Source organism: Procambarus clarkii, chromosome 19 (genome assembly GCF_040958095.1).
Source record: "Procambarus clarkii isolate CNS0578487 chromosome 19, FALCON_Pclarkii_2.0, whole genome shotgun sequence".
Taxonomy (NCBI): domain Eukaryota; kingdom Metazoa; phylum Arthropoda; class Malacostraca; order Decapoda; family Cambaridae; genus Procambarus; species Procambarus clarkii.
Window position 1 is genome coordinate 12,193,654 of NC_091168.1, and position 215,000 is coordinate 12,408,653.

General features: G+C 46.8%; 2 protein-coding genes across 7 annotated transcripts; one reads left to right on the forward strand and one right to left on the reverse strand.

Moving 5' to 3' along the window:
• Positions 1-49,646: 49,646 nt before the first annotated feature.
• Positions 49,647-73,435, reverse strand: Sf3a2 (splicing factor 3a subunit 2). Of its 4 annotated transcripts, none has more exons than XM_045741472.2 (3): positions 72,861-73,413; positions 65,904-65,948; positions 49,647-50,979 (listed from the first exon to the last, which is right to left on the reverse strand). In XM_045741472.2, exon 3 carries the CDS (start codon positions 50,959-50,961, stop codon positions 49,876-49,878), a length of 1,086 nt encoding a protein of 361 aa, XP_045597428.1. In that variant the 5' UTR covers positions 50,962-50,979; positions 65,904-65,948; positions 72,861-73,413; the 3' UTR covers positions 49,647-49,875. The 4 variants fall into 4 exon arrangements, with proteins under 4 accessions (XP_045597428.1, XP_045597426.1, XP_045597429.1 ...); XM_045741470.2 differs by having other exon boundaries at positions 65,916-65,948; positions 72,861-73,393; XM_045741473.2 differs by lacking the exon at positions 65,904-65,948 and adding an exon at positions 70,118-70,254 and having other exon boundaries at positions 72,861-73,393.
• A 42-nt stretch (positions 73,436-73,477) lies between these two features.
• On the forward strand, positions 73,478-198,062 carry LOC123757631 (zinc finger CCHC domain-containing protein 8). 3 transcript variants are annotated; one of them, XM_069326940.1, is made up of 8 exons: positions 73,509-73,662; positions 89,407-89,533; positions 102,196-102,327; positions 135,553-135,668; positions 150,405-150,595; positions 161,941-162,146; positions 171,016-171,134; positions 197,371-198,062. In XM_069326940.1, the coding sequence occupies exons 1-8, from the start codon at positions 73,546-73,548 to the stop codon at positions 197,875-197,877; spliced, it is 1,515 nt and encodes a 504-aa protein (XP_069183041.1). In that variant the 5' UTR covers positions 73,509-73,545; the 3' UTR covers positions 197,878-198,062. The 3 variants fall into 3 exon arrangements, with proteins under 3 accessions (XP_069183043.1, XP_069183041.1, XP_069183042.1); XM_069326941.1 differs by lacking the exon at positions 73,509-73,662 and adding an exon at positions 73,740-73,862; XM_069326942.1 differs by lacking the exon at positions 89,407-89,533 and having other exon boundaries at positions 73,478-73,662.
• Positions 198,063-215,000: the final 16,938 nt, after the last annotated feature.

The following is a 215,000-nucleotide window of genomic DNA, read 5'->3' on the forward strand; positions in this document are numbered from 1 at the left end:
CAGTTATATATATATATATATATATATATATATATGTCGTACCTAGTAGCCAGAACTCACTTCTCAGCCTACTATGCAAGGCCCGATTTGCCTAATAAGCCTAGTTTTCATGAATTAATATATTTTCTCTAATTTTTTTCTTATGAAATGATAAAGCTACCCATTTCATTATGTATGAGGTCAATTTTTTTTTATTGGTGTTAAAATTAACGTAGATATATGACCGAACCTAACCAACCCTACCTAACCTAACCTAACCTATCTTTATAGGTTAGGTTAGGTTAGGTAGCCGAAAACGTTAGGTTAGGTTAGGTTAGGTAGGTTAGGTAGACGAAAAAACATTAATTCATGAAAAGTAGGCTTATTAGGCAAATCGGGCCTTGCATAGTAGGCTGAGAAGTGAGTTCTGGCTACTAGGTACGACATATATATATATATATATATATATATATATATATATATATATATATATATATATATATATATATATATATATATATATATATATATATATATAATTTGTTTTTCAAACCTAAAAGGGGTACTACCTCTGTGGCAAGTGTAGGGACCCATAGCCTCGGAGAAGAAAATAAAGAGTACTCAGAGAAGACCTTATGGATCCTCACTGAACACTTTGGTATTTTCTTCTCCTACCACCCCTATTCTTTTAGTGTGTGTGTGTATATATATCTAACTTTATTTTAAAATTTCATTACACAAAAAGGGTTACAACATTGGTTACATGTAAGGTACAAGACTACTTGTCACAAGTTGTATAGTTCCTCCAGCTCCTCAGATGGTGGGCAGGAACCATGGAATCAGTGAGCATTTCCTCTCTGGATCGCCATACTAGGCACTGAAAGAGAAAACTGGCAGCTCTAGGGTCTCTAGTTGTTTCAATTAGCTTGGACCCCAGCTCCTTCAAAAAACTTGCAGCACTTTTACTCCTGGCACCAAGTGTCTCTAAAGCAATGGGGACAAAATTGTAGTAGTGATCAAGGTCTCCGTATTTACATGACTTGGCTGCTTCCCGGTGATTGGCAGCACCTCCTGCCTGTGCAGCACTGAAGTTAACATAGGTGTTGGCTAAAGTTGAAATGCAAGTGTAGTCCCACACCAACTGTCTACCATTCTTCCAGGGGTTCACCGTGATTCCATCTGGGCGACCGACAGGCTCATCAGAGTTGCGGGGCATTAGGTAACAGGGCTCTCTCTCTGCTGGACAACCGGCCGTGGTAAGGCTTCTCTTGATATTGTCATTAACATCGCCGTGTCTTGCATGCCATCCTCCTGTCCTTTGGCAGAGAAGGCCATGCCGTTTGTACCTGTCGGCCACTGCCTTGCCGCAAATACATCTGTATTCGGTGTGGATTGGGGCAGTGAGGCGGAGAGCCACAGCAATTCGGGGGGCCTGTGGCCGAGACGAGTGCCAGTTGCTGACATTGGGGTTGCTAATAGGAAGTCCCCTGCATGGGGAGCTGCTACAGCTCTAAGTTGGGCAGTATCATGTGGTGTTGTCGCAGCTTCTTGGTCAGCAATGGGGCAATCCCAGTTGGATTGCTTATGGGCTTCAGAAAGCAGTGGTTGGGGTGCTGGTCCTGCGAGAGAGACCCATTTGGTTGTGCAGTCTGTAAAGTTGGGATCATGTGTCCCTGCCCTTTGAACTAGGTGCTCAAGTAGGATTTCCTTCAAGTTGTCAGATGCCACTGAAGAGGTCAGGAATGCTGGTACCGCAATTTGTGTTGCTGTGCGCACGCTGAGGCCCCTGAGTCTGACAGGAAGGGAGGCCTGTTTCCACTGTGAGTTGCTGAGATAAAGGTTCAGGGCTTTTTCTAGCATTGATTTCAGCAAGCTGTTGTACTCTTCTAATTTAATATTATTGAAAGATGCCGAACATCTCAGAAAGTAGGTCAGCCTGGGGAGGGACAAGCATCTGGTGATAAGGTATAGTGCATCATGAGCATCGATGTCTTCAATCCTCTCATTCATCCTCTTCAGGTCAGTGATCTTACCAAGGACCTCATTGATGGCATTCCCTCCAAGAGGGGCACCTAGAAGTGTGCTGTCCTCAGGGTTGGTTATGTGAATATCAGGCAAAACAACCTTTATTTGCTCTATTATGTGCTGGTTGGTGGAGGTTATTTCGCACTTGGAAGAGTTCAGGGTGAGGCCTAGACTTGCTCCTTGCTCCTGAATTATTCTTGTCATCCAAGAGTGAGTCTGGTGAGCCAGCTAGAGTACCATCGTCCAAAAACCAAATGTTGAGCTCACTGGACAGGTTATTGGTGACATCCTTGATAACTAGGCCGAAAAGAAAAGGAGCAAGGGGGTCACCCTGTTGGACACTTTCTTGTGATTCAGTTTCATGTTCCTCAAATAGCAAAGTGAGATTCTTGCTGTAACATGAGTTTACAAACAGGTAGAGGGAAGGAAAAAAGGCGATGAACTGCACCGAGTACTGCATCCCTTCTAACCAGATTGAAAGCATTTTTGAAGTCCAGTTTTATCAGGGCTTTTTCATCCGTAATGTTGGCAATGTAGGCTCTAGCTGCATGAGCCGCTGCCTCACACCCTTGCGGAATGCCAAACCCAAGCTGTTTTGGCTTCAGCATGTCTGCTGCTGCCTGACTAACTGTTCTGGCAGCAGCCTTAGCGATGAGGCACCGGAGTGAATCGCCCACGACTATCGGTCTGATTCCTCCATCTTTTTTCCTGAGAGCACAGAGTGAAGCACCAAAAAAGATAAGCCATATGGTCTCTGGTATATTGCTAGCTAGACGTGTGTTGGAGAATCTAGTTAGTTCCACCAGGAGGGCCTGTGCAATGTCTCCCAGTGCAGGGTTGAGCATTTGTTTGATGTGGTTGGGTCTTAGTCCTGTGAACCCGCCTGCTGATCTTGGTGGGAAGGATGAAGCTGCTTTATGCACCATGGATTCGAGTACACACAGGGGTTCTGCTCTGGTGACACCGACTAGAGGAGCACTGTCATCACGTGGAGCTCTGAGTGGGTGTTTTTCTCTCAGGGCTTGTGCTGTATCGGTGTCTGGTGGCAACTGTGTCCTCGCTGGTGATGACTCTGATCGCCTCTATTGTGTTGCCTTCTATTTTCTAGCTGACTGTTGCTTCGATTTTAGATGCCTCGGTTCTGCTGTTGATACCTTTCCTGAGGTGGGTGTTTTTGGCATGGGTGGGGAGGGGTGCCTGGTTGTCCTCTCTAGGAAATCTATTTATAGCCATAATGACTGAGGAAGCTAGTGATTTGTCTCCTTGCAGGGACAGCTATAGGCGTATGTTAACAAACAGGAGAAGATTGTGCCATGCTTGGATGGTTCCGGGAGAGTCATTAACTTTTTTCAAGAGGCTGGATAGTTTGGCTGCCGCTTGGGAGCGAGCAGCTTTGGGGATGTGCTGCAAGGTTCCAACCGATGTCGCTTTGATGGCTTCTAGTAGATTCTCAGTCGAAATGAAGCTGTTGGAGGTGTTTTCCCCTGACTGCTGGTGTGGGACCTTGATTAATACTCTTTGGGAGGGCGCCACCTACCCGGACAATTGTGTAGCGAGTAGATTATCCCAATAATATACTCGCTCCAAATATAGTGTTAATATTCCTGTCAACCTTTGGAGATGAATGAGGTGAGGCGTTGCTCGGGCAACACCTCACCGTGTTGCTGTAGCGAGTAGATTATCCCAATAATATACTCGCTCCAAATATAGTGTTAATATTCCTGTCAACCTTTGGAGATGAATGAGGTGAGGCGTTGCCCGGGCAACACGGTGAGGTGTTGCCCGAGCAACGCCTCACCTCATTCATCTCCAAAGGTTGACAGGAATATTAACACTATATTTGGAGCGAGTATATTATTGGGATAATCTACTCGCTACAATTGGTTCCGTTGTGGGCTTGTTTGCGCACACCCCCGTTGGTCTTGAAACGCCCCCACCTTGTCACACACTTCTCATGTGCCGTACCTGATGCTGGTTGATGGCTCCTCTTGGCTGAGAGAAGCCTGGCTGTCAGTCGTGACCTGCGATATCCTCGGGCGCTGGGTGGACGCTGGGCGGGGGTGGATGCCGGGTGGGCGCTGGGCGGACGTAGCGTGGGGATGGACACAGGGGGGGTTGATGGTCGAAGTTAGGTAGTTGGGGCAGGGAAGGGGGGGGGGGAGGGTAGACCGGTACCTCTCGACTCGTGGGTTGGGTGACGGTACACACTTGAACAATTTTTTTTAAATATGGAAGGAAGTACCACCTCTGGCTGGATGAAGGAGACCCTTAGCCTCGGAGGAAATCACACACAACGCATTGGAGGGAATGTTTAGGTCCCCTTCAATACAGTTTCTGTGTGCTTTTCTCCTAGCACCTCCTTCCTTTTGTCTTTTGTTGTGTTTTATTAGATATTTAAAGGTTACAAGATTCACATTAGTTATTACAATGGGTTTAGAGGTTATGGATCTCTTGGAGCTCCTCCGCTTCCAGACAGGAAACAAGGATGCAGCAGGCGTTTCCCCTCGGGATTGCCACACTGAGGTGCTGAGACAAGAAACTGGCAGCCCTTGGGTCTCTGGTGATGTCAATGAGCCTGGAACCCAATTCTTTGAAGAATACCAAGGCACTCCTAACCTAGGGGCCATCTGTCTCAGATGCTATGGGAACAAAGGTGTATTGACCTCCCAGTTGCCTATACTTGATTGATTTTGCTGTTTCCCTGTGGTTGACCTGCTTGATCAGCACCGAAGCGTATATAGGTGTCAGCTAGGGTGGATACACATGTGTAGTCACACACCAACTGTTTGCCCCTCATCCAGGGGTATATTGTGATGCCATCTGGGCAAAGTGTGGGGTCATCCGGGTTTTGGCCTCCTAGGATGCGAGGTTCTCTCTCCGTTGGACACTGAGCTGAGACAAAGCTCCTCTTGATGATGTCAATGACCTCGTTGTGTCTTGTTTGCCAGCCCCTTATACTTTGGCAATGCAACCCATGCAGTCCATATTGGTCTGCTTCCACCCTGTTGCAAATACACTTGCATTCAGTGTGAATTGGGGCACCAAGGCGGAGAGCCACTGATACATGAAGGGATTCTGGATCTAGATGTGTGCTCATTGCTGACATGAGTACTGCCAGAAGGAAATCTTCTGCATGGGAGGCATGCATGCACTGCTCTGAGGCGGGCTTTCTCCTTGCCCACCTCAGGGAAGGAGGCAAGGATGCTCCTTGTGTGTGTGTGTGTGTAATTACCTAAGTGTAGTTACAGGATGAGAGCTACGCTCGTGGTGTCCCGTTTACCCAGCACTCTTTGTCATATAACATTGTCCTGGGAGCTAGGTATTTTTACAATATTTCTCCTCTTCGGTGGTCTTGGGTCATGTATAGTGATCGCTACTGTCTTCGCTATCTTGCGCAGTCCTTGCAACATCCTTCCTCTCGCCTCTGTCGTGATTTAACTTTTACCCCTCCTGCGGTTCCTGTTCTTCTTCACCACCTCCCTCTTTCTGTCTGGTTATCTCGCTTACAGGATTCTCTTTCCGTTCGTGTTTCTAATGTTTCTCCTCGTGTTGTTCCTTCTTTGCCCCCATGGAGAGTCCCCCTTCCGCAGTTTTGTACATTCTTGACTCGCATCCCTAAAGCTTTTACCCCTCCTACGGTTCTAAAACGCCTTTTCCTTGAGCACTTTTCTTCTCACTCCCACTCCGTTTCCGTCTTCACCGATGGGTTTAAGTCTGCGGACGGTGTTGGCTACTCTGTTGTTTTTCCTGATCACGCTTGTATGTGTCTCTTACCTCCAGAGACTAGCATCTTCACAGCAGAGCTTTATGCTATTCTCTACGCTCTTCGTCTCCTGCTCTCTCATTGTCAATCTTCCTTTGTAGTTGTTGTTGACTCTCAAAGTGCCCTCATGACTTTTGGGTCCTTTAATCTGGTTCATCCAGTAGTTGTCGAGATCCAGCATTGGCTGTTTCTTGTTCACAGTAAATTTAAGTCGGTTGAGTTTTGTTGGGTTCCCAGCCATATTGGTGTCTCTTTAAATGAGCGTGCGGATGCTGCCGCCAGGGAAGCTGTCCACTCTTGTCCCATCTCGTAAAGGTATTCCTTATTCCGAGTTTTACCCGGATATCCATTCCTCCATTCTTACCCGTTGGCAGGCTTGTTGGTCATCTGTTACTGGTAACAAACAACGTTCTCTTAAAAGTTGTGTGTCCTCGTGGCCGTCCGTCTACCACTGTAACCGGCGATGGGAAACGGCTCTAGCGAGGTTGCGTATTGGCCATACTCGCTTAACTCATGGTCACTTGATGGAGCGCCGCCCTTCTCCTTATTTCCCTAATTGCATATTGTCCCTCTTATGGTCGTGCATATCCTTGTTGAATGTCCTGACTTCCGGGACGAGCGTGTGTCTTGTTTTCTGATCGTCACTTGTCTCTCGATAGTATTCTTGGTGACTCGGATACTTTTGATATCGTTCGCCTTATGCGTTTCTGTTCTCGTATTGGCATCCTTGGTGATATATTTAGCGCCCTCTGATTATCCCGCACACTCGATGGTGCTACATAGCCTTTCTGGTTTGGTGCCTTCTTTTTTATTATTACTTACTTACTTGAAATAAAAGTGATGTACTGTCCCATTTTCTGTTTGAGTCCTCCGGCTTACTTGGTTAGATTAGGAGAGGAAATTTTCAATTAACGTTTTTCATGACGTTTTTGAAACTTTAGGAGAATTTCCTGCCCTCCTAGGCCTAACCTACCAGAAGACCCTTAACTTATTGTTTTGAAAAAAATCCCAAATTTATTTTCAATTTTTTTCAATTTTCAAATTACATCCATTTTCAGCCATACGGGCAAACAGCCAAATTCAGAAGTAATTTGTTAAAGGACATATTGCTAAACGAGAGGAAAGGAGGTGAGACAAACGAGCTAGCACTAGTTTAATTATTTTTCGATCATTTTACTTTTTTTTTTTTTGGGGGGGGGGTGCGTTGTTTTAGCGATTTTAAGGTCTTAATATTTTATTTTAAACCAGCAGTGTCTGTTTTGTTTCGTTGACTGTATAGGTGCTTCCTGGTGGTGGAGAACATGATTCAAATTTATTCACAATTTTATCATGGAGCTACTGTCTCTGGACCTCATTAGAGAGGGCTACAGGTTCTGGCTAATGGTTTCCCATAAGCCTGAACGAACTCCACGACTGATGGCACCTAAAGTAGTTTGAAATTGTATTAGCATTGTAGCTTCAGGGAGCACTGGGGCTCACCCAGAATTTGGCATTTCATTATGTGCAACGCTTATTTTTAATGAAAACCATGAAAGTGGGATAATGTGTAGTGCTGCTGATCACAAATAATGAAAACTGAATATAAAAACTCACGAACAGCAAGGGGTCTGCTGACAGCATATTGGGTCAAGCATTTATCTCTTAATCATGAAGATAGAGGAATGAATTGCATACTGGTAGCTATGGATATTGTGAATGTATTGGAATTGTTTGTCATGTTCAGTGTATCATTAGTTTGCTCATTGAAGTTAAGCTCATATTTTTGTGTATTTTTATAAACTGTAATGAATTACTATAAAATTTTGTATATTAAAAAAAATGTCTCATAGCCAATTAAAAATAAAGTAGATAATAATCTTTGTGTCCTTAAATAGCCCCCTCCCTTTCCGGCCCGTTGTCGTCATGAGGGTGTGATGCTCCATGGGACAGTCCTCTGACCTTTTGAAGCCTTATGCTCCTGCTGCCGTCTTCAATAATTGTGCTGGTTGCTATTTCCTCTTAGATATGTTTCGTTTTCCTCCCACCTCTGTCTCATTGTCTTTCCCACCGACCTTTTGGCATTCTTGATTATTCTTTCAGACGTCTGCCCCTCTGTGGTGTCGCCTTGTCGTGGTGAGGGGCTCTCCTACACCTCCCTGGGGCCAGTGAGAGTTGCCTTCACCCTGTCTCCTGCGAATCTTTGGGTGTTGTACATGCAGAAGGGCACCACGTAGGGGCCTTGTGAATCATCGGATCACCCGTGAGGGGCTGCCCTAAGTGGATGGCTGGGTATCCAGACTGGGGCAGTACGGGGAATGAGGTCTTTGCACCAGTGCAGGAGAGTGGACGATGCAATAGGACTCCCCTGTTAAAAGGGGGGAGGGGCACTGCTGGGGATGACGCATCCCTTCTTGCACTGGCCCACGCTCAGCCTCCCTGGCTGCCCTGGTAGGTAGTATCCCTTGGTTCCAGGCCCCAGACTATTTAAAATGATTGATTTATTGACAACGACACGACCTCTCTTACCCAGGCTCATGGGGTGGGCGACCAGGCCCCCTGAGTTGGACTGATGGAAGATCGGGCTCTGTAACCCCCTCTACATTGGGCCCAGACCAGACTACTCCAGCTCCCCTCCCTCCTCTGTGGTAGGATCGAGCCCCATGCCCCCAGTAGTGACCACCTCATTCCCTGGCATGGCTCCGTCTCTCATTGTGACTACTGTGCCTTTTAAACTCTCTCTAGGAGCTCTCACCATCGTCCCCGCCATAACCGCTCTCGCACGATCCCTTCCCATGCTGATTCGTACCATGCCTTGTATGGTCCTGCTACGTGGGTTAAATTCCTTGATCTTCACCATCTGGATTCTTCTACTGACGATTTCTCCCTCCATAGGCACTTATTGATTCGGTAGATGGCTCTGTTACTTTTAACCCTACCCGTTTCGATACACTTGTCATTGCTGCTCCTTTTCAGGATGCAGCTACCTGTTTAGCCGCATTGTCCTGCATGGGGAAGATCCCTGTTCGGGTCTCCAAGAACGCTCTGTTAAATGCCATTTTTGGCACTGTTCTCCTCCCGCGTCATGTTGCTACCAGTGTTAGGAACCTCAAGGACTGCCATGAGGCTATTAAGCATGTCCTCGAAGCCCAAGGCCATTCTGTCCTCCAGGTGGACATCGCCGTCAGCCTCTTCGGGTTGTGAAAATTACATTTGATGGTAGGACCCTTCCGCTCTTTATTATTCTTGCTGGTACAGATGCTCCGTTCAGGAGTATATTTTCTCTCCTCAACTTTTGTAATAAGTGCTGGAAGTTCGAGCATGGTGCCCTCAGATGCTCCAGTATTGTGTCTATGCCCCTATGTGTGGGGATGATCATCATTCTAATGAGTCTGAGTGCTCTTCTCCCCAGGTTGCTGCTTCAATTGCGATGAGGCCCACCCTACCTTTTCCCGTGCGTGTATACATCACAAGCTTGAGGAAGCCGTCTTCAACGTGAAACACCGGGATCGTTTGTCTTTTCCTGAGGCAAGACGCCAAGTCAGCCATCTCAACCCTTTCGCTGGTGTATCTTATAATACATAAGATTCTAATAAGATTCCAAAATAAGGTGTATCTTATATAATAATTATAAAAAACAAGAGTAAGCTTTCAACAAAATGACTGCATTTATCAGTACATTATCCGCCCAACATTCCATCTTCCAGGATGAACAAGACCAGCAAAAGTTGCTTGACTGTTGTTATGTCGTCCCAAGATATTCCTGTGCAACGTGAAGGTGCAAAGTGTATTGAAATAGTTCATGCTCTCATAAAAGACGAATTGCGTGTCACTAAATAAAATGGACATTATTGCTGCCTATAGAGTAGGCAAAGTAAGTAAGTAATTATCAATAGAAGGCACCAAACCGGGAAGGCTATGTAGCACCATAAAATGTGTGTGATAATCAGAGGGCGCTAAATATCACCAAGGATGCCAATACGGGAACAGAAAGGCATAACGCAAACGATATCAAAAGTATCTGAGTCGCCAAGAATTCTATCAAGGGACAAGTGATCGCGGGGGACGGTCGGAAAACAAGACACACGCTCGTCCTGGAAGTCAGGACATTCAACAAGGATATGCACGACCATAAGAGGGACAATGCAATGTGGACAATAAGGAGCAGGGCGGCACTCCAGTAAGTGACCGTGAGTTAAACGGGTATGGCCAATACGTAACCTAGCCAGAGCCGTTTCCCACCGCCGGTTACGGTGGCAGGAGGAAGGCCACTGGGACACACAACTCTTAGGAGTATGCAGTTTGTTACCAATAACAGAAGACCAACAACTCTGCCAGTGGGCAAGGATGGAGGCATGAATAACTGGGTAAAAGTCGGAATAAGGAATACTTTTATAGGAGATGCGACAAGCGCGGATAGCTTCCTTAGCGGCAGCATCCGCACGCTTATTTAAAGAGACACCAACATGGCTGGGAACCCAGCAAAATGCAACTGACTTAAATTTTCTGGAGATAAGAAACAGCCAATGTTGAATCTCGACAACCACCGGGTGGACCAGATTAAAGGACCCTAATGCCATGAGGGCACTACGAGAGTCAACTACTACCACGAAGGAGGATTGCCTCCGGGAAAGCAGGAGACGAAGAGCATAGAGAATAGCATAGAGTTCTGCTGTGAAGATGCTAGCCACCGGAGGAAGGCGACACACATAAGTGTGGTCAGGAAAAACAACAGAGTAGCCCACACCGTCAGCAGACTTCGACCCATCGGTGAAGATGGGAATGGAGTGGGAGTGAGAAGAAAAGTGCTTAAGGAAGAGGCGTTTCAGAACTGTAGGAGGGGTAAAAAGCTTTAGTGATGCGGGTCAGAGAAGTACAAAATTTGGGAAGGGGGGACCCTCCACGGGGGTAAGGAGGGAACAATAAGAGGAGGAACATTAGTAAGACGAACCGAAAGAGAATCTTGTAAGCGAGACAAACGGACAGAAAGAGGATGGAGGTGAAGAGGAACAGGAACTACAGGAGGGGTAAAAGTCAAAGCAGAGGCGAGAGTGAGGATGCTGTAAGGATCACACAAGATAGCGAAGACTGTAGCGATCACGGCGATCCTGGAGAGAGAGAGAGCCAGTGTCAGCATACAAGCTGAGGGTAGGAGTTAAACGAAAAGTAAGTAAGTAAGTAAGTAATTATCAAAAGAAGGCACCAAACCGGGAAGGCTATGTAGCACCATCAAGTACGCAAAATAATCAGAGGGCGCTAAATATCACCAAGGATGCCAATACGAGAACAAAAACGCATAAGGCGAACGATATCAAAAGTATCCGAGTCACCAAGAATTCTATCGAGGGACAGGTGACCGCGAGGGGCGGTCGGAAAGCAAGACACACGCTCGTCCTGGAAGTCAGGACATTCAAGAAGGACATGCACGACCGTAAGAGGGACGATGCAACTAGGACAATAAGGAGCAGGGCGGCGCTCCATCAAGTGACCATGGGTTAAGCGAGTATGGCCAATACGCAACCTCGCCAGAGCTGTTTCCCACCGCCGGTTACGGTGGAAGGACGGCCACGAGGAAACACAACATTTAAGAGTACGTAGCTTGTTACCAGTAACAGACAACCAAGAAGCCTGCCAACGGGTAAGGACTGAGGAATGGATAACCGGGTAAAAGTCGGAATACGGAATGCCTTTGCGAGAGATGGGACAAGAGCGGACAGCTTCCTTGGCAGCAGCATCCGCACGCTCATTTAAAGACACACCAATATGGCTGGGAACCCAACAAAACTCAACCGACTTAAATTTACTGTGAACGAGAAACAGCCAATGCTGGATCTCGACAACTACTGGATGAACCGGATTAAAGGACCCGAGAGCCATGAGGGCACTACGAGAGTCAACAACAACCACAAAGGAAGACTGACAACGAGAAAGCAGGAGACGAAGAGCATAGAGAATAGCATAAAGTTCCGCTGTAAAGGTGCTAGTCTCCGGAGGCAAGCGACACATATAAGTGCGATCAGGAAAAACAACAGAGTAGCCAACACCGTCCGCTGACTTAGACCCATCGGTGAAGACAGAAACGGAGCGGGAGTGAGAAGAAAAGTGCTTGAGGAAAAGGCGTTTGAGAACCGTAGGAGGGGTAAAAGCTTTAGTGATACGGGTGAAGGATGTACAAAACCGCGGAAGAGGGACCCTCCACGGGGGCAAAGAAGGAACAACACGAGGAGAAACATCAGAAATACGAACGGAAAGAGAATCCTGTAGGCGAGACAACCGGACAGAAAGAGGGAGGTGGCGAAGAGGAACAGGAACCGCAGGAGGGGTAAAAGTTAAAGCACGACAGAGGCGAGAGGAAGGATGTTGTAAGGACCGCGCAAGATAGCGAAGACAGTAGCGATCACGGCGGTCCTGGAGAGACAGGAAGCCAGTGTCAACATACAAGCTAAGGATGGGAGTCGAACGAAAGGCACCAGAACTGAGACGCAACCCAGTATGGTGCAAAGCATCAAGACGGCGAAGAGTAGAAGGAGAAGCAGACGAGTAAGCAGGGCAACCATAATCGAGCTTAGACAGGACGAGAGAGGAATGTAAAGCAAGGAGAGTGCGCCTATCTGCCCCCCAAGAAGTATGGGACAAGACCCGAAGGAGGGTAAGGGCCTTAGAGCACTCAACACGGAGGTAAGAGATATGGGGAGACCAAGACAAACGAGTGTCAAGAAATAATCCCAAAAGCTTCGCGGAATCTTTGTATTCAAGGGGATGACCATAAAGTGACAAAGAGGGACGAAGAACAACCCGTTTCCGCGTAAAAGTCATGGCACAAGTCTTAGAAGTAGAGAACTTGAAGCCATGACCTGTGGCCCAAGACGACACGGCATCAATGGCAAGTTGAAGCCGGCGTTGAAGGAGAGGCGAATCATCACCCTGACAACAAAGGGTAAGATCATCGACATAGAGAGCAGAGAAGACACCAGAAGGGAGAGAGGAAAGAAGACCATTGAGGGCAACCAGAAAAAGAGTAGTGCTCAGAACAGTACCCTGGGGCACACCTTCGTATTGCTGAAAAGAGGGAGAGAGAGCGGTACCAAGGCGCACCCGAAAGGAACGACGAGAGAGGAAGCTGCAGAGAAAGAGAGGGAGATGACCACGAAGGCCAAAAGAATGAAGTTGAGATAGGATATGATAACGCCAAGTGGTGTCATAAGCCTTTTCTAGGTCAAAAAGGACGGCAACAACGGAGGTCTTCGCAGCAAAAGCAGTACGAATATAGACCTCCAAGTTCACCAGGACATCTGTCGTGCTGCGGCACTTGCGGAAACCAAATTGAGAAGGGGAGAGGAGGTGATGGTGTTCCAGGAACCACATCAGACGAACGTTAACCATACGTTCAAAGAGTTTGCAGACACAACTTGTGAGAGCAATAGGGCGAAAGTCCTTAGGGGAAGCACCCAGAGACCCCGGTTTGCGAACAGGGAGGACAACGGCATCGAGCCAGTCCTCAGGGACTGACGACGACTCCCAGATCCGATTATACAGACTCAGTAAATACTGAGACGTGGTCGAAGGGAGATGGCGAAGCATCTCACAATGAATACCATCGGAGCCCGCCGCTGTAGAACCACAGAGGGCCAGGGCAGAACGAAGTTCAGAGAGAGAGAAGGGATCATTATAGGGAAGCTGAAGATGAGTGCAGAAATCTAAAGGACGAGACTCAAGGACAGGTTTACGAAGAAGGAAAGATTGGGGAAGATGAAGACCAGAGCTAACAGAAGAAAAGTGGGAACCCAGATCGGAAGCGACCTGCAACGGGTCCGCCACAAGAGTATCATGGAGGTGAAGGACCGGAGAAACATCGGGAATGAACTTACCCGCTATCTTGCGGATACGCTTCCAGATCTGGGCCAGAGGGGTTTCGGACGTAATTGTTGAGACATAAGATGCCCAACATTCACGTTTAGCCGTACGGATGGCCCTACGGGCCACCGCACTTGCTTTCCGAAAGAAAAGAAAAGAATCGGTCGTCTGCCTACGGCGGTGCCTCTTCCAGGCTGCACGCTTACAGCGGACAGCCCGAGCACAGTCCGCATTCCACCAGGGAACGCACTTCCGTGGACCCCGAGAGGAAGAGCGAGGAATAGAGCGGAGGGCAGCGTTGAAGACAGTGTCATGAAAAAGGAGGAGAGCGCGAGAGAGGGGCAGAAGGGAGAGGTCAGAGAGAGTAGCACTGAGGGAAAATAGGGTCCAGTCCGCCTTAGCAAACTGCCACCTAGGGAAAGAGAGGGAAGGGCGAAAAGAGAAAAAGGAAACAAGGATGGGGAAATGATCACTTCCATGGAGGTCATCAAGAACCTGCCACGTGAAATCTAAGTAAAGAGAAGAAGAGCAGAGAGAAAGATCAAGACAAGAAAGGGTGCGAGTTCGAGAGTCCAAAGGAGTGGGCTCACCAGAATTCAGAAGAGACAGGGAAGAAGAGAGGAGAAACGGCTCAAGGAGGCGACCCCGGGTATTCGTCAGAACGTCACCCCAAAGAGAATGACGACAATTGAAGTCACCCAGCAGGAGCACAGGCTCCGGCAAGGAGTCTAGGAGGTGTTTCAAATCAGGAAGAGAGAGCGGGACACTCGGGGGGAGATAAATGGAACAAACTGTGTACCATTTCCCCACAAAGATACGAGCAGCAGAACAATGGAGAGGCGAAGGAAAAAGTAAAGGAACAAAGGGAACATCAGCCCGAATCAAGAGAGCAGAAGAATTAGAAGCCCCAGCAATGGCTGGGGGGGGGGAGAGAAAGGAATAGCCACGAAAACGACCAGGACGAGCACCAAGCATTGGCTCCTGGAGACAGACACAAAGGGGCGAAAACCGCGAAATCAGAAGTTGGAGTTCGAGGAAATTGGCGTAATAACCTCGAACGTTCCATTGAAGAATGGACAACGACGAGAAGAGAAAGGACAAAAACAGAGAACAAGGAAGAAACAAAGGTGAAAGAGCAACAGAGCACATTAAAGAATATCAGGGTCGGGATCAGGGTCAGCAAAGTCAGGGTTAGGGGGCATGGGTAAACTGAGCAAAGACGGAGGGAAGGAAACGGGAGAACAGATCGGAGGTGGGCGGGCAGGGTCCGGAGGAGGAGGAGGAGGAGGAAGAGGAGGAGACAACGGAGAGGAGCCGTCAAGGACAGCAGCAGGAGGAGGGGGAGTAGAAAGAGGGGAGCGCACCCCAGCAAGAGCAGCAACCGAAAGGGAAGCAGGGGCCAAAGAAACCTCCATAGCAGGAACAGGGGGCGCAAGCACTGAAACGGGAGGGGAAGGAGCAACAGAGCCAGAAGGAGGAGCTGAGGAAGAAAGCGAAGCCTTCTTACCCGCCGGGGAAGAGGAAGGAGAGGAGCCAGGCTTACGCTTCTGACTTAAAGAGACCGGTGTCCCAGCAACTACGTACCGGGCAACGGATTCCAGTGTCTCAACAGGAGAAGCCGAACGAGAGCACACACGACGGCCGTTAGGAGAGCGATGGACATCCGCCCGCACCGACAGGCGGTGGGGAGAGCCGATAGATGGAGGAAGAGGATGGGAAGGAGGATCGGAGGGGGACGAGGAAGAAGACACAGAAGACACGACAGACCGGGTAGAAGGAAGGGGAACCCCAGACAGAGGACCAGGAGGAGGATCCTTCGGGAGAGAACCCAAAGGGGCAGAGGAGGGGGCAGTGGGCGCATCAGGGTCCAAGGCCCGGAAACGGTTGTGAGTCTGAGGAAGGCGGGAAGGACGAGGAGAGGAAGAGCGCAACACGCGAGCATAAGAGATATTAGCATAAGGCGGGAGCCGGCGAACCTGGCGCCTCGCCTCAGGAAAAGATAAACGCTCCCGGTGCTTCAAGTTGAGGATAGCTGCCTCAAGCTTGTAATGGACACACGCACGGGAGAAGGTAGGATGGGCCTCACCGCAGTTGAGGCAACGAGCCTGGGGAGAAGCGCACTCCGACTTAGAGTGACCTTCGCCACCACACAAAGGACAGAGAGAGACAGTCCCGGAGCAGCGGAGGGCACCATGCCCAAACCTCCAGCACTCGTTGCAGAGCCGAGGAGAAGGAATGTACTCCTGGACAGAGCACCTGGCACCAGCAAGAATGACAGAGGGTGGAAGGGTCCTACCATCAGAGGTAATCTTCACAACCCGGAGGGGTTGACGGCGACTACCACGAGGGGGACGAGTAAACGTGTCCACCTGGAGAATAGAATGGCCCTGGGCAGCAAGGATATGTTGAATATCGTCGTGGCAGTCGTGCAGGTCCCGAACACCGGTCGCAACATGGGGCGGGAGCAAAAGTGCCAACACTGGCATTCAACTGAGCGTTCTTCGAGACCCGAACAGGGGTCTCGCCAAGGCAGGATAAGGCAGCCAAGCGGGAAGCAGCATCCTGAGAAGGAGCAGCAGCGACACGTGTACCGAGACGAGTGGGGTTGAAAGTAATGGAGGCATCCACGGAATCAACGAGATGTCGATGGAGGGAGAAATCGTCAGGAGGCGCAGAATCAAGAGGGAGGAGATCAAAATATTTGGCCCACGACGCGGGACCAAACAAGGCTTGATAGGTAGCAGAACTGGAAGGAATCGAGCGAGGGCGGCCGTGACGAGGACGGCGGTGAGAACCAGCAGAGATAGGGGTTAAAAGGCGCAGTAGTTACAACTAGAGAAGGAGCCGCGCCAGGGGACGAGGTAGTCACCACTGGGGGCTTGGGGCTCGACCCAACCACAGAGGAGGGAGGGGAGCCAGGGGAAGGAGTCAGAGAGGCCAAAGGAGGAGCAAGGTCGGGGCCCAATGCAGCGGAGGCTACAGAGCCCGGTCTTCCAATACGGACCGACTCGGGGGCTTGGTCGCCCACCCCACGAGCCTGAGAAGGTACACCAGAAGCAGCCGAAACAGGGGTTATCATCATGATGAAAAAAGAATTCATTCACGAATGTGCCCCCACACCCACCATGGAGCCACAATTAGAGGCAGGACACCCAACAAGAAGCTATCGCCGATCTTGCCGGGGCCTCCTAGGGGTGTGTCGTGAGTATACTCCCCACAAACGTCACCTTAAGAAACCGACAGTCCGTCGAGATCGGGTTCAGTGACGAAAGGGGGATTGACAATAAAAGGTTCCCCTCGCTCTCGACGTCGGGTACGACAGTTCTACGGGTGCAAGAGTATGCCTCCTCAAGCACCCGGGCGTCAAAATAGAAGAAGTCCAAGGGAAGAACCAGAACGAGCAAAAGGTCGGCAGGAAACGGCAAGCAGGAGAAGAGGGGGGAGAAAAACGAAACAGAAAGAAAAGGAAAAGATGCCCAGCAGAATTGGAGAGGACAGCAGCAGGAGCACAAGGCTAGAAAAGGACAGAGGACTGTCCCAAGGAGCATCACACTCCGGCAGCCGTCCACTAAGCCCCCACACGGCGACAACGAGCTGAGCGGGGAGGGGGAGTTAAACGAAAAGCACCAGAGCTAAGGCACATCCCAGTATGGTGCAAAGGATCAAGACAGCGAAGAGTAGAAGGAGAAGCAGAAGAGTATGCAGGGCAACCATAATCGAGCTTAGACAGGAAGAGAGAGGAATGCAAATAGAGTAGCATGCGCCTATCTGCTCCCCAAGAAGTATGGGACAAAACCTTAAGCAGGTTCAGGGCCTTAGAGCATTCAACACGGAGGTAAGAGACATGGGGCGACCAAGACAAACGAGTGTCAAAGAATAACCCCAAAAGCTTCGCTGAATCTTTGTACTCAAGGGGATGACCATAAAGTGACAAAGCGGGACAAAGAATGACCCGCTTCCTAGTAAAAGTCATGGCACAAGTCTTAGTACTAGAGAACTTGAAGCCATGATTGGTGGCCCAAGATGACACAGCATCAATCGCTAGTTGAAGCCGCCGTTGAAGGAGAGGCGAATCATCACCCCGACAGCAAAGAGTAAGATCGTCAACAAAAAGAGCAGAGAAGATGCCAGAAGGGAGGAAAGACGACCATTGAGGGCAACCAGAAAAAAGAGTAGTACTCAGAACACTACCTTGGGGCACACCTTCATACTGCCGAAAAGAGGCAGAGAAAGTGGCACCAAGCCTGATTCGAAAGGTACGACAAGAGAGAAAGCTTTGAAGGAAGAGAGGGAGATTACCACGAAGGCCAAAAGAACGAAGTTGGGACAGAATATGGTAACTCCAAGTCGAGTCATAAGCCTTTTCCAGGTCAAAAAGGACAGCAACAACGGAGGTCTTCGCAGCAAAAGCAGTACGAATATAGACCTCCAAGTTCACCAGGACATCAGTCGTGCTGCGGCACTTGAGAAAACCAAATTGAGAAGGAGAGAGGTGGCAATGGTGTTCCAAGAACCGCATCAGACGGACATTTACCATACGCTCAAAGAGCTTGCAAACACAACTTGTGAGAGCAATAGGGCGGAAGTCCTTAGGGGACGTACCGAGAGACCCTGGTTTCCAAATAGGGAGTACAATGGCATCGAGTCAGTCCTCAGGGACGGACGACGACTCCCAGACCTGGTTATACAGACTCGGTAAATACTGAGACGTGCACGGAGGGAGATGGCAAAGCATCTCATAATGAACGTCATCCGAGCCCGCCGGCGTAGATCCGCAGAGGGCCAGGGCAGACTGAAGTTCAAAAAGAGAGAAAGGATCGTTATAGGGAAGGTGGAGATGAGTGCGGAAATCTAAAGGATAAGATTCAAGAACAGGCTTACGAAGAAGGAAGGATTAAGGAAAATGAGAGCCAGAGCTAACCGAAGAAAAGTGGGAACCCAGTTCGGTCGCGCCTGCACTGGATCCGCCACAAAAGTACCACAGAGGTGGAGAACCGGCGAGACATCCGGAACGAACTTGCCTGCAATCTTGCGGATCTTCTTTCAGATCTGCGGCAGAGGAGTATCGGACGTAATGGTAGAAACATAAGATTTCCAACTCTCACGTTTAGCTGTATGTTTGGTCCTACTGGCCACCGCACTTGCCTTCCGAAACAGAATAAAAGAATCAGCCGTCTGCGGTGTTTCTTCCAGGCTGCACGCTTACAGCGGACAGCCCTAGCACAGTCCGCTTTCCACCAGGGAACGCACTTCCATGTGCCCCAGGAGGAAGAGTGAGGAATAGAATGGAGGGCAGCGTTGAAGACAGTGTCATAAAAAGGAGGGTGCGAGGAAGAGGCAAAGAGGAGAGGTCAGAGAGAGAGTAGCACGGAGGGTGAATAGGCACCAGTCAGCCTTGGCAAACTGCCACCTAAGGAAGGAGAGGGGAGGGTGGAAAGAGAAATAGGAAACGAGGATGGGGAAATGATCACTGTTATGGAGGTCATCAAGAACCTGCCACGTGAAATCTAAGTAAAGGGACGACGAGCAGAGAGAAAGATCAAGACTGGAAAGGGTGCGAGTTAGAGAGTCCACATGAGTGGGCTCACCAGAATTCAGAAGAGATAGAGAAGAAGCGAGGACAAACGGTTCGAGAAGACGGCCTCGGGTATTTATCAGAACATCACCCCAGAGGGAATGTCGACAGTTGAAATCACCCAAAAGGAGCACCGGCTCTGGCAAGGAGTCCAGGAGGTGCTTAACATCAGGAAGGGAAAGCGGGACATTTGGGGGGAGATAAATGGAACAGACTGTATACCATTTACCCTCAAAAACATGGGCAGCAGAACAATGGATAGGGGACGGAAGAAGTAGGGGGACGAAGGGAATATCAGATTGAATTAAGAGAGTAGTAGAGTTACGGGCGCCAGCAAGAGCTGTGGTGGGGGGGGGGGGGGAGAGAAAGAAAGGAATAACCAGGAAAGTGACCAGGACGAGCACCAAGCATGGGTTCCTGGAGACATGAAAACTGTGCAATTAGAAGTTGGAGTTCATGGAAGTTGGCATAAAATCCACGAATATTCCACTGAAGAATAGACATTACCAAAAAGAAAGGACACTAACAGAGAACAAGAAAGAAATAAAGGTATAGACGAACACAGTTTATTAAAGAATCTTAGGATCAGTAGCAGGGTCGGCAAAATCAGGGTTAGGGGGCATGGGTAAACTTAGTAAGGATAGAGGGAAGATCGAGAGCAAGAGGACAGACCAGCAGCAGACTGACGGGGTCCGGAGGGGGAGGAGGCAACTGAGAGGGGCAGGCAAGGACAGCAGGAGGAGGAGGGGGGGGGGGTGGGCAGAAGGCAGGGAGTGCGCCTCAGCAAGGGCAGCAACCGAGAGGGAATCGGGGGCGAAAGAAACCTCCATATCTGAGACAGGGGTTTCGACTACTGAAATGGGAGGGGATGTAGTGACAGAGTCAGAGGGAGGGGGTGAGGAAGACAGCGAAGCCTTCTTACCCGCTGGAGAGGAAGAAGGAGAGGAGCCAGGCTTACGTTTCTGACTCGAAGAGACAGGCATTCCAGAAACAACGTACCGGGCGACAGACTCAATGGTCTCGGCAGAAGAGGAGCGGGAGCGAATAACACAAAGATTGCTGGAAGTAAGTAAGTAATTATCAAAAGAAGGCACCAAACCAGGAAGGCTATGTAGCACCATCAAATACGCAAAATAATCAGAGGGCGCTAAATATCACCAAGGATGCCAATACGAGAACAAAAACGCATAAGGCGAACGATATCAAAAGTATCCGAGTCACCAAGAATTCTACCATGGGACAGGTGACCGCGAGGGGCGGTCGGAAAGCAAGACACACGCTCGTCCTGGAAGTCAGGACATTCAAGAAGGACATGCACGACTGTAAGAGGGACAATGCAACTAGGACAATAAGGAGCAGGGCGGCGCTCCATCAAGTGACCATGGGTTAAGCGAGCATGGCCAATACGCAACCTCACTAGAGCTGTTTCCCACCGCCGGTTACGGTGGAAGGAGGACGGCCACGAGGAAACACAACATTTAAGAGTACGCAGCTTGTTACCAGTAACAGACAACCAAGAAGCCTGCCAACGGGGTAAGGACTGAGGAATGGATAACCGGGTAAAAGTCGGAATGCCTTTACGAGAGATGGGACAAGAGCGGACAGCTTCCTTAGCGGCAGCATCCGCACGCTCATTTAAAGACACGCCAATATGGCTGGGAACCCAACAAAACTCAACCGACTTAAATTTACTGTGAACGAGAAACAGCCAATGCTGGATCTCGACAACTACTGGATGAACTGGATTAAAGCACCCGAGAGCCATGAGGGCACTACGAGAGTCAACAACAACCACAAAGGAAGACTGACAACGAGAAAGCAGGAGACGAAGAGCATAGAGAATAGCATAAAGTTCCGCTGTAAAGATGCTAGTCTCCGGAGGCAAGCGACACATATAAGTGCGATCAGGAAAAACAACAGAGTAGCCAACACCGTCCGCTGACTTAGACCCATCGGTGAAGACAGAAACGGAGCGGGAGTGAGAAGAAAAGTAAGTAAGTAAGTAAGTAATTATCAAAAGAAGGCACCAAACCGGGAAGGCTATGTAGCACCATCAAATACGCAAAATAATCAGAGGGCGCTAAATATCACCAAGGATGCCAATACGAGAATAAAAACGCATAAGGCGAACGATATCAAAAGTATCCGAGTCACCAAGAATTCTATCGAGGGACAGGTGACCGCGAGGGGCGGTCGGAAAGCAAGACACACGCTCGTCCTGGAAGTCGGGACATTCAAGAAGGACATGCACGACCGTAAGAGGGACAATGCAACTAGGACAATAAGGAGCAGGGCGGCGCTCCATCAAGTGACCATGGGTTAAGCGAGTATGGCCAATACGCAACCTCGCTAGAGCTGTTTCCCACCGCCGGTTACGGTGGAAGGAGGACGGCCACGAGGAAACACAACATTTAAGAGTACGTAGCTTGTTACCAGTAACAGACAACCAAGAAGCCTGCCAACGGGTAAGGACTGAGGAATGGATAACCGGGTAAAAGTCGGAATACGGAATGCCTTTACGAGAGATGGGACAAGAGCGGACAGCTTCCTTAGCGGCAGCATCCGCACGCTCATTTAAAGACACGCCAATATGGCTGGGAACCCAACAAAACTCAACCGACTTAAATTTACTGTGAACGAGAAACAGCCAATGCTGGATCTCGACAACTACCGGATGAACTGGATTAAAGCACCCGAGAGCCATGAGGGCACTACGAGAGTCAACAACAACCACAAAGGAAGACTGACAACGAGAAAGCAGGAGACGAAGAGCATAGAGAATAGCATAAAGTTCCGCTGTAAAGGTGCTAGTCTCCGGAGGCAAGCGACACATATAAGTGCGATCAGGAAAAACAACAGAGTAGCCAACACCGTCCGCTGACTTAGACCCATCGGTGAAGACAGAAACGGAGCGGGAGTGAGAAGAAAAGTGCTCGAGGAAAAGACGTTTTAGAACCGTAGGAGGGGTAAAAGCTTTAGTGATACGGGTCAAGGAAGTACAAAACCGCGGAAGAGGGACTCTCCACGGGGGCAAAGAAGGAACAACACGAGGAGAAACATTAGAAATACGAACGGAAAGAGAATCCTGGAGGCGAGATAACCGGACAGAAAGAGGGAGGTGGTGAAGAGGAACAGGAACCGCAGGAGGGGTAAAAGTTAAAGCACGACAGAGGCGAGAATAAGGATGTTGTAAGGACCGCGCAAGATAGCGAAGACAGTAGCGATCACGGCGGTCCTGGAGAGACAGGAAGCCAGTGTCAACATACAAGCTAAGGACGGGAGTCGAACGAAAGGCACCAGAACTGAGGCGCAACCCAGTATGGTGCAAAGCATCAAGACGGCGAAGAGTAGAAGGAGAAGCAGACGAGTAAGCAGGGCAACCATAATCGAGCTTAGACAGGACGAGAGAGGAATGTAAAGCAAGGAGAGTGCGCCTATCTGCCCCCCAAGAAGTATGGGACAAGACCCGAAGGAGGGTAAGGGCCTTAGAGCACTCAACACGGAGGTAAGAGATATGGGGAGACCAAGACAAACGAGTGTCAAGGAATAACCCCAAAAGCTTCGCGGAATCTTTGTATTCAAGGGGATGACCATAAAGTGACAAAGAGGGACGAAGAACAACCCGTTTCCGCGTAAAAGTCATGGCACAAGTCTTAGAAGTAGAGAACTTGAAGCCATGACCTGTGGCCCAAGACGACACGGCATCAATTGCAAGTTGAAGCCGGCGTTGAAGGAGAGGCGAATCATCACCCTGACAACAAAGGGTAAGATCATCGACATAGAGAGCGGAGAAGACACCAGAAGGAAGAGAGGATAGAAGACCATTGAGGGCAACCAGAAAAAGAGTAGTGCTCAGAACACTACCCTGGGGCACACCTTCGTATTGCTGAAAAGAGGGAGAGAGAGCGGTACCAAGGCGCACCCGAAAGGAACGACGAGAGAGGAAGCTGCGGAGAAAGAGAGGGAGATGACCACGAAGGCCAAAAGAATGAAGTTGAGATAGGATATGATAACGCCAAGTGGTGTCGTAAGCCTTTTCTAGGTCAAAAAGGACGGCAACAACGGAGGTCTTCGCAGCAAAAGCAGTACGAATATAGACCTCCAAGTTCACCAGGACATCTGTCGTGCTGCGGAAATGCGGAAACCAAATTGAGAAGGGGAGAGGAGGTGATGGTGTTCCAGGAACCACATCAGACGAACGTTAACCATACGTTCAAAGAGTTTGCAGACACAACTTGTGAGAGCAATAGGGCGAAAGTCCTTAGGGGAAGTACCCAGAGACCCCGGTTTGCGAACAGGGAGGACAACGGCATCGAGCCAGTCCTCAGGGACTGACGACGACTCCCAGATCCGATTATACAGACTCAGTAAATACTGAGACGTGCTCGGAGGGAGATGGCGAAGCATCTCATAATGAATACCATCGGAGCCCGCCGCCGTAGAACCGCAGAGGGCCAGGGCAGAACGAAGTTCAGAGAGAGAGAAGGGATCATTATAGGGAAGCTGAAGATGAGTGCAGAAATCTAAAGGACGAGACTCAAGGACAGGTTTACGAAGAAGGAAAGATTGGGGAAGATGAAGACCAGAGCTAACAGAAGAAAAGTGGGAACCCAGTTCGGAAGCGACCTGCAACGGGTCCGCCACAAGAGTATCATGGAGGTGAAGGACCGGTGAAACATCGGGAACGAACTTACCCGCTATCTTGCGGATACGCTTCCAGATCTGGGCCAGAGGGGTTTCGGACGTAATTGTCGAGACATAAGATGCCCAACATTCACGTTTAGCCGTACGGATGGCCCTACGGGCCACCGCACTCGCTTTCCGAAAGAAAAGAAAAGAATCGGTCGTCTGCCTACGGCGGTGCTTCTTCCAGGCTGCATGCTTACAGCGGACAGCCCGAGCACAGTCCGCATTCCACCAGGGAACGCACTTCCGCGGACCCCGAGAGGAAGAGCGAGGAATAGAGCGGAGGGCAGCGTCGAAGACAGTGTCACGAAAAAGGAGGAGAGTGCGAGAGAGGGGCAGAAGGGAGAGGTCAGAGAGAGTAGCACTGAGGGAAAATAGGGTCCAGTCCGCCTTAGCAAACTGCCACCTAGGGAAAGAGAGGGAAGGGCGAAAAGAGAAAAAGGAAACAAGGATGGGGAAATGATCACTTCCATGGAGGTCATCAAGAACCTGCCACGTGAAATCTAAGTAAAGAGAAGAAGAGCAGAGAGAAAGATCAAGACAAGAAAGGGTGCGAGTTCGAGAGTCCAAAGGAGTGGGCTCACCAGAATTCAGAAGAGACAGGGAAGAAGAGAGGAGAAACGGCTCAAGGAGGCGACCCCGGGTATTCGTCAGAACGTCACCCCAAAGAGAATGACGACAATTGAAGTCACCCAGCAGGAGCACAGGCTCCGGCAAGGAGTCTAGGAGGTGTTTCAAATCAGGAAGAGAGAGCGGGACACTCGGGGGGAGATAAATGGAACAAACTGTGTACCATTTCCCCACAAAGATACGAGCAGCAGAACAATGGAGAGGCGAAGGAAAGAGTAAAGGAACAAAGGGAACATCAGCCTGAATCAAGAGAGCAGAAGAATTAGAAGCCCCAGCAATGGCTGGGGGGGGGGGGGGGAGAGAAAGGAATAGCCACGAAAACGACCAGGACGAGCACCAAGCATTGGCTCCTGGAGACAGACACAAAGGGGCGAAAACCGCGAAACCAGAAGTTGGAGTTCGAGGAAATTGGTGTAATAACCTCGAACGTTCCATTGAAGAATGGACAACGACGAGAAGAGAAAGGACAAAAACAGATAACAAGGAAGAAACAAAGGCGAAAGACCAACAGGGCACGTTAAAGAATATCAGGGTCGGGATCAGGGTCAGCAAAGTCAGGGTTAGGGGGCATGGGTAAACTGAGCAAAGACGGAGGGAAGGAAACGGGAGAACAGATCAGAGGTGGGCGGGCAGGGTCCGGAGGAGGAGGAGACAACGGAGAGGAGCAGTCAAGGACAGCAGCAGGAAGAGGGGGAGTAGAAAGAGAGGAGTGCACCCCAGCAAGAGCAGCAACCGAAAGGGAAGCAGGGGCCAAAGAAACCTCCATAGCAGGAACAGGGGGCGCAAGCACTGAAACGGGAGGGGAAGGAGCAACAGAGCCAGAAGGAGGAGCTGAGGAAGAAAGCGAAGCCTTCTTACCCGCCGGGGAAGAGGAAGGAGAGGAGCCAGGCTTACGCTTCTGACTTAAAGAGACCGGTGTCCCAGCAACTACGTACCGGGCAACGGATTCCAGTGTCTCAACAGAAGCCGAACGAGAGCACACACGACGGCCGTTAGGAGAGCGATGGACATCCGCCTGCACCGACAGGCGGTGGGGAGAGCCGATAGATGGAGGAAGAGGATGGGAAGGAGGATCGGAGGGGGACGAGGAAGAAGACACAGAAGACACGACAGACCGGGTAGAAGGAAGGGGAACCCCAGACAGAGGACCAGGAGGAGGATCCTTCGGGAGAGAACCCAAAGGGACAGAGGAGGGGGCAGTGGGCGCATCAGGGTCCAAGGCCCGGAAACGGTTGTGAGTCTGAGGAAGGCGGGAAGGACGAGGAGAGGAAGAGCGCAACACGCGAGCATAAGAGATATTAGCATAAGGCGGGAGCCGGCGAACCTGGCGCCTCGCCTCAGGAAAAGATAAACGCTCCCGGTGCTTCAAGTTGAGGACGGCTGCCTCAAGCTTGTAATGGACACACGCACGGGAGAAGGTAGGATGGGCCTCACCGCAGTTGAGGCAACGAGCCTGGGGAGAAGCGCACTCCGACTTAGAGTGACCTTCGCCACCACACAAAGGACAGAGAGAGACAGTCCCGGAGCAGCGGAGGGCACCATGCCCAAACCTCCAGCACTTGTTGCAGAGCCGAGGAGAAGGAATGTACTCCTGGACAGAGCACCTGGCACCAGCAAGAATGACAGAGGGTGGAAGGGTCCTACCATCAAAGGTAATCTTCACAACCCGGAGGGGTTGACGGCGACTACCACGAGGGGGACGAGTAAACGTGTCCACCTGGAGAATAGAATGGCCCTGGGCAGCGAGGATATGTCGAATATCGTCGTGGCAGTCGCGCAGGTCCCGAACACCGGTCGCAACATGGGGCGGGAGCAAAATAGTGCCAACACTGGCATTCAACTGAACGTTCTTCGAGACCCGAACGGGGGTCTCGCCAAGGCAGGATAAGGCAGCCAAGCGGGAAGCAGCATCCTGAGAAGGAGCAGCAACGACACGTGTACCGAGACGAGTGGGGTTGAAAGTAATGGAGGCATCCACGGAATCAATGAGATGTCGATGGAGGGAGAAATCGTCAGGAGGCGCAGAATCAAGAGGGAGGAGATCAAAATATTTGGCCCACGAAGCGGGACCAAACAAGGCTTGATAGGTAGCAGAACTGAAAGGAATCGAGCGAGGGCGGCCGTGACGAGGACGGCGGTGAGAACCCCCAGAGAGAGAGAGGGGTTAAAAGGCGCAGTAGTTACAACTAGAGAAGGAGCCGCGCCAGGGGACGAGGTAGTCACCACTGGGGGCTTGGGGCTCGACCCAACCACAGAGGAGGGAGGGGAGCCAGAGGAAGGAGTCAGAGAGGCCAAAGGAGGAGCAAGGTCGGGGCCCAATGCAGCGGAGGCTACAGAGCCCGGTCTTCCAATACGGACCGACTCGGGGGCTTGGTCGCCCACCCCACGAGCCTGAGAAGGTAAACCAGAAGAAGCCGAAGCAGGGGTAATCATCTTGACGAAAGAAAGAATTCACTCACGAATGTGCCCCCACACCCACCATGGAGCCACAATTAGAGGCAGGACACCCAACAAGAAGCTATCGCCGATCTTGTCGGGGCCTCCTAGGGGTGCGTCGCGAGTATACGCCCCACAAACGCCACCTTAAGAAACCGACAGTCCGTCGAGATCGGGTTCAGTGACGAAAGGGGGATTGACAATAAAAGGTTCCCCTCGCTCTCGACGTCGGGTACGACAGTTCTACGGGTGCAAGAGTATGCCTCCTCAAGCACCCGGGCGTCAAAATAGAAGAAGTCCAAGGGAAGAACCAGAACGAGCAAAAGGTCGGCAGGAAACGGCAAGCAGGAGAAGAGGGGGGAGAAAAACGAAACAGAAAGAAAAGGAAAAGATGCCCAGCAGAATTGGAGAGGACAGCAGCAGGAGCACAAGGCTAGAAAAGGACAGAGGACTGTCCCAAGGAGCATCACACTCCGGCAGCCGTCCACTAAGCCCCCACACGGCGACAACGAGCTGAGCGGGGAGGGGGAGTTAAACGAAAAGCACCAGAGCTAAGGCACATCCCAGTATGGTGCAAAGGATCAAGACAGCGAAGAGTAGAAGGAGAAGCAGAAGAGTATGCAGGGCAACCATAATCGAGCTTAGACAGGAAGAGAGAGGAATGCAAATAGAGTAGCATGCGCCTATCTGCTCCCCAAGAAGTATGGGACAAAACCTTAAGCAGGTTCAGGGCCTTAGAGCATTCAACACGGAGGTAAGAGACATGGGGCGACCAAGACAAACGAGTGTCAAAGAATAACCCCAAAAGCTTCGCTGAATCTTTGTACTCAAGGGGATGACCATAAAGTGACAAAGCGGGACAAAGAATGACCCGCTTCCTAGTAAAAGTCATGGCACAAGTCTTAGTACTAGAGAACTTGAAGCCATGATTGGTGGCCCAAGATGACACAGCATCAATCGCTAGTTGAAGCCGCCGTTGAAGGAGAGGCGAATCATCACCCCGACAGCAAAGAGTAAGATCGTCAACAAAAAGAGCAGAGAAGATGCCAGAAGGGAGGAAAGACGACCATTGAGGGCAACCAGAAAAAAGAGTAGTACTCAGAACACTACCTTGGGGCACACCTTCATACTGCCGAAAAGAGGCAGAGAAAGTGGCACCAAGCCTGATTCGAAAGGTACGACAAGAGAGAAAGCTTTGAAGGAAGAGAGGGAGATTACCACGAAGGCCAAAAGAACGAAGTTGGGACAGAATATGGTAACTCCAAGTCGAGTCATAAGCCTTTTCCAGGTCAAAAAGGACAGCAACAACGGAGGTCTTCGCAGCAAAAGCAGTACGAATATAGACCTCCAAGTTCACCAGGACATCAGTCGTGCTGCGGCACTTGAGAAAACCAAATTGAGAAGGAGAGAGGTGGCAATGGTGTTCCAAGAACCGCATCAGACGGACATTTACCATACGCTCAAAGAGCTTGCAAACACAACTTGTGAGAGCAATAGGGCGGAAGTCCTTAGGGGACGTACCGAGAGACCCTGGTTTCCAAATAGGGAGTACAATGGCATCGAGTCAGTCCTCAGGGACGGACGACGACTCCCAGACCTGGTTATACAGACTCGGTAAATACTGAGACGTGCACGGAGGGAGATGGCAAAGCATCTCATAATGAACGTCATCCGAGCCCGCCGGCGTAGATCCGCAGAGGGCCAGGGCAGACTGAAGTTCAAAAAGAGAGAAAGGATCGTTATAGGGAAGGTGGAGATGAGTGCGGAAATCTAAAGGATAAGATTCAAGAACAGGCTTACGAAGAAGGAAGGATTAAGGAAAATGAGAGCCAGAGCTAACCGAAGAAAAGTGGGAACCCAGTTCGGTCGCGCCTGCACTGGATCCGCCACAAAAGTACCACAGAGGTGGAGAACCGGCGAGACATCCGGAACGAACTTGCCTGCAATCTTGCGGATCTTCTTTCAGATCTGCGGCAGAGGAGTATCGGACGTAATGGTAGAAACATAAGATTTCCAACTCTCACGTTTAGCTGTATGTTTGGTCCTACTGGCCACCGCACTTGCCTTCCGAAACAGAATAAAAGAATCAGCCGTCTGCGGTGTTTCTTCCAGGCTGCACGCTTACAGCGGACAGCCCTAGCACAGTCCGCTTTCCACCAGGGAACGCACTTCCATGTGCCCCAGGAGGAAGAGTGAGGAATAGAATGGAGGGCAGCGTTGAAGACAGTGTCATAAAAAGGAGGGTGCGAGGAAGAGGCAAAGAGGAGAGGTCAGAGAGAGAGTAGCACGGAGGGTGAATAGGCACCAGTCAGCCTTGGCAAACTGCCACCTAAGGAAGGAGAGGGGAGGGTGGAAAGAGAAATAGGAAACGAGGATGGGGAAATGATCACTGTTATGGAGGTCATCAAGAACCTGCCACGTGAAATCTAAGTAAAGGGACGACGAGCAGAGAGAAAGATCAAGACTGGAAAGGGTGCGAGTTAGAGAGTCCACATGAGTGGGCTCACCAGAATTCAGAAGAGATAGAGAAGAAGCGAGGACAAACGGTTCGAGAAGACGGCCTCGGGTATTTATCAGAACATCACCCCAGAGGGAATGTCGACAGTTGAAATCACCCAAAAGGAGCACCGGCTCTGGCAAGGAGTCCAGGAGGTGCTTAACATCAGGAAGGGAAAGCGGGACATTTGGGGGGGAGATAAATGGAACAGACTGTATACCATTTACCCTCAAAAACATGGGCAGCAGAACAATGGATAGGGGACGGAAGAAGTAGGGGGACGAAGGGAATATCAGATTGAATTAAGAGAGTAGTAGAGTTACGGGCGCCAGCAAGAGCTGTGGTGGGGGGGGGGGGGGGAGAGAAAGAAAGGAATAACCAGGAAAGTGACCAGGACGAGCACCAAGCATGGGTTCCTGGAGACATGAAAACTGTGCAATTAGAAGTTGGAGTTCATGGAAGTTGGCATAAAATCCACGAATATTCCACTGAAGAATAGACATTACCAAAAAGAAAGGACACTAACAGAGAACAAGAAAGAAATAAAGGTATAGACGAACACAGTTTATTAAAGAATCTTAGGATCAGTAGCAGGGTCGGCAAAATCAGGGTTAGGGGGCATGGGTAAACTTAGTAAGGATAGAGGGAAGATCGAGAGCAAGAGGACAGACCAGCAGCAGACTGACGGGGTCCGGAGGGGGAGGAGGCAACTGAGAGGGGCAGGCAAGGACAGCAGGAGGAGGAGGGGGGGGGGGTGGGCAGAAGGCAGGGAGTGCGCCTCAGCAAGGGCAGCAACCGAGAGGGAATCGGGGGCGAAAGAAACCTCCATATCTGAGACAGGGGTTTCGACTACTGAAATGGGAGGGGATGTAGTGACAGAGTCAGAGGGAGGGGGTGAGGAAGACAGCGAAGCCTTCTTACCCGCTGGAGAGGAAGAAGGAGAGGAGCCAGGCTTACGTTTCTGACTCGAAGAGACAGGCATTCCAGAAACAACGTACCGGGCGACAGACTCAATGGTCTCGGCAGAAGAGGAGCGGGAGCGAATAACACAAAGATTGCTGGAAGTAAGTAAGTAATTATCAAAAGAAGGCACCAAACCAGGAAGGCTATGTAGCACCATCAAATACGCAAAATAATCAGAGGGCGCTAAATATCACCAAGGATGCCAATACGAGAACAAAAACGCATAAGGCGAACGATATCAAAAGTATCCGAGTCACCAAGAATTCTACCATGGGACAGGTGACCGCGAGGGGCGGTCGGAAAGCAAGACACACGCTCGTCCTGGAAGTCAGGACATTCAAGAAGGACATGCACGACTGTAAGAGGGACAATGCAACTAGGACAATAAGGAGCAGGGCGGCGCTCCATCAAGTGACCATGGGTTAAGCGAGCATGGCCAATACGCAACCTCGCTAGAGCTGTTTCCCACCGCCGGTTACGGTGGAAGGAGGACGGCCACGAGGAAACACAACATTTAAGAGTACGCAGCTTGTTACCAGTAACAGACAACCAAGAAGCCTGCCAACGGGTAAGGACTGAGGAATGGATAACCGGGTAAAAGTCGGAATGCCTTTACGAGAGATGGGACAAGAGCGGACAGCTTCCTTAGCGGCAGCATCCGCACGCTCATTTAAAGACACGCCAATATGGCTGGGAACCCAACAAAACTCAACCGACTTAAATTTACTGTGAACGAGAAACAGCCAATGCTGGATCTCGACAACTACTGGATGAACTGGATTAAAGCACCCGAGAGCCATGAGGGCACTACGAGAGTCAACAACAACCACAAAGGAAGACTGACAACGAGAAAGCAGGAGACGAAGAGCATAGAGAATAGCATAAAGTTCCGCTGTAAAGATGCTAGTCTCCGGAGGCAAGCGACACATATAAGTGCGATCAGGAAAAACAACAGAGTAGCCAACACCGTCCGCTGACTTAGACCCATCGGTGAAGACAGAAACGGAGCGGGAGTGAGAAGAAAAGTAAGTAAGTAAGTAAGTAATTATCAAAAGAAGGCACCAAACCGGGAAGGCTATGTAGCACCATCAAATACGCAAAATAATCAGAGGGCGCTAAATATCACCAAGGATGCCAATACGAGAATAAAAACGCATAAGGCGAACGATATCAAAAGTATCCGAGTCACCAAGAATTCTATCGAGGGACAGGTGACCGCGAGGGGCGGTCGGAAAGCAAGACACACGCTCGTCCTGGAAGTCGGGACATTCAAGAAGGACATGCACGACCGTAAGAGGGACAATGCAACTAGGACAATAAGGAGCAGGGCGGCGCTCCATCAAGTGACCATGGGTTAAGCGAGTATGGCCAATACGCAACCTCGCTAGAGCTGTTTCCCACCGCCGGTTACGGTGGAAGGAGGACGGCCACGAGGAAACACAACATTTAAGAGTACGTAGCTTGTTACCAGTAACAGACAACCAAGAAGCCTGCCAACGGGTAAGGACTGAGGAATGGATAACCGGGTAAAAGTCGGAATACGGAATGCCTTTACGAGAGATGGGACAAGAGCGGACAGCTTCCTTAGCGGCAGCATCCGCACGCTCATTTAAAGACACGCCAATATGGCTGGGAACCCAACAAAACTCAACCGACTTAAATTTACTGTGAACGAGAAACAGCCAATGCTGGATCTCGACAACTACCGGATGAACTGGATTAAAGCACCCGAGAGCCATGAGGGCACTACGAGAGTCAACAACAACCACAAAGGAAGACTGACAACGAGAAAGCAGGAGACGAAGAGCATAGAGAATAGCATAAAGTTCCGCTGTAAAGGTGCTAGTCTCCGGAGGCAAGCGACACATATAAGTGCGATCAGGAAAAACAACAGAGTAGCCAACACCGTCCGCTGACTTAGACCCATCGGTGAAGACAGAAACGGAGCGGGAGTGAGAAGAAAAGTGCTCGAGGAAAAGACGTTTTAGAACCGTAGGAGGGGTAAAAGCTTTAGTGATACGGGTCAAGGAAGTACAAAACCGCGGAAGAGGGACTCTCCACGGGGGCAAAGAAGGAACAACACGAGGAGAAACATTAGAAATACGAACGGAAAGAGAATCCTGGAGGCGAGATAACCGGACAGAAAGAGGGAGGTGGTGAAGAGGAACAGGAACCGCAGGAGGGGTAAAAGTTAAAGCACGACAGAGGCGAGAATAAGGATGTTGTAAGGACCGCGCAAGATAGCGAAGACAGTAGCGATCACGGCGGTCCTGGAGAGACAGGAAGCCAGTGTCAACATACAAGCTAAGGACGGGAGTCGAACGAAAGGCACCAGAACTGAGGCGCAACCCAGTATGGTGCAAAGCATCAAGACGGCGAAGAGTAGAAGGAGAAGCAGACGAGTAAGCAGGGCAACCATAATCGAGCTTAGACAGGACGAGAGAGGAATGTAAAGCAAGGAGAGTGCGCCTATCTGCCCCCCAAGAAGTATGGGACAAGACCCGAAGGAGGGTAAGGGCCTTAGAGCACTCAACACGGAGGTAAGAGATATGGGGAGACCAAGACAAACGAGTGTCAAGGAATAACCCCAAAAGCTTCGCGGAATCTTTGTATTCAAGGGGATGACCATAAAGTGACAAAGAGGGACGAAGAACAACCCGTTTCCGCGTAAAAGTCATGGCACAAGTCTTAGAAGTAGAGAACTTGAAGCCATGACCTGTGGCCCAAGACGACACGGCATCAATTGCAAGTTGAAGCCGGCGTTGAAGGAGAGGCGAATCATCACCCTGACAACAAAGGGTAAGATCATCGACATAGAGAGCGGAGAAGACACCAGAAGGAAGAGAGGATAGAAGACCATTGAGGGCAACCAGAAAAAGAGTAGTGCTCAGAACACTACCCTGGGGCACACCTTCGTATTGCTGAAAAGAGGGAGAGAGAGCGGTACCAAGGCGCACCCGAAAGGAACGACGAGAGAGGAAGCTGCGGAGAAAGAGAGGGAGATGACCACGAAGGCCAAAAGAATGAAGTTGAGATAGGATATGATAACGCCAAGTGGTGTCGTAAGCCTTTTCTAGGTCAAAAAGGACGGCAACAACGGAGGTCTTCGCAGCAAAAGCAGTACGAATATAGACCTCCAAGTTCACCAGGACATCTGTCGTGCTGCGGAAATGCGGAAACCAAATTGAGAAGGGGAGAGGAGGTGATGGTGTTCCAGGAACCACATCAGACGAACGTTAACCATACGTTCAAAGAGTTTGCAGACACAACTTGTGAGAGCAATAGGGCGAAAGTCCTTAGGGGAAGTACCCAGAGACCCCGGTTTGCGAACAGGGAGGACAACGGCATCGAGCCAGTCCTCAGGGACTGACGACGACTCCCAGATCCGATTATACAGACTCAGTAAATACTGAGACGTGCTCGGAGGGAGATGGCGAAGCATCTCATAATGAATACCATCGGAGCCCGCCGCCGTAGAACCGCAGAGGGCCAGGGCAGAACGAAGTTCAGAGAGAGAGAAGGGATCATTATAGGGAAGCTGAAGATGAGTGCAGAAATCTAAAGGACGAGACTCAAGGACAGGTTTACGAAGAAGGAAAGATTGGGGAAGATGAAGACCAGAGCTAACAGAAGAAAAGTGGGAACCCAGTTCGGAAGCGACCTGCAACGGGTCCGCCACAAGAGTATCATGGAGGTGAAGGACCGGTGAAACATCGGGAACGAACTTACCCGCTATCTTGCGGATACGCTTCCAGATCTGGGCCAGAGGGGTTTCGGACGTAATTGTCGAGACATAAGATGCCCAACATTCACGTTTAGCCGTACGGATGGCCCTACGGGCCACCGCACTCGCTTTCCGAAAGAAAAGAAAAGAATCGGTCGTCTGCCTACGGCGGTGCTTCTTCCAGGCTGCATGCTTACAGCGGACAGCCCGAGCACAGTCCGCATTCCACCAGGGAACGCACTTCCGCGGACCCCGAGAGGAAGAGCGAGGAATAGAGCGGAGGGCAGCGTCGAAGACAGTGTCACGAAAAAGGAGGAGAGTGCGAGAGAGGGGCAGAAGGGAGAGGTCAGAGAGAGTAGCACTGAGGGAAAATAGGGTCCAGTCCGCCTTAGCAAACTGCCACCTAGGGAAAGAGAGGGAAGGGCGAAAAGAGAAAAAGGAAACAAGGATGGGGAAATGATCACTTCCATGGAGGTCATCAAGAACCTGCCACGTGAAATCTAAGTAAAGAGAAGAAGAGCAGAGAGAAAGATCAAGACAAGAAAGGGTGCGAGTTCGAGAGTCCAAAGGAGTGGGCTCACCAGAATTCAGAAGAGACAGGGAAGAAGAGAGGAGAAACGGCTCAAGGAGGCGACCCCGGGTATTCGTCAGAACGTCACCCCAAAGAGAATGACGACAATTGAAGTCACCCAGCAGGAGCACAGGCTCCGGCAAGGAGTCTAGGAGGTGTTTCAAATCAGGAAGAGAGAGCGGGACACTCGGGGGGAGATAAATGGAACAAACTGTGTACCATTTCCCCACAAAGATACGAGCAGCAGAACAATGGAGAGGCGAAGGAAAGAGTAAAGGAACAAAGGGAACATCAGCCTGAATCAAGAGAGCAGAAGAATTAGAAGCCCCAGCAATGGCTGGGGGGGGGGGGGAGAGAAAGGAATAGCCACGAAAACGACCAGGACGAGCACCAAGCATTGGCTCCTGGAGACAGACACAAAGGGGCGAAAACCGCGAAACCAGAAGTTGGAGTTCGAGGAAATTGGTGTAATAACCTCGAACGTTCCATTGAAGAATGGACAACGACGAGAAGAGAAAGGACAAAAACAGATAACAAGGAAGAAACAAAGGCGAAAGACCAACAGGGCACGTTAAAGAATATCAGGGTCGGGATCAGGGTCAGCAAAGTCAGGGTTAGGGGGCATGGGTAAACTGAGCAAAGACGGAGGGAAGGAAACGGGAGAACAGATCAGAGGTGGGCGGGCAGGGTCCGGAGGAGGAGGAGACAACGGAGAGGAGCAGTCAAGGACAGCAGCAGGAAGAGGGGGAGTAGAAAGAGAGGAGTGCACCCCAGCAAGAGCAGCAACCGAAAGGGAAGCAGGGGCCAAAGAAACCTCCATAGCAGGAACAGGGGGCGCAAGCACTGAAACGGGAGGGGAAGGAGCAACAGAGCCAGAAGGAGGAGCTGAGGAAGAAAGCGAAGCCTTCTTACCCGCCGGGGAAGAGGAAGGAGAGGAGCCAGGCTTACGCTTCTGACTTAAAGAGACCGGTGTCCCAGCAACTACGTACCGGGCAACGGATTCCAGTGTCTCAACAGAAGCCGAACGAGAGCACACACGACGGCCGTTAGGAGAGCGATGGACATCCGCCTGCACCGACAGGCGGTGGGGAGAGCCGATAGATGGAGGAAGAGGATGGGAAGGAGGATCGGAGGGGGACGAGGAAGAAGACACAGAAGACACGACAGACCGGGTAGAAGGAAGGGGAACCCCAGACAGAGGACCAGGAGGAGGATCCTTCGGGAGAGAACCCAAAGGGACAGAGGAGGGGGCAGTGGGCGCATCAGGGTCCAAGGCCCGGAAACGGTTGTGAGTCTGAGGAAGGCGGGAAGGACGAGGAGAGGAAGAGCGCAACACGCGAGCATAAGAGATATTAGCATAAGGCGGGAGCCGGCGAACCTGGCGCCTCGCCTCAGGAAAAGATAAACGCTCCCGGTGCTTCAAGTTGAGGACGGCTGCCTCAAGCTTGTAATGGACACACGCACGGGAGAAGGTAGGATGGGCCTCACCGCAGTTGAGGCAACGAGCCTGGGGAGAAGCGCACTCCGACTTAGAGTGACCTTCGCCACCACACAAAGGACAGAGAGAGACAGTCCCGGAGCAGCGGAGGGCACCATGCCCAAACCTCCAGCACTTGTTGCAGAGCCGAGGAGAAGGAATGTACTCCTGGACAGAGCACCTGGCACCAGCAAGAATGACAGAGGGTGGAAGGGTCCTACCATCAAAGGTAATCTTCACAACCCGGAGGGGTTGACGGCGACTACCACGAGGGGGACGAGTAAACGTGTCCACCTGGAGAATAGAATGGCCCTGGGCAGCGAGGATATGTCGAATATCGTCGTGGCAGTCGCGCAGGTCCCGAACACCGGTCGCAACATGGGGCGGGAGCAAAATAGTGCCAACACTGGCATTCAACTGAACGTTCTTCGAGACCCGAACGGGGGTCTCGCCAAGGCAGGATAAGGCAGCCAAGCGGGAAGCAGCATCCTGAGAAGGAGCAGCAACGACACGTGTACCGAGACGAGTGGGGTTGAAAGTAATGGAGGCATCCACGGAATCAATGAGATGTCGATGGAGGGAGAAATCGTCAGGAGGCGCAGAATCAAGAGGGAGGAGATCAAAATATTTGGCCCACGAAGCGGGACCAAACAAGGCTTGATAGGTAGCAGAACTGAAAGGAATCGAGCGAGGGCGGCCGTGACGAGGACGGCGGTGAGAACCCCCAGAGAGAGAGAGGGGTTAAAAGGCGCAGTAGTTACAACTAGAGAAGGAGCCGCGCCAGGGGACGAGGTAGTCACCACTGGGGGCTTGGGGCTCGACCCAACCACAGAGGAGGGAGGGGAGCCAGAGGAAGGAGTCAGAGAGGCCAAAGGAGGAGCAAGGTCGGGGCCCAATGCAGCGGAGGCTACAGAGCCCGGTCTTCCAATACGGACCGACTCGGGGGCTTGGTCGCCCACCCCACGAGCCTGAGAAGGTAAACCAGAAGAAGCCGAAGCAGGGGTAATCATCTTGACGAAAGAAAGAATTCACTCACGAATGTGCCCCCACACCCACCATGGAGCCACAATTAGAGGCAGGACACCCAACAAGAAGCTATCGCCGATCTTGTCGGGGCCTCCTAGGGGTGCGTCGCGAGTATACGCCCCACAAACGCCACCTTAAGAAACCGACAGTCCGTCGAGATCGGGTTCAGTGACGAAAGGGGGATTGACAATAAAAGGTTCCCCTCGCTCTCGACGTCGGGTACGACAGTTCTACGGGTGCAAGAGTATGCCTCCTCAAGCACCCGGGCGTCAAAATAGAAGAAGTCCAAGGGAAGAACCAGAACGAGCAAAAGGTCGGCAGGAAACGGCAAGCAGGAGAAGAGGGGGGAGAAAAACGAAACAGAAAGAAAAGGAAAAGATGCCCAGCAGAATTGGAGAGGACAGCAGCAGGAGCACAAGGCTAGAAAAGGACAGAGGACTGTCCCAAGGAGCATCACACTCCGGCAGCCGTCCACTAAGCCCCCACACGGCGACAACGAGCTGAGCGGGGAGGGGGAGTTAAACGAAAAGCACCAGAGCTAAGGCACATCCCAGTATGGTGCAAAGGATCAAGACAGCGAAGAGTAGAAGGAGAAGCAGAAGAGTATGCAGGGCAACCATAATCGAGCTTAGACAGGAAGAGAGAGGAATGCAAATAGAGTAGCATGCGCCTATCTGCTCCCCAAGAAGTATGGGACAAAACCTTAAGCAGGTTCAGGGCCTTAGAGCATTCAACACGGAGGTAAGAGACATGGGGCGACCAAGACAAACGAGTGTCAAAGAATAACCCCAAAAGCTTCGCTGAATCTTTGTACTCAAGGGGATGACCATAAAGTGACAAAGCGGGACAAAGAATGACCCGCTTCCTAGTAAAAGTCATGGCACAAGTCTTAGTACTAGAGAACTTGAAGCCATGATTGGTGGCCCAAGATGACACAGCATCAATCGCTAGTTGAAGCCGCCGTTGAAGGAGAGGCGAATCATCACCCCGACAGCAAAGAGTAAGATCGTCAACAAAAAGAGCAGAGAAGATGCCAGAAGGGAGGAAAGACGACCATTGAGGGCAACCAGAAAAAAGAGTAGTACTCAGAACACTACCTTGGGGCACACCTTCATACTGCCGAAAAGAGGCAGAGAAAGTGGCACCAAGCCTGATTCGAAAGGTACGACAAGAGAGAAAGCTTTGAAGGAAGAGAGGGAGATTACCACGAAGGCCAAAAGAACGAAGTTGGGACAGAATATGGTAACTCCAAGTCGAGTCATAAGCCTTTTCCAGGTCAAAAAGGACAGCAACAACGGAGGTCTTCGCAGCAAAAGCAGTACGAATATAGACCTCCAAGTTCACCAGGACATCAGTCGTGCTGCGGCACTTGAGAAAACCAAATTGAGAAGGAGAGAGGTGGCAATGGTGTTCCAAGAACCGCATCAGACGGACATTTACCATACGCTCAAAGAGCTTGCAAACACAACTTGTGAGAGCAATAGGGCGGAAGTCCTTAGGGGACGTACCGAGAGACCCTGGTTTCCAAATAGGGAGTACAATGGCATCGAGTCAGTCCTCAGGGACGGACGACGACTCCCAGACCTGGTTATACAGACTCGGTAAATACTGAGACGTGCACGGAGGGAGATGGCAAAGCATCTCATAATGAACGTCATCCGAGCCCGCCGGCGTAGATCCGCAGAGGGCCAGGGCAGACTGAAGTTCAAAAAGAGAGAAAGGATCGTTATAGGGAAGGTGGAGATGAGTGCGGAAATCTAAAGGATAAGATTCAAGAACAGGCTTACGAAGAAGGAAGGATTAAGGAAAATGAGAGCCAGAGCTAACCGAAGAAAAGTGGGAACCCAGTTCGGTCGCGCCTGCACTGGATCCGCCACAAAAGTACCACAGAGGTGGAGAACCGGCGAGACATCCGGAACGAACTTGCCTGCAATCTTGCGGATCTTCTTTCAGATCTGCGGCAGAGGAGTATCGGACGTAATGGTAGAAACATAAGATTTCCAACTCTCACGTTTAGCTGTATGTTTGGTCCTACTGGCCACCGCACTTGCCTTCCGAAACAGAATAAAAGAATCAGCCGTCTGCGGTGTTTCTTCCAGGCTGCACGCTTACAGCGGACAGCCCTAGCACAGTCCGCTTTCCACCAGGGAACGCACTTCCATGTGCCCCAGGAGGAAGAGTGAGGAATAGAATGGAGGGCAGCGTTGAAGACAGTGTCATAAAAAGGAGGGTGCGAGGAAGAGGCAAAGAGGAGAGGTCAGAGAGAGAGTAGCACGGAGGGTGAATAGGCACCAGTCAGCCTTGGCAAACTGCCACCTAAGGAAGGAGAGGGGAGGGTGGAAAGAGAAATAGGAAACGAGGATGGGGAAATGATCACTGTTATGGAGGTCATCAAGAACCTGCCACGTGAAATCTAAGTAAAGGGACGACGAGCAGAGAGAAAGATCAAGACTGGAAAGGGTGCGAGTTAGAGAGTCCACATGAGTGGGCTCACCAGAATTCAGAAGAGATAGAGAAGAAGCGAGGACAAACGGTTCGAGAAGACGGCCTCGGGTATTTATCAGAACATCACCCCAGAGGGAATGTCGACAGTTGAAATCACCCAAAAGGAGCACCGGCTCTGGCAAGGAGTCCAGGAGGTGCTTAACATCAGGAAGGGAAAGCGGGACATTTGGGGGGAGATAAATGGAACAGACTGTATACCATTTACCCTCAAAAACATGGGCAGCAGAACAATGGATAGGGGACGGAAGAAGTAGGGGGACGAAGGGAATATCAGATTGAATTAAGAGAGTAGTAGAGTTACGGGCGCCAGCAAGAGCTGTGGTGGGGGGGGGGGGGGGAGAGAAAGAAAGGAATAACCAGGAAAGTGACCAGGACGAGCACCAAGCATGGGTTCCTGGAGACATGAAAACTGTGCAATTAGAAGTTGGAGTTCATGGAAGTTGGCATAAAATCCACGAATATTCCACTGAAGAATAGACATTACCAAAAAGAAAGGACACTAACAGAGAACAAGAAAGAAATAAAGGTATAGACGAACACAGTTTATTAAAGAATCTTAGGATCAGTAGCAGGGTCGGCAAAATCAGGGTTAGGGGGCATGGGTAAACTTAGTAAGGATAGAGGGAAGATCGAGAGCAAGAGGACAGACCAGCAGCAGACTGACGGGGTCCGGAGGGGGAGGAGGCAACTGAGAGGGGCAGGCAAGGACAGCAGGAGGAGGAGGGGGGGGGGGTGGGCAGAAGGCAGGGAGTGCGCCTCAGCAAGGGCAGCAACCGAGAGGGAATCGGGGGCGAAAGAAACCTCCATATCTGAGACAGGGGTTTCGACTACTGAAATGGGAGGGGATGTAGTGACAGAGTCAGAGGGAGGGGGTGAGGAAGACAGCGAAGCCTTCTTACCCGCTGGAGAGGAAGAAGGAGAGGAGCCAGGCTTACGTTTCTGACTCGAAGAGACAGGCATTCCAGAAACAACGTACCGGGCGACAGACTCAATGGTCTCGGCAGAAGAGGAGCGGGAGCGAATAACACAAAGATTGCTGGAAGTAAGTAAGTAATTATCAAAAGAAGGCACCAAACCAGGAAGGCTATGTAGCACCATCAAATACGCAAAATAATCAGAGGGCGCTAAATATCACCAAGGATGCCAATACGAGAACAAAAACGCATAAGGCGAACGATATCAAAAGTATCCGAGTCACCAAGAATTCTACCATGGGACAGGTGACCGCGAGGGGCGGTCGGAAAGCAAGACACACGCTCGTCCTGGAAGTCAGGACATTCAAGAAGGACATGCACGACTGTAAGAGGGACAATGCAACTAGGACAATAAGGAGCAGGGCGGCGCTCCATCAAGTGACCATGGGTTAAGCGAGCATGGCCAATACGCAACCTCGCTAGAGCTGTTTCCCACCGCCGGTTACGGTGGAAGGAGGACGGCCACGAGGAAACACAACATTTAAGAGTACGCAGCTTGTTACCAGTAACAGACAACCAAGAAGCCTGCCAACGGGTAAGGACTGAGGAATGGATAACCGGGTAAAAGTCGGAATGCCTTTACGAGAGATGGGACAAGAGCGGACAGCTTCCTTAGCGGCAGCATCCGCACGCTCATTTAAAGACACGCCAATATGGCTGGGAACCCAACAAAACTCAACCGACTTAAATTTACTGTGAACGAGAAACAGCCAATGCTGGATCTCGACAACTACTGGATGAACTGGATTAAAGCACCCGAGAGCCATGAGGGCACTACGAGAGTCAACAACAACCACAAAGGAAGACTGACAACGAGAAAGCAGGAGACGAAGAGCATAGAGAATAGCATAAAGTTCCGCTGTAAAGATGCTAGTCTCCGGAGGCAAGCGACACATATAAGTGCGATCAGGAAAAACAACAGAGTAGCCAACACCGTCCGCTGACTTAGACCCATCGGTGAAGACAGAAACGGAGCGGGAAGTAAGTAAGTAATTATCAAAAGAAGGCACCAAACCGGGAAGGCTATGTAGCACCATCAAATACGCAAAATAATCAGAGGGCGCTAAATATCACCAAGGATGCCAATACGAGAATAAAAACGCATAAGGCGAACGATATCAAAAGTATCCGAGTCACCAAGAATTCTATCGAGGGACAGGTGACCGCGAGGGGCGGTCGGAAAGCAAGACACACGCTCGTCCTGGAAGTCGGGACATTCAAGAAGGACATGCACGACCGTAAGAGGGACAATGCAACTAGGACAATAAGGAGCAGGGCGGCGCTCCATCAAGTGACCATGGGTTAAGCGAGTATGGCCAATACGCAACCTCGCTAGAGCTGTTTCCCACCGCCGGTTACGGTGGAAGGAGGACGGCCACGAGGAAACACAACATTTAAGAGTACGTAGCTTGTTACCAGTAACAGACAACCAAGAAGCCTGCCAACGGGTAAGGACTGAGGAATGGATAACCGGGTAAAAGTCGGAATACGGAATGCCTTTACGAGAGATGGGACAAGAGCGGACAGCTTCCTTAGCGGCAGCATCCGCACGCTCATTTAAAGACACGCCAATATGGCTGGGAACCCAACAAAACTCAACCGACTTAAATTTACTGTGAACGAGAAACAGCCAATGCTGGATCTCGACAACTACCGGATGAACTGGATTAAAGCACCCGAGAGCCATGAGGGCACTACGAGAGTCAACAACAACCACAAAGGAAGACTGACAACGAGAAAGCAGGAGACGAAGAGCATAGAGAATAGCATAAAGTTCCGCTGTAAAGGTGCTAGTCTCCGGAGGCAAGCGACACATATAAGTGCGATCAGGAAAAACAACAGAGTAGCCAACACCGTCCGCTGACTTAGACCCATCGGTGAAGACAGAAACGGAGCGGGAGTGAGAAGAAAAGTGCTCGAGGAAAAGACGTTTTAGAACCGTAGGAGGGGTAAAAGCTTTAGTGATACGGGTCAAGGAAGTACAAAACCGCGGAAGAGGGACTCTCCACGGGGGCAAAGAAGGAACAACACGAGGAGAAACATTAGAAATACGAACGGAAAGAGAATCCTGGAGGCGAGATAACCGGACAGAAAGAGGGAGGTGGTGAAGAGGAACAGGAACCGCAGGAGGGGTAAAAGTTAAAGCACGACAGAGGCGAGAATAAGGATGTTGTAAGGACCGCGCAAGATAGCGAAGACAGTAGCGATCACGGCGGTCCTGGAGAGACAGGAAGCCAGTGTCAACATACAAGCTAAGGACGGGAGTCGAACGAAAGGCACCAGAACTGAGGCGCAACCCAGTATGGTGCAAAGCATCAAGACGGCGAAGAGTAGAAGGAGAAGCAGACGAGTAAGCAGGGCAACCATAATCGAGCTTAGACAGGACGAGAGAGGAATGTAAAGCAAGGAGAGTGCGCCTATCTGCCCCCCAAGAAGTATGGGACAAGACCCGAAGGAGGGTAAGGGCCTTAGAGCACTCAACACGGAGGTAAGAGATATGGGGAGACCAAGACAAACGAGTGTCAAGGAATAACCCCAAAAGCTTCGCGGAATCTTTGTATTCAAGGGGATGACCATAAAGTGACAAAGAGGGACGAAGAACAACCCGTTTCCGCGTAAAAGTCATGGCACAAGTCTTAGAAGTAGAGAACTTGAAGCCATGACCTGTGGCCCAAGACGACACGGCATCAATTGCAAGTTGAAGCCGGCGTTGAAGGAGAGGCGAATCATCACCCTGACAACAAAGGGTAAGATCATCGACATAGAGAGCGGAGAAGACACCAGAAGGAAGAGAGGATAGAAGACCATTGAGGGCAACCAGAAAAAGAGTAGTGCTCAGAACACTACCCTGGGGCACACCTTCGTATTGCTGAAAAGAGGGAGAGAGAGCGGTACCAAGGCGCACCCGAAAGGAACGACGAGAGAGGAAGCTGCGGAGAAAGAGAGGGAGATGACCACGAAGGCCAAAAGAATGAAGTTGAGATAGGATATGATAACGCCAAGTGGTGTCGTAAGCCTTTTCTAGGTCAAAAAGGACGGCAACAACGGAGGTCTTCGCAGCAAAAGCAGTACGAATATAGACCTCCAAGTTCACCAGGACATCTGTCGTGCTGCGGAAATGCGGAAACCAAATTGAGAAGGGGAGAGGAGGTGATGGTGTTCCAGGAACCACATCAGACGAACGTTAACCATACGTTCAAAGAGTTTGCAGACACAACTTGTGAGAGCAATAGGGCGAAAGTCCTTAGGGGAAGTACCCAGAGACCCCGGTTTGCGAACAGGGAGGACAACGGCATCGAGCCAGTCCTCAGGGACTGACGACGACTCCCAGATCCGATTATACAGACTCAGTAAATACTGAGACGTGCTCGGAGGGAGATGGCGAAGCATCTCATAATGAATACCATCGGAGCCCGCCGCCGTAGAACCGCAGAGGGCCAGGGCAGAACGAAGTTCAGAGAGAGAGAAGGGATCATTATAGGGAAGCTGAAGATGAGTGCAGAAATCTAAAGGACGAGACTCAAGGACAGGTTTACGAAGAAGGAAAGATTGGGGAAGATGAAGACCAGAGCTAACAGAAGAAAAGTGGGAACCCAGTTCGGAAGCGACCTGCAACGGGTCCGCCACAAGAGTATCATGGAGGTGAAGGACCGGTGAAACATCGGGAACGAACTTACCCGCTATCTTGCGGATACGCTTCCAGATCTGGGCCAGAGGGGTTTCGGACGTAATTGTCGAGACATAAGATGCCCAACATTCACGTTTAGCCGTACGGATGGCCCTACGGGCCACCGCACTCGCTTTCCGAAAGAAAAGAAAAGAATCGGTCGTCTGCCTACGGCGGTGCTTCTTCCAGGCTGCATGCTTACAGCGGACAGCCCGAGCACAGTCCGCATTCCACCAGGGAACGCACTTCCGCGGACCCCGAGAGGAAGAGCGAGGAATAGAGCGGAGGGCAGCGTCGAAGACAGTGTCACGAAAAAGGAGGAGAGTGCGAGAGAGGGGCAGAAGGGAGAGGTCAGAGAGAGTAGCACTGAGGGAAAATAGGGTCCAGTCCGCCTTAGCAAACTGCCACCTAGGGAAAGAGAGGGAAGGGCGAAAAGAGAAAAAGGAAACAAGGATGGGGAAATGATCACTTCCATGGAGGTCATCAAGAACCTGCCACGTGAAATCTAAGTAAAGAGAAGAAGAGCAGAGAGAAAGATCAAGACAAGAAAGGGTGCGAGTTCGAGAGTCCAAAGGAGTGGGCTCACCAGAATTCAGAAGAGACAGGGAAGAAGAGAGGAGAAACGGCTCAAGGAGGCGACCCCGGGTATTCGTCAGAACGTCACCCCAAAGAGAATGACGACAATTGAAGTCACCCAGCAGGAGCACAGGCTCCGGCAAGGAGTCTAGGAGGTGTTTCAAATCAGGAAGAGAGAGCGGGACACTCGGGGGGAGATAAATGGAACAAACTGTGTACCATTTCCCCACAAAGATACGAGCAGCAGAACAATGGAGAGGCGAAGGAAAGAGTAAAGGAACAAAGGGAACATCAGCCTGAATCAAGAGAGCAGAAGAATTAGAAGCCCCAGCAATGGCTGGGGGGGGGGGGGGGGAGAGAAAGGAATAGCCACGAAAACGACCAGGACGAGCACCAAGCATTGGCTCCTGGAGACAGACACAAAGGGGCGAAAACCGCGAAACCAGAAGTTGGAGTTCGAGGAAATTGGTGTAATAACCTCGAACGTTCCATTGAAGAATGGACAACGACGAGAAGAGAAAGGACAAAAACAGATAACAAGGAAGAAACAAAGGCGAAAGACCAACAGGGCACGTTAAAGAATATCAGGGTCGGGATCAGGGTCAGCAAAGTCAGGGTTAGGGGGCATGGGTAAACTGAGCAAAGACGGAGGGAAGGAAACGGGAGAACAGATCAGAGGTGGGCGGGCAGGGTCCGGAGGAGGAGGAGACAACGGAGAGGAGCAGTCAAGGACAGCAGCAGGAAGAGGGGGAGTAGAAAGAGAGGAGTGCACCCCAGCAAGAGCAGCAACCGAAAGGGAAGCAGGGGCCAAAGAAACCTCCATAGCAGGAACAGGGGGCGCAAGCACTGAAACGGGAGGGGAAGGAGCAACAGAGCCAGAAGGAGGAGCTGAGGAAGAAAGCGAAGCCTTCTTACCCGCCGGGGAAGAGGAAGGAGAGGAGCCAGGCTTACGCTTCTGACTTAAAGAGACCGGTGTCCCAGCAACTACGTACCGGGCAACGGATTCCAGTGTCTCAACAGAAGCCGAACGAGAGCACACACGACGGCCGTTAGGAGAGCGATGGACATCCGCCCTGCACCGACAGGCGGTGGGGAGAGCCGATAGATGGAGGAAGAGGATGGGAAGGAGGATCGGAGGGGGACGAGGAAGAAGACACAGAAGACACGACAGACCGGGTAGAAGGAAGGGGAACCCCAGACAGAGGACCAGGAGGAGGATCCTTCGGGAGAGAACCCAAAGGGACAGAGGAGGGGGCAGTGGGCGCATCAGGGTCCAAGGCCCGGAAACGGTTGTGAGTCTGAGGAAGGCGGGAAGGACGAGGAGAGGAAGAGCGCAACACGCGAGCATAAGAGATATTAGCATAAGGCGGGAGCCGGCGAACCTGGCGCCTCGCCTCAGGAAAAGATAAACGCTCCCGGTGCTTCAAGTTGAGGACGGCTGCCTCAAGCTTGTAATGGACACACGCACGGGAGAAGGTAGGATGGGCCTCACCGCAGTTGAGGCAACGAGCCTGGGGAGAAGCGCACTCCGACTTAGAGTGACCTTCGCCACCACACAAAGGACAGAGAGAGACAGTCCCGGAGCAGCGGAGGGCACCATGCCCAAACCTCCAGCACTTGTTGCAGAGCCGAGGAGAAGGAATGTACTCCTGGACAGAGCACCTGGCACCAGCAAGAATGACAGAGGGTGGAAGGGTCCTACCATCAAAGGTAATCTTCACAACCCGGAGGGGTTGACGGCGACTACCACGAGGGGGACGAGTAAACGTGTCCACCTGGAGAATAGAATGGCCCTGGGCAGCGAGGATATGTCGAATATCGTCGTGGCAGTCGCGCAGGTCCCGAACACCGGTCGCAACATGGGGCGGGAGCAAAATAGTGCCAACACTGGCATTCAACTGAACGTTCTTCGAGACCCGAACGGGGGTCTCGCCAAGGCAGGATAAGGCAGCCAAGCGGGAAGCAGCATCCTGAGAAGGAGCAGCAACGACACGTGTACCGAGACGAGTGGGGTTGAAAGTAATGGAGGCATCCACGGAATCAATGAGATGTCGATGGAGGGAGAAATCGTCAGGAGGCGCAGAATCAAGAGGGAGGAGATCAAAATATTTGGCCCACGAAGCGGGACCAAACAAGGCTTGATAGGTAGCAGAACTGAAAGGAATCGAGCGAGGGCGGCCGTGACGAGGACGGCGGTGAGAACCCCCAGAGAGAGAGAGGGGTTAAAAGGCGCAGTAGTTACAACTAGAGAAGGAGCCGCGCCAGGGGACGAGGTAGTCACCACTGGGGGCTTGGGGCTCGACCCAACCACAGAGGAGGGAGGGGAGCCAGAGGAAGGAGTCAGAGAGGCCAAAGGAGGAGCAAGGTCGGGGCCCAATGCAGCGGAGGCTACAGAGCCCGGTCTTCCAATACGGACCGACTCGGGGGCTTGGTCGCCCACCCCACGAGCCTGAGAAGGTAAACCAGAAGAAGCCGAAGCAGGGGTAATCATCTTGACGAAAGAAAGAATTCACTCACGAATGTGCCCCCACACCCACCATGGAGCCACAATTAGAGGCAGGACACCCAACAAGAAGCTATCGCCGATCTTGTCGGGGCCTCCTAGGGGTGCGTCGCGAGTATACGCCCCACAAACGCCACCTTAAGAAACCGACAGTCCGTCGAGATCGGGTTCAGTGACGAAGTGGGGATTGACAATAAAAGGTTCCCCTCGCTCACGACGTCGGGTACTGCAGTTCTACGGGTGCATGAGTATGCCTCCTCAAGCACCCGGGCGTCAAAATAGAAGAAGTCCAAGGGAAGAGCCAGAACGAGCAAAAGGTCGGTAGGAAACGGCAAGCAGATAGGAGAAGAGGGGGGAGAAAAACGAAACAGAAGGAAAAGGAAAAGATGCCCAGCAGAATTGGAGAGGACGGCAGCAGGAGCACAAGGCTAGAAAAGGACAGAGGACTGTCCCAAGGAGCATCACACTCCGGCAGCCGCCCACTAAGCCCCCACACGGCGACAACGAGCTGAGCGGGGAGGGGGCTGAGAAGGGAAAAAAAGAACAGAATGCAACATAGGTACGAAAGGGAAAAACATTTATTCACAAATGTGCCCCCATACCCACCATGGAGTCACAATTAGAGGCAGGATACCCAACAAGAAGCTATCCCCGATCATGTTGGCCCCCCCCCCCCCCCAAGAGGTGCGTCGTGAGTAAACGCCACACAAACGCCACCTTAAGAACAGTCAGTCTGTCGAGATCGGGTTCAGTGACGAAAGGAGGATTGACAATAAAAGGTTCCTCCTCGCTCGTGACGTTGGGTACTACAGTTCTATGGGTGGCCCTGGGCATCGAGAGTTCCCTCCCCCTCAAGGACCCGGACGTCAAAATAGAAGTCCAAAAGAATAACCAAAACAAGCAAAAGGTCGGCAGGAAACGACAAGCAGATAGAAGAGGAGAGAAAAATGAAACATAAGGAATAGGCATCCAGCAAAATTTATGAGGACAGCAGCAGAAGCATAAGGCTAGAAAAGGAAAGGGGACCGCCCGAAGGAGTCACACTCCGAGAGCCGCCCACCAAGCGCCTCCATAGCAACGAGCTGGACAGGGAGGGGCGGAACCAAACAAGGCTTGGTACACAACAGTACAGGAAGGGATCATGCAAGTGCGGCGTTGAGAACTCCCAGAGAGGTTAAAAGGCGCAGTAGTCACAATGAGAGACAAGAGCCGAGCCAGGGGACGAGGTGGTCACCACTAGGGGCTTGTGGGTCGACCCAACCAAAGGAGGGAGGGAGGGGAGCTGAGGGGGAGTAGTCAGAAGGGTCAAAGGAGGAGCAAGGTCGGGGTTCAATGCAGCGGGGACTACAGAGCCCGGTCTTCCAACACAGTTCGACTCGGGGGCTTGGTCTTCCACCCCATGAGCCTGAGAAGGTATAAGAGGAACAGAATGTAACAGACGAGAGACAAGACGTTCATCCATGAATGTGCCCCCACACCCACCACGGAGCCACAAATAAAGGCAGGACACCCAACAAGAGACATGTTGCTAATCTTGCCGGGGCCCCCAAGAGGTGCGTCGTGAGTATGCGCCCAACAAATGCCACCTTAAGAACCGTCAGTCCATCGAGATTGGGTTCAGTGACTAAAGGAGGATTGACAATAAAAGGGTCCCCTTACTCGAGACGTTGGGTACTACAGTTCTACGGGTGCAAGAGTATGCCTCCTCAAGCACCCGGGCATCAAAACAAAAGGCTAAAAGAATAAAAACAGGCACAAGGTCAGCGGGAAACGACAATTAGAAAGGAGGAGGAGGGGGGAGAAAAACGAAACAAAAGGAAAAGGAAAGTTGTCCAGCACAATTAGTGACGACAGTAGCAGGAGTATAAGGCCACAAAAGGACAGAGGACTGGCCCCTTCGAGCATCACACTCCAGCAGCCACCCACCAAGCCCCCCCTCACGGAAATAATGGGCCGGACATTGAGGGGGCCAGACTTCAGAAGAGACAAGGAAGAGGAGAATGAACTGTTCAAAAAGGCGACCCCGGGTGTTTGTCAGAATATCACCCCAAAGGGTATTTCGACAACTGAACAGCAACAGGTCATAGCATTACTTTAATGCAGGCAGAGTTTGTCTATCTTTTATAGCTATTTTTCCTTACAGTGATACTGTGAATATTAAAATTAAAATCTGTACCACATTCTATAGACCCAAATAATTATGACATCCAGAAGGAAATACTGAAATAAAACACCGATATACTAGCTGGCCGTCTTTAATAGTCTAACATATAAAAACTATTTACTAAGCTTGGGTGGTGAGGGGGGGGGGGGGTAGGGGCATATCAATTAGGCCCAAATATAGTACTAAACAGTATTACAAGTAAAATATTCTATTACAGTATTTAGTTTACCAACTGATAGCAGAAAATTTTGAAATACAGAATTTTGAAGAAAACGATCTTATTTTTACTTTATATTTTGTTTGTTTAACTTTTTGGTGGTGGAGGTGGCGGTACTCCACCAGATGGTGGAGGTGGAGGAACTGGGTTAAATGGAGGTGGTGGAGGTGGGGGGCCTCCTGGTGGTGGTGGTGGTCCACGCATGCCTGGAGGTGGACCCATGCCAGGGGGGCCTGGGGGAGGTCTTAAGGGACCATGAGGACCATGAGGACCATGTGGCCCATGATGTCCTGGTGGGCCAGGAGGAGGTGGCATCATTGGCCGCATGGGAGGCCTAATTGGAGGCGGTGGTGGCATACCAGGGGGTCCAGGCGGAGGTGGCATGCCTGGAGGAGGGGGTCCAGGAGGCATCATAGGTGGGCGTGGAGGCAATCCAGGTGGTGGAGGCATACCTGGAGGTCCTGGGGGACCTGGAGGTCCCGGTGGTCCACCAGGTCCTGATAGTGGCGGAGGAGCTGGAGGAACCATTTTGGCTTTTGGGTCAATTTTGAAAGCAAACTGCAAAAAGAATTGCTTTGTTTCTTTGTTCCATGTTGTCCAGGATTTATCTACTTCTCGACTAGGCACCTTGAAGGCTATTGTTTCATATGGTTCTGCAGCAAACAGAAGGTATTGCCATTTACGATCTGGGGGCTCTACCTTCTGTTCATAAGCCGACATGAAACGATGACGTGGTGCTACATTGTCTGCAATTTCTGGGTAATCAATCTGGAACAATAAGCTCTGCTGACCAGTCTCTGGGTCTCTCTGTTTGGTAACACGGTAGCCAGGTCGACCAATTTTAACAAACTTCTTCATCTCAACACGGGGTTTCTCTGGTGCAGGTTGTGCTGGAGATTCCTTGGCTTCTTTTGCAGCACGTCTAGCCAAATTTGTCTGATGCTTCTTGCCCTGAGTGTGGGCCAAGTAACTTCCCTCATTATTGTGAAGGGTGAGGCATAATTTACATTCATAAGACCCTAAATGATTTTTCATAAAATAAGGATCTTTGTTTAAGTCAATGGTTTCAAGGGCAAGCTGACGCAGCCGCTCTCGCCGGTCTCTGTTGCTCTCCGACCATGATGCCTGCCCACCACCTCCTGTTTTTCCTCCTGCTCGATGTTGGAAGTCCATCTTTTATGTTTCTTGTAACTGGAAATATAAATATGCAAATGAATACAAATATAATAGAACATGCATGAATGCACATGCAATATACAGATGGTACAATAAATGTATTTTATTCAACATACAAAAGGTCAATAATTTACTGTCCTCATTATGTGTACAGATGAAATTGACAAGCAAGATTTAGAAGCAAAATAGATCTTATGCAATTGTAAATTCACTCAACTAAGAGATTATCATTAATAAGGGGTAACCACAATACACAGGTTATCCTGCAGAATTTAAACAACAAGAGTGGCTTTCGCACAATGACACCCTGATACTGCCCGGTTGTTCTGTTTGAACCACCAGACAACACTCTGGCACCATTCGATTCCTCAGTCATCTCTCAGACCTGGAGAGGATTACACACACACATACACAACCTATACTGTTTCTGATATATGTAAATGATCTCCCAGAGGGTATAGAATCGTTTCTCTCAATGTTTGCTGATGATGCAAAAATTATGAGGAGGATTGAAACAGAGGATGATAGTAGGAGGCTACAAGATGACCTAGACAGACAGTGAATGGTCCAACAAATGACTGTTGAAGTTCAACCCGAGTAAATGCAAAGTAATGAAACTAGGCAGTGGAAACAGGAGGCCAGACACAGGATACAGAATAGGAGATGAAGTACTTAATGAAACGGACAGAGAGAAAGATCTAGGAGTTGATATCACACCAAACCTGTCTCCTGAAGCCCACATAAAAAGAATAACATCTGTGGCATATGCAAGGCTGGCTAACATCAGAACAGCGTTCAGGAACCTGTGTAAGGAATCATTCAGAATCTTGTACACCACATATGTAAGACCAATCCTGGAGTATGCAGCCCCAGCATGGAGCCCGCACCTTGTCAAGCACAAGACGAAGCTGGAAAAAGTCCAAAGGTATGCCACTAGACTAGTCCCAGAACTAAGAGGCATGAGTTACGAGGAAAGGCTGCAGGAAATGCACCTTATGACCATGGAGGACAGAAGGTAAGGCAAGATAATTATCAAAAGAAGGCACCAAACCGGGAAGGCTATGTAGCACCATCAAAGTGCGAAATAATCAGAGGGCGCTAAATATCACCAAGAATGCCAATACGAGAACAAAAACGCATAAGGCAAACGATATCAAAAGTATCCGATTCACCTAGAATTCTATCGAGGGACAAGTGACCGCGAGGGACGGTCGGAAAGCAAGACACACGCTCGTCCTGGAAGTCAGGACATTCAACAAGTATATGCACAACTGTAAGAGGGACAACGCAATTAAGTGACCGTGGGTTAAGCGGGTATGACCAACCCGCAGCCGTGCCAAAGCAGTTTCCCACCGCCGGTTACGGTGGTAGGAGGAAGGCCACGGGGACACACTACGTTTGAGAGTACGCAGCTTGTTACCAACCACAGAGGACCAACAACCCTGCCAACGGGCAAGAATGAAAGAATGAATAACAGAATAAAAGTCGGAATAAAGAATACTTTTACGGGAGATGGGACAAGAACGGATAGCTTCCTTAGCGGCAGCATCCGCACGCTCATTGAAAGAAACACCGATATGGCTGGGAACCCAGCAAAACTCTACTGATTTAAATTTACTAGAAATAAGAAACAGCCAAAGTTGAATCTCGACCACCGGATGGACAGGATCAAAGGACCCTAGAGCCATGAGGGCACTACGAGAATCAACTACAACCACAAAGGAGGAATGAGAATGAGAAAGCAAGAGACGAAGAGCATAGAGAATAGCATAAAGTTCTGCCGTAAAGACGCTAGCCTCTGAAGGGAGGCGACATATATAAGTACGGTCAGGAAAAACAACAGAGTAGCCCACACCGTCCGCAGACTTAGACCCATCAGTGAAGATGGAAATAGAGTGGGAGTGCGAAGAAAAGTGCTCAAGGAAGAGGCTTTTCAGAATAGTAGGAGGGGTAAAGGCTTTAGTAATACAAGTCAAGGACATACAAAACTTGGGAAGGGGGACTCTCCACGGAGGAAAGGAAGGAACAATACGAGGAGAAACATTAGAAATATGAACAGAAGGAGAATCCTGTAAGCGAGATAACTGGACAGAAAGTGGGCGACAATGAAGAGGAACAGGAACCACAGGAGGAGGAAAAGTCAATGCACGACAGAGGCGAGAGGATGTTGGAAGGACCGCGCAAGATAGCGAAGACAGTAGCGATCACGGCGGTCCTGAAGAGAGAGAAAGCCAGTGTCAACATACAAACTAAGGGCGGGAGTCGAACGAAAGGCACCAGAGCCGAGACGCAACCCAGTATGGTGCAAAGCATCAAGACGGCGAAGAGTAGAAGGAGAAGCAGAAGAGTATGCAGGGCAACCATAATTGAGTTTAGACAGGACGAGAGAGGAGTGCAAATAGAGGAGCTTGCGCCTATCCACTCCCCAAGAAGTATGGGACAAAACCTTAAGGAGGTTAAGGGCCTTAGAGCATTCAACTCAGAGGTAAGAGATATGGGCTGACCAAGACAAACGAGTGTCAAAGACTAACCCCAAAAGCTTCGCGGAATCCCTGTACACAATGGGATGACCATAAAGCGACAGAGGGACGAAGAACGACATGCTTCCGAGTAAAAGTCATAGCACAAGTCTTAGACGCAGAGAACTTGAAGCCATGATCGGTGGCCCAAGACGACACGGCATCAATCGCAAGTTGAAGCCGCTGTTGAAGGAGAGGGGAATATCACCCCAACAGCAAAGGGTAAGATCATCAACATAGAGAGCAGAGAAGACGCCAGAAGGAAGAGAGGAAAGAAGACCGTTGAGGGCAACTAGAAAAAGAGTAGTGCTCAGAACACTAACCTGGGGTACACCCTCATACGGCTGAAAAAGGGCAGAGAGAGCAGTACCAAGCCGCACACGAAAGGAACGACGAGAGTGGAAGCTCCGGAGGAAGAGAGGGAGGTTCCCACGAAGGCCAAAAGAATGAAATTGAGACAGAATATGATACCGCCAGGTAGTGTCGTAAGCCTTTTCCAGGTCAAAAAGGACGGCAACAACGGAGGTCTTCGCAGCAAAAGCAGTATGAATATAGACCTCCAAGTTCACCAGGACATCTGTTGTGCTGCGACACTTGCGAAAACCAAATTGAGAAGGGAAGAGGTGGCGATAGTGCTCGAAGAACCACATAAAACGAACGTTGACCATATGTTCAAAGAGCTTGCAGACACAACTCGTGAGAGCAATAGGGCGGAAGTCCTTGGGGGATGACCCGAGAGACCCTGGTTTCCGAACAGGGAGGACAACAGCATCGAGCCAGTCTTCAGGGACTGACGACGACTCCCAGACCTGATTGTACAGACCCAGTAAATACTGAGACGTGCACAGAAGGAGATGGCGAAGCATTTCATAATGAATGCCATCGGAGCCCGCTGCCGTAGAACCACAAAGGGCTAGGGCAGATTGAAGTTCAGAGAGAGAGAGAAGGGATCATTATAGGGAAGGTGAAGATAAGTACAGAAATGTAAAGGATGAGATTCAAGGAGAGGCCTACGAAGAAGGAAGGATTGGGGGAGACGAGAACCAGAACTAACAGAGGAGAAATGGGAACCCAGTTCGGTCGCAACCTGCAACGGGTCCGCCACAAGAGTATCATGAAGGCGAAGGACCGGTGAGACATCGGGAACGAACTTTCCCGCAATCTTGCGGATACGTTTCCAGACCAGTGGAAGAGGAGTTTTAGACGTAACGGTGGAGACATAAGACTCCCAGCAAGCACATTTAGCCGCACGGATGGTCCTACGGGCCACCGCACTCGCCTTCCGAAACAAAAGAAAAGACTCAACCGTTTGCTGGCGGCGATGTCTCTTCCAGGCTGCACGCTTACAGCGGACAGCCTGAGCACAGTCCATACTCCACCAGGGAACGCACTTCCTAGTTCCCCGAGAGGAAGAGCGAGGAATAGAGTGGAGGGCAGCGTCAAAGATAGTGTCATGAAAAAGAAGGAGGGCGTGAGGGAGAGGTAAAACGGAGAGGTCGGAAATAGTAGCACGGAGAGTAAAGAGGCGCCAGTCAGCCTCGGCAAACCGCCACCTAGGGAAGGAGAGAGGAGGACGAAAGGAGAAAAAAGTGACAAGGATAGGAAAATGGTCACTGCCATGGAGGTCATCAAGGACTCACCACCCAAAATCTAAGGAGGGATGACGAGCACAGAGAAAGATCGAGACAAGAAAGGGAGCGAGTCCGAGAGTCCAAATGAGTGGGCTCACCAGAATTAAGAAGGGACAGGGAAGAAGAGAGGATGAAAGGTTCAAGGAGGCGACCCCGGGTGTTTGTCAGCACATCACCCCAAAGGACATGACGACAACTGAAATCACCCAGCAGGAGCACAGGCTCTGGCAAGGAGTCTAGGAGGTGTTTAAGATCGGGAAGAGAAAGTGGGACAGTGGGGGGTAGATAAAGAGAACAAACCGTGTGCCATCTACGCACAAAGATACAGGCGGCAGAACAGTGGAGAGGCGAGGAAAAAAGTAAGGGGACAAAGGGAACATCGGAACAAATCAAGAGAGCAGAAGAATTATGGACCCCAGCGACAGCTGGGGGAGGGGAGAGAAAAGAATAGCCACGGAAGCTACCAGGACGAGAACCAAGCATCGGCTCCTGGAGACGGACACAAAGGGGCGAAAACTGTGAAATGAGAAGTTGGAGGTCAAGGAAATTGGCGTAAAATCCACGGATGTTCCATTGAAGAAAAGACATCAGCAAAGAGAGAGGAGAGCAACAGAGGGCAAAGAAGAAACAAAGGTGAAGAAGGAACACAGCACGCTAAAAAAGCACAGAGTCAGGATCAGGGTCAGCGAAGTCAGGGTTAGGGGGCATGGGTAAACCGAGTAAAGAAGGAGGGCAAGAAGCAGGAGGACGGATCAAAGGTGGAAGGGGTGGAGGGGGGGGGGGGGCAGAAAGAGGGGAGCGCACCTCAGCAAGGGCAGTAACCGAGATGGAACCAGGGGCTAAAGAAACCCCCACAGTAGGAACAGGGGGCACCACCACCGAAGCGGGAGGGGAAGGAATGATAGAATCAGAGAGAGGGGGTGAAGAAGAAAGCGAAGCTTTCTTACCGACAGGGAAGGAAGAAGGAGAGGAGCCAGGTTTCCGCTTCTGACTCAAAGATACAGGCGTCCCAGCAGCAACGTACTGGGCAACAGACTCCAGTGTCTCGATAGGAGAAGAAGATCGAGAGCGAGCAACACAACCATCAGGAGAGCGATTGACGTCGGCCCGCACAGTCAGGCGGCGTGGAGAGCCAGGAGACGGAGGAGAAGGACGGGAAGGAGGACTAGAAGGAGAGGAAATAGAAGACACAGGAGACGTGACAGACTGGGTAGAAAGAAGGGGAGCCCTAGACAGAGAACCGGGAGGGGGACCCTTCGGAACAGAACGGAGGGAAACAGGGGAGGTGGTGGTGGTGGGTGTGTCCGGGTCTAAGGCTCGGAAACGGTTGTGAGACTGAGGAAGGCGGGAAGGACGAGGAGAGGAAGAGCGCACCACGCGAGCATAGGAGACACCGGCGAAAGAGGTGAGACGATGAACTTGGCGCCGAGCCTCAGGAAAAGACAAACGGTCTCGGCGCTTCAAGCTGAGGACAGCCGCCTCAAGTTTGTAGCGAATACATGCACGGGAGAAAGCAGGGTGGGCCTCACCGCAATTGAGGCAGCGGGCCTGGGAAGAAGTGCACTCTAACTTAGTGACCCTCGCTTCCACATAGGCGACAGAGGGACAGAACTAGAGCATTTGAGGGTACCATGCCCAAACCTCCAGCACGTACCGCAGAGCCTCGGAGAGGGAATATATTCCTGAACGGAGCATCTGACACCAGCAAGAATGACAGAGGGCGGAAGGGACCTACCATCAAAGGTAACCTTCACAACCCTAAGGGGCAGACGGCGAAGACCATGAGGGGGACGAGTAAATGTATCCACCTGGAGTACAGAATGACCCTGAGCCTCGAGGATATGCTTGATATCCTTGTGGCAGTCCTTGAGATCCCTAACACCGGTCGCAACATGGTGCGGGAGGAGAACAGTGCCAACACTGGCATTCAATCGGGTGTTCTTCGAGACCTGAACAGGGGTCTCGCCAAGGCAGGATAAGGCGGCCAAGCGGGTGGCTGCATCTTGAGAAGGAGCAGCAACGACACGGGTACCAAGACGAGTGGGGTTGAAGGTGATAGAGGCATCCACAGAATCGACAAGATGCCTATGAAGGGAAAAATCATCAGGAAGAGTTGAATCCAAAGGTAGGAGGTCAAAGTATTTAGTCCACGTATCAGGACCAAACAAAGCATGGAACGAAGTAGGATGGGAAGGGAGCATATGAGAGCGGCCATTGCGGGGACGGTGATGAGAACCCTGAGAGAGACGGGTCGAAAGGTGCAGTAGTCACAAAGGATGGAGCCGTGCAAGAGGACGAGACAGTCACCACAGCAGGCTTGGGGATCGACCCAACCACAGAGGAGGGAGGGGAGCAGGGAGGAAGAGTCCGGTCTGGGCCGAAACCGGGTCCCGTAGTGGGGGCTACAGATCTTGGTCTTCCAGGGCGGTCCGACTCAGGGGCCTGGTCGCCCACCCCATGAGCCTGGGTAATAGAAGGCAAGTCGTTATCCATACAGCAAACCAAACAAAAGAGATGGGACCTGGAACCAAGGGATACCACCTACCAGGGTAGCCAGGGAGGCAGAGCGCGGGCCAGTGCAGGAAGGGTGTGTCGTCCCCAGCGGTGCTCCCCCTTTTCAACAGGGGAGTCCTACTACTTCGTTCATTCTCCCACACTGGTGCCAAGACCCCAGTCCCCCTATCGCCCCAGCCTGGACACCCAACCATCCACTCAGGGCGGCCTCTCACAGGCGGCCCCTCCAGCGGGTGGTCCGATGGCTCACAAGGTCCCTACATGGTGCCCTTCATCACGTACACCACCCAAAGAGGGGGCACAGGCAACCCACACCGGTCCCAGGGAGGTGTACGTGAGCCCCTCACCACGGCAAGGAGGCACCACGGAGGGGTGGAGGACAGAAGAATAAGAGGAGACATGATCACAACCTACAAAATCCTCAGGGGAATCGACCAGGTAAACAAGGATAAACTATTCAACACTGGTGGTATGCGAACAAGGGGACACAGGTGGAAACTGAGTACCCACATGAGCCACAGGGACATTAGAAGGAACTTTTTCAGTGTCAGAGTAGTTAACAGATGGAATGCATTAGGCAGTGGTGTGGTGGAGGCTGACTCCATACAGTTTCAAATATAGATATGATAGAGCCCAGTAGGCTCAGGAACCTGTACACCAGTTGATTGACAGTTGAGAGGCGGGACCAAAGAGCCAAAGCTCAACCCACGCAAGCACAAATAGGCGAGTACAAATAGGTGGGTGAGTACACACACACACACACACACATCAGTAGTTTCAAAGAGTGCTGGGAAGACGGAACACCACGAGCGTAGCTCTCATCCTGTAACCCGGCCTCGGGCCGGGCTTGGGGAGTAGAAGAACTCCCAGAACCCCATCAACCAGGTATCAACCAGGTAACTACACTTAGGTAATTACACACACTCACAAACTCGAGCCAAATCAAAAAGCCCACCAAACTGCATTGACGGATCTCTGAACAGAAAAGAGCAGTCTACTGCCTACTTGGGTCTCCTCAGACGATGAAATGTATAATGACCCATGCACACAAAATCCTCATATGGCATACCTGGGTACTGTTGGTGTAAAAGCAATTTGTTGTAATCCACAAGTTAGTAGGAATTATTAGCTAGAGGATCATTACTACAACACTTAACAAATGATGATTGGAAGTACATGTAAGTAGACAGACTACGGATCACATATCTAAGAAAGGTCAATGGATTAAGACCGATGCTGTTTAGCCAAATTACTAATTCCTGGAAAGAGGAATTATTCTTCGTCAGGCTTCTAGGATCAAGGTTACCGCTCTAGGGATAAGGTTAATCGGATTATACCTTCCTTGAGAGGCGGGGTGAAATGTTTGAGGCCATGGCTGACTGGAGTCAGTCTGATTGTGGGAGTTGAACTAGCAAGTCCTTTGGATCCCCGTTTGCGGCAGCAGCGAAGTGTAGCAGACAGCTATGCGAGAACCTGATGTGATCTTAGTGACGAAGTTAAGTCTGCAGTATGTGAGTATTGAATGAAAGACTAACCGGGTGTGGAGCGTTGTAGTAATCATTCCGTATTAGGGACTTGGGCGGAAGTTACGAGTGTGGGTGGTGATCGCGGAGGTCAAGTGGTCTATGGGTATTGGAAGTGTATTGACCTAATAGAGTATGTTAATTAATATAGTATTATTTGTCAGAGTCTATTCTTTGTAATTAAATGACAAAACCTGACGGCCTTTAAATACCTTCCATATGTTCATTCATTGTGTTCCAGTACAAACCTAGTGGTACGCCTCAAGGGTCTGGTGTGTGTAGGAGTATAGGTGGTAGTAACAGTTGCTGAGGCAAGGTGTTATGTGTTGTGTATTCGCTGTGTTCGGAATGAACCGGGGTTCAGCGTCACGACAAATTGCAGACTGCAAACTATCAAACGGTCGCAGCTCCACTGGTATAATTATGATAGCACAATGTTCTGCAGAGCAGGCTTAATCACCTCTAACTATGCTGCTTTAGATTCAGCTACGCTGAACAAAAAGTTCCAAGTAGCACAAGCTATGGCGAGCCTGTAATGGATTTACTTGGCACAGGAGCGGGGCTGTAATTCACTATTTCCGCTGCAGCAGTTGTTTTAGATTCACCTACTCTGAGCAATATTTGAATGCAGAACAGGCTATAGTGAGTCCGTATATTTATGCTGGAAACTGTGGCTTATGTATATATCTTGTATATCTTTCCTTGGAGGAAAGATACACATCAATAGCTTTCCCTCACCAGGGTAGCAGTTGTGAAAAATTCAGATGGTTCATTTATATAATAGTAGAATTCTATTTTACTCAATTCAATAAATGAAATGTCCGTCTAAATGAAGTTTTCATGACTTCTGGGGTTCATTTATTAAATCAATTAACTTTTATATAATGGTAGTTTCTATCACCTCCGCATTCTATTTTACTGAATCCACGTAAGTGAAATGTTTGTATAACTAACTTCCATAACCTCGAGAGAGTATTTCTTCACTGAAGGGTTACGTTGAGTATCAACATTAGGAGTAAAACACTGAGGGGGGTCAGGTTGCTTATTCCAATACAAATCCAACTATGGATAAATAACAAAAACACTGGAAGACCTTGGTGGGTAGCTAAAAGAAGCTCCTTATTGTTCAGGGGCATGGTCCCTGAAGAGCATACGTCTGAAGGTAACTGCAGGCCTATTGGCCCATAAGAGGCAGTTCCTATTTATATACACCCAATCTCATTCATATATACAGGTATGTCTAACCTACGCTCGAAACAATCAAGGGATCTGTTACGAACTTTACCTCCTGTGGAGGTCAGTTTCAAGTATAAAATGTTGGTGGACACAGTGGAGAATGTTTGATAGGAAAATATCTATAGCCGATATCAGAGAGACCGCGAGTTACCAGTAATACTCCGCCCAGCAAAATAGTGCCTTCTCAGCTGGAGATTGTTAGAATAATGTGAACTGGAATAGCCTATGTGAGGGAAAAATGGACTATCAAAAAGCATGCATAGGGAATATGGTAAATGAAGTCAATAAAGGGTTTGATTGCAAATGTAAAGAATAGAGAATTAAGAGGCGATGACGCAAGAGAGGTGGACGCCATCTTGACTTGAGGGGAGGTGGATCGCTGATGACCAGATCCTGCTATCTGAGTGTGTTTCTCCGGCCGTATAGTCAGATAAGCCCTCAGTACTTGTTGTCAGGGTTGCAAGATAGGGCAGAGTTGTTATGCAGACTTTTGGAGATGTTTCATAAGAGTCCAGGTTTCCTAGAGGTGTAAAAGTGTGTGTCACTGGGGTTGATAGGTGTGGTGGCTGTGTGCAAGGTTCCAGGTTTGGGATTGTGAGCCACAGGGTAGCCAGAGCCCACTAGGGGTTATATTAACTGATCTTCTGTTTTAAGGAATAAAATTTCATGTATGTAATAGCGGGTGTCATATATATAAACTTGTATCTTTATACTAGGCTGTTTCTCCTTACCACTTGATTTCCCCTAGGCTCAAGTAAAATTATCTATTCCCCTAGATAACATTTAAAGGTCCACCACCACCAAATTCTTGACTGGCCTCTGTCACACAAACTGACAACCCATGACGGGATCCTACTTCTATTATGTTAATAACACTTTCGCGCTCTCCGCGAAGGTCACTCAGCCAACCGTAAGTGCGCAGAGCGTTTTGCCGCGTAAGCGTAAAAACAAAAATGTGTATACTCTTTTTACTCTCTTGACCTTAGTTCTCGAGCTACGTATTTCATTTTGGTACCAACGTGTTCGCAATAAAATTCTCTAAAAGAACATCAGTAAAAAAAGTCACGAAACGTATAGGGATACCAGCACCAAATAAATAACTACGAAGATGACTCGCCGTGAGCGCCCAACAGCAACAAAATGTTTTTACTCTTGGGATTGTTATCACCTCCACACTTGTTCTACAGCGTTAATTTTGGTATCAATGGACTCGCAATGAAATTCCCAACACGGTGATATGAATATAAGCGTAGAATAATGATGCAGCCCGCCCGCAAGAGTGTGGGAAGTGGTGAAATTGTTACCCGGTATCGGTGACGGGACGTCGCACGGCGCTTTGAAAGTTTATACTTATTTCACTCTCATGACATTAATTTTCTATGTACGTCATTCATTTTTGTGTCAATGTGTTCACAATAGAATGTTCTATGAGCCCATAGGTAAAAAAGATCAACAAAGCGTAAGATAGAATAGCGCCAAATATAAAACAACGCTGGAACATATCAGTGAGCGTCAAATACACACGAAATGTTTTTACTTTTGTTATGTTTGTCAAGTTTATACTTGTTGCACACAGTTATTTTTGGTTGTACATTGATCGGAATAAAATTCCCTAAACATTAGCATTACCAGTATAAACGGCTAAAGTCACCCACCTGCAACCCATTTGGGACATAGTACCATTTGATCGAAGTGGTCCACACCTTTCATGAACTTATTGTACAATGCAGCCTAGTGGTGAGAAAGAGAGCCTCATGGCGCGCAGTTTGAAACAAACCCAAAGTAAATCGGATAAAAATTGAATTTTATACAAATATTTTAAAAGAGGACATAACTTTATGTAAACTATGCGTTAGCATTAGACGAAACAGGACTCACCGGTGAGTCCGGTTAGCGCGAAAGTGTTAAGCAATAATTGGTTCCACAAAACTACAACCCAGTTACCAAATCAGTTTTTACCCAGGACTTTCCTAAAACTAAACTTATCCAACTTATACACATTGTTTCGTGTTCTGTCTTCTTCTTGTATAAGATTTGCTACCTGGAACAAAAAGTCCCAAGTAGCACGGGCTATGGTGAGCCCATAGTGGACTTGTTCTGTCTTGTGTTGATACTTTTAATACCTTATTAATATCCCATTTGTTATGTCCATTCATCCATATGTACACCACTATTATGTCAACCCAAATCTAACTTTTCTAGAGAATGTAATTTAACCCTTAAACCGCGCATGGCGTATACATACACCCGGAGTAACATGTCCTACCGTGCGCATGGCGTATATATACGACACAGGGTGCCAGCATGATTCAAATGGCCCGCGGCTACACGGGGTTCACATCCGCTTCCTCAGGGCTCTTGTAAACAAACACCATGTTTAAAAAATATCGTGGGCAACATTCTCTGGTGTCAGAGCCACAGTACTGTGTGAGCAACCAAGGCTGGTGCACAGAGCATGAGCTAACAGCATTGTTGTTCAGCTTGTGACCACAGCATCGCCTAAAAATGTCAAAATAAATATGTATGCGCTATTATTTAGCGATGTCAGTATTACAGAAGACACCTGGCATAAAAATGACCAGAATTGTGATAATAGCAGGATTGCTGTGATAATTAGCGCTGTGTGGGAGGAGTAATACTGAGGGAGGGAGGAAGAGAGCATCATTTACTGACTGTGTGGCCACCTGTTATTGTCTGCATTCACCATACCAGCTCAGTGGTTCTCTATGGTGAACACAAATGTAGATACTTTTATACAATGCGTGTATTAGTGTAATAACAGCAAAAGGGTTATGTCGTGAAGAGCCATTTGAGTGAAGGTGGCGTCGTCGTCTGCATGACTTGTCTAGCTGTGAAGAGGGTGGCCACTATGTTCTTTGGGACAGTTACGGTGAATACAACATGTAGACACTTATATATAATGTGTGTATATAGTGTAATACCACCACAAACATTGTTGGGGGAGAAATTTTGGTGCCTGAACTAACTACATCAGCTTAGTTGTACAGTTGTGGTAAACAAAACATGTAAATACTTATATATAACATCTGTACATAGTGTAATAACACCAAACAATACTGTTGGGGGGGGGGGGGGGGGGAGGAATTTTAGTGCGCCCGACCTTGAATCAGTGAGGGAGGCAGCTGCCAGCTGACTGAATAGCAACGTCTCTTTAGTGCCTGAACTAACTATATCAGCTTGGTTGTACAGTTGTACTTGCCTAGTTGTGCTTGCAGGGGTTGAGCTTTGGCTCTTTGGTCCCGCCTCTCAACCGTCAATCAACTGGTGTACAGGTTCCCGAGCCTACTGGGCTTTACCTACATTTGAAACTGTGTATGGAGTCAGCCTCCACCACATCACTGCCTAACGCATTCCATCTGTTAACTACTCTGAAAAAGTTCTGTGGTGAACAAAACATGTAGATACCTATATATAACATCTGTATATATTGAATAAAAGCAAAAACAGTATGGTGGGAGGAGGAATATTGGCAAGTGAGGTGTTGAGGGAGGGAGTGGCAGCGAGTGGCTGGCTGCTGTGTGGTGGCCGCCACTCATTGCTTTTTGATGCCTAACACCCACTTAGTGGTTCGTTATGATGAACAAAACGTGTAGATACATATATATATATAACCTGTGTATATAGTGTAATAACAGCAAAACTATGTATGTTTTATGAACATAATTGAATCACGAATATGCACACCATACTTTCGAGTACAGCGATGATTCACCCCTTTTATTATATAAATCTATCACACTACACACTATTGAATAATATTACTGCAAAAAAATAAGAAAAAGCAATTAAAAAATAAGAAAAAGCAATTAGAGACATTGAAATAATTAGGTAATAATATCTTTGTGGCAACTCCCACCTGACAGCTTGGGTGACGCTGACTGCCGATGACAATTGCTCTGTCAATGCCCACGTTTTGCCAGACTTCCTCGGCCTATTGCGGCCAAAATGTGTAGCCTACGATTTTTTTCCCCTGTGCTCATTGAACACAAATTAACATTTTTATCAGACTAAAAATTTGGTTAGAATTTTTTTTCTTGCACAGAGGGGTGTAAATCTCCTCAGGACCCCTTAGCAGCATAAGGGTTAAGGGGGTGTTTCTTCTGGAAAATTAACACTTTCGCCCGGGCATGACGCAGCATTGCGTCATCCACTTTAAATAATCGCCAAAAATCAGGTTTTTATCCGATTTTGTGGGGACTGGTTTTAAAATGCGTGCCGATGTCTTCCCATTTTCTTTGTTGCACCTCGTGGCCTGCAGGCGGCTCGGCACACGCCGTCGGCTCATTGTTTTCGCTCCACTGTCGTGACCGGTGTCGCCTCCCCTTGCATCTCAAACGTGTGAACATTTCGGCTGTTTTCCGTGGCTATATTTCTTACTGCGGCTTTAGAAACTATCTACACTTACTCCACGATGGATAGTGATCATGATCAGGCCCTTCCAGAAAGAAAATTGCGAAAGAAAGGCGTGAAAAGGGCGGGAATTGGGAGTGTAGCTAGAAGGCGTCCGAGTGCTCACTCGCGGCTAACGCGTGGCCCGTCTTCAACTCGTCGCCGGTTGGAGCGTGACCAGTTTTTTTTTTATTTTATATGCTAATGTTCCTCTAGAGAATTCTATTGCGAACCCACTGAGACCAAAATGAAAGACCTAGGACAAAAATTGAGGTGACCAGAGCGAAAATAGTGAAAACATTTTATCGCGTTTGCGCTCTCCTGGGTAACTCGTTCGCACTTTCTCTGTTTGCTGCGGGTAATTAGCCGGGCTTTTGGAGTTTATATGCATTTAGTGCCGTAGAGAATTCTATTGCGAACACAATGATACCAAATTTAATCTCGTAGGACGAGAATTAAGGTGACAAAGTTGAAGAGAGTTTACACTTTTCAGAATTTACGCGCACTCCCGTGAAACCCTGGGACCCAAATCGCACAGTTGAGGGGTGGCGCACAGGATACGCCAAAGTGTTAAGTTGTTCAATGTCAACCAATATTTTTTGACTAGTTGTATATGAAAAGGGCTGCAATTGTTCCAAGTTTCAGTACTGTAGCCTAAATAGTAAGGGAGATTTTTTTTTTTTTTTTCAAACGAATTTTACACATTTTCAAGTGTATATTTACAACCACACCTTTCAGATATAATCATTCTATGACACTTTTCTGACAAATTAGCATATAATAAAGGATCTATAGAAGGGGATTTTCCAAAACGTCTTTAGTTTTCCTAATACAAATAGTCAAAGTTCTCCCTAAAAATTATGCAAAATATATCATATTTATTGCTATTTATAAAATCAATAAATGAACTCTGGAAAAAACGCTTCCAACAGATTTTAGAGACAAACTTTACATATAAGGTGTAAGTCATGTAAATTGAATAAAAAATAAAAGATATTTGAATTTTTATGTTACTTGAAAATAAATAAGTAAAAAATAAAGTCTAAGGTGTTGCCATCTGTGACTTGAGGTTGACAACCAAGTTCCTCCAAAATTGGCACCCTTACAGATAGGCTTACGTGCAGTCAGGTGTATAAGTTTCATGCATCGCCCTATAAACAAAAGAGAGAAAATTAATATAAAAAAAATATTGCCCTTTTTTTTAACTAAATTTATTTTAATAAAACTAATTATATTTTGTTTTTAATTAATTAATATATGCTATTGTGATAGCTGAGAGTCAGACATGATTTCAGTTGACACTTTTGTTTGATAAACATTTTTGATCATTTTGGAAAATTTGACAATTCAATATTTTTTTCCTCCCTTCCTATTTATGCTACAATGCTGAGACTTGGACCAGATGAAACCTTTTCATATACAACTTGTTAAAATAGTTTGATTGAAATCAAACGAGTTTTCATTTATTGCATATTTTGGGCAAATTTGGAAATAATGCCCCCTTAAGCTTTGTTAATCTTTCTTCATGTGACAGGTTTATAATTTGGGGGATGAACTTGTCCTACACTGGACATGTTCTAGTGAATTTATATCCATTGTATAACATGGCTACAAAAACTAAACTGCATAATCTAAATGGGGCCTAACAAGAGCAAGATATAACTAGAATAACACCAGGCATTTTATTCCTAACACTTTGATAAATAAATCCCAGTGTCTTATTTACCTTATTATTAACATTTATGCACTGATTTTTTTTGGTTTTAAATTCTTATTAAATAATATCCAGGACTTTCTGACTGTCCTGTGCAAGACAGCTTGGTAGAATATTTAGCACCTAGTGCCTTTTGATGTTATTTACTTGCACACATTCCTAATACTTGCTGTGATGGGTGACCAAGCCAAAGTCATCTCACTGTTAACATTATCGCGCACCGGGCAGGCGCGCGGTCAACTTAGGGGTCATGCACTGAGCATGCGGGTAAGCGCGCGGTGACACCTAAATGTGTATACTCGTTTCAGCTTTCTCGCCTTAATTCTCGTGCTACGTCGCTCGTTTTGGTATCATTGTGTTCGCAATTAAATTCCCTACAGATGTGTATGAATATAATGTACAAAAGCCTGGAGTGCCTCCCCACAGAAAAGCCTAAAGTTACCCGTGAACGAGCACCAATCTGAACACTGCAACCTAATGTGTATACTCGTTCAATTTGATAACATCAAATTTCATGTTACGTCTTTCATTTTGGTGTCAAATTGTTCACAATAAAAAGGCGCGTATTTTAAAACTAGTCCCATAATAATAGAGCAATAACTGGAATTTTAACAAATATTTTAAATCTGGACGCTCATCACCACAAAATTATTTATATCTTTCCAGTGTTCTGACAAATTTTTGTGTTACATCTTTCATTTTGGTATCAAATTGTTCGCGACGTAAAGGCGCATATTTTAAAACTAGTCCCAAGATAATAGGACAATAAATAAAATTTTAATAAATATTTTAATATTTTGACCAAAAGCCTATTTATAATCTTTCAAGTGTTCGGACATCAAGTTCCATGTTACATCTTTCATTTTGGTATCAAATTGTGTGCAATCTAAAGGGGCTTATTTTGATACTATCCCAAGGTCGATTGGATAAAAAATGAATTTTATACAAATATTTTTTGTAGTGGACGCAAGTCCGGTCCAAAGTTACCGATAGCGTTCAAGTACAGTACACTAGTTGATTGCATTAAGTGAAGTTGACAATGGCACTGGAAAGACAGGAAAGTCCATCCAGATGGTGAAGCAGCCTTCGGTCAAAGAAGGTAGTATTGTCACTGGAGGTGTCACTCCTGGGTATAGAATCTAAAGGGACAAGGACAAATTGGCCCAGAGAGCTCTAGGGAAGATGGAAATTTGGAGTTTAACCTTCAGCTCCAGCATTAACACTTTCGCACCCCGCGGCCACCACCCGTCACTCATTTTTCTCCCGATTCTGAGCGAGTGACTATAGCTTGTGTCATGAATTAAAATACAGGGGTACCTCAGTTTAAGAGTTTAATTCGTTCCTGGAGTTGGCTCGTATTCCGAAGCTAATTTCCCCATAAGAAATAATGGGAAATGAATTAATCTGTTCCTGACTACCCCAAAAACCCCACATCAAACTAAATTTTTATACCTAATTCATCTAAATAAGCCTACAAAACTATGTTCAAGTTATTACTTACCCTTGCTAAGGACTGCTGTTGGTGTATGGAAGATGTGAGGAGGAGGGAGGAGGAGAGGTGTTACTGTTTGGAAGGGGGAGTCTCCTTCCATTATCACATCAGGCAGTGAGGACTTCACTGGTATGCACACTCTGGCACATTTTGCCTGCATACCACAAGGACTTGTTTGTTTTACCAAGAATCTGTCTAAAGACACTTGTTTTTCCCTACATTTTAACACTTGTCTGTATTAAGACATCACATTGTCATTTAAAAGGTCAATGCAACGGCCTGCTACAGCTTTATCTGGGTGAGTTTTTTCAACAAAACTCTGCAGTTCCCATACTTCACACATTTTCTTAATCAAGAAGGGACATCCTCTACTGCCTCTACTCTCAGCTATTTTCTTAGGTCGAACCTTACCAATGGCTTTCTTGAGACCCATGGCGAGATATATAATGACAACTTTTATGCTCAAATGGCCAAAAAAAAACGACAAAAAACTGTAAATCCTTGTGAAGAATTCAGGTGGGATAGTCACTGGGCGCTAGACACTGGCAAACTGAGGCGCGATCGCCGTGCCACCATGCGCTAGTTAGCCTGTACATGTATCAACAAACTCGTGTTCCGAGGTAACCCTCGCCTTCCGAGACATATTTTCCAAGGAAATCCTGCTCGTATTCCGAAAAACTCGCATACAGGGACACTCGTGTTCCGAGGTACCACTGTATTTGTAAAAAATTCAATGTTTATCCGATCAACTTCTGGGTGGTTTCAAAATAAGCGCCATTAGATTGTGCACAATTTTATATCAAAATGAAAGACATGAAAATTAATGTCAGAACACTAGAAAGATATTAATAATTTTGTGGTGATGAGCGTCAAAAAGTGTCCAAAAGTTAAAATATGTTAAAATTCCATTTATTGTTTTATTATTATGGGACTAGTTTTAAAATACGTGTCTATTTTGCCAACAATTTGATATCAAAATGAAACAACATGAAACAAGTAACACGATAATTGATGTTATCAAACTGAACGAGTATATACGTTACTCTGCAGGTGTGCCAATTGGTGCTCGTTCACGGGTAACTTGGCCGACTTTAGGCTTTTGCTGTGGGGAGTCACACCAGGCTTTTAGACCTTATATGCATATACCCCAGTAGAGAATTCTATTGCGAACACAACAATACCAAAACGAACGACGTAGCATGGGAAATAAGGCGTGAAAACTGAAACGAGTATACACATTTTACTGATTTTGCACGCTTGCAGGTAACTTTGTTGTCTATTAAAGAATTCTGATAAAGAAAGAGATCTAGGAGTGGTTCTAGATAGAAAACTATCACCTGAGGACCACATAACGAACATTGTGCGAGGAGCCTATGCCACGCTTTCTAACTTCAGAACTACTTTTAAATATATGGATGGCGAAATACTAAAGAAATTGTTCACGACTTTTTTAGGCCAAAGCTAGAATATGCAGCGGTTGTGTGGTGCCCATATCTCAAGAAGCACATCAACAAACTGGAAAAGGTGCAGACATGTTACTAAGTGGCTCCCAGAACTGAAGGGCAAGAGCTACGAGGAGAGGTTAGAGGCATTAAATATGCCAAAACTAGAAGACAGACGGAAGAGATGATATGATCACCACATACAAAATATTAACAAGAATTGATAAAATTAATAGGGAAGATTTCCAAAGACCTGGAACTTCAAGAACAAGAGGTCATAGATTTAAACTAACTAGACACAGATGCCGAAGAAATATAAGAAAATTCACTTTCGCAAACAGAGCGGTAGACGGTTGGAACAAGTTAGGCGAGGTGGTGGTGGAGGTGAAGACCGTCAGTAGTTTCAAAGCGTTATATGACAGAGTGCTGGGTAGACAGGACACCATAAGCATAGATCTCATCCTGTGTGTCTGTCTGTGTGTAGGGGGGGGGGGGAGGGGTAGTAGTTAGTAACAGTTGATTGACAATTGAGAGGCGAGCCGAAAGAGCAGAGCTCGACCCCCAAAAGCACAACTAGGTGACTACAGTATTTGACTCCATGTAAAATCATGCAGGGACAGGTGCCTACCCTCCTCTTGGAAGGTAGGCTCCTTCCTTTTATTGATGACTCACTTCAAGCCACAGTACTTTATGCAGATTGCAAACCGTTGCTATGCTCCTTTCCTCCTCCTGTCCCTATACTGTATATATACATCATCAGCTGCAGTTCCTGATTGCCATCTTTCATGTCAGTGTACACCCCTCACACTCTGGAATCAGAAGGAATATGATGGATGTAGTGGCATGCTTGTCCTATGCTTCAGGCCCACATTGAGATTATTTTTTTGTAACGCCAATAAACCAGATACTCCAGATACTCCATCTGGCTTCTGTGGTGTTGTGGTTAATGGAACACCTATCCCATCAGCATCAAACTAATGTCAGATGCTGCTCAGATTGATGAAGAAAAGGACCTTTGAGTCAGAATCCATCATTATCTGAAAGTGGCACAACATTAAATGGGAGCAGCAGTAAAAAAAAAAAACAGTGATGAATGCAATGAAATGCCATTTTCTGGCAGAGCCTCAGATGATCCCTGAAGCTATCCGAACTGCTGTGTGCTATATTGGTTTCGGGTCATCAGTCCCAGGAGTTCTTATGTCTACCATGAACCACGAGTCAGGCCTGGTCCCCTCAGAGGCACAGGGAGCAATGGCCTATAAGCACTATACATTTAAAATATGTCTTAATTGCCACGAACCAGGGAAGGACCCAGAAAGGTAGGCGAGACTTATCGGGCTACTTGCAGCCCGACATGAGTCACAGCCTGGTTGACCAGGTATTTTTTGGAGTTGCTTGTGAAGTTCACTTGAACACCGAGAGATCGGCCAGTTATGCCCCTTATGTGTAGTAGAAGCGTAAAGTTTACTGGAGCATGAATAGTGGAAGCTCAACATTGTAAACCGAATTACATGCCCTGAAAGAGGCCATAAATTATACAAATGAGAATAATTTACATGATGTCATCATTCATACTGACTAAATCTTCACTCCAGGCATTATTACCCAGCCAGCACAGAGATAATATACAACTCATCACAGAAATCCCAAATATAGAAAAACAACACAATCTAGGGCTGTCAATCACCCTAAATTGGATACCAAATCACATTGGCATAGATGGTAATGAAAAGACAGACTCACTAGCAACAACTGCCCCTTCTCTACCCATTGTATAGGTTAAAAATATATACAAGTTTTTCCACAGATTAAGGACCAAAGCAAGAAAATACTCCCAACTATCACAAGTTGCCACAGAGCCAAAGTAGCATTAGGAAGATCCACTGTAATGTGGTATGAACAAACCACTGGGTATTACTTTTTCAAGCCTGGCAAAAAGCTAGGCACGCATATTGGAGTAGCCATACACAGGCTTTGTTACAAGTGCAGCTGGGAGATAATAAACTCAACAGTTAGTGTCATATCTGTGGAACAGATGCTGAGGTGCCACAATTGCATTACTTACTGAAATGTGAAGCAACTGAAGCCCTGCACATCAAACTCAACATTCATCCAACGACAGCAGCGGCATTAGATGCAAATTCCACAACGACTACAATGACTAGAAAAGCTGTCGAATTGGATACACTTGTTAACATTCTGCATCTACATCTGCCACCAAGATAATGTTATTAAAACAAGACAAAGAAGTGGGCTAAAACAAAAGTGAAAAAGAAACAGGAAAAGGAGGAAACCCCACTTACATTTAAAACTTCAATCCAAATATCACAGTAACAAGGTAATCGCAAATAACCGAACTCAATTATGGGCTCACTATAGCCTGTGCTACATGGACATTTCGTTCCGAGTAGTTAAATCAAACAATAACAAACCTCGTTTCCTACAGTCCCGCTCCTGTGCCAGGTAAGTCCACTACGGGGTAATCATAGCCCGCGCTACTTTGGAACTTTTTGTTCCAAGTAGCTGAATCCAAAAACAACAACAAACAACCTCATTTCCATCACAATCTACTTTATAATGGTCCAGGACAAGACAGATTGAAACATCTCGTCTTCTGGCGTGTGGTTTAGTCTTCATTAACACGTTAATAATCTTGTTTGACTATCTGTTCAGTTGAGACAATTGAGCGAGTGCCAGTAGACTCCATAAGGTGCCAAAAGTCGAGCCACTCTTTATACAAACCTGTAACCTAATCTAACACAAATTTGTGTTATCTGTATTGTGTGAAAGATGCACGATTTCATAGTTTCAACTTGGGGAACATTTTTGGATATTATTACAGGGGGGTGAAAGCTGCATCTGGGAACAGGCCAGTAATTACCGAAGACGGCGCCAGGCGAGGAAGATTATGTCGCCCACGTCTGGGTTCAGGTGATACCAGAACTTGAAGTAAACCAGATTTGTCTTCCTACTAGAGGTGATTGATTGATGAAGACTAAGTCACCCAAAAGGTGGCAAGGGAATGAATAGCCAGTAAGTGGGGCGGAATGAATAGCCAGTAAGTGGGGCCCTTTGGAGCCATTACCAGTATCAAGAGCTGATACTGGAGATCTGTGGAGGTGCGACTGCACCCTACAGAGAGGTCGTCACCTCTTGGGTGCTAGAGGTGATGGACGTACTACTTTGGTGTCACCTTCACTCGAGACACCTCACCCTGCCCTATAAGCCAGCCCTTATGGGGGTCGGGGCGGGGGGATAACACAGTGATCAATGCGTAATGAAACAAACTGATGCCGGCTGAGAAGCTCCCCGACTACATCACATGCTTGTTAGGGAGGTAAGGTAACAGCAGCATAGCTCTCAGTGTGGAAGGCGGTGTTCATACAAGACAATTACTGGATATGGAAGAACTTACTGGAGTTAATGAGAGGTTAGTGGTACTACTGCTGGTGGAGTCTTGTGAATGTTGGTATGACGAGGAGCGCTCTGACTAAGCTGTCCCGTGTCTTGGCCGTCCGTGGCGTCAGTGGTGGCGAGTACCTCCGTGGCGTGGTGAGTGTCTCCGTAGCGTGGTGGTGGTGAGTGTCTCCGTAGCGTGGTGGTGGTGAGTGTCTCCGTAGCGTGGTGGTGGTGAGTGTCTCCGTAGCGTGGTGGTGGTGAGTGTCTCCGTAGCGTGGTGGTGGTGAGTGTCTCCGTAGCGTGGTGGTGGTGAGTGTCTCCGTAGCGTGGTGGTGGTGAGTGTCTCCGTAGCGTGGTGGTGGTGAGTGTCTCCGTAGCGTGGTGGTGGTGAGTGTCTCCGTAGCGTGGTGGTGGTGAGTGTCTCCGTAGCGTGGTGGTGGTGAGTGTCTCCGTAGCGTGGTGGTGGTGAGTGTCTCCGTAGCGTGGTGGTGGTGAGTGTCTCCGTAGCGTGGTGGTGGTGAGTGCCTCCGTCAAGTTACGCCAACACTCACCCTCGCGGCGCGCCTCCGCCTCTATCAACGTTTTCACTTCATTTCATACTTAATGCAATATTTTTATTTTTATTTAGTGCCAAAGAAAATATACATCTATTAATTTTTTTAACAAATTTAATAATTAAAAACTGATAATGTATATGGTAAATGATATTGTGCATGAAAAAACAGGAAATAATACTAGACAATGAATGTGTTGTGTTGATGTTGTGGAGCTCCGCCGTCGCTGTCTCTTGTTGCCTCCTGCACTCCTGCCTGTGTCCGGTGAGTCTCCCACTACTCCTTTACCACCTCCCATGCTCCTTACCAGTCTTAGAACACACCTTAACATAAATTATGTGAATAAGCAGGAGGTGCAGGGCGGGGGCAGGCCATAGAAGCTGTCAGTTGCAAGGCTGCCCTTAGCGTTGACACCACAGATGCCACCGCCTCTCAATAACATGCTTTATGCTCTCACCACCTCAGTATGTTGATAGTGTGTTGTTGTGTCTCTACATAACGGTGCTCTCACCACCTCAGTATGTTGATAGTGTGTTGTTGTGTCTCTACATAACGGTGCTCTCACCACCTCAGTATGTTAATTAATTGTGTGTTGTCATGTGTCTGCATAAGTACTCTTATTCAAACCCCAGTTGGAAACAGACCTAACTATACACAACAGTTGATCAGCGAAGTTGCAGAATTTGTAGTGAGAGTGATGGACACCGCCTTGACCACTATCTATGTGAATGTGAACACCTGAGAGAAATCAGAAATATGTGTGGAATAATAAACCCCACATTGTCTGAGTTAGGGAGAATTCTTTAAAGATTTCTCACAATATATAGGTTGTGTGGGGTCTATGTTCTCCTATTCCACTTTCCATAACATGGCATTTATTAACATTAAATTCCATTTTCCAAGTGGTGCTTCATATACATATTTTGTCCAGGTCATCTTGAAGGGCATGACAATCATCTAAGTTTCTTATCCTTCTTATTATCTTAGCATCATCAGCAAACATGTTCATATAATTCTGTGTACCAACTGGTAGATCATTTATGTAGACAATATACATCACCAGTGCAAGAACTGAACCCTGTAGTACTCCACTTGTGACATTTCTCCAGTGCGATACATTGCCTCTGACTATTGCTCTCATTTTTCTATCGGTCAGAAAATTTTTCATCCATGTTAGAAGCTTACCTGTCACCCCTCCAATATTTTCTAGTTTCCAGAACAACCTGTTATGTGGAACTCTGTCGAAAGCCTTTTTTAGGTCCAGATAGATGCAATCAACCCAACCATCTCTTTTCTATAAAATCTCTGTGGCTCGATCATCGAAACTGAGTAAATTCGATACACAGGATCTTCCAGATCGAAAACCATACTGTCTCTCTGATATTACAGTATATCATTTCTTTCCAGGTGTTCTACCCATTTAGTTTTGATTAGTTTTTCCAATACTTTCACTATTACACTTGTCAATGATACAGGTCTATAATTGAGGGAGTCTTCCCTGATGCCACTTTTATAGATTGGAACTGTATTAGCCTGTTTCCTCACGTCTGCTACGATTCCTGTACACAGGGATGCCTGAAAGATCAGGTGAAGTGGAATGCTGAGCTCGGATGCACATTCTCTCAGAACCCATGGTGAAACTCCATCTGGACCAACTGCTTTGTTCTTACTTAGCTCCTTTAGCATATTTTCCACTTCATCTCTAGACACCTCTATACGCTCTTATGTTGTTCTCTGGAATTCTTATTGTCTGGTTCTCTGAAGATCTCAATTTGTACAAACATGCTTTGGAACTTTTTGTTTAATGTTTCACACATTTCCTTTTCATTTTCTGTGTATGTCCCCCATTTTCAACCTCTGAATATTATCCTTTACCTGCAGCTTACTTTAATGAATTTATAGAAAAGGCCTGAATCTAATTTACATTTGTCTGCTCTCAAAGTTTCTCCCTGCCTCTCTCCTTACTGACATGTAGTTGTTTCTTGCATCTTTGTATTGCTGGTATGTTTGGGGGTTTGGCTTCTTCCTATAACGATTCCATGCTTGTGTCTTTTGATCTCTGGCCCTCTCGCAATTTCTGTTGAACCAACCCTATTTCCTAGGTCTGCATGTCTGTTTTGATATGAATGTTTGTATGACTTCATCATATATTGTGCAAAATTTGGCATACATATCATATACTTCCTTGCCTAGCAACAAGTCTGTCCAATTATACCCAAGACAAAAATTTCTAAGTTCCCCATAGCGTCCTCACTTGAAATCGAGTTTAATAACTGTTTCACTGTCCCTATTCTGTACTAGATTGTATCGCATAGCGTATTTAATGTCCAAGAGGACATGATCACTCTTTCCCAAGGGAGGAAGGTACTGGATGTCAAATACCTCTTCTTTCCTGGTGATCCAGTACTGAGGGAACATCTCCTTCCCTCATTCTTGTGGCCTGCTTGACGTGTTGATAAATGAATGTCTGCAAGATGAGGTTTACAAATCTGCCTGTCCAAATGTCCTCTGTTCTTGCCTTGTAGGCGCCCAGTCTATTGCCTTTAAGTTAAAGTCCCTCAGTACCAACAATTGGGATTTATCTTTGTCAGCGCTTGCCATAATCTCTCTCATGACTATTATGAGGCCCTCTCGTTTGTCATCCAGTTCTTCCTTTGTCCATGTGTTGCTTCCTGGTGGGCTGTAGGCATTTAAAATTAGCTTACCATCTTGAATCCAGAGCTGCAAATGCCATTATCTCAATATATCGAGGGTTTTCAAACATTAATTCTCTTGCCTTCAGGTGTTCTTTCACCAGCACAGCTACTCCTTCCCCCCCCCCCCCCTTCCTAGTTTTCCTGTCACGTTTCCAAACTGAGTAGCCCCTTAGGAATATGACCTCATTTAAAATATTTTCTTCAAGTTTCGTCTCTGTTAATTCGACAATATCTGGGACTTTGAGCTTGATTATATCTTTCAACTCCAATATTTTCGATCTCACTCCATCTATGTTGGTGTATACTATTTTCAGAAACATGTTCCCCTTCCCTTTGTTCTTTACACCTTTAATGATTTTGTTGCTTTGTCTTTATGTACCATTTCACAAGCTTTCCAGTCCCTGACACTTTGTAGAAAAAAGAATTTTTCTTCTTCATTTCTATTCCCATTTAGGCGTTTCACTTTAATGAGGTTCATTTTCAACTTTTCTCTGTCCTCCTTTGAGAGGTCTTGTCTTATTGACCAGAGTTTGCCATCTTTGTCACATTGCAATTTTTTGGCATTCCAAAGCACTTCTGTCATATACTTCACTCCATTAAACGTCACTCGTAAGGGGCGGTTCTTGTCTTTCTCATATTTTCCCATTCTCCTAAAATTGCTGACATGCTCCTTTGATTTTATTCCTTCTCCTAATCCAACTATTTTTTCTATGATTTTCATCTCTTCTGCTGCTTGGTGCACCTTAGATGAAATTTCCTTCTCTACACATCCAAAAACTATTATGGACTTAATTCTATCTGCAGTGTGTGTGCGTAATTACCTAAGTGTAATTACCTAAGTGTAGTTACAGGATGAGAGCTACGCTCGTGGTGTCCCGTCTTCCCAGCACTCTGTCATATAACGCTTTGAAACTACTGACGGTCTTGGCCTCCACCACCTTCTCACTTAACTTGTTCCAACCGTCTACCACTCTATTTGCGAAGGTGAATTTTCTTATATTTCTTCAGCATCTGTGTTTAGCTAGTTTAAATCTATGACCTCTTGTTCTTGAAGTGCCAGGTCTCAGGAAATCTTCCTTGTCGATTTTATCAATTCCTGTTACTATTTTGTATGTAGTGATCATATCACCTCTTTTTCTTCTGTCTTCTAGTTTTGGCATGTTTAATGCTTCTAACCTCTCCTCGTAGCTCTTACCCTTCAGTTCTGGGAGCCACTTAGTAGCATGTCTTTGCACCTTTTCCAGTTTGTTGATGTGCTTCTTAAGATATGGGCATCACACAACAGCTGCATATTCTAGCTTTGGCCTAACAAAAGTCATGAACAATTTCTTTAGTATATCGTCATCCATGTATTTAAATGCAATTCTGAAGTTAGAAAGCATAGCATAGGCTCCTTGCACAATATTCTTTGTGGTCCTCAGGTGATAGTTTTCTATCTAGAACCACCCCTATATCTCTTTCTTTATCAGAATTCTTTAAAGATTTCTCACATAATATATAGGTTGTGTGGGGTCTATGTTCTCCTATTCCACATTCCATAACATGACATTTATTAACATTAAATTCCATTTGCCAAGTGGTGCTCCATCTTCTTATTTTGTCCAGGTCTTCTTGAAGGGCATGACAATCATCTAAATTCCTTATCCTTCCTATTATCTTAGCATCATCAGCAAACATGTTCATATAATTCTGTATACCAACTGGTAGATCATTTATGTACACAATAAACATCACTGGTGCAAGAACTGAACCCTGTGGTACTCCACTTGTGACATTTCTCTATTCCGATACATTGCCTCTGATTACTGCCCTCATTTTTCTATCAGAAAATTTTTCATCCATGTTAGAAGCTTACCTGTCACCCCTCCAATATTTTCCAGTTTCCAGAACAACCTCTTATGTGGAACTCTGTGAAAAGCCTTTTTTTAGGTCCAGATAGATGCAGTCAACCCAATCATCTCTTTCCTGTAAAATCTCTAGTGGCTCGATCATAGAAACTGAGTAAATTCATTTCACAGGATCTTACAGATCGAAAACCATACTGTCTGTCTGATATTATATCGTTTTTCTGCAGGTGTTCTACCTGTTTAATTTTAATTATTTTTTCCAACATTTTAACTATTACACTTGTCAATGATACAGGTCTATAATTGAGGGGGTCTTCCCTGCTGCCACTTTTGTAGATTGGAACTATGTTAGCCTGTTTCCACACGTCTGCTACGATTCCTGTACACAGGGATGCCTGAAAGATCAGGTGAAGTGGAATGCTGAGCTCAGGTGCACATTCTCTCAGAACCCATGGTGAAACTCCATCTGGACCAACTGCTTTGTTCTTACTTAGCTCCTTGAGCATTTTTTCCACTTCGTCTCTAGACACCTCTATGTGCTCTATGTTGTTCTCTGGAATTCTTATTGTATCTGGTTCCCTAAAGATTTCATTTTGTACAAACACACTTTGGAACTTTTCGTTTAGTGTTTCACACATTTCCTTTTCATCTTCCGTGAATCTATTTCCCATTTTCAACCTCTGAATATTATCCTTTACCTGCAATTTGTTGTTTATGAATTTTTAGAATAGACCTGGTTCTGTTTTACATTTGTCTGCAATCCCTTTTTCAAAATTTCTTTCTGCCTCTCTCCTCACTGCCGTGTAGTTGTTTCTCGCATCTTTGTATTGCTGGTATGTTTGGGGGTTCGGCCTCTTCCTGTATTGATTCCATTTTTGTGTCTTTTGGTCTCTAGCCCTCTCGCAATTTCTATTGAACCAATCCAGTTTCCTAGTTCTGCATCTCTGTTCTGGTATAAATTTTTTGTGCCTTTATCATATATTTCACAAAACTTGACATCCATCTCATTCACTTCCTTGCCTAGCATCAAGTCTGTCCAATTATACTCACTAAAAAAATTTCTAAGGTCACCATAATGTCCTCTCCTGAAGTCTGGTTTTTCAACTGCTTCAAACTCCTTATTTTCTTCCAGCTTATAATGCATTGCATACTTTATTCCCAAAAAGACATGGTCACTTTTACCCAAGGGAGGAAGGTACTGAATGTCAAATATCTCTTCCTCCTTCCTGGTAAATATCAAATCTAGCATGGAGGGAACGTCCCCTTCCCTCATCCTCGTAGCTTGTTTAACATGTTGATGCAAGAATGTTTCCAGGATGAGGTCTACAAATTTACAGGTCCAAAAATCTTCTGTTTTAGCTTCATATGCTTCCCAGTCAATGGATTTCAAGTTGAAGTCACCGACTATCAACAGTCGTGATCTATCGGTATCCGCTCTCGCTATAATCTCTCTCATTATTGTTATAAGACCTTCACGTTTACTATCTAGCTCCTCCTTTGACCATGTGCTGCTTGGCGGTGGACTATATGCATTTATTATCATTAGTTTATCATCCTCATGGCAGATCTCTAGTGCTATTATGTCAACTTCTTGTGGATTGGCAGTCATTATTTCCCTCACCTTTAGGTGTTCTTTTACCAGCACAGCAACGCCACCGCCTTTCCTAATTTTTCTGTCCCGTCTCCAAATTGAGTAGCCCCTTGGGAATATGACCTCATTTAAAATTACATCTTCAAGTTTTGTCTCCGTGAGTGCAACAATGTCTGGTGTCTGCAGCTGTATTACATCACTTAACTCCAGTATCTTCGATCTCACTCCATCTATGTTGGTGTATGCAATCTTCAGGAACTTGTTCCCCCTCTCCTTATTCTTCACTCCTTGATTTTGTTGGTTTGCCTTTATGTACCACTTTACTGGCCTGCCTACCCCTATCACTTTGTAGAAAAAAGAATTTATTTCTTCTTCATTCCTGCTCTCATTTAAATGTTTTGCCTCGGCGAGGTTCAGTTTCAGCTTCTCTCTATCTTCTTTTGAAAGATCTCGTCTTAATGACCACCCTTTCCCATCCTCATCATTTTGCAATTTTCTAGCATTCCTCAGTACTTCTTCCATCTGTTTGGCACCGTTTAGGGTGATCCTCAAAGGTCGATCTTTCCCTTTTACGTACCTGCCTATTCTCCTGTAGTCGCACACATTCTCTATGGTTGTAAGACCTTCTACGAGGCCAACAATTTTATCTACTACTTTAGCTTCTTCTACAGCTCTTTCTGACCAAGATGTTATCGCCTTTTCTTTGCAGCCAAAAATGATCAGGGACTTACTCCGATCAACTGTGTTTTGCACCAACTTCGGGTTAGATGCCAATTCTTTCCTCACTTCTAGCCTAATGTTTGTTTTGTCTTGGTTGCTGCAGTGTTTGACTTCCTTTACTGCTTCTTCTATTTTTTCCTTCTCCTTGGCCACTTGTGCATAAGTGAGTTGCATATCTTTCTTGCACTGTTCTATTCCCTGTGTAACTTCCTCCATCTGTGCTGACAAAAGCTGTTTCTCCTGTTGAATTTCCTTGCCTAACCTATTGTAGTCATTTATGTTTAAATTTTCTTTAACTTCTTCCAAAGCTATTTTTAAGAGTTTATTTTCTTCTTCCATGGCTTTGCAATTTGTTTCCAATTGATTCTTATCCTTGCACAAGTCTTTCACTAAACCCTCAAGACATAAAACTTTGCTATTCAAATGGTCATTACTTTCTTTCAATTTACTAATTATTTCTATATGAGAGTTCACTATAGTATCTAAATTTACCAACTTGTTATGTAGACTGCTAATATCAATGCTTTCTTCATTGAATCCCTCAAAATCAAGCTCTGTTTTGTTTTTCCTCTGCCGGTGGCCATCTTGAATGTTCTTCTCTGCACTGTAAACACTAGGGCAACTTTTTCTCATCCGATTTTTCACTTCCCTTAGCACTTTCCTGTTATCTCACCTATTTTTCAAGAGCACTATACCTTTATGTTCTCTGGGACACCACTCACTATCATCAACCTGTACTACAATACTTAGGATTGTTGAAATATGCTGGAGCTCCTCTGCTGCAAGTGTTGACCCTAGGGGTGTCACCTTTTGAAGTGTATGTCTACATAAGTGCTCTCACCACCTCAGTATGTTGATAGTGTGTTGTTGTGTGTCTACATAAGTGTTCAGTGAGCTTGCATGAAAGTGCTGTTGTGTGGTGCCTGGTCATCCTGTTTTTTTCACACCTGTAATCTTCAGGTTACCTGTGGGGAAAATGTCCTAGCAGGAATATATTCACTTATTTAATGATATATTAATTACTGTCTCCAATCGATCATCCGGACTATATGGGAAGGACCCCCAGCTGGATTATCACGTGTTCCAGATAATGGTACTCTTTCACCTACGAGTCTAAAACTAACCATTTCCAACTATTTTCATACTACAAACAACATAATTTGAATTGCCTTGCCACATATAATTATTAAATATTCAACTAGAAACCTCAACTTACCTTGTTGTTGTTCGTTGTCTTGATTTATGCCACACATCTTGAAGTTAAAAATTCTTGACAATTTACGTAACTTATACTAACACAATTCTAAAATTAACACTTAAAATTACTGTACAGTTAATTAGGCAAAGTTAGTTTTCGCTGTTTGGGAGCCGGTCGGCCGAGCGGACAGCACGCTGGACTTGTGATCCTGTGGTCCTGGGTTCGATCCCAGGCGCCGGCGAGAAGCAATGGGAAGAGTTTCTTTCACCCTATGCCCCTGTTACCTAGCAGTAAAATAGGTACCTGGGTGTTAGTCAGCTGTCACTGGCTGCTTCCTGGGGGGTGGAGGCCTGGTCGAGGACCGGGCCGCGGGGACACTAAAAAAAAGCCCCGAAATCATCTCAAGATAACTGTCAGCAGCGAAAGCCTCACTGGTTGAAGGCATTTGGCTTGCCTGTGATGCCTCACTTGTTGAAGGCGCTTGGGTTGCATGTGCCGCCTCGCTTGTTGAAGGCGCTTGGTTTGATTTTTGTAGCATATAAGAATCAAGTGTTGCTTGCCTTCTGTGTTCACTGGCCAGTTGTATGATCAGCTCTTTTGTTCGCCTAAGGTACGGATACATGTTTCCAACTTCTGGATGAGTACAATTGGATGAAAAATTTATTAATCTGGCAATATAGGTCATGAGTACACTGTATTTTGTGGTCATTGGTGTTGGTTCTTCACTTTCTTCTTCATCCTCCATCTCTACGTCGACCTCACCAGTAACAGACTGGAGAATCTCGTTTTCACTCATCACACCATATCCTGGGTTATTGGCATCTTTTTTAGGCCAATCAATCACATCCTGTCTTTCTAATTTTTCGCTGGCATTTTTAAACATTCCATGGATTTCATCTGTAAATCCTTCAAAATCCATTTCTGCATCCTCCTCATTTCTGACCGTAGACATGAGTGTTTTCCAGGAGTTTTTCAAAGTCGATTCCTTTAATTCACTCCACACCTTGGCCTAGTTATAGATTGCTTCCTTGATTGTATAGTTCTTCAAATTCTGAACAATTTTTTTTGCCCTATTATCCACACCGAGTTCAATATCTTCCGGAAGAGGCAAAACCACCAAAACTTCGTTTAGCATCTTTTTGGTGTACAACCTCTTCGTGGCACGGATAACTCCCTGATCCATAGGCTGAATGAGAGGTTGTGTTAGGAGGAAGTGCCATACACGTTATCTTGCCATCGTGTGAGGTTAACGTGTCAATTTTGGGGTGGGCAGGTGCATTATCAAACAGGAGCAAAGCCCGAACTTCGCTTGGCCTTACTTTGAGTTTCTTAACTTGATAGGCACGAATTTCCCTGCAGAACACGTCATGAAACCAGGAAAGAAAGATCTCCTGTGTAAACCATGCATTTTGTGAGTTATTATATTTGACTGGCAGTCTGTCCAAGCAATGTTGCAAGGCTCTTGGTTTCTGAGATTTGCCAACAATTGCACACGTGATTCTGTCTGTGCCGTCGGTATTCGCACACATCATGGCCGAGAGCCTGTTCTTGTTGACCTTACGGCCTGGCACACAACCCTCACTCCTCATTGCTAGAGTTTTTTCTGGTAAACTCCTCCAATACAACCCAGTTTCATCTGCATTATAAATCTGATAAGAATATAAATTATTTGCCACAATGTATGCTCTTAATTTCTGTTTAAATGGTTCTACACTGCTTTCGTCTACACTCAATTTTTCACCGACAATTTTCCTCTTCACAATATTGTGCCTACCCTTGAACCTTGCAACCCACCCTTCACTCGCTTCAAAATCCTTTATTCCAAGGCTTGCAGCAAACCTGCTTGCAGCATTTTGTATTTCTGGGCCGTGAATTGTCACGCCAACTGTGCGGTGCTGAGGAAACCACTTGTACATGACCTCATCCAACTGTACATGCGTCGAAGTTTTCAGTCTTTCTACCACACCCTCTGCTAGTGCTTGCACCTTCACTTTCACAGGTTGAAATGAATTTCATAATTTTCTCTTTGTTTCCTTGTATCAGAAACAGTACTAGTGCCTATATTATATTCCTTGGCAACACTTGAGGTCGACCGGCCATGTTCACAAAGTTGTATAACACGGAGCTTGTCCTTAATTGTTAGGACAACCTTCTTCCTCTTAACACCTCCAGAACGATTCATGCTGCTACCAGACATAGTCTTGGCCAAAACTGTTCAAAGTTACTATGAAAATAAAAGTTATTTAAAAAAATATTTCACTAATGGCGTGGCACTGTGGTGTAACACAAGGGTAGAGAGCACATGGCTTGACCAGTCCTGGACGGGTCCAGTCGAGGCAGGGAGGAGGCACGTTACATAGGCTGCCAGCAGGAAAAAAAAAATATTTTTGAAGGAAACTTCAGCCTGTGCAAATTGTTTTAGGAAACTTGTATGGTATTTTTTATTACATAATTACTAGTATTTCTTTTGATTTTGGCTATGATGAATTGTTCTAAAATAGATGGTAATTCCTGTTCTGTAGTGAATAGGCCGTTCCCCATCTCCCCAGGTGGTCCCTCCCAATGCTCCCCTCTCTCCCGACACCACCCACCCACCCCTACCCCCTCCCACACCATGCGCCTCGAGCCACAGTCAGACGGGATTAATACGGTACGGCCCGCCTCATGGCTTTCATATACGGACAATTCCATGATTATCCTGCTGATTGCCCAGATAATGTAACATAGGCATCAAATTAACCGGTTCCGATATTTTATCCAGCTAAACCAGCTTTTATCCGGCTCCTGTGGCCATTTTAGCCGGATATTGAGAACTTTATCCGGTCACAATTTTGGCTGTATAAGGGCGTTTTCCCGAATGTTCGAATCCCGGATAATCGCGTGGTTACAGTATTAATTTTATTTAATGATTTATTTAATTATTTCCAGTTTATTTATTTATTTTCTAATTAAAGCAGACTGTATATTGATAGTTGTCATGCTAGGAACCTCCCTTCATAACATGGGAGTTATTTAATAATAGCCTAATCGAAAATAATCGATTGGCTCAAATTCGTTACTATTGGTTAATCTTCTATTTCAAACTAAGGTAATTATAATACAGGCATACCTCAGAATAAGAGTTTAATCCGTTCCTGGAGACGCCTCGCCTTCCGAAAACTCGCATTCCGAAGTTAATTTCCCCATAAGAAATAAAGGGAAATGAATTAATCCGTTCCTGACTACCCCAAAAACCCCACATCAAACTAAATTTTTATACCTAATTTACCTAATTCATCTAAATAAACCTACAAAACTGTGTTCCAGTTATTACTTACCTTGCTGTCGAGTGCTGTAGGCGTATGGAAGATGGTGAGGAGGGGGGAGGAGGAGAGGAGTTACTGTTTGGAAGGGGAGTCCCCTTTCATAATCACATCACATAACCCCATGCCTTGTAACACTATGGATACCACTTCTCTTTCTAAATTTTTCAAACCAGCCCCTGCTTGCCTTAAACTCTTTCTTATCTGCATCACTCGTTGCAGGGGTATTCTTTAGAAGGTCTTCGTGCAACACCCTGGCTTTCTCACAAATAATGGCCTCCGAAACACTATCACCCCTCAACTCCTTGTCGTGTATCCAAATTAATAACAACTTTTCCACTTCTTCAAGTATTTGTGGTCTTTGTGCCGTTAATGTTCTTACTCCTTTTGCCACTTTAGCACCCATAATCTTATTTTTCTTCTTAAGTATAGTGCATATTGTTGATGTGGCTTTGTTGTACTGCCTACAAAGTTCAACAACACGTGTACCGTTCTCATGCTTCCGAATGATCTCTTGTTTCTCCTCTATTGTCATCCTCACATGAGCTTTCTGGCCTTTATCCTTACCACTGGCTTTCTTGGGACCCATGCTGAGATATATAATAACAAATTGTATAGACAAATCACCAAAAATTCCAACAAAACACTGAAAATCCGCGAGAAGAATTGATGTGGGGGTAGTCACTGAGCGCGAGACAATAATAAACTGAGGGGCGGCGGGGCGGAGGGGCGACGAACGCGCTAGGTCGGCTGTACGCGTATCAACAAACTCGCGTCCAAACTCGCCTCCCGAAGTAACCCTCGCCTTCTGAGACAAATTTTTGGAGTAAATACACCTCGCCTTCCGAAAACCTCGCATACAGGGACAATCGCATTCCGAGGTACCACTGTACAGATAACAGCTTAGCTGTTATGTAGACTGCAGCCTGGTCAACATGCCATGAAGATGTCCTGATCAAATAAGCTGCATTGCCTCGTTGTATAGCTGTAATGGTGTTAGAGCGTGCCCCCGTGTTGAACCAAGTAATTTGTTGCCAATGCCTAGTCATCACAGGTTATCTGCCAGATTAGTTTATTGTAAAAGATGCGAAACAATCTTATTACAAATATGACATGATGATGGATATTATGGTATAAATGTGAGACGCTTTCCCGTTTCGGGTACTTCTCACGCCTCGTAACCATATCGACATTAACTAAGGTTATCAGGCCTGAGATTTAGTAAGAGGTCAAAACGGTAAAATGGTACTTTCCAACAACTGGTGAGGTTGCTATGCAGTTTGACTCTAAATGACGCGTGGATTTCGAAAGTTGGTAGTTCTGCATAGCGTATATCTCGTGGAGAAGTGTACTTAACCACTGCACTGCACCAAACGAGAAATGCCGTTCACCCATTACTGCACCAACCGACGAGTATTTTTTCGTACACGGTCGAAACGTGCTCGCGGTAGATTGGGTATGAAATGGACTTGTGATACCCCCAGTGAGAGGCAGCCATCTTTGAAAAAATTCCCAGAATGTCCTAGGGCTGCTGGCTGGATTAGTACTGAGTGAACAAACATGGGTGGGCACGTGCCTCTGGCTCCCAAACACCTGTCTGATGCAGTGTTGAAAGATCGCTCTCTGTCCGTGAAATTCAGACCTTATTACTTGAAGACCATAAGGGTCATGATATTGATGAAGCTAAGTGCAATAAGGACCTACCACAATGGTCGGATGCAAGGGATACAGCACCTATGAAGACGATACAGGGAGCGTATTCAGTTGTAGCTCTGAGTGCCACCCTTGCCCACCTATGCCATCTTCAATTTATATTGACAATACATAGATGAATCGTTTTCTGGGTTCAGTGATGATGCATCTGATACAAGTAGCATAGATGAACAGTATTAGCGGCTTCCATGGTGGTGTTTTTCATAAATATTTTCAAGAATAGCTGAATCTCTTCCAGATTGACTGACACTCTTCAAGAATGACTGAATCTCTTAGTCAGGAAGCGATCTTTTCAAGACTACCTTACAAATTGATCTTTTCCTATAATCTTTTCAAGACTACCTTACACGTTACAAGCTTGGCTACATACCACCTACAAGTACTAAAGCCAAGGGTGTACACAAGTACGTTATTTGCAAGCACACAGAACAAAGAAACAAGAAGTGAAAATCTATCTGTACCTGGTGCAACGAGAGCGAAGTATCGCTGTGCACCATTGACTACTTCGTTGATTATTACACACTTCCAAAGTACTGAGTGTGTAATACAGTGTGTTACTGTGTAAATAGTGTGTGAAGCTATACATATTGTTAAGAATTCACTAAAATTACAAGTAATATTGCGACAAACATTTATTATGGACACATTACTGACACATATATCACAGTTCCATGGAACATTATGAACATTCTATTTATACATAGTGTAAAGGACACAAATATGCATCATATACGATAAAAAAAACAAATAAAACCGCATTGAAAATACATAGAACAAATAATTGAATATATATTTGTGGCAACTCGTGGTGCTTGAATGGCCCGCGTGACCGTGTCTGGGAGCTTCACGCCCGGATGACCAGCCTGTGATGACATCACAGCTCACTTTGTCCACGTCCCCACAGTCAAAGTAAATGGAATTTAGTATTTATTTTTACAATTACATGTTCAGAGAAGAGAATTTATCATTTTACAAACAAAAAAAATTGAGGGGCGGAACACTTGATTTTATGCGCACAGGGGAAATGTCACAATAAATTCGGCGCATCACAGTGGTTAATGCAGGCTCTTGGGCCAGTCTCGTCTCTCCTCCCTCTCAGCTTGAATGCATCCAAAATGGTTCGAGTTTTATTTCATCAGGAGTGACAGTTTATTATTTTGTTTGTAAATTATTCTATGAAACGTGAGTTTTTTTTTATCATATACTGTACAGTCATCTGACAGCTAGTTTTAAGATTATTTTATAGATAAATTAAAATCGGGTGACTAGGCAAAGTGTCCCATTTCTAAGAGAAGCTATGAAATCAGAATTTTTTTTTAATGATTCACTAAGCTATTTAGGGTTAGTTCGTGTTAATATCTGCCTAACATAACAGCGATTGCTTAGTATGCTAGGAGTTAATGCTTTATTTATTGTTGGAAAATTCCGACATTACCTCAGGGTTCTCGCTTCGCAATACGTGCAGTTTGCATGAAGGTTTTTCCTCCCGATGACTACACGCGTGGTAATGTTGAAAAATCAGGCACTCGCTAGCCCATCCTGCTGTTTTGGCATTACTTACAGTAATGATGAGGACCATGGTATATATACCGACGTGTAACAAAATTAGAAAATAGAAATCGGCACTACTGAGTTGGACAAACCAGTAAACTATTTTCTACTTAATGTTGCAAAGACAAACTAAACTAACCTAACTTAAACTTCCTAGGCCTAATACACGATATCTGAGGCCCAATATAGTACATATGAGTGCTATACTAGGCCTAGGAATATTTATTTATTTTAGCTTCATTGTTTCCAACACTCTAAAGTGAATAGCACAAAGTTTTACTATGTATTGCTTAGAATGTCAATCTTTGTACTATAGTGCACATAGCTGTAAAAACTACTACAGTATCTAAACAGGAGAATGGGTTGCACTCACACTGGTGCATCAATGTTTATAATTTGACAGAGGTTGAAAGTTATTGAGATCGTCTATTTGTGTAAAAAGACAAAAATAAACATACAAGTGGAAATGGACTTGGGATGGCAACGATGAAGAGTTGTGTTGATGGTGGTAGCTAAGTGTTGCTGTCCTATGGTAAGTGTGTGGTTTAGTTAAGAGACTGAATGTCAGTCGAAGTATGTTTGGAAGTTAGTTGCAATTCATATAGTTAGGGTAAGTTAAAGTACATTAAGTAACGTAGGGTTAGGATGCATAAGGTTAGGTTGGGGTAGGTTAGTTCAAAGTGGGTTATGTTATATTGTCGTATTTCTGATCTTTACGCCTGGGATGTGATTGCATCGGTTTTCTTTGGCATGCCAGTAGTACAGCGTGTTGAATATTTGGGAGTAGTATAGTCTCCAATAGTACAACACCTGATGTATAATATCCAAAATGTTTAGGTTAGGCGAGAGTTCGTCGTTCAGATAACTGTACTCTTTGGAAAGTGCTGTACTCTCTGATTTGTTTCATTCTTCAAGATGCATAGAACTGTTGCATTCCTCATTAAAATATAAGCTAATGATATTGACAAGATTTATTAATTCTTAATTCATGATAATATGCTGCACTGAAATTTTTGTTAAATAGCTTATTGCAGCATCTATTGATACTAAATAGTGTTATGAAGAGTTTACAGATGTGTGGGATTTAACTTCTTGGATGGTCTTCTTTGCTGAAATTTTACTTCTTGTAGTTTTGAGTGATATTTGTTGATTTCCACTCTTGAAGCACTTTTTCTCAATTCAGACCTTTGCTAAACGAAGTGCTGTATGAGCTGCATTGCTATTTTTGGCTGTCTATTTTATAATTTTAGACTGACATGTAGTTACCTCTAAGTATTGCACCTTGAAATACTAGCAAGTATCATAGTACTGAAAAATACTGTATGAAAATAAAAATAAATGGAGGAAAATATACAGCAGAAGGATCACATTTTCCCTTCCTGTATTACAGTTCATAAATATGCCAAAGGAAGGGGAAGATCGAAGTATAAAAGATGAAGCACCGTCACTCACAGATGTCATTACTGAAGACAATTCCTCCTCATGCAAAATTACAGAAAATGTTGAAAGTGAAAGCGGTAAGTAGAAATCTGCAGTTAAAAGTTTTTATTTGTCTAATATATGCTTTGCATAGTAGTGGTTTCATTTACTGTGCAACCTTCGTACCTTCAAATATACCTCCATCTTGTGTTTTTTGTATGCAAGTTTCTGTGGGGAGTCCTTTCGGCTCCCTGGAGCTATACCAGTCTGATGTGTATATATTAGACCATGGCAGCAGTCAATCAATGGAGTTCTAGGTCTACCGAGGACCAGCACCAGAACCTGGCACCCTCAGAGAGGCATGAGGAGAAATGGCCTATAGATAGTGTAATTGGAAGCAGTCTGTCTGCCATCTACCAGGTCGGGCACCCAGAGAGGTAGAAATTCTAAAACTACACCTGGTTAAAAATTGCAAACCGAAAGCAGCACTAGCAAGCAGAACTCCCCAATCGAAAGCAAGCATGACGTCACCACAGCCGCTGCGCTGCTGTCTGCACAACTTCCCCCTCGCCTGGACAGGGATGGGGGGTCCCAGACCTCCCGTGCTGGCTACTCAATCCCAGTTCAGAGGCTGTTGTTTGGTGGTGATTGATCGACTCCGGCTCCATCCTTTTGAGCAATGCTGTCCATAGTGACGGTGTTCTGTAATTACCTAAGTGTAGTTACAGGATGAGAGCTACGCTCGTGGTGTCCCGTCTTCCCAGCACTCTTTGTCATATAACAAACTACTGACGGTCTTGGCCTCCACCACCTTCTCACTTAACTTGTTCCAACCGTCTGCCACTCTATTTGCGAAGGTGAATTTTCTTATATTTCTTCGGCATCTGTGTTTAGCTAGTTTAAATCTATGACCTCTTGTTCTTGAAGTTCCAGGTCTCAGGAAGTCTTCCCTGTCGATTTTATCAATTCCTGTTACTATTTTGTACGTAGTGATCATATCACCTCTTTTTCTTCTGTCTTCTAGTTTTGGCATATTTAATGCTTCTAACCTCTCCTCGTAGCTCTTGCCCTTCAGTTCTGGGAGCCACTTAGTAGCATGTCTTTGCACCTTTTCCAGTTTGTTGATGTGCTTCTTAAGATATGGGCACCACACAACAGCTGCATATTCTAGCTTTGGCCTAACAAAAGTCATGAACAATTTCTTTAGTATATCGCCATCCATGTATTTAAATGCAATTCTGAAGTTAGAAAGCATTGCATAGGCTCCTTGCACAATATTCTTTATGTGGTCCTCAGGTGATAGTTTTCTATCTAGAACCACTCCTAGATCTCTTTCTTTATCAGAATTCTTTAAAGATTTCTCACATAATATATAGGTTGTGTGGGGTCTATGTTCTCCTATTCCACATTCCATAACGTGACATTTATTAACATTAAATTCCATTTGCCAAGTGGTGCTCCATATACTTATTTTGTCCAGGTCTTCTTGAAGGGCATGACAATCATCTAAATTTCTTATCCTTCCTATTATCTTAGCATCATCAGCAAACATGTTCATATAATTCTGTATACCAACTGGTAGATCATTTATGTACACAATAAACATCACTGGTGCAAGAACTGAACCCTGTGGTACTCCACTTGTGACATTTCTCCATTCCGATACATTGCCTCTGATTACTGCCCTCATTTTTCTATCAGTCAGAAAATTTTTCATCCATGATAGAAGCTTACCTGTCACTCCTCCAATATTTTCCAGTTTCCAGAACAACCTCTTATGTGGAACTCTGTCGAAAGCCTTTTTTAGGTCCAGATAGATGCAGTCAACCCAGCCATCTCTTTCCTGTAATATCTCTGTGGCCCGATCATAGAAACTGAGTAAATTCGATACACAGGATCTTCCTGATCGAAAACCATACTGTCTGTCTGATATTATATCATTTCTCTCCAGGTGTTTTACCCATTTAGTTTTGATTAGCTTTTCCAATATTTTCACTATTACACTTGTCAATGATACAGGTCTATAATTGAGGGGGTCTTCCCTGCTGCCACTTTTGTAGATTGGAACTATGTTAGCCTGTTTCCACACGTCTGCTACGATTCCTGTACACAGGGATGCCTGAAAGATCAGGTGAAGTGGAATGCTGAGCTCAGATGCACATTCTCTCAGAACCCATGGTGAAACGCCATCTGGGCCAGCTGCTTTGTTCCTCCCGAGCTCCTTTAGCATATTTTCCACTTCATCTCTAGACACCTCTATCCGCTCTATGTTGTTCTCTGGAATTCTTATTGTGTCTGGTTCTCTGAATATTTCATTTTGTACAAACACACTTTGGAACTTTTCATTTAATGTTTCACACATTTCCTTTTCATTTTCCGTGAATCTGTTTCCCATTTTCAACCTCTGGATATTATCCTTTACCTGCAATTTGTTGTTTATGAATTTGTAGAATAGGCCCGGTTCTGTTTTACATTTATCTGCTATCCCTTTTTCAAAATTTCTTTCTGCCTCTCTCCTTACTGCTGTATAATTGTTTCTCGCATCTTTGTATCGCTGGTATGTTTGGGGGTTTGGCCTCTTCCTATACTGATTCCATTTTTGTGTCTTTTGGTCTCTTTCCCTCTCACAATTTCTGTCGAACCAATCCTGTTTTCTGGTCCTGCATCTCTGTTTTGGTATGAATGTTTGTGTGCCTTCCTCGTATAGTTTTAAAAATTTGGCATACATTTCATTTACTTCCTTGCCTAGCAACAATTCTGTCCAATTACACTCATTAAAAAAATTTCGAAGTTCCCCATAGTTGCCTCTCTTTAAATCGAGTTTATCAACTGTTTCAATGTCCCCATTTTCTTCTAGATGATATCTTAAAGCATATTTAATGTCTAACAGGACGTGATCACTCTTTCCCAAGGGAGGAAGGTACTGGATGTCAAAAATCTCTTCTTCTTTCCTGGTGAATACTAGATCCAGTACTGACGGTATATCTCCTTCCCTCATTCTTGTGGCTTGCTTTATGTGTTGATACAAGAATGTCTCCAGAATGAGGTTCACAAATCTGCATGTCCAAAAGTCCTCCGTTCTTGCTTCATAGGCCTCCCAGTCTATTGCTCTAAAGTTGAAGTCCCCCAGTATCAACAGTCGTGATTTATCTTTATCTGCTTGTACAATAATATCTCTCATGACCATTATGAGGCCCTCTCGTTTGTCGTCCAGTTCTTCCTTTGTCCACGTGTTGCTTGCTGGTGGGCTGTAGGTATTTACAATTATCAGGTTATCATCCTGATTCCAGACCTGCAATGCCATTATGTCAATATCTCGAGGGTTTTCAAATATTAACTCTTTTACCTTCAGGTGTTTTTTCACCAGTACAGCCACTCCTCCTCCCTTCCTAGTTTTCCTGTCACGTCTCCAAACTGAGTAGCCTCTTGGGAATATGACTTCATTTATTATATTTCCTTCAAGTTTCGTTTCTGATAATGCAACAATATCTGGGACCCTAAGCTGGATTATATCTTGCAACTCCAAAGTTTTTGACCTCACTCCATCTATGTTGGTATATACAATTTTCAGGAACATGTTCCCTTTTCCTTTGCTCCCCCTTCCACTACTGATCTTGTTGCTTTGTTTTTATGTACCATTTCACAAGCTTTCCAGTCCCTGTCACTTTGTAAAAAAAAGAATTTCTGTCTTCTTCATTTCTATCCCCATTTAGCCGTTTTGCCTCAATTAAGTTCATTTTCAGCTTTTCTCTGTCTTCCTTGGAGAGGTCTTGTCTTATTGACCAAGATTTGCCAACCTCATCACTCTGCAGTTTCCTGGCATTTCTTAGCACTTCCATCATGTTTTTCACTCCATTAAAGGTCACCCTTAAGGGGCGGTTCTTTTCTTTCTCATATTTTCCTATTCTTCTAAATCACTGACATTTTCCTTTGAGCCTTCTCCTAAACCTACTATTTTCTCTATGATTTTCATCTCTTCTGCCGCTCGGTCCACCCTAGATGAAATTTCCTTCTCTAAACATCCAAAAATGATTATGGACTTAGTTCTATCTGCAGTGTTTTGTACCAGTTTACTGTTGGTAACCAGTTCTTTCCTAATTGCTTGCCTAATTTCTGCTTCTTGTTGGTCATTTCTGGTTTTGACTTCCGAACACACTTCTTTGATAGTCTCTCTCTCTTTTACAACTTCAGCATATGTCGCTTTTATTTCTTCTTTATACTTTTCTAGTTCTTTATTCACCTCCTCTATGTGAGTTGTCAGTGAAGTTTCCAGTTGGAGATCCTTACCTAACTCTATGTTAGCCCTTAGGCTTGCTTGGAGTTGTTCACCATATGAGTCTATCTTCTTGTTTATTTCTTCAAAGTCACCACACATCACTTTCCATGCCTCATTTTCTTTCACTAGTTCCTTGATTTGCTCCTCCTGATTTGTTACCTTGTCTGTTAACCCTTAACATGCTCGGGGTCTAATATCCTGCTATCCACACAGGCGCATGTCATTTTGAAAAAAAAAAAAAATTTTTTGCTAATCTGTTAAGTTCTGTTCACTGATCACGGGAAAAATAAAAAAAAAATTCTATTGTACTTACTTTTGTTGCAATAGAGCCGAGAAGCTCTGCGATGACGTCACAATCTGCATGGTCGCTCATGCAGTACACGCCCGGGAGATGTTGCGCGCGGTCCTCAAACAGCCAGAGTTGCCACAAATATATTTTTGCGCTATTTATTTACAATGTCTAAGCGCATTTTATCTAATTTTTTTTCACTAATTGTGTTTCAAATACTGTTTGAACATATTTTGTATCAATAATTGTTGCATATTTGAGTATACACAGGCGCACACAAATGTTTTCAATTACGGCAATATAATATGTCATTACAGTCTATTATATTATATGTTCTGCTTATATGTTTACATATTTACACACTCGCACACGCTATACACACTTTGAAGCACACTTAGAAGATTTCTAGACTGTGGTAGTCATTGAAGCAGTCGACAGCACATAATGGGATACCACACGTTTCACACCATGTTTGCACAAGCTTCCGTTTCTTGTCTCTACGTGTCGTTGTTTTACACACCAAGCAATCACGTTGGGCTATTGCACGCTTCACACCAGGTGGCAAATACTTAAGTTTGTGTGCTAGGAAGCCTTCAGTGTGAGCGAGGCGTGGAGTACCAGCATGCTGCAACAGTGGGTTTATGATGGGCCGCTGAATACCTAGGACATCTTTTGCAAACTTTCCTAATAACTGTATTGCAGCATCAAATACAAAGTCACGGAAAGTGGGCTTACGTCCAGTTCTCACAAGGTACATGTTGAAACAGTTCAGCATGCTCATGTCCACAAGATGGAAGAACACTTTTTTCGTCCACCTACATGTCTTCCGCACACACTCTGCAGTGCCAATCATCATGTCTGATTTATCAATCAACCGCATGTTGATATTATAGTCTAAAACACAGTCTGGCTTATATAGTGGTGTGTTTGTTTTATGGCTCACTTTCCCACTGTTCACCATTGTTCCATCATGAATTGTTGTCAACAAGTTCACCTCTCTTTTGTCTTTCCACCGAACTGACAGAATGTTATCACTTTTCCTTCTCTGACACTCGCCAACTGCAATGTCGTTGTCAAACACAGGCATTTCCCTTCGTTGTGGCTTTACTGTACCAACCAATCCGGTTCTATTTTCTAGCAAGAACCGAGCTAGCAAGGGACTTGTATAGTAATTATCTGTGTATAAAATGTGTCCCTTGTTCATCCACGGAGCCATGATGGTCTTTACTACACTCCCCGAGAATCCATGTTCGTCGTTACCGGGAATGTCTACATCACTAGCCGAGTACAGAATCATGTGTAACACGTATCCTGTCTCACAATCACAAAGAACAAAAAATTTCAGGCCAAATCGGTTTCGTTTTGAGGGAATGTACTGTTTGAATGGAACACGTCCCTTGAAAAGTATGAGAGATTCATCAACCACCAGCTTCTGTGCTGGTACGTAAAAATCTCTGAATTTTCCAATAACATCGTTCATGTAGTGCCTCACTCGCCACAGTCTATCATCAGGTGTTCGGTCCTGAACACTTCCAAAATGTAGACACCTGAGGAGTATCTGAAACCTGTCTCGTGACATATATTTCCCGAATAAAGGTGTTGGTATTGTCTTGTCCTTGCTCCAATAGTCATTTATTGCATGTTTGTGACAGTGCTTCATCAACAAACAGAGTGCCAAAAACACATACATTTCCGCCACTGTGGTATTTTTCCAACGCTGCAGTCGTGAAAATTCTGTGATTTCCCTCTCAATCAGGTAAGCAGCATGCAGGTTCGTTTGGTGTACAATGTATTCCATGAGTGGTTCATCATAGAATGCTGTAAAATATTCCATCTCAGCCATGTCCTCACCTTGATTAGGGAAAAGGTTTGTAATCCCTACATCTTTATCGTCAAAGTGAGGAATATTAGGAATAAAATCGTCACCATCACTCCACTCAAGTACACCAGGCGTCCTGCGAGATGCAGAGGAAAGACGGCGAGGAAGCGATGCATACCGGCGACCAGGAGCTGAATACCGTCTGCGAGAAGCACGGCGGCTACGTGCACGTGAGGTGGGTGCACGTGAACACGAGGGTCTTGGTCCCTCATGTGGTGCCATGCGGTGGCGCTTGGCTGGGCGAGATGCTGCTGACGCGACAATTTCTCGCCCAGTTACACCACTGGTACCAGCCACAGGCTCAATAAAACTTTGATCTGAGTCACTAAACCCAGAAAAGGAGTCACCTCCCTCTGACTCGTCACCCTCAAACAGAAAATATCCACAGGAACTGTGAGGTCGTGGTAGAATTGGGGTAGAAAATGGGCGAGGAGGCATGGGAGAGCGTATAGGCCTCGCCATGGCATGGCGGTCATTCTCACTTTCACTGCTGCTGCTACTATCTCCCGACAACTGTATATAATCCTCATCGTTGTCTGAATCGTCAAACACACTTTCTTCACCTTCAGAGAATAATTCGTGGGCTATTTGCTCTGGGGTGAGGGACTGAGTGATGCGTTCTCGTGAGGCGTTTGACCGTGCGCTCGCCATGGTGACTCTCGCTAAACTGAGGCCTCCCATGCCATCGGAGCGTGAGCTGGATTTTTTTTCAAAATGGCCGCTGTTTACTAGAGCCCCTGGGCAGCGTATGGGACCCCCAGCTACACCGCGGGCCATTCAAATCGTGCGCGGTACCCATACACTTCATATGAAGTGAAGCGCAGTTGACTGGTAAAACGATTTACACTTCATATGAAGTGATGCGCACTTTAAGGGTTAATGCAGTAATAATCTTACCTTGTTGAAGCATACTCCCTTTTAGAGTGCAAAGCTCACTCCAAAGAGCTCCATTGTCCTCTTCTAATTTAAGCACTTTTTCTTCATACTTCTTTTGCATGTCCTCAATTATCTCTAACCTGCCAAGAACACCTCCTTTCCTTATATCTTGTGTTGAGAATCCTTTGAAACCATCATCTGATGGTGTGTCTACATTCTCAGTGGGGGTGGTGGCGGCGGCCATCTTTGATTTTGTTCTAGACCAAAACAAACTTTTCCACTCGGCTATTTTCACTCAGTTTTACTTGTTTATTGTATTTTATTTGCTTTTACTTTTCCCTGAACCTTTATGCAACCTGGGACACCACTGTAGCCCTCAACCTGTTCCCAATACTTAGGTAATTCGATATTTCCAGGAGCTTGCTGCAGTGTGACTTCTGCCTCCTCCAGCTTCACCTTCACCTGCTTCTGTGTGGTGGTGTGGGAGCCAGGAGTAACATAAGAGTACTGTGGCTGCATGCGCCTAGGGCCACCTTCCTAAGGTGCCCTGTAAGTACTGCCCTTGCAGTTTAGGTTTGTCCTTCATGAGCTGTTCAGGAGACTACCTCTGCGTGGTTCTTTTGCTGCTCGGTGATTGCCCACCCTTGGGGTTCATCTGGGGTTGCTCTTACTCCTGTTTGACCTTGGGTAGGGGGTAGTATTGATGCTGGCAGGGGTGCGAGGTACTCTGCAGCTGTCTGATATATGCATAGCAACCAGTTCTATTCCCCTTGGGATGTTGTACTTTTGCAGGGTTTTTCTTTTGTTTTGTTTTGCCTGGTCGGGTCTGTCTGGTGTGGCTGTAGGACCACTTGTATGATTTTGGTGGCCCTCCGCTAGGTCCCTGTGCTTGCACATGTCGTAGGGGTTCAGCTTTTAGTTTGTTTGCTTATTAACTATGGGATAACTGGTTAACAGTACTTCACCTGGGCTTCCCTTAGCAGTCAGCCTAAGGGCCCTGGGAACCCCCTATTGGGGCTCATTGGTCCGATGGAGGAGACCTGAGTCCCTCCTTGCCTTGTGAAAGCATGAAGGTTGCTCTGTGCCATTGTCTCAGGGTCACACTCGTGGTCTTTGCTTCTGCCATGCTGCCTGTAGGGTAAATGACACCTTTGACCTAGAGTCCTGCAACCTTTCCCCTTCTGCTCCCAGCTTCCAAATGTCTGAGGGTTTTGTAGTCGGGGCAGGGTTTGCCTGGTGGCGAGGCAAATAGATCTCTGGATCAGGGGGCAGAGGCATTCAAGCCTGTTCCTCCTGCTGGAGCTTTTGGATTGGGCCAGCGGGACCCCGCCCCCCCCTTTTTGTGTCTGCTTTTCTGGTGGACTCTGCTTTTTCTCCAGTAGCAGGAGGTTTAGAAGACAGCTCGGCCCTGGGTTCTGACGTGGAGGATCCCGGGGCTGGGGCGGAGTTGACTTGGGGAGGGGGGGGGGGCTTGGGCCCTGTTTGACCCCGCTTGGGTGTTGGTATCTCGACGCAGGGCCTGTTGTTACAGGGGGGAGGGGGTTTTCCTATTCTCCCTCCCTGTACGATTTTGATATGAGTTCGACTTTTTCCTGGGTTCCCTTGGGTTCTTTGGTTCCCTCCTGGAGGTTTTCAGCTTCCCACATTCCGCCGAGGGAGGTTTTCAGCTTCCCACATTCCGCCGAGGGAGGTTTTCAGCTTCCCACACTCCGCCGAGGGAGGTTTTCAGCTTCCCACACTCCGCCGTGGGAGGTTTTCAGCTTCCCACACTCCGCCGAGGGAGGTTTTCAGCTTCCCACACTCCGCCGAGGGAGGTTTTCAGCTTCCCACACTCCGCCGAGGGAGGTTTTCAGCTTCCCACACTCCGCCGAGGGAGGTTTTCAGCTTCCCACACTCCGCCGAGGGAGGTTTTCAGCTTCCCACACTCCGCCGAGGGAGGTTTTCAGCTTCCCACACTCCGCCGAGGGAGGTTTTCAGCTTCCCACACTCCGCCGAGGGAGGTTTTCAGCTTCCCACACTCCGCCGAGGGAGGTTTTCAGCTTCCCACACTCCGCCGAGGGAGGTTTTCAGCTTCCCACACTCCGCCGAGGGAGGTTTTCAGCTTCCCACACTCCGCCGAGGGAGGTTTTCAGCTTCCCACACTCCGTCGAGGGAGGTTTTCCGCTTCCCACACCCCGCCGAGGGAGGTTTTCCGCTTCCCACACCCCGCCGAGGGAGGTTTTCCGCTTCCCACACCCCGCCGAGGGAGGTTTTCCGCTTCCCACACCCCGCCGAGGGAGGTTTTCCGCTTCCCACACCCCGCCGAGGGAGGTTTTCCGCTTCCCACACCCCGCCGAGGGAGGTTTTCCGCTTCCCACACCCCGCCGAGGGAGGTTTTCCGCTTCCCACACCCCGCCGAGGGAGGTTTTCCGCTTCCCACACCCCGCCGAGGGAGGTTTTCCGCTTCCCACACCCCGCCGAGGGAGGTTTTCCGCTTCCCACACCCCGCCGAGGGAGGTTTTCCGCTTCCCACACCCCGCCGAGGGAGGTTTTCCGCTTCCCACACCCCGCCGAGGGAGGTTTTCCGCTTCCCACACCCCGCCGAGGGAGGTTTTCCGCTTCCCACACCCCGCCGAGGGAGGTTTTCCGCTTCCCACACCCCGCCGAGGGAGGTTTTCCGCTTCCCACACCCCGCCGAGGGAGGTTTTCCGCTTCCCACACCCCGCCGAGGGAGGTTTTCCGCTTCCCACACCCCGCCGAGGGAGGTTTTCCGCTTCCCACACCCCGCCGAGGGAAGTTTTCCGCTTCCCACACCCCGCCGAGGGAAGTTTTCCGCTTCCCACACCCCGCCGAGGGAGGTTTTCCGCTTCCCACACCCCGCCGAGGGAGGTTTTCCGCTTCCCACACCCCGCCGAGGGAGGTTTTCCGCTTCCCACACCCCGCCGAGGGAGGTTTTCCGCTTCCCACACCCCGCCGAGGGAAGTTTTCCGCTTCCCACACCCCGCCGAGGGAGGTTTTCCGCTTCCCACACCCCGCCGAGGGAGGTTTTCCGCTTCCCAGACCCCGCCGAGGGAGGTGTGGGAGACCCTTGCAACTTGCCTCCTGTGAGACCTGGATTACACCTTGGTAATGAAGCCTTCTTCCTTTGAGTTTGGCTCCTCTTTTCCTTACTGGGTGTGTTACGAGGTGCCGGAGTCTTCCTTACTGGCAGAATGCCCCTTCTTTTCGTTGGAGGCTTGGCATTCGTTCTGTCGGACCCGTACGCTTGAATGGTGGGAGTTGACTACGGATGTTCAGGTTTACCTAGGAGGCTAGTTTGAGCACCTCAATGCATTCTTGTTCGCCCCCCGTCCTTCCTCATGATGTCGGCCAGGTGCAGCTTCATGTGCAGGTTTCCTCCCTTTCGGCATCCCTGGTGGCCGAGGATTTGTGATCCCGGGTGCGTTTGGCTTCGATCTTGCGCTTTTTTATCCCTGCTGGAGCAATCTTATTACTGGCTCGAGGAGGATGTGGAGGAGCTGGGTTCCGGGCCAGTGTCTGATGCGCTTGCCTTGGCAGCTCAGGCGTCGGCTGCAGTGTTGGAGTTGTATGCACCGATTCTGAAGGAGGCAGTGTCTCTGTTCTTTGCGTCTCACCTCGCGGACTGACAGGTGGTGCTCGTCCACTCTTTGGAATCTGCTTGGGCCCCTGGCTCTTAGATTTTCATCCCCTTTTTGTTTGTTGCTGTTTGCAGAGTCTGCAGTAGTGCATTTTCTGGATCTTGTGTGGGACTCTCAGACCGCTTCCTTGTCTCTCCTTCCCATGGCGTTGCTGCAGCTGTTTTTGGAGGGCACCCAGGTCATGCGTCGGTTGTTTGGGCAGCTGTACAAGAGTCTGAACTTCGCCGTGCTGGTCTATCCGTCGAGTCGGATCTGGTTTCGGCAGCCGTTCTGGTTCCTTCGTGGACTTCTCTTCCGCCGCTTACACGATCTCTTGGTTTGGACCCCGAACACATCGAGTAATTTCAACTAAGAACTGTGATATTAGACGTAGTATCGACGTAGACATCGATGGCTTTCTCTTCAGTTTTTTTCTTGTTGAAATTGGCCTCTGGGGGTCAGTTCAGGGAGCTTCATACTCACCTCTGGCACAGGGATTTCTGCTCTTTCGGTCCTGGTGCTCATTTCGTTCGTTTGCAGCAGTCTCCTTTTCCGGCGAAGAATGGGACTGCTTCTCTCCGGAGGGGTCCTTAGGTTATTGATGCTTGGTTGGTTCGGTCTGGGGTGCATCATGTTTTGTGTTTGGTTGTAGCTCTTTGTTGTTACTTGTGCCCCACGGCCTCCATGGCAGGGGACACACTTTGGGTTGACCCGGTTTTCCTTCTTCCCTGTTCTCGGGCGCAGGTCTCCCAGGCCGTTCGCAGGATTATTCGGTCCATCCATCCTGTGGTCTATCCCCATGCCCACAACATTCGTAGGTTCGTGGCTTTGGCTGCTGTTTTTGGTAATACTGTATGACCTTGGCTGACATTCGGGCATGGGGGTTTTGGAGGTCGAACAGGTTCCTGGCCGCATGGTACATCGCTCATGTTACTAGCCCTTATCGGGCGTGTGTATTCCTTGGATCGCAGGTTGCAGCCAGTTATCTCGACTTCGAGTTGAGGAGCAAGTGGCAGCCGCCTCCCGGGGAAGTCCTTCTTTTCTTTTAAGTTAGGTAAGGTTAGGTAAGTTAGGTAAGTTAGGTAAGGTTAGGTAGCTCCTGGGAGACGAAGAGGCTCTCTACAGAAAATCGGCATTGAATGTAATGAAACGCCATATTCTAGGTGAGACATGGAGGCTCCCCAGGCATCCCTCCCTCCCTCCGGTCAGCACATTTTTTTTCCCACATTTTTTATATTCATCCTCCGAACTGGGGTTGGTTAGCCGGTGCGGGAAGTCTGGGACTCCCCCTTCGCACTGTTGTCTGCTGCACAGACAGCAGTGCAGCGACTGTGGTGACGTCATGCTTGTTTGCTTGTTTTTGATTGGGGAGTTCTGCTTGCTAGTTTGGCTGTCAGTTTGCAATTTTTAACCAGCTGTAGTTTGTTTTGGAATTCCTGCCTTTCTGGATGGCTGACCTAGTAAATGGCAGACAAAGACTGCTTCCAATTATACAGGGGTGTCTATAGGCCATTGCTCCTCATGCCCCTCTCTGAGGGGGGCTAGGTTCTGGCACTGGCCCCCGGTAGGCCTAGAACTCCATCGACTGACTGTTGCCACCGTCTAATATACACATCGGTCCGTTATAGCTCCGGGGAGTTTCCGGGTCTCACCCAGAAAATGGCATGTCATTACATTAAAAGCTTGAGATTTGGCTACATTTTGACTCTTGGACGAGATTGAACAGAAAAATATGGTCATGCCCAAAATGTTATGCTAGTCTTTTTAACTAAATTTGTTATTTTAAAAGCTTTCTGTAACGTTTAAATGTGCAATACTTTCAGAATTACTAAAAGAAGACAGTGTGAGTGAAGATGTATCCAAAAACCCAGATGACTCTTCATTTCCTGATGATGTAATAGTTCTGGACACCACAGCTGAGGCAAACACTGATGAAATATGCAAAAGTTCATATGGTTAGTATTGCATTACACTAAATTATTTCTTGAGGCACTTGATGGTGGGTTGTAGTAGGCTCACCAAGGTTCAACATTTTGCACTCTAGTATTGGATAGTGTTTAACAGAACATTTAAAATTAATAGCATAAGATGGTTTCTACATTATTTTTCAGATGAAATAAGAAATTAGTGTGTATTGACTAAATTAACCCTTAGACCGTGCATATTACTGCGAATTTAAGGGCATAACATCGAAAAATATTCAAATTACTGTATGTAAAAATAACGTAAAAGTGTTAAACAAATCTCCAACTTATTGGCTTTAGTGTCGTGAAACTCTCGAAAAAATATTTTCAGAAGTTTATTTTAGACCAATTTTTAAAAAATAAGAAAGTTTTTATTGATAAGAAGAAGAGCTAATAACTGTAACTGGAGGATTATGCAGTATAAAGAAATGCAAACACCTGTTCTATGCTCAAAGAAGGAGAATAGTAGTAAGAAGTGTCCACAAAGTGGATATGCAGTTGGTGCCTTTATATCATTGCCGAGTAATACATAATAACACAAAACATAATGAATAACTTTGTTAATATGATCTATTTTGTTATATATCATATAAATACATTGTCCAATGTTAATATGTTACTTTCATTAATGTCCCAAAAATATTTTATTTTTAGGGGGATTTTTTTTATGATTTTAGTTATTTTCTGGGGGGAGCCCCGTCGGCTCCCCGGAGCTATCCAGGCTGAATGGATATCTATAACTTTCTGGCATCAGTCAAAGTGCTAGGAGTTCTTGCCTGCCGGGGACCACGAGCCAGAACCTGGACCCCTCAGAGAGGCACAAGGAGCAATGGCCTATAGAAACCCCCTTGTGGTTGGGAGCATTCTATGTCTGCCATCGACCGGGATAGGCACCCAGAAAGGTAGGCGCCCCAAAACAAACCCCTATTCTGGTAAAAATATTGCTACTGAAAACCGAACGAGTGGACAGAACTCCCCAAACAAAATTATCTAACTAGCATGACGTCATCACATCGCTGCGCCACCGTCTGTGCAACCCCCCCTCCCCGGGAGGGGGAAGGGGGAGCCCCAGACCCTCCACGCCGGCGATCCAACTGGCAGTTCTTGGCTGATGGTATTACTGGCTGGTCGAGTGCCTCTGGCTCCGGTTTTTGTTTCAGTTCTGTGCCTTGTGGTGTGGACTGTCTCTACCGGTGGGGTGTGAGCCAGGAGTAAGATTCCACCGTACTCGGGCTGCATGCGCCTAGGGCTATCTTCCCTAGGTGCCCTGTAAGTACTGCCCTTGGGGCTTGGGGGCACCTTCCACAAGTCACCTTGGGTTCTACCTCCGCTGTGTCCTTTACTGCTCGGTACTGGGCCGCCCTTGGAGTTGGCTGGGGGTTTGTTGCCCTGATTTGTCTCTGGGTAGGTGGTAGTTTTTGTCACTGGTAGGGGCGCGGGGTACTGCACAGCTAGTTTTCACCATAATAGCGGCCGGCTCTGTTCCGCCTGGGTACGTTGTCCTCTTGCGGGGTTTTTCTTTTGTTTTTGTTTTTGCCTGGTGGGGGGGGGGGTCTGCCTTTGTGGTACCCTATTCCTGTTCTAGGTGATTTCCTTATATTCCTTCTGTTGATGGTACTCCCCGCTTCGCCCCTGTGAGTGGACACGTCCCGGGGGTTCAGCTTTAGCAGTTTGTTGGTAGTATTGGGCGCCGGTTCGCGGTACCCTGCCTGGGCTTCCCTTTGCGTGTACCAACGGCTAAGGGCCCTGGAAAACCCCATGGGGGCTCCGTGGTCCTATAAGTGTCCCCCCCCCGGAGTCCCTCTCGCGTCCTGCGAGTTTGTCAGTTGATCTGTCCCCTTGTCTCAGGGTGACACTCGCCGGTTGTGCCTCCGCCATGCTGCCTGTTGGGTCATTGTTTTTGTGACCCGGAGTCGTACGGCGAGTGTTGTTGGTACATGCTCTCTTTCACCCAGGCCACTGGTCATGTTCATCGGGTGCAAGCAGCTGTGGCGTTGCTTGCTGGTTGTAGATTGCTGCGACGCTCTTGGTTGTTTGCAACCCCGGATGCCCCGAGGCTGCCCCGTTTTGGTGGTTGGGGTCCAGACTTGGGGGTGGGGCTCGCTTCGGCTCTGGCTCCTTCCGCTCCTTGTCCTTTCCCTTCTGTTCTACACACTTCCTCCCTTGCTTCCTGCTCCGAACCATAGGAGGGTTTCGGGGTTGGGGCGGGGTCTGGTTGAGTTGAGACTCGGGCGGTCTCGGGGGTTTCCTCTTCCGGGGTGGCGGCGGAGGCATTCGAGTCGGTTCCTCCAGCCGTGCCGTATGGATCTGACCAGTGGGCTCCCTTCATTAGTGCTGCCCCGGCTTTTCCTTGTCAAGCTGGGGCTTTAGGGGTGCAGCTCAGCCCCGGGTCATGCCGTCGAGGTTCCCGGGGTTAGGGAGGGGTTGCCTTGGGGGCCTCGGCCCCGTTTGCCCCTCTTTGGTCCTTGTACCTTTGGTGAGGGGCTGGCAGTTCCTCAGAGAAGGGTTGTTCCTTCCCTCTCTGTGTTCCTGTTGTTTTCGGGTATACCCCTCCCTGGGTTCGGTTCCGTGTTCCTTTGGGATCGTCAGTCCCATCGTTCCTGGGGGTGTGTTTTGCCCCCTTTTCCTTACCCTTTTCGCTCTTACGTTGCGATACTGTTCCGGAAAAAAAATTGAATGTTCAGGTAAGGAACATTCATACAAGGTGTGAAACACGCGTTGATGGATTTATATATTGCCTTGTATATACAATGCCTAAACAACTTCGTATCGTTGTCCCTGCGTGTCCCTTGCTCAGGGGTGTTTGTCGTGGTTCTCGTTGGTTCACGAGTCTCTTCGTACCTTCCAATATTATTGGAACGTCTGTTGATTTTCGATGAGGTTTCCCTCTGGTCTTTTGTCGGCCTCATTGGTTACCTTCCGTCATCTGTTTTCTTTTGCTTCGTTTTCGCCTTGTTTTGTTTTCGTATCGTCTCTACTTCCATTTTCGGTGTTCTTCGTCTTCGTTACGCACACCTTCCTGGTGTTTGTATGATGTGTGTTTACATTGTGTTTGTACGTTGTGTGTACGATCTGTGTGTCCGCCATGTGTACGAGCCACGCCTCCCGTTGGACGGGTGGTGCGTTCATACCTCGTGTGCTGGGGCCGCGGTGTGCTTTTTGTTTATGAGCAGTATGCTCGTGTGTTCGCGTCGTTTCTCGGGGTTTTCCACGGCTTCTTGCTTGTTTTCTCCCTCCGGTCATGGCCCTCTGGATGCTGAGGGTGTTCTGGATTTATGTCTAGGTGTCACTTCGTTCTTCCTCTGCTTCCGGGTGTGGGATGGCTCGGCGTGGCGCCGCTTCCTCCCCCTCTGTCCTGCTCTGTCTTCTGCGGGGCGCGCGCCTCTGGGCGTATTTCTCCTTCGACTTCCGAATTCTATTCAGGTAATGGTACATTCCATGCCTACTGCCTCGAGTATGCTTGGCTTTCAGGCACACCTTTAGCGCTCTCCTGGTATGTTACTTGGCTCGCCTGTGTTGTGGCACGGTCCTGTGTCCGCTCTGCAGGTGAGGTTGTCATGTCTGGCGCTTCTGTCGGCCATGGGCTGGTTCTCACTTTTTGGTGGGGAGCTTGCCTAGTTGTGCTTGCGGGGGTTGAGCTCTGGCTCTTGGGCCCCACCTCTCCTGTCCGTTGACAGTTGTGCAGTTTCCTGAGCCTCCTGGGCTCTGTCTTCTCTACGGTTGCTCTTGTGGGTGGAGTCTGCCTCCACCACATAGCTTCTTAGTGCTTTCTGCTTCCTTTCCCCCTCTGACATTGATCAGGTTCTTTTTCGTGTCTGTGGCTCCCTGTGTCCAAGGGGACACAGGCTTCCTCCTGTGTCCCCTTGTGCATACGACCATACGGACATATGACCAGAGGAACTGCAGAGGGCCTATTAGCCCGTACAAGGCAGCTCCTATTTCTTCCTAACCATTTCCACTAGTATACATGTCCAACCCACGTTTGCACAAATTGTGGGGCCTCGCCACCACGTTACGCGGTAATTGGTTCCGTGAATCACCGAACCTGTTACCGTGCCGGTCATTCCTCAGGTCTTTCCTGATTCTACACTTATCCCTTTTATGCCCATTGTTTCGTATCCAAAATGTGCTGCATGGGTGGCATGTGCCTCTGTCCCAGTTCTATTGTTTCGTGAAGATTGGTGACAATAAACACAACCACTCAGAGGCTACATGTTTTTTGTTGCGTATACAGTGGTATGTGGGGTGATATTTTGGTGGGCAATGGTGCGAGTTCAGCGCACTGGGAGTCGGTACAGTTTCTCGCAAGTGTCTGTTTTAGACCACACTTGCGGGTCGACTAGTTATTATTCGCTACTCTGCTGCTTCTGTGCTCGGGATATACCTCGCCGTTCTCCAAAGGTTGGCAGGCATATTAACTGGAAGTTTGGAACGGTTTGAGTTCCATGATTGGTCCTCCATAGAGCTTTGCTTCTCTCGTTAGGCTAATGCGTTTGGAGCAGGTATCTTCTTGGGATAATCTGCTCACTCCACCACCCTTGTTCACTGCTCCATCCTTGTTTACTCTTCCCCGCTTGGCGGGATTGAGTCGATGGCTCCTAAAGGGGTGTTTGGTCACTTTGCGTGGGTCTTCAGTGACTTTTGTCCCTGTCTTTTGTTCTTTGTTGTCCTGTGGGGCTCTGCCCCGCATTTCGGCGCTTTTGGTTTCGTTGTCGGCACCTGGGTCTTTTCCCTCTCGGGACACTCATTCCTTGCCTAACTTCGGTGCCTGACTGCACCCTGCTGTCCATGAGGTCCATCGGGTATGTACACCCTCCTCTACACATTTTGTGATTGGTCGTGTGCCTTACTTCCCGGTCGCTCCTTGGGCCGTATTCAGGGTTTTCCTTACCTATTCCCATTTTTCCTCCTCCCATGCTCCACCTATTTGTGTATCTGGGTCAGTGCTTCTGGCCTATCCTGTTGTTTGGTGCTCAGGTGGGCCTCTGTCCGTGTTCAGTTCCCTGCTTTTGGACTTCTCTGGTGTTCTGTTTTGGTACCAAGTTCCTGCGATTTTCTGTGTGACTTCCTGCAGGCTTCGGTGTTGCGCTGTCTGTGAGGAGGTTGGGGACTTTTGGTCTGCCACTCCTGCCTTTCTGGTTCCTTTTCTTGGAACCGGGTTTGCTGGGTTCCGGTCCTGGCTCCTGTTTTTCTTTGTTCCTTTTCTGGAACGGGTGTGTTTGCTTTCCTGCAGTTCACGTCCTGGGTAGTTCTCCTCTTGGTTGCCTCTGGGACGCATGCATCTTTCTTCCCTGCTGGAGCTGGTTATCTTGCTCCTTTAGGTTGCGGGGTCGCAGTTTTTCGATTCTCATTTTGCACCTTCGTTCGTGGTGCTAGTTTCTCGTCGTTTGTGTCGGCACTGGTGGGTTCCTTATTGGTCTCCCACGTGCGTGTTTTGTCTCGGGGGCGGTGTGTGGTTTTCCTGGCGGTCCTTCCGGTTTTCCTATCACTGCGAAGGGTCCTTCGGTTTTGATAGGATTGACTTGTCTTCCCTTCGGGGTTGTTCCGGGTCCGTCGTCTGGGCTCCTGTGCTGTCACCTCGTATTGGGTGATGCTGGCAGAGCCGCTCCTGCTTGCGTTCAGTGTTGCCGTTCCTTCTGCTCCATTCCACTTGCTGTCCTGGGCGTTGTTCCCCTCTGGCCTGCTCTTGAGTTCTGGTGCCGTCCTGGTAGTTGGCCTGGGTGGTCTATTTTCTTCTCGTTTTTGTCTTTTGTGTTGTCTGTGGTCTTGGTTTTTAGGTTAGGGCGCGTGGCATCTGCCTCCCAGTTCCTTCCCTGTTTTCCTTATCTGTGGTGAGGTAGCTCCGAGGAGCCGATGGGGCTGCCCCCAGAAGACCAGCGTTGAATGTAATGAAACGTCATTTTCTGGGTGAGTCCCGAAGGCTCCCCGGCATCCCTCCCCCCATCCGGTCTGCGGCGTTTTTCGCGTATTTTGACATCCAGCCTAAAAACTGCCAGTTGGATTGCCGGTGTGGAGGGTCTGGGGCTCTCCCTTCCCCTCCCGGGGAGGGGGGTTGCGCAGACGGTGGCTCAGCGACGTGATGACGTCATACTAGTTACATAATTTTGTTTGGGGAGTTCTGTCCACTCGTTCGGTTTTCGGTAGCAATATTTTTACCCAAATAGGGGTTTGTTTTGGGGTGCCTACCTTTCTGGGTGCCTACCTTTCCCAGTCGATGGCAGACATAGAATGCTCCCAACCACAAGGGGGTTTCTATAGGCCATTGCTCCTCATGCCTCTCTGAGGGGTCCAGGTTCTGGCTCGTGGTCCCCGGTAGGCAAGAACTCCTAGCACTTTGACTAATGCCAGAAAGTTATAGATATCCATTCAGCCTGGATAACTCCGGGGAGCCTCCGGGACTTGCCCAGAAAATGGCGTTTCATTACATTCAACGCTGGTTTTTTTTCTCCTTTGTTTATTATCTGATTTCAAACTGTTTTCTTTGTCTCTTTTGATTGGTTTGATGATTAGGGACATTATGAGGGACCATTTTGATGATTAGGCACCACTTATATAATGGATACCCTAAATATATCCCCTAAATCATTATATTTATTATACTTATCCCTATATTTTGTGTTTTTTGGGGGTTAATTTTTCTTGACTTCATTTCAACACACATTGACCTACAACTTTCACATATTCGAGTATGAATGCCAAACAATATTTATTAAAACATACAATTAGATTAACGAATTCAAACTACTGAACTTTTATTCCTTGTTGATAACTTCAACTTCAATTATCTCTGAAACCAGAGTTTCAACTTTGAGTGGCTTCTAAAATTCGAGTTATTAACCAATTCACACTATTTTGACATATTGTGTATTCACCTAATTGTACTCGCCTAATTGTGCTTGCGGGGGTTGAGCTTTGGCTCTTTGGTCCCGCCTCTCAACTGTCAATCAACTGGTGTACAGATTCCTGAGCCTACTGGGCTCTATCATATCTACATTTGAAACTGTGTATGGAGTCAGCCTCCACCACATCACTTCCTAGTGCATTCCATTTATTAACTACTCTGACACTGAAAAAATTCTTTCTAACGTCTCTGTGGCTCATCTGGGTACTAAGTTTCCACCTGTGTCCCCTTGTTCGTGTCCCACCTGTGCTGAAGAGTTTGTCTTTGTCCACCCTGTCAATTCCCCTGAGAATTTTGTAGGTGGTTATCATGTCTCCCCTTACTCTTCTGTTTTCCAGGGATGTGAGGTTCAGCTCCTTTAGCCTTTCCTCGTAGCTCAATCGTCTCGGTTCCGGGACGAGCCTGGTGGCATACCGCTGAATCTTCTCTAACTTTGTCTTGTGTTTAACTAGGTATGGACTCCAGGCTGGAGCTGCATACTCCAGGATTGGTCTTACATAAGTGGTATACAGGGTTCTGAAAGATTCCTTACACAAGTTCTTGAAGGCAGTTCTTATGTTGGCCAGTCTAGCATATGCCGCTGATGATATTCTTTTGATGTGGGCCTCTAGGGACAGGTTCGGTGTGATATCAACCCCAGATCCTTCTCTCTATTTGACTCTTGCAGGATTTCCCCTCCCAGATGATACCTTGTGTTCAGCCTCCTGCTCCCTTCGCCTAATTTCATCACCTTACACTTTCCTGAGTTGAACTTTAGCAGCCATTTTCTAGACCATTCCTCCAGTTTATCCAGGTCATCCTGTAGTCTCTGTCTATCTTCATCCGTCTTGATTCTTCTCATAATTTTTGCATCATCAGCAAACATCGAGAGGAATGAGTCTATACCCTCTGGAAGATCGTTCACATATATTAGAAACAGGATGGGTCCAAGTACTGAGCCCTGTGGGACTCCGCTGGTGACATCTCGCCACTCTGATGTCTCCCCCCTCACCGTTATTCGCTGTTTCCTGTTGCTTAAGTACTCCCTTATCCACTGGAGCACCTTCCCTTTTACTCCTGCCTGTTGCTCCAACTTTTTTAACAGCCTTTTATGGGGTACTGTGTCAAAGGCTTTTTGGCAATCCAGGAAAATGGAGTCTGCCCACCCTTCTCTTTCCTTCCTAATTTTCGTTGCCTGGTCATAAAATTCTATTAAACCTGTGAGGCACGATTTACCATCTTTGAACCCATGTTGGTGGTGCGTTACAAAGTGCTCTGCTGTCTGTTCTACAATCCAATCAGAATGGATTTTTCATAAACTTTATACATTTGGAGTTATAATTTTTCGGGGTCTAAATTTGCCGCATATTTCAAATGTCCTAGTGACGATTTTTTTTACAGTAAACTATACTAAAAACCTATCTTCTAATTTAATGAAAATGAAGATCATATTCTATTTTGAGAGAATAACAACATTAAATGAACAATTAATGATAGTTCATATTTTTTATTCTGAATTGAAAATCTGAATTTTTCAATATTCAATTTTAATTTTGATTACTGTATCTGGTTTTTCAAGTTACACTGATCATTTAGACAAAGTTGGAGCATTTGCCTAGTTGATTATGCAAAAATAAATGGAAAGTGTTTGTGCATGTTTTAAAAACTTATTTTACATATATGATTTCACAAAAAATAATTTATGTATTGCATGGTCTAAGGGTTAATATGAAATAAGCTGATGGAAGTACTGGACTGTCTAATCTCACTTATCAGAGTTATATAGGATGGCCCCCCACCCCCCGCAGATAAGCCAGACGTGCTGGTAAGCGGAATTTTTACCAGGAAGTTCAATAGTGAACATATTCACAATTTTTTGCTTCATAACAAACATAATTTGAATTTCCACACACACACTTTAACACTAACAACAACATAGAGAATGTGTGCGACTACAGGAGAATAGGCAGGTACGTAAAAGGGAAAGATCGACCTTTGAGGATCACCCTAAACGGTGCCAAACAGATGGAAGAAGTACTAAGGAATGCTAGAAAATTGCAAAGTGATGAGGATGGGAAAGGGTGGTCATTAAGACGAGATCTTTCAAAAGAAGATAGAGAGAAGCTGAAACTGAACCTCGCCGAGGCAAAACATTTAAATGAGAGCAGGAATGTAGAAGAAATAAATTCTTTTTTCTACAAAGTGATAGGGGTAGGCAAACCAGTAAAGTGGTACATAAAGGCAAACCAACAAAATCAATAGAGAGAGGGGGAGTGAAGAATAAGGAGAGGGGGAACAAGTTCCTGAAGATTGCATACACCAACATAGATGGAGTGAGATCGAAGATACTGGAGTTAAGTGATGTAATACAGCTGCAGACACCAGACATTGTTGCACTCACGGAGACAAAACTTGAAGATGTAATTTTAAATGAGGTCATATTCCCAAGGGGCTACTCAATTTGGAGATGGGGCAGAAAAATTAGGAAAGGCGGTGGCGTTGCTGTGCTGGTAAAAGAACACCTAAAGGTGAGGGAAATAATGACTGCCAATCCACAAGAAGTTGACATAATAGCACTAGAGATCTGCCATGAGGATGATAAACTAATGATAATAAATGCATATAGTCCACCGCCAAGCAGCACATGGTCAAAGGAGGAGCTAGATAGTAAACGTGAAGGTCTTATAACAATAATGAGAGAGATTATAGCGAGAGCGGATAACGATAGATCACGACTGTTGATAGTCGGTAACTTCAACTTGAAATCCATAGACTGGGAAGCATATGAAGCTAAAACAGAAGATTTTTGGACCTGTAAATTTGTAGACCTCATCCTGGAAACATTCTTGTATCAACATGTTAAACAAGCTACGAGGATGAGGGAAGGGGACGTTCCCTCCATGCTAGATTTGATATTTACCAGGAAGGAGGAAGAGATATTTGACATTCAGTGCCTTCCTCCCTTAGGTAAAAGTGACCATGTCTTTTTGGGAATAAAGTATGCAATGCGTTATAAGCTGGAAGAAAATAAGGAGTTTGAAGCAGTTGAAAAACCAGACTTCAGGAGAGGACATTATGGTGACCTTAGAAATTTTTTTAGTGAGTATAATTGGACAGACTTGATGCTAGGCAAGGAAGTGAATGAGATGTATGTCAAGTTTTGTGAAATATATGATAAAGGCACAAAAAAATTTATACCAAAACAGAGATGCAGAACTAGGAAACAGGATTGGTTCAATAGAAATTGCGAGAGGGCTAGAGACCAAAAGACACAAAAATGGAATCAATACAGGAAGAGGCCGAACCCCCAAACATACCAGCGATATAAAGATGCGAGAAACAACTACACGGCAGTGAGGAGAGAGGCAGAAAGAAATTTTGAAAAAGGGATTGCAGACAAATGTAAAACAGAACCAGGTCTATTCTATAAATTCATAAACAACAAATTGCAGGTAAAGGATAATATTCAGAGGTTGAAAATGGGAAATAGATTCACGGAAGATGAAAAGGAAATGTGTGAAACACGAAACGAAAAGTTCCAAAGTGTGTTTGTACAAAATGAAATCTTTAGGGAACCAGATACAATAAGAATTCCAGAGAACAACATAGAGCACATAGAGGTGTCTAGAGACGAAGTGGAAAAAATGCTCAAGGAGCTAAGTAAGAACAAAGCAGTTGGTCCAGATGGAGTTTCACCATGGGTTCTGAGAGAATGTGCACCTGAGCTCAGCATTCCACTTCAACTGATTTTCCAGGCATCCCTGTGTACAGGAGCTGTAGCTGATGTGTGGAAAAAGGCTAACATAGTTCCAATCTACAAAAGTGGAAGCAGGGAAGACCCCCTTAATTATAGACCTGTATCATTGACAAGTGCAATAGTCAAAATATTGGAAAAAATAACTAAAACTAAATGGGTAGAACACTTGGAGGAAAACGACATATAAGACAGACAGTATGGTTTTCGATCTGGAAGTTCCTGTGTAACGAACTTGCTCAGTTTTTATGATCGAGCCACAGAGATTTTACAGGAAAGAGATGGTTGGGTTGACTGCATCTATCTGGACCTAAAAAAGGCCTTCGACAGAGTTCCCCATAAGAGGTTGTTCTGGAAACTGGAACATATTGGAGGAGTGACAGGTAAGCTACTAACATGGATGAAAAATTTCCTAACTGACAGAAAAATGAGGGCCATAATCAGAGGCAAGGTATCAGATTGGAGGAATGTAACGAGTGGAGTACCTAAGGGTTCAGTTCTTGCACCGGTAATGTTCATTGTCTACATAAACGATCTACCAGTGGGAATACACAATTACATGAACATGTTTGCTGATGATGCTAAGATAATAGGGAAGATAAGAAACTTAGATGATTGTCATGCCCTTCAAGAAGACCTGGACAAAATAAGTATATGGAGCAACACTTGGTAAATGGAATTTAATGTGAATAAATGCCATGTTATGGAATGTGGAACTGGAGAACATAGACCCCACACAACCTATAAATTATGTGAGAAATCTTTAAAGAATTCTGATAAAGAAAAGGATCTAGGGGTGGTTTTAGATAGAAAAATGTCACCTGAGGACCACATTAAGAACATTGTGCAAGGAGCCTATGTTACACTTTCTAACCTTAGAATTGCTTTTAAATACATGGATGGAGAAATACTAAAGAAATTGTTCACGACTTTTATTAGACCAAAGCTGGAATATGCAGCGGTTGTGTGGTGCCCATATCTTAAGAAGCACATCAACAAACTGGAAAAGGTGCAACGACATGCCACTAAGTGGCTCCCAGAACTGAAGGACAAGAGCTACGAGGAGAGGTTAGAGGCATTAAATATGCAAAAACTAGAAGATAGAAGAAAAAGAGGCAATATGATCACTACGTTCAAAATAGTAACAGGAATAGATAAAATTGATAGGGAAGAATTCCTGAGACCCGGAACTTCAAGAACAAGAGGTCATAGATTTAAACTAACGAAACAAAGCTGCCGGAGAAATATACGAAAATTCACTTTTGTAAACAGAGTGGTAGACGGTTGGAACAAGTTAAGTGAGAAGGTGGTGGCGGCCAAAACCGTCAGTGGTTTCAAAGCATTATTTGACAAAGAGTGCTGGGGAGACGGGACACCACGAGCGTAGCTCTCATCCTGTAACTACACTTAGGTAATTACACTTAGGTAATTACTATCAGTCACTTTGGACCTGACTCGTGTCCATTATTTTTCTCTTGAATCCTAACTTTGGACCTGACTTGCGTCCACTACAAAAATATTTGTATAAAATTTATTTTTTATGCGATCGACTTGGTGATACTTTCAAAATGAGCACCATAAAATTCCCATTGTCCTTGATAGGCCCACTGGCCACGTGGTGCTTCGGCACAAGGCGCCTACCTCGTGTTTTTTTGACATCGCTCGTGACCAGACCGCTCTCCCCTCGCGTCCACAACGCGTGCGTTTTTTTGCGTTTATTTCGCTTCCCGTGTATTCTCCAACCTTTATATATATTCCACGATGGATCCTGGCCAAGGTCCAAGCAGTGTTACTCCCACAAAAGGGAAGAAGTTGTACAAAGAGGACAAGATAAGTATGTTGTACAAAAAGTATAATCGAGTGAAGCTTACTCCTACCAAGATACCCGATTTATGTGCAGAGTTATCAGATGTTGCGTCTGATGTAGAAGGTGAGGGAGGGTTGAGTGACTTCAACAGTGATAATTTGGATTCTGAAACAGGTAATTACGATGTTTCTAGGAGTGACGAAAGTGATGAGAGTGAGGAAAGTGAACCAACCCCACCGCCTCGTACCTGAAAGCGTACAGGTCCTGGACGCGCCACATAGCCAGATCCGGCTAGTCCCTGGTCCACAGACAATACTCCACCAATTGTAGATGATTTCACTGCAACACCAGGCCTAACTATTCCGTCCCCCATCACCGCTCTGCAATTTATTCAATTATTTCTGACTAGAACGCTCATAGAATATTTCACATATGAATCGAACCTGTATGCCAACCAAATCATGGCTCATGGTAGCGAGAACATCAGGAAGATGTGGGTGCCCATCAGCGTAAAGGAAATGGCCAGATATATAGGCCTGTCCATGTTGATGGGGGTTTGCAGGCTACCAACAATGAGAATGTACTGGCAGATAATCAAGGCTTTGGCACACCCGTTTCTTCAACACTTTCATGTCGGTGAAGCGGTTTCAGCACATTGCAAAGTTTTTCCCACTCATACAATAACCATGCCATTCCACCGAATAATACAGACAGGTTGCTCAAAATTCGAAACGTGATGGATTATCTGAAATCAAAATTTGCATCAATATACATTCCCAAGAAACAACAGTCTCTTGATGAAGGCACGATGGCCTGGCGTGGCAGGTTATCTTTCAAGGTTTATAATCCGAACAAGCCGGAAAAATATGGAGTGAAACTTTACATGCATGCTGAATCTGTTTCTAGGTATATATATGATTTTGAAGTGTATTGTGGAATAGGCAAAACTGTAATGGAGACAGTCATAGGCCTGATTGAGCCCCTAATGGACAAAGGTTATCATCTCTACATGGATAACTATTATAACTCGGTCAACCTTACAGAAACGTTACGTGAACGGAAGGTTTACACATGTGGCCCCTAATGGGGCCACATCCTCCTCACTAGTAACAGACTGGAGAATCTCCTCTTTACCTATCACACCATATCCTGGGTCATCAGCATCTCTCTAGCCATTCAATCACATCCTGTCTTTCTAAATTTTCACCAGCATTTCTGAACATTCCATGGATTTTATCTGTAAATCCTTCAAAAATAATATAATCTTCCTCTTCATTGTTGACCGTACCTGGGAAGATTTTCTTCCAAGAATTCTTCAAATTCGATTCCTTTACTTCACTCCATACTTTGGCCCACCACCAAAATTTTGTTGAGCAGTGGGGTGGTATTAGGAGGAAGCGCCATGCACGTTATCTTGCCATCATGTGAGGTTAAGGTGTCAATACTGGGGTGGGCAGGTGCATTATCAAACAACAGCAAACCCTGAACTAAACTTACTCATTTGATGTTTATGAATTTCCTTGCAAACCACATCGTGAAACAAAGAAAGATCTCCTGTGTAAACCATGCAGTCTTTGAGCTATAATATTTCACAGGCAGATTGTTCAAACAATCAAGGCTCTTGGTTTTTTGGATTTTCCAATAATTGCACAGATGGTTGTGTGCGTGCCATCAACATTGAATCATGGCATGGTCTACAGCCTGTCCTTGTTAACCTTACACCCTGACACACTGCCCTCACTCCTCAGAGCTAATTCTTTTTTTTTTTCAGGCAAACTACTCCAATACAGCCCTTTTTCATCACTGTTATGTATTTCATACAAATGTAAATCATTAGACAAAGTATGTGTGCTTAATTAGTTTAAGTGATTCAACACTGCTCGTATTTGCACTCAATTTTTCACTGACAGTTTTCCTTTACACAGTTTTGTGCCTCACTTTAAATCTTGCAAACCTACTTGCAGCATTTATTTCTGCACCACAAATTGTCACACCAGCTGTGCAGTGCTGTGTAAACCACTTGTACACAGTCCATCCAACTCTACATTATAATTACCTAAGTGTAGTTACAGGATGAGAGCTACGCTCGTGGTGTCCCGTCTTCCCAGCACTCATTGTCATATAACGCTTTGAAACTACTGACGGTCTTCACCTCCACCACCTTCTCACTTAACTTGTTCCAACCGTCTACCACTCTGCAAAAGTGAATTTTCTTATATATCTTCGGTGTCTTTTTTTAGTTAGTTTCAATCTATGACTTCTAGTTCTTGAAGTTCCAGGTCTCGGGAATCTTCGCAATCGATTTTATCAATTCCTGTCACTATTTTGTACGTAGTGATCATATCACCTCATTGTGTCCTAGTTTGGGCATATTTAATGCCTCTAATCTCTCCTCATAGCTCTTGTCTTTCAGTTCTGGGAGCCACTTAGGGGCATGTCTTTGCACTTTCTCCAGTTTGTTGCTGTGCTTCTTAAGATATGGGCACCATACAACCGCTGCATATTCCAGTTTTGGTCTAACAAAGGTTTTGAACAATTTCTTTAATATTTCTCCATCCATCTATTTAAAAGCAATTCTGAAGTTAGAGAGTGTGGAATAAGCCCTTTTGCACAATGTTCTTAAATTAATGTGATCCTCAGGTGATAGTTTTCTATCTAGAACTACCCCAAGATCTCTTTCTATATCAGGCTTCTTTAAAGATTTCTCATATAATTTATAGGTTGTGTGGGGTGGATGTTCTCCTATTCCACATTCCATAACATGGCATTTATTTACATTAAATTACATTTGCCAAGTGGTGCTCCATACAGTATACTTATTCTGTCCAGGTCTTCTTGAAGGGTATGACACTCGTCTAAGTCACTTATCTTCCATATTATCTTAGCATCATCAGCAAACATGTTCATATAATTCTGTATTCCATCTGGTAAATCGTTTATGTAGACAATGAACATTACTGGTGCCAGAACTGAACCCTGTGGTACTCTGCTTGTGACATTTCTCCAATCGGATACACTTCCTCTTACTACTGCCCTCATTTCTGGGGGGAGCCCCGTCGGCTCCCCGGAGCTATCCCAGGCTGATATGCTAATGTCAGACTTTGGCATCAGTCATGTGTATGGAGTTCTTAGGCCTACCGGGGACCACGGCCAGAACCGGGCCCCCTCAGAGAGGCAAGGGGAGCAATGGCCTATAGAAGCCCCCGTGTAGTTGGAAGCATTCTATGTCTGCCATCGACCGGAACAGGCACCTAGAAAGGTAAGCGCCCCAAAACAAACCCCTATTCTGGTTAAAATTGTTACCTAAAACCGAACTAGTGGATAGAACTCCCCAACCGAAAACAAGCAAACTAGTGTGACGTCACACACTGCCGCGCCGCTGTCTGCGCAGCTCCCCCCTCCCCGGGAGGGGGAAGGGGGAGCCCCAGACCCCCCGCGCCGGCTACCCACACCTCAGTTCTTGAGGCTGATGCTATAGGCGATGGTCGTGTGCTCTGGCTCCGGTGTCGCTACTGCACTGTGCTTTGTGTGTGGTGTTAGTTTTGTGGGTGCGAGAGCCAGGAGTTATCTTCAGTTCTCGGGCTGCATGCGCCTAGGGCTGCCTTCCCTAGGTGCCCTGTAAGTACTGCCCTTGGGGCTTGGGGCCACCTTCCACAGGCTCCTCGGGGTCTGCCTCTGCTGGTCCGTTTTACCTTTCGGTTTTTCGGCCGCCTGTTGGGCTCTTGGGTGTTCTGTTCTCCCTTGTTACCGGCAGGTAAGGGGCAGTTTGCACTGGTAGGGGCGCAGGGTGCTGCTCAGCTTGTATTTCCCGACATCGCGGCCGGCTCTGTTCCTTGGGGTTCGCTGTCCTCTTGCGGGGTTTTGTTTTTGTTTTTGTTTTTGCCTGGTGGGGGGTTCTGTCATTTTATTCAGTTTGTTTTTGCCCTTCCACTGTTCTCCTCGGTGGCGCCCCCTGCTAGGTCCCCGTGAGTGTACACGTCCCTGGGGTTCAGCTTTAGAAGTTTGCTTGGTAGTTTTGGGCGCCGGTTTGCAGCACCCTGCCTGGGACTACCTGAGCGCGAGTCCTCTTAAAGTAAACGCTCAGGACCCTGGGAATCCCCTAGGGGGCGCGTGGGTCCGATGGATGTGACCCCGGAGTCCCCACTCGCTGTGTGCGAGTTTGAGGGTTGCTCGGTCCCCTTGTCTCAGGGTGACCCTCATTGTTTTTGCCTCTGCCACGCTGCCTGTTGGGTCGGTGATACTTTCGACCCTGAGTCCTGTGAGTGTTGCTGCTTGCTTGTGACTCAATTTACCCAATCCTCTGATGATTCTATTCGGGTACAGGCGGCACGTGCGTTGCAGTCTAGGTTTCGTCTGTTGCAACGCGCTCGGTTGGTTGCTTCCCCGGATGCCCCGGGGCTGCCCCGCTTTGCTTTTCGAGACCCGGACTTGGGGGTGGGGGTCGCTTCGATCCTGGTTCAGTCCGCACCTCCTCGTCCTTCCCCTTCTGTTCGTTCTGGTCCCCCGCCCCTGTTTCCGGCTCCGAAGCGTCCGAGGGTTTCGGGGTCGGAGCATGGGTTACTTGATCTCGAGACTCGGGCAGCTTCGGGGGTTGCCCCTTCCGGGGGGGCGGCAGAGGCATTAGAGTCTTGTCTCCCGGCCGAAGCTTCAGGGTCTGACCAGTGGGCCCCCCTTCCTCCAGCTTTTTCGGCTGCTCCGTCCTTGTCTTGTGGGGTCAGGGCTTGGGGAGAGGACTCGGCCTCGGGTCCTGTGGTGACGGACCTCGAGGCTGGGGAGGGGCTGACTTGGGGGCCTTGGGCCCTGCTAGACCACGCCTGGGTTTTTCTTCCCACTGAGCGGGGCTTATTGTTACAAGGAGTGGGGTTTTCTTTCCCCCCCTTTGCGTACGAGTTGGATTTGGTGTCGGCCCCTCCCCGGGTTCGGTTCCGTGTTCCCCCGGGTACGTCGGTTCCGTCCTTCCGGAGGTTTTCGGCTTATCGCATCCAACCTGGTGTGGTGCGAGCGGCCTTTGCGGCTTACCTCCTGCGTGACCCGGATTATGCCTCGGAAATGGATCCGTTCAGGTTTGGGACTTCGTTCCCTTTCTGGCTCCGTTACGAGGTTCCGGAGTCGTCCTGGCTAGCAGACTGCCCCTTGTTTGGTCTGGATTCCTGGCATTCCTTCTGTCGTTCCCGCACGCTGGAGTGGCAGGAAGCTTCCACGGTGCTTCAGGTTTTCCTGGGGGGTGAACTTGAGTACCTGAATGAGTGCTTGTTTGCCCCTGCCCTTCCCCGCGATATGGGCGTTATTCAGCTCCATGTGCAGGTTCCCTCCCTTTCGGCGGCGCTCGTGGCGGAGGACTTGCGCGCTCGGGGCCTTTTGTGTTCGGCCTTGCGGTTCTTTTCCCTCCTGGAGCTGTCTTCGGATTGGCTCGTGGAGGATGTGGGGACGCTTGGGTCCGTCCCGGGGTCCGGCACCTTGTCCTCGGCTGCGCGTTCGTCGGCTGCCTTGTTGAAGCTGTTCACGCCGATTTTGCGGGATGCGGTTTCCCTGTTCTATGCTTCCCGTCTCGCGTGTCAGCAGGCGGTGCTGGGTTCCTCCGTGGAATCTGCTTGGGCTCTGGCCCTTAGGCGTTCTTCACCTTTTTGTCCTCTCCTGTTTGGGGAGTCGGCCGTGGCGCAGTTTATTCAGGCTGCGTCGGCGGCTTGTCGTCCGATGTCGGACTTGTTGGTTTTCCGGGGGTCCCGGGGTGGGTCTTCCCGGAAAGGTCGTGCCAGGGCTCGGGGTTCCTCTCGTCGTGGTAGGCCTCTGGTGTCAGGTTTGGGGTTGGCTCCTCCTGCGGACCCTCCCTCGTCTGGTCGGCGCGGTGTTCGCGCTGTGCGGGGTTCTGGGTCTCGTAAGGGTCGCCGGCCCTTTCGCGGTTTGCCCCCTTGACGGGGCGATGGGGGGGCGGCTTGCGCTGTTCGCCCGCGCCTGGTCCCACGATTCGTGGGCCTTTCGGGTCGTGTCTCGCGGCCTGCGGTGGCGTTGGGTGGCCCCTCCCCCCTATGGGGGGTCGGGGCTGGCAGGGCAGGCTTCTTCCCCTGCACTCTGTCGAGTTGTCTTGGAGTGGGTACGCTTGGGCGTCGTCGAAACGACGTCGTCCCTCAGATGGGTTCCCGTCTGTTTCCGGTTCCGGAACGGGACTGCGCGGACCTGCGGTTCATTCTGGACTTGTCCCGTCTGAACCCCTGGGTTCATTGCCCCTCCTTTCGGATGACTACGCTGTCTCAGGTTCGGCTCCTCTTGGAGCCGGGAGCTTGGATGGTGTCCCTGGACCTCCGGGACGCTTATTGGCATGTCCCGATTCATCCGCGGTTCAGGGACTGGCTCGGTTTTGTGGTGGGGCATCTGAGTTACCGCTTTCGTTGTCTCCCGTTCGGGTTGAACCTGGCACCTCGCGTGTTCACACGCCTTACACGGGTTGTGGTGGCTCGTTTGCGTCTCCTAGGTGTTCGGGTGTTGGCCTACCTCGACGACTGGCTGGTTTGGGCTCCCAGCCAGTCAGCTTGCTTGCTAGCCAGGGATTTGGTTCTTTCCCAGCTCGCCGGGTTCGGGTTCTTGGTGAACTGGAGGAAGTCCCATCTGGTTCCCTCTCAGGTTCGGACTTGGCTGGGTCTCGTGTGGGACTCTCGAACCGCCTCCTTGTCTCTCCCTCCGGAGTCTCTCCTGCGGCAGCGGTCCCGCCTTCGTCTGTTTCTGGAGGGCCCTCGGGTCACCCGGCGGTTGCTCGAGGGGTTGTGCGGGAGCCTGAACTTCGCGATGGTGGTCTACCCGCCGGGTCGGGTTTGGCTTCGACGGCTGTTCTGGTTCCTTCGGGGTTCCCCCTTCCGCCTCTCTCGCGATCGCAGAGTTCGACCCCCGGGGGACTTGCGTCGGTTGCTGCGTCACCGGCTTCCTCTTCGGGTTTTTCGGGGTTCAGTGCCTTGGCGCCTACCCGAGCCCTCGCTCGATGTGTACACGGATGCGTCGTCTCTCGGCTGGGGTTTTGTGACCAGTGCTCACCAGGCCGGCCAGGGGTGTTGGGATCCGTCCTTCCGTCGAGCTCACAGTACGGTGCGGGAGTTCGCGGCAGTGTGGTTTGCTCTGGGGAGGATTCGGGTGGCCCGCGGATCGACGATTCGGCTCCATTCGGACTGCTCTCCGGTGGTTCATTGCCTGAACCGCGGGGGTTCGATGCGGTCCTTGTCTCTTTGGGGTTGGTCGCTTCGGGTGACTCGTCTGCTGAGTTCTCGGGGTTTGGCTCTCCTGGCGGTTCACGTACGGGGCGTGTCCAACGTCTTGGCCGACGCCCTGTCTCGCTTCGTTCCCCTCTCCACGGAGTGGACGGTCGACGACGAGTCATTCCGTTGGCTTTGCCAGACGTTCGGGCGCCCCGAAGTGGACCTCTTCGTGTCGGCGTGGTCGCGGCGTCTTCCCGTTTATGCGGCGCCCTTCCCCGATTGCGAGGCCGTCGGGGTCGATGCCTTTCGGCTCGACTGGTCGAGGTGGGGGTTCCTGTACCTCTTTCCCCCGGTTCGGCTGTTGCTCCAGGTCCTGACTCGCTTAGAGACTTACCGGGGGAGAGTTGTCCTTCTGGCCCCTTGGTGGCCGGCCCAGCCTTGGTTTCAGGCGCTGGTTGCTTGGTGTCCGAACCCGAGGGTTTTCCCGCGGCTCCGCCTCTTTCAGCAGATCGGGCCGGTGCGTCACGTAGCTGGTTCGATCTTCTCCTCGAGTCTTCGCGTATGGTTTTTTTGACTCGAGTCTATCATCATCTCTATGGTGATCAGGTGGCCTCCTTTTTGGTGTCCCACCTGAGGGCTTCTTCTCGGCGGCAGTATGAAGTTTCCTGGCGGTCCTTCCGTTTCTTTTTGCGTCTTCGTCGTGTTAGCTCTTTGTCTGTTCGGGTGGTCTTGTCCTTCCTCTCGTGGTTGTTTCAGGACCGTCATCTTATGCCTAACACTGTCGCTTCGTATCGTGCGGCGCTGGCGGAGCCGCTTCAGCTTGCTTTTGGTATCGATGTTACGTCTGCGCCGTTTCGCAAGCTGTCTCGTGCATTGTTTCACCTCCGGCATGCTCATGCGTCGCCTGAGCCGTCCTGGTCTTTGGACAGAGTGCTCGCTTTCCTTTCATCTCCTCGTTTCGTTGTGGCCCCTTCGGTCCAGGATTGTTTTTCCAAGGCACTTTTCTTGTTGGCTTTGGCCTCTGGGGGTCGGGTAGGGGAGCTTCATGCTCTCCTCCGGCGCAGGGGTTTCTGCTCTTTTGGTCGTGGTGATAGTTTTGTTTGTTTGCAGCCGTCTCCTTTTCTGGCAAAGAATGACACTGCTGCGTTCCGGAGGGGTCCATGGGTGGTTGATGCTTGGTTGGTCAGGCCGGGGGTGCATCATGTTTTGTGTCCGGTTGCGGCGCTTCGCCGTTATTTGCGCGCCACAGCTTCTGTGTCCGGGGACGCGCTGTGGGTTGATCCGGTTTCCCTTCTTCCCTGTTCGCGGGTTCGGGTCTCTCAGGTCGTCCGCAGGGTTATTAGGTCCAGCCAGCCTGCGGTCTATCCCCGTGCCCATGACGTTCGTAAGTTCGCGGCTCTTGCTGCTGTCTTTGGGAATATGTCTTGGTCTGATATTCGGGCGCGGGGATTTTGGCGGTCGAACAGGGTCCTGGCTGCTCTTTACCTTGTGAATGTCCCTGGGCCTCGTCGGGCCTGTGTTGCTTTGGGTCGGCGGTTGCAGCCAGTTGTCTCGGCTTCGAGTTGAGGGGTGAGCGACGACCGCCTCCCGGGTAAGTCCCTCTTTTTCTGTCTGTGGGTAATTAGCTCTGGGCAGCCGACGGGGCTCCCCCCAGAAAACCAGCGTTGAATGTAATGAAACGCCATTTTCTGGGTGAGTCCCGGAGGCTCCCCGGCATCCCTCCCTCCCTCCGGTCGGCGGTTTTTCGCGTTTTTGACATCCAGCCTCAAGAACTGAGGTGTGGGTAGCCGGCGCGGGGGGTCTGGGGCTCCCCCTTCCCCCTCCCTGGGAGGGGGGAGCTGCGCAGACAGCGGCGCGGCAGTGTGTGACGTCACACTAGTTTGCTTGTTTTCGGTTGGGGAGTTCTATCCACTAGTTCGGTTTTAGGTAACAATTTTAACCAGAATAGGGGTTTGTTTTGGGGCGCTTACCTTTCTGGGTGCCTGTTCCGGTCGATGGCAGACATAGAATGCTTCCAACTACACGGGGCTTCTATAGGCCATTGCTCCCCTTGCCTCTCTGAGGGGGCCCGGTTCTGGCCGTGGTCCCCGGTAGGCCTAAGAACTCCATACACATGACTGATGCCAAAGTCTGACATTAGCATATCAGCCTGGGATAGCTCCGGGGAGCCTCCGGGACTCACCCAGAAAATGGCGTTTCATTACATTCAACGCTGGTTTTTTCTATCGGTCAGAAAACTTTTCATCCATGTTAGCAGTTTACCTGTCACCCCTCCAATGTGTTCCAGTTTCCAGAATAACCTCTTATGTGGTACTCTGTCGAAAGCCTTTTCTAGGGGAGGAGCCCCGTCGGCTCCTCGTAGCTATCTTGGCTGATATGCTAATGTCAGACTTTGGCATCAGTCATGTGTATGAAGTTCTGTGGGCCTACCGGGGACTAGGATCCAGAACCTGGCCCCCCCTCAGAGGCACGAGGAGCAATGGCCTATAGAAACCCTCGTGTGGTTGGAAGCATTCTATGTCTGCCATCGACCGGGTTAGGCACCCAGAAAGGTGGGCGTCCCAAAGCAAACCCCTATTCTGGTGAAAATTGCTTCAATAAGCCGAACAAGTAAATAGAACTCCCCCAAACAGAAATGAGCAAACGAGTATGACGTCACAAGTCGCTGCGCCGCTGTCTGTGCAGCTCCCCACTACCTGGGAGGGGGGAGGGGGAGCCCCGGACCCCCGCACCAGCCATCCACACCCCAGTTGTGAGGCTGATGCTATAGGTAACGGTCATGTACTCTGGCTCCAGTGGTTGTTTCAGCACTGTGCCTTGTGTGTGGTGACTGTCTTCTAGGTGGTGCCCGAGCCAGGTGTGATTCTCCAGTACTCAGGCTGCATGCGCTTAGGGTTTCCTTCCCTAGGTACCCTGTAAGTACTGCCCTTGGGGCTTGGGGCCACCTTCCACAAGTTCCTTGGGTTCTGCCTCTGCTAGGCCGTTTATTGCTTGGTTTTCGGCTGCCCTTTTGTGTGCTAGGGTGTTCTATCTCCCTGGTTCGCCTTAGGGTTGGGGGCAGTTTGCACTGGTAGGGGCACAAGGTACTGCGCAGCTTGTTTTCACCATTCATAGCGGCCGGCTCTGTTCCGCCTGGATACGCTGTTCTCTTGCGTTTTTTTTTATTTTTGTTTGCCTGTCTGGTGGGGGTTCTGCCTTGGTTCTTGGCCCCCCCTGTGTCCTGAGTACTCTTCCTTATTCTGGTGGTTCCCCCTGCTAGGTCCCCAACAGTATACACATCCAGGGGTTTTTTTTTTGGTAAGAGCCTGTGGGTGACAAATGGTAAATAGCCCGGAGCCACGTAAGGGTTAACCCTTAAACCGCGCAAATCATATATATATGATTTCGTGTCTAGCGCTATAATTTAAATGCCGCGCCTGGGATAGGGGCAGTTACAGTACAGCCACGACCGATAGTTGCCAGATGCCACCTAGAAAAAAAATCCAGGCCAACATTCTTGGGTGTGAGAGCGTCGGTATTAAGCGCGCCACCAAGGCTGGCGCACGCAGCACGAGCTCACAGCACCGCTGTTTAGCTTGTGACCACAGCATCGCCTACAAATGCCATAATATATATGATACTGCTATTATTTAGCAGTGATAGTATTACTGAAGCCCCCTGACTGTGATAAAACTGACCAGGATTCTGATAATAGCAGGATTGTGGTGATATTTAGCGCTGTACTCCATGGAGGGAGGAGTATGGCTGTGGAGGGAGGGTTGTGGCGTTGTCTTCTGACTGTGTGTGGCCACCATTTATTGACTGCACTCACCATACCAGCTTAGAGGTTCACTATGGTGAACACAAATGTAGATACTTATATATAACGTGTGTATAGTGAGAGATAACAGCGAGAGCAGTAGGTTGGGAGCTGCCATTTTGGTGAGGGAGGAGCGTCGTCTGCACAACATGGCATGTTGTTTACTGATGGCCACTGTGGTCTTTGGGCACCATACCAGCTTATTTGTACAGGTATGGTGAATAAAACAGGTAGATACTTACATATAATGTGTGTATATAGCATAATAACACCACAAACAGTATTGTTGGAGGAGAAATATTAGTGCGTCTGGCCTTGAGGGCGGCCGCCGATCAGATGACTGTGTGAGTAGCTACCTCTTTGTGCCTTTACTCACCATAGAAGCTTAGATGTACAGTTATGGTGAACAAAACATGTAAATACGTATATATAATGTCTGTGTATAGTGAATAAGTGCCAAAACAGTATTGTGGGAGGAGAATGAGGGCAAGTGAGGTGTTGTTGAGGGAGGGAGTGGCAGTGAGTGGCTCGCTGGTGTGTGGCGGTCACTCCTCGTTGCTTTTTGACTCACAAAACCAACTTAGTAGTTCGTTATGGTGAACAAAACATGCAGATACTTGTATACAACCTGTGTATATCGTGTAACAACAGCAAAACAATTTGTTTATTGTTTTATGAACATAATAATTGAATCACTAATATGCACACCATAATTTTGAGTACAGCGATGGTTCACACATTTTATTATATAAATATACCACAATTCACTGTCTGGAATAATATTACTGCAAAAAAACTAAGAAAAAATCCATGTGAAACATTGAAATAATTAGGTAATAATATATTTGTGGCAACTGCTGTCTGACAGCTTGGGCAGAGTAGACCTCGTCTGGCGAAGGCTCTGCCAACACCCTTTTCTGTGGGGAGCCCTGTCGGCTCCCTGGAGCTATCCCAGGCTGATATGCTAATGTCAGACTTTGGCATCAGTCATGTGTATGGAGTTCTTAGGCCTACCGGAGACCACGGCCAGAACTGGGCCCCCTCAGAGAGGCAAGGGGAGCAATGGCCTATAGAAGCCCCCGTGTGGTTGGAAGCATTCTATGTTAGCCATCGACCGGAACAGGCACCCAGAAAGGTAAGCGCCTCAAAACAAACCCCTATTCTGGTTAAAATTGCAACCAAAAGCCAAACTAGTGGATAGAACTCCCCAACAGAAAACAAGCAAACTAGTGTGACGTCACACGCCGCCGCGCCGCTGTCTGCACAGCTCCCCCCTCCCCGGTAGGGGGAGGGGGAGCCCCAGACCCCCCACGCCGTCTACCCACATCTCAGTTCTTGAGGCTGATGCTATAGGCGAAGGTCGTGTGCTCTGGCTCCGGTGTCGCTACTGCACTGTGCTTTGCGTGTGGTGTTTGTTTTTGTGGGTGCGAGAGCCAGGAGTTATCTTCAGTACTCGGGCTGCATGAGCCTAGGGCTGCCTTCCGTAGGTGCCCTGTAAGTACTGCCTTTGGGGCTTGGGGCCACCTTCCACAGGCTCCTCGGGGTCTGCCTCTGCTGGTCCGTTTTACCTTTTGGTTTTTCAGCCGCCTGTTGGGCTCTTGGGTGTTCTGTTCTCCCTTGTTACCGGCAGGTAAGAGGCAGTTTGCACTGGTAGGGGCGCAGGGTGCTGCTCAGCTTGTATTCCTGACATCGCGGCCGGCTCTGTTCCTTGGGGGTTTGTCGTCCTCTTGCGGGGTTTTGTTTTTTGTTTTTGTTTTTGCCTGGTGGGGGGTTCTGTCATATTATTCCGTTAGTTTTTGCCCTTCCACTGTTCTCCTCGGTGGCGCCCCCTGCTAGGTCCCTGTAAGTGTACACGTCCCTGGGGTACAGCTATAGAAGTTCGCTTGGTAGTTTTGGGCGCCGCTTAGCAGCGCCCTGCCTGGGACTACCCGAGCGTGAGTCCTCTTAAAGTAAATGCTCAGGACCCTGGGAATCCCCTAGGGGGCGCGTGGGTCCAATGGATGTGACCCCGGAGTCCCCGCTCGCTGTGTGCGAGTTTGAGAGTTGCTTGGTCCCCTTGTCTCAGGGTGACCCTCATTGTTTTTGCCTCTGCCACGCTGCCTGTTGGGTCGGTGATACTTTCGACCCCGAGTCCTGTGAGTGTTGCTGCTCGCTTGTGACTCCTCTGATGATTCTCTTCGGGTACAGGCGGCGCGTGCGTTGCAGTCTAGGTTTCGTCTGTTGCACCGCGCTCGGTTGGTTGCTCACCCGGATGCCCCGGGGCTGCCCCGCTTTGCTTTTCGAGACCCGGACTTGGGGGTGGGGGTCGCTTCGATCCTGATTCAGTCCGCACCTCCTCGTCCTTCCCCTTCTGTTCGTTCTGGTCCCCCCTCCCCCTGCTTCCGGCCTCGAAGCGTCTGAGGGTTTCGGGGTCGGAGCCGGGGTTACTTGATCTCGAGAGACTGGCAGCTTCGGGGGGTGCCCCTTCCGGGGGGGGAAGCGGCAGAGGCATTAGTCTTGTCTCACGGCCGAAGCTTCTGGGGTCTGACCAGTGGGGCCCCCCTTCCTCTAGCTTTTCCGGCTGCTCCCTCCTTGTCTTGTAGGGTCGGGGCTTGGGAAGAGGACTCGGCCTCGGGTCCTGTGGTGAAGGACCTCGAGGCTGTGAAGGGGCTGACTTGGGGGCCTTGGGCCCCGCTGGACCTCCCCTGGGTTTTTCTTCCCTCTGAGCGGGGCTTATTGTTACGAGGGGTGGGGTTTTCTTTTCCCCCCTCTGCGTACGAGTTGGATTTGGTGTCGGCCCCTCCCCGGGTTCGGTTCCGTGTTCCCCGGGTACGTCGGTTCCGTCTTTCCAGAGGTTTTCGGCTTATCGCATCCAACTTGGTGTGGTGCGGGCAGCCTTTGCAGCTTACCTCCTGTGTGACTCGGATTATGCCTCGGAAATGGATCTGTCCGAGTTCAGGTTTGGGACTTAGTTCCCTTTCTGGCTCCATTATGAGGTTCCGGAGTCTTCCTGACTAGCGGATTGCCCCTTGTTTGTTCTGGATTCCTGGCATTCCTTCTGTTATTCCCGCACGCTGGAGTGGCGGGAAGCTTCCACGGTGCTTCAGGTTTTCCTGGGGGGCGAGCTCGAGTACCTGAATGAGTGCTTGTTTGCTCATGCCCTTCCCCGCAATGTGGGCGTTATTCAGCTCCATGTGCAGGTTCCCACCCTTTCGGTGGCGCTCATTGCGGAGGACTTGCGCGCCTGGGGCCTTTTGGCTTCGGCCTTACGGTTCTTTTCTCTCCTGGGGCTGTCCTCGGATTGGCTCGTGGAGGATGTGAGGACGCTTGGGTCCGTTCCGGGGTCCGGCACCTTGTCCTTGGCTGCGCGTTCATCGGCTGCCTTGTTGAAGCTGTTCACGCCGATTTTGCGGGATGCGGTTTCCCTGTTTTATGCTTCCTGTCTCGCGTGTCGGCAGACGGTGCTGGGTTCCTCCGTGGAATCTACTTGGTCTCTGGCTCGTAGGCGTTCTTCTCCTTTTTGTCCTCTTCTGTTTGAGGAGTCAGCCGTGGTGCAGTTTATTCAGGCTGCGTCGGCGGCTTGTCGTCCGATGTCGGACTTGTTGGTTTTCCAGGGGTCCCGGGGTGGGTCTTCCCAGAAGGGTCGTACCAGGGCTCGTGGTTCCTCTCGTTGTGGTAGGCCTCTGGTGTCAGGTTCAGGTTCGGCTCCTGCGAACCCTCCCTCGTCTGGTCGGCGCGGAGTTCGCTCTGTGCGGGGTTCTGGGTCTCGTAAGGGTCGCTGGCCCTTTCGCGGTTTGCCCCATTGACAGGGCGATGGGGGGCGGCTTGCGCTGTTCGCCCGCGCCTGGTCCCACGATTCGTGGGCCTTTCGGGTCGTGTCTGGCGGCCTGCGGTGGCGTTGGGTGGCCCCTCCCCCCTTGGGGGGGTCGGGGCTGGCAGGGCAGGTTTCTTCCCCTGCGCTCTGTCGAGTCGTCTTGGAGTGGGTACGCTTGGGGCGTCGTCGAAACTACGTCATCCCTCAGATGGGTTTCCCGTCTGTTTCCGGTTGCGAAACAGGACTGCGCGGACCTGCGGTTCATTCTGGACTTTTCCTATCTGAACCCCTAGGTTCATTGCCCCTCCTTTTGGATGACTACGCTGTTTCAGGTTCGGCTCCTCTTGGAGTCGGGCGCTTGGATGGTGTCTCTGGACCTCCGGGACGCTTATTGGCATGTCCCGATTCATTTACGGTTCAGGGACTGGCTTGGTTTTGTTGTGGGGTGTCTGAGTTACTAATTTCGTTGTCTCTCGTTCGGGTTGAACCTGGCACCTCGCATGTTCACGTGCCTTACTAGAGTTGTGGCTCGTTTGCGTCTCCTAGGTGTTCGGGTGTTGGCCTACCTCGACGACTGGCTGGTTTGGGCTCCCAGCCAGTCAGCTTGCTTGCTAGCCAGGGATTTGGTTCTTTCCCAGCTCGCCGGGTTCGGGTTCTTGGTGAACTGGAGGAAGTCCCATCTGGTTCCCTCTCAGGTTCGGACTTGGCTCTGTCTCGTTTGGGACTCTCGAACTGCCTCCTTGTCTCTCCCTCCGGAGTCTCTCCTGCGGCTGTGGTCCCGCCTTCGTCTCTTTCTGGTGGGCCCTCGGGTCACCCGGCGGTTGCTCGAGGGGCTGTGCGGGAGCCTGAACTTCGCAATGGTGGTCAACACGCCAGGTCGGGTTTGGCTTCGTCGGCTATTCTTCGTCGGTTCCTTCGGGGTTCCCCCTTCCGCCTCTCTCGCGATCGCAGAGTTCGACCCCCGGGGGCCTTGCGTCAGTTACTGCATCGCCGGCTTCCTCTTCAGGGTTTTTCGGGGTTCAGTGCCTTGGCGCCTACCCGAGCCCTCGCTCGATGTGTACACGGATGCGTCGTCTCTCGGCTGGGGTTTTGTGACCAGTGCTCACCAGGCCGGCCAGGGGCGTTAGGATCCGTCTTTCCGTCGAGCTCACAGCACGGTGTGGGAGTTCGCGGCAGTGTGGTTTGCTCTGGGGAGGATTCGGGTGGCCCGCAGATCGACGATTCTGCTCCATTCAGACTGCTCTCCGGTGGTTCATTGCCTGAACCGCGGGGGTTCGATGCGGTCTTTGTCTCTTTGGGGTTGGTCACTTTGGGTGACTCGTCTGCTGAGTTCTCGGGGTTTGGCTCTCCTGGCGGTTCATGTATAGAGCGTGTCCAACGTCTTGGCCGACGCCCTGTCTCGCTTCGTTCCCCTCTCCACGGAGTGGACAGTTGACGACGAGTCCTTCCATTGGCTTTGCCAGACGTTCGGGCGCCCAGGGGTGGACCTCTTTGCGTGGTCGTGGCGTCTTCCCGTTTTTGCGGCGCCCTTCCTCGATCGCGAGGCCGTCGGGGTCGAAGCCTTTCGGCTAGACTGGTCGAGGTGGGGGTTCCTGTACCTCTTTCCCCCAGTTCGGTCTTGCTCCAGATCCTGACTCGCTTAGAGACTTACCAGGGGAGAGTTGTCCTTCTGGCCCCTTGGTGGCCGGTCCAGCCTTGGTTTCAGGCGCTGGTTGCTCAGTGTCCGAACCCGAGGGTTTTTCCGCGGCTCCGCCTCTTTCAGCAGATCGGGCCTGTACGTCACGTAGCTGGTTCGATCTTCTCCTCGAGTCTTCACGTATGGGTTTTTTGACTCGAGTTCATCATCATCTCTATGGTGATCAGGTGGCCTCCTTGTTGGTGTCCCACCTGAGGGCTTCTTCTCGGCAGCAGTATGAAGTTTCCTGGCAGTCCTTCTGTTTGTTTTTGCGTCTTCGTTGTGTTGGTTCCTTGTCTGTTCGGGTGATCTTGTCCTTCCTCTCGTGGTTGTTTCAGGACCGTCATCTTATGCCTAACACTGTCGCCTCGTATCATGTGGCGCTAGCGGAGCCGCTTCAGGTTGCCTTCGGTATCGATGTTACGTCTGCGCCGTTTCGCAAGCTGTCTCGTGCATCGTTTCACCTCCGGCCTGCTCATGCGCCGCCTGAGCCGTCCTGGTCTTTGGACAGAGTGCTCGCTTTCCTTTCGCCTCCTCGTTTCGTTGTGGCCCCTTCGGTCCAGGATTGTTTTTCCAAGGGACTTTTCTTGTTGGCTTTGGCCTCTAGGGGTCGGGTAGGGGAGCTTCATGCTCTCCTCCAGCGCAGGGGTTTCTGCTCTTTTGATCGTGGTGATTGTTTTGTTCGCTTGCAGCCGTCTCCTTCTTTTCTGGCGAAGAATGAGACTGCTGCGTTCCGGAGGGGTCCATGGGTGGTTGATGCTTGGTTGGTCAGGCCGGGGGTGCATCATGTTTTGTGTCCGGTTGCGGCGCTTCACCGTTATTTGCACGCCACGGCTTCTGTGTCCGGGGACGCGCTGTGGGTTGATCCGGTTTCCCTTCTTCCCTGTTCGCGGGTTTGGGTCTCCCAGGTCGTCCGCAGGGTTATTAAGTCCAGCCAGCCTGCAGTCTATCCCCGTGACCATGACGTTCGTAAGTTCGCGGATCTTGCTGCTGTCTTTGGGAATATGTCTTGGTCTGATATTCGGGCGTGGGGATTTTGGCGGTCGAACAGGGTCCTGGCTGCTCGTTACCTCGTGAATGCCCCTGGGCCTCGTCAGGCCTGTGTTGCTTTGGGTCGGCGGTTGCAGCCAGTTGTCTCGGCTTCGAGTTGAGGAGTGAGTGACGACTGCCTCCTGGGTAAGTCCCTCTTTTTCCATCTGTGGGAAGTTAGCTCTGGGAAGCCAACGGGGCTCCCCCCAGAAAACCGGCGTGGAGGGTTTGGGGCTCCTCCTTGCCCCTCCCGGGGAGGGGGGAGCTTCGCAGACAGCGGTGCGGCGGCGTGTGACATCACACTAGTTTGCTTGTTTTCTGTGGGAGTTCTATCCACTAGTTTGGCTTTTGGTAGCAATTTTAACCAGAATAGGAGTTTGTTTTGAGGCGCTTACCTTTCTGGGTGCCTGTTCCGGTCGATGGCTAACATAGAATGCTTCCAACCACACGGGGGCTTCTATAGGCCATTGCTTCCCTTGCCTCTCTGAGGGGGCCCGGTTCTGGCCGTGGTCCCCAGTAGGCCTAAGAACTCCATACACATGACTGATACCAAAGTCTGACATTAGCATATCAGCCTGGGATAGCTCCGGGGAGCCTCCGGGACTCACCCAGAAAATGGCGTTTCGTTACATTCAACGCTGGTTTTTTTGCCACACTTCCCTATCCTATTGCGGCTAAAATATGCCACCTACGATTTTTTTGTTATTTTTTCCGTGATCAGGGAACAAAAATGAACACTTTTATAAGACGAAAGAATTTCTTGGATTTTTTTTTTGTTGCGCTTGTGGGTGTGAATTCCATTTGGGCCCCTAGCGGTTTGAGGGTTAAAGGGTTAAAAGACAAAATTTTTTTTAGAATTTTTCTTGCGCACCGGTGTAAATGTCCTCAGGACTCCTTAGCAGCTTAAGGGTTAAAGCCCCTTAGCAATTTAACCACTTAACTGCGCCAACCGAGTATTCTCGGTCCGGGGGAAACTGCGCAAACCGAGAAAACTCTTTGATTTTTCGTTTCCAATTCTAAATGTTTAAGAGGTTGGTTGTGTACAAAATGGACTCTTAGGACCTCCAGTGAGAGGCAGCCATCTTGGAAAAAATTCCCAGAATGCCCTAGAGCTGGTGGCTGGGTTAGTACTGAATGAACAACCATGGGTGGCGCACGCGCCTCTGGCTCCCAAACACCTGTCTGACGCAGGGTTGATGATAACGCTCTGTTGGTGAAATTCAAACCTTATTGTTTGAAGAACATAGGGGTCATAATATTGGTGAAGCTAGGTGCAATAAGGACCTAACACAAAGGTTGAATGCAAGTAATACAGCGAGCGTATCCAGTTGTAGCTTTGAGCGCCACCCTTGCAATCTTATGCTATCTACAATATATTTAGATGATGCATACTGTAGATGAATCGTTTTCTGCGTTCAGTGATGATACATCTGATACAAATAGCATAGCTGAACAGTGTTAGCGGCTTCCATGGTGGTGTTTTCCATATATATTTTCAAGAATACCTGAAGGTCTTCCCAACTGACGGACACTCTTGTGGCAAGCTGAATCTCTTCCTATGTGGGACCATACAGAGCGATCTTTTCAAGACTACCTTACAAATTGATCTGATAAATTCCAGGTACTCAGATACGGCAAAAATGAGGATCTTGAACATAATACAGGGTACAAAACACAATCGAATCTGCCCATAGTAGGAAAACAGCATGTCGAGGATTTGGGAATAATGATGTCCGACGACCTAATGTTTAGGGAGCATAACCAAGCAAGTATTGCGTCAGCCAGAAAAATGATAGGATGGATTATGAGAACCTTCAAGTCCAGAGATCCCATCACAATGGTTGTGCTCTTCAAATCACTTTTGTCCCGTCTTGAGTACTGCTCAGTACTCACTTCCCCCTTCAGAGCAGGAGAGATTGCTGAAATAAAGGGAATACAGAGAACACATACGGCACGCATAGACGAGATAAAGCACCTAAATTATTGGGATCGTCTCAAAGCTCTCCAAATGTACTCACTAAAAAGGAGACGAGAGAGATACCAAATAATATACACATGGAAAATACTGGAGAGACAGGTCCCAAATCTGCACAGTAAAATAACAACGTACTGGAGTGACCGACACGAAAGAAAATGCAGAATAGAACCAGTGAAGAGCAGAGGTGCCATGGGCACAATCAGAGAACACTGTATGAACATCAGAGGTCCACGGTTGTTCAATGTCCTACCAGCGAGCATCAGAAATATTGCCGGAACAACCGTGGACATCTTCAAGAGGAAACTAGATTGTTTCCTTCAAGGAGTGCCGGACCAACCGGGCTGTGATGGGTATGTGGGCTTGCGGGCCGCTCCAAGCAACAGCCTGGTGTACCAAACTCTCACAAGTCAAGTCTGGCCTCGGGCTGGGCTTGGGGAGTAGAAGAACTCCCAGAGCCCCATCAACCAGTTATCAACCAGGTTTTCCTATAATCTTTTCAATACTGCCTTATGCTTTACAAGCTTGGTTACATACAACCTACAAGTACTAAAGCCAAGGGTGTATGTGAGTGCGTTATTTGCAAGCACAAAGAATGAAGAAACAGGAAGCAAAAATTTATCTGTACCATGGGCTACTTCGTTGATTATTACTCACTTCCGAAGTACTGAGTGTGTAATACAGTGTGCTACTGTGTGAAACTGTGCATGTTGTAATTTTAGTGAATTTTTAACAGGTAATATTGCGACATAAACATTTATTGTTGACACATTACTGACACGTGTATCACAGTTCCATGGAACATTATGAACGTTCTACTGTATACATATTGTAAAGGACACAAATATGCATCATATTTGATATAAAACAAATAAAACCGCATTGAAAATACGTAAAACAAATAATTGAAAATATATTTGTGGCAACACCCGGTGCTTGAATGTCCCGCGCGACCGTGTCTGGGTGATTCACACATGGGCGACCAGGCCCTGATGATGTCACAGTGCACCTTGTCCATGTCCTCACAGCCAAAGTTAGTAGAATTTGGTATTTATTTTTACAGACACATGTTCAGGGAAGGAAATTTATCATTTTATGAAGAAAAAAAAAGAATTTTTTGGGAACACTTTATTTCATGCGTACCGGGGGAATTTCTCAATAAAGTCAGCGCAGCACGGTGGTTAAGGGTTAAACGAGGTGGACGACTTGTAATTTCAAGAATATTTTGTATTTTTATCTTTAGATATGATGGCATAATGAATGAGGGCTACCTTATTTTGTTAATTATGATTGAAAAATATCTAGTAATTTCTACCATTGCAGAAGTTGTTATGCCAGAGGGAGTCTGTCTGGACACAGATGGAGATGAAACGAATATTGCTGAAGACATTTCCGGGGAGTTTCGAGCACCACTTGGTGTTGTGCCTGAGTATGAAACGGTATGTCTCTGTATTTTGCATTTGTTGTGAGGGCCCCATCAGTACCTTCCCTTAGCTTAGGTGTTGATATTGCCAAGTCTTTGAATTGCACCAGGCCTCTTGAGACCTATGCTGGCCTGATGGTAGCCCAGGCTCTCCCTCTACATGGTGAGGGTTGCTTGGGAGATCAAAGATCAACCCACAACCAAGGAAAAACCCACCAAAATGCTAGGCAAAGGAAGGAAATGAGTCCCAAGGCAAATATGGAAAATGATCATTGCTGCGGGTGAGTCCCACTAATTACTGTACAGTAAAACCATGATTCAACGCACTATATGGCACCAACCCCAGTGCGTTGGATTCATTGCAAGAGGTGACCTTCAAGAGGCGTTTGCATCAGTCCTTCTTTCCTTGTAAACATTAAAAATGTATTATCATATTATATACTGTACCTGTATATTACTACAGAGCACCACTTGGTTTCCGAACCCCTTGGGGACGAGACCCGTCGGTTAACATGTAAGTTCGTATACGAGAAATAGAGGGGAAAAAATAAACTAGAAATGTAAAAAGAAATTTTTCCGAAAAATTTACGAAAAAAACTAGGGGAAAAAATTGACAGGTTCATAACGTAAATGCGACCGTATTTTGTTTGTACTCATCAATAAGTGAAGTCCTGATCCACTTTATAAAAGTCCTTAATTGTTCCTAACTGATTATTAAGACGTCTGACAAACATTCTCTGGATGTTTCCTGCCAGCCTGCAGGAACATCCTGCCAGCCTGCAGGAACATCCTGCCTAAAATATACGATGATGTACTGTACATTTAAGAAACAAATCTGGGTCACAGGTCTGTGGAGTGTGGTTAGGCTTACGGAGTCAGCCGGTCCCTCCCCCACCACCGACACACACCTCCCCTTCTCCCCCCACCCTAAACCCATACACACACACACACTCTCAAAGGTCACGTGGTTCATGGTTCACTTCAACACCCATATATTGCTTCCTGCCTGCCTCCTTCCCAGCCTGCAAGCCTGCCTGCCTGCCTCCTTCCCAGCCTGCAAGCCTGCCTGCCTCCTTCCCAGCCTGCAAGCCTGCCTGCCTCCTTCCCAGCCTGCAAGCCTGCCTGCTTGCCATCATGCTAACGGGTAGTGTGTGTTAGGCTTATCTTCGGGAATGAGCCGGTCTCGCCCCCCACCACCCGCCCCCCTACATCCCATACTCTCTTTTAAAGGTCACGCGATTCAACCGCGTAACTACCACTCACTCCCTGCCTGCCTGCCTGCCTTTCCCTCCCTAATTCTCACTACTTCCGTCCCTTCCTGCCTACCTCCTAGCATCTCTCCCTACCTCCCCCTCCCTCTTAGCATCTCTCCCTCCCTCCCCCTCCCTCCTAGCATCTCTCTCTCCCTCCCTTTCTGACTAATTCTCCCCCTCTCTCACTGATTCTCGTCCCCCCTCTCTCATACTGCCTCCCGCCTAAGCTCCCTCATCCATCCATCCATCCACCCACCGGTCAACCATCACTGACGCAATGCGTGCATTTGGAGCCGACATGGTGCACAGATGTTTCTTGATTGTGCAGATATGTAAAACAAAAGCAATTCAAAATAATAGGAATAATAGGCCGTGAATCTGTGAAGTCACAGCGGGCAAACTGGACCATCTCCCACCCACCGCAACAAGCCGGCGTGACGCTTGGCGGACCCCTTCCTACCCGAACTTTGTTCGGGTAGCATGACTCCCCAACCCCAATCGGGAAACTGGAAGTTTCGGATAGCTAAAGTTCGGAAACCAAGTGGTGCTCTGTAATCTACTGCAAAATACTGTGTTAGTTATTATTTACCTTATTGTTGGAGTTATGTCCACCTTGAATTCTTATGGAGTTGTGAATGCTGTACAGTAAATACGTACTGTACTGTATTATGCCGTTAGCACTGTATTGATAAGTAGCTTCGCTGTATGTTGAGTACAGTACTGCAATACAGTTTATGAAAACTAATTTTACACTAAAATTACTGTACTGTAACCTTAATTTGAACACTAACACTATGTACTTAAATTTAACACTTATTCTAACTGTACACTCCACAGTTACATGCATTCTTGATGTTTGCTTCAGCAAACATAGAGGGCCTAGGCCCCCTATGACCCTGCTTGGGTGTTAATGTCCTCTTTGTGGGGCTTGTTGTTGCAAGGCCCCTCTGTGGGGCTTGTTGTTACCCCTTTCCCATTATGAGTATGATTTCCGGTCTGCTCCTCTCCAGGTTCGGTTCTGAGCTCCCTAGGGTTCCTCTGTGCCTTCTTTCCAGAGGTTTTCTGCTTCTTGGATCTTCCCATCGGAGGTTCGGGAGGCACTTGCTGCATACCTACTGCGAGACCCGGATTCTGCCTCTCTGATGGGTTACGTTCTAGTTTGAGTTCGGTTCTTCTTGCCCGTATTGGGTGAGTTTGGAGGTTCCGGAGTCGTCCTGGCTGGTAGACTGCCCGTTATTTTTGTTGGGGGCATGGCATGGTTCTGTCTGGCTTGCACGCTTGAATGGTGACAAACTTTTACCGTTCTGTAGATTTACCTGTGGGCAAGTTTGAGCACCTTAATGCATGCGTGTTCGCTCCTGTGCTTCCTCGTTATGTTGGCCTTGAACAGCTGCACATGCAAGTTCCTTCCATTTCGCCTTTGTTTGCAGAGGATTTGCATGCCAGTGGGCATTTGGTTTCAGTCTTGCACTTCTTTTCCCTTCTCGAACTGTCTTTGTTCTGGCTTGAGAATGATGTAGAGGTGTTGAGTGCCGGGCCTTCATCTGTTGCACTGGCCTCGGCGGCTTGGGCGTCGGCCACACTGTTGAAGTTGTTTTAAGCTGATTATCAAGAAGGTGGTGTCTCTGTTCTTTGCTTCTCGCCTAGAGTCCCAACATGCTGTGCTTGCTGTGCTTGATCACTCTTTGGAATCTGCGTGGGCCCTGGCTCTTAAGTTTTCTTCGACTTTTTGGCCATTGCTGTTTGCGGAGTCTGTGCAGGTCACACAGTCTCTGCAGGCAGCTTCGTCTAGTTGTCGTCCCATGTCTGATTTGTTGGTTATCTGGGGTGGCCGTTCTTGGCCTTCTTGGAAGGGTCGTGCCAGGGTTTGGGGTTCCTCCGGTCGAGGTGGGCCTTTGGTGTCAGTTTCTGAGCAGACGTTGCCTTCGGAGCCGGTGTCGTCTGGTCTGCGCAATGCTCGCTCTGCTCGTCAGCCGATTTCTCGTAAGGGGCGTCGGCCCTTTTGCAGTTCACCCCTCTGATGGGGGGGGGGTGTCATTGCTCTGTTTGCTCATGCCTGGTCCTACGATTTGTGAGCGCTTCGGGTCATCTACTCTGGCCTGTGGTGGTGTTGAGCGGCTCCTCCTCCTTCGGGGGTTCGGGGCTGGCGGGGCGGGCTTCTTTCCCTGCATTCTGTCCGTTGGGTCATCTCAAGAGTCGGTGCGCTTGGGCGTAGTCGAAACAACCCCATCCCTCAGGTGGGTTCATTCTGGTATTGTCCCATCTGAACCCCTGGATTGCTTGCCCCTCCTTTTAATGACCACTCGGTCTCAGGTCCGGCTTGTGTTGGAGCCAGGTTCCTAAGTGGTGTCCCTGGAGCTCGTGGATGCTTGTTGGCACATCCCTATTCACCCAGGGTTCAGGGACTGGTTAGATTCTGTGGTGAGGCATCAGGCTTACCACTTTCATTGCCATCCTTTTGGTTTGAATCTGGTATTTCATGTATTCACGCATCTCACCTGGGTCTTGGTGACCCGTCTGCATTTGCTAGGGTGTCAGGTTCTGGCCTACGTCGACAATTGGTTGCTGTGGGCTTCCAGCCAGTCTGCTTGTCTGTTTGCCAGGGGTGTGGTTCTTTCCAAGCTTGCTGGGTTTGGGTTTCTGGTGAACTGGCGGAAGTCCTTTCTGGTTCTGTCCCAGGCTCAGAACTGACTGGGTTTTGTTTGGGACTCTCAGACCGCTTCCATGTCCCTCCCTCCAGATGCATTGCTGCAGCCCCACCTTCAGCTGTTTCTTGGGGGTCCCTGGTCACTCGGTGGTTGCTCGAGTAGTTGTGAGGAAGTCTGAACCTCACTGTCCTAGTTTACCCGCTGGGTCAGGTTTGGCTTTGGCATCTGTTTTGGTTCCTTCAGGGACACCGTTTTCACCTCTCTCGCGATCGTTGGGTTTGGGGAGCCGGTGGCTGAGCGGACAGAACACTGGACGCGTGATCCTGTGCTCCCGGGTTCGATCCCGGGCGCCGGCATGAAACAGTGGGCAGTTTCTTTCACCCTGATTTCTGTTACCTAGCAGTAAATAGGTACCTGGGAGTTAGACAGCTGTCACGGGCTGCTTCCTGGGGGTGGAGGCCTGGTCAAGGACCGGGCCGCGGGGACACTAAGCCCCGAATCGAGATAACCTATCATCTCGAGATAACCTATCATCTCGAGATAACCTATCATCTCGAGATAACCTCCGGGGGACTTGTGTCGGTTGTTCATCACCGGTTTCCTCTTCGGGTGTTTTGGGGTTCAGTGCCTTGGCCTCTACCTGAGCCCCTACCTGAACCCTCGATCTGTGTGTTCACAGACGAGTCATCACTCGGCTGGGGTTTTGTGACCAGTGCTCACCAGATCGGTCAGCGGCGGTGGAGTTCATTTTTCTGTCGGGCTCACAGCATGGTGCGGGAGTTCGTGGCGGTCTGGCTGTTGCTTCAGAGGGTTCGCGTCGCTCGAGGTTTGACCATCCGGCTCTATTTGGACTGTTCTCTGGTGGTTCGTTACCTGAACCACAGGGGTTATCTTGTCTCTTTGGGGTTGGTCACTTTGAATGACTTGTCTGCTGGTTTCTCGGGATTTGGCTCTCCTCACGGTTTATACCCGAAGGGTGTCCAACATCCTGGAAGACAGGCTATCTCTGTTCATTCCCCTGTCCACGGAATGGGCAGTCGACGCCAACTCCTTCAGTTGACTCTGCTGGACGTACGGGCTTCCAGAGGTGGACCTTGTCACATCAGTGTGGTCTTGACATCTCCAGATATAGGTGGCACCCTTTCCTGACTGTGGAACTTTCGAGGTGGACTTCTTTTGGCAGGACTGGTCGAGGTGGGGTACCACAGGAGAGTAGTCCTAGTGGCCCTTTGGAGGCTGGCCCAGTCTTGGTTTCCGGCGCTGCTTGCACGGTGTACAAACCTGAGGCATTTTCCGCAGATCAGACCAGTTCGGTACACGGTTGGTTCGATCTTCTCCTCCGTTCTTCGCATCTAGTCTCTTGATGCAGGTTTATCACCATCTCTACGGTGATCAGGTGGCTTCATTGATGGTGTCTCACCAGAGAGCTTCGTCTCTGCAACAGTAGGAAGTTTCCTGGTGTTCTTTCTGCCATTTTCTCTCTTCGTATGTTTTCTGTTTCCAATCAGTTGGTCGTGTCCTTTCTGTGTTGGCTTTTTCAGGACTGTCGTCATTTCATGCCTAATACTGTCGCTTCATATTGTGCGGCTTTGGCAGAGCCACCCCTGCTTGCTTTCGGGGTGGATGTTACTTTGCCTCGTTCAGTAAGCTCTCTCATACTTCTGAGTCGCCTCCGGCCAGCTCGTGCACCACCTGAGCCATCCTGGTCTTTGAACAGGGTGCTCTCCTATATCTCTGGAAGGTTCGGGGCTGGCAGGGCAGGTTTCTTTCCCTTCACTTTGTTGGATCATCCTGGAGTGGGTGCGCTTGAGTGGTCAAAACGACTTTGTCCCTCAAGTGGGTTTCCCACCTGGTTCCAGTGCCGAAATGGGACTGTGCGGATCTGAGGTTCATTCTGGACTTGTCCCGTTTGAACCCCTGGATTTCTTGCCCCTCCTTTCAGATGACCACTCTATCCCAGGTCTGACTTCTCGGATCCCGGTTCTTGGATGGTGTCTCTGGACCTCTGGAACACACATTGGCATGTCCCTATTCATCCGGGGTTCAGGGACTTGTTAGGTTTCGTGGTGGTGGCGTCATACCCGGGTCGTGGTGGCCCGTCTGAGGTGTTCGGGTTTTGGCCTACCTAGACGACTGGTTGATCTGGGCTCCCAGCCAGTCCGTGTCTCCTCACCAGGGTTTGGTTCTTTCCCAACTTGCCAGGTTCAGGTTCCTGGTGAACTGGAGGAAGTCCCATCAGATTCCGTCTCAGATTCAGACTTGGTTGGGTCTTGTCTGCAGTTCCCAGACAGCATCCTTGTCTCTCCCTCTCAGGCGGCATTGCTCTGGATGCAGTCTCGCCATCGTCTGTTCCTGTGGGGGTCCCAGGTCACTCGGCGTTTGCTCGAGCAGCTGTGCGGGAGTCTGAACTTCACTGTGTTTGTTTACCCACTGGGTCAGATTTGGTTGCGGCATCTGTTCTGGTTCCTTCGGGGCCATCCCTTCTGCCGCACACAGAAGGGATGGCCTATGGCCATAGGGAGGCCTATGAAGCAAGAACGGAGGACTTTTGGACATGCAGATTTGTGAACCTCATTCTGGAGACATTCTTGTATCAACACATAAAGCAGGCCACAAGAATGAGGGAAGGAGATGTACCGTCATTACTGGATCTAGTATTCACCAGGAAAGAAGAAGAGATATTTGACATCCAGTACCCTCCTCCCTTGGGAAAGAGTGATCACGTCCTGTTAGACATTGATTATGCTTCAAGATATCATCTAGAAGAAAATAGGGACATTGAAACAGTTGATAAACTTGATTTAAGGAGAGGTCAGTATGGGGAACCTCGAAACTTTTTTAATGAGTGTAATTGGACAGAATTGTTGCTAGGCAGGGAAGTAAATGAAATGTATGCCAAATTTTTAAAAATATACGAGGAAGGCACACAAACATTCATACCAAAACAGAGAGGCAGGGCCAGAAAATAGAATTGGTTCGACAGAAATTGCGAGAGGGCCAGAGACCAAAAGACACAAAAATGGAATCAGTATAGGAAGAGGCCAAACCCCCAAACATACCAGCGATACAAAGATGCGAGAAACAACTATACGGCAGTAAGGAGAGAGGCAGAAAGAAATTTTAAAAAGGGATAGCGGATAAATGTAAAACAAAGCCGGGCCTATTCTACAAATTTATAAACAACAAATTGCAGGTAAAGGATAATATCCAGAGGTTGAAAATGGGAAACAGATTCACGGAAAATGAAAAGGAAATGTGTGAAACATTAAATGAAAAGTTCCAAAGTGTGTTTGTACAAAATGAGATCTTCAGAGAACCAGACACGATAAGAATTCCAGAGAACAACATAAAGCGGATAGAGGTGTCTAGAGATGAAGTGGAAAATATGCTAAAGGAGCTCAGTAAGAACAAAGCAGCTGGCCCAGATGGAGTTTCACCATGGGTTCTGAGAGAATGTGCATCTGAGCTCAGCATTCCACTTCACCTGATCTTTCAGGCATCCCTGTGTACAGGAATCGTAGCAGACGTGTGGAAACAGGCTAACATAGTTCCAATCTACAAAAGTGGCAGCAGGGAAGACCCCCTCAATTATAGACCTGTATCATTGACAAGTGTAATAGTGAAAGTATTGGAAAAACTAATCAAAACTAAATGGGTAGAACACCTGGAGGGAAATGATATAATATCAGACAGACAGTATGGTTTTCGATCTGGAAGATCCTGTGTATCGAATTTACTCAGTTTCTATGATCGAGCCACAGAGATATTACAGGAAAGAGATGGTTGGGTTGACTGCATCTATCTGGACCTAAAAAAGGCTTTCGACAGAGTTCCACATAAGAGGTTGTTCTGGAAACTGGAAAATATTGGAGGGGTGACAGGTAAGCTTCTAACATGGATGAAAAATTTTCTGACTGATAGAAAAATGAGGGCAGTAATCAGAGGCAATGTATCGGAATGGAGAAATGTCACAAGTGGAGTACCACAGGGTTCAGTTCTTGCACCAGTGATGTTTATTGTCTACATAAATGATCTACCAGTTGGTATACAGAATTATATGAACATGTTTGCTGATGATGCTAAGATAATAGGAAGGATAAGAAATTTAGATGATTATCATGCCCTTCAAGAAGACCTGAACAAAATAAGTATATGGAGCACCACTTGGCAAATGGAATTTAATGTTAATAATTATCATGTTATGGAATGTGGAATAGGAGAACATAGACCCCACATAACCTATATATTATGTGAGAAATCTTTAAAGAATTCTGATAAAGAAAGAGATCTAGGGGTGGTTCTAGATAGAAAACTATCACCTGAGGACCACACAAAGAATATTGTGCAAGGAGCCTATGCTATGCTTTCTAACTTCAGAATTGCATTTAAATACATGGATGGTGATATACTAAAGAAATTGTTCATGACTTTTGTTAGGCCAAAGCTAGAATATGCAGCTGTTGTGTGGTGCCCATATCTTAAGAAGCACATCAACGAACTGGAAAAGGTGCAAAGACATACTACTAAGTGGCTCCCAGAACTGAAGGGCAAGAGCTACGAGGAGAGGTTAGAAGCATTAAATATGCCAAAACTAGAAGACAGAAAAAAAGAGGTGATATGATCACTACGTATAAAATAGTAACAGGAATTGATAAAATTGACAGGGAAGACTTCCTGAGACCTGGAACTTCAAGAACAAGAGGTCATAGATTTAAACTAGCTAAACACAGATGCCGAAGAAATATAAGAAAATTCACCTTCGCAAATAGAGTGGTAGACGGTTGGAACAAGTTGAGTGAGAAGGTGGTGGAGGCCAAGACCGTCAGTAGTTTCAAAGCGTTATGACAGAGTGCTGAGAAGACGGGACACCACGAGCGTAGCTCTCATCCTGTAACTACTGTACACTTAGGTAATTACACGCGATTAGCGGGTTCATTCCCCGGGGGCTTTGTGTCACCTGCTTCCTCTTCTGGTTCTCCGGACATCAGTGCCCTTATGCCTACCGAAGCCCTGCCTCGATGTGTTCACGGATGCCTCCTTTCTCGGCTGGGGTTCTCTGAACAGTGCTCACCGGACCAGCCAGGTGCAGTGGGGCTCCATTCTTCCGTCGGGCTCACAGTATGGTGTGGGAATTTACGGTAATGTGGCTTGCACTGCATTTGAGCACCCGGAGGTGGACCTCTCGCGTCGGCCTGGTCGAGTCGTTGCCTTTCAGCTGAACTGGTTAAGGTGTGAGTTACCTGTACCTCTTTTTCCTGGTTCGGTTGTTGCACTAGGTTTTGGCTCGCTTGGAGACTTACCAGGGGAGAGTAATCCAGTTGGCCCCTTGGTGGCCAGCCCACCCTTGGTTGCAGGTGCTGGTTGCTTGTTGTCCAAACCTGAGGGTATTCCTTCAGCTCGGCCTCTTTCAGTGGATCTGTCCGATCCGGTATATCGCTGGTTCGATGTTCTCCTCTGCTTTTCGCGTCTGATCTTTTTGGCGCGGTCTTCTTTTTCTGGGGGGTGGAAGGGGGGGAGATATTTGATAAAATTTCTGATCTTTTTTTTTTCAATGCTTGTATGATGATCAGGTGGCTTCGTTGATGGTGTCCCACCTGCGAGTTTCGTCTCAGTGGTAGTACAGTGGGGCCTTGACTTTTGATTTTAACCCTTTACCCGCGCAATACATACATATACGATTTGACAAAATAATTTAACATAAGTTCTTTAAATTTGCACAAACACTTTTTTTTTTTTTTTTTTTTTGCATTATTAACTAGGCAAATGCTCCAACTTTGGATAAATGATCACAGCGTAACTTGAAAAACCAGAGAATTGAAATTAATTTTAAAATTGAATATTGAAAACTTCGGATTTTCAATTCATAATAAAAAATATGAACTATCACCAATTGTTTATTTAATGATGCTATTCTCTCAGAATAGAATATGATTTTAATTTTCATCAAATTAGAATATAGGTTTTCAGCATAATTTATTGTAAAAAAAATCGTCAATAAGGCATCAGAAATATGCGGCAAATTTAGACCCAAAAAAATTATAACTCCAAATGTATAAAGTTTATGAAAAATCCATTGTGAAGGGATTGTAGAATAGACAGCTGAGCACACAATGTCAAAATAGGGAGAATCGGTCAAAAACTGGAATTTTAGAAGTGACTCAAAGTTGAAACTCTAGTTTCAGGAATAATTGAAGTTGAAGTTGTCAGTTGTCAACAATGAATAAAGGTATTTTTAATTCGTTAATTTAATTGTATGTTTAAATAAACATTGTTTGGCATTTTTACTCTAATATGTGAAAGTTGTGGGTCAATATGTGTTGAAATGTAAACAAGAAAAAATAACCCCAAAAACAAAATATAGGGATAATTATAATGATTTAGGGGATATATTTAGGGTATACCTTATATAAGTGGAAAAAGCCCTAATATGGTCCCTAATCATCAAAATAACCTAAAGAGACAAAGAAAATAGTTTGAAATCAGAGAAAAAATCGGGCAAAAAAAATTTAAGTCCTAACACACGCACAGAAATTACAATAGCGTGATGCATCAAATGAACAAATCCACAATTGTTAGAAATCCACGGCCCTTGTGGATTTCTTCATTTAAAGTCCCAAGTTTTGGGAGTTGACTTATTTATTTGTTGACCAATTTCATTCCATCTTCACATAGTTTGAGAAATATGTGCATTCTCCAGGATGTAAAGGCTACAACAAAATCAGATAATAAACAAAGGAGAAAAAACAAAACTAAAATCTTAAAAAAAAAAAATTCCCCTAAAAAAAATATTTTTGGGACATTGATGAAAGTAACATATTTTAACATCAGACAATGTATTTATATGATATTCAGTGGCACCTCGACTTATGATTGCCCCAACTTACGATAATTTTGAGTTAAAATGTAAATTTGATCGAAAAATGCAACTCTACTTAAGATTGTGTCGTCGACTAACAATATTTGTTGGTACGCATTTGGGTCGACTCAGAGCGTGGTTCCAGGTCACGTGGGTGGACCTGCCTCAGTTTACTAGAGCTGCCTGCATAGTGACGATCACGCCTATAAGAAATTCCGTTTTTGTGGTGATTTTTTGCTTTTTGAACATAAAACTAATTATTATATATCACGCCATGGTAAGGCGTGATATATTCCCAAGAAAGGCAGTGGTAAGGTTCAACATATGAACACCCATGTAAGGATGACCATAGAGCAAAAACAAAGAGATCATTCGTAAATGTGAAGATGGTGTGCGGGTTGTTGAACTAGCTAGGCAGTACAACAAATCTCAGTCAACGATATCCACCATACTTGATAAGAAAAAGGACATATGAGTGCTAAAGTGGCAAAAGGCGTATCAATAATCACTAAACATAGAACACAAACACTTGATGTTGAACAGTTATTATTAATTTAGATACACAACAAGGAGTTAGTAGGTGATAGCGTTTCAGAGGCCATCATTTGTGAAAAGGAAAGAAAATTGCATGAAGATCTTATAAAGAAAACCCCTGGAATGAGTGATAAACCCCTGGAATGAGTGATGCAGAAGCGAAAGAGTTTAAGACAAGCAGGAGATGGTTTGAGAAATTTAGAAAAAGAAGTGGCATTCATAGTGACATGAGGCATGGGGAGGGTGCCAGCTCAGACACACCAGTGGCTGAAAGATTTATTGGCGAATTTGAAGATTTTGTGCAGTGAGGCATACCTACCACAAGTGTTTGTGACGAGACAGGGCTATTCTGGAAAAGATTGCCAAAGAAAACATACATTACCAAGGAGAAGTCATTGCCTTGACACAAGCCTATGAAAAATCGATATACTCTTGTGCTGTGTGGTAATGTGAGTGGTGATTTGAAAATTAAACCCTTGCTTGTGTATCATTCTGAAAATCCAAGGGTTTTCAAAAAAATATAATGTGCAGAAAAACAAAATGTGTGTGATGTGGAGGGCATGGGTGACTAGGCAATTTTTTACCGAGTGGGTGAATGAGGTGGTGTGCCCTGCCATCAAAAAATATCTGCAGGAGAACAGTTTCCCTTGCTTCTCCTCGATAATGCTCCTGCCCATCCTCCAGGCTTGGAGGATTCATTGATGGAGGAATTTAGTTTTGTTACAGTAAAGTGCCTTCCTCCCAACACCACTCCACTACTTCAGCCTGTGGACCAGAAAATCATTGCCAATTTTAAGAAACTTTATGAAAGGGCACTTTTTCGGAGATGTGTCGAAGTGATGGATGCCCTACAACTCGCCCTCAAAAAATTCTGGAAAACCCATTTTAACATTTGTAGGGCTTTAAAACTCGTAGACAAAGCCTGGCAAAAAGTGACTGTAAGAATTGTGATCTCTGGCTGGAGAAAAACAATACTGCAGCTTGATTTGGGCGAGTCATTTCAGCAAAAGTTTGCAGTTCTTCCCATGCTGCACACATTTTCTTAATGTTTGAGGAAAGGACAATCTGTACTGCCTCTATGGTCATCCTCACATGTGTTTTCATATGTTGAACCTTACCACTGAATTTCTTGGGACCCATAGTATGATATATAATAATTACTTTTATGTTCAAAAAACAAAAAATCACGAAATTAATGGAATTTCTTATAAACGTGATTGTCGCTAAGCGGGCGGCTCTGGTAAACTGAGGCAGGTCGGCCCGTGCCACCAGGAACCGTGCGCTCGGTCGACCCGAATGTGTATCAACGAAAATCTTTAGTTGACGACACGATCGTAAGTCGAGTCGCATTTTCAAACCAAATTTACATCGTAACGCAAAAAAATTGTTAGTCAAGGTGTCACTGTATGAAGTTTCCTGGCGATCCTTTCGACACTATTTCTCTTCATAGGTCTTGGATTTCTGATCGGGCTGTTTTATCCTTTCTCTCTTAGTTGTTTTAGGACCATCATCTTATGCCAAATACTGTCGTCTCGTATCGTGCTGTGCTCGTGGAGCCCCTTCAGCTTGCTTCAGGGTGGATGTCACTTCTGCTACAAGGCTTTCTAGGGTATTGTTTCACTTCCGGCCTGCTCATGTGCCACCTGAGCTGTCCTGGTCGTTTGGCCGGGTGCTCTTTTCTCTCTCCTCCTCTGTTTGGGTTTGTAATGGCCCCTTCAGTGCAGGACTTTTTTCCTAAGGCTCTTTTTCTTGTTGGCATTGGCCTCTGGGGGTTGGATCTGGGAGCTTCATGCTCTCCTCCGGCGCAGGGAGTTTTTGCTCTCTCGGTCCTGGTGGTCGTTTTGTTCGTTTGCAGCCGTCTCCTTCTTTTCTGTCGAAGAATGAGACTGCTGCTTTCTGGAGGGGTCCTTGGGTGGTTGATGCTTGGTTGGTTCGGCCGGGGGTGCATCATATTTTGTGTCCGGGTTGCAGCTCTTCACTATTACTTGCGCCCCGCGAGTCTCCCAGGTGGTCCGCAGGATTATTCAGTCCAACCAGCCCACGGTCCATCCCTGTGCCCCACGACACAGGGATGGACCGACACCAGCAGCCAAATCTTCGTTCGCAGATTTGGCTGCTGGTTTTGGTAATGTCTTGGGCTGACATTTGGGCAAGGGGGTTTTGGAGGTCGAACAGGGTCCTGGCTGCACGGTACCTTGTAAATGTTCCTGGCCCTTCTCGGGCGTGTGTAGCCTTGGGTCACAGGTTGCAGCCAGTTGTCTCAACTTCAAGTTTAGGAGTGAATGGCAGCCACCTCCCAGCTAAGTCCCCCTTTTCTTTTATCTTTGGTTAGGTAGCTCTGGGGAGCTGAAGGAGCTCTCCACAGAAAAGCAGCGTTGAATGTAATGAAACACAATTTTCTGGGTGAGGTTCCCCAGCATCCCTCTCTTCCTCCCTCCTATCTGTGGTTTTTTGCTTTTTTTAATTTCCAGCCTCTGAACTGGGGTTCGGTAGCCAGTGATGGAGGTCTGGGCTCTCCTTTCCCTCTCCCGGAGAGGGGGGGGGGGGCAGCGCAGACAGTGGGGATGTTTGTCTTGTTTTTTTATCTTGGAGTTGTCTGCTTATTTTTTGATTGGGAGTTCTGCTTGCTCGTTCAGCTTTTGGTTTGCAATTTTTAACCCCTGTAGTTTGTTTTGGGATTCCTACCTTTCTGGGTGCCTGACCTGGTAGATGGCAGATGTAGACTGCTTCCAACTACATAGGGGTGTCTATAGGCCATTGCTCCTCATGCCTCTCTGATGTGGCCAGGTTCTGGCTTGTGATCTCCAGTAGGCATAGAACTCCAATTGACTGTTGCCACAGTCTAATATATACACATCAACCTGGTACTGTATATCTCCGGGAAGTTTCCGGGTCTCGCCCAGAAAATGCCGTTTCATTACATTCTACGCTGGATTTTAAGTGCTTGATATTTCTCTATTGAGAGGTTAAGTGTATTATTCAATAATGGACTGTATTAACATATTATTCATTAATCAATTAATTAAATAGTGAAATTTATGAACATGCAGTTCATTAATTTCTATTGTTGGATGACATTAAAAACTGTTTTTTTTTTTTACTTATACAGATACTAGGTTAAGTCATTGACTTTTTAAAAAAAAATAATTATTAATTTAAGTGTGGGTAAAATGCCTGGATAAGATTCCATATTCTATGTGAGGTTACCCCCCATGAAAGATGGGGGAGTTCTCTTTGGTAAAAGTGCATCAGTGTTTGTGATTGTTAGGTTATGGGTTGAAAGTTGTATTAGAATTGAACTGGAAGGCATTTGTTTGTTAGTAAAGCTGTTATGTTTCATACTTGTTCCATCTACATTAAACATTTACAGTATAAACATTCACATGTTTGTACTGTAAAGTTAATAGCAGAAGAAAAGGACATGTAAAATTACCTTGGTATATATTGTTTTTCTATTGCAGGGTTTTGCTGGCGTTCTTACCGATGTAGAGTTTAGCATGATAACGGGCAAAAAAATCAACGATGCACGACCAAAGAAACGGTGCTTTAACTGTTCGGGTGATCACAATTTGTCCGACTGCCCACACCCGCAGGATGCAGCAACAATTGCTACTAATAGGAAAAAGCATATAAACACTCGAGGACCTAATGTGTATGATATTAATTTAGTTATCTTGTTACACTGTAATTTCTAAAATAATGTACATATTTCATTCAGTACAACCTCACTTCAACAAATTATGAGAACCTGGCCCACTTCCATTGCAGCCAGAGATTATTGTAATGTAATTCTTTTTTTGGGAGGGCTCCTAAGATGGCTCCTTATGCTACCTGGAGAGATCCAAGTAGCCCAAGGAGCTATCCAACTTCTTGTGCTAACCTCAATTCAACATCATACCATTTACGTGTGAGGCATTGTAAGCCTATCAGGGGACCAGAGGCCAAAACCTGGCCCCTCTAGAGATGCACATGGAGTATTACTATATCACCCTAACCAAGAAAATGCCACCAGAAAGGTGGGTGAACCAAAACAATCAGCAAGGTTAACTAAGCATAAAATTGAGACAAGACCCTGAACCGAGCAAATCCCCCAGTCAAGATGCAGTTCACTTGTTAATCCCACATAAACATCCTCCTCCTCCTCCCCTAGCATTGATCATCAGTCATTGTGCTTGATGCGATACATCAGAATGTCACAGTTGCGCTCCTTATTCCTATCAGTGTTCAAGTCCTGGTTTTTCAGATAAATGTTGGCATCCTAGACACAGTTCTTTGTCTGGTGGGGTTTATTTGCTTGAATAATTGTTTTATATTTTAGTGTTTGCTTCACGTTCATGTATATTTATGCCTCGTTTTCAGTGTGGACTCTGACTAACTTCATCTTGGGTTGCTTGTGTGCCTAGAGTGACCATTTGTACATGTTTACTGGTATTGTCTCTGCCCAGTCGGGGATATCTTTCCTGGTGGGTTAAGGTGGCTATCACTGAGAGGCTGTCTTCCTGTGAAAGACCCTTAACAGTGCAAGGAACTTCAACTCCTCTGCAAGGCTTTGTGGATGGGGCAGTTTGGGATTTTGTACAAAGGTAGCAAGTAGCACAAGGTGCTTGCATGCTATTTTTGACTTGCTGCTCATGCACTTAACAGCTGCTTATGTCCTAGGTTGTTTTTGGTATTTGTAATATTCAGCGAGTGGCCCCTGTGCTTAGTGCCTACTGCATGGTCTTCCCTTCAGGACCATGCAAGCCCTATGCAGTTTTCAGGGGTTGATTATGAACTTGTGGCTAGTTCCTGAAGGGGTCCTTTGGTTATTGATACTGTACAATACAGTGGTGCCTCAACTAGTGAATTTAATCCGTTCCATCACCGAGCTCGTCATGTGAAACGCTCGTCTTGCGAAGCAACAACAACACTGTCGTCGGAGGCATCCGAGAACCAGTGAGAATGCTAGGAAGCACCATGTGGTTTGCTCGTTAATCGAGCGAAAGCTCATCAATCGAGACAAATTTTCTGCGAGTGGCTCACTCGTTACTCGAAATGCTCGTAACTGGAGTCGCTCGCTACTCGAGATTCCACTGTACTTAGTTGGTCCAGCCATGGGTGCATCATTTGTTGTCCAGTTCTGAACATCTGCCTTTACTTCTGCACCACTAGTGGTGCATATGGGACGTTCTGTGAATCTGTCATCTCTGGTCCCTTATTCCAAGACCCATTTGTTTTAGCTTGTCTGCATTGTCATCAGGTTTAACCATCCTGTGGTCTACTCTCAGGCCCGAGATGTTCGCAAGTTTGTGGCTGTCCATGGTGTTTTAAAGTGTATGTCCTGTGCAGATGTTCAGGCATAGGGGTTTTGGCAGTTTAAAAAAAAAAGTGCTAACAGGTTGCTACTTGGTGATTCTTCCTGGTCCGTGTTGGGCTTATGTGGATTTAGGGTAGTTAACTCATTGCTAATTCCCCCCTTGCTGGGGATGATTACTTTCTGTCGCTCTCCAATGTGTCCTGCTGAGTGAGCCTTTTGTTCGTTCTCCAGGATGACAAAGCACAAGGTGCCACTTTTAGAAGCCCTCCCAGAAAGTCCTCCCTCCCTCCCTCGCCTGTTTACGGGCTTTGGTGAGTAAGTCTGACCTACAAAGTGTGCATTACTGCCATAAATTCCTAAAATTGAGGTTACACTGTAGTTTAAAAAAAAATTAAATGTAAATTAGGAAAGCTGGTGAGAGATTATTAAAATATAAAGTGTATATTTGTCACGTTTGTAATATCAAAGAATCGTTTATTTCAGTCATTTGATTAATGAATAAATAATTTTTTTGTTAATTGAAAAGTTAGAGAAATAAAGCTTTCCTGGTGAGACCTGCAGCTCCCCAAAGCTATGTCACTGAGATGTCTTCCCCACTATTGGGTCACACCAGCTGCAGGCATCCTGTTTGGCCTGCCAAACACCGGAGCCATAACCTGGACCTCCTCACAGAGGCGCAGGGCACCCAGGACTATTGTTGTCGCCCCCCACCGGGAAAAGCAACCAGAAAGTTAGTGGAGCTTTACAGACATCTGCAAGGTTCATAAAAAATAAAACACCAAAATGGCCAAATGACTTTGCAACATGACTGCAAGACTATTCAGGAGAAACACGTTTATTACTAACAAACATCAACCGATTTGTACCAGTATCCACCACCAGAAAGTCTGGAGCGCCGACTAATGCTTACTCCACCTCACAGCTCTGTTGCAGATGTAGATATATACTGTAGTTGAGCTCCCTGGGTCATCAAAAGTTGCAACAAATGTCTCTTTCTGTGGGGGTGGGAGCTGTTGGACTGATACATGCTATATTAGTCTGGGGCATCAGTCACATGGAGTTCTTACCTACTGGAAACAATGAGCCAGAACCTGGTTCCCTCAAAGAGGTGCAGGGAGCAATGGCCTATGAAAACTCCCCTCTTTTAGAGTATTTCAGTTTCTGCCAAAGACTGGGGAAGGCACCCAGAAAGGTAGGCAACCCAAAACAAACCCCCAACTGGTAGAACGTTGCAACCCCAAGACCAAACAGAGTCAAAGTACTCCCCCAGCCCCCCAAGAAAAACAATGCTTCAAGCAAATCGTCATCAAACTGACACACCTCTCACCCGAGCCGGCTGCTCGCCCTCCAGTTCGTCGACTGATGCCTGCTGGGACTGACGTCTCCTCTGGCCACATTCTCCTGTCACAATTTTGCCCTTGTGGTTGTGCCTGCTGTGTGGGTGGTGCGGATGGCCAGGAAAAAGCTGTACTTCAGGCTGCATACGCTTAGGGTTATCTTCCCTATGTGCTCTGTAACTACTGTACAGTACTTCCCTTGGATCTCGGGGTTCTCTTCCCTGGGGCTTTCAGGTTCTCATCCCGTAGGGGGTTGCTGTCGCTTGACATTGATCTCGCCTTTGGGGTCAGTGGGGGTCTTGGTGCTTTCGTTTGGCCCTGGGTAGTGTGTGCTTGTTCTTAGGTCGGGGCACGCGGTGCTTGCGCAGCTCGCATAACTAGTGGCGGCCATGTCTCTCTCTGATGCCCTGTTGTGTGCTTTCGTTTTTTTTTTTGTGTGTGTTTTTTTTGTGATCTTTTCTGCCTGGTAGAAGTCTGCCTAGCTTCCAATTAGGTTCGCTTAAGTGGCGTTTGGTGATCCTTCTCTATGCCCCCGAGGTTGCGCCCTTCAAAGGGGGTCAATTTGCCTGGTAATTGATGGGGATTAACTGGCTTTGCAGCACCAGTTCCTGGGCTTCCCATGGAGAGACATCTCCCCGTGGGTCCTGGTAAACCCTTTGGGGGCTCTGCATTACTATGGATATGTCTTAACCCCTAAGACCGCGAATATGGGGGGGCATAGTAGCGAAAAATATTCGAATTATCTAAAAATAACTTAAAAGTGTTTAACAAGTCTCCAACTTATTGGCTTCAGTGTCATGAAACTTTCATCAAAATATTTTCAGAAATTGATTTTAGACAAATTTTTTAAAAATAAGAACGTTTTATTGATAAGGAGAAGAGCTCCTAGTAACTGGAACTGAAGGATTATGCAGTAATAAAGAGGTGCAAGCACCTGTCCAACACTCAAAGAAGAATAGTAGTAAGAAGTGTCCACAAAGTGGATATGCAGTTGGTGCCTTTATAGCATTGCCGAGTAATACATAATAACACAAATAATAATGAATAACTATGTTAATATGATCTATTTTATTATATATCATATAAATACATTGTCCAATGTTAATATATGTTGCTTTCATCAATGTCCGGCCCTTCAAGATTCTGAAGGGAATTGATAGGGTAGATAAAGACAGTCTATTTAACACAAGGGGAACACGTACAAGGGGGACACAGGTGGAAACTGAGTGCCCAAATGAGCCACAGAGATATTAGAAAGAACTTTTTTAGTGTCAGAGTGGTGGACAATTGGAATGCATTAGGAAGAGATGTGGTGGAGGCTGACTCCATACACAGTTTCAAGTGTAGATATGATAGAGCCCGATAGGCTCAGGAATCTGTACACCTGTTGATTGACGGTTGAGAGGCGGGACCAAAGAGCCAGAGCTCAACCCCCGCAAACACAACTAGGCGAGTACACCTCGCGCCTCTGGCAGCAAGATCAGCTGACGGCTCTAGCTGTCAGAACGTCGTGATTTCCCACGCCTCTAGCAAGGCGATCAGCTGGACGTTTCAGAGTACGTTGGTGGCTCCTTACACACCAACTACCCTTCCAGGATCACTAACATCACCACGTTAATGCTCACCCACATCAAATCATGCCTAAATGAGTTTTTGGCTCCTAGCCTAACGTCCTGTCACGTAGACAATAAAATGAGAAGAAATGTTCACAACATAAAATACTCTAACTTGCCTAGCTCAAAAAGGGGTAAGGGAGGGACAATTATCTACCTTATTTCACTCCAACCACGAAGCTGACTCGTCCTCTGTTGAGAGATGTTGAGGTTCCTGGTTCTGGCTTCTGGTCTCCTGATGAACAGTTCTGACACACACAGGTTCCTCCATCGCCTTCATGGTAATGCGTCCTCGCCGTGCTCACATCCAACAGGTACTGCCTTTCTCCTACTCTCTGGGGTACTGGAGACAGGTACCTCCATCGTCGTCCTCCACACTCACTGGCACTGTCGACTCTTCACAGTCCAGCGCAGCTTCCCCTCGCCTTAACTGCCAGTAGATTTGGGCCCGGCCCTAGCTTCTCGCTTGATGTGTAAGACGTGGTCCTCTAGTGGGCGTCCCAGACGTCACCAGCCCAACGTTCCTTCTGCTGCAGACTCTTGATACGGCTCTTGGCTCTTCAATCCGGTCCGTCCTTGCCTCCGGGCACTCCACGGAAGTTGGATGGCCTCCCAGACTGTCTGCAGAATCGAAGCGGAGCTTAAATCTACTGGTAAGGGCTCTCTAGGTCCGGAGCTTGCTCGAGCGCGTCTTCCCTCTCTGACGGCTCGTGACGTACTGTCTTCCTGCCCAGGCGCCAGCTGCCTCGTGCCCCTCCGCCTCATGACGTCACACCGCCCGAGGGCTCTCGTCATTAGTCACTTCCGGCACGTGACCTCACCTGGCCAATCAGGTGCCGGTAAGCGTCAGGACGTCTTGGCGGGAAACAGGATGGCTCGTCACCGTCCTGTGCTTCAAAAGGCGTAAGCCCCTTGCATTTTCAAACTTAGCTGGCCACTTTTCAGCCAGCAGCATCACGCTTCACACTTTCCCATACATGAAAATGTTCCCTGAACATTAGAGAATACCTAGGCTACGGAGGTATGACTCTTCTGGTATGACTATGACTGACGTAGGAAGAAATACAGGGGTGGACATCGTCACACCATGGCCCCGAGCCATTAAGTGGCTCCCAGAACCGAAGGACAAGAGCTACAAAGAGATGTTAGAGGCATTAAACATGCCTAAACTAGAAGATAAAAGAAAGAGGCAATATGATCACTACGTACAAGATTGTAACTGGAATCAATCAAATTGATAGAGATGACTTCCTGAGACCTGGAACTTCGAGAAAAAGAGGTCATAGATTTAAAGTAACCAAACAAAGATGCCGAAGAAATATAAAAAAAATCACTTAGTAAACAGAGTGGTAGATGGTTGGAACTAGTTAGGTGAGCAGGTGGTAGAGGCCAAAACTGTCGGTACTTTCAAAGCGACCACCAGACATTGTTGCACTAACGGAGACAAAACTTGAAGATATTTTAAATGGGGTCATATTCCCAAGAAGTTACTCGGTCTGGAGATGGGACAGAAAAATTTGGAAAGGCAGTGGCGTTGCTGTGCTGGTGAAAGAACACCTAAAGGTAAACGAAATAATAATTGCCAATCCACGAGAACTTGACATAATAACACTAGAGATATGCAATTAGGATGATAAACTAACGATCATAAATGCATATAGTCCACCGCCAAGCAACACAAGGACAAAGGAGGAGCTAGATAATAAACAAGAGGATCTTACAATAATAATGAGATAAATTCTAGTCAGAGCTGATAAAGATAGATCACGACTTGGTAATCGGCGACTTCAACTTAAAATCCATAGACTGGGAGGCATATGAAGCAAGAACAGAGGATTTTTGGACTTGTGGATTCGTAAACCTCATCCTGGAAACATTCATATTTCAACATGTTAAACAAGCTACGAGGATGAGGGACAGGGATGTTCCCTCCATGCTGGATTTGATATTTACCAGGAAAGAGGAAGAGATATTTGACATTCAATACCTCCCTCCTTTACATAAAAGTGACCATGTCTTATTGGGAATAAAGTATGCTATGCGTTATAATTTGGAAGAAAATGAGGTTAATTACAGGAGAGGTCATTATGAGGAACTCGGACATTTCTTTAAGGAAATTGACTGGAAAGACTTGCTGTTAGGACATGAAGTAAATGAGATGTATGTCAAGTTTTGTGAAATATATGATAGGCACAAAAAAATTTATTCCAAAGCAGAGATGCAGAACTAGGAAACAGGATTGGTTCAACAGAAATTGCGAGAGAGCCAGAGCCCAAAAGATACAAAAATGGAATCAATATAGAAAAAGGCCAAACCCTCAAACATACCAGCGATACAAAGATGCGAGAAACTACACGGCAGTGAGGAGAGAGGCAGAAAGAAATTTTGAAAAAGGGATTGCGGACAAATGTAAAATAGAACCAGGTCTATTCTATAAATTCATAAACAACAAATTGCAGGTAAAGAATAATATTCAGAGGATGAAAATGGGAAATAGATTCACAGAAATGAAAAGGAAATGTGTGAAACATTAAACAAAAAGTTCCAAAGTGTGTTCATACAAAATGAAATCTTCAGGGAACCAGACACAATAAGAATTCCAGAGAACAGCATAGAGCACATAGAGGTGTCTAGAGATGAAATGGAGAAAATGCTAAAGGAACCAAGTAAGAGCAAAGCAGTTGGTCCAGATGGAGTTTCACCATGGGTTCTGAGAGAATGTGCACCTGAGCTCAGCATTCCATTTCACCTGATTTTTCAGGCATCCCTGTGTAAAGGAGTTGTAGCTGATGTGTGGAAAAAGGCTAACATCATCCCAATTCACAAAAGTGGCAGCAGGGAAGACCCCCTCAATTATAGACCTGTATCATTGACAAGTGTAATAGTTAAAATGTTGGAAAAAATAATTAAAATTAAACAGGTAGAACACCTGCAGAAAAACGATATAATATCAGACAGACAGTTTGGTTTTCGATCTGTAAGATCCTGTGTAATGAATTTACTCAGTTTCTATGATCGAGCCACTAGAGATTTTACAGGAAAGAGATGATTGGGTTGACTGCATCTATCTGGACCTAAAAAAAGGCTTTTGACAGAGTTCCACATAAGAGGTTGTTCTGGAAACTGGAAAATATTGGAGGGGTGACAGGTAAGCTTCTAACATGGATGAAAAATTTCCTGACTGATAGAAAAATGAGGGCAATGAGGTACCAATGAGGGCAATCAGAGGCAATGTATCGGACATGAGAAATGTCACAAGTGGAGTACCACAGGGTTCAGTTCTTGCACCGGTAATGTTCATTGTCTACATAAACGATCTACCAGATGGAATACAGAATTATATGAACATATTTGCTGATGATGCTGTTACGGCCCTAATAGGATGCAACCGGGTTCTTTTCTGATGGTATTAGTTTTGGGTATCCGGCCCCAAGTTAGTAGAGGCTTTCAAGGGGTGAGCTCCGTAATGCAAGTAAAATAAACAGGGGAGGTACATTAAAATACACAAGTTCATCTCTTTTCTCTATATATATTTTTTTCCTACCACCATATATAAATTAAAAGTCACAAATGGGAACTATTACTACACAATATATATATCTTCGTCTCCCTCTGAAGATGCTGAACACTTGGCGACGCTCACTCTGTGTAGTCTTGCCTGGTTTCCTATTCTGTGGCCCAGAACCCTGGCCACAGGCCAGCCGAATCACAATCCCACTGGGTGCCCCGTCATGAAGGCCCACAACCACAGTCCAGCCTATAGCTGGCAGGTACCAATCAGCCTCGCTGTTAGGCAACTTCACGACGAATAGTAGGTTTGCGAGCCCTAGGCAGGAGCCTCGTGTAACTCGCTGATTACTCTCCTCGGTTGGCACCGCAGTAGGTTGTCTCTTCCACCAGCCAGCCATGGGTACGGCGCATCCCGTCACTGCTACTCCTCAGGAAGACAATTGAACACTCAGCAGTGTTCGTCGGATGGCGGCTCACAGCTTCTACAAAGCAGACTGGTGAAGAGACCTTGGCTGCCCTGGGTAGACTGATTCATCGTACATCACAGCCGTCCTAGGTTGACTCTGTGAAAGCAGACACATCATCAGTACTGGGACACTACATGGGAGCCACTAGGAAACATCACTTACTGGCTTAGACACAAACGTCCACCTTTTTGCTCCATAGATGGCATTCACTGTCTAAGCGCCACCTCACCAGAGGTCAGCAGCGGCTACTTCATGAGCTGACTAGGACAGGAATCCAGCACCTATTGCCGGCATATCCCGTCATCACTAGATGGCGTTGTCCATGTTGTGGGGGTTTTGGGAGCGGACTCACAGATGGCGTTGTCGTCACTGCTCCGTGCTCCGACGATGGACTCGGGTTCGTAACAGATGCTTAGATAATAGGGAAAATAAGACATCTAGAAGATTGTCATGCCCTTCAAGAAGACCTGGACAAAATAAGTATATGGAGCACCACTTGGCAAATGGAATTTAATGTGAATAAATGCCATGTTATGGAATGTGGAATAGGAGATCATAGACCCCACACAACCTATAAATTATGTGAGAAATCTTTAAAGAATTCTGACAAAGAAAGGGATCTAGGGATGGTTCTAGATAGAAAACTGTCACCCGAGAACCACATTAAGAACATTGTGTGAGGAACCTATGATACACTTTTTAACTTCAGAATTGCTTTTAAATACATGGATGGCGAAATACTAAAGAAATTGATCACGACTTTTGTTAGGCCAAAGCTGGAATATGCAGCGGTTGTGTGGTGCCCATATCTCAAGAAGCACATCAACAAACTGGAAAAGGTGCAAAGACATGCTACTAAGTGGCTCCCAGAACTGAAGGGCAAGAGCTACGAGGAGAGGTTAGAGGCATTAAATATGCCAAAACTAGAAGACAGAAGAAAAAGAGGTGATATGATCACTACGTACAAAATAGTAACGGGAATTGATAAAATCGATAGGGAAGATTTCCTGAGACCTGGAACTTCAAGAACAAGAGGTCATAGATTTAAACTAGCTATACACAGATGCTGAAGAAATATAAGAAAATTCACTTTCGCAAACCGAGTGATATTCGGTTGGAACAAGTTAGGTGAGAAGGTGGTGGAGGCCAAGACCATCAGTAGTTTCAAAGCGTTATATGACAAAGAGTGTTGGGAAGACGGGACACCACGAGCGTAGCTCTCGTATACCTGATCAACCAGGCTGTGACTCATACGTCAGGCTGGGAGCAGTCGCGTCTAACAGCCTGGTTGATCAGTCCAGCAACCAGGAGGCCTGGTCGATGACCGGGCCGCAGGGACACTAAGCCCCGGAAGCACCTCAAGGTAACCTCAAGGTAACCTCATCCTGTAACTACACTTAGGTAATTACAACCCCCCCCCCCCCAGCCAGCCAGCAGCCCATAACAGCTGTCTAACTCCCAGGTATAGTGGTACCTCGGAATGCGAGTGTCCCTGTATGCGAGTTTTTCGGAATACGAGCAGGATTTCCTCGAAAAATACGTCTCGGAACGCCAGGGTTACCTCGGGACACGAGTTTGTTGATACGCGTAGAGGCTGACCCAGCGAGTGGTGGTTTGGCGATCGTCACCCCTCCACCCCTCAGTTTACCATTGTCTCGCGCCCAGTGACTACCCCACATCAATTCTTCTCGCGGATTTTCAGTGTTTTGTTGGATTTTTGGTGATTTGACTATACAATTTGTTATTATATATCTCACCATGGGTCCCAAGAAAGCCAGTGGTAAGGATAAAGGCCAGAACGCCCATGTGAGGATGACAATAGAGGAGAAACAAGCGATCATTCGGAAGCATGAGAATGGTACACGTGTTGTTGAACTTTGTAGGCAGTACAACAAAGACGCATCAACAATATGCACTATACTTAAGAAGAAAAATTAGATTATGAGTGCTAAAGTGGCAAAAGGAGTCAGAACAATAATGAAACAAAGACCACAAATACTTGAAGAAGTGGAAAAGTTGTTATTAATTTGGATACACGACAAGGAATTAAGGGGTGACAGTGTTTCGGAGGCCATTATTTGTGAGAAAGCCAGGGTTTGGACAGATTTGTGGTGAAGAAATCGAGCAGTGAGCCTCAACCAGGACCTAGTGGCACTCAGATAAAATGTCCCAGGGAGAGCACACCAGAAAGGTCTTCACTGCCTGATGTGATAATGGAAGGGGACTCCGCTTCCAAACAGTAACTCCTCTCCTCCTCCCCCCTCCTCACCATCTTCCATACGCCTACAGCATTCAACAGCAAGGTAAGTAATAACTTGAACATAGTTTTGTAGGTTTATTTAAATGAATTAGGTATAAAAATTTAGTTTGATGTGGGGTTTTTGGGGTAGTCAGGAACGGATTAATTCATTTCCCTTTATTTCTTATGGGGAAATTAGCTTCGGAACACGAGGCGTCTCCAGGAACCAATTAAACTCTTAAACTGAGGTATGCCTGTACCAGGTTCCTAGGTAACAAGGGCATCAGAGTAAAAGGAACTCTGCCCAATTGTTTCTGCCATTGCCGGGGATTGATCCCCCGGTCCAGAGGACTACGTATACAGCATGCTGTCCACTCAGCCACCAGGCGCCCTGTGTTGAGGTTCTGACTCTAGTTTCTGGTAAGATAAACAGGATCCCTACAGTTGATAAAATCAAATAGTGGGGAGTCATAGAGGCTCCACTAAAAAGTGACATTTCATTACATTCAATGCTGGTTTTATATTTTTATTACAGGAGGTACCATGAAGACAGTGAAAATAAGTTTGGACACTTCCAGCCTGGAAAGATTAGTGAAGCTCTCCGACATGCTTTAGGACTGAAACACAATCAGTTGCCTCTATTTATTTATCGAATGCGGGTTTTAGGATATCCCCCTGGGTGGCTTTTAGATGCTGAGGTACATCAAGCAGACGTGAAAATGTATGATGCTTCTGGAGAAAGTAAGTACAAAGCTATATTTAATTTTCTATCCTTGGTTAGCTGCATCCCTGAAATAATGTATAACCCATGCACTTAAAAGTATGCTTCACATCCATTTTTCCTTTCCTACACCATAAATGTTCACATTATTATAACCCATTCCATCTCAGGCTTTACTATATTAACCTGAAGCTTCATTGTTATTATCTTCATAGAAAACATCTTTTCAAATTTTGCACAGCTTTTTTCTTACTGTAATCTATATATATTTTCTGGGAGGAGCCCCGTCGGCTCCCCAGAGCTTTACCAGGCTGATATGCTAACGTCAGACTTTGGCATCAGTCATGTGTATGGAGTTCTAGGGCCTACCGGGGACCACGGCCAGAACCTGCGCCCCCCTCAGAGAGGCAAGGGGAGCAATGGCCTATAGAAACCCCCGTGTGGTTGGAAGCATTCTATGTCTGCCATCGACTGGGTCAAGCATCCAGAAAGGTAAGCATTCCAAAACAAACCCCTATTCTGGTTAAAATTGCTACCAAAAGCCGAACTAGTGGATAGAACTCCCCAACAGAAAACAAGCAAACTAGTATGACGTCACACGTCACCGCGCCGCTGTCTGCGCAGCTCCCCCCTCCCCGGGAGGGGGAAGGGGAAGCCCCAGACCTCCCACGCCAGCTATCCACCCATCAGTTCTTCGGCTGATGCTATAGGCACCGGTTGTGTGCTCCGGCTCCAGTAGTTGTTTCAGCACTGTACCTAGAGTGTGGTGTCTGTCTTCTAGGTGGTGCGTGAGCCGGGTGAGAGTCTTCAGTACTCGGGCTGCATGCGCCTAGAGTTCTCTTCCCTAGGTGCCCTGTAAGTACTGCCCTTGGGGCTTGGGGCCACCTTCCACAAATTCCTTGGGTTCTGCCCCTGCTAGGCCGTTTACTGCTTGGTTTTCGGCCGCTCTTTGTGTGCTCGGGTGTTCTGTCTCCCTTGTTCGCCTTAGAGTAAGGGGCAGTTTTGCACTGGTGTGCAGCTTGTCTTTACCAATCATGGCGGCCGGCTCTGTTCCGCTTGGGTCATCCCCCCCTTTTTGTCCGTTGCTGTTTGCAGAGTCTGCGGTGGTGCAGTTTCTGCAGTCGGCTTTGTCGAGTTGCCGGCCTATGCCGGACTTGTTGGTTCTCTGGGAGGCTGTGGCTGTCTTGCCCAGAAGGGTTGTGCCAGGTCTCAGGGTTCCTTCAGTCGTCGTAAGCCAGTAGCGCCAGATTCCAGATTCGGGACTGGCCCCTCCTGCAGAGCCGTCGGTGCAGTGATCGCTCTGAGCGTCAGTTGGGCTGTCGTAGGGGTCATCGGCCTTTTCGCGGTTTCCCCGTTGACGGGGTAATTGGGGGGAGGCTTGCGCTGTTTGCTCTCGCCTGGTCCCACAACTTGTTGGCATTTCGGGTCGTTTCCATAGACCTGCGGTGGCGTTGTGGGTCATTCCTCCTACTTCCAGGGGGAGGGGGGGGATCAGGGCTGGCAGGGCAGGCCATTTCCCATGCACTGTTGGGTCATCCTGGAGTGAGTTTGCTTGGGCATGGCCGAAACGACAACATCGTTCAGGTGGGTTTCCAGCCTGTTTTCAGTTCTGAAATGGGACCGTGCGGATTTGCGATTCATACTTGACATGTTCTGTCTGAACCCCTGGGGTCTTTTGCCCCTCCTTTCGGGTGACCGATCTATCTCAGGTCCGGCTGCTTTTGGCGCCGGGTGCCTGGATGGTGTCTCCGGACCTCCGGGACGCATATTGGCACGTCCCGATTCATCCATGGTTCAGGGACTGGCTCAATTTTGACGTGGGGTGACTGGCTTACCGTCTTCATTACCTTCCATTCAGTCTGAATCTGGCACCTCATGTGACCCGGGTCATGGTGACCTGTTTGGATGTGCTAACCCTTTAGTTGCGCAAGACATCATATGATGAGCTGAGTGACTTGCAGTAACTTGCGCTCCACATCTTATGATGTTTTGGAGTACTACGCAAGATTTAAAAGACCTGCGGATACTCGGGGTTCACCACACCTTCATCAGGGCTCTTGTAAACAGACGCCATTTTTTTAAAAAATCGTGGGCCAAATTTCTGGGTGTGAGGGGCCTCAGTATTGAGTGAGCTACCAAGCCTGATGCACGCAGCATGAGCTCACAGCACTGCTGTTCGGCTTGTGACCACAGCATTGCCTAAAAATGCCATAATATACATGTTCTTGCTATTATTTAGCGATGATATTATTACAGAAGACCCCTGACTGTGATAAAACTGACCAGGGTTCTGATAATAGCAGGATTGTGGTGATATTTAGCACTGCTCCATGGAGGGAGGAGTACTGCTGTGGGAGGGAGGGTGGTGGCGTTGTCTTCTGACTGTGTGTGGCCACCTTTTATTGACTGCACTCACCATACCATCTTAGTGGTTCGCTATGGTGAACACAAATGTAGATACTTATATATAATGTGTGTATAGAGTGTAATAACAGCAATTGGAGTAGGTTGGGAGCCGCCATTTTGGTGAGGGAGGTGCGTCGTCTGCACGACTTATCATGTAGTTTACTGGTGACCACTATGGTCTTTGGGCACCATACCAGTTTACTTGTACAAGTATGGTGAATAAAACAGATAGATACTTGTATATAATGTGTGTGTATATAGCGTAATAACACCACAAACAGTATTGTTGGAGGAGAAATATTAGTGCGTCTGGCCTTGGGAGCGGCCGCCGCCAGCTGACTTGTGTGAGTAGCTACGTCTTTGTGCCTTTACTCGCCATACAAGCTTAAATGTACAGTTATGGTGAACAAAACATGTAGATACTTATATATAACATCTGTATATAAAAGCAAAAACAGTATGGTGGGAGGAGAATGGTGGCGAGTCAGGTGAGGTGAGGGAGGGAGTGGCAGCCAGTGGCAGGCTGCCACTGGCTGCCACTGCCACTCAGCATACCAACTTAGTGGTTCGTTATGGTGAACACGAATGTAGATACTTATATATAACGTCTGTATATAGTGAATAAAAGCAAAAACAGTATGGTGGGAAGAGAATGTGGGCGAGTGAGGTGTTGAGGGATTGAGGGTCACTCCTCGTTGCTTTCTGACTCATAATACCAACTTAGTGGTTCGTTATGGTGAACAAAACATGCAGATACTTATATATAACCTGTGTATATAGTGTAATTACCGACAAAGTATTTGTTCACTGTTTGATGAACATAATAATTGAATCAACAATATGCACACCATATTTTTGAGTACAGCGATGATTCACTCATTTTATTATATAAATATATTACACTGTACACCATTGAATATTATTACAGCAAAAAAACTACGAAAAATCAATCAGAGACATTGAAATAATTGGGTAATTATCTCTTTGTGGCCACTCCTGCCTGACAGCTGGGAGCAACAGCAACAAACGGCGTCTGGGATTCACGCCGAGTCAGGGCCTGTTTTTTGCCAGACTTCCCCACCCTATAGCGGGCAATATATGCCACTTACGATTTTGTTATTATTTTTCCCATGATCAGAGAACACAAATTAAATATATATATATTTTTGGTATGCGCCTGTGGGTGACAAATGCTAATTAGCCCTGAGCAACACGAGGGTTAAAATACAGTCTCTGATCATGGGAAACAAAAAAAAATTGTATGCGACATACTGTACTTTAGTCGTGATGGAGCTGGGAAGTTGAACAAATTATGGGCACTGAACAATGGAGCGCTAGAAGTCACTCGGCCCCGCCACCCCATGGGGTGGTAGTTGCCGCGAATATAATGTTTCATAATTATTTTTTTTTTTTTTTTTTTTTCTGTTATATGATTGAAAAGTGTGTAATTTGTGGAATTTATATAGTTCAATGTGTGGAACATCTCTATGCTCAAAATTATGGGGCTCATTGTGACATGTATATTATACAATACAATACAATACAATTTTATTTAGGTAAGGTACATACATACAATAAATATTTACAAGGATTGTTTGACTTATAGGTAGAGCTAGTACATACAATGCCTAAAGCCACTATTACGCAAAGCGTTTCGGGCATGTTATATTATATGATCATTATATCATTATATTCTATGATCAATCAGTGTTTTTGCTGGTATTACACTATATACACACATTGTATATACCTGTCTACATGTGTGTTCACCATAACGAACCACTAAGTTGGTTTGACGAGTCCAAAACAAGAGTGGCTGCGACACAACAGCCAGCAGACTGCTGGCTGACTCCCTCCCTCCTTAAACACTCGCCAAAATTCTGCCTGCCACCATACTGTTGTTGTTTTTAGTACACTATATACACAAATTATATGCAAGTATCTACATGTTTTATTCGCCCATAACTATACAACAACACTGGTATGGGGAGTTGAGGCAATAAGAGAGAGGTCGCCCCACATGTGACAGCTGCCTCCGTCACTGGTTCAAGGCCAGATGCACTAATATTCCTTTTCCCCTAACCATACTGTTTGTGGGGTTATTACACTATATACACACACTATATATATAAGTATCTACATGTTTTATTCACCATAACTGTACAACTTAGCTGGTATGATGTCCAAACAGCATAGTGGCCACTGCATGACAAGTCACACAGCAGGTAGCAGACGACAGCCTCACCCACTCCCTCACCTAAATGGCTCCTCCAAACAAACTCCTTTTGCTGTTATTACATTCTATACACATGTTATATATAAGTATGTACTAGAAGTGTTCACCATAGCGAACCACTAAGCTGGTAATGCGATTCCAAACAATAACATGTTGCCACACACCAGCAAGCAGATGACACTACCTTGACCCTCCCTCCCTCCCTCCCTCACCAAGATTACTCCTCCCATCATACTTCTCACATCGCAAATTCTCACTACAATCCTGGTATTATCAGAATCCTGGTCACTAAATCATGTAAATGAATAATTTTCCACATATATGTTTTGTAAAGGAACACAAGAAGCCATTTGAAGAATTTTAGATGCACGAAATAATGGCTGTGTGCTGTGGCTAGCGCTGTGAACATCTTGAACAGCATTTATTCACCGATATCTGAACATTGTACACAGTCTTTATCACAGTTAGGCTCTTCTGTAATACTATCATGACTAAATATTACCAGATACATATTTGTATATATATAATACCATATATATTTGGACATTTTTAGGCAATAATGTGGTCACAAGCTGAACAGCAGTGCTGTTAGCTCATGCTACATGTGCCAGTCTTGGTGGCTCACTCAGTACAGAGGCCTTCACACCCAGGAATGTTGCCCACGATTTTTGTTAAAAATGGCATCTGTTTAGGCGAGCCCTGAGGAAGCTAATGTGAACCCCATGTAGCCACAGGAGTTCCGAATGATACACTATACCTATGAGATCCCTGAGCCTCAAGGCTCATTGCACAGTGCAGTGGTTAAAGTGCAATGCATTACTCTCATTCGAATTAGTAGTAGGCCTAGGTGTTATGTGAAGTGAATGCCTGAAAATAAGTGTACATACTGTATTGATACTGAACAATACAAAAGAAGCGCCCAGAGGATGACGTAATCTTCAGCTTCATAAAAAGTAAGCCAGTTTATCAATTTTATTACAGTATTACAACATAGTTTATTTTTCAATAATAGATACATATTATTGCATATACATATTACATATATACTGCATTATACTGCAAATGTATATTCTATCATTAGCAGAGAAAAGGTGAACTCACAAGATTTTGTCTTGGCTAGCACTGGGATAGTGACGAGGCTCGATCGCCATTGCATGGCCTGGCCACCACAGCCTGTGTTGTAACATTAAAAATACATTACCTGTACTGTAGAGGATAAACCAAAACACATCTCTAAAATTTTATTGAGAAAACATTAACAATCATTCATTGATACACAAAATATTTAGCAATACAAAGGAATGAACCAGATTTTTTCCAACCATCTGGCCTTGATCAGACCATGTTCACGCATCATCCATGCAGCAGCTTACAGCTGGCTTAATTGTCAATGTGGTATTAACTTGGAATGCAATTACACAATGAACTGTGTTTCATTTTAGATACAGTGGTACCTCAGCTTACGAATTTAATCCGTTCCCAGGGACGGCGCGTAAGCCGAATATTCGTAAACTCAAACGAATTTCCCCATAAGAAATAAGGGAAATTGAATTAATCCATTCTAGACTCCCTAAAAAATTAACTTAAAAGTAAATTTTATACCCAATTCACCTAAATCTTTAATAACAAAGTATGTACAAGTTATTACTAACCTTTACTGATGGCATATGGAAGACGGTGAGGAGGAGGGGAAGAGGAGAGGTGGTAGTGTTTGGAAGGGAAGTCCTTTTCCATTATAATATCAGGTAGTGAGGACTTCTCTGAGGTACACTTTCTGGCATGTTTTGCCTGCATACCACTAGGACCTGCTTGTGGCTCACTACTTGCTTGTCTTACTAAGAATCTGACTAAAGACACTTGTTTTCCCTACATTTTAACACTTGTCTGTAGTGAGACATCACATTGTCATTTAAAAGGTCAATGCAACGGCCTGCTACAGCTTTATCTGGGTGAGTTTTTTCAACAAAACTTTGCAGTTCTTCCCATACTTCACACATTTTCTTAATGAGCAAGGAACATCCTCTACTGCCTCTACTTTCAACAATTTTCTTAGGTTGAACCTTACCACTGACTTTCTTGGGACCCATGGCAAGATATATAATAATAATTACTTTTATGTTCACATACCCAAAAATTAAAAAAACGCGGAAATTCTTTACAAAGAATTCGGGCTCAATTGTCACTCGGCAGGACACCTGGTAAACTGAGGTGCGATCGCCGTGCCACCACACGCTGGGACGGTCATACGCATATCAACAAACTCATTTCTCGAGGCAAAGCTTGTAACCCAATTGGAATTTTCCAAAAAAATTGGGCTCATAACCTGAAAAGTTCGTAAATAGGGGCATTCGTAAGCCAAGGTGTAACTGTATATAAATATACCTTACCTGAATGTTACTTGAAATATTACCAACACCTCAACTTCGGAATTACCGAGCCCCGCATTTAATGACCTGGGTACAGCCCCATATGGGCTGTTAAATCAAATGGATAGTGGAAACAGGTTTGGTATGAAAGAAATTTAATTTAGCTTGAGAACTGGCACAGTTGATAAAATGTAAAGGGTAACCAAGGTGAGAGATATTTTGTAAATAAAGGAAATTTCAGAATCAAGAAACTGAGGGTCACTGATGCTAGAGCACAGAGGAAGAGAGAAAGAAGAAGAGTTTTCTTAACAGGAGGAGGACGGTAGGAAAAGAAATGAATGTACTTACCACTATGCATGGGTTTGCGGTAGATAGGTAAAGGGAACCTGGACACAGAGCTGTGAACATGAACGTCAAGAAAAGGATGGAGGGAATTGCATTCCCTTTCAGCTTTGAAATGGGTAAAAGAAGCCAGATTGTTAAGAGAAGAGAGGATAGGCCAGAAAAGACTTAAAATCATGAAGGCCATAAAGTAAAAATGTCATCAACATAGTGAAGCCAGAGAAAGGGCTGAGTATCAATTGTGGGAAGAACAGACTCAAAGTATTCCATATAGAGATTGGCAGGAACGGGGGAAAGAGGTGAACCCATCTTGAGGTTATCTTGAGATGATTTCGGGGCTTAGCGTCCCTGCGGCCCGGTCCTCGACCAGGCCTCCTTTTTGTTACACATCCCCCAGGAAGCAGCCCATAGCAGCTGTCTAACTCCCAGGTACCTACTGCTAGGTGAACAGAGGCATCAAGATGAAAAAAACTCTGCCCATTTGTTTTTGCCTCCACTGGGAATCAAACCTTGAACCGCAGGACTACGAATTCGAAGTACTGTCCACTCAGCTGTCGGGCCCATAGTGACACTGAAAGTTTAAATGAAGTATTTTTCGTTGAAAGAGAAGAAGTTAGTCAACACAATCTGATGAGTTCGAGGAAAACGTCAGTGGGAAGCAGGAGAGGAAGAAGGCCCTCAGTCACCTTACAATTAAGGGAAGAGAGTCATCAAGGGGAACATTAGTACACAGAGAGTCGACATAAAGACAAAGCATCTTAGAGGAGGGCTGCAGGCGCAGTCTATCTATGAAATCCTGAGAGTGGTGAAGGTGGACAGGAGAAAAAATACCAAGATAAGGAGTCGACGTTTTAGCAAGCCTGGAGGCAAGAGGATAGCCGACAGAGCACCTTTCTTCAAGGGGCTCTGTCGGCTAACCTCTTGCCTCTTATATATTTTATAGCAGGCAGTTTAATTCAACTATGTGATTATTCTATAGTATGATCATTATAAATTCCCTTCCCTTTTGAGAGAGACAAAATTTTAAAATGTCCTTGTCCCAAGTGGGTACAAAAATCTAATGTCTAACATGATCTCATTGTCCTATTTGTGGTCAGGGCAACAAGGTAGGGGAGTTACTGATGTGCCATCCCAAGTAACCTGGATCATACCTGGAGAGGCTTTCAGGAGTTCTTCTTCGCCCCAAGCCTGGCCTGAGGCCAGGCTGGACTTGTGATAACTTGGTCCAACAGGCTGTTGCTTGGAGTGGCCCATAGGCCCAGTACAGCCTAGTTGGTCTGGCACTTCTTGCAAGAACCTGTCCAAGTGCCTCTTGAATACATCCATCATCATTTCAGCAATATTTCTAATGCTTGCTGGGAGGGTGTTGAACAGCTGTGGACATTTCATTTAAAGTCAAGGGCATTTCATTACATACAATACACTATATTTATGCCACATCTATAGGGAAGTCGTACTGTTTCCTGTAGGAGCTACATCACGTGAGCTAAAAGGCTCATGTGTTTTCTTTGTTCTTATGTTCATATTTTTATTTTGTAGGTGTTTCCCATCCAGATACAGAAGAAGGAGAAGATGAACCCACATCCATCAAATATAAACCAGAAAGACTTGTTAGTTTTCCTGGATTCAATGATCCAACTCCTCGTGGTGTCAGAGATGTGAGTACAGTAGTCTACAATGTGTTTACATTTTCCTTCTATGTTTGTATCACCCTAATCCATAGCATCAAGAAGAGATTAGTGCAAGTATTGGATGTTGTAGTTAAGGCTGGCATTCCTGGTGAGAGCCTGCCCTGCACCCCTCAAGTGAACCAGATAAGAGTTCCTGGTAGTGTGTTGAATGTGAATGTTTATATAATAACTTTAGGTTTGTGTGGCTGTTTATTGCTGTATACAGTGCAGTATTTACATTTCTGGGCAAGGCTCCCTTAATAGCTTCCCTAAGCTTTAGCTCTAGATTTTTCCAGATCACTGTTATTACGTCAGATCCTGTGTGACTTTCAGTCCACGAGAACAAGTAATTTCTGGGGGGTTGCCCCTTTGGTGACCCGGAGCTATCCAGGCTGATATGTAATACATTAGACTTTGGCATCAGTCATTGTGAATGAAGTTCATAGGCCTAGCAGGGACCACAAGCCAGAACCTGTCCCCCTCCCCCCCCCCCCTCAGAGAGGCACAAGGAGCAATGAACGTTAGAATAGCACATGTGATTTTGAGCAGTCTATGTCTGCCATTAAACGGGTCAGGCACCCAGAAAGGTAAGGTCTCACAATTCGTGGGCTTTTCGGGTCGTTTCTGACGACCAGCAGTGGCATTGGGTGGCACTCCTTCTTCGGGGGGTTCGGGGCTGGCTGGGCGGGTCTCTTCTCCTCTGCTCTGTCTGGTCATCTTGGAGTAGTGGGTACGCTTGGGCGTGGTCGAAATGACGATGGTGCTGACCTAAGTGAACTACTTAAAAATCTTCGTAAGGTTACTTTCCTGAAGTGCTCTTTGGCGCATTCTTAGCCGGTACTTAGGAACCTTCATAGCACACATACTTATGCAGAAATACATGGAGCTTCGTGAATCTAGGTCCTGGCTCGTCGTTCCCGGTAGGCATAAGGATTCCTGTGACTTTATGACCCCAAAGTAATATAGCACATAGTTTCAAGGAGCCGACGGGGCTCCTAACAGAAATGACCATCATTATGTAGCAATACCAATTGACTCATCTTAAACATGTAACCCATGATTGCAAGCTTGATGAGCTGACTCATACTGAATCACACCAATGACCACAGAGGCTTTCTAGGACCTGAAGACCAAGTAGGGATCCCAGGCCCAGGGGGCCATATGCCAATAATAATAATTACTGAATGTCCCTTAGAAATGTGTGTGGCTTCAAAGGGCATCAGTGCTATGCTGTATAAAAAAGCATGTGCACCATTGTGCACCTCCCAAACAAAGAAACCCTGACGACCCCAATCCTGAGCCTTGCAGTGGAGTCGCACACCCTTGCAGTACCCAGGTCAAGGCACCTTCCACTGGCAGGTAGCCTCTCAGAATGGGATACCAGAACTCACAAGGGAAGGTAAGCCTGTCAGGGTAGTGTTAACACCAGTGAGCACCCTACAGCAATTAGCCCTAGTCTTGTGTAGCTCAAGGAGAACAGTTTCTTAAAGTCTACACAACAAGTGAGGATATAAACACATGCTTATGAAGCAAGTACTAAAGATTGGAATAATACACAAGTAGATGGGCCTCCAAAGAACAAAGCCCAAAGAATAGAAAATATTTATCTGGAAAATAAACCAGGAACCGAAGGGAGTTTGGAGTGACTCTGGAAGAGGTGTGATCATAACTGATACCAGGCTGAATGGAGCTGGTATATTCCTGATGCTGTCACATAGTGGCAGGCATTTGCTACTAGTGGGTGAATGACCTCATTACTTGATGCATTATTTGTGGCTTTGTTTACATTTGTTTTGCTATTGTCTATTTGCTCTACTTTTCTGGTGGTGGTTCCTTAGGGAGGGCAATCATAGATCCACTTCTCTCTGTCTCTGAGGGAGGGGGACCAGGTTTTGTCCTCCAGTCCCCAGTAGGCTTTACTGACTCACAGGAGCCTGGTGTGACTGGACTGGCATAGTTATCTTGAGGTTATCATAAGTTAATTTCAGGGCTTTTAGTGTCCCCACAGCCCGGTACTCGACCAGGCCTCTACCCGCAGGAAGCAGCCCGTGACAGCTGACTAACTCCCAGGTACCTATTTACTGCTAGGTAACAGGGGCATAGGGTGAAAGAAACTCTGCCCATCATTTCTCGCCGGTGCCTGGGACCACAGGATCACATGTCCAGCGTGCTGTCCGCTTGGCCGACCGGCCCCCTTAACCAGAGTTAACTGGCCCCCTGAGTTAACCAGAGTAGCTGCCTACAGAGAGCCACTGAGTGGCCCCTCTAAATATGAAGTGATGAATTTATTGACAGTCTCTTTCCTGGTGAATCCTTGGTAGTTATGCATATCTTGAACTCTAGTGAGACCAAGCCTTGAGAAGTGTGCAAGACTTCAGAGATTCATTCTTTCATACTAGGAGTCAAAATCAGAATTTGGCTCACTATGAGGTAAAATAGCTTCCAGAATTTAGAGAGGCTACACATGAACCCACAGGTGATAATGACCCCAAGTAGAACCCCTAGAAAGGAAAGCAAGTGCAGAACTTGTTGGATAAGACAAATGAACTCGACTAACAGACATGAGAGGAACAGAAACCATCCCAACAGACAGTTACTGGGACAATCTGCCTGATCCAACTGACAGATGAAAACCTCCAGGTGAATGAGACAAAGTGTAAATGATAGCTAAACACTGACATGAAAGAGGGAGACATAAGCCACAGGAAAATTAAAATGTCAAACAGCACACCTTATTAGTGAAAACTTGGAAGTTAATGTAGAGCCAAGTACAGTACATTGTGGGAACACAAATGCTCATGGTGCATAGGACAGTAAAATGAATGTGCCCCCCCCCCCCCCCCAGCAGAACAAAATGATGGGACAAACATCCCACACAGGACTAAAAAGTAAACAAAGGACGGATCCGCCTCTAAATCCTAATGAAAACAATATATGTATCTTGAGGTTATCTTGAGATGCTTTCTGGGCTTAGCATCCCAACAGTCTGGTCCTCGACCAGGCCTCCTTTTTGTTACACACCCCCAGGAATCAGCCCGTGGCAGCCGTCTAGCTCCCAGGTACTGTCTCCACTCGATTATCCGGACTATATGGGAAGGACCCCCAGCCGGATAATCACGTATTCTGAATTAGAGTACTTTTTCACCTCTGAGTCCAAAAGTGACCATTTCCAACAATTTTTATACCATAATCATGATATGAATTGACTCACACTATTTAGTGTGTGGGGGCTGGGTGGGTGGTTAGCTGCCTAGCTGGTAGGTGGGCAGGGAAAGTGGGTGGGCAGGCAGGGATATGTGGGTTCAGGCAGGTAGGTTTAGGATGGGTGGATGGCAGGCAGATGAGCTTGGTGGGTGAACAGGTTCAAGCAAGCAAGTGGGTGGGTGGGTGAGCAGGCAGGTGGGTTGGTTGGCAGGTCTGTGCAGGCAGGTGGGTGAACAGTAGGTGGTGGGGGAGCAGGTAGTTGGGTGAACAGGTGGGTGGGTTGGCAGGTCTGTGCAGGCAGGTGGGTGAGTTGGCTATGCAGGCAGATGGGTGGGTTGATAGCCAATCAGGCAGATGGGTGAACAGGTGTATGGGGTGGGCATGCAGGTGGGTAGGTGGGCATGCAGGCAGGCAAATAGGTGGGCATGCAGGCAGGCAGGTAGGTGGGCTTGCAGGCACGTGGGTGGGTGGGCGAGACTGGACAGAGAGATCACACGTCTGTGATCTCCTTCCTGGTCACCCCCTGCCCTCACCTCACGCTAGCCTCCCAAACTCCCCTCCATGTGTGTCAACAAGTGGAGGTTGACAAGCTGTACGATGACTTTAATATATGTGCCTTAACCCTTAAACTGCGCAACGCGCCTGCAGGCTCAAGTCTGGTTTGCGCAATGCGCCTCCGGGTATTTGTATTTTTCACGTTCCATTCAAAACTCCCGCGGTTACATGGGGTTCACATCAGCTTCCTCAGGGCTCTTGTAAACAGACGCCATCTTTAAAAAAAATCGTGGTCCACATTCCCGGGTGTGGGAGCCTCAGTAGTGTGTGAGCAACCAAGGCTGGCGCTCGCAGCATGAGCGCACAGCACTGCTGTTCAGCATGTGACCACAGCATCGCCTAATAATGTCAAAATATATATATAACTTGTATTATTTAGCTATGATAGTGTTATATTAGAGCCTGAGTGTGATAATGACTGGGTACAATGTTCAAATCTCAGTGATTCAATGCTGTTCACGATGTTCACAGCGCTAGCCACAGCACCACAGCATTATTTCGTTCATCTAGGAATCTTCAAATGATTTCTTAGGTTCCTTTTCAAAATAAACGTGTGGTCAATTATTCATTTACAGGAATTAGTGACCAGGATTGTGATAATAGCAGGATTGTGGTTATAATTAGCGTTGTGCGTAGTATTGTGGAAAGAGGAATTTTGATGAGGGAGGGAGGGCGAGAATTGAGGTAGCCTCATTTTGTGTGTGTGGCTGCCACTCTTGTTTTGCTCACCATACTAGCTTAGTGGTTCACTATGGGCAACACATATGTACATGGGTATATATAGTGTGTGTATATAGTGTAAGAACAGCAACAGGAGAATGTTGAGAGGAGCTATTTTGGTGAGGGAGGTGACGTAATCGTAGCGTCGTCTGCTGTGTGATTTTTCATGCAGTGTATGGTGGCCACTGTACTGTTTGGTCACAATACCAGCTTACTTGCATAGTTCTGGTAAATAAAACATGTAGATAGGTATATAGACCATGTGTAATAAGAACTATAACAATATGGAGGGAGGAGCAATGTTGGCGAGTAAGATGTTGGAGTGAGGGACACTGACTGGGTGTGGCAGCTCTCACTCGAGATGTTCTGAATGTGTTTATGGCCAAATGCTCCTATTGGCCCATACGAGGCAGCTATTATTGGCCCATACGAGGCAGCTATTATTGGCCCATACGAGGCAGCTGCTATTGGCCCAAACGAGGCAGCTGCTATTGGCCCATACGAGGCAGCTGCTATTGGCCCAAACGAGGCAGCTGCTATTGGCCCATGCGAGGCAGCTGTTATTGGCCCATACGAGGCAGCTGCTATTGGCCCATACGAGGCAGCTGCTATTGGCCCATACGAGGCAGCTGCTATTGGCCCATGCGAGGCAGCTGCTATTGGCCCATACGAGGCAGCTGCAATTGGCCCATACGAGGCAGCTGCTATTGGCCTAAACGAGGCAGCTGCTATTGGCCTAAACGAGGCAGCTGCTATTGGCCCATACGAGGCAGCTGCTATTGGCCCATACGAGGCAGCTGCTATTGGCACATACGAGGCAGCTGCTATTGGCCCATACGAGGCAGCTGCTATTGGCCCATACGAGGCAGCTGCTATTGGCCCAAACGAGGCAGCTGCTATTGGCCCATGCGAGGCAGCTGCTATTGGCCCATACGAGGCAGCTGCTATTGGCCCATACGAGGCAGCTGCTATTGGCCCATGCGAGGCAGCTGCTATTGGCCCATACGAGGCAGCTGCTATTGGCCCATACGAGGCAGCTGCAATTGGCCCATACGAGGCAGCTGCTATTGGCCCATACGAGGCAGCTGCTATTGGCCTAAACGAGGCAGCTGCTATTGGCCTAAACGAGGCAGCTGCTATTGGCCCATACGAGGCAGCTGCTATTGGCCCATACGAGGCAGCTGCTATTGGCCCATACGAGGCAGCTGCTATTGGCCCATACGAGGCAGCTGCTATTGGCCCATGCGAGGCAGCTGCTATTGGCCCATGCGAGGCAGCTGCTATTGGCCCATGCGAGGCAGCTGCTATTGGCCCATGCGAGGCAGCTGCTATTGGTCCATGCGGGGCAGCTGCTATTGGTCCATACGGGGCAGCTGCTATTGGCCCATACGGGGCAGCTGCTATTGGCCCATACGGGGCAGCTGCTATTGGCCCATACGGGGCAGCTGCTATTGGCCCATACGGGGCAGCTGCTATTGGCCCATACGGGGCAGCTGCTATTGGCCCATACGGGGCAGCTGCTATTGGCCCATACGGGGCAGCTGCTATTGGCCCATACGGGGCAGCTGCTATTGGCCCATACGGGGCAGCTGCTATTGGCCCATACGGGGCAGCTGCTATTGGCCCATACGGGGCAGCTGCTATTGGCCCATACGGGGCAGCTGCTATTGGCCCATACGGGGCAGCTGCTATTGGCCCATACGGGGCAGCTGCTATTGGCCCATACGGGGCAGCTGCTATTGGCCCATACGGGGCAGCTGCTATTGGCCCATACGGGGCAGCTGCTATTGGCCCATACGGGGCAGCTGCTATTGGCCCATACGGGGCAGCTGCTATTGGCCCATACGGGGCAGCTGATATTGGCCCATACGGGGCAGCTGATATTGGCCCATACGGGGCAGCTGCTATGCGGTGTTCTGAATGTGTTGATGATGAATGTATATAGTGTGTGACAGTGTATAGTGTGTAAATAGATTGTATATATACACAAATTAGCATGATACATAGTAAATATGTGCTGCATCTGTGTACACAAGTTTCATGCACGTAACACAGTGTCTACGGACAGTACGGATGTTGAACTGCGATATTATAGTGTACGTGTTCATTATACAATGGATTGGCACATAAAAACAATGAAAATGTATTTGGAAAGGTGCGCAAAAAATGAACGAAAATATATTCGCGGCAACTCGCGCGCCCCGCCCTGAGCGCCCCACCGCCCCCGAGAGCTTACAGCACGGGCGCACGGGGAATGATGACGTCACGCCCCAACTTCCGGACCCCATAGCAGCCAAAGTAAGTACAATTTCGACTTTTTTTTTTTACATACCCATACTGAGGGAAGGGTTTTTGACACTTTAAAAAGAAAAAAGAATTTTTTCCAGAGAATTTATTTCCTGCGCACTGCGGGGGTGTCACATTTGGAGGCAACGCAGTTAAGGGGTTAAACAAAAAAATGCGCCTGAAGTTCTCTTAAATCCCATTTTATTTTCTTGTAAATATTTAAATGAATAAATAGCAAACCAAATATTGTACTGTTCTGTTCAAATATTATAGTGTTATTTAATATTTGTAACTAGCTCTCCACAGCAATAAGAAAATATAATTCTTGCAACACCTCCAACGCCACCTTCCTTGGTAGGCTTAAGCGAGTCACATCTGTTACCCCACACGCTCAACACTTCATCCTCCCTCCTTCCCTTCCTGACCGACTGACTCCCTCCTTCCCCTCCTTCCCTTCCTGACCGACTGACTCCCTCCTTCCCCTCCTTCCCTTCCTGACTGACTCCCTCCCTCCCTCCTCACCTCCCCTCACCTCCCCTCCCCCCCTCGCTGACCGACTGACTCCCTCCCTCCCTTCCTGACTCACTCCCTCCTTCCCTTCCTGATCAACTCCCTCCCTCCCTCCTTCCCTTCCTGATCAACTCCCTCCCTCCTTCCCTTAGGGAGGGAATTATGGACAGTTGAACTGTGACCTTTAAGCAGTGTGCGTAGGAGATGTGGGGTGGGTGGGGGGAAGTGTCGGTGGTGGGAGGGGGGAGAGGGGGGGACGGGCTCACTCAGATAACCCTACACTCGTCACCGATAGCCAGACTTGTTTCTTAAATTCTGGATGTACAGTACATGGTCATATATATTTTTGGTTACAGATTTTGTTTAGCAATATTATCAGCACTATCGTGCGCCGGGCATGCGCGCCGCCAACTTAGAGGACAAGTGCGCGTCGACACTGAAATGTGTGTGTGCTCGTTTCAGTTTTCTCACCTCAATTCTCATACTACGTCGTTCGTTTTGGTATAATTGTGTTCTCAATAGAATTCCCTACAGGTGTATATGGATATAATGTCCAAAAGCCCGGCGTGACTCCCAACAGCAATGCCTAAATTCGGCATAAGTTACCCGTTAGCGCACAAAATCAGTAAAATGTGTTTACGCGTTTCAGTTTTCTCATCTTAACACTTTCCCGCGCCGGGGAGTTAACTGTATACTACCAGGTGAATTTGCCGTTCGTTTTGGGCGACCGCGCAGCGACACTAAAATGTTTATAATCTTTTGGGTCTGCTCACCTTAATATTCCATGTATGTATTTAAATTTGGTATCAATTTATTCACAAGAGAATGCTCTAGAGGAATATATATGTAAAATTTCACCAAACCCGACATGAGACCCACACTAAATAAAAAACTATGGCAATCGTTAGCCGTGAGCGTCAAGCCGCGCTGAAATGTTTATGATCTTTTCATGTTTGTCAATCCCAGAATTGTGCTACGTCGTTAATTTCTTATACAGAGCATCGCTTGGTTTCCGAACCCCTTGGGGACGAGACCCATCGGTTTTCGTGTAAGTTCGTAAACGAGAAATGGAGGAAAATAGACAGAGAATTTTTTTTTAAATCTAACAAAAAATTCTAAGGGAAAAAATCGACAGATTCATAGCATAAATGCAACAAATGAAATAAAGTTCATTGTGTAATTGCGTTCACTCACCCCCACCCTTCCTTCCCTCACTGCTTCTCCCCCTCACTGCCTCTCTTCCCTCTCTACCTCCCCCCTCACTGCCTCTCCCCCTCAATGCCTGCCATCCCTCCCTCACTGCCTTCCTCATGACATGAGAACAGCAGGCTATGGAGGAGGGGGAGCTACTAACAGGGTCGGGAACTACTAACGGGGTCAGGAACTACTAGCGGGGTGGAGGCTGTGTAGAGGTGGACATATCTGACAGCGCCTGCTCACAGATGCCAACTGTGCATAATTCATAAATAAAACTATATTTGTTTAATTAATAAATAGGAAATCATATAACATGTTAATGATTAATAATGTATATTAATATATGAAAATTAACATTTTGTCATAAATATTTTACAACTAAGATTAAAATATGTAATACAATATGGGCGATAAGTTTGGCAACCAGGGCCTCGTAGCCTGGTGGATAGCGCGCAGGACTCGTAATTCTGTGGCCCGGGTTCGATTCCCGCACAAGGCAGAAACAAATGGGCAAAGTTTCTTTCACCCTGAATGCCCCTGTTACCTAGCAGTAAATAGGTAACTGGGAGTTAGTCAGCTGTTACGGGCTGCTTCCTGGGGGTGGAGGCCTGGTCGAGGACCGGGCCGCGGGGACACTAAAGCCCCGAAATCATCTCAAGATCTCAAGATAACCATCGCCTGGTCAGCAAATCCTTCCTTAATGCCTCCCTCACCACTCCACCAACGGGGGGGGGGGTGAGAATTAGTGAGAGAGGAGAAATAGTGGGAGAGGGGGAGAATTAGTGAGAAAGGGAGGGAGGGGAAGGTAAGGAGAGATGCTAGGAGGGAGAATGGGAGAATTAGGGAGGGAGGGAAAGGCAGTCAGGCAGCCTGCCTGCCTGCCTGCCTGCCTGCCAGCCAGCCAGTCTGCCTGCCTGCCTGCCTGCCTGCCTGCCTGCCTGCCTGCCTGCCTGCCTGCCTGCCTGACAGCCAGCCAGCCTGCCTGCCTGCCTGCCTGCCTGCCTGCCTGCCTGCCTGCCTGCCTGACAGCCAGCCAGCCTCTCTGCCTGCCTGCCTGTGCCAATCCCTGCCAGCCTACTTGCCTGCCTTTCCCTCCCTCCCTACCTCCCCCCTCCCTTTCTCACTCATTCTCCCTCTCTCTCTCTAATTCTCCTCCTCTCTCTCATACTGCCTTCCATCTAAGCTCCCCCATCCACCCACCAGTCAACCATCACTGACACAATGCGTGCATTTAGAGCTGACGTGGTGCCCAGATGTTTCTTGATTGTGCAGATATGTAAAAAATTACAAAATGAACTCTCCAGCCTCGTGACAAATCAAAATAATAGGAATAATAGGCCGTGAATCTGTGAAATCACAGGGTAGAAGGCGGCAAACTGGACCATCTCCCACCCATCACCACGGGCCGGCGCGACACTTGGCAGATCGCTTCCTACCCAAACTTTGTTAGTGTAGCATGACTCCCCAACCCCAATCGGGAAACTGGAAGTTTCGGGTAACTAAAGTTCGGAAACCAAGTGGTGCTCTGTATCACTGTGACCGCAATAAAATTCCCTTCACGGACATATGCATATAAATGTAGAATCATGATCGTGGCCCACCTGCAAGAGTGTGGGAAGTGGCTGAAGTGTTACCTCTTACGGCACACCCGACGGCAGACCGGCGAAACACCTTTTGAAAAGTGTATATTCTTTTCACTGTCCTGACCTTAATTTTTGATGTACGTACTTAAATTTTGTACCAATATGTTCGCAATAGAATGTTCTAGAAGAACATATATATAAAATGTCACACAAGGATGCGTTTGGCCGGCACCAAACTTCATTTATTACACTCGTCGGGTCAACATTTTACAATAGTTTTACCACGAAGATACAAGCGAACTCCGTTCTCCCAAATAGGCTGTGTGACTATTAGAGAAAACGAAAATTTTATGGCAAACAAATTTTATGGGATTTTATAGAAATATTTTTTTCAAATGCCGCTTGAGGTGCATTCAAGGGAAAAATATATGTCCTGCTCAAGTGACATATGGGTGCTAAATTGTGCGCAATCTAAAGGCGCTCATTTTAAAACCACTACCAGATTGATCTGATAAAATATTTTAATGAGTGACTCAGCGCCGCGTCGTCGGAGAGGAACCGGGAGAAAAATGAGTGACTAGAGATCTAGTCGTTAACGCGCGAAAGTGTTAATTCTCGTGCTACGTCGTTTGTTTTGGTATCATTGTGTTTGCGATTAAATTCCCTGCAGGTGTATATGCATATAATGTACAAAAGCCCTGCGTGATTCTCCGCAGGAAAGCCTAAAGTTACCCGTAAACGAGCACCAATTGGCACACCACAACCTAATGTGTGTACTCATTCAGTTTGATAACATCAATTTTCATGTTACGTCTTTCATTTTGGTGTCAAATTGTTCGCAATATAAAGGCGTGTATTTTAAAACTAGTCCCATAATAATAGAGCAATAATTGGAATTTTAACAAATATTTTAATTGTGTACGCTTTTCATCACAAAATTATTTATATCTTTCCAGTGTTCTGACATAAATGTTTGTGTTACATCTTTCATTTTTGTATCAAATTGTTCACAATGTAAAGGCGTGCATTTTAAAACTAGTCCCAAAATAATAGCACAATAAATAAAAATTTTAACAAATATTTTAAAATTTTGACCAAAAGCGTATTTAAAATCTTTCAAGTGTTCTGACATCAAGTTTCGTGTTACATCTTTCATTATAGTATCAAATTGTGCGCACTCTAAGGACGCACAGTTTCGTGTTACATCTTTCATTATAGTATCAAATTGTGCGCACTCTAAGGGCTCTTATTTTGAAACTATCCTGAAGTTGATCAGATGAAAAATGAATTTTATACAAATATTTTTGTATTGGACGCAAGCGCTATCCACGGCTAGGACTCGAGAGAAAAAAAGTGGACGTGAACGTCGTCCACGGCCATCGATTGTGTTAGGATAATAAAAAGTTATAAAAATACTTGTTTCATGAATGCTTTATTGTATTAGAAGGAAATTCTCCAGGCTGGCAATCTACTGCCACCTACATCTCTTGGGGAGGGAGGGAAGGAGGCAGTGAATGTGGGCAGGACAGAGAAGTGATGAGCAGTGAGCGGTGACTCACTCCCTTCCTGGTGGTGGTGTACAATGAGTGTTAGGCCACTGATCCAGCCACACACCCTCTGGTCCGGCTCCCATGAACATTTTGGCCGGATAGTGAGATAACTTTATCCGACCACGATTTTAGCCGGATAAGGGCGTTTTCCGGATGGTCGGATTCCAGATAAGCGAGTGTCTATAGTACCTATTTACTGCTAGGTGAACAAAGGAATTAGGGTGAAAGAAACTCTGCCCATTTGTTCCCGCTTCTACCAGGGATCGAACCCGGAACCTCGGGACTAAGAATCCGAAGAGCTGTCCACTGGGCTGTCAGGCCCCTACTGTATAGGAACTGCCAGAAAGGGTGGGGTGGCTGACATAGAAGCCTAGTGATGAACCCTGAACACTATGTGAAGTGACAGAAGCACCAGAAAAGGCCCAGTGTCAAAAAACACAAGAGCCACAGTCTGTAAAAATGCAAACAGCAAATCTGGCTTTAAATTTGGTGGGGAAAACCATTGTGATCCAACCAACAGAGTGAAGAGGTAAACAATCTCCTGGAACAATCAATGGGATTCAAGTGCACTCACAATTCAAGGTGCAAACCACCTCCATCTACATTATTGAAATCATGTATGTGAACACTGTTTATGAATGCTAATAATGCATAGCAATAAAATTTAGGCTGGAGATTATCTTTGACACCATAAAAGTATGTGCTCAAATTCAAGAAGGGTTGATAACTGAAAGCTATTAAACAGCCTCAGAGAAGATAGTCATTGGTGGCTGTTGGTTTCCACAATCAGGAATTTTTATTTTTAAATGCAGCAATAACAATATCAAGACCTAGGCTCACAAACCAAGTCTCAAAATGCTGGAAAGGCAGAGTGTCCTGATGTAAGAAGTCGGACAAAATTAGGGGCACCCAACAACCACAAAGAAAATACATCTAATAGCTGTTGATCTTCACAATGAGCACTAAGGAAGAAACCCCAGAAACAAAGCATAAGTGGGTTACAAAGTGACTGGGCACCATACCATGAAAGAAATATTAAAACATGGTAACTCCTGCACAGACCAAGTTTCAATACTAATAAGTCAAACCTATTAGTATAATAATCCTGAAAGAATGGGTCTATGTAGAGCTGCAGCATTAATAGGTGGACACCCAGCATAAAAGTAACGGCAACAACCTCCCAAATTTATTAATTTAAAATAATTTATTTTATGTAACCTCCCCAACGCTGTGCAATGTAGTGTGCTGGTGTTTTCAATAGTTCAGAATTATTGTTGGCAGATTTAGTTTTCAATGATCCTTTGGAGGGGATATGACTTCATATCTCATATGGGATATGGGGGTAATAATGGGTAAAAAAAATTCTGATGGATTATGGTATGCTTTCCAATGAGCTTTGTTTCCTAATTTATTAAAAAACTAGCGTTAATGTAATGAAACGCCATTTTCTGGGCGAGGCCCAGAGGCTCCTCGGAGCTTATCCAGGCTGATATGCTAATGTCAGACTTTGGCATCAGTCATGCGTATGGAGTTCTGTGGGCATCCCAGGGACCATGAGCCAGAACCTGGCCCCTTCAGAGAGGCATGGGGAGCAATGGCCTATAGAAACCCCCGTGTGGTTGGAAGCATTCTATGTCTGCCATCGACCGGGTCAGGCACCCAGAAAAGTAAGCGTCCCAAAACAAACCCCTATTCTGGTGAAAATTGCTACCAAAAGCCGAACAAGTGGATAGAACTCCCCCCAAAAAGAAACGAGCATGACATCACACGTCGCCATGCTGCTGTCTGTGCAGCTCCCCCTTCCCCCTCCCAGGAAAGGGGTAGCCGCAAGCCCCTCCCAGAGGGTAGAAAAACCCTGGCGGGGTCCAACGGGGCCCGAGGCCCTCCCTAAGTCAGTCCCCTCACCAGCCCCGGGAACCCACACAGCAGGTCCCGGGGCCGAGCCATCCCCCTCAAAGCCCCAGCCTCGCAAGGAGAAAGCCAGGGCAGCTGGACAATTATTAAGGAAGGGAGCCCACTGGCAGACTCATACAACACAGCTTGTGGAACAGGCTCGAATGCCTCCGTCGCTACCCCAGAAGGGGAATTCCCTGAGACCACCTGAGTCTCAAGACCACCAAAGCCCGGTCCTGACTCCAAACCCACAGACGGTAAGGATCCAGATGCAGAAACAAAAGGAGGGGGGGGGGGGACCACAACAGGGAAAAAACAAGGGGTTGCGTTAGGAAACAAAACCGAAGCAATCAACACACCCCCCCCCCTAGCCCCGTCACACCAACCAAAACGGGGCAGCCCTGGAAGAAGGCTGCACGGGGCTCTTCCTTCTTCCAATCGGAAGAAGGAAGAGTACTCCGTACACAGGGGACAAGAACCCAGGCAGACCCCATCCCACCCCCAGCAGGCAGACAAACAAAAAAATGAAAACCCCGCAAGAGGACAGCGTACCCAGGCAGAATAGAGCCGGCTGCTATGATTGGTGGAAACAAGCTGTGCACAACCCTGCGCCTCCTACCTGTGCAAACTGCCCCTCACCCTAAGGCGAATAAGGGAGACAAAACAACCTAGCACACAAAGGACAGCCGAAAACTAAGCAGTAAATGGCCTAGCAGAGGCAGAACCCAAGGAACTTGGGGAAGGTGGCCCCAAGCCCCAGGGATAGTACTTAATGGGCACCTAGGGAAGGAATCCCTAGGCGCATGCAGCCTGAGTACTGGTGAATCACTCCTGGCTCACGCACCACCTAGAAGACAGTCACCACACAGTAGGTACAGTACTGAAACAACCACCAGAGTCAGAGCACACGACCGTTGCCTATAGCATCAGCCACAGAACTGAAGGGTGGATAGCCAGGTGGGGGTTTGGGGCTCCCCTTCCCCCTCCCTTGGAGGGGGAAGCTGCGCAAACACCGGTTCGGCGACGTGTGACATCATGCTCGTTTGCTCGTTTCTTTTTGGGAAGTTCTATCCACTTGTTTGGCTTTTGGTAGCAATTTTCACCAGAATAGGGGTTTGTTTTGGGACACTTGCCTTTCTGGGTGCCTGACCCAGTCAATGGCAGACATAGAACACTTCCGACCACACGGGGGTTTGTATAGGCCATTGCTCCCCCATGCCTCTCTGAGTGGGCCAGGTTCTGGCCCATGGTTCCCGGAAGGCCCACAGAACTCCATACACATGACTGATGCCAAAGTCTGACATTAGCATATCAGCCTGGATAAGCTCCTGGGAGCCAAAGGGGCTCCCCCCCCCCATAAAAGACAATTCGCAAAAAACCAGCGTTGAATGTAATGAAATGCCTTTTTCTGGGTGAGACCCGGAGGTTCCCCAGAGCTATCCAGGCAGATGTGTAATATATTAGACTTTGGCATCAGTGTGAATGAAGTTCATTGGCCTGCCAGAACCTGGCACTCTCGAAGACGCTCGAGGAGCAATTGCCTATAAAATAGCACATGTGATTTGGAGCATTCTATGTCTGCCATCGACTGAGTCAGGCACCCAGAAAGGTAAGCATCCCAAAATAGACCCTTATTCTGGTTGAAACTACTACTACTGAAAGTTTAACAAATGGACAGAACTCCCCAAAGAAAAACAAGCAAACGAGCATGACGTCACAACTAGCTGCGCCGCCGTCTGGGCAGCTACCCCCCCTTCCTCGGGAGGGGGAAGGGGTAGCCCCAGACCCCTCACACCAGCAACCCACACCTTCAGTTCTGAGGCTAGATATCAAAACACGAGAAAAAGCCGCCAACCGGAGGGAGGGATGACAAGGAGCCTCCAGGTCTCGCCCAGAAAATAGTGTTTCATTACATTCAACGCTGGTTTTCTGGAGGGGGAACCCCTTCGGCTCCCCGGAGCTATCTACCCAAAGACAAGGACAAAAGAGGGACAAACCCAGGAGGCAGAAACCATGCACCCGAAACCTGAAAGCCTGACAACTGGCAACACCGAATGACCCCCACGGACGACTCCGAGAGACCCGAACCCTGGAACAGGGAGGAAGGAACCCGGGCAACCCAAAGCGCATCCATGGCCACAGAGGCCGCAGCACGCAGGTGATGGCTGAGAGCCACAACCCGACTCAAGTAGATGCATCCCCGCCCAAATCAGCCAAGCATCAACAACCCCAAAGACCCCTCCAGAAAACAGCCGCCCCAACCTCGCCAGAAAAGAAGAGATGGCTGCAAACGAACAAACCGATCACCATAACCCAAAGGAGCAGAAATCTCTGAGAAGAAACCTGAACTGAAGAGCCACATCAAACTGAGGGTAAGAGAGATAAGAGAGCACCTTGACCAAAGACCAGGATGGCTCAGGCAGCACATGAGCAGGCCGGAGGTGAAACAACGCTAGAGACAGCTCGCGAAACGGTGCAGAAAGAACATCAAAACTGAAAGCAAGTCGTAGCGGCCCTGACAGTGCCACACGATACAAGGCGACAGTATGCATCAGAAGACAATGGTCCTGAACAGCCACAGGAGAAAGGCCAAGACCACCTCAACAAATAGCGCAGTATACCTACGAAGAGACAAAAGAAAAAAGGAAGGACCGCCAGTAAACCACATACTGCCACCGAGATGAAGCACACAGGTGGGACACCATCAATGAAGGTCCAAATAAGGGCAGTAGAACTTCTGGTTGCAATTCTTTTACCATGTCGTAGTGCAGTCGATTAGGGCAGCGTCTGGGATACTCTCGGACGTAGGTTTGAACCCTCGTCACGGCCCTTGTGGATTTGTTCATGTCCAAGATATTACTTACTTTTACTGAAGACGCTTGATGGCGTATGGAAAACGGAGAGAAGGGGGGAGGAGGAGAGGTGTTTGTGTTGGGAAGGAGGAGTCCCCTTCCATTATAACATCAGGCAGTGATGACTTCTCTGGAGTACACTCTGGCAAGTTTTGCCTGCACACCACTAGGACCTGCTTGTAGCTCACTGCTTGATTTTCTCACTAAAAAACAATCCATAGAGAATTGTTTGTCCCTTCGTTGTAACACTTGTCTGTAGTGAGGCATCACATTGTCATTAAAAAGGTTAAGGCAACGGCCTACTACAGCTTGCTCTGGGCGAGTCGTTTCGACAAAAGTTTGGATTTTTTCCCACAGCCTACACCACTTCCTAATCATTGAGGAAGGGACATTCTCTACTGCCTCCTCCTCCCCTGAAGACTTTTCCTCAGCTGCCTCTTGTTGCTGCTCATTGTGAAGGGCTAGGAGTTCTTTGGTGGTCAGTTCTTTGCGGTGTTCCTCCACATCAGGACCATCTAACTCCAAACCCAATTTCCGGCCCAGAGTAACAATTTCCTCAACAATAGGCACTTCAGGTTCAGGATCAAATCCCTCAAAGTCTAGTTCTGAAACACAATCAGGCCACAATTTTCTCCAGCCAGCGGTCAGGGTTCTTTGAGTCACTTCTTGCCAGGCTTTGTCAAAAAGTTTTAAGGCACTACAAATGTTAAAATGTTTTTTTCCAGACAACGAAACGACCTCTCTTACCCAGGCTCATGGAGTGGGTGACCAGGCCCTTCAGTCTGACTGTGATGGAAGACCGGACTCTGTAGCCCCCACTACATTGGGCCCAGACCAGACTAACCCCCCCCCCCCCAACTCCCCTTCCTTCTCCCTCCTCCCTCCTCTGTGGTAGGTTCGAGCCTCAAGTCCCCCCCACTCCCCCCCCCCCATGGTGACTACCTTGTTCCCTGGCACGGCTCCTTCTCTCATTGTGACTACTGCACCTTTTACCCCCCCCCCCTCTCTAGGGGTATGCACTACCATCCCTGCCACGGCCACTCTTCCGATCCCTTCCATACTAATTCATACCACGCCTTGTTTGGTCTTGCTACATGGGCTAAATACTTAGATCTTCACCATCTGGATTCTACTCCTGATGATTTCTCCCTCCATAGGGACTTTGTTGATTCGGTAGATGCCTCTGTTACTTTTAACCCCCACCCGTCTCGATACACGTGTCGTTGCTGCTCCTTCTCAGGATGCAGCTACCTGCTTAGCCGCACTGTCCAGCATTAGGGAGACCCCTGTTCGGGTCTTCAAAAACGCTCGGTTAAATGCTAGTGTTGGCACTGTTCTCCTCCCGCAGCATGTTGCAACTGGTGTTAGGGATCTTAAGGACTGCCACGAGGATATTAAACATATCCTCGAAGCCCAAGGCCATTCTGTCCTCCAGGTGGACACGATCACTCGACCCCCTTGTGGTCGTCGCCGTCAGTCCCTTCAAGTTGTGAAAATTACCAGTGATAGTAGGACCCTTCTGCCCTCTATAATTCTTGCTGGTGCCAGATGCTCTGTTCAAGAGTACATTCTCTTTCCCTGGCTTTGTAATAAGTGCTGGAAATTCGGGAGTGTTGCCCTCAGATGCTCCAGTATTGTGTGTATGCCGCATGTGTGGGGACGATGGTAAATCTAAGTCAGAGTGCTCTTCTCCCCAGGTTTGTTGCCTCAATTGCGGTGAGATCCACCCTACCTTTTACCATGCGTGTATACACTACAAACTTGAAGAAGCCGTCCTCAATTTGAAACACCGGGATCATTTGTCTTTTCATGAGGCGAGACTCCAAGTTCACCGTCTCGCCCCTTTCACTGGCGTATCTTATGCTCGCGTGTTGCGTTCTTCCTCTCCTCATCTTTCCCACCTTCCTCAGTCTCACAACTGTTTCTAGGCCCCTTGGACCCAGACACGCCCACCGCCTCCTTCCCCTATTCCTTTACGTTCTGTCCCGAAGGGTTCCTCTTCTGGTTCTTCATCTGGAGTTTCCCCTTCTTCCTACCCAGTCTGTCATGTCTCCTGTGTCTTCTTTCGCCATCTCTCTCCAATTCTCCTTCCCATCCCTCTCCCCAGTCTCTTGGCCCTCCATGTCACCTGCCTGTCCAGGCTGTTGTCCATCATCCTCCCAACAATCTTCATGTTGTTCACTCCCTTTCTTCTTCTGTTGAGACAATTGAGTCTGTCACCTAGTACGTTGTTGCTGGAACACCTGTCTCTTTGAGTCAGAAACATAAGCCTGGCTCCTCTCCTTTCTCCTCCCTGGTGGGTAAGAAGGCATTGCTCTCTTCCTCACCCCCCCCACCTCTGACTCTATCGCTCCGTCCCCTCTCATTTTGGTGATCGGGCCCCGTCCCTGCTATGGAGGTTTCTTTAGCTCCCGATTCCTTCTCGGTTGCTGCCCTTGCTGAGATGCGCTCCCCAGCTTCTGCCCCAACCAGGAGGAGGAGGAGGTTGTCTCAGTTGTGTCCTCCTCCTCCTCCTCCGAACCCTGCCCGTCCGCCTCTAGTCTGTCCTCCCGCTCCCTTCCGTACTCAATTTACCCAAGCCCCCTAACCCTGACTTCGCTGACCCTGATCCTGAGCTTATTTAACATGCTCTGTTCTTTTTTACCTTTGTTTCTTCATTGTTCTCTGTTGCTGTCCTGTCTCTTTTTGATAATGTCAATTCTTCAATGGAATATTCGTGGATTTTATGCCAACTTCCATGAACTCCAGCTTCTGATTACACAGTTTTCACCCCTTTGTGTATGTCTCCAGGAGCCGATGCTTGGTGCTTGTCCTGGTCATTCCTTTCTCTTCTTCCCCCCTCCTCCCAGCTTTTGCTGGGACCCATAACTCTACTGCTCTCTTGATTCGTACTGATATTCCCTTCATCCCCCTACTTGTTCCATCGCCTATCCAATGTTTTGCTGCTCGTGTCTTTGTGAGTAAATGGTATACGGTTTGTTCCATTTATCTTCCCCCAAATGTCCCGCTTTCTCTTCCTGATCTTGAGCATCTACTGGACATCTTGCCAGAGCCTGTGCTTCTGTTGGGTGATTTCAACTGTCAACATACCCTCTGAGGTGATGTTCCGAAAGACACCCGAGGCCGCCTTCTCGTACCATTCGTTCTCTCCCCCGTCTCTTCTGAATACTGGTTACCCCCACTCATGTGGACTCTCGAACTTGCACCCTTTCCTGTCTTGATCTTGATCACCCTCCGTTCTACTCTCTCCGACCTCTCCATTCTGCCTCTGTTTCACGCCCTCCTCCTTTTCCATGACACTGTCTTCGACACTGCCCTCTGTTCTATTCCTCGCTCTACCTCCCGGAGCACGGTGAAGTGTGCTCCCTGGAGGAATGCGGACTGTGCTTGGGCCGTCTGCTGTAAACATGCAGCCTGGAAGAATCGCCTACGCCGCAGATGGCTGATTCTTTTCTTTTGTTTCGGAAGGCAAATGCAGTGGCCCGTAGGACCATCCGTACAGCTAAACGTGAGAGTTGGAAATCTTGTGTTTCCACAATTACATCCGATACTCCTCTGCCGCAGATCTGGAAGAAAATCCGCTAGATAGTGGGTAAGTTCGTTTCCGATGTCTCGCCAGTCCTTCACCTCCGTGGTGCTCTTGTGGCAGACCCAGTGCAGGTCGCGACCAAACTGGGTTCCCACTTTTCGACTGTTAGTTCTGGTTCTCATCTTCCTCAGTCTTTCCTTCTTGATAAGCCTGTTCTTGAATGTCATCCTTTAGATTTCCGAACCCATCTCAGACTTTCCTATAATGATCCCTTCTCTCTCTGTGAACTTCAGTCTGCTATGGCCCTCTGCTGTTCTACGGCGGTGGGCTCAGATGATATTCATTATGAGATGCTTTGCCATCTCCCTCTATGCACGTCTCGGTACTTACTGAGTCTGTATAACCAGGTCTGGGAGTCGTCGTCAGTCGCTGAGGACTGGCTCAATGCAGTTTTACTCCCTTTGGAAACCGGGGTCTCTAGGAACATCCCTAAGGACTTCTGCCCTATTACCCTCACAAGTTGTCTGCAAACTCTTTGAAAGAACAGTTGGTGTTCATCTGCTGTGATTCTTGGAACACTATCACCACCTCCTTCTCAATTTGGTTTTTCCAAGTGCCGCAGCACAACAGATATCCTGGTGAACTTAGAGGTCTGTGTTCGTACTGCTTTTTCTGCGTAGACCTCCAGTGTTGCTGTCCTTTTTGACCTGGAAAAGGCTTAAGACTCCACCTGGAGATACCATATTCTGCCCCAACTTTGTTCTTTTGGCCTTCGTGGCACTCTCCCTCTCTTCCTCCAAAGCTTCCTCTCTCGTCGTTCCTTTAGAGTGAGGCTAGGTGCCACTCTCTCTGCCTCTTTTTGGTAATATGAAGTTGTATTCCAAGGTAGAGTTCTGAGCACTACTCTTTTTCTGGTTGCCCTCAATGGTCTTTCCTCCATCCTTTCTGGCATCTTCTCCGCTCTTTATGTCGACGATCTTGCCCTTTGCTGTTGAGATGATGATTCGCCTCTCCTTCAACAGTGGCTTCAACTTGTGATTGATGCCGTGTCGTCTTGGACCACCGATCAGGGTTTCTAGTTCTCTACAAGTAAGACTTGTGCTATGACTTTTGCTTGTAAGTGTGTCGTTCTTCGTCCCTTTTTGTTGCTTTATGGTCATCCCCTTGTGTACTAAGATTTCGCTAAGCTTTTGGGGTTAATCTTTGACACTCGTTTGTCTTGGTCGCCCCATACAGTACCTCTTACCTTCGAGTTGAATGCTGTAAGGCCCTTAACCTCCTTAAGGGGGCGTCTGGTTGGCATCTGGGTCCAAAAATGCAAAAATGAAAACTCATTCGATTTCAATCAAACTTTTTTGACAAGTTCTATATGAAAAGTGTTTCATCTGGTCCAAGTTTCAGCATTGTAGCATAAATAGGAAGGGAGAAAAAAAATATTGAAGTAGTTGTGAAAATTATGCAAAAATGGTCAAAATCGATTATCAATCAAGTGTCAACTGAAATCATAACTACAACTCTTTGCTATCACAATAGCATATATTAAACAAATATTATTATTAGTTTAATTGGAAAAAAATTTTAAGGAAAAAAAAAAAAAAAAGGATTTTTTTTTTCTTTTTCTTTTTTAAATATTTTTTTTTTTCTTTTTTTTGGGGGCGATTTGCATCAAACTTACACACCTGACTGTACGTAAGCCTATCTGTAAGGATGCCAATTTTGGAGAAAATTGGTTGATGTCAACCCCAGCCACAGATTTTAGAACCTTAGACTTTATTCATTTCTGTTTTTTTTTCAATTGACACAAACGTTTACAAAACTCATTCTTTTTTTATTCAATTTACATGAAACTTACACAGTATATGTGGAGGGCATGTCTCTACATTGGGGGGCTTTCATTTTTCTCTAAGTTCATTTATTGATTTTATAATAGCAATAAACATGCCATATTTGCAAAAAAAATTTGGGGAACTTTGAACATTTGTATTAGGAAAACTAAAGATGTTTTGGAAATTCTAAATCCCCAAATCCTTTATTATATGCTAATGTGTCAGAAAAGTGTCACAGAATAATTTTATCTGAAACGTGTGTTCTGAAGTGTGGACTTGAAAATGTGTAAAAAACGTTCAAAAAAAAAAAAAAAAAAAAAAAAAAAAACTCCCTTTCTATTTACGCTGCAGTACTGAAACTTGGGACAATTTAAGCACTTTTCATATACAACTAGAAAAATAATATTGGTTGACATTGAACAACTTTCATTATAATAACCAGACGCCCCCTTAAGGTTTTGTCCCATACTTCTTGGGGGAGTGGATAGGTGCATGCTATTCTCTTTACATTCCTCTCTCGTACTGTCTAAAGAAAAATATTTAAAAAAAATCTGGTTTTTATCCAATCTTTGGGAACTGATTTTAAACTGCGCGCCAAAGCGCCATGCGCCGCCTTTGATAGGGGATGTGGTACTCAGGCGGGTGCCTGGGTGGGACTGATAAGCAGTAATGCTTGCCCACCATCCATTCCACCTATAAAAAACATGGGTTGACCCTTCAGGAAATGTTTTCCTGCTGCAGGTGGAGTGGATAAAACTAATGTTCAACCCATGTCATGCTCTACAAACAGCACTGAATTGGTAAGTACAAAAAGTTTGTTTTTTATATACCGTCTGCACTCGATTATCCGGACTATATGGGAAGGACCCGCAGCCGGATATTCACGTGTTCCGGATAATGGTACTTTTTCACCTCTGAGTCCAAAAGTGACCATTTCCAACTATTTTTATACTACAAACAACATAATTTAAATTGTCTTGCCACATATAATTATTAAATATTCAACTAGAAACCTCAACTTACCTTGTTGGTGTTCGTCTTCTTGATTGATGCCACACACATCTCGAAGTTAACAATTTACGTAACCTATACTAACACAACACTAAAATTAACACTTAAAATTACTGTACAGTTCATTAAGGAAAGTTAGTTTTGACTACCAGCTGCTGAAGCCTCACTGGTTGAAGGCGCTTGGCTTGCCTGTGATGCCTCACTTGTTAAAGGTGCTTGCTTGCACCTCACTTGTTGAAGACGCTTGGCTTGCCTGTGATGCCTCGCTTGTTGAAGGCATTTGGCTTGCCTGTGACACCTGACTGTTTGAGGTGTATAACACGTAACTTGTCTTTAATTGTTAGGACAACCTTCTTCCTCTTAACACCGCCAGAACGATTGATGCTGCTACCAGACATAGTCTTGGCCAAAAATGTTCAAAGTTACTATGAAAATAAAAAACTTGTGTAAAAAGATATTTCACTAATGGCGCAGCACTGTGGTATAACACGAAGGAGGGGAGCACATGGGTTGACCAGTGTTGGACCGGTCCACTTGGGGCAGCTATAGCACGTTACGTAGACCGCCAGGAGGAAAACGACTCACAATATTTTTAAGTTACTTCAGCCTGTGCACATTGTTTTTAGGAAACTTATATATTTGTTATTACATAATTACTAGTATTTCATTTGTTTTTGACAATGATGAATTATTCTAAATTAATGGTAATTCCTGTACCCAGGTGGTCCCTCCTGACGCTCCCCCTCCCACCCTCCCGACAACACCCACCCACCCCACCCCCTCCTCCACCATGCTCCTCGAGCCAGCCAGCCACAGCCAGACAGGATTAATATGGTACAGCCCGCCCCATGGCTTTCATATCCGGACAATTCAATGATTATCCGGCTGACTGTCCGGATAGTGTAACATCGGCAGCAAGTTAACCGGCTCCGATTTTTTATCTGGCTAAACCCACTTTTATCCGGCTCCCATGGCCATTTTGGCCGGATTTTGAGAACTTTATCCGATCACGACTTTGGCCGTATAAGGGCTTTTTCCGGATGTTCGAATCCCGAATAATCGAGTGGTTACAGTAGTTTATATTGTTGTTTATACTTTATTGTATTGTATTTGCAATATTGTTCTTCAATTTGGCCTTATATGCATGTATCCATCTAAAGCATTCTATTAGAAAAAATTTCATACCAAAATGAGCGCTGTAACATGAAAATTGATGTTAGCAACCAGAAAATATACTAAACATTTCTGGGTGGGAATTGGGGGTGTAGTGGGTGGGCTTCTGGGCTCTCCCTCGCGGATAGCACTTGGCCCGTCTTCAACTTGTCGGCGGGTGGAGCGTGACTAGGTTTTTTATTTTATATGCATTCCTCTAGAGAATTCTATAGTGATCCCATTGATTCCAAAATGAAAGACCTAGGACGAAAATTGAGGTGACCAAAGGGAAGATATATCCACTCTATCCACATATCCACTATATCCACTATATATCCACAGTATCCACTCAATTTAATGGCCTATATGGGGCTGTACCCTGGTCGTTATTTCCGAAGTTAAGATGTCGGTAATTTTTCAAGTAACATTCACGTAGGATATGCTGTATAACAAGTGGACCACACAACAGGTGAACCATATTAACCAAACACCTCCCTCCCTCCAAATGTCTTCCGTCCCCTCCCTCCAAATGTCTTCCGTCCCCTCCCTCCAAATGTCTTCCGTCCCCTCCCTCCAAATGTCTTCCGTCCCCTCCCCCAATGTCTTCCATCCCTCCCTCACTGCATTCCTCATAACATGAGAACAGCAGGCTATGGGGGAAGGAGCTACTAATGGGGTCGAGGGAGCTACTATAACAGGGTCGAGACCTGGCTACCCGGACATCTGTCAACGCCTGTTCGCAGATGCCAACTGTGCATAATTCATAAATAAAACTATATTTGTTTAATTAATAAATAGGAAACTATAAAACATGTTAATGAATAATAATGTATAGTTATATACGAAAATTAACATTTTGGCATAAATATTTTACAACTAAGACTAAAAATTTTAGTACAGTATGGGTGAGGGGTTTGGCACCATCGCCTTGGTCAGTAATTCTGCCCTCCGCCTGCCTCAACACCACCCCTCTCCCTGCCTCCATCAACACCACCCTCTCCCTGCCTCCCTCACCACCACCCCTCTCCCTACCTCCCTCACCACCACCCCTCTCCCTGCCTCCCTCAACACCATCCCTCTCCCTGCCTCCCTCAACACCACCCCTCTCCCTGCCTCCCTCAACACCACCCCTCTCCCTGCCTCCCTCAACACCACCCCTCTCCCTGCCTCCCTCAACACCACCTCTCTTCCTGCCTCCCTCAACACCACCTCTCTCCCTGCCTCCCTCAACACCACCCCTCTCCCTGCCTCCCTCAACACCACCCCTCTCCCTGCCTACCTCAACACCACCCCTCTCCCTGCCTCCCCCAACACCACTATTCTCCCTGCCTCCCTCAACACTAACCCTCTCCCTGCCTCTTCCCCTCAATGCCTTCCTCCATCAATCACTGCCTCCCATCTCTCCCTCAATGCCTTGGAGGTCGGTGGCCTGTTGCCATGTGAGGGGCCGCCGATGCCAAAACAAACTCGATACCGACCTTCGGTAATATCGACCGCCAGATCGGTATATGAGGGACCATATACCGGTCTCTCAAACCGGTCGTTATTACCGGCAGATTGGTATAAAAGAGGCTGTTAAATTGAGTGGATACATTTTATCGCTTTTGTGCTCTCCTGGGTTACTCGCTCGCACTTTCTCTGTTTGCTGCGGGTGGTAAGCCAGGCTTTTGGAGTTTATATGCATTTACTCCTCTAGAGAATTCTATTGCTAATACATTGATACCAAATTGAATATCTTAGGACGAGACTTAAGGTGTCAAAGTTGAAAAGAGTATTCACTTTTCAGAATTACTGCACGCTCTCGTGGAATGCCCAAACCCACCCTGGGATAGTGGGGAGGTCGTGTGCCCAGAGCGCGAAAGTGTTAAGAGTAGTGTGTCCCCATGGCTTTCCTCCTACCACCGTAACCGACGGTGAGAAACGGCTCTGGCAAGGTTGCATATTGGCCATACACACTTAACTCAGTCACTTAATGGAGTGCCACCTTGGTCCTTATTGTCCAAACTGCATTGTCCCTCTTAGTCATGCATATCCTTGTTGAATGTCCTGACTTTCAGGACGAGCGTGTGTCTTGCTTTCCGACCGTCCCTCGCAGTCACTTGTCCCTTGATAGAATTTTTGGTGAGTCGGGTACTTTTGATATCGTTCGTCTTGTGCGTTTCTGTTCTTGTATTGGCATCCTTGGTGATATATAGCGCCCTCTGATTATTCCGCACCTTTGATGGTGCTACATCGCCTTCCCGGCTTGGTGTCTTTTGATAATTACTTATCTATTTAGATTGGTTTGGGCTTTTCTTATTAATTTGTTCTCAAAAATACTTGTGCTGTCTCTAATACTAAATATTTAATCTTGTAGGAAGGGCAGCAGTACAATTTTCCACCAATGCAACATTGCCATCAAAGAACAGAATTTTTGAGGTTCATGAACATGAACAAGGCTGAAGCATATAAAAAAAAGAAACTTAAGGGCTCCGAGATGAGGAGTAAAAGCCTTAATGCAAGTATTGCTGCTGGAGCAGAAATGGATGTTGATGGTAAGTTTGTTAAATATTTACTGTTTATCATGTATTGCACAGTATGTAGGTTGATGATGCTGCCACCAGTTACTGAGGTAATCACCATTTTTGGAACAGTCACCCTTAGGGGCAATTCTTGTCTTTTTGCACATTTTCCTATCCTCCTAAAATCACTGATATTTTCATTTGATATGAGGCTTTCTCCTAAGCCTACTATTTTCTCAATGACTTTCATCTCTTCTGCTGTTCTGTCCACCCTAGATAATACATTCTTTTCCAAATACCCAAAAGTTATTATGGACTTGGTTCTATCTAGGCAAGATATTTATTCAGGTAAAGGTACATAAATTGAAAATTACAAACATAATGTCGGATTAATAGATAGAGCTAGTACATACAATGCCTAAAGCTACTAATACACACAGCATTTCAGGCAAGGTGTGGGAAAAAAAATTAAACTAAAACTTAATACTAATTGAGATCAAAAGCATAAATTGAAAAAAAAGAAAAAACAAGAAAGTGATGATAATTACATGGTGGATAGAACAGCTGAAAATACAACAGAATAGCAGAAAGAATTTTAACTAAACAAATTAAAATTTTCTTTAAGGTAATACATGGCAGATATCAGCAGTTAACCCTTAACCCTTAACATGCTCGGGGTCTAATATCCTGCTATCCACACAGGCGCATGTCATTTTGAAAAAAAAAAAAATTTTTTTTTTTTTGCTAATCTGTTAAGTTCTGTTCACTGATCACGGGAAAAATAAAAAATAAATTCTATTGTACTTACTTTTGTTGCAATAGAGCCGAGAAGCTCTGCGATGACGTCACAATCTGCATGTTCGCTCATGCAGTACACGCCCGGAAGGTGTTGCGCGCGGTCCTCAAACAGCCAGAGTTGCCACAAATATATTTTCGCGCTATTTATTTACAATGTCTAAGCGCATTTTATCTAATTTTTTTTCACTAATTGTGTTTCAAATACTGTTTGAACATATTTTGTATCAATAATTGTTACATATTTGAGTATACACAGGCGCACACAAATGTTTTCAATTACGGCAATATAATATGTCATTACAGTCTATTATATTATATGTTCTGCTTATATGTTTACATATTTACACACTCGCACACGCTATACACACTTTGAAGCACACTTAGAAGATTTCTAGACTGTGGTAGTCATTGAAGCAGTCGACAGCACATAATGGGATACCACACGTTTCACACCATGTTTGCACAAGCTTCCGTTTCTTGTCTCTACGTGTCGTTGTTTTACACACCAAGCAATCACGTTGGGCTATTGCACGCTTCACACCAGGTGGCAAATACTTAAGTTTGTGTGCTAGGAAGCCTTCAGTGTGAGCGAGGCGTGGAGTACCAGCATGCTGCAACAGTGGGTTTATGATGGGCCGCTGAATACCTGGGACATCTTTTGCAAACTTTCCTAATAACTGTATTGCAGCATCAAATACAAAGTCACGGAAAGTGGGCTTACGTCCAGTTCTCACAAGGTACATGTTGAAACAGTTCAGCATGCTCATGTCCACAAGATGGAAGAACACTTTTTTCGTCCACCTACATGTCTTCCGCACACACTCTGCAGTGCCAATCATCATGTCTGATTTATCAATCAACTGCATGTTGATATTATAGTCTAAAACACAGTCTGGCTTATATAGTGGTGCGTTTGTTTTATGGCTCACTTTCCCACTGTTCACCATTGTTCCATCATGAATTGTTGTCAACAAGTTCACCTCTCTTTTGTCTTTCCACCGAACTGACAGAATGTTATCACTTTTCCTTCTCTGACACTCACCAACTGCAATGTCGTTGTCAAACACAGGCATTTCCCTTTGTTGTGGATTTACTGTACCAACCAATCCGGTTCTATTTTCTAGCAAGAACCGAGCTAGCAAGGGACTTGTATAGTAATTATCTGTGTATAAAATGTGTCCCTTGTTCATCCACGGAGCCATGATGGTCTTCACTACACTCCCCGAGAATCCATGTTCGTCGTTACCGGGAATGTCTACATCACTAGCCGAGTACAGAATCATGTGTAACACGTATCCTGTCTCACAATCACAAAGAACCAAAAATTTCAGGCCAAATCGGTTTCGTTTTGAGGGAATGTACTGTTTGAATGGAACACGTCCCTTGAAAAGTATGAGAGATTCATCAACCACCAGCTTCTGTGCTGGTACGTAAAAATCTCTGAATTTTCCAATAACATCGTTCATGTAGTGCCTCACTCGCCACAGTCTATCATCAGGTGTTCGGTCCTGAACACTTCCAAAATGTAGACACCTGAGGAGTATCTGAAACCTGTCTCGTGACATATATTTCCCGAATAAAGGTGTTGGTATTGTCTTGTCCTTGCTCCAATAGTCATTTATTGCATGTTTGTGACAGTGCTTCATCAACAAACAGAGTGCCAAAAACACATACATTTCCGCCACTGTGGTATTTTTCCAACGCTGCAGTCGTGAAAATTCTGTGATTTCCCTCTCAATCAGGTAAGCAGCATGCAGGTTCGTTTGGTGTACAATGTATTCCATGAGTGGTTCATCATAGAATGCTGTAAAATATTCCATCTCAGCCATGTCCTCACCTTGATTAGGGAAAAGGTTTGTAATCCCTACATCTTTATCGTCAAAGTGAGGAATATTAGGAATAAAATCGTCACCATCACTCCACTCAAGTACACCAGGCGTCCTGCGAGATGCAGAGGAAAGACGGCGAGGAAGCGATGCATACCGGCGACCAGGAGCTGAATACCGTCTGCGAGAAGCACGGCGGCTACGTGCACGTGAGGTGGGTGCACGTGAACACGAGGGTCTTGGTCCCTCATGTGGTGCCATGCGGTGGCGCTTGGCTGGGCGAGATGCTGCTGACGCGACAATTTCTCGCCCAGTTACACCACTGGTACCAGCCACAGGCTCAATAAAACTTTGATCTGAGTCACTAAACCCAGAAAAGGAGTCACCTCCCTCTGACTCGTCACCCTCAAACAGAAAATATCCACAGGAACTGTGAGGTCGTGGTAGAATTGGGGTAGAAAATGGGCGAGGAGGCATGGGAGAGCGTATAGGCCTCGCCATGGCATGGCGGTCATTCTCACTTTCACTGCTGCTGCTACTATCTCCCGACAACTGTGTATAATCCTCATCGTTGTCTGAATCGTCAAACACACTTTCTTCACCTTCAGAGAATAATTCGTGGGCTATTTGCTCTGGGGTGAGGGACTGAGTGGTGCGTGCCCGTGGGGCGTTTGACCGTGCGCTCGCCATGGTGACTCTCGCTAAACTGAGGCCTCCCATGCCATCGGAGCGTGAGCTGGATTTTTTTTCAAAATGGCCGCTGTTTACTAGAGCCCCTGGGCAGCGTATGGGACCCCCAGCTACACCGCGGGCCATTCAAATCGTGCGCGGTACCCATACACTTCATATGAAGTGAAGCGCAGTTGACTGGTAAAACGATTTACACTTCATATGAAGTGATGCGCACTTTAAGGGTTAAACTGCACAAATCATATATATATGATTTCAGTGACAAAACCAAAACCGCGCAAATCATATATATATGATTTCGTGTCTATTGCTAAAATTTAAACACCCCGCCTGGGATAGGGGCAGCTATAGTACAGCCACGACCGATAGTTCCCAGATGCCACCTAGAAAAAAATCCAGGCCAACATTCTTGGGTGTAAGAGCTTCAGTAATGAGCAAGCCACCAAGCCTGGTGCACACAGCACGAGCTCACAGCACCGCTGTTCAGCTTGTGACCACAGCATCGCCTACAAATGCCATAATATAAATGATACTGCTATTATTTAGCGATGATAGTATTACAGAAGACCCCTGACTGATAAAACTGACCAGGATTCTGATAATAGCAGGATTGTGGTGATATTTAGCGCTGTGCTCCATGGAGGGAGGAGTAATGCTGTGGGAGGGAGGGTGATGGCATCGTCTTCTGAGTGTGTGTGACCACCTTTTATTGACTGCACTCACCATACCAGCTTAGTGGTTCGCTATGGTGAACTCAAATGTAGATACTTATATATAACGTGTGTATAGAGTATAATAACAGCAAGAGTAGGAGGTTGGGAGCCGCCATTTTGGTGAGGGAGGAGCATCGTCTGCACGACTTGTCATGTTGTTTACTGATGGCCACTATGGTCTTTGGGCACCATACCAGCTTATTTGTACAGGTATGGTGAATAAAACTGGTAGATACTTACATATAATGTGTGTATATAGCATAATAACACCACAAACAATATTGTTGGAGGAGAAATATTAGTGCGTCTGGCCTTGAGGGCGGCCGCTGATCAGCTGACTGTGTGAATAGCTACATCTTTGTGCCTTTACTCACCATACAAACTTAGATGTACAGTTATGGTGAACAAAACATGTAAATACTTGTATATAACGTCTGTGTATAGTGAATAAATGCAAAAACAGTATTGTGGGAGGAGAATGAGGGCGAGTGAGGTGTTGAGGGAGGGAGTGAGTGGCAGCGAGTGGCTGGCTGGTGTGTGGCGGTCACTCCTCGTTGCATTTTGACTCACAATACCAACTTAGTGGTTCGTTATGGTGAGCAAAACATGCAGATACTTATATATAACCTGTGTATATAGTGTAATAACAGCAAAACTATTTGTTTGTTTTATGAACATAATAATTGAATCACTAATATGCACACCATAATTTTGAGTAGAGTGATGGTTCACACATTTTATTATTTAATTATATCACAATTCACTCTCTTGAATAATATTACTGCAAAAAAACTAAGAAAAAATCCATGTGAAACATTGAAATAATTAGGTAATAATATATTTGTGGCAACTGCCGCCTGACAGCTCGAGCGGAGTAGACCTCGTCTGGCAAAGGCTCTGTCAACGCCCCTTTTTTTTGCCACACTTCCCTACCCTATTGCGGCTAAAATATGCCACCTACGACTTTTTTGTTATTTTTTCGGTGATCAGAGAAAAAAATGAACACTTCTATTAGACGAAAGAAATTTTTGGAATTTTTTTTTGTTGCGCCTGTGGGTGTTAAATCCATTTGGAACCCTAGCGGTTTGAGGGTTAACCCTTGTGTGGCACCGGGCTATTTAGTATTTGTCACCCACAGGCGCATACAAAAAAAAAAAAAAAAAAAAAAAAAAAAAACTTTCTTCTAAACCTATTAATTTGTGTTCTCTGATCACAGGAAAAAAATCGTAAGTGGCATATATTGCCCGCTATAGAGTGGGGAAAGTCTGGCCAAAAACAGGTGCTGACTCGGTGTGCATCCCAGATGGTCTGTTGCTCCCAGCTGTCAGGCAGGAGTTGCCACAAAGAGATAATTACCTAATTATTTCAATGTCTCTGATTGATTTTAAGTAGTTTTTTTGCTGTAATATTATTCAATAGTGTGTAGTGTGATATATTTATATAATAAAATGAGTGAATCATCATTGTACTCAAAAATATGGTGTGCATATTGTTGATTCAATTATGTTCATCAAACAGTGAACAAATACTTTGTTGGTTATTACACCATATACACAGGTTATATATAAGTATCTGCATGTTTTGTTCACCATAACGAACCACTAAGTTGATATTGTGAGTAAAAAAGCAACGAGGAGTGACCGCCACACACCAGTCAGCCACTCGCTGCCACTCAATCCCTCAACACCTCACTCGCCCACATTCTCCTCCCACCATACTTTTTGCTTTTATTCACAATATACAGACGTTATATATAAGTATCTACATTTGTGTTCACCATAACAAACCACTAAGTTGGCATGCTTGGTGGCAGTGGCAGCCCGCTACTGGCTGCTACTTCCTCCCTCCCTCACCTCACCTGACTCACTCTCATTCTCCTCCACAATACTGTTTTTGCTTTTATTCACTATATACAGACGTTACTTATATATAACGTCTGTATATAGTGAATAAAAGCAAAAACAGTATAGTGGGAGGAGAATGGTGGCGAGTCAGGTGAGGTGAGGGAGGGAGTGGCAGCCAGTGGCGGGCTGCCACTGGCTGCCACTGCCACTCACCATACAAACTTAGATGTACAGTTATGGTGAACAAAACATGTAGATACTTATACTGTCTCCACTCGATCATCCGGACTATATGGTAGAACCCCCAGCCTTAGTGCCTGAACTAACTATGTCAACTTAGATGTACAGTTGTGGTGAACAAAACATGCAGATACTTGTGAACAAAACATGCAGATATATATATATCTGCATACTTTGTTCACCACAACTGTACAACTAAGTTGACATAGTTCAGGCACTAAGAGACGTCGCTACACACAGTCAGCTGGCGGCTGCCTCCCTCACACATTCAAGGTAAGACGCACTAAAATTTCACCCCCAACAATACTATTTGTGGTGTTATTACCCTATATACAGACGTTATATATAAGTATATACATGTTTTGTTCACCCTAACTGTTCAACTAAGCCGGTATAATGCCCAAAGAGCATAGTGGCCACCCTTACCAACGTGACAAATCATGCAGATGTTGCCACACCCATCACCAAAATGGCTTCTCCCGCACACTCCTTTTGCTGTTATTACACTGTATATACACTATATATTTATTTATTTATTTATTTATTTATTTATTTATTTATGCATATACAAGAATGTACATTGTGCCTGTGAGGATACATAATATGGTAATTACAGTCTTGTAAAGCCACTAGTACGCGCAGCGTTTCGGGCAGTATCTACATATATCTACAGTATCTATATATAAGTATCTACATTCATGTTCACCATAACGAACCAACAAGTTGGTATGCTGAGTGGCAGTGGCAGCCAGTGGCAGCCCGCCACTGGCTGCCACTCCCTCCCTCTCACCTCACCTGACTCGCCACCATTCTCCTCCCACCATACTGTTTTTGCTTTTATATACAGACGTTATATATAAGTATCTGCATGTTTTGTTTACCATAGCGAACAACTAAGCTGGTATAGTGAGTCCAGACAGTATAAGGTGGTCACACAGAGTCAGCAGACAATGCTACCCCCTTTCCCACCAAGATTACTCCTCCCACTACAGCACTAATTATCACAACAATCCTGCTATTATCAGAATCCTGGTCATTTTTATCACAGTAAGGGGTCTTCTGTAATAATATAATCGCTAAATAATAGCATGCAAATGTGTATTATGGCATTTTTAGGCGATGTTGTGGTCACAAGCTGAACAGCAGTGCTGTGAGCTCATGCTATGTGCGTCAGGCTTGGTAGCTCACTCAATACTGAGGCCCCTCACACCTGGGAATTTGGCCCACGATTTAAACAAAAAAATGGCGTCTGTTTAAAAGAGCCCTGATGAAGGTGTGGTGAACCCCGTGTATCCGCGGGCCGTTTAAATCTTGCGTAGTATTCTAATACATCATATGATGTGGAGCGCAAGTTACTGGGAGTCACTGTACACATCATATGATGGTTGCGCAGTTAAAGGGTTAAACAAGTTGGTCAATAATTAATAATGTTTGAAAATATCAAGACATAGGTTGACATTTACGAGGTAAGGTAGGTTACATGGAGTTTATTAGGTAGTATTTAGTTTTTCTCTTAAACTGGTTGAGTGTGTCTAGCCTGGCCTCGGGCCGGGCTTGGGGAGTAGAACTCTCAGAACCCCCATCAAGCAGGTACAGCCTCTGGCATAATTGGAAAGGTCATTCCACATTCTGGGTCCCTTGATTTCTAGAGTATTTCTAGTTTGGTTAAGATGCACTCTTGGAATATCAAATAGATATTTGTTTCTGGTGTGGTGCCTATGGGTTCTGTTACAACATTCTAGAAAGCGTTTAAGGTCAGGATTAGTATTACAGTTCAGAGTTTTTTTTATACGTAGAGTGCACTTGACAGGATGTGCAGTGACTTGTGTACTTTTCTAGTTTTTTATTAACCACCTCTCTGAGTTATCATAAGTTTCTCCTTGCACCTCCTTACCTAACTCCATGTGAGCCCTCAGGGTTCCTTGGAGTTGTTCACCATGAGTCTATTTTCCTGTTTATTTCTTCAAATTCACCACTCTTCATTTTCCATGCGTCATGATCTTTCACCGGTTTCTTGACGTGTTTCTCCTGTATTCTTACCTTATCAGTCAAACTGGTAATTTCCTTACCTTGCTGGAAAATATTTCCTTTAATTACAAAACTCGTTCTTTAGACCTTCATTGTCTTGTTCTAATTTACTTTTTTTCATACTTCTTTAGCAGGTCCTCAATAATCACAAACCTGCCAAGGAAAACCTTTCATTATATCTTGCGGTGAGAATCCTTCAAAACATTCATCTGTTGTTGTGTTGTCCTCCCCCGTGGTGGTGGCCATCTTTGTTGTTGACATTCTGCTGTTTAGGAATATCAACTTCTCCAACCCAGATTTTCATTCACTTTTAATTTCTTGAATCTTAGTTGCTTTTCAAATTCCCTATACAGTTGCTTCATGTATACTGGAACACCACTTACAGCCCGCAACCTGTTCCCAATACTTAGGGAATTGGATATTCCTAGAGCCTGCTGCAGTGCGACTCCTTCCTAATTCTGGCTACCTAATAGCCAGAATGCACTACTGTAGCTAGTGTGTAAGGCCTGATTTGCTATACAAGCTAAGTTTTCCCTGAAAGAATATATTTTTCTAAATTTTTCTTATGAAATGATAAATCTTTCAACTATATATGATTTTATTTTTTGTTGAAATGATATTAACCCTTTAACTGCGCCACCTCCAAATATGACCCCCCCCCCTTCCCCAGTGCGCAGGAAATAAATTCTCTTGAAAAAATTCTTTTGTTTTTTTAAAGTGTCGGCGCCAGTAGGGCGCCTGGGGTGGGGTGCGCGAGTTGCCATGAATATATTTTTGTTCATTTTTTGCGCACAATTCCAAATACATTTAATTTGTTTTTACGTGCTAATCCTATGTATAATGAACACGTACACTATATTATGGCAGTAAAACATCCGTACTGTCTGAGGACACTGTTACGTGCATGACACTTGTGTACACATATGTTGCACCTATTTACCATGTATCATGCTAATTTATGTATATATACAATCTATTTACAGACTATACACTGTCACACACTATATACATTCACCATCAACACATTCAGAACACCGTGAGTGTGAGCAGCCAGACCCAGCCAGCCCTCCCTCACTCCAACATCTTACTCGCCAACATTGCTCCTCCCACCATACTGTTATTGTTTATATTACACTATTTACAAATGTTATATATACCTATCTACATGTTTTATTTACCAGAACTATGCAAGTAAGCCGGTATTGTGTCCAAACAGTACAGTGGCCACCATACACTGCATGAGAAATCACACAGCAGACAGCAGACGACGCTACGATTACGTCACCTCCCTCGCCAAAATAGCTCCACTCAACCTACTCCTGTTGCTGTTATTACACTATACACACACACTGTATATACCGATGTACATGTGTGCTCCCCATAGCGAACCACGAAGCTAGTATGGTGAGCAAAAAAGAAAAAAAAGAGTGTTTACCACACAGTGAGGCTACCTCAATTCTCTCCTTTCCTCCCTTCCTCACCAAAATTCCTCCTTCCACAATATTACACACAACGTTAATTATAACCACAATCCTTGTCACTAATTCCTGTAAATGAATAATTGACCACAAGTTTATTTTGAAAAGGAACCTAAGAAGTCGTTTGAAGATTCCTAGATGGACGAAATAATGCTGTGGTGCTGTGGCTAGCGCTGTGAACATCATGAACAGCATTGAATCACTGATATTTGAACATTGTACCCAGTCATTATCACACTCAGGCTCTTCTATAATACTATCATGGCTAAATAATACAGGTTATATATATATATATATATATATATATATATATATATATTGTGACGGTAACACGTTGGTGTTCGGCTGTTCAAAAGCTAGGGGTATGGCCTCGTCACATAGAAACAAAAAAAATAGAAATCTGGAACTTTGTCTGTGGTAAGGTAATGAGAAGACACACAAAAACACAAGTAAATTTAACAATGCGATTTTAATTACGTTAGAAAAAGCAAAACATGAATAAAATGGACATACAAATTCGTATAATAAAATCAATCAATCAAAATAATAAGAATAATCAAATGATAAAATGAAAAGTTACGTTAAGACAAGTGAGTAATAACAAGTAAACAATATACAATCAAATAAGAGGTGCAGGAATATTGGCTTTAAGCTATCACCTCTCTTAGTACACGTAAGCCACAGCTTAGTCTACCAAGGAGACGTGTTAACCTGATGAAAGCACTGGATATTCTGAGAGCGGTAGGTCGTGTGGCCCCAGACATCAGGTAGTGTGGGGGGGTGGAGGGCAGGTGTAGCTGGACATGCAGCCAATCAGCGATGAGCGAGCGACAGACAGGTAGTTTGGCGGTTCGAGGTGGAGCAGGTGTTCCTGGCTGCATACGTTTTGCGCTCTGGCAAACCTTGCTGGTGTAGTTGTTGGATATTTCTTCCATAGTAGTTTTATATAGATGTATATATCGACGTATTTTGGAGGGAAGAGCAGGCTCAATCTCTTGAAGGAGATTATCGTCACAATATAAATATATATATATATATATATATATATATATATATATATATATATATATATATATATATATATATATATATATATATATATATATAATGTCGTACCTAGTAGCCAGAACGCACTTCTCAGCCTACTATGCAAGGCCAGATTTGCCCAATAAGCCAAATTTTCCTGAATTAATATATTTTCTCTAATTTTTTTCTTATGAAATGATAAAGCTACCCATTTCATTATGTATGAGGTAATTTTTTTTATTGGAGTTAAAATTAACGTAGATATATAACCGAACCTAACCAACCCTACCTAACCTATCTTTATAGGTTAGGTTAGGTTAGGTAGCCAAAAAGTTAGGTTAGGTAGGTGTAGGTAGACGAAAAACAATTAATTCATGAAAACTTGGCTTATTAGGAAAATCGGGCCTTGCATAGTAGGCTGAGAGGTACGTTCTGGCTACTAGGTACGACATATATATATATATATATATATATATATATATATATATATATGTATATAATATATATATATATATATATATAATTTTTTTTTTTTGACATTATTAGGTGATGCTGTGGTCACACGCTGAACAGCAGTGCTGTGCGCTCATGCTGCAAGCGCCAGCCCTGGTTGCTCACTCACTACTGAGGCTCTCACACCCAGGAATGTGAACCATGATTTTTTTTTAAAGATGGCGTCTGTTTACAAGTGCCCTGAGGAAGCTGATGTAAACCCCATGTAGTCGCGGGAGTTTTGAATGGAATGTGAAAAATACAAGTACCTGGAGGCGCGTAGCGCACCCCAGACGTGAGCCTGCAGGCGCGTTGCGCAATTAAAGGGTTAAATCTATCATAGAAATATGTCCAAACCTAACCCATCCAAACCTAACATAACTCAGTAATTCATAATAATAATAATAATAATAATAATAATAATAATAATATTTTATTTAGGAAAAGTACATACCATAGGTGCAGAGTTACAAACATACTGTTGGATTTATAGATAGAGCTAGTACGTATAATACCTAAAGCCACTAATACGCATAGCATTTCGGCAAATGATCATGTTAATAAACACTTTCGTGCTCCCGGCAAGCAAGAAAAAACCTTGCCCCAGTGCTCGTGGCGTTTCGGGCGATTGACAACACTGAAAAGTGTATACTCTTTTCACTGTCCTGACATTAATTTTCGATGTATGTATTTAATTTTTGTACCAATGTGTTCGCAATAGGATGTTCTAGAAAAACATAAATATAAAATGTCACCAAAGTATGAGTTAGACCAGCACCAAATAAAGAACAATGTCGATCACTAGCCGTGAGCGCCAAACAGCGACAAAATGTTTCTACTCTTTTTCCAGGGTTGTCAACTCCACACTTGTCCTACAGCGTTAAATTTGGTATCTCTGAGATCGCAATAAAATTCCCTACGCGGACACATATGCATATAAATGTAGAATCAATGTCACAGCCCACTCGCAAGAGTGTGGGAAGTGGCCGAAGTGTTACCCGTAACAGTACATCGGCGAGAACCCTATTGAAAGTGTATATTCTTTTCTCTGTTTTGATATTAATTTTTGATGTATGTTTTTAATTTTTGCACCAATGTGTTCACAATACAATATTCTAGAAGAACATAAGTATAAAATGTCACACAAGGATGCGTTCGACCGGCACCAAATAAAAAAATACGTCGAATACACTCATCGTGTCAACAATACGATGGTCTTACCACGATGATGCAATGCCATGCCGTTCTCCCAAATAGGCTATGCGGCTATTAGGGGAAACGGAAATTTCATGGTGAACATTTTTAAACTATCCCAAAGTCGATCAGATAAAAAATGGATTTTATAGAAATATTTTTTCTCGTGACTTGTGAGCGAGTCCATTACGTGGACTCAACACACAAATTGGTAACGCTCTCAAGCGCCGCGGGAGCTCGAAAGTGTTGATCATGTTCTTAGTATAATAACATTAACCACTGCACTGCACCACCCAACTCGGGAGTGATGTTAGGACATCTTAAGATTCAAAATGTACTCTTGAAAAAAAATTCCCAGCATGCCCCAGGGCCATGGGTAGGCTCAGTGCTGATTGAGCAGCCATGGCCAACGCATGCGCCTCCAGCTCCCATTACCCTGTTGGACGAGGTGTTGAACGATCGCTGTCTGAAGGGAAAATATGGACTTTTTATTGTTTGAAGAAGAAAAAGGTAGTGATATTGATGAACCGAGACACAATAAAGACCTAACACAAGTGTCGGATACAAGTGATACAGACGGATGCAGATGATACAGCTAGCGTGTCGTGTACAGGGTGAGCCCCACACATGCTGCGGCCTAACAGGTCATCGCCCTTGCCAGTATTATTACCAACTGTGTCATCTCCCATTTTTGACAAAAGTGAAACTGTAGATGAATCGTTTTCTGGGTTCAGTGAAGCTGCTTCTGATAGATAAAAGTAGCATGGAAGCTGCTGACATTGTTCATCTATGGTGGTGTTACTATGCCAGTGGTGGTGGTGTTGATGCAAGGAGCATGGGTGAATTTGTTGGAGGACTGTGATAATTTTGTACCCAACAAACTACAATTTGATGATTCTGATGTTGGGGTTGCACCCACTTTCCCATATACTGTACAGATGACGACATGACTGAAAGTGAATATTTTATGGTTTATTTTGACGAGTCATTCGTGCAACATCTTGTTGATAAAACCAACATGTATGCTTTTTGCCATCTATTGCACGTACAGATTGGAAAGGACACCACTGTTGTTGTGTTGTATATGTTCTTAGCTCTCTGTATGCTTATGAAACATTCCGTGAAGCACATACTTCACATACTTCATACTGTATGAAGCACATACAGGATTATTGGAACAAAGACTGCGCTGTTTCAACCCCAGTGTTCAACAAGTACATGTAACAAGACAGGTTCCTGATATAGTGCTATGGTGCTTTTCACTTTGAAAACCTTGAAAATGTTGATAGAAATGATCAACTTTGGAAAGTGCAAAAAGTATTTAGTGATATCGAAGGGAAATTTTGTGATTGCTTTGTACCAGAACAAAATGTTGTCAATGATGAAAACCTAGTTCTTTTCAAGGAATGTCTTCTCTTCAAACAGTACATCCCATCAAAACCGCACCATTTTGTACTCAAATTCTTTGTTCCGTGCAACTGTGAAACCAGAATGGTGATGGATAGGATATTATATTACAGTACAGATATAGGCATACCCGCTTAAGATCCTCGCGTGTTTTCTGACAGTGTGGTGAAGACAGCTTATGGCACATTCTGTCATTGGCACATTCTGTACACTAACGCTTATTATACGAGCCCCTTGCTAACAAAATTCCTGCTTGAGCATAACATGGGAGTGTATGGCACTTTAAAGACACATAGAAAAGAAATGCCAATTTTTTATACTAGTATTGGTGTTGGTGGTTGTAAACTTAGAAAATGTGACAAGATTTTCTCAGGATGGATGGTGAGGGGGACTGGATGGATGGATGGTGAGGGGGGGACTGGATGGATGGATGGTGAGGGGGACTGGATGGATGGATGGTGAGGGGGACTGGATGGATAGTGAGGGGACTGGATGTATGGATGGTGAGGGGGACTGGATGAATGGATGGTTAGGGGACTGGATGGATGGATGGTGAGGGGGGACTGGATGGATGGATGGTGAGGGGGACTGGATGGATGGATGGTGAGGGGGACTGGATGGATGGATGGTGAGGGGGACTGGATGGATGGATGGTGAGGGGGACTGGATGGATGGATGGTGAGGGGGACTGGATGGATGGATGGTGAGGGGGACTGGATGGATGGATGGTGAGGGGGACTGGATGGATGGATGGTGAGGGGGACTGGATGGATGGATGGTGAGGGGGACTGGATGGATGGATGGCGAGGGGGACTGGATGGATGGTGAGGGGGACTGGATGGATGGATGGTGAGGGGACTGGATGGATGGATGGTGAGGGGGACTGGATGGATGGTGAGGGGACTGGATCACTGGATCACTCGCCGGCCAGGCCTTGGGCTGAGAGGATGTGCGCGCCTCCTCTCCCCTCTAGGGATTAAGTCCCTCGTCCCCAACCTTGCGCTGTGATCGCCGGGGCGGTATTGTCACAATACTATTGTGCTGCTGAGTGCTCCGACACTATTGCATAAGCCACTAGTATCAAAGGAACCATTGAGTGAACTAATACTTTGGGAGATCACCTGGCTTAGACTCCTGTGGCTTGGCGGAGGCTAGCCTACCGCCCCTTGGAGGAAGCCTACCAAACATTAGTGTTTGGTGCATTGCTGGTAACAACACAGCATCACCTGCACAGAGTACTTGGAACTCAATGGAAGACTCTAGCAAGAACCTAAAGGCAGCAACAAGCAAGGAGAGTGGTGGGTCCATAACCTGACCCCTACGGGCCCCTGACCCTTGCGGTCAGGGCACTGACCCAACGGTCTCCCCTTCCCCTTCTCTGACAGGAGGGTGACATAGCCGCCAACATACGATGATGCCAGCTTTGTACAGAGCAACTGTACACTCCTAGTTGTAAGACGTATTTTCCCCACTTTCTCTTACTCTTCTCATTTCGCCATTTCAACAGGTCAAGTGGAACGGTCCAGTGGCCCATGCGGTTACCTGTAAAATCTGGGAGGCCACTTGATCTGGGCATCTGTTCACCCATGTAGCAGGGTTAGGCTGCCTTAGGGGACATTCTGTCCACATATAGGACATAGGAGAACAAGTCACTGAGGGCTACCCTCTGCGAGTCCCAACCAACCAAGTGGAAGGACGGAGTGCATAGCCCTCGGCTTAGGAGAACTTATTCTTGGGAAGGCAATCGAAGAGAAAAGCAACTAAACAAGATAAAATGAACAGGAACCGAGACAATGAGAGGACACCGGGTAAAAATCCGCCCCTCTGCCGGGGGGACAGGCTATGAGAGACAGAAGGAACTAGCAAATCTGTTATCCACTCTCAAAGTAAGATTTTCTAAACTAATACCCACAAAGGACTCCTCATTCATAGCACTATGCTACCAGGATGAAGATGTTGACACAATCATCAAGGGAGAAAACATACGTATATTGAGGGATAAACGTTTCCAGGTTATTATTCCCCCTGAGCTGCAGGCCAGGAAGACAATAGTCTTGAAGAGACTTGATGAAGGAATTACTAACGACACCCCTGAAAATATTAAATACGATATAGAACAGAGGAATGAGTGGGCCAAGGTAGAAAAGGTAATCCTCGTGCGGGGATTGCCTACCATGATGAAAGTAAGGTTTGAAGAAATCTCCATGGCACAGAAAGCCCTCAGCCAAGGTATCCATTGCAACTACTACCACCTTAGCACAGACAACTACAACCTTGAGCAGGAGAAATACTATAACATTACCCCTTGTTGGACATGCTATAAATACAATCACACAGCCGCAGAGTGCAAACAAACGGGCAAAGTATGTTCAGAATGTGCTGGGCAGGGACACACATACAGTGACTGCATGAATAAATCAAATCCCAAATGTCTCAACTGTGAGGGTCCCCACCGCACACTGGCATCAATATGTCCCATTAGGAAGGACGTCCTAAAACAAAAAAGGGCCGATGCCTCAGCAAAAAAGACAGCAATGGCCAATAATACTTATGCAGGTATAACTACCACCAATGTTTGGTCAAACAAGGTATCACATAGTCCAGCAAACACTACCCCACACACTCCAACAAACATGACCTCACAGGTAAATGGGGACCTACCCACAAAGAACCTGAACAGTATGATCTTCGCTCATTTAGAAAAAATAGCAAACCCAGGGTCATTTGGATCTGTAATTAAAGAAATGTACAAGAGGAATAGTCTCCCATTGATGGAATTCCCAGACACTCCCTCCTCCACTAAAATCATAAAAGCCCAGGTGGTCAGCAATGTAGTCAGCACTACCGCAACTGTGACTAACTCCCAACAAGTGGCAGCACCCACGACCCCAGCAACCACCAACAAGCCAGAGGAAGATGAAACAACACCAGCAACTACCATTCAGGACCTCCGGAGAGGGCCCACACACAAACAAAACATAAAAGTACCACAGGACCAGGGACTCGCAACGGCTCTCACTGCTTCCCGCACACTCACGCAAAATGTTGCACACTCAAACCCAGTCACCCAAGCCTCTGTAGAGGCCCCAAACACAATCAATTTCTTCTCAAGAAAAGCAACCCAAACGGTTACCCTCATGACCCTCCGAGAGCAAATAAAAACTCGGCACATAAAATTCCAACACAACATTCCCGATGTCACTACGAGTGACGTGTACGACCAGATAATGTCATACTTTTAACCAAAACCCCATAACCATTCAACAGATAAGCGGCAAGGACTTTAACGCAATGTGCAATGGTTATCTTGAGATGATTTCAGGGTTTTTTAGTGTCTCCGCTGCCCGGTCCTCAACCAGGCCTCCACCCCCAGGAAGCAGCCCGTGACAGCTGACTAACACCCAGGTACCTATTTTACTGCTAGGTAACAGGGGCATAGGGTGAAAGAAACTCTGCCCATTGTTTCTCGCCGGCGCCTGGGATCGAACCCAGGACCACAGGATCGCAAGTCCAGCGTGCTGTCTGCTCGGCCAACCAGCTCTCCCTGGTTATGGACCGATCCCAAACAATCCACAAGGTAGAAGAGACCCATCAGATTCAACATAGCCATCCAGTCATTAACAATAATTCAACACAATGTTCTATGCTGGACCCCGCACAGAGCATTGGAACTCAGCAACTTGTACAGAGAAATAGACCCTGATATAATACTCATTAACAGCCATGGAAAAATGAATGGTGAGAAGATC

Excerpts from the sequence above, each read along its gene's own strand:
- Sf3a2 (XM_045741469.2), bottom strand. The coding sequence starts at position 50,961 with ATGGACTTCCAACATCGAGCAGGAGGAAAAACAGGAGGTGGTGGGCAG.
- LOC123757631 (XM_069326940.1), top strand. The coding sequence starts at position 73,546 with ATGATATTGTGCATGAAAAAACAGGAAATAATACTAGACAATGAATGT. Across the intron at positions 89,534-102,195 it reads AAATGTTGAAAGTGAAAGCG|AATTACTAAAAGAAGACAGT; the intron begins GTAAGTAGAAAT and ends CAATACTTTCAG. Across the intron at positions 102,328-135,552 it reads AATATGCAAAAGTTCATATG|AAGTTGTTATGCCAGAGGGA; the intron begins GTTAGTATTGCA and ends CTACCATTGCAG.